The sequence below is a fragment of the Strigops habroptila genome, chromosome 8, assembly GCF_004027225.2.
Source record: "Strigops habroptila isolate Jane chromosome 8, bStrHab1.2.pri, whole genome shotgun sequence".
Lineage (NCBI taxonomy): Eukaryota > Metazoa > Chordata > Aves > Psittaciformes > Psittacidae > Strigops > Strigops habroptila.
In genome coordinates this window covers 7,799,660-8,044,157 of record NC_044284.2, presented here as the reverse complement: position 1 = coordinate 8,044,157, position 244,498 = coordinate 7,799,660, and the positions used below count along the sequence as shown (strand labels likewise).

At 44.9% G+C, this 244,498-nt stretch overlaps 4 protein-coding genes across 5 annotated transcripts; 1 reads left to right on the top strand and 3 right to left on the bottom strand.

The window, feature by feature from the left end:
• Nucleotides 1–4,564: 4,564 nt before the first annotated feature.
• Nucleotides 4,565–16,775, bottom strand: PARL (presenilin associated rhomboid like). The gene is made up of 10 exons (XM_030494483.1): nucleotides 16,706–16,775; nucleotides 16,411–16,612; nucleotides 16,093–16,233; nucleotides 13,940–13,988; nucleotides 11,863–11,958; nucleotides 10,341–10,490; nucleotides 9,819–9,889; nucleotides 8,589–8,690; nucleotides 6,640–6,737; nucleotides 4,565–4,882 (listed from the first exon to the last, which is right to left on the bottom strand). Exons 1-10 carry the CDS (start codon nucleotides 16,750–16,752, stop codon nucleotides 4,765–4,767), a joined length of 1,074 nt encoding a protein of 357 aa, XP_030350343.1. The 5' UTR covers nucleotides 16,753–16,775; the 3' UTR covers nucleotides 4,565–4,764.
• A 4,834-nt stretch (nucleotides 16,776–21,609) lies between these two features.
• On the top strand, nucleotides 21,610–37,151 carry LOC115611491 (claudin-15-like). 2 transcript variants are annotated; one of them, XM_030494484.1, is made up of 6 exons: nucleotides 21,610–21,709; nucleotides 22,131–22,406; nucleotides 30,757–30,921; nucleotides 31,059–31,140; nucleotides 33,901–34,011; nucleotides 35,382–37,151. In XM_030494484.1, the coding sequence occupies exons 2-6, from the start codon at nucleotides 22,187–22,189 to the stop codon at nucleotides 35,479–35,481; spliced, it is 678 nt and encodes a 225-aa protein (XP_030350344.1). In that variant the 5' UTR covers nucleotides 21,610–21,709; nucleotides 22,131–22,186; the 3' UTR covers nucleotides 35,482–37,151. The 2 variants fall into 2 exon arrangements, with proteins under 2 accessions (XP_030350344.1, XP_030350347.1); XM_030494487.1 differs by lacking the exons at nucleotides 21,610–21,709; nucleotides 22,131–22,406 and adding an exon at nucleotides 26,453–26,751 and having other exon boundaries at nucleotides 35,382–35,559.
• A 144-nt stretch (nucleotides 37,152–37,295) lies between these two features.
• On the bottom strand, nucleotides 37,296–38,802 carry DUSP28 (dual specificity phosphatase 28). The gene is made up of 2 exons (XM_030494488.1): nucleotides 38,368–38,802; nucleotides 37,296–37,520 (listed from the first exon to the last, which is right to left on the bottom strand). The coding sequence occupies exons 1-2, from the start codon at nucleotides 38,713–38,715 to the stop codon at nucleotides 37,386–37,388; spliced, it is 483 nt and encodes a 160-aa protein (XP_030350348.1). The 5' UTR covers nucleotides 38,716–38,802; the 3' UTR covers nucleotides 37,296–37,385.
• Nucleotides 38,803–40,491: 1,689 nt separating this feature from the next.
• Nucleotides 40,492–243,570, bottom strand: GPC1 (glypican 1). The gene is made up of 9 exons (XM_030495161.1): nucleotides 242,859–243,570; nucleotides 142,145–142,303; nucleotides 69,291–69,682; nucleotides 54,188–54,353; nucleotides 49,674–49,804; nucleotides 47,305–47,424; nucleotides 46,468–46,601; nucleotides 45,106–45,281; nucleotides 40,492–44,673 (listed from the first exon to the last, which is right to left on the bottom strand). Exons 1-9 carry the CDS (start codon nucleotides 243,013–243,015, stop codon nucleotides 44,456–44,458), a joined length of 1,653 nt encoding a protein of 550 aa, XP_030351021.1. The 5' UTR covers nucleotides 243,016–243,570; the 3' UTR covers nucleotides 40,492–44,455.
• Between the last annotated feature and the right edge of the window lie 928 nt (nucleotides 243,571–244,498).

Genomic DNA, 244,498 nt, shown 5'->3' with positions numbered 1-244,498 from the left:
GGACACCTTCCACTAGAGCAGGTTGCTCCAAGCCCCTCTGTCCAACCTGGCCTTGAACACTGCCAGGGATGGGGCAGCCACAGCTTCTCTGGGCACCGTGTGCCAGCGCCTCAGCACCCTCACAGGGAAGAATTTCTTCCTAATGTCCAATCTAAATCTTCCCTCTGTCAGTTTAAAGCCATTCCCCCTTCTCCTGTCCCTACAGGCCCTTGTAAAAAGTCAATAAATGCAATTCAAGTTAGCCATCACCATCTCTGATTAGAGGAAGTATTTATATGTGAAAGCTGATGCTTATAAAATAAGTGGTCTGGATGAGAAATAGCAGCTTTGCAATGTTAGTTTCCAATAGCTGTCTACAAAAACCCTCACCTCTCTTAACACCCCACCTCTTCCTCTGTTTACATTAACAGTTTAACCACTTCACTTTTAAATACTACCTATTGACCAAAACCCAAGATTCTGTTATATATCTTAATGTATGGTCCACATTATTTACTGTTTTCCAGAGACTGAAAATTACAGCTTTTCTTTTGTACACTTGTGTTCAAACCCAAACAGACCCAGCACAAACCACCAAAGCTGATGGAATTACACTGGGGCTAAGTCTGGCTTTTGAAATTTGGCATCTTGTGTACTAAGTGGCTACAGGCAATGCTCCCACAATTCACCATTCAGTGGGTTAGTGTGGAAGAAGCTGGATCTCAGCGGGTCACTGTAGGCTGTAAAAGTGACGTGCAGATAAATTGAGATGCCACCTATTAAAAAATCATCTATTTAACTTGACAGGTACCTGATTTCAGAATGTAATAATCTAGTTGCAAGTGGCTGTCTGATGAGATAATAAGAAATTAATTAGGCAGTGGAACTTGAAAAGCTCAGATTTACTGCTTTATTTCAGCTGATCAGCCTGTATCTGTAGTGTATTCACACCTCAGGCTTCAGTCCAGGCTTGCATCTGCCTCTGGTGGGAGGAGGGCTGGAAATGCAGGTATTGTCTGAGGCAGAACCTCCCCTTGACTGTTTGACCTCTCTTTGGAATGCGGTTGTCAAAGGATAGAAAGAAGCTCCGGATGTCCTAAGTATCTGATTTGGCACTTGCTGGTGCTGCTGGCAGTTGTGATTCCCCCCTGCTCCCCATGCCTGTTGGTTAGGGCAGGGAGACGGAGAAATTTTAGGTAATGACACTTCTGGTCCCACACAGAAGTCTTGACACAGTAACATATGGGGTATTGGATGCTGCCTTTCGGTTGTTGCCTGAAAAGCCCACAAACATAATGTTGCTTTTAAGAATATTCAGGGAGACATTTCTTAATTTTCTGCTGCTCTTTGGTTTGTAATTTTTTTTTTTTTTTTTTTCCCCCCTGGAACTACTCTGCTCTATGTAGTAATTCTTAAAAATAAATTAGATTTGGGTGAAGTGTAGAATGCTTCAGAAATGGACTTTACAGCCATGGGGGAAACCAGAACATCTGCTTTATCATCGCTGTCACTGGCACAGTACAAATGATGCTCTGATCCTTGTTCCTAGGCCTGACTTAGCAAAATACATTAGAGAATAAATCGGATGTCTCTGCACTCCCTGTGCCTGCCGCTTCCTAGTACTGAGTTCAGCTCTGGCGCTGCATGTCTCGGAGCCCACCTACAGCACCAGGGAGTGCTTTGAGCTGCTGCTCATCAGAGCTGGTAGGATGAAGCTGGCACAAAGGCTAGCTCGGAATGGGAAACCAGGAGACAGCGGGTGAGATTAAAAACTTGTCTGCATTTAGAAGAGATTTATCATGATTAAAAGCTGGGGGAGGGGGTGGGAATACTGCAACAGTAAGACTAAGGAAAGCCATCAAATCAGAAAGCAAAGCAGCTGTTGCTGCCAGGAATGGGGGCTGAAACCTCCAGCAGACGGTTTGTTCTAATAATAAAATGAAATTTCAATAGAACAGATCACTACACGGAAACAAAATACCCCTTAAACGTGGCAAGGCCACAGCAGGCTTTCTTAAAGCCATCGAAAAAGGGTGAAGGATTGTGTCTCTACACAATTAACCATGACTTTACACTTACTGCTATTTCCCTATGCAAACACTGGCTGCTGTCTCTGCCAAGTGTCTGCATAATTACTACATTGTATTCTTATGCACAATAATAAGCTCTTTGAAAAGGGGGGGGAAAGTCTTTCCATGTGGTTAGTTTCGTTCTAGGTGACTGGTTCTTGTTGTTGTTGGGGTTTGTGGTTTTTTTTCTGAGTTTGTTTTTTTCATTCTTCCAATTTCTTTGTCATTCAAAGGTGTGACTAAATACTGAGGTACTGGTGTACACTGATGCCAGATTTTGCAAGAAGGGCATTTGCTTGCCAGAAATGTATCTTATACTCTAGTGAGCTGTCATAACTCCAGGCTAGTCCTTGTCTGACTGGGTATTGACTTTCCTATTGCAGTTTGAAAGTCACTTTGGAGCAGAGAATACAGGTTACCTTTGTACATATGTTAAATACCTCTAGGGTTTCTATAAATAAGGAAGATTCAGGTATTGAACAGCCTTTGGAAGGCTGTTAGGTCTAAAGTTAAGGTGAAGCTTATGCATCAGAAGTCCAGTAGAATTGCAGGCATTGCCCCTGAAAGGCCAGCCTGAAAATGTTGTGGTGCTCATCTGCACCCTTCCTGCAAGCTGAAAGGGTGCAGCAGTTCTTAGTAGCAGGTCTAACAGATCACGAGTGGAGCTCCAGCCCTCTGCAAGCAATACAGGGGCATAACTTTCAAACTCTGAGGTAGGCATTGGCTACTATCGTGAAGAACTTACTTGTAACCTTGGCTTATTCTTCTACACCTGTAAATTGTAACATCCTTCAGGGTTTATGCATGATTTCCTACGTTATTACTCCCTGCTGCTTTCAACCACGATCTCTTTAAAACACCCTCAGCAAATAGAGAAGTGTTGAATAGACTAGGTAGGCTGTTCAGTGGACAAGAGGTAATGCACAGAAGAGAAAGTTGGGGAAGAAAAGGAAGTGGGCAAAGACAACAGATAAGCATTAAATAGGTCTGAGATCAACATGCAAATATTGTGAGCTGTGGCTTTTGAGCTGCTTTGGCATGAAATACTCCCCTATGATAAGCCTGTTCAGTGGCTATCTTCTGATGCTGCTGAGGTGGCTGCCGTTGCTGCTGCTGGCAGCAGCTTCTTGCTGCAGGTTCGGCTGCCCTCTCTCTGCTGCAGGCAGGGCTGCACTATGACTGAAGCCCTAAAAACTGGTGTGCTTGTCCTGAGGATTGGCAAGGTAACAGGTTAGAAACAGCCAGACATGCATGGAGCGGAGCAAAGGTATATTAGAGACTCAAACTCCTTCATTTTTCAACTGTTTAAGTCGACAGGCACTTAAGGAACAAATCCTCAAGGGCCTCATTTTTCCAAGGGAGGAAAAAAATGTGTGACTTGAGCACTGGCCTTTGGCAGTAATTGAGTTTACAGCAGTTTTGTACTCTATCATTTATTATGAGTGGTGCCTTCTAGCATTCTGTATTCCTTGCCCCTACAGGAAATTATTTTCTGCAATGCACTGTTATCGAGTCGCAACTTGGCTTCTTACAAAAGCAACATGTTCTTTGGCAAGTCAGTCTACCTGGAATGACTAATTTGGCCTATAGGGAGGAGCTAAGGGTTTGAACCCACCAGCTCGGATCTGGGCAGACTCCTCAGCCCTTTGCAAGGGGTTTGGTAGTCATTCTTGCAGGACAGGCACAGGGCAGCAGCATACCCAAAATCCAATTGTTGTTGTTATTTGTACAATAGGAACATTGGTCATGGTACTACCCTTTACTAAGGCACCTAATCTATTCTTGCTGTAGCTGCTTATTTAATAGAACTGGCACATTCTTAATCAAATGTTAAGGTTTTAAAGTACTCGGAAAAAGCTTAAAATTAGCAATAGCACAGCATTAAAAAAAAACCACAGAAACCAAACCCAGAAACTAATGCAGTGAAAGAATATAGAAAGCACTAGCAGTATAACTCACAGTAAAACATTCAAAATCACAGTACAAGACATTCTTCCACTGTATGTAATTATGAAAAAGATACCACTGTAGTAAATCCTAACAAGATTTGACAGCATCTTGGAAGCAGATAGAAATGAAAACCTCAAGCTGAATAAGCCACAGCTGATGAATAGAATCATAGAATGAATAAAGCTGTACCGTTAACCAGTATGTAAGCTTTGGCAAACAATCCAGTATTGCTTCATGTATTTCAAGTTTAAAATCAAGAGAGACCATTGGCTTACCTCATTTAATCTTGTCAGCAATAAAGACCACTGAACTTCACCACATTACCCTGATGTTGAGTCCAAGCTGCCTAAAGCATGCCTGCTAGGAAAGCACCTAGTGTTGTTCGATGGGCATCAGGGGGATGCATGATTCATAAACATTTTTAAAGCTGAGGAAGTTAATTTTACTAAGTATCAGTCAATTGTGCCCCAGTTTGAAGCTTTTTGAACAAATAGTTTGGTCACTTCCTTGGAAAGCTTTTAATAATATGTATTTCTCCTTTAAAAAACGTAACACTGACTATTACCTCCGAAAGCAACAGGATAAAAACCTTTATTGTTCCACCTTTGTCAGAGTTCATTTTCTATTGATATGTATTTTTGTAACTGTAATTTACATTAGAAACATCAGCTCCTTAGTAGCTTAATGTGGAGTGGCAGAAAACCAACTCAATCCCATGTCTTCAAGTAATATACCACTTGGGCACAAGGAATCTCTAGGATTGGAATCAGTCAGATCTTCCACCTCCTCCCTTTCTTGTGTTCTTTGTCCTCATTTCATGCCAAGCTTTCACCAGTGGTTCTCTGTTCTTCCATATGAGCTCATGGCCATAAGTCACGTACCACCTGAGAAAGAAAATACTAGTTAAAACTAATAGCAACTTTTCTCTGTACTTGAGAACAGGCTGATCACTAAAATCAGGCAGCTGAAATGCCTGTAGGCATTCTACTCTTAGAAAGTATAGGAGACAAGATAAACCACGGCAGTAAGAACGCCACTCTTGGAAAGTGGCAGTGATAGGTAAGCCACTTGTTCTCCTGACTCCTAATAATTAACTTTTGTGTTCTTGCTTGTCTCAGTCCTGAGAATAACTGGTTTTCATGCCTTTAATTTCATGCTCTCGTGATTTCTACTTAAGAGACTGTTAAAACAGTTTCTGTTGCTTGTGCTAATGTTTACTGACAACACAAGAATAAATTTTTCTCATGTAAATACAACTGCCCTATAATGAACAGCCACATTCCATTCAAAACATTTTCTTCTATAAACATCTTAATGAGGATTTAATCTATCCAAGTGTTCTAGCTTGATTTATATTCATAGAGAACTATATATCTTGACATATGAATAGCAACGTAAGTGATTAAGCAAGGGCGGTTATGGTGGAGAGGAGAGGTGGGAGGGGAAGCAACTGCATGGAAATAGGTTGAAAGTTCTCCCACAAGTCTAACTTCACACCTGAGTCCTGAATATCAATTTTCCATCAGCCAGTGCTGGGTAAACAAGCCATTCCTATAAATCTTGCATCCTTCCGAAGCAGACAATTGTCTGTGAGGCAACGTGTAGAAAATACTTTGGCTGTTTGACATATGTTCTAAATAGAGGCCCTGTTTTAGGATGAAGAAACCAAAATGATCACGGGGTAGAACATATCTTCCTCACCTTGTCAACTCAAGACAATTTTTACTGCAACTGCTATCCTATTTTAATATGTGAATCTGCAAATAAAGAACAAGCTAACATAGATATGTCATGGCACAAAGTAGTTACGGATCAGCAAGACTACATCAGATGCAGCTGTGATGCCAGAGAAGGGGAGAAAAAGAGACTGCAGCACAACTCAATAGCAAAGAAAGGCAAACCAGTTTGCAGACCAAACCAAAATGTGTTCTCCACCTGTTCTTTGCCTGGCCTAGTTAAATCTCAGGTAGGCTTTTAAAATGCCTACATAAATGTTTAAAAATGCTCTTAGCAATAAGTGTATAAATTGACACCACCACAATCAGACGGAAGGGAAAAACTCATTAGGTAATGTAGTTCAAACATGGAACAATGCAGAACTGTTTCCTACAAACTGGTTTCTAGTAGTTCTTCCCAATTTGGAAGGCTCCATACAAAGACAATGCAGCAACACTGAGAAATAGCAGTAGAGGCTGCTCAAAGGAATTTGGCCTGAGCTTATACTAGCTCTGTAGCTCTAAATTGGCAATTAAAGGAAAAAGATTTGGACAAAGAAATTTTTTTAGCTGTTTAATTCTAAAGTTATTTTAATTTGTCCATGCTGTGTTCTGTGAGAATCTTTTCTGCCTTGTGACTCTCTTCAATGTGCAGGGGAGAGCAGGACAGAGGCAACCAGCCCAGGTTACAGTGACAGGACAATGGGACATCTAATCTATCACTCTAAGGCAGTTCAGCTCAATTCTTTCAGTTCTAAGCATTGACTGACTGTTTTCTACACTATTTTATAGCACTGAAGGATAACAGTGAGTCTTCAGTGCTACTTAAGACTCTCTTCCAAAGAAGAGAAATAAGAGGAAGTAAAGAGGAAAAACTTAGGGTGAATATAAATATGAAACAAACAGTAGTTAGTAAACAGACTTACATCCCAAAGAGGGCTCCCCCAAGATGTGCAGCATGGTCAAAAAGTCTCCAGCCTAGAGCAAGTCCTGCAGAGTCAAATGCAATTATGGCTTTCAATGCCTGGAAAGGAACAGAACATGGTATGGACACATCAGTCACAGTATAAAATGGCCATTGATAACAGTTTCCTGTTCTGGCACAGAGCAAAAATTTGGGATCAGAAAACATTCCATGAATTTTATATCGGAGCAATTGCTGTAAAAGAAACACTTCCCCTCACCCTGTCCAAACAAAACCTAAACCAAATTGTTTTAAAACAGACTCAGTCCTTAGCTGCACTATACTGTCAAAATACAGACATGAGCAGCTACAGAATAGTGCAGGGTAGGAATGTGTCCTTTTCAAATACTCAGTCTCTTCCAATCTTCACTTCTAAAGCTACACATACATTCCAAACTCAGGTCAGGAAAAAAAAAAAGTTACTTAGTTACTCGAAAGAGTGCACAGCATAAAAGACACCACAAAATACATAATAGCAACATTCTCATTCACTAATTCTGACATAGCTTAGATTTATATGCATCTGACCTCCCAAACAACCCTCCAGTAGATGGCACATATGGGGTAGCATCCCTGTCATCTTGTCTAAATTGGTCATCACACTCTCCTAAATGACAAATCTCTTGGAAGGTAGAAAATGAGGATGATACTGAACAACTCCATGGCTGGAAAGAGCATAAGCAATGGTGCACCATCCTCGGGAGACACAAACCACCATAACTATAATTATGCAAGATTTTACTAAGTGCCTCATTCCAAAAAGACCAACAGATTTAATGTCAGGATGAAATGCTACTTTAAGTAGGATTTCTTTCCTTAAGTGTATGTCTTAGAATAGCAGCTCTATTGCTACATTGGCTTGTTTGCTTTAAAAACCAATTACAGCAGCCTAAGTATCTAAACCTAGTACATAAGGTTTAGAAACGTGATTATATAGTAGGGCTAAAATCATTCCAACATTTATACTGCAGCAGCCAATGCTGCTCTTGTTTTACTGTTGCAATAAGTACCTCCTTATGGCAATGCTCTCTGTGACTCTGCCATTATTTCTATCCTGGTCATCTTTTTTAGGAGAGATACAATTAAAGGGTAGCAGCAAAAAACCCAGGTCCACTCAAGCTGACATGCAAGAAAACCAGGAAGGCTGCATCTAAGACACTTGTTTAAATCTGTAAGCTTCACTTCCCAAAAACATTAAATTGCATGATCTTGAAACAACAAAGCTTAACTGCTTTAAGTAAAACAGTGAAACAGCTTTAAGCAGTGGACCAAAGATGATTAACTCATTAAAGCAGGTAAAGATACACATGAGAAGCTTTTCTTAAATGGGGCAGTGGATGTGCTTAAAAGAACTTAATGAAACAACAAGTCCTAGTATTATACGTGAAGAAAAGCCTCAACAGTGTACCAAACCATTCTAGGAAAAGAGTATCCAAACGAGCAGGCAGGAATTCCTCCAGGATTGGAATGTTTTTTCCCTTGAGAATTGAAATTCTGTTTTTCCCATCCTGATATATTTTTCTTCAAAGAGAGCATATCAGTATTAGATTAGCCTGTAACAATGGCTGCTATAAAAATATCACTCATCAGAAAGAACAGTATGTGTATGCATGCCGCCTCAGACAGGTGAATGCAAGTCCCTCCTCAATTCTTTCACCTCTTATTGTCAGATTTGAAACAGACCCATTGAGGATGGAATTTAGGGCAATTCTAAAGTCACTACACACTTGTGCAATGATTGTGCTAGGCTGCAACAATTCAGTCTCCAGGACTTCCATGACCTGTATTCTCTTTCAAAACAAATTTAACAGCTTAGAAACACAAATGAAGGACACATGTGCAGAGGAGATAGAAGAGGTATGGGGAAAATGTTTTAGAAGCAGGATTGCTTTAAAGTTCAAAGGCACTTACGCTTCCCGCTGTAAATGTGAACATTGGAAGAAATATGATGGCTAGTTTTGCTTCTGGCATCTTTGTACATACGGCTGCAAGGACAGTCATTATAGCTCCTGACTGCAAATACATTAAAATACAAGACAGTAAGCAGAGATGTTACATAAGAAAAAATTTACTGCATATGAACCCACTTTCCTTTTGGCTTTTATTTTCAAATGCAGCCCAATTTTTAAGATAACAAATTATGTTAATGTGCTTTTTTTCCCAGTAAACCCTAGAAATGTAACACATATTAATCAAACAGACATCTCGGATGAAGGGAATCATTCTGAAGCTTGTACCAAAACAAGGAAAATAACAGATGGAGAGGGACAAAAAGCTTTTGTCAATGAAATGAGCAATTCCCTGGTCTGTACTAAATTGACCGTGGGCTTTTTGTATCCATGAAATATCTCAATGGAAAGGCTGTGAATACAGTAAACTAATGCAATGTGTGACAATTTCAGTAAGTTCAGATCAGTAAGACTAATGGGACGTTAACTTGCTTCAGATATAGTTTGTTCATAAGATAAAGGGACAATACATAGCACTGCCAAAATTCTAACTTTGGGACAATTCAACACGTTTTTCATTCTAATTGAAAAATGAGAATATAACTGCTGGCTTTTATCAACATTATTTAGTCAGATAAGAAGCCTTTAAAACTTGGCAAATGGCAAGGTTCACCTCAAACTTATAGCAAGTTAATACTTGTAAAAAACAGGCAACCACAACACCTCCTCAGCCTGCCTCATTGCTGTGAGATTGTTGGCAGGAGTGCTGCCCTTTCTGCATGGCATGCCTGACAACTTCCACTAGTATCACATGCCAATTTTGACTGCCTGATTACACTGTCTCTATTTTCAATTAGAGAAGACTGATACACAATTAATGAAATAACATTTATGAAATAAGTTAATAAAACTGAACTACCTGCTCAGTGACAAGAGGTCCTGCTGTTAAGTACTCATTTACAAGCATTAAGTGGCATTAGTTCTGGGCTCCTGCTGCAACAGAGTTAACATATTTGAAGAATTGGCATGTTCTTGCACAGGAATCGCTGCCTGGTTACTTGTTTTTGGTAAACCTTTCTAGTTTCTATTATCCCAAATATAATCTTGGCTTTTAAGCAGGTTGAAAAATACAGTAGGCTTTGAAAATGGCTTTGGACACTGTATAAGGTCTCCCATATGCCGAGATACTTACGGCTCCAAGTGATGGTTCAAACCTTCCAGTGGCCATTTTAGCAACATAACTGACAAAAGTGGAGATAACTCCTAGAAAGGAAAAATTGCTATTGGAAACAATGCCAGCAATGCAGACAAGCATCACAAAGTACAAACTGTTATCCAAACATCTCCCTAAAGAAGCTGCTATAGGTGGTGTGGGATTTCTTCTTTGGTGGTGGTGGCTGTTGGTTTTGTTTTTTAAAACATCAATTAACTGTCATCTTTTCCCACTAAACTCTCATAAGTCTGTACTGAGCTATTTTATCTTGGTAGCTAAGGATGAATTAAAACCAACTACTTGTATTTTCATGATATTTTAAAGCTAAGTATCCTAAACCCATCAAAATTCTGTATGACAGCAAGTAAGTAGCGCAGTTAGTATAAAGCAATGTGTGGGATTGAACAATGGCTAACTGTCATACATCTATTACCATGCACACACTTTACTTGCATGAATACATATTTAAAGTGTTGTGAATATATATATATTTAACATTACCTGCAGAAAGATACACTGCAATGAACTGCTCACATCCCAGAAGAGAGACAATGCTGCTGGAAAAACTCCATAAAACATACATATTTGCTGCCATGTGGAATAGAGAAAAGTGACTAAATGTAGAGAGCAGCATGGGAGAACACAGGGCTCCTACAAGAGAAAAAACAATGCAAAAAGAAAGTCAGGGGTTTAATTTGCTTCAACTTACATGTCATACAGACTATCAAGACATACCACAGGCTAATAATGCTTAGAATTCTCAAATACAACCTATGTAATAAACCCAGAAATGTAAAATATTTCACATTCCACATACTACCTTTCGAAAGGGACAACATATACCCCAGAGATATGCAAGCTGTACAAACAGCTACTTTAGAAAGTCTTAATTACTGGGGAATGTTTCATATAAAATGTTTACCTTATGACACATCTCCTATGCTTCGGAAAGAAGAGATTTTGTGTATGTGTATACTGAAAGATTTTTAATGTATTATATGAGCACCTATATAAACTTATTTTGCTACAGAGATGGGCTCAAAGAAAAGCTACTTTTCTTTTGCAAACAAGCTACCAGCTCTCCTCCCTGAAACAGCAGCCTTGAAAGTGCAAAAAGTGCCAATTAGCAGGTTTGAAGGTCAACATTATTTAAAATAGGAGTGTTTGGAGTGACTGATGCTCAGATGTGGATACCAGCTTTTAGCTTTGGAATGTCTGTGGGGAATTGGCTGAGTTTCCACTTTTTCAGCAGAAATTAAGAGGACAGCAGAAATTACTCTCCTAACACACGTTTGTCTCATCCTTTTAATTCTGTTCTCTACCAACTAATTGTTCTGTGTTAAATACTAGTAACTTACTTTCCTTAACCTCTTCAAAACATTTCACACACAGTGAAAGCCAAGTTTGTGGGTTTGTTAGGTTTTTGTTATTATGTGACTCAAAGCACAGCTTTGAAACAAGGACTCTTTACATGACATACAAACTAACACTTGTCTATTGATGGAAGCGCACATGCATGTGACTGATGACTTCTGTCTGCATCCCACAGAATATTAAAGGGAGGGTGGTGATTACATTTGAGTCTGTTTTTTGAATGGCATCGCATAGTACAATTTATTTTGCTCCTTCCCAAAAGAGTGGCATGATTCGCATTCTGTTGTACAGCTTGATATCACTGGGAGAAGTGCTGTATCTGTATCTTATCTGCACTTTTACAAAGGCAGAAGCTGCATCCTACTAAATGCAGTAAAAGGCCAGAGAGCAGGCAACAGTTTTGACATTACGATATTTAGGAAAGCACCAGTGTTTTCTTTGTTGTTAAAAATCAGATCTATTACTTCTAACTTCTTTCCCCTCAAACCATGTCCTGTGTAGACAGAATGACGTGTTTGGGCATGACTGAGGTGGCTTATGGGTGATGGAACTACAAGTAAGCCATGCACCAGCTCAAGCTTCTGCAGTATGATCAGAGGTTCTATTACAGCACAGTGTAGAAAAGTTACCCAAATTACTATTCACTTACTGGAGGATGGATCTGAGGTGAAGTATGTAAACATAAACCGTCGCATGCCAGGCAGCCTCCATAAACAGAATACAAAGACATTTGCAGCTATAATACCTATTAAGAGGGGGGAAAAAAGTATAAAAGCAAATTATGAATGTAACACACTGTAATGCTGACTGTAAACAAGCATTCAAAAGTACACTTACAAGAAACATACTTTTCCTTTACTATTCCATTTAAAGCAGTATCTACTACTTACTTTATAAAGTTTAGAAAAGGCAAAGAAAAATGCTGAAAGCCACATTTATAAAGTGGAAGTCTTTCAGAAATATGACACTTAATTGGAACTGTTTAAACATACAGTGTAATGAACACAACAGTCCAGAAAATCTGTACTGAAGACATTCAGGCTACAGCTTCAAATGCAGAACCCATGAAACAAGGCAGTTTAAGAGGTCCCATTTCTTGCCTCTCTGGTGGCATTTGGACATAAGCAGCTAATCTGATGCACAGCAGGATGCGGATTTAACCGCACATGGAGAAGACTATGGGAACCATAGAAACACACAGTACACATCCTGCCCATTTTGGGGGGAGCTTTGTTTTGAGGGAATTGTAAAGATTCCCTCAAATCTTTAGATTTGTTTAGAGATCAAGCATAAAAAGTTGAGTTGGCATTGCTAAGGGAGATAGTTTTTTTTACTTCACAGATATTTATTGTGATCTTTATTTTAAGAAAGAATGTAAACTATTAGAAACATAATGATACAAATTTATTGTTTCTTGGTTGAAGTGCCTAGATAGAAAAGTACAGAAAAGTACAGAAATGATACCTGGATAGAAACACGGTTTCTATCCAAATGTTTAGGTATTTCAAATGTTTTGTAACTGCTAGAAACATTAAGGGGGAAAAATAATTGCGATTCCTTTACATAATGGTAGATGTCACAATTATATTTGAAGCTTGCAACAAACTGTAGGAACTGTGAAAAACTATGATATACAAATCCTAGAATCAAAATGTCAATAGATCTCTCTTTTCGATACTCTATCCTATTGCGTCACACTCTTACTAGAGGAAGTATCTTCCCTACATGCTAAACCAAGATGTTACAGAACTGCCAACTATTTCTGTACAGCAAACCAAATCTTTAATATTAAAGTAATCAAGGCTAAACATTTGAATGGGTTAGGGTCCACCAACTTGAATTTGTATTGCTTGTTAGATCACCTAGACGTTGAGGAACACTCTAGAGACTACAGAATGTGGTATCTTCACCAACCCTGCCCCAGTAAGTATTTGTATCTGTATCCTGGCTTGCATGTTGAAGAGCAATTCAAAGCATTACACAAAACTTGTGACAGCACTTACTAATTGAGTGGCCTGAGATTATTTTTGCCCAAATCATTCAGCACTTATGCAATCTATTCTTAGGCTGGGAGCCAACTTTTCAAAGAGTTAGTAAGTTGGTTGAATATTTTTTCTACAATGTTTCTGTAGAAAAGTCAATGACATAGAAATAGCATTTAACCTGCTAACATAAATTCAGTAAATACTTAAAGTAGAATATGTAACAGTGGATATGGCTCAGCTACTTTATTTGGCTTTGAATCAAGTTCTCATCAATTTCTCTCCACACGTTACATTTCCCTTGGGGACTTCAAGTGCTGTTAGGCTAACCAATCAAAACTACATCATAACCAAAGGAAAGCTCACAAGGTAATTCTTTGTTGTTTTACATGCATCATGCTGCAAACAAGAAGCAACTATTAAGGAATTGTATTTCCACATATCAGTGGAATATATACGTCTTTCCTTCTAAAAACATTTGCTGTTTTTCACAGTTCCTGAGAAAAATGTTCCTGGGAGAGAATGCTGGCTAATCCTCCACACCCTCTAACACAGATGCATCGGAATTCTTTTAATAGTTTGTGTGAAGGAAGCGTAGCAGAAATAGTGTATGTGCAGGTGTTTACACATGCTTTGTGCCTAACAACCTAAACATGGTGTGAAAGCCACCTATTTTAACATACTGTACCTGTTTGCCACATTTCTCTTCCTGCGAATGTCTAATACCTGTAAGCTAACACAAACCTGTCACAGTCCGCTGACCCTCAGTCAGGCTATTCCACCAGCTGTTAACCTGAAAAGGAACCATTGTACATCAATGCACTGTAAAGTATTTGCCATTTCAAAACCAGCCACTAAGGTTCTACCTTGCTAAGAACGGAAAGCATTTGTTTGAAATCTCTTAAGTAAATCTGTTTCAAACTTTTTTATTTCTGATTGGTTTAGCTTTTCAAGTTGGCATTTCCTTACTCAAGGAGAGTTATCTATGCTCCTTCTCATGAAATACCTTATCATAGCTGAAGAGTTTCTTCAAAAAGAATGAGGTTATATCCTTTTACGCAACTCCATGGGTTTACCTCTGCTTGTACTAAACAAGGATCTAGCCCATAATGCTTACTTCAGCAGATCAGCCAAAGTTAGCATAAACCCTGCCTCGACTAAGCCTCACCCTAATGCTGGCTAACATCACACCACCCACCTTTGAGAGATTCCACTTTTGTGCCAGGGTCACTTTTGCAGAGGTGGCTCACAAGATGTGGAATCCATTCCCCCTTGCGTCCAGCTCACCCAGCCCTCCTCCAAGTTTAAAACCCCTGAAAAAGTTTATTTTGAGCGCAGTCAGCCCACAGACAAGTTTCACCCCCCTTTCCCTTCCTCAGCTTTCAGAATCATTTTTGGACAAATATTGATAGCTCAATGACCCTCCAACCATACTGATGGGGACAATCTCATTAAAATTACCTGTAGGTTGGAGGCAGTGGGAAATAATGCTGTATGAAACAATTCACTCTTTGATATCAAAGTAATAATTTCATTGTATTTTTTGATTCTCCCACATAGGATAGAGATACCCTTATTTCCTATAAAGTTCTCCCATATAAAAACACTAAAACAAACATGATTTTTCTAAAATACTAGAAGTATATGTCCTCAGAAGCTGTTGGGAGACCCTGAACTTTTAGACGTAGAACTTACCAGTTGAAGATGGGGATTGGGAATTCAAGCCTATTAACAACAGGGCAGTTTTTAGTTTTTATTTACTTTTTATTTTGTTTTATTTTTATTATTTATTTTGCTTTATAGTTAATCACCACATCTTCCCCTTCAGGTTTTAAAGGAGAAAAGAAAAAGGTATAAAACCAAAATTTTTAATATTTTAGGTGGCAGTCATAGTCTCACCTGCAGTTGATACATATACACCGAGCAAGAAAGCATGCTGTGCTAGGACTGGCTAGGATATGAGTTCATTTTCTCTATAGCAGCTCAAACATGGTGCTGTTTTAGGTTTTTGACCAGACCAGTACTGGTAACACATTAATGTTCTCCCTTTTGCTGAAGAGTGCACAGCATCAAAACCTTTTCCATTTCTCATTCTGCCCCTGCAGTGAATAGATTGGGGATGTACAATAGGCTGGAAAGGGACACAACCAAGCAGATGACCCAAACTGATATTCCCTACTATATAATGTCATGCTCATCAATAAGAATACATGCATGTTTTGTTTAGTTTTAAATACAATTAAAAACTAAATGACTAGTGTTTTCAGGATGTCAAGTAAATTTATAACATGTCTTGCAGCACATATGATGTTCTTGCTGCCCAAACTCCAAAGTACTTGCATGTAAATGTCAGCTTTCATAAAGGAAAAAAAGCCCTCTAAACCCTCGTATTTGTGAAGCAAAGGCTGAAAATTTAATGCTCTGGCTTCTGAAATGCATTTATAAAGTATCTTATGCTTAAGGTTCAGAATTTAAGCTAGCTCTCTTTGGGAATTCATGTTCACTTTTAAGAATACTTAGACACAGAAAGAATAATACTTTTACATAGTGAAAAAGTAAAAGGTATACCTAGTTTAGATATATGAACTACTACTCCTGACCTCTCCTCCCCACATTTTAGAAGATGGTATTTTTCTCCAGTATACTTGTTGTAGTGGTACTGTGGGTTACAGTATTCTTGAACTGATTCTACCAGTTTTTCCTGTAAGGAAATGTATCTCCTGTAATTTGCCAGGAATCTATTATTTCTCCAAGTAACTTGTCCTGTTTGTCGCCATTTGTATGCGCTGTACAAACGGTGCTGCAGATGTCCCTACACCAGAGGGAAGATGCCAGCATGTTCTGTGCTGGGACCCACGCGTGTGCGGCCAGGCCAGGTACCTGCAGGTACCGCGTACCTGCTTCCTGAAGTCCCCCCGCTTCTGCGGCCGCATTTTATCCAACCAGTCTGCTCGGGCTTCCTCAAAATAGCTCTGGACCCGCGACTTGAGCGACTCATACTGCCAGATGGCGGCGGACCCGAAGGCAGAGCCTGTGAACTGGGCGACAGCGATAAAGTCTGAATGAACGCACCACCCCGTGGCTTCGCTCGAGGCTGTGCCCGCTCCTCGCAATGCCCGCACGTTAACGGGGAACGAAGGCACCGCGGACACACAGGGCACCCTGCCCAGCCCGCTCCCCGGACGCGGCACCCCCGCCCCGCAGGAGCTGCTTACCCCCACCGCGAACAGGAACGGCTTGACGAGGCGGCGCGCCGAGGGGCGGCCGGCGCGGGACGGCGGCGGCGGCGGCGGGCAGAGGCTGCGGCGGCGGGCGGCCGGGCCGGGCCTCGCCTCGGCGGCGGTGACGGCTGGGGGCTCCTCGGGCCGCGGCCTGGCCCGGCGGAAGCCCTGCCGCTGCTCCAGCAGCACCGTCAGCCTGCGGGGGAAAGACACGGACCGTCAGCACCGCCGTGACCGCCCGCCCCCTCCGCTCCCCGGCCCGGCCCGGCCCGGCCCGGCCCGGGGGTACCTCTGCGGCCGCGGGCCCCAGGCGCGGGCCCAGCACCGCCACGCCATGTTGGGTGCCTCCCCGCGCGCCAAGCTCTTCCGGGGCAGCCGGGCGCCATCTTGCGGGCGCTGCGGTGAGCGCCGGAGCCGCTCGGTCACCCCGGGCCGGGGGCGACCCGGGGCCGCTCTGTGCCGCGGGGACGTGCCCGGCAGCGCCGCGGCTGCTGCTGGCACACGGGCCGGGTGTGCCCACGTCCTGCCCTGGCCGCCATAGCGAAAGGGTCGCCGGGCTCTGCCCCGCCATAGCGGGAGTGGCGCTGCGGCCGCCATGATGAGTGTGGCGGCTCCTTCATTTCTTGGGTCCCCTTGGCCAGTAGCGCATGGTGCTTCCATGGTTTTAATGTAGCCTTTGCTCTTATGGAATGTTTTAACTTATCCTTTTCTTTTACGGAAGCTTTATAGAATAGCCGCAGCCTGTCTTATAGCCTGCGACTCAGCCTGCAGGAGGCAGGGGGAGCCCCCCCACCCTTGCCCTGATAAACCGTGTAGCTCCACACCGTGCTTCACCTCCCTGCCTCACCTCGCTCCTCCACCACGGCTCACTTCACCGCTGGGCTGCTCCGGGGGAGCGCTGTGTGTGGCTGGATGGAAGGGAACGTTCTCTATCTGGACTTGTGCAAAGCATTTGGCACTGATCCACACAACATCCCTGTGTCTAGACTGGAGAGACATGGATTTGACAGATGGACAACTTGGTGGGTAAGGGGTTGGCTGGATGGTTGCATGCAGAAGGTTGTGGTCAATGGCTTCACGTCCAAGTGGAGACCAATGAGAAGCGGTGTTCCCCAGCGGTCAGTACTGGGGCTGGCGCTGTTCAACACCTTTGTCAGTGACATGGACAGTGGGATTAGTGCACCCTTGGCAAGTTTGCTGGTGACACTGAGCTGTGTGGTGCAGTCAACACACTGGAGGGAAGGGATGGGATCCAGAGGGGTCTGGACAGGATGGAGAGGTGGGACCGTGTGAACCTCATGAGGTTCAACAAGGCCAAGTGCAAGGTCCTGCACCTGGGTTGGAACAGTCCCAAGCACAAACACAGGCAGAGACTGGATGGAGCAGCCCTGAAGAGAACGACTTGGGGGTGTTGGTTGATGAGAAGTTCCCCATGACCCCACACTGTGCACTTGCAGCCCAGAAACCACCCATGTCCTAGGCTGCACCTCAGACCGTGAGCAGCAGGTCGAGGGAGGGGAATCTCCCCCTCTACTGTGCTCTGGAGAGACCCCCCACTGCAGTCCTGTGTCCAGCTCTGAGGCAACAACACAAGAGGGATATGGAGCTGTTGGAGTGAGTCCAGAGGAGGCCACGGAGATGCTGCGAGGGCTGGAGCAGCTCTGCTCTGGAGCCAGGTGAGAGAGCTGGGCTGGTGCAGCCTGGAGAAGAGAAGGCTCCTTAAGGGGGAGACCTTAGAGCAGCTCCAGTGCCTAAAGGGGCTACAGGAAACCTGGAGAGGGGCTTTGGACAAGGGCCTGTAGGGACAAGACAAGGGGGAATGGATTTAACCTGACAGAGGGGAGATTGAGATTAGATGTTGGGAAGAAATTCTTCCCTGTGAGGGTGCTGAGGCGCTGGCACAGGGTGCCCAGAGAAGCTGTGGCTGCCCCATCCCTGGCAGTGTTCAAGGCCAGGCTGGACACAGGGGCTTGGAGCAACCTGCTCTAGTGGAAGGTGTCCCTGCCCGTGGCAGGATGTTGGAACTGGATGAGCTTTAAGGTCCCTTCAAACCCAAGCCAGTCTGTGGTTCTGTGATTGTAATTGCAAGTAGCTATAAGCCTGATTAGACTATTAATAAGTTTCAGCAACTACAATAGCATAGTTACAAAGCTAAATTATTTGGAAGTGCAGAGGAAATGAATTATCATTGTTCCTCTTTCACAACTAGTGAAAGGGTTTGCCTTCTCAGCTCAAGGGCAGGCTCTGACCTGAGAACACCCCTATAAGCTTGTGGTGGGAAACTGCTGTAAGTGGTTTACTGCTGTGTTTAAATCCGCATTTTATCTCTTTCTGATTGCTCTGGTGGCCATGGGTCGGCCTCAGAATTTGCTTCACCTAAGAAACTATAGGCAGGTTCAAAGCCATATATTGCTGGTTTAAAAATGCTTATATACACATGTACATGAAACCAGTGTTGTAATCAATGCTCTGCCTCTATTTCTCTAAGTACTAAAATAAAGTAAAATAATTTTTAAATTTTGCCATTTAGACACTTTTTTCACTCATTTTTGCTTCCAGAGACCTTATCAGGAGTGTTTTGTTTGTTTGAGTAACTTAAATATTTTTCTTTGTTAACCCTTCCTGTCCTGTGTTCAAACCACATACGTTTTGTGCTGGTTGTAATGTTAAGGTGATCTTTTTGCTCCTCCTGGGCTTGTTTTTATCACATTACAGCTCTTAGTTGTGTGTAGCCTATATGTGCAATTTGCAAGGGATGATGCTCTGGGCCTTATGTATTTATTTGGGTTTGGTTTATGGTCACTCTCCTTTGGGCAGTTGCAAAGTGTATTTGCTGTTGGTTGTGCCACCATCTCAAAGCTATCAACAGTGGCAGTGTATGGCAGCTACTACAACCCAGTCATGAAGGGCAGGGTGTACATGGTACAGGTTGAAAGAGGAGGATGGATGTGGGGCTGGTTGGGGTAACAAGCTGTTTGCTTCTAGAATCTTTTCTTTTGCAGAAGGTTTCTGTTAGTAAACTCTCACCCTGTTAAAGGGATGCATTTCAGTGGATTACCTTTATAATTAAAACTACAGGAATAAGGAATCAGCACCACCATCACATGGGGACTGCAGTCCTGTGCATGACTGGTGTCAGAAGGAATAAGCTCTCATCTGGGCTGTTCCATGGGGTTTGTGTGGTAGCAGCAGGATCAGGAAGGGATGAGTGACAGTGGCTCTTGGGGCAAAGGAGGGCAAAGAGAGGAGAGACAACAGCAGCAAAGCGCTTGTAGCTCAGGACCTGCTTTGGCCAGGAGCCTGGGAGGTCTGCCCTGCCTCAGGGCATGTCTGAAATCACAAACAGGTTTGTTGGTTAATGTGATCCACTGGGCTGGTGTCCTTCTGCGCTGGTTACTGATCGCAGGGCTTAGAGCTGCCAGGGAAATATAAAAAACATAAAAACACCTTTTTTATTTTCCCCACTAGCCCTCATTTTTATCCACTGTGTTTCAGGAGAGGCTTTAGGGTCCTGCCTTGTGTGGTCTATTTATATCTGCTCCTGCCTTGTGTGGTCTATTTATATCTGACCCATCACCAGGCTCCCGATCCTCTCTGAGACACCAGACCTACTCCCTCACCCTAAAGGGTTCAAATACCAGCACTGCATGCTTTGCTTTCTAAGTGGTAAAGGTTTTCTTTGCATGCTTGTCTTAAGAAGATCTGGAAAATGAAACACATTTCAGTTGGTCCATTGTGCACCATGCTGTCCAAGTTTATTCTTCTTGCCACTTTACATATCCCTGTGTACTGACTTCTTTACTATGAGGGTGCTGAGGCGCTGGCACAGGGTGCCCAGAGAAGCTGTGGCTGCCCCATCCCTGGCAGTGTTCAAGGCCAGGTTGGACACAGGGGCTTGGAGCAACCTGCTCTAGTGGAAGGTGTCCCTGCCCGTGGCAGGGGGTTGGAACTGGAGGAGCTTTAAGGTCCCTTCAACCCAAACCAGTCTGTGGTTCTGTGATTCTGTGAAATGTCACCATCTAGATTCGGACCACGTATGCACCTTTCTCTTGAAGAATACTCACCCACAGTGAGGAGGAGCTCATGGGTGTTGTATCATCTCTAACAGGTGCATGAATGCTGGGCAGTTGTTTTAAGGGTTGGGGAAAGACTCTTACAGTGGTATTTGTAGTCCTGCTGTAACATGGTTGAATTTGGGTCGAGGAGGGAGGGGGAAGTTGTCATCCCTGCCCATGGCAGGGGTGTTGGAACTAGATGATCTTAAGGTCCTTTCCAGCCCCAACCATTCTGTGATTCTGTGTTTGTGAAATGTAGTTTCTAGGCTTCCTTATTTTGAAACCTATGATATTTTTAATTATTGTATTTTAATGAGAAGTTTGTGTTTACAACTTTGACATATGTCCTACCCGTAGTGATGGTGCAGAGCATATGGTTTTATTTTCTTTTCCTTACTGCCAGCAATGAATTGTGATTGTACAGGTGATATCTATGTTATAGGTAGAAACATTTATTTGGATTATTTGCTTGCTTAACTTAAATTAGTCATTTATTTCAGATATTCTTTGTTGACAGTTGTGTGTGTTTCGAAGAGGTTACACAATCACGAGAGACAGATACTCCCTTCTCAGTATGAGATTAAACCTGTAAAATACACACATTTTAAAAAGGGGAATAAAGTTAATCCTTCTTTCTTTGCAAATTCTGAGAGTTCCAGCCATTTAAAATGAATGAGTATGGAAGGAGGCTTGAATTCTTCTTTTTTTTTAATGCAGGGAGCTTGCATATTCCTTCACAGTATGGGCCGCATCCTGAAACAAATCCTGCCTTCGGTTGTTGCCTGTCTTACATAGACACAGGCCTCCTTCCATGAAAACAGTGTCTTGGTGAAAAGTGCAATGAAAGTTTCAAGTGAAACAATCATTGTGAAAGTTGTAATAGTTTTCTGTATTCCTTTAGAGTTCTAATGGGGTGTGAGCAGCTCAGGGGCACTGACAAAGCAAATTCTATGCCATTGGTTGCCGGGTTAAACTGAGCACCTTTGGTACTAATATACATGATTTTGTTGTAATCTGCTTGTTTGAGTCATCCGTTTCTGTAGCCAAAAACCAAGTCTGAACTTCTGTGCAACAGTCAGGCAGAGCTTTGGCCTCGGGTCCTTGATTTTTAGAATGAGGGGAAAGGTTCTAAAGGGTGCAGAACTCTCACTTGTTTGATCAAACTCATCTTCACGAAGTGCTGACACCAGTGTCTAGCAGGGAAGGTAGATGAAAGAGGTTAGAAACATACCGTAAACGTGAGTATCCACGTTTATTTTGTTTTAAATTTGTATGATAGGCATTGTAATGGGGAAATTAATTTAGTAAAGCATGTGGTAGCTTTGTTTTTTTAAGAGTTTTAAGTTGGCAAGCAAGTAAAGAATGGATGAAACATTGCAAATTCAAATTAGAGAATTCCGTAGTTGGATCCTCTGGTTTTGCTCTGTCAGTATTTTTCATGGTAAACATGTACAGTAATAAAAGTGTTCCTGAGAAAATACTCAGATGTCATAGAATATTTAAGTATTCCAATTATTTAATGAGATTTAGATTCCATTTCTGCGATTCCATTATGTAATTTATTATTTTGTAGGCAGGCATCTTTTTGATGTTTTCACAAAGGTCTGGCTTGTGTAAAGAGAACTCCAACTACTGTATGTGTATCAATTCTTTCAACAGGTTTCTAATATCAGGAACTTTGGAAGGCTTATTTGAAAACAACCTCTGTCGGAAGAATGGCATCATCTTGCCTACAGATTTGTGCCTTGCTGCTGTCTTTAGCAGGATTCACCATTTCAGTTGTTACTACCATGTCCAACAGATGGAAAATTTCAGACATTGGAACAGTGCTAGTTACTACAGACTGGATCTCTGAAGGTCTTTGGATGGACTGTGCAGTGACTGCTGTTAGATCAGTTCAGTGCAAGAAATTTCTCTACATGTTGAGTTCAGACAGTAAGTGTGCATGGCATATGTGTATAAAATGGGATGTAATTTTATTCCTTCTTTCTGGACGGCATGCTAGTGTGGTTCGATAGCGTATACTGCCGTGGTCACAGAGGGTCTACTATGGACAAGATCTGTCGTGTAGTACCTGCAGACAGGTTAAAGTGCCCCAGTAAATCCATATGCTTCATGCTGCAATTCAGCTCAGTAACTGGTGTGGCTTTGTTACCATCTCTGTTGTGTGGATATAAAGATATACAATGAATCTAAGATGATGATATTATTATCATCTTAGTTTTGGAAGAAATAGCATGCTTTTACTTGGCCTAATTCCTAACTAAAAGCAGATCATAGGTCAGCGAACGCTGCTGCTTGTTTGTGCTTTGGTGTGAGATAGGACTTCTTAGATATTCCAGAACTTGTTTGATACGTGGTGCTAAATCTGTGTATTTGTTCTGGGATTTCTCAGGAGTGGCCAGCTTAAATTAAAACACGTCTGTGCCACTGATTCTTTTGGGTTTTCTGAGCTAGGCTGTGTTAGCAGGATAGTTTACCTGCAAATAGAAGGAGAATTGTCTTTGTAGGGACTGAAAATTATCTGTTTAGATTGTTCTGGATTTTAAAAATCTCTGTAAACACCATGTTTATGGTAAAGGACTAGGAAGGACTGACACTGAAGTTCTTTCCTCAGAAAAAAACCCTTAAAAACTGGTGTTTTGTTAAGCTTTGTGTTCAAAACAGAACTTTGTGTTTATTCTTTTACAACTTTCAGTGTTGTGCAGTCACTTTATGAGTTGTATCATGGAATCATTTCTTCAAGCCTTCCTTGCTTTATAGATCCCTGATTACTGTCATTGCTGTTTGTTTGGACTCTTTCCAGCTGATTTATTCTCCATGTGCAGAGCTCGAAACTTACAAATGCCACCTTTCACAGGTTATGAACATATTTGTTTTTCTGGACGTAAACATGGACTGCACTGAAGTCAGAGCTGCCTATGGCAGATCTCTAAAATGTGAGAGTTTAATTCTCAAGAGTTAACTCTCAAGATTCAGCATATTCTTTAACACGCTTAAAAGCCAAGAATATATTTGGGATAATAGGAACTAGGAAGGTTTACCAAAACCAAGTAACCAGGCAGTGATTCCTGTGCAAGAACTTGCCAGTTCTTCACATATGTTAACTCTGTTGCAGCAGGAGCCTAGATCTAATGCTTCCCAGGGTTTAAAAAACACTACTGTGTCAGAGACAATGTCAGCTTCTCATACTGTTCTGGTACCTGTTCTGCTCCTCTCTAAAACTTCCCCTGTGTAGATACCAGGATGCCTAAGTTTCATCTAGAAACTCGGGTATGATTTCTGGAAATCAGAGTGGTGAGATGGGGCCACCAATCTTCCAGTTCTCATACGGGGTAGCAAGATGGCATGGATTCTTACAGTGGTGTGGCAGCTTTGCGTTGCCTCTTGTAACAGGGAGAAACAGATGTTTCAGCTGTGTTATGGAGACAAGCAGAGGCAATGTTGGACAGCCTCCTGGTTTTTTAAATGCAGTTTCATTACACCCAGTGTGTTCAATGAACTCTGTGTTCGCTAAAATCAGCACAGAGTTCCTCATGCCAACTGATGGGCACATCATGTGGGTGCCTACAGAGTGATTGCTGTCTGTTGCAGGGCTGTTTCTCGTCTTAGAGTGCACAATCAGCGTTCCTGGGTCTTGAAATAAATCTACAGGAGTAATCAAAAAGGTACAGTTCATGTTGATCAAACACTTAAGGTGTTAATATTTTCAGTGGTGTTTTTTTCCCCAACTGTATTGGCTGATCTGATTTTGAAAAATACTGTTTCTGCCTGTAAACTCTCAACCATATCACATGCTAATATGCTCTATTTTGAGAACATCAGAGGGGTTAGGAGCAATTTCTCTCCTTGGTCAGATATTGCTATGATCATATATGGTCATATCTTGGCATATCTATGTAAGCATTTGACTTACATCAGGAATACTTATGTAATGTAATGAATTTTTCAGTAATTCCTATCTACTGTACTTGATTTACATTGAGTATACAAATTGGTTTCCTTGTGGATGAAGCAAAGCAGGGAAATGTGCTCCAGGAATGCACTTGCAGACTTCCAGCCTGAACTGGGTCTTCAGTTCACCCAACTAGGTCAGACCAAGTCTGAAGGAGACCTCCCACGTCATGGATGGTACCGATGTGAAACTATCAGAACCAGCTCCTTTGCGCTGCTGATGCAGAGCCTCCTGCGAAGCAGCATTTGCTGTGGTCTCCATCACGTACCAAGCCATGGTTTGTGAAATTTAGTGGAGAATAGCCGTTTGCTCTTCAACACCATTGAAAAGTGATTTCCCTAAGGGAATGATTAAAATGCTTGATGCCATACAGGAAAAACTCATGCATTCCAGGTCTGCAGTTTAATATTTTCTGTATGTATGTGTGCTTTGTGGCTGCCTGCTGAAATAGTTTTCATAATTAGGAAGATATATATATATTTTTAAAATTCTTGAATTATTTTTTGCCAAATCCTTGGCAGCAGTATAAAATCTGGGGATACTTGAAGCCACATTCCAGCTAATCTCAACTTTGAAAGTGCTGTCAGCAGAAGTGATTGTTGAGGTCACCAGGGTAGCACTTGAGTATGAACAGATTAATTTGAAACTCTTTGAAGGGCTTTTAATGGGCTGCAGATACTCCAGTATACTGGTACAGTGCATTCATTTTACTATACCGTCATTTTCCAAATTGCAGTGACTTTGCAGAAGGAGGGAATTCTGTAAAAGTCACTGGAGAAGATTAATTCTTACCACACACCATCTAGTTTCTTTAAAATTTTGCAACTATAGAGTTGCACAGGATCACACTGGCTGTGCTTCCACAGCTATGATGATCCTCTTGGGTGTCAAGGCAGCATGAACCCACCAACCTACAGCATCAGCTCCAGGTGCCCAGTGCATTTTGGAAGAAACCCCAAGTATCTGTTATGGGCACGCTGTGACTCAGCGGCTAATTCTTGTGGTAGCCTTTATGTAAGTTAAGTTCCATGAATCTCTTACCATGTTGCGTCATAGCAGGATTATTTTATGAAGAAACTGTGACTCCATTTCCTGGAGATAAGAGCAGATTATCACTGCAAGAGATGGTTAACCCTGTTTGGATACACAAACCGTTGAAGGTATTAATGTTAGTGGGTGATGCGAAGCAAGTCTATGGGTTTGTTTAGTCAAGAAGCAAGTAAACCAAATTGAACATGCTTCTACTCTGCCTAGAATAGATATATTTTGTTTTAATATTATGATATTCTGACAAACAGGTGCAAGCAGCTGGTATTTATTACTTTTCCGCTAGCTGTTTTCCTTCATCATTTTATTCCTTTTGAGATGGGTCTGTCACAGTGGCTCTTTTGTTCCCTTCTATTTTATCTCTGTGCAATATACGTTATTATAATTGTATCCCAGTGTAAGTGGGAGTATTTTTAAGATCGAATGTGTTTAACTGTAGATCAATAGACTGTAAAATATTAATGGAAGCCACTCATCCACAGACGTATCCTTCCTGAAAGAAGCTGGCAATAGAGTTGCAATGGATTACTCATGAACATAACATAACTTCAAAAAGAGTTTCTTTTATTAAATTTGATAGCAACAGAATAAAGTTCCTGTTCTCAAGCTTTTTTATGCTCGAATCATCAAGAAAATAATAAAGCTTTTTGATTTAAGATCAATAACAAAATTAAAAACAATTTTAATCTTATGTAAACCCTAGTTGACTTCAGAGGAGAGACAGAAATAAGATATTTGCTAATATTATCCCTCTTATAAGATATTTTGTAGAAATACTGACTGGGCTTTCTAGGCTGAGGCAAGAATAGGCTCATTTTGTCTCTTCTCATTAGAAAAAAGAATGAATCTTGTCATTTTTTTGTTAAATGTTAATATCTTTATCATGAACTGCTCCCACTTCTTATTGTCATGCACTGTAAGCCTTATCTGGGGTTGAGCAAAGAGCAAAGGTAGCCTCATTTTGGAGTGAAACCCAGAGATTAAACAGCAAGGAGGCTTCTGAAGGCTTCACTTGATCGTAATCTAATTATAGGGATATTTAACTGTTACTACTCACAAGGATGACTGCTATGTTGGAAATTGTAGGTTTTCTTTTGTGCTTGGGTGGGTTGGCAACTATTGGAGCTACTTTGCCTCATAATTACTGGAGAGTCTCCAGTGTGTATGGCAGTGTGATCACAACGGTTACGTTGTATGAAAACCTGTGGAAGAGCTGTGCAGAAGACAGCACTGGAGTATCCAACTGCAAACAATTTGACTCTCTGCTTGCATTGCCTGGTATGTGATTTTGTGCGTTCTTTTTCATACTGCTTGAAAATTTGTTGGTAAAAAGGTATTAAGGCTTTTGATATTGTTAATCTGGTAGTATTGGAAAATAACTGGCCAAGAAGGACTTTGTGGGTTGAAGTAATAAAAAAATCTCTTAAGCGGCAGAACGTGTCAGGCACATAGAGAAAGGCTATAAAATAAGGCAAATGAAATCACTTGATCAAACATTTATTTTAACAGGCATTTAAAATACGGTGTAATCTCTGTTCTAGCATCTTGTGGGAAGAACTACCAGGAGACATCTTTTAACACATATGACAGTTCCATGTTTATTTGGAATTATTGTACAGGGTTTCTTTTGCAATACTTGCTAGCTAAGGTGTACCGTAGCTGGAGTTTTTTCATATAAAAGGTAGGAAGTACTGTTATAACTGAGAAGTGGTAGTGGTGTTTTGTGTGTTGAGACTCAAAATCGTAGATAATGCAAGAAATACAATGAGTATATGTTACATGTATGATAAGTTACACAGTGTATATTATAAATTAATATACTAGTCAGGATTTGTTAACTAATGTCTTCTTGGATGTGGTTCTAAATATCGGGACATTTATTTCTGCTGGTTCCTGTATCGGTCTTCAGCAGAATTGTGGATCGTCCTCAAATGCTCAGCTAAAGCACCATTCCCTGAACAGCAAGCATGTTTATAGACAGTAAAGCTGGTTTTTATTAATGTTGAGAAACTCAGTGTGTAGATACTTATTCCAGAATAAAAATGCCTTCCTGCGTAGTTGAATCTATACGGGGAGGTGGCTAAACTAAATAGGTAGGAGGTTACACCTAATCTGAAGAGACTGTAATATAGGATTAGCGGGAAGGGGGTCTTAAATCAGCTTTCCCTCTCAGTCTGAAATACAACTATGTTGCTGACCATCTCTGACACTACCACAGCAATTCTCTGAAACTGTCTGTGTCCAGTATTTAGGGAATAATCTGTTCATCTTTCAGTGCTATCTAACAATTGGTTTTAAAATGCTTGTGTGAATGAAGAGAAACATAACCCTATTTAAACTTCTTAGACTCGGCAATAGCAGGATCATGTCCTTATGTGAGTGTTCATTTGGTTCATGTATAAACCACTTCAAGGGTTGGTTCATAACATTGCTACTGACTCTGGGCAGCATCTTGTCTTTGATGTATTTACATGGGGTGTTGCCTCTGAAAGTGTCATAGAGCTCCTATCTATCTGTGCAGATGTGGGCAATGGGGCCACATCAGGTCAGCATCTTGGAGCTGCTGAGGAAAAAGTGGGTTTTAAAGAATTGGATGGGGGGAGTAGGTGCAGGAAGGAGCATCGCGAGTGTGCTAAAGCAAAAGGCAACCAACAGCAAGGCTCCTGGAGAATTGCAGATAACAACATGAAGTCAGCAGAATGGAAAAAACCCAGGGTCAGGCAGAAAGTAAATGAATTGGCCAGGATCTGAAAGGGAATTGTGAAGATTAAATCTGATCTGTTGAAGTGGGAGGTCAGTTACACTGCTGAGAAGATGGCAGCGTATTTGAGGGGTCTAGGCAGGGGGAGGGGGAATGGAAAAGCAGCTTGCAGAATTGTAAAGAAAAAAGGTTTTAGAAAGGAAACCTGAAAAAGAAACAATTTAGAAGACACTGAATTGTAGAAAAAGTTGGGAGGACAGTTGGGCAAACCAGGAAAGAGAAAGAAAGGGGGGCTGAGCAAACATGGGGACCTCCAAGAGATGTCTGTAGAACTTGCAGGTGTGAGTTAAGGCGGGCTAAAAATTATCATCATGGTCAATTTAGGTATGTTTCAAATTGCTGTTTAGAAACTTAGCTGGAACTGCTGCAGCAGAAGATGCCAGGGATTGGAATTAGGATAAAAAAGCAGAAAAAACAAAAGTGTCTTTGTTAACTCTCATCAGAAGGACCATAAAGATTTTCCATTAAGGTTTCCTTATTGGCAGCTGTGCTACATGGTATACCCTCTGGGTTTTGTTGTGTGCATGGAAGATACCAGACTTGGTTCTTTTGAACAGGTTTAAAGCTTTTGAATTCAGCAAGCCATTAGCCCAAATCACAAATGTTTGAAGTGAGGGCCTTTTTAAAGGCAATATTGCATAAGACTGAAACCATGAATGCTTTAGTTACAAGTAGATGAAACATTTCATATAAAGCAATTAGTTAGCTGCCAAATGCTTTTTAAACTCTCTCTTCTTTTTTTTTTCCTCCCCAAGGTTCCATAGGTATTTCTTCCAATGACACTGTTTTGGAATAATTTCTTACAAATAGTATTGATTGATAAACTGACTTTGTATCTTCTCCAGTAAGCTCATTTTTAAGATAAAGACAACCAAAAATTGAGCTTTCTGGTCTGTGAAGTAAGCTCCTCTGTCAAGGCTGTTGAGGTTTATTGTATTGTGGTACAAAGAGGCTGTGGTATGAAATATAATACAGCTAGTGGCTTGCAAGCAGTTAGCTTGCGGGTGAGCTTGTGTGTCCTGAAAAGAAGATACAGGGAATCCCCTCAAATACTGCATCCCATCTAATACATCCCATCCTGTTTAATACTGAGTCCCAAACACCTGAAATGTGAAGTCGTTGGATTCTTGCTGCCAAGGTGTAAGATCCCAGACTAGAAAGCAGCGTCAGAATTGAGTGCTTGTCCTAACACTATCTTCTGCAGGCAGAAATCTTGAACTGGTAATGGTACTTTTCACTTTTATTACTGTCTGTATCTTTTTCCCCCAAAATTTTAAAATTAGTGCTTAACAAAACATGAATTCCTCGAATGATGATGTTATCCTTTAATTCTGTGTATTTATCTCATGACTGCTTATTACTGTCTTTGATAACTCTCGTGCTTGCAGGACCAACTCTTAAGCCACATAAAGCTATACAGCCCACTGGGTCTGAGTTTCGTTCTCTGAAGGGTTATAGGCTCACTCCAGCACAGAGCTAGAGAGCAGGTTACCATGGAGGACATGGAGGTGATCAGGGAGCACGAGCTTGAATACTAGCATCAGTGATGTGATTGCCCAGATGCAGACCCTTTTGATGCTTGATTAGAACCATAGCATCATTTAGATTTGAAAAGACCTGTAAGGTCACAGAGTCCAATGAAGTTAGCAGGCAAGACCTGCCCAATTGGTGACACTTAGCATGTTTATCTCATAAGAAGAAAGGTGCCAAAGTGCCATTTGACCTGGAACCTGACAAATCCAGGGTGCCATTTTAAAGGAGCCCGAAGTCCCCATCTGACCTTCCTTCTTATGCTGGGTAATAATCTGGCCTGTTTTTGTGCAGTCAATACCTAAATGTGAAGACTGGGAGCTTAAGTGATGCAGAATCATCAGCACACCAACTTCCCAAATGTGCCCGCACCAGCTGTAACCTTTCTGCAGGAGTATGTCTTACAGAGGACATATTGTCTTGTCTTCCGACCATTACCTCGACTCAGAGTTTAAAGTGCACTGCTAACTCGAGCACTTTCTTTCCCATCTCTCACTGGAAGTAGCAAAGCTGGAACATTTTTCCAGTTCCTCTCTAGTGCCAGAGCCCTGCACACCTTGGCTAGGACCCGGAGTTCAGAGGTGTCCTGTGTGCTCAGCAGTACAGCTGTAAGGAAGTCACCAGGACTTGTGAGTAGGAAACTTACTTCTGTTCCTGTAAATGACCATATATACTGCTACACATTTTCACAGGATCTACAAGGAGCTATGAAGGGCTTGCTATAATGATGTTTCAGGTTCTACTAAACCCAAGAAGCTTTACTAAAGGCCCAAGAAGATTTACCGAGCTTATAAAGTCTAAGTGTAGTTTGAAACCTTAAAGGCTACACACTCTAGGGTTTGGATGCTGCTTTGAACCAAATACCAAAGAGGAGATTCCCTCAATAGTGCTTATGTTATTTTTGTCACTCCCCTAATAACTTTCGGTTTTTTTTCAGCACAAGATTCAGTTAATTTCTGTATAGATCCTGATTTGTTTCCTCTCTTTCTTAGCTTACATTCAGGCATGTCGTGCGTTGATGATCACTTCCATCCTTTTGGGATTCATAGCTGCAATACTCTCGCTGCTTGGTTTGAAGTGCACAAACATGGGGGTGAGCAATGAAGATGGAAAAATGAAGCTTGCTGTCACGGGAGGATTTCTCTTTATTTTAGGAGGTAATATCGAGGCTGAAATGAGAATGCTTTCACATTTTGTATTGCTTTCACAGCTGAATTAAATGTTCTTGGTTTAAAGCTGTTAGAGCCATTAAAGGAGTCATTCACCTGTGTACTTTTTACACTTTGTCTGGTAGGTCTCTGTTCCATGGTGGCTGTTTCTTGGTATGCTGCGATGATTACCGCTCAATTTTTTGACCCATTGTACGCTGGAACCAAGTAAGTCTTCCGATCTGGCATATCAAACTGCATGATGTGTTACAGACAGCTGCACTAACCTCAGCTGCTCCAGAGTTTCAGAACCTGGATGGATCCTGTTCTCCAGTCCTACAGGAGGAAAGATTTGTCTTTGGGGAATCTTTTCACCTCAGAGATGGTGGTGAGGAGGGAGGAGAGTGGAGGGTTTAGTGAATGTGTGGAGGATATTAACCCCGCATCCGAGTGGCTTCTGTACTGTTAAGCTCACATCTCAGTGCTGTGAAGAAGAAAAGGTAAAAGTCTTAATTTTCTGCAGCATTTAGACCAAAAGAAACTCAGAATTCTAGCTATGGCTAGAATAGAATGCCTCAGATGTACAAGCAACCAAAAAGATGTAGAGAAACCAGCTTGAACTGCATACTAGTGACCTGCAGGCAGCAGAGAAACATCATGAAGTGTGCTGCTTGTCTTAAAAAAGAACAATTCACCCTGTATTAACAGCTCAATATTTGTTTGCCTCATGAATTAAAATAAGGCAAAATTTGTGGGACTATTAGCTTGTACAGTTGCACACAAAGAAGTTTCGAGGTATAAAAGCCCTGTTTCTTCTCTGACATAAAAGCTGTTAGAAAACATAGAATATAAAAGCTGTCTTCAAAACCAAATGCCTGCTTATGGCAACTTATCTAGGGGCCATATTTAGCAATGAGGAACAAGGGTAGAGGTGACACAGCCTCTCCTTCAAAGAGGGGGGATAAAGGGAGAGGAGAAACAATATATTGTGTGTGGAACATGAGAGAGCAGCTTTGGGGAAAGGGGGACATTTATCATTTGCCAATACCTCTACCGCGTATATAACTTTTTTATCAGTAAACTATAAATCTTTAGTTGCTAGGGTCATATTTGAAGTGTTTTGTAAGCTTCCTACTGAGAACCAGTTCAGGGAAGTCAGAGGTGAAGTGCTTTGTTATGAATCAAAGTACTTTAAGCAATTGCTTTGGATGTTCGTCACTTTTCCTTGTGTTTTCAAACAAGCGCTTACAAAGAAATTGCACTTATGAATACTTTTTGTTGTTTTATATCCCCTTGACGGAATTATATGAAGGGTAATAAATACATTAGAGGACCGAAACAACTGTTGATAAGGAATTTCAGTTAGTGGGATAGTTAGTGAGTTTTATAGTTATCTGCTATAGCGTTGGGGCTTCAACATCGATGCATGTTAATCAGTTACCAGATTGTTTGCATTCAGTAGCTAAAGAAATCTCTTTTTTTTTTAATATCTAAACTTCATGTTTAATGCTATCAATTTACTAAAAGGTTCCTAGTGAATTCACTTCGATAATTGGTAAAGACAGGCATACTCTTGAGGAAGTTTGTGCTCCTTGGACTCTCTGAGACAGGTTTAAAATCAGTTGAGGTCAGTATTGATCTTCACCCTTAAAAGACTGTCAAATCTGTTTTTCCAGATTGCATTTTTTTTGTCCTATGTTCAGCAAATTAGTAAAGTTAACCTCTACTAACTCTTAATGGAATTTCTCATACAGCTGTGAGGGCACCCTAAATTCTCCAGATCCCTCCAATGTACTTTGCTTTGGTATGACATCTACAGCATTCCTGTCTGTAGGTGGCTAGTGAGCAGAGGCGATGGCACGCACTGGGCAATGCTCTCCCATTGTTCCTTAGTATTTCTCCAGCAACTTGCACTCCTATTTTTTTTGAGATAATTAATAATTATCTTCTTGTTCCGTGTTTGGAGAGTGCCTAAAAGAGCGGACACCTTGCGGTTCCAACGTGGGATGAGAACACAGAGAGCAATGAACCTGTGTAAACATTCCTGTTAGCAATTAATTCCAAGTCAGAAACTTGGACACTTTTAAATAATGATTTTCTGTTTGCAAGTGGAAAACGCCACACGTATCTGGCTTCAGATCACCGGCTACGCAATCTATGACATTTATTTTGCCCTTGTATTAGGTGTCTCAGAGCATAGAGGTACAGCCATATTGTGGATATAGTCTTTGTCTGAATATGGAAACTTGTTTTCTTCTTTATGTGAAACTCCTGCCAGACTTGCCCTGGCTCAATTGTGTGTAGTCTTTGGGTCAAATTCATCATCAGTGAATTTCTTGGACTGGACTGGGGGGGGTTCATCAAAGGCACAGTATTGTACAGTAAAATGGAGAACTATTCCTTTTCAGCTTGGAACTATTCATAAACGTATTTCAGCCATATAACCACAGAGAGTGCTGAATATTCTTTAGGATATAAAAGTCTGAAAACTAGCCCTATACAAATAGCTACGTGTAGGTAATCTAGTTTCGTGTCCATAGGAAACTGATGGTTAGTCTTTTCTCATGCCACAGATGGTAAGGTCTGAATCATTGAGTTTCACAAAATTACTTTAGTGGCACAGGCAATACCAGGACAAAATAAGTGTTGTGAACTGCCCAGAAGGTACATTATCAGCATTTATTATCAACAATTTATTAAATATACACAAGTATTCATTGCTACTTATCTTTATGTTGCTTAGTACATTCTGTCACTAATTTGGCAGAGCACTTAAAATACACGTAAGTGTTTCATGGAACACTGACACAAAGCCAGATCTGTTCTCCTCTGTTATCTGTTGAAGTAACCTTTCATTAGCTGCTTGCTATGCAGACTAGAACTTGTTTGCACGATCTGTGCACCGTATGCATCAGTCTATATGTGGATATAAATAATGGCTTTGTGATCCCATTACATGCTGTTTCCATAAAATCTTTCATGTTTCAGGTATGAACTAGGAGATGCTCTGTACTTAGGCTGGGCTGGATCTGTTCTTTGTATGCTTGGTGGGATCTTACTGACCTGTTCATGCAAACGGAAGAAAAACCAGGATTTCAGGTAATCTGGGATTTGGCAGTTGAAATAATAGCTGCCAATTATATACCGTTTTCTACTGTATACTATTCTCTCACCCTCTGGTATAAATCTGTAGCCATATAAAGTACAAACAGGAAACTGTACCTATTAATTCAGTGCTATGACATGTCACAGACTGGTGATGGCAGGGGATGCTGTACCAATACTTGTACCTCCCCGATAATGTACTTGTTAATGCTTTGCCATCAGTGGCCACCTATAACTAGTATTTGGTAAATCTGGGTACTGCTAATGGTTCCAAGATCTACGTGCTGCTGTGCAGTGAAAGAGAGAACTACATATTGCCAAAAGAAAATGATATCAAAGAATATAGTGTATTACAATCAAGTTTCTCTGCAATACTCACTACTATTAAAATATTCAAACACCAATTAATTTGCAGAAAGTGTACAGGCATTTCCTTCCCAAAGGAGATCCAACTGGGCATTAGATGCATATGATTTTTTTTTCTCATTCCTTATGGAAATGTCTTGTTGCACATCAAAACACACAGGTTGAGGTTTCTGGCCTCGATATTTGACCTTGCCTGGATTTTTTTTTTTTTTTTCCTCCAATCTTAAATTATTCACACATACAGAAAGTCCCTTTCTGAAGGAGAGGGAATGAAATTACCAGAAAGAAGCACGGGTCCATTTCTACTGAGAAAAACCCAAATGGCTTGGGAGGATGATAACATAGAAGGAAGAAGCATGCTCCTTGCTACTGTATTTAATCTTAGGAAAGTTATGTCAAAACAGATGATAAGTGAGAGTGTTCCTCTGATACTCCACTGCCTAATCTGAAGCCAATTAAGTTTTACAGTAATATTTCGTAAGCCACATTGGACTTTAGATCTCGCTCACCATACAAAGTACCAAATACCCTGAAGTACCTTGAAAATCAGGTAAAACTGATGAATTGAATAATAGAAGTTCAACATGATGAATGACGGATGAAGGGGTTGGCCAAAGATACTTCTGTTTTCCTTTCTCATCATCTTGATTCCTGTATTAAAAACTGCAGTTTGCACAAAGGCATTAAGGTCTGGGTTCTCTTCTGCTTTAGGGACTTGACTAAAATGTCTTGAGGAAGAGCACATGTCAGTTAGGAATCCAGAGTGTGTTTCTGGGTACAAGAGAGAGATGGCTGTGCTATCTGTCAAATAGCCCACCTCTTTCCCCATAGGTGCAAGACTGATGAGAACAACAGGCCTCTAATTTCTGCCCCTTCGTGAAGTGTGTGCTGTCAGTGGGCTGGATAGACCTAACTGAGTAACTTCCCAGGTGTCTGAAGCTGTGGACGTGTGTGTAATACCTATTATTTTGTATCTCTTTCTTTTTTTCTTAATGCAGTTTCAACAAATACACGTATTCAGCAGGCCAGGCGTCTCCTCAGCAGCACACGTACACCAAAAACTCTGAGACAGTCATAAGCAACAAGGAGTACGTCTAAGCTTACCTTTTACGTCACCTGTAACGTTAGTAGGTTGTGACCTCAAATAAAGACGTGAACTACTTCCAGGGTTCCGGTTCCAAGTTGCAATCTTTCATCTTAATTTGGAGCAGTACAAGGAGGAGGTATGGTTTTCAGTGTAAATAGAAATGGTTTTCAGTTGTAAATAATAGGTTTCTACAGAAGATGCTGTGATGTGAAATCCTGCAGCGTGAAGGTTTTCTGCATGCTGAGGAGCCTGGTAAAGGTTAACCTCAGGGTTCAGTGTATCCTGACAATCAAGAGCAACTGTTTCTATTTTGGCTGACTCAGAAATGCAGAACTGATATGCTGTTGCTAACTGCAAGTTAATACACCTCACAGTTAGAAATGGATTAGGTTTGCATTAATGTTTAGCTTCCTACTTTTGTTCAGCAGCTTTAGCTTTTGACATTAAATAAACTTTATTCCACAGACGACTGACTGAAACTGATTTTTTGATGAGTGGTACCCTGGCTATTAGTAAGCATATAGCCTGTATACCATGGGCTAGAAACCTCATGTCATAGTGAAATTCATATTATGTATGATGGTCAAGATTTATAGCAGCTACAAAAAATTCCATAATAACCACTCACCTCCAAGTCTGCAGATATGCAACAAATTTCTTGTTGGTTGTGATACGGATATCAGATGTGATACAGATATGATGCAGAATGAACCAAACACAGCTGGGTGTGCAGCAAGCATCTGGTGCTAAAATGCTTTGTGATAACTAAGAAGATCATAGCCCCATTTTTTAATTTTTATTTCTATGTTTTCACCTTTTAAAATAATCCTATTTTAACTTTGAGAATTTCTACTGCATCCGAATTTCTGATTAATGTATTTCCCCAGTGCCTTTATTCTCCATCATTAGAATTTCTGCTTTAAACCACTCCACTGCTGGGAGCATGTGTTTGCCTTGTGTAAGCACTCAGGCAGACGACAATGAGCTCACTTTACTTTGTATTGATGCTTTGAGCCATGTGCAGTGGAATTTCACACTGCAGGTTCACAGGTTTCATAACTTGTGAACTTCATAACCCTTTTACATTACAAATATATTAATACAATTCAACACAATACCTTGGGGTTTCTCTCTGCTTTTACTGACTTATCCTAAGCACAACTGTAGTCTGATTTAGAAGTTTTGTGCAGCCTCCTTGATATCCCAATAGAAAATTTCACAGGGCAACCTGCAAGCACAAAATGATTTAACCATGAAATGAACCTTAAGCAGAAATGATTTAGCCATGTTGCTTGCATGCAGATAGAGCTGACTTATAAACTGATACATTAGGGCACGAATTGGGCAATGACAGGTCTTTAAGGCTTAGTAAGTAAAGAAGTTAGGATTACTTTTAGATTGCCAGCGTCATCTTCTTTCCTCCAATATCAACTATTGTTTTTAAAATAATTAATTCCTTTGGAATTTTGGAGAATAATTTCAAAAGCTGAAAAGCCACTCAACTTGCTTGGTGGGAGCTGAACTCCTCACCACCATCTGCATCTTGTCCTCTGGACAGTGTATATTGTGAAGTCACTGGGAAGTTTAGTTAAAAACCAAGAGTAAAATCCCTATTCAGTGACAATTAACTCATTCATTCAATATGTTATGTCATTCAGGTGAAAATGAATGCTGCAGATACCATGCCTTTCTCTGGTTTGTTTACAGGCCTTCCAACCAGTTTCTGTTTCTGCTGTTTCTTCCTGCTTATCTGCCCCTTTCCCATGTACCTTCAACAGTAACGCTCTGAATGAATTCAATGAACCATCACCTCAGTTTGGGGAGATAGGTGTTTTATGTACAGGTGATACATGAAGTGATTTATTTCCTGTTTTTCTAAGTCTGTTGCAAGCCACTTATCTGTCTGTAAAACACTTCACACACTGCGATTTTTAAGTCCTTTGCTCAGCAGGTCAGACTGCTTTGGCATCTGCAAATCTTCTTCGTATCTCTGCAGCTGAGACCAAAATCCTGCATTGGGTTCTGCTACTGGTCTGGCAGTCTTCACAGTCTAGGAAAGAGGAGAGACAGTGTAGAAGCAAGGGCAGGTAGCATGTAAATGGATTTTTTCCTCTTAGGCTTTTGAGAAGATTGGTTTTGATTTGGCTATGGAATAATAAACTGATACTTTGGTGAGCTGACTTCACCCTGTGCTTGCTGAGATCTCCTGGCATGGGGTCCCTGGGAATGTCTGTCACAGTGTGGTGACACTTCTCATGTGTCAGGACGCTCAATATAGTGTGAAACTTGGTCACGAATGGGCACGCCTCTATCTAGCACTGAGCAAAAGTTATCTACATGAGAGACTCCTCTAGTGATGTACCTACCAAATGGGTGAGGACTAAAAGGTAGAGCAGAAGTCATACGTATTGGGCAGGCTTCCTATTGAAGCTGAGATGCTATTGCTTGTTGCTACCTTGTCCCTAGCAATTTATCAGGCCTAACAGATGATGTTTCTTTGCTGTGCTAGCTGTCATGTAAGAGCAAATCCTGCAGAACAACTGCACACACTCACATCCATTTTCCTCATTTTCTTTGTGTCTTTAACTTACGATGACTAAGGAAATGATAGGGAAAAGTTCACAAAACCAACTTTCCGTATTCGCTTAAAATCTATTTGCATTTGTAATTATATTTGTCCCAGAAACCTCACATTGAAAGTTTATTTGTCCAAACTGGGGTGAAAAAACTTAGCATGTAATTTTTATTCAAATGTTGAATATCTGTAACTAACTGCCAATAAACAGGTGAGAACACCAGAATAATTCTATGAGACATTATCATTACTCACAGTAAGCACTGCACTTCTTTCTTACCCAAAAGATGGCTAAGCATAAGCCTGGTTATCAGTACAATACCTTGAACGCATCCTTGAGTGGGAGCTTCCCGTGTCTCATCAGATAAGCAGTGCAGATGGCAGCGGATCGGCTGCGGCCGTTCTTGCAGTAAACCAGGCACTTCCCACCGCTCCTCACAGCCTCTTCTATAGCATCACTGCACTGCTCAAAGTACCGGTACAGGTCTTCAGCCGGGTCATCGAACACAGGGACACGCATGCCCCGGACCTGCGGGAGGCCGGGGAAGGGCTGCTGCCTGGTGACATTAACGCAGAAGGTGACTCCCTCTCGAGTGAGCAGGTCCTCGTTGCAGGCTGCCCGAGCGTTGCTGATGAGCAGCGAGGTGGTGACCTGGCTGAGCTGCAGCATCAGCAGCCGAGCCCGCAGCGTCACCAGCTCCCCAATGGCCACGGCCGCACGGCATTTGAGCCCCAGCGCAGCAGCACACTGGCAGGGATTGGGATGCCAGTTGCTCCCCCCTGCTCCAGCAATGTGTATGGCTGTGTGGCCCTGCGGAAGGCTGGGCTCTGCTATATTTATCCCCCCTGCACAGGCTTGGGAGTAAAGGCTTCAGGCAGGTCCTAGTGCCTGCTGGATCCGGAGAGCTGCATTAAAAAGCTAAAAACATGCTGAGACAATTGGATTTTTACAGTCCCTAGCCCTATAGCAGCTTCTTACAAGAAGCTAAAACCCCTGTCTTCATAAAATCACAGAATGGTTTGGGTTGGAAGGGACCTTAAAGCTCATCTAATTCCAACCCCCTGCCATTGGCAGGGACACCTTCCACTAGCCCATGTTACTTAAAGCCCCATCCAACCTGGCCTCTTCCTCATAGGAAGGCTGCTGCTGGGGTCAGCACTGGTGCAAGATTGGTGCAACGATGCAGTATGGCTCAGATCACCTCCAGCTCAGCTCCGGATCATGTAGTGGCCCCTCACCTACAACAGAAGTGTATTTGAGTGCCCAGAAAATGATTTACCAGGCTGGCTAGATACGGTAGCACTAATCTTGCTGGACTTCAGCTAAACTGCTGGTGCGGTGCCAGGATACGAGGGTGCTGACGCGCACTTGAGCAGCGCAGGGCGGGCGGGGATGGGGCAAGGGCCTGGTCAGGGCAGCGCCGCATCAACCGGTACCAGGCGGGTGCTGCAGGGCTGGTACCAGCCACTTCCTGGTGGATTGAGCACGTGGCCGAGCCTCTCGAGCAGTTTTCTGTCTGGCCATGACGTAAAAAAGGAGCTTGTGACCGATACTTGCTGCTGGCACAAAGATGAACCTGGGCTATCACGGTGCCAGGGCATGCGCTACTAGGGCTGGTGTGAAACGCAGCGCCAGCCAGTCAGGGATCAGCCGGGAGGGACGAGGATGAGCTTCTATTCCAACATGGAGGGCAGGGAAGCCGATGTCCTGCTTACCTGTCATCACTCGTGTCAACAACAGCCTGCCAGAGAGATGCTGCCTCTGGAGCAGAGGGAGATGCTCCCTCACAGGAGCAGCGCCTCCCCTCCTGCTGTGTGGCACCACTGCCCATGGGCTCGGTCCTCTGCCCCACCGCTTCCTTGGCCCAGCACCAGCCTGGAGAAAAGCTCGCCAGCCCGAGGAGGCACTGTGAGGCTATGGGTGTTTACTGGCTACCTGCCTGCAGCTGACTTGAGGACTTGCAGTCCCAAGCACAGCTCAAGATCAAACATCCCCATCACTGCGACGACCCAGCCGTCTGCTTTGCTCACAGGTAAAGACCCTGCCAACACCTGCACTAGTACAAGGCCATGGTAAACAATTAGCACAACACTTTACAATGACACGACTACCAAGGGTGTTTCTGATTCCTCATAATATCATGCCATGACTTTTTGTGCCTCTCTGTGAGGAAGAGAACATTTAGCACAGCACTTCAATGACTCAAGTCAGGTTCACCTTGTCTCTGCACACAGCACATCCATATGAGCCTAGATTCCTTCCTGTGTTCAGGGCTGAACACAGACAAACCCCTATCGCCAACACTGACATCAGCCCATTACAAACCTTGTGGCTGAAAGCACGATTTCATTCCTTGGGACTCCTGACCTGGCCTTCTTAACAGAGAAAAAGAAAGAAAACGCCAAATTCAGCTTACATGTAGAAGAAATAAAACTGCCCTGTAAATACAGATGTAAGTCTCCAGCCTTTTTATTTATACAAGGATTCAAAGAACATATTTCAACTTTAGATAAACAGTGCAAGAGAGTTACAAGTACCTTGGTAACAGAAAGAAATAGATAACTGTGCAGCTATGCCAATAAGTGAAATAATTCTTACTCCTGCAGATAGAAATGCATCTGTTTAAAGCAAAGGTGGACTTTAGATATTTTGCTATACCTTAGCCCCTGCCAAGCCCACCGGAAAACAACAGGCAGCTTGTCATCTGTAAATGATAAGTAGCTGTGCTCTCAAAGCCTTTTGAGACCCTCGCCCTTAGTTAAAACATACACGTTATGGCACAAAAGAGCAGGCTGAAAGACAGAGACACTTGGGAATTCACTATATCTGGTTCTCCCCTTCCCAGGGACAGGGTCCTTGTTAATATTCTTCCTAGACCCCCACCCCCTCCTCATCCCTGTGAAGTACGAGGCCTTTCCAAACCAGGACACCACAAATCACCACCTCGAGAACATCAAAGCAAACATTCCTCCCCAGCCACCCCCATTCCTCAGAGCTCCCCAGTCACGTAACCAACCCATGGCACCCACCAGCCCCTGCCGTGGCTGCAGCCCTCAGCCAGCACAGCCAGGGGGCTGAAGAGCTTTGTCACAATGTTTTCCAGCAGGCAGTGGCCCAGGAAATGTCATTTATAAGCACTGAAAGGCTCCAGTCCGAGCGCAGGCTCGGGGCTTGACTTCAGCTTGTTGAGCCGTGCTAGCGGTTGCCTAGCTGTCAGGTAACTATGGTTTGCTTTAGGTTTGCTTTAGTTCAGAGCAATACCGAGTCGGTATCTGGGGGCACTCAGCCATTTCGGTGGCACGGCCAAGCACAGCCCCAGCGTCACTGGATCGCAGCGGGTCAGGGAAACCACTTCAGGGCAACAAAGAGAACAGAAAACCTGGATAACCAAGAACTGACACAGGGCAGCGACACAGGCAGAGCGTGTGGAAAGGTACAGAATAAACCCAAGCAGAGCCAGGGCCGAGGAGAGGGGAAGCATCAACACCAACACCATGTGTCTCCTGGCAAAAAGTGGGAAGAGCCCCGGCACTGCCTGTGCAGACCTGAGGCTGCTGATGCTGCTCCAACCCCAGCTCGGCTCCAGGGGAATGAAGCAGTTGCCCTCGGGGCCTGGAGGGACACTGAAGCTTGAGCCCAGGCATCAGGGTTTCTCCTGCATAACAATTTTTATGGCATCCTTGAGGCTTTGCCTTATTAATGAAGTAATTTGGACTATCAAATTTTATCACTGTAACAGGACTGATAATTTGGGCTATTAAATTGTTAAAATATTAACTGGACGATCGGTCAGTTCTTGGCTTCACATTTAAGGTGTGCTCCCTTGAGGCCAGTAGTAAGCTTTTGAGGGTAAGAGGCTGACAGCGAATGCTAACTGCACACAGCTGGGAATGACAAAGACTTTCCTTTCAATCTCCCATTCTGCAAAGAATACTGACCTCGGCATCCATGTGTTAAACCTTTGGATGTAAAGGTTCTGCAGGACTGGTTGTGGAGATTTCTGTAACTGAAGGCTAAATTTATATTGGCGATTCTGGTTAAAACAAAGGACAATAAAAAGACGGGAACTCTTTAGAGCATTAAAATTAATGTAGAACGTGCCATATTTCTAGAAGTAAATAAATCTGTATAAATCCATGACTTGTATCTATCCACTCCTGGGTTCTGATGGCTCTTAGTGGTGTTGTCTGTCCTTTAGCCAACATCCAGCATCCTGGCTTTCATTTCTGAAACCCTACCAAATTAGATCAGGCTCAGCCTTAAACAGAGTTGAGCACAAGGCAGAAAGGACACCAAGTCAGCAGCACTGGTCACTGTGACCTGGGGAAGCCAGTCAAAACTGGCCTAAAATCTCTGCCTGGTTTGAGGTACCATCAACCCCAGGTGGGACCATCACCACAGGGATGACATTTCCCACCTGCACTGGTTTTTGGTGTCAACCTTGATCATGTTCTCGTCTTGCCTTAAATTGCACATTCTAGAAACTGCTAATGTTAAAAATGGGTTTTTTGTTGTCGTCCCCCCGCCCCCCTCCTTAGAAAACAGCCAAACCCCAACCCCATAACATTTGCTCAGCCCAAAACCACATCTCCTCTGGTAGGACAGAGGAGAAATGCTCAAACATTTGCTGTGCAGACCAGTAAAGCAGGAGATGGATAGGCCTCTGCCCTCCCTTTCACCCGCGGTACAAACACATTTGAAACTCAAACCCAATCCCTTACGAATGAAGCCCAACCCCATGGTGAGCTCTTGGCCAAACCAGTCACAGTGACTGTGTTGTATCTATAACATCAGCTAAACCTACACCTCCAGCCAGCGCTTGCTGTACTCGTCAGGTACAGAAGCCTTCTGGAAGCCCCAAAGCACACAGCCCTACAAGCACCGACACTCCTACAGCTACACGGGGATATTTATATCATTCACCAGCCACCCCCAGCCTCAAAACCCATCACGGAGCCCACCCTACCAACCATTTCAGGGTTAGGAACCTGTGTGTTCCAGAGGCTGGTGTGTGATGGGATGGGGTGGCAGAGGGTGAGCCTGGCCCTTCCCTGAGCCAAAACGGAGCTGCCAGCGGGTGTCTGACCCGCTGTCATGCCCCATCCCTGCAGAGGCTAGGGAAGGTGCATCGCAGGACAGGGAGAACGGGAATTCACTTAAAAACCTACAATGCAACAGGAACAAACACCAAAAGAAAAAGAACAACCCAAACAAAACGTGTCCCATCCTCGCATCCCCCCCCCCAATATGTGCTACCTCAGCCTGCACAGGGGCACTGCCCAGGGCTAGTAGCTACCAGCCCCAATCTGCCCTTTAAGGATTGGGGCTGGCAGCAACGAGGCCTGGGCCTGGGGGGGGGGGGGGGGTGTCACTCAGCTCTCACAACCAGTTGCAAAGCTCCGGTTAGTAAGAAGTCCCTGGTTTTTCTTATTACCAACAAATAAAAGGGATTCCCATCCACAGCTGAGGCCAGAGGAGGAGGAAGAGGCAGCACAACTGTCTGTCAAGTGGAGAATCCCACTGTGCATATTTTCATCTCTCTGTTACCTACGACGGTACCGCACTGCAGGTAGAAATTGGACCATTATTACTTGGGTAAAAAATGGCTTTCCAACTAGCATGCAAAGAAAAAAATACACCAAACCCCAACCCCTAACACTCATTCCCAGTCACTTAGATGTAGGAGACCTACATTTCATATTGTCGTCAGCTACGAGCTCTAGTCAAGAAACCCACTTGTGACCTTTCCAAAGTAAAAAGGGAGTTCTGCATTTTTGGGTCCACTGCCAAACTGTTTCAGCTCAACCCACCAAACCTGCTCACACTCCTGTGTATGCTGCTGGAAGCGAAGGGCCATCTCTGTCTGCCTAGGAAGTACAGAGGGAAAACCCCAAAGAGCCCCTGAATGCAGCCCTTGAGCAGCGCTGACGAGCTCAGTCTCTCGGCATTCCCAAGTGGCGCTGCTCCCGGCACCGTCGTGGCTTGGGCAGCTCTATGGCAAGCGGCGCTCCGGCAGCGGCTGGGTGAGGAGATCAGGGCAATTGCATGAATTGCATATTCCACTGGAGGCCGAGCAGCACAAGAGCTGCGCTGGAGGCCTCTCAGCAAAGGCTTGTTTCAGCCCCAAGAGCCAGGTTGTGGCAGTAACAAAAGTAAAACAATGAGGTACGGAAAGAAGGGCCCAGCACTGGGGAGAAGACCAACAAAGAAGAAAACAGCTCGAGCACTGCCAGAAATAGCAAAAAACCGAAACCTTTTTCTTCTCCCTCTTACTTTTTTTTCCTTTTTTTTTCCTTTTTTTTTTTTTTTTTTGCCAAGGTGAATTAAATACGTCCTTTGGTTGTTGGTTGGTTGGTTTTGGCGAAGTGAAGCCCTCGGCCGCAGTCTCTTTCCTGGCTGTGCTAGAGAGTTACCGCCACAAGTGCTGCGCGGCAATGAAAGCCACCGAAAGGAGGAGGAGGAAGGCAGAAGGCAAAGATCTGCTGCTGGCCCCATTGATGCCATGTCCAGACTGCTTAGGAATAGCGTGCGTTTCTGGCTGCCTGGTGCTGGGGCTCTTAGAGAGTCTTTTGCCACAGACATCGTCGGGACAACTGTCACCACTCCCAGAGCCGCTCATGTCGTCGCCTGTGCAGAGACAAACATGGGTGAGCATGAGGAAGGCACAGTGTGAGCCCTGACTGCTCTCCTTGTGGTGGGCAATGTCCCTTCCCTCCCCTTGCTGCAACCCCAGGGAGCGCTGGCCACCAGCCCTGCCCTTGCCACCTCCTTCCTCCTGCATCCCCACCATGAGATTCAAGCCTATACCTGATCTCCAGTTGACTTTAACCAGAAACCTCCAGAGCAGATGGGACCAGTGGCCCCGTCAAGCAGGGCTGGGCTGGGACTGGAGAGACCACCCCAGGTTTCAGCAGTGCAGCCTCCAGCCACCCCAAGTCGTCTGCACTCAAACAGAGCCTCTGCAGTCCCGAGCCATAAGCCAGGTTGCCACAACCCCCTCGAGACTGATTTCTCAGCCCCTCTGCCTGCCACGGACCTCTCTGGTTCTTTTAAACTCACTTGCATCTTGGAAATCCACATCATTCCCAATGTTAGCGTTGCCCAGCCGGTTTGTCATGATCTTTAGCTGCATGATTTGCTGGCGAATGGTCATATCTGGCTTCGTGATGTCCACTTCTACCTCCGGGTTGTTAATCTGATTAGCTAAACCGTCCCCCATCACTTCGGGCAGGTAACTGCGAAAGAAGGAAACAAGTTGAGATGCTTCTTCCCAGATAAGCTCACCTCTCCCCATTACAGACACCACTGATAACCTCAGAGTGACCCCCACAGAAGCTGCATCAGTGGCATTGGCTTGTGAATGGCCTCCATATGCTGGTGTTTGCTGCCTGCTCTATGGATGGCCGAGCCATGCTGACATGGCCAGACCCCATCAGAGCCTGGGGCTTGCTCTGAGGCCACCTCAGCTTGCAGAAGGTGGCTGGTGGCCTTGCAGCATCACTGTCCTGGCATGGGGAGGGGTTTCCTATGGGAGAGACTGTGTGCAGGGCTGAGGGGTTGCTCTCAGGCTGGTACCTGTGGAGCCATGGTGACACTGTCTTATGAAAAAGCTCTGTCTATATGGAAGGATGAAGAGCACCTTCAGCCCCAGTTAAAGCCTGTTGGGACTGACACATTGGGATGACTGAACGTCCCCAAACCGGTATGATCAGACAGGCCATCAGGGAAGCTTCCATTAACTAGGAATCAATCAGCAAACAGAGCTGTGCTGCTCCCTTCCACAGCGCCTCAGCCCATCTGCTCCTGTGGATCTGAAGCACCGCCGGCAAGGAAAGGGCATGAAATATGGAAGAGCCAAAGGTGCTGGCTTCAGGCTGGCAGAGACCAACCCAGCAGATCCATGGAGAGGAGCAGAGAAACATGCGTGTCCACCCCATCTCCCCTCACTGCCATCCTTTAACCACCAGGTGGGAGGTGTTTCTGCAGCTGTTTGATGTCACCCCAGGTGCCTCCTCTCATGAGGAAAGAGCATTTCAGAGCAGGTATGGATGGAAAGGCAACTCCAGCAACAGCTCAAACAATACAGCTCAACCTCACAACAGGAGCTTGTGAGGCAAATCTAGGCCTTCTGCCTTCCGAGTGCACGTGGAATTGCAAAACTGCTTCACTGGTACAAAACTACACAAGTTATTTCACAGCCAATGCATTTCAGTGCTTAACTCTCCTACACACAGCAAAATGACAACAGGCTTGACATTCCCAAGTACCAGTTTTTCAGGAAATGCAGCATCTCTGGACAGGGACAGACCTTTCAGCTCAGTTTGAACAAGTGGGGCTGGCTGAGATGAAGTGCAAGTGCCTTTTATCAAACCCTCCCTCCCTCGGAATGTTACTATCCTGGCACCTTGACCCTCTCCATACCTGCCCTTGGTCATCCCGTTCCAACACTTGTCATCTGCCACCAAGCTGGCCATTACTTTTTTGCTGCACAGGCTGCCAGGCAGGGTGATCCAGTAAGTCTTGAGAGCTGTCAGATTCCCTTTAGCATCTAAAACCTGTAAACAAAGAGGATGCTCAAGGCCAGGAGAGCTCTGGGGTGCCCCAGAATAGGATTCTGCCTATTTATTGTTTTTTGTTGTTGTATTATCACAAAGTCTGTTTCTATGCGGACAGGGATGTGTCACCAACCTTCCCCTAAAGACCAACCATTAACCCAAGCACCCAAGGCTAAAGATTACACGCAAAGGACTGTTCTGGTACCACAAGATTAACCAGAAGATCATTTTGTGGGCCCATGAAGGCAATGCTGAGAAGCAGTCTTGGTGGGAGCCAGCAGGGCTCTGCCAGGGTGGGACAGGCAAGTGTCTGAGTGAGGAGCGTGTGGAATGTGGGACCACGGCAGATCCCACAGTTCATTGTCCACAGAACCCAAAATCTCATAGAGGAGGACCTCCGGCCCCAGTATCCAGGCTGAATAACACCAATGGCAAGGTGTCTTTTCAGTTTGGCACCAAACCCCTGAGAAACTGGTTATCATCAACCGAAACCTCAACCCTGTGCCGAGTGGCAAGGTCAGACCTACTTAAGCCACGCCAGCACTCACTGATCTGATCTTCTTCAGACTCACCAGCAAAGGTGACAGAGCAGCCTGAGGGGTGGTCTGACCCGACCCGCAGGACCCAGTGCTGCTCCAGCCAGGCTCCCCGTGCTCCCAGTGCTCCCAGTGCACCAGCACGCCTGCTTCCGAGGCAAACTCACCAGCATCTCCAGTGCTTGTGCAGAGGACTTTGCTTCCAACGCCACCTTCCCCCACCTTCTCTTGTCCTCACTGCTGGAGCCTTTCGTGCTGATTTTGGGATTTCCACAGCCTTGGAAAACCTGAAAAACAAACCAGACTCTCTGCTCCATGTTTTGATACTATTTCTTTAAGTAATTAGCATGCCACAGTTATGTTTTTTTGTTCTTCTTAAGTCTGCTTTCCTAACAGCAAGATGTCTGAGATTCTGGCTTAGTTTCTGGTCAGGTTACTCTTGTGCCACGGTGTGTTTTCAGCACACTGTGACTGGTTTTGGTTACTGCTATCAAGCAAAACATTCAGTACTAACACAAAATTAGCACAGGTGTTTGGATGAGTCAGAAATGTTGATGCTAATTTATTACTTGCCATTTTATATATTCCTATTATGATGGAAAAATAAGACTCTGGGAAGAACAAGATGGGAGCTGCTCACACTCATTACACCAGTGGTGTGGGCTTCAGGACTGCAGAGCACGAGAAATTCTCTGATTTGGATAAGAGATTGTGGTGGCAGTTGGCACCCACACTCAGCAAATGAGTGCCCTCTCCAACAGGGGAGCGCAAGACAGTAGAAGTGTCCAACATTATCAGGTTGGATGTTTCAAGGGCAAACGAGGAAGCCAAACTGATCTACCCCCTAACTTTGGGCACCTCCTATTATTCTAACTACCTGCCCAGGCATGTTTTGTAGCCAAAGGAGAGCAGAAGCACTTTGAAGGCACAAATCATCAGACTTTGCCTCCAGGAAGAGACAAAGGGTGCCTATTTCTCCCAGTCTCTGCATGACCAGTCCAGGCAACACATCTGCTGCAGGCAGCCAGTGTTCAGGCAACTGAGCCTCACTGGGGCTGGTGGACAGAGTCCTCAGACAGCCAGACTGAATCAAGTGTCAAAGGGCAGGAGGGCCTTTGCACTGTCAGTTTGATTTGGGATACACCAGTCTTTACAAAGCAAGCCACTTGATTTGAAAAGATGGCTCCAAGATTCTTGTGGTTACCAGGGTGCTGTCAGAACCTATGGATAAATTTGACCTTGCATGGTGTTCCCTCAAAGCAGAGTAATCAAGACCTCAGACAGGAGCAGCTGCTGAATGCTTCTGCTAGTGGATTGACAGCCATCAGCAAGTCCTAATCTAGACCTTCAGCTGGTCTCACTGGTGTGTCTGAGGGACATTCAGCCCAGAAAGCCCCCTCCTAGGGTGTTCTCTGCTGACCAGATGGATCCAACACCTATGGCAGTTCAGTACCAAGCCGATCTGGTCACCAGATCACACTGAGAAGCTTATCAAACATGTTTGGTTGCTCCAGTTGAACGCCGATTAAGACTATTTACTCCTTTTCATTTTTCCAGATTTACTCTATTACCCTCAGAAACACCTTTCTTTGCAGATGATGACATCTCTTCCCACATGATGGGCTTGCTTTTATGTGGACAACCTCAGCCTCACCTAACAAGGGAAGAAAGAACATGGCCTTTCATGTCAGAAGAGAGACCTTAACGAGTACTTGGATGCATGCTGATGATGGTGCTTTGACACGTGCCAGTGAATTCCTGCTTGGCTAAGCAATACTTCTGGCCCTTCCCTTCTCCAACACCCAGTTAGGACCTGCCCCACTCCTTTCATCTGCACCTCTGCCCTAGCTGTGGGATAGCTGCAGGACTTGGGGAATGTCTGGGCAAAAAGCAGAAGCCCTGGAGGGCTGGTTTTGCTCCCAAAGCTTCTCTTACCTGCAGCTCAGAGATGATTGTGGTTAAGTGGATAAATGTACTAAAAATAGAAGACCAATAGCAGAGAGCTTCATGATATGCTTCTTGGAAGACAGTTGAGCATCAGGAGAGCCTATTTTATACTCTCCAGATGGATTGCCAGATTGCAGCTCTGTCCCACAGATACAACCTGATAGCCCAGTGTTCCCACTGCAGAACATCACCTCAAGGCAGGTTAAGGCAGCTGCCTTCTGTCTCTAAGGACTGTGCACTGTCTGTAAATGCTTCAGCTCAGCCAAAATACTCCTGGACTCTTCAGACACAGAGGCACCTGACAGCAAATGGCACCGTGCCTCCCACAGACACTGCATATGCAGTCCCACCTTGTGTGTCTGTATCTAAAGGTGGCTGGGCTAGTTGTAGCAGGGAGGAATATTTGGAAGTACTTGAGAAGGTTTGTGCCTGTGTAAGATGGGTGGTTTCCTATCATTTAAAGAGTGGGCATTTGACCTCTTTCATCCTTCATCTTCTTTAGTTCAGCTGAATAGTGAGCACAAAAAAAATGTGGTCCTTGCAGCTACACGTAGTGCATCCTCACCCAGACCCAGGCACATGCTCTTACCTTGGCTGTGATCGAATCTTTGTTTTCTTGCAAGTTAGAAATAGCTTCAGAGATCCTCATGTGAATGGTCCCTATTACAGTGTCTACGTTGTACGGTCCATCGATCCGATCAGCCACTACAACCAGGGAATCTAGTGAAACAGGACAGACATCTCTGATTAGATTCTGCACAAACCATGTTCAAGATCATGCTCATGCTGCTGGGGTAAGCTGTTGGCCCCTGGGCAGGCTTGTTGGGAGACATTTCTCCATTTTCACTACTGCCCAAGTATCTTTTCCCAGCACATAAGTAAAGCCACCCTCAGGGGCAGAGGAACAGAGGTCCCCTCCTGCAAATGGTAAATGGAAACTGTATTCACTCAAAGTGACCAACATTTCTTGGGGTGCTACAGAAAGGAAAACTGGTACAGAAACATTAAGTAATGCATAGCAATACATGGCCCTAACCCTCCTAACTCATTACATGTCTTCAGCAAAGCACTGCAGCCAGCAGAAAGTGGGAGAATTGGGGTCAATAAAGTGCCAAAGGTATTGGATGAGGGCAATGACTTCTGTGGCAGTGAAGGCATGCGAAAAGGAGCAATTCTCACCATCACCTCTGGAAGGACAACACGTGACCAGCCAGGGAAATACCAGGCTATAAAGATGGAGAAGCAGGCCAAAACGCCCACAGCTAAAGTGGTAAACAGGACAGGCAGTGACTGAGGGGTACCTCTTGCTCCCAGCTCCTCTTGTCTTGGAAAGCTCTCATTTGCTGGCCTGGAAGCTCTTGCCTAGATGGCTGCTTTGGGACCATGCTTGGCTTACAAAGAATTACCAACCTCTGCCTACCTTCAGAGATGATTCTCAGCACTCCAGCTGGGTCTGAGGCAAGGACAGCCTATAGACTCATGGGCCTCGGGGCACTGGGGAATGCAGAGGAAAACTGGCATCCTCAGTGTCCCGTGAGATTTAAACAGGATCTCAAACCCCAAACTGGGTTTGGACATCTAAAATGCCATCTTAACCAGGTCTGACTTTGCCAGCCAAAAACTGCAATTCTGAAAGTCACTGCTATGCTGCTGCTGCCTCGGTTTCCTACCACTTGTGCTTTAGTAGCCCTGAGGCCAGGCCATGCATATGCTTCAATGGCTTTTAGGGACTTGGCATTCAGTTATGTGTGACCTCAGATGGCTCCAGTGTGGTCTGCATTCTCCCAGGGCACATCAGAAACCTTCTGTCAGGACAAGGGATGCATCAGAGCGCTGGGGTAACCCATGCTCATCTGAAACAGAAAATGCTTCATGTTCCTGTGGCCTTGCCACATGGAAGAAAACAAGTGTGATGGCTTTATGTTGGTTCTTCTCTACACGAAAAGGGTCAAATCCCAGGGTCTAGGTTGGAGATTTGTTCCATTTGTAAATGGAGTTATTCATTAGGAGTGATTAATTCTGTCCTAAATCCCAATCCCTCACCCATCAGCCTGGCAGGAGCCTGTCACAGCAGATGGTGCGATGTTGCAGAAAAGTTTATTCGGCGTGAGTTGGTACTGCTGACATTATCCATGAGCAATGAAACCACCGGGTGAATTACCCCTGGCAGTTCAACGGAGTATCAGTAAAACGTGTCCTTCAACCCACACCATCCCACAGTGGGTGTGTGTCACATGTGATACCGCTTTAAAGGACTGATGCTTATCTTTGAGTCACACAGAGATTTCCTTCAAGCAGGAGTCCAGCCCGCTGCAGCACAACCATGGACCACCCCATTTCAAACCTGTTAGGAAAGTGTTCAGTCCCTTGTCTGGGCGAGCCAGCAGGACTCAGCAGAAAGACCCCAAATGGCTTACGTGAGCTGTAGATGAGGTTTGTGTAGCAACACTAGGCCCACAGTGGATGTAGTGTGTTAATAATGAAGGTCTGATCCTGAGCCCACTGTTGTCAATTTAACAGCACGCTCAACCCTCGCAAGTCTGTTCTCTGCTGTTACATGATTGATGGTCAGACCCTGACAGCTCTCAGAGAATGATTAAACCAGGTAAAGACTAGATAAGGGGCAAACCCACAGCAGATACTGGATCAGGCCCACAGGGCTCACAGTCCGAAAGCAGGTCTGGGCTGTGGGGAGCAAGGGCAATAGTCAAACAACTGGGAGGGCTCAAACCTCAGCCAGTCTGGAGCATAGATCACAAAGCACTCTTTGCTCAGATCTATAATATAGGATTTAACAACATGCTAAGTCACAGCTTGCAAACATTATGTATTTACTTTCCACACTTAAAAAACAAGAGAAGAAAAAAGCTGCTTAGCTTGAGTAAGAACAGAAACAAGGGACACAGTTTCCAAGTTAATGTGCTCTCTTTTCCTGCAACACAGTCCTATGGCAGTGCTGATTTCTAAAGCTACACATGCCATACAAGGGGGGTAACACTGAAATAGCATCTCCTGCAGCATTAAAAAGCTTTCAATTTAACTTTGCTGCCACTCAGGAGTTGCAGTGTCATCTCTGAGACTGTATTTTCCAGACAATTTGAGCTTGCAGAGACACTAATTATGAGATACAGACATTTAAATCAAAGGCTGCACCCCCAAATTAGTGATACATTATGTCTGAACCACCACTTACTATAAAAATCTCTCTTAATTTGACCTGCCCTAATTTGTCAAATTGAAAGAGTAGCACTGTGTAACTCCAGCTATAGAGAAGGGCCTGGAGAAGGGTGAAGAATGGACAATGCAGTGAACTGCTACCTTTGACTCTACATTTTGCTCCAGTCCTTGATCAAATGGTGACCTCTGACACTCAAATGTACAACTGCAGTTTGAAAGAAGATCTAGTATCCTCCTAGCTGTCACCCCTTGACAGTGTCCCTTGGGGAAGAGGAAGCCAGAATAAGTGCAAAATGCACCCGGAACTGCCTCCCTGTCAATCAGGCAGAGCTGTATGCTGACCTTCTGGGAGAAGGGCAGTCATCCTGCCAGGGGAGCAGTGACAGGGAACAGTTGGCTTGCTCTGGTCAGAAAGGCCAAAGCGCCATCAAAATCCTGGTGTAAGCCCTTGGGGAAGGGAATATTTCTCCCTCTCTTTTGCAGCAGCCTCCCAAGTTGCTTGCATGGGTAGTGCTCCCAATTAGCTGCAGTAAGATGCCACTCGGTTCGTTAGCCCCCAACATCATTAGAGCAAGGTGGGCAGCTGCCACCAATGCACCTCCCTGAGCAAGTGCACTGGCCTCTGGGTTCCGTATTTACTTTGCAGTGTCCTTTGAGAGGCAGATGACACTCTTTGAACCTAAGCAGGGTTTTTTATTGTTAACTATGCCACATGCCAAGCCTGAACCAGCCTGTTGGGCTGCAGCTGGCCAGTGAGCTGGCAGTCTTGCTGGCCAGGCAGCCAGTGCCAACGCAAGGGAAAAAGCCAAGTCCAAAGCTTATCTCCTCTGGTGCTTGCTTTCCATGAGCCCAGGCGAACATCAAGGCTCCCTCAGGTCTAAATGTACGATGTGGGAGAGAAAGAGAAGCTTGCTGGGTGATGCTCTGTGGGCACAAGGAAGAGTGAGAGCTTTACTACTGCAAACAACCTCCCTTGACGGACTTCAGATGTGTGCTGTAACACAAACACACTGTTTTCTAAATACAGACCCTCACCAGCCTTAATCAGCTCTATCAGCTCCACAGGCTACTCTCAGCCATAGCTCACATTTAAACCAGGAGCCACAGGTTCTGGAAGATCAGCTGAGTGACACCTCAGGTCTTCTTAAAAGAGATGCCTGGGTCTGACCAAGCAATGCAGGATTTCCTGCAGAAAAGCCTGTCTGAAGTTCTCCAGCCAGTGATGCACAGGAGACCAGACCACACTGTCACAGTGATGATTTTTGCTTTAAACTCAATGAAAATGACACCTCTATACACATACAACCCACTTTAAAATATCCATCATCTTAGCTGAGTGACACAACAAAACCAAAAAGAACTCTTATTTAAAATACAAGTCTAATTTTCCCATTCCTGGTGATGCCTGTAAATTCCTCCTCCCCATGTGTTTGTTTAAGACACCTCTTTCTGTTTAAAAGTACATGATTCTGATCCCTTTGCTCTCCACCCACGGAAGCAGTTTATGGCTTCATATCTCTGGACTACCCCCCAAGGAGGGCAGGAAGTGCTTCTCCTGTGCTCTCACAAGTGCTCTGCTATGAACAAGGAGGCAGCTCTGACAGTGTACAGGTGGAAGGATCTGTCCTGAAGATTCAGCACTTGGGAGGGAAGGAAGAATTACTTGAGTGCAAAGTGTGGGCAATCCCAAATGAGCACAGGCAACTCTTCAAACCCTTGTTATCCCTGCCAACAGTGCTCTTTCTAACAGTATTAAAGCCCAACAAAATGTCATGCAGTAGCTTCTAGGCATTAGATCACAGACAGAGAAACCATAGTGTGAAAGAGCCTCCAAGAGTCCCTTCTTTACCCACCAAACACTGCCTCAGAGAGTTCAAAAGGTGCTGTGAGAGGCAGCCGTGCTGCAGCAGAGGAAGGCCACCTTACCCATCAGGTACTTCCACTCGGTGTTCAGGTCTGCTTGGTTGGCCAGGCAGCCCTTCACGACGTTCAGGCAGTAGTTGTTGCAGGGCTTCACGCTGGACATGCCCCGGCAGTGCGGGCAGTACATCAGCTTCATGATGGCACGAGTGCATTCGTGGCTGAGAGATACCTGGGGGAGACAGACGGCAGTCAGGCACACAGGCTGGTCGGGGGGCATGTGGCAAACTTCCCCAGTCTCTGGGGTTCCTTGATTGTGTTTGGATTGTGTTGGACGGCTGAGTGCCATCCCCCTTCCAGCCACGTCTGGTGGCTACAAGGACAGCCCCAGCTGCCCACCCTGTAACCGTGACCCCAACACACATGTGCCCCTGGAGCCTCTGCAACCAGTGCCACCACCATGCCTTTTCTGCAGGAAGGGTTTGTTGTCACTGCCTGGCACATGCAGGTGTCCCACTACAAACTGCATCTGCGGCTTCCTGGGGGGACGCACAGCGGGGACCTGGACATGGAAAGTTCTCAGCTGGAAAGGAGAATGGTGTTGGGGGAAGACTTGAACAATTCCAGAAATATGGGCAATCAAGAGCACTCGACACTGGGAAGTGACTGCTCTCTGACAGCACTTCAGGAGCTGCAGGCAGCCGGTGAAGTGGGCCAACACATGCCATGCCAGCGGCTTGCAGGCACTGCACGTGCAGCCCATGCTTTGCAGAGCTGACTCTGGAAGTGGCTTTGCCATCTTTAATTAAATCACCCTGGTCCCATAAGCACAGAGCTAGTGCAGGTGCATGGCACAGAGAGCAGGGCAGCAGCCTCTGCAGCACGTCAAAGTCCCCCCAGACCGTCAGCCAGTGCCCCCTCCGAATGCCACAGGCAAGGGGCTGTCGGCGTAAGTTGAGGGATGAGTAAAACCTGGCAGACCCTGCAGAGCTGCTGGCAGAACTCAGCACTCCCCTGTCTCTTATCAATTATATCACAGAATCACAGACTGGTTTGGGCTGGAAGGGACCTTAAAGCTCATCCAGTTCCAACCCCCTGCCACAAGCAGGGACACCCTTCCACTAGAGCAGGTTGCTCCAAGCCCCTGTGTCCAACCTGGCCTTGAACACTGCCAGGGATGGGGCAGCCACAGCTTCTCTGGGCACCCTGTGCCAGCGCCTCAGCACCCTCACAGGGAAGAACTTCTGCCTAATGTCTAATCTAAATCTTCCCTCTGTCAGTTTAAAGCCATTCCCCCTTGTCCTGTCACTACAGACCCTTGTAAAAAGCCCCTCTCCAGATTTCCTGTAGGTAGTGGAAGGCTGTTACAGAGTCTCCCTGAAGCCTTCTCTTCTCCAGGCTGAACCAGCCCAGCTCTCTCAGCGTGTCTCCATAGCAGAGCTGCTCCAGCTCTTGGAGCATCTTTGTGGCCCTCCTCTGGTCTCACCTGAGCAGGTCCACATGCCTCCTGTGTTGCTGAAGTGTTTTATCCTTTTGTTGTCATTTCCCATCTTTGCTCAGGACCATTTGCAATTCCCTTGTCATTCTTTTAAAACCATTTACAAAAATAGACGTAAGTGTCTGTATGCAAGTCTCCCTTCATATGAGCTACTTGGCATTCACAAGGAGCCCAAAGGGGCAAAAGTGTTTTAAGAGGCAAATCTCGGCCTGGAAAAATCCCTGATCCTTGAGCTGCAGCTGCTATGCTGAGAACTGCCCTGACCTCTTTACTACCTGTGAAAAAATACTTTGAACACGGCCTTTTAAGTTTCTTCTAGGGGACTCCAGAAAGATGCAGTTCTGAGGTACCCTTAGGACAGTGTGAACACACTGAGCCCACCATCAGAGACTGAGAAAGAAAATCCCTAAGCTTCCCCCATCCTGAAACCGCCTGCATGGTAGCACTTCCAGTCAGCCTTGGAAAACATGTTGGATGGTGCTGGTGCTTCATTGCACAGGAATGTGCTAAAATAACCTTGTGAGAACGTTCTTCAGGACCAGAACAAAAATACCTAGGTGTCAGAGCCAGAAAACCCAAAAAGAAACCGCCTCACTGCCCCGGCAGCCAGAACAAGCCCCGACATGCCTGCAGATGAACAACATGCCCCACCGCGGCCGCAGGGGCTGAGCCCTGCAGGAAACACCATGCAAAGGCTTGGCTTTGCTCTGCTTCCCTGCTGAGCTTTCTGCCTGTGTTCTGGGACAACTCCCGCAGACAGAAGCCGGCTGCTGTGCGGCTCTGCTGCCAGGAGATGGAGGCTTTGTCCCGCCGCACCGCACGGGTGCCGCACGCTTCAGCCCTGGGAGAAGCTGGCGAAGGCACCGCTGTCTTCTGCCTCTGAGACATGAGAGGGGTGCAACAAAGCGGAGGGACAGGCAGACAAAAGAACAGTTAGGTTTTCATCTCAGCATTTAAATAGCTGTGATTGAATAGCGACTGAAGAGACAACAGGTAAGAGCACACTGAACACTAACACAGGCTGTAGCTGAAGATCTTCTAAAGCCAGAGCATTTCCAGAGAAAACAGGAGATGCAGCTAGGAAAGGAGCTGTGACCTCTCCTTCCCCAGAAAGGCAGAGAGAACTGAGGTTCAGATGATCTTTAAGGTCCCTTCCAACCCAAACCATTCAATGATTCTATGGTCACCTAAGCAGAAAACCCCCTTAGGACAGTGTGGGCCAGCCATCCAGTGGCAGAGACGACAGCGAACAGCAGCTACAAGACAAAGCTATTTGGTACCTTGCCAGAGCCCCTGGGGGACACAGAGAGAGGCAGGTGACAGATCTTGGCAAAGAAAAGCATCTCCAACACGCTCAGCTTTAAAGTATGGTGTAAACCCAGCAACTGTATGGGAGCTACCCAGGGGACCACAGCATTTACCTGTGACAGGCCCATGGGCATTTCACAAGGATCTCTGCTTGCAGAATTTAGCCTGGTGTATGTGTCTCTGCCAAAACAGAAAAGACCTTCACACCATGAGCACAGCACTCCCTTGCCCACTGCAGAGCAATGGTTCAGGACCACCCGAGCCCTGCCTCCACACCAATCTGCAGAAGAGGAATGGCAGCAGAGGGCTCCATCTGGCCTCTGGCATGACAGGGAGCACAGGCAGCTGCCAGGGCTCCCGGTGATGCCGGCAGCTGCCTGCTGGTCCTGCAACCCAGCTCCCTCCGACCACCCCACGGCTGCCAGCCAGCCAAAACAGCCTGTCCCCAGCCATGCTGCACCCACAGCTCCTGCGGGCTGCTGCCACCCACCTTGGAGCAGTGGATGCAGGCACTGGATGACAGTGGCGCCCAAGGCTCAGGCTCAGCTCCTGAGGTCTGGGGAGGGGAAAAAGCTGCTTTTGCACTTCAGCAAGGCTCATTTCTGGATGCTGGAGAGGAGCTGTGTGTGTAACACCAGCCTGTCAGGCTCGCAGGGTGGCTTTGTTTCCCAGCAGGCAGTGGAGTGCCGCACTGCCCCAGGCGTGGGGATGCCGGCAGCATCCCAGCAAGGGGGCACCCTTCATCCCTGCTCCCTTGCCCCAGAGTATCACTCTGAAGTGACACATCCACCACCAGCTGTTGCTCCAGTGAATGTGGCAGGTGCCACATTCTTAATCTCTTAGCGGAAAGGATAAGTATTAAGTTTTGCAGGTGAAAGAGGCCAGGCTCCACTCCCTTTCCCCAAAGAATGACTCAAACCCCTCCTGTTGGCAGCAGCACTCCTTTTTCACAGGCAGGCTGCAGAGGTGAACTGAGAACAGAGGGATGAGAGGGCAGGACGAAGAATTAGGAGTATTTTCTGCATGTTTCCCTTGGCCAGAGCTCAGTTCCCATTTGTTCCACACAGCCCATGGACTTCTGCTCCACACAGGGCAGAGGAGAGCAAGGGCTTGCAGCTCCCTGAGTCCCTCCCAGCCCTGATCCTGCGGGACATGCAGCACATTAAGGAGTCGAGCCCTTCAAATAGCAGCCTTTAAAAGAACCCAGAAAGTTATGACCTACCCCCTCTGCCCAACAGCTAATGTATGCCAGCTAAGACCTGATGGAGAGCACCTCTGGCTTCCCAGCACAGATTTGCAATAACCGATAGATCAATAAGCAATGTCCTCTATTCATCACACGTAGCCTGAAAGCAGGAGCATGCAAAACTCTGCAGATGGACTGAAAGCCAACATAATTTCTTCATCTTTAAATGATCTGGCACAGCATGAAGACAGTACATGATAATAATTGATTTCTCTAAGTAGCATCAACCTGGCCCAGCCTTTGGCTGGTTCTCCTTTAAGGAAACACAGTTCTCCTTTAACTTTAGTGGCACCTATAGTCTTTTCTTAGCTCAGTGACCTAGAAACTGCATTATAAGACGTAAAGAGAACATGCACAATACATTGGAGAAGCCATTTCCAAGGATCTGAAAAAAAAGTATTACTGAGAGATATGGCTTGGAGCCAGGGCACTCCTCATTCAGCTGTCAGAGGTATAAATAAACAGACAAAGCTAAGCCTAGCTTAAAATACACTGTTCTACATCATTAGGGTAAAATCCACACACTCTATTCTGACCCCAGTGACGTCAGTGCGTACAGTCCCTTAAAGTGTAAGCCCATTGATGAAGCGATAAGGAAAAAATACAATCTTCTAAGATATACCCCAAAACAGGGGACAAATCGGTATTGAGCAATGAATCATTTTAATTAAAGCTACTTTCCAGCTGGGGATACAGCAGTTGATTTGAGTAGCAATGAGGTAATGCAGCAGGAACAGGTGGCTGCCTCATAAAAAGCCCTGTTCCACCAGAAGCACTGACATTTCAAGGAGGTTGTCATCAGGTATTATCCCATGACTGGGCCTTGTAGCAAGAGCCGAGCTCTGTGCTTTTCCATGGCCACTTTCCAAAGCCTGGTGTGCCCGTGCTTTGCTGATGGAGCCATCCGACCAGATGTGAATTGCTGGAGGCAAGTGCTTTGCCGGAGCAAAGGATCACAGCAGACTGTCTGGTATCATGCCTTGAACAGGGCTGGGGCTTGCTCTCAGGTTCATACACTTCATGTCACAGCCCCATGGCCGAGCTGGGGCTCACCATCCGCCTGCTCAGCACCAGCGTTAGCCCACCAGCCAGCAGAGCATGGGCACATGTGGAGATAATATGCCAGACAACTGAGAACACATAATTCTCAGCATTTGGAGTAGCATTGGTTTCCCTAATTTTTCCTCCTCCTCCTGAGCAATGTTTAAATCAATTAGAGTAAAACTAATGACTTTCACAAGCAATTTGCTGAGAGGATGGGCTGGGGGATTAGTTGCTAGCTGGATTCCTTGCCACCCCCCAGCCGATTTAGAAAACATTCAGTGTAAAAGGCTTCTAACAAAAATAATAAGCTCCTGCCATGTATTTTATTAACGTGCTGTCCAAGCAGAGAATCACAGAACACAGGAGGCTCAGGGATAACAAGCAGTCACATACTCTGTCTCCCTGCATTGAAACGCATTTGAGGAGAGCTAAGTTATCCTTCATATTACCTAAACCCAAACTTCAGAAGAGTTATAAATTTTCTGAAGCAAAGACACAGGGAGGTGAAACTACCTGTAGAAGCAGAAAGCACTCAGCTCAAACAGGCAAAACACCCCTGCACAGGCACTCCAGGCACTACAGACACCTCAATGCAGACAGTTCTTGGGACAGCCAGGGCTTTAGTCTCTATAGGACACACACAGAGCAGGGCAGCACTCTGGTCAAAATGGGCTAGATTTTTCCAGAACATAAACAAAAGCCTTCTTATCCTTCCTCTGTGCCTCTAAAGAGCAAATCAAACTTGTGATTTGCATGTTGAACCCAAGTCACCCATCTTTGCACAGATACACATTCTCACAGATAACCAAAGCATGTTTTATAGAGACATGGGACATTTCTCCCTCAGCCTCACCATTACGCGCTCTCTCTCCCAGGTTATATGTTGATTTTCCAATCAACACCCACTCCTTTGTAGACCTCTTTTCAGCACAAGGTTTGGTGCAAAGGAGGCAAAAGAGGGTTGCAATTCCTCTTGGCCTGACCCTGGACCCTTCTGACTCTACAGCAGTGTGAGGCTTTTTACCCTTCTGAATTGGGACCTCCTTTGGCAGGTCACACAGAATAATAGAGAAGTGCAAAGGAGAGACATATTTTCTGCCATGACCCTAATGCTTACTGCTTGGGAAATATTCAAGAGCCTCCAAAACACCCTGAGTAATATCAGGGCATAGAAAAGACCATGGAAGTGGTTACTGAGTTTTCACAAGTGCTCTGTCTCTTTTAGCTAAAAGCTGCTACACCCTCCTCACTCCAAAAAAGCATTTCCTTATCCAAGCCAATTATTTCCTGAAAAGGTGGCTGGAGAGACCAAAGAATGAAGTGTGGGATGCGGAAAGCAAGCTCCTGGGGAACAGCAACCAAAGAGGCACTAGTGCTGGCACGAGCTCTGTATTTCACATCCAGGAGTTACAAGGTCTTTTTGATCGAGCAATGATCCTCCCTCTCCCTCCCAGCTTCCTGATCATGGGAGAAAGGTTGAGCTTTGGGAAGTCACAGGCATCTGAAAAATCTCCTTAAGGGTGGCAGTACCAACCTGTTCCCACAGCAGCACGGTGTGCGGTTGGGCAGTGCCACCAGCTCTCAGGTGCTGTGAGAGGTGAGCCCGGCTACTCCTGTGCCCATCAGGAGGTGTCCAGCTCCTTTGGCACCCAAAACCTGCAGCCAAGCTGCAGATGCTGCTTTTGAAGTGCTGGCTTCAAACAAGAGAGGGAAAAAAGAAAAAGCCCCACCCCCAAATCCTTTCTTCTTTTGAAGCCTGGCTTAAAAGCAAATGAGAACCTGCAGCCTTGCTGCAATGTGATGGGACTCCTTGGCCTTCAGGGGTCTTTAAGTACATCTGAAAGGCATTTAACACCAATCAAATAAGCTGAGCTCTTGCTGGTATTTTTCTTATCCCCCCCTTTCCCCCCCTTCTCCGTTTGCACATTCACCCCCAGGCTGCTGTGAGCCATCTGTGCCTTGCTTCTCAGGGGAAGCAGGGTTAGGTAGAGGGGAGAGATTCGGGGATGGAGAAAGAGGCCTGGGTTAAAAATACAGGCTGATGGAAGCACTGTCAACCCCCCTGGCTTGTCACGGGGACGCGGGCAGGTTGGCTGATGGAAGGAGAAGGCTGAGCTAGTCCCCACTGCTGTCGGTGGAGGTGTCATTCTGTGGGCACTGTCCCCGCTAAACATTTTGCCCAAGGCAGGGTGAGGGTGGCCTGCAGAGAGCTCTCTGTGGCGTGGTGTTGGTGTTCACTGAGCTGGACCATGTCCCGTCCTGGCTCTAGCCTCTGAGGAGCAGTGCAGACCCAAGGTGGGCATGGAGACCTTTAGCACCTGGATGTGGTTTTGGCAAGATGTATGAATAGCCTGGGTGAACACAGAATACCTCCAGACATGTCAGATATATGTCAAAATATGCCTGCGATAATTCTTAGATGTGTTTTTCCAGGTAGAATGTCTTACTATCTGGATGGCCATTCCAATCTTCAGAAGCATCAGTTAAACCCAGCAACATCGGGCAACTTAGGCTTCCAAACCAACAAATGCCCTAAAGCCAGCAGATAGCAGGCAATTTCTAGAGGCAGGCACATGTGCTGGGCAGCTAGAGGCAGAAACCACCTATGGCTGGAGACCTCCACAGGTTTGGGGGCTATGCAGGAGGTGCATTCATGGCACCCTTGCTTACCTTCTCATGCATAGTCAGAGAATGGTTTGGGTTGGAAGGGACCTTAAAGCTCATCCAGTTCCAACCCCCTGCCACAGGCAGGGACACCTTCCACTAGAGCAGGTTGCTCCAAGCCCCTGTGTCCAACCTGGCCTTGAACACTGCCAGGGATGGGGCAGCCACAGCTTCTCTGGGCACCCTGTGCCAGCGCCTCAGCACCCTCACAGGGAAGAGCTTCTTCCTAATGTCTAATCTAAATCTACTCTTTCAGTGTAAAACCATCCCCCCCCCTTGTCCTGTTTTGTACAGGGGGAATGGTTTTCAAAGCCTGTTTTAAAGGTAAGTAATAGACATAAGGGAAGTTTTTACTGCCAGCTGTGAAAAACCCATTCTGGGGTACAGAAAACAGGTCAGCTCTTCAATTCACAGATCAGGCCTTGTGCACTGGGAAATGCAGGCGGGTGTCAAGAGCCACTCCAATTACCCCAAATCCCTCAGCTGAAATTGTACAGTTGGGATAAACTTGTCAGCATGAAGAACAGCAGCTACAAAAGAAGCCCAAGTAGGGGAGCAGATCCTGCTGAGCTGCACACAGGACTATCAACGGCCTGGGAACAGACTCGGAAAACCAGCCTTACTCTCTCTTTTACACCAAGACCAGCACTGGGAGGACAGGTTTGTGATTCTTTGGCGAGCTGGCTGGCTCTGTGGTCAGTACTATCTGCAAGGTGATAGTTTCATGCTGGTGAAACATTTCATTTTTACAGTCTCCCCATGGAAGGGCCCTCAAATACTATGACCAAAACCCAGCAGGGTTCTTTGCATCTCCCCGTGTGCAAGCTCGAAACCGGTGCCAAGGCTGCCCTGTGCCCAGTGAAAGGAGCAGGAGGTGCAGGTGGTCCCAGCCCTCCGCCAGCACGGGGAGCAGACCCCACTCTCTCCACCACATGGTCAGCAGCTGCCTTGTGCATGTTTATGCCAGCCCTGATGCAATTAACACCTTGACGTGTGTTAAATGAACCAAGCTCTCCAATCTTTGTGAATAGAACTCTCAAAGAAACAGCTGTGGGGCTGACAGAAATATGGTTCTTTCAAAGTCTAATGAATTGTATAATCACTTCAGTCATTATTTTGCATCTTCCTTCCACAAACGTACAGCCACAAGTCCTTGGAGCACACTAAGTTTTAAGCCTCATCAAGTCCATCAGTCAAGATACATCAAACATGTTTCCAAATCTGAGTCAGGGATCAGAAAGTGAGTGGGGCGCAGGCACAGCGTGCTGGATGGCGGCTATGCTGGGGTCTGGTGGCAAGGGTAGGGCACAGATGACCCCACAGTTTGGTGACTTTCTTGCTGTCACTTTGCTGTGTTCAGCTCAGCACAGAGTGAGGGGGACAGAGGATGGAGCCTGATGCCAAATCTGTGCCTTTCATGCTCCAGCAAGCCAGAGCTGCTGTGAAGCCTGAGGCCAGACAGACTGCTTGGGTCCATCCCCACCAGCCCAGCAGCCAAATGGCTGTTCTGCAGACTCAGGAAAAATCAAACAACATTAAAAACATGAAGGCCAGGGTAATCCAGCTAAACTGGGGGAGCGGAGCAGTCAGCAGTCAGCCCCATCTCCCTGCACAGCCAGCGGCGAGGGCACTTCCAGAGGGCTCCAGAAGGCAGTTCCGCCTGCAAGGGACACCAGACCCGAGGGCAGGACCCACAGCTAACCGGGAGAATCTGCAGCTTCAGGCTCCTGCCTAGTGCCTAACTGCCTTCAGATATTAAAATGAGGAAGACTAATGTGGATAGACAGACTGCCATCATGCTCCTCTCCCTCCAGAGGAAAATTCTGCAAGCCACCACCTGCCTATTCAATGCACTCCCTGCTCTGTTCATCTGACATAGTTATTTCCAGCTGGTACAATTTTCAATCCTTTGAAAACTAGATTCAATTGACTTTTAACTACCATGTAAATATGGGAGACATATATCTGCTTGCCTGCATTATTTCTATTATATTCAGAACACCTACAGGTTTTTATCCCTGAAGGGTTGTGATTTAAACATAATAACAGATAGAAATACTGGAAAGTAATATGTGAAATACATAAGGCTGTGTTTGAGACTGCACGCTACCAATCCAGCTTGATTTGAATCTGTCCAAACAAATCCCAACGTTATTGCAAAATTCTCTCCCTAGCTTTACATGTAGCAGGGCTGGAAAAGAGCAGCAGGCTGCAAGGGGTGAGTGCGGGGCTGCAGGAGCTGCTGTACCAAGAGTTCAAAGCAAGAAGGCAGCTGATGGCAAGCAGGTGTCTTGGGGAGGATAGCAAGCTTGGAGAAAGGGATATTAAGCTTTTAGATTTGCAGAGGGAATCTGGCTGAGTGGGACTTAGGTCTATAAAATGTTTTAAGCCATGCAATCTCACATACAAACTGCCCAGGGACAGCTTGCCAAGAAAACATGAGACCCTTCAGCAGAGGTGGCACCGACCTCGTGAGGAACAGCATGTTCTATCCCTTGGTATCTTACTAAGCAGAGCTGCCTATAGGCGTAGGTCTGAAGGTGGGAGGCTCACTAAATCCCATGCAAGCAAAGAGATGATCTCCCTGAAGGAAAATGCTGCCTCCCTTGGTGGTAACAGGTCCCAGATGAGAGCTTCTCCCACATGGAGAGACAATTTACTGCGGCACCTTATGGCTCCTTGGGGCAAAGCTAGTCTGCACAGTGGCATCCTGCCATTGAGTCATCTGCATAACACAAGAACACACAGTTCTGCCATGCAAAAACTGAACAGGTCCAAAGCAAGAGGTAGGATAATAGCCTGTGAAAAGGAAATAAACATGGTAATAGGATACCGCCACTCACCAGTGCCACGGAACAACATTCTCATAACATCTACTCACAAACACTAACCCTGTTTTTTCAGGATCAACATGAGGTCAATTTAGATAAAGGCTTAATTTTATTACAAAAGTTAAATCCTTTAAATGAAATAAAATGTTATTTAAGGTTGTATATACTGTTGCTGATGCTCTGAATAAAGATAAGCCACTGAAAGATGTGTCACTGAGCACATGGGACAGGAGTTCACTGCACTTGAGCTGTTTTAGCACAGTGGTATCATGAGAAAGTGAAAAAAATTATATCCTTTACCTCATTTTATTCAGTCAGATCAATTTTATGTCTACTTCACCCAAAAAACAACTGGAAGCTGAAAGACAGAAGCCAACTATGTCCTTCCAAGCTATGGAAAGAAGTGGGGTATGAGAAATGTCTGCAATCTTAAAGGACATGAGGACCAGGAATGACCATACTGTCTTCGTTATATTACTGACTTGTTGGAAATGTAATGCATGTTTAGATAAACATTATTCTCCATATGTGGCCAGCACATTCACTTAACTATTAAAAATATCTATAAAAATTCTATTTTGGGGCCTTTTTAATTGGAATTCAGTTCCCATCCAAACGCAGCTTGACCCACCACGTGTTTCAAAATTACTCATATGGTAAACAGGAAACTGCCATTTATCTTACACGAATATAAAAGTTCAAAAAGAAGGCGGCTGAAAGTATTGTGAGACATAAGATTGCTTAAATAAAAATGTACTGACAGACACCCTTCACTGGTAAAGTGAAATACAGGATTTAGTGAAAAAGCTTGTAATTAGTAAAGAAAATCATCATGTTTTGTTTCAAACTCATATGAGAATCAGCCTTAAGAACATCTACCAGGAAAAGGAAATGCAAACAACTATTAAAATTGATTATTTAAGTAAGTGCTTCTTGCTTACGTAGCTGGTGTGGCTTCACGTCAATCCCACTACCATGGGGAAAATAAAAATTCAGGAGTAAGGATCCACAAAGATCAGGCAAAGGGAAGATTGTCCTAATAATTCACTTTCCTATTGATGACCAAGATTAATTGGAAAGCACCTCCTCTCCCTGCCTTTGGAAATGGAACATTATTTCCTCACTTTTTCTGTGCTCTCACTTGAGATTGACAGGTTTTCAGGTCTCTAATGGAATTTAAGGACTCTGGACATTTTTTGACACGGATGGGGCAGGTCTCCTCCCCATCTCCTCCCCAGCCTTCCAGTACCTAAAGGGGGCCTATAAGAAATCTGGAGAGGGACTTTCTACAAGGGCCTGTAGTGAAAGGACACGGAGGAATGGCTTTAACCTGACAAAGGGGAGATTGAGATTAGAAATTAGGAAGAAATTCTTCCCTGTGAGGGTGCTGAGGCACTGGCACAGGGTGCCAGCATGATGTTACCAATACAATCTGTTGGTGCAGCATGGGCACGGCACTCAGCTGCAGGAGGCCAGAAAGGACCCGTGCACAGCCTCACTGCCCTTTCTGGGTGCTCTTGTGCAGACAACATTACCTCTGCTGCCTGTTCCCACAGCATTATGTGCAATACTCCTGCCCTAAGACTTAGATGCCTGAGCAGTATCGTGAGTAATAAATAACAAAACCAGCCAAGGATCCCCACTAGTGATTTTGTGGCTGCCTCTGTTTTGGTACCTGCTACTTCGTGCAGACATTGGAAAAACACACTTATTATGCAACTTAAATGAAAACCTGCAATTTGTGCTGAAAGAACAGCTATAGAAACACAGAACCTGCACATGAAGAGAGAGATGCTGCCCCAACACTCCCACCCATGTGTGGCACATTGCTAACCCCTAAACCTGTCCTAGGGCAGGGTGCCAACCTGCACCTCCATCCCCAGCCCTGCTCCTCCACCCAGGCTGCAAAAGCCACACGTGTGCCTCGGGCCCTCTCCTACAGCCGCTGTGCAGATGGCAGCGCTTCCAGCACTGTCAGCGTGAGGCCAGGTTGGTGGCAGGAACCGCGGCATGAAAAGCTTTAGATCTCAGTGTCAGAGCCTGCAGTCTGTCAGGGTGACTTTGCCTTAAAAGCCAGGACGGCAGTAAAGATGAAAAATGGTTTTGCCATTTTCTCTCTCCCCGGCTGCCCTCAAACTATTTATCCCCAGCAGGATGCAAAGCGCCTGCTTCCAGCACACTGCTCCTGTTCCTATCCCTGTGCACCCACTGGCCAAGGGCTGCCTGAAGCCAGAAGCTGGGGAAGAATCACCCCTTGGGCACAGCTGAGCAGCAGCAGCGATTAAAGGAATCTCACGAAATCCCCTCCTGTAGCTCAGTCAGGGCAGGCTCTTCCCCATTTTAGCACAGCCAGAAAATCTGGCAAACAGCAGCAGTTTTTCTCTGGAATGCCCAGGAATGCAAACTCTGCACAGGGACCTGAAACAATGACAGAACACAGGTGACAAACACCGAATGGGAAGTGTTCGAGAAACTGAAACCAGGAGGGCTTTAACAGAAATCAGTAGCTTTTTTGGGATTTGCAAATTAAAAAAACCCCTAAGTAATACAATTTTTCAGAAGCCCAAATTACCTATAAATTAATAGGTAATTTATTTCTAAGTGCCCATTTAAACAGGCTTTCTCAGACTTCCTGACCAAAACACTCCCTGCTGCTTTGTATGAAATTTCGCCTCAAAAGACTGCTGCTAACAGCTGACAGAGAAGTTGAATCCCAGTCTCTGATCTTAATAAAAGTCTTATACACCTTCTCCTAATGTTGTAAGTATAAAGGAACATAAAAACGACGAAAACCAAAGCACCAGTTGTGGATTGAGTTCAGCACTTCACATCCCATTTAGTACTAGTGTAAATCCACATCTGGTAAAGGAGAGTGGGTAAACCAGGGCTTTTATTTTAGACACAGCTGAGGGCTACCAGGGCATCCATAAAACGGATTTCCCACCTCAGCATTCTCACCCCGTCTTGCCTGAAGTACCAAATCCATTCCTGAAGATGGAAAATGGGCCAGTTCCGGCCCCTGTTACAAAATCAGCTCTCAGGGAGGCTTTGCTAAGGTTTCCCAACTCAGTTCATTGTGCTACAACAGCAACAAGCTGGGCTAACTGCAACCCCAGGGAGGGCTCTTGTGAGAGAGAGAAGCGGCTGGGACCCTCCTGGAAATCCTGGAGGAACGGGTTGTGGGGAGGCAGAGGGAACATGATGATCTGTGACTGGTCATGTACCCCACATCCCGTTTGATAAGCAATGCCAAGAGAAGAAGGAGAGTTCAGAAAGGGGGGACTGGAACCAAAACCCAGTGCGTCAGAAGCTTACATGAAGGTGAGGGAAAAATATGCTGCATGTTGGTATCTCAGGTCCTTCCTTCCCTTTCACTAACACCATGACTGCAGTTGCCCTGCCAGCCTGCTTTACCCTCCAAACTCTGCTACAGGCAGTGTCACACACATGGAGCTGGAACTCTGCCATCCAGAGGATTTACGAAAATATTTTACTTTGATCCCCCTGAAATTATATCATTCTCCTCTTTTATCTGTCATGTCAGGAGAGCGTGATGTTAATGAGATGTACAAAGGCTTCTGGGTAGCTGAACAGTTTTACAGTCCCACATTGATAAAGTAAAGCATTTGTCACTGTTACCACATCAATGTTTATTCCTAAGATCAAAGTCTGAATTTGCTGCATCACACAGTGCTGTCCTGTGCCACATGTTACCATGCATTTCCTTCCGAGGGAATGAATCGTGATTCCATATTTTTACATTCACAGTTTAATCACACCCTGGTTCTCACACCTGCTGATTGCCATCTCCACATGCAGTATGCAAGTAGCTTTTTGCTAGTATGGATTTTCTCCTCACTACCTGTGTGAAAAGCCTCACTATTTTGTTTGAGGACAATCACCACCTTCTAGCTCTGTAGGCTGCAGTAAAGAATACAGACAACTTCCTTCCTCCTGGAACCCTGGATTCAGTCATGTTAATTTACATTTAGATAGCACCTTTCATCCCTGAAGACCCCAATGCACTCTACAAACTCACCCTCTCTGTACACAGAAGCTGTACAAATATACACAGCTACATAAAGAGACGCAGCAATCCCACCACCGACTGCTGAAATGCATCTCTCTGCGTGTATTCCCAGCACGCTCGTGGCAAGTCAGCTCTGCACGCCCTACATCATATCACCATCACGGAGGAAAATTAGGCAGCGTGATTTAAAGCCATGCCATTTCCCTGTCAGGGAAGGGTGAGGAATCTAGGCAGGCAAGGGAACAGCTTTACAGCATGAGTGACTGACATCTCCTTGGCACTTTGCTGCATAGGTTAAAATGAGGTAAAGACTGATTTGTGGCAAGTTATACCTTACTTCTTTCACACTATCAGTGCCTGCAGAAGTCCAGGCTTGCTGCTCCCTTTCACGGATGGTTGACCTTCAATGAGTTTGTTTTATAAAACCAGAAAGTACCTGCTTGCTTTGTAATGAAAACATGAGGGGAAATAAACCTCCGTTTCCCCCACAGCAATAGTTGACTGGCTCCTGCCAATCTGAGGATGGAGAATGAAGAAACCCAACATACCTGAGACACCTTTTTGACCACGTCACTGCCCACGAGAAAGCCCTGGGCGTAGGAGCGTGCTGCAATGAAGGCTCGGGTTGCCTTCACCTTCAGGTCCCTGGGGACTTCACCAAAAGGTTTGTGCTGCTCTGCATGTTTCACCATGCAGTCCAGGTACTCATCTGTAATATGGTACTGAGGATTCATCAGCTTGAAGAGTCGCTCCAGTAAGCGTGTCCAGAACTCATTGAGGGCCTCTTCCAAGTTGATGTTGGAGCCCCGGTAATAGCGGCGTAGCTCGCTGTACAAGTCCTTGAAGACCTTCATGTTTTGAGTGTACAATTCTCCATATAGGCTTGGAAAAGCATCATAAAGGGCCTTTTCTGACTTGTTCAGCAAATCCTGGAAATAACCTGGAGAAAGAAGAAAAAGGAGATGGTGATGCATCAGTTGGACAAGCAGGAATCTAACAGCCTGTGCTGTTTGGCAGCACAACCAAATGCTCTGAGAAAAGAGAAAGGCCCTAACAGAGCTTTCCCTCCAATCAACCTTACCCACACTCTCAGTCTTGAGCCTTAGCTAAGAATATTGAAGGAGGAACCTGCTAGTGCCAGAGAACCATGGTCTGGGCCTCTTGCCTCTTCTTGCAGCCTCACCTAGAACTAAAATTGAGGGTCTTTGCCTAAGGTGCCATGGTGTTACAGGTTTTCTTCACAGAATGCATCAACTGGCATAGCTTATTTGAACCATAACTTGCCAGAGTTGTCAGCCAGTGCCTTATGAGACACTGAACCCTGAATCAAGAACCAGCTGCTGCTGGCACAGAAGTTGACACTTGTTAAACACCACTAAAAAACACTGTAAACTCACAAGGATGCCTGGATGCTGCTCAGGCAATGGAGGTCTGTCCTGTAGTGACTGCTAGAGTCAGACTAGTGTATCAATATTAGCATCCACACCAAAATGAAGTAAGATGAAGATTTAATCTAGAAGATAACCTGAAGTCTCCCATTCATATGTGAAAGGTTGGAATTCCTCCAGCATCACCTGCACTTACCATCATACAAAAGTGATGTCTCTTCTGGAGAAGACTGCAACTTGTTAAATTTGGAAACAGAACTTTCCCCTCCAGTCTTCCCCCAATTTCCTTTGCTATTCCTGGCTGAGGCACTGATAATTTGGGAAAGCCAGCAAGCCTCCAGTACAACATATGCATCTGAAGCACAAAGCACAACAGTCTAAGACAAGGTCCCTGCAGGCAGAGTCCATGCAGCATGTTTAGTTTAAGATGACATGACTTGGACTAACTGTTGTCCTCAGTGACCCAAACCCACTGTGACCCACTGCACAACTTGAAGTTGCCTTTAGAGACATCACCGCAACCTGTATGAGCTGCTTTTCTTTCCTGCCTCACGGCTTATTTTCTGACTTGTTTTCTCCAATGCCCTGGTGAGATGGATGGAGCAGGGCTGCCACCAGGGACGGTGCCAGCCCTTCACAGACGTCCCTCCATCAGCCCTAGTCATCAAGACAGCCTGGCTTGGAGGCACAGCCCATAAAGCCTGTGCCAGAGTCGCAAGCGCTGAGATGAGAACAGGCACGTTTTATTATGTATTTAAAGACAGGGTTGTAACTCAAGTGTTTTTGAACTGTCACTGAACATGACATCGCCATGTTCAAGGTTCTCATCCCACTTCCCTATTTAGATTTGCATCCTGCTTTTGTTAAGGTATGAACAACTAAATGGTTTTCACCCTAGGGTCAGTGATCATAGATGTGACAAAAATGCAACTCTCTTGCTACATACAGCAGGGTAAGGATGGCAGATTCAGCTCCTCCCTTACCAACATCTTTGGGTATATCCATCCTCTTGCCTGCCAGCTAACTTCAGGCTCTCTGAGACTGCACAGCGGGAAGCTCATAACAGGACCAGCCTGATTCCATTTACTGATTTACATAAGCAACTTGAATCATCATTTAAGTCAGCGAGAGGAAAAATGAGTTAAATAATAATTTTCATTTCAATTACATTTGTACTTTTTAGGGCCTTTTTGAAGCAAACCTGATTAAACTATTCTTTAAATCTAAACTACTATTATTTTTCTCTGGTGATGTATGATAAGCTCTGGTTGGAGGGAAACCATTATTCAATTAAAATCAAACAGCATGTATTTAAGTATATAAATTAACTTCACTATGCTAAAAAAGAAAGCTTCTGAAAAATGCATATTGCATGTCCAAAGCTTTATTAAACAAAGTATTTTTTAAGGGAACAGCACTGACTACAATTAAAAGACCTCTAAAATACTAGAACTAGTAAAGCTCAATTTCCATGGATCATGTTTATATTCATGGACTGGAAGGCCCATACAAGCTTTCCTGCATTAGTAATCTCTCGTTGGCTTCTCAGATTCAAATGAAGCTTAACCCAGAATCAGACTGAGCAACTGAAAACACCCTCTGTGCATCTGCGCCACAGGCTGCTAGAACTGAAACTTCTTGTAGTATTCTAACAAACCGATACTGAGCATTGGTAGCCTGGCCTCCTCCAGCCACAATCATGTATTGCTTAATAGTATGAAATTTGATTTAAGTGCGTTTAAAAGATTGTGAGCAAACCAGGTCTTTGCAGACGTTTGGTTTAATCACTTCTGCAGAAAATAAAAACAGGTTATCCAAAATGTTGAATAAAACCTGTGATTTCAAAGTGTACTTTTGGAAGAAAGTTATTCTTCAACCTGACCTGGTTGGCAGTTTGGATCTCCAAACATTTCTGTCCAAACATCTCCAAACTCTGTCTCTCAAATGACACTTTTTCCAGTGTGACTAATTTGAGGTAGCTTCATTTTCTGTTGCCTCAGCCTTCCTACCTGCACAATGATCAGAAATGGCATTCACCTACAACAGACACAACATACAAAGTTTCTCTGCTGCTCCTGAGATACCCAAAAGCCGCTCTGTATCTTAATGCATCACTCCAAGTGCTGCTGGTTACCCATTCACAATTTAATTAAACTGAGCTCAAACTCCCTTTCTTGTATAATCAGTGTTCTTTTCTCTGTGACAAGCGATGCTAACTGAAAAATTGCTCAGCAATCTGGGTACGACACGCAGCTTGGCATTCACGAACAGGAAAACACCAACAAACACAGCCCTATTTGTCAATCCAAGGTAAAATGACTTTCTTTGTACTGCTACAGGAGAAACAAGATGTATATCTTCCTGTCAGAAAATTGGAAGCTGCTCTCGAAAAAGTCCAGGCTAATTAAGAGTTGATGAACTGTTACTTCTCACCTAAATGAGAGAACACCAATTACAGCCAACCCGTCTGTGGCTGGTTGTAAGAAAATTCTTCTAGATTTCACATACGGAGGGGGAAAAAAAAAAATAATCTACATTATCTAGGGAAAATTAATTAGCAATTAAGTCTAAATGTGTTTGTGAAAAACGGCTGACCTGGCAGGGAGTTTAAATGCCCATTTTGCAGCATCAGAAGGCACTAAGAAGTGGGGTTTGTCAAGAGGAATGCACAGAAGCTTGTGCTAACTGTCCCGGTTCTACCCATGATCTCAGCCAGCGCTGTTCATATACTTGGCACAGATATCTGCAATTAACACCACATCTTCTCCTTAACACTCCCTGCCTACTAATATCCAACCTTTTAACATGTTTAGACATAGATTAAGATTTTAGACATTGACATAGATTAAGGATATGCAGGGCCTTGGGATAAAACAACTTGCTGAAGCACATTTCAGGCATCTGTCCTTTTTGATTTTAGGTAGAAGCAGTTATTTATTCTAAGGGAAGCACCCCATTATCTATAGCCATGGTGGATGGGGGACACTTGGGTAACCTGGGTGGTTGGAAACCTTTAATAATAAAACTGTCCCACTATTTCTACAAGGAGTTAAAAATAACCACCCATTGGGTCCATCTGGATTTATTAACCCTGACTTGGTTCACCACCGCTGGGTCTGTCCTGGCTCCTAAAGGACAATTAGAGAGATTAGCTCCAGCAGGGCATGAGCAGATGGAGGCAGCTTCATCCAGGTCACATCCTGGACACATCCCCAGTGCAATGCTGACACCGTGTTCTCCAGGCCAGCAGCAACAAGTTCAACCTATGTCTGAGTTCACGCACCGTATCATATGGCTTCATTAGCTTTGGGAAGGGAGGAATGGAGAGAAACGGCTTATGTGGAGCCGTTGCTGGAGCTATAAAGCTCCTCTGGCTCCAGGAGTCACTGCTGCACTCTCATCCCTGGGAACAGGTACACAAACAGCTGAGGTGGCTCTGCAGAGCTTCCCTCTGGAATGATGCATTTGTTTCCACCCTGAGTCACAAGAAAGCAGTTACGTATTTTCTGAAGCCCTGCTGAAAACGCACAGATGTTCTCAGCTTCTGCCAGCCTCAGAAATAGTACAATGGAGGCACACGAGCCAGAGATACCTTCCTGCAAGTCACCTGCTAAATCCACGGTGGGCTTCCCCTCTTTCAAAAGGGTTTCTCAGAGAGCCACTGAACAGGCGACTCCTTCCCCACCGCGGCTGCTGAAAGCCTCCCAACACTGCAGAGCTCAGCATGGGAGTTCCCAATGCCAGAAATTCAGACAAATCAAACTCCTTTTTCCCTGTGCCAATGAAAGGCACAGCTCCTCAAGTCAAGGCTGTTCCTACATGAAACATCACCTTTCGCCTTGCTGCCACAGTATTCATTTCCAGGCTCTGAAACAAGACACCCAGCTTTGCTCAAATGAAATTTGGCTTTTGGCAGAGGCCAGGTCTGAAAAACTTCAGCCTCAAATACAAAAATGCCTGAAAGTTATGAGCAAAGAAATTAAAGTCTTTACAGCCAAGATAATTTTCCAACCTTGGCCACTGTTTCTTGTGCTGTTGTAGTGACAAAAACTTTCTTCTCAGAGAATTAAGTTTTCAATCAGAATCTATAACCTTTGCACTCAAGAGAGATTGTAAATCCCCACCCATTCCCCCACTTCACAGCTTCCCAGTGCTCACAGCTCATATTTTCACAGTTTCCACATTTTCACAGCTCTGGATTCAAACTGGGAAGCTGTGAATAGCAAGGTAGGCACCGGCAGTTTCTCTCTGAAGATGGAAAGTTTTGGTTTCCCACTTCCTCATCCCCCCCAGCACCAAGTCCTTTACCCAAGCTCTTTGATACCATTTGATCACTCAACATCTGGAACACACTGGGGTTTCTTCAACTAATACAATGATGGAATGAGAATGGATGTAAGAAGGAGTGAAAAGGTCACTGAAGGAAGAACATCCAAATGCTCTTTGGGCATGCAGCAGATCAGCCTTTCTTTGAAACCCACCAAATTTTAGAGGCATACGAGAAAAGAATGTGAGAATTGGAAAAAGGTGACTGAACTACTTTCAATCTATTACTAAAGCCTTAAGCAGAAAACTGCAGTACAAAAAGTCACAACAAGCACAACTGGAAAGAGTAGTACCAGATCAGAGGAAATGAGGGAGGAAAACACATTGCTCACATGATGCCATTAATTCCAAACTCAGATTTTAAGAAGAAATCTGTTCCTAAAGGCAGGTTTAGTACTGGATGAGTGGATTTGGTGAATACCCTGGGCAACCACCTCTACCTACATCTGGAAGTCAGCCCTCAGAGGATGGGAAAGGCAGCAGTGTGCAGGGCTCCAAGAGGAAGGAAGCCCATGACAGGTGATACTTCAAATGCTTTGCTTTCCCTTTGAGCACAGAAGCAGCACTGGGGGCTCTGCCCTGCCTCCACCTTCCAGCTCCAAGCTCTCCCTTACTTTTTCCTTTCTTAATACAAGAGCAGACTGCTCTACCCCAGGACAGCACAGTTCAATTTTGCTTATGCTTCTGAAAAGCCTGGAGTAGTCCCTGCAGGAATGCCTAATAACTTACGCTGCACCCATGCAGTGCAGCAGTGCTCTGCAGCTACAGAAATGTTGCTCTCATGCAAAAGCTACCTAAGTTTTTCAGCTATGGGGCAAGATGACTCTCCTGCTTTGCATGGTGAGCTAGGTCTGTGGTCCAAGGGCTCTGCAGTGCAGCCATAAACTGCTAGGACAGCTGGAGGTGGGGGCAAATATCTGAGGAGGAAGAAGAATCAAATTCCATGTCATAATTTCTCATGTTTGAGCAAGCACATGAGCCTGTGGTGGAATTCACGCAGGGTCAGAGCCATGTGCCCGTCTCTGCAGCTCTGGAGGGAGGCCGAGTGAAAGATGTTCACCATTAACACTGCTACCGTGTTTCAAGAAGACTGCACTAAGAATAGGAGAGAAAAATAAGCTGACTCCGTGGTGTCCTGAACACCAGCAAAAGCAGGGAAAGAAATACAGGATAGGGACATCTACTAGAACAGAGCTCCCTCTCGGTGCTAGCCCTGTTGGTCTGAGGCACTGTATTTTCCTGGGCTGAGCTTCCATTGAATACACTGCTGCACATCCAACACAAATTTGCTTCTCCAGTTGGTTCTAATGCTGTGCTTGCAGTCAATCTACTATTAGAATAATTCAGCAACAGACTTAAGCCATTAAAATCCAAATCTAATGCATTCATGTCTATTTTATTCACTTCGGTAAGTACAGTGATATTTTATTTATAAAATTGTTATTACTCATTATTAATTTAAGTACTATCCATGGCTGTGCTGAAGAGCTGATAGCAATACAACAGCAGTGCTATGCTCTGGTTGTACCTTAGCTGGGTACTGCCAAAGGAAATAAGCAGGGTGAGACCAAATGACAGGTTTCACATGCAAACAGCCCTGCCTGTAGCATTTTCCTAGGGGTTACCTTTCTCCTCACAGTTTCACACTCTTATGTAGCTGTTTCCTCAGTCCCAATCCACCCTGGAGAATGCAGCCCCTGCCCACTGCATTCTGGTTCACTCTCGCCTGCAACATCCCTCCCACAGTACACGTTACCCCTGTTTGGTGGCTGCAACCTAAGAGGCATCATGACAAACCAAAACTTAAGATTGCAAAAGAAGCCCAAACACAGGTAAAATTAGCTTCTACCTAGAAGCCAAAGAATGAACTATATGAACAAATGTGCCAGGATGCAAGAATTAGGATGCTTTTAGGTAACACAATTTCAAAGCTTTTAGGATTCTCTCCAAAGAACCACTTCACTGATTTCTCTTCTGCACACTGTGTCCTGCGAGTGTGCGCTGAGAACACAGGACTGAAGAGATGATGTGGGTCAATGATACAAGTGCCAGCTCTGCAATGCAATAATCATTTTTGTACTCTCCTAAACCTGCACAGTGCCCAGCACTTCTCTTCTACCAAGAGAAGTTAGAGATTTCTGCCCTCACTGCTACTGGAAGGCTGGTCCAGAACAATTCCTCAGATGGGTGGACTCCTTTTCTTAACTTCTGGCCTAAGGTCACTCTTTATCCACTTGGTCTTTGCCAGTGTGGTCCTACAGTTTCAATAGTTGCTCTTCTTTTTTGGTGTTTATTTATATATAATGTCCCATATTTTCGCAGCCTTGCTACACATGTGAAGATACTTCTCTCTCTTCACACCAAACAGACTTTCCAGTTCTCTTGATCCTTCCACTAACTCTTATCTTCACCTCTGCTGGTTGGGATTACCTTTTCTTAAATGTGGGTTGTCAGAACTACAAAGAACATCTCCTTTTCTTCACTGGAAATAACACTGTGAATACTGCAAGGACTGCACTTACCTTTTCTAGGAACGCATCACATCAGCATTCCAGACTTTCTGCCACCAACTGGTACATCCCCAACTCTCCCCTTTGCTATTTCCAACTAATTAGTCCCCAGCCGTATTGCCTCACTGGAATACTGAATTTCACCCTATTTCTATTTACTTTGGTCATCCTCGTTATTCACTATCCTCTTCAACAACGACAACTTTTCCAGCACTGTGGATTAACTTTTTCCAGTTAATCTCATGAACACATTTGTTATCATATGTTCTGCTATTTAATGGGGCTGTTAACCAGGCTGGGGCCTAGGCCTGTCTTTGAGAACCACAATGGGGACCTTCCTCAAGCCCAGGAGCTCTTCTTTCAAAAAGATCTATTGCTACCTCCCTGTTAGTTAGTTCACCTGAAAATCCCTTTACTAATTTCCATCTTCTTCAGCTTAATTAACTACACAAGGCACAGATGCAAATGTCTTTGAAGTCTCCTGAGATGGGATTAGTTGATAGAACAGATACACCATCAGCAACTGTGAAAACAGGCAGCTATATAGGATTTGACCTAAAATAGCTGGCTTTGGGTAAGAGTGAGAGATGGCCTGCCTTAAACTGGTTCTAGATTGGGATATAAAGCAGACAGCTTGGGGTTTTTTTGTTAGGGAGAAAAGGGCTTTTTGAGAAAACAAAATCTTTCTCCTGTAAAAGAAAGTTGCTGTTGTGTGAAAATCCATTTTGGAATACGGTTCTGCTAGTGAGAGACCCCAGGAAGAACAGATCTGTGCAAACCTTAAGACACCCCTGAATTCAAGTTCATATAACCACTTTGTAAAGGCAAGAGACACTTGGGGCTGAGGGGCAAAGAAGACTAAATAGTCTGTATGAGTGGCAGGACATAGAAGCGAAGCCTGTGTGTATGCTGCAGCGTTAACAGGAGTCAGCATCTCGATGCTGGAGCACTTGAGCCTGCTGCGGTATTCCCTTCCGCCTGGTGATAAAATAGCAAGAAGGGAACAGGAGCAAGTGGCACACACCTGCTGGGAAAGTGATTCCAGGTGCCACACATCACCCTTGCAGACCCTGGGATATTAAATGTAATGCAGCTGACATCCAAGCCATTTGCCTGGTAGCTCCTCTATTGTTTAGGCTTAAAATTCCCATGTTAGGAAGCTTGCCGTGTGCTGCGCCCAGGGCAGGAGGAGGGGTGCTCAGGAGAGGGTGACCTGGCAGCCACTCTGGGCTGCACATGTGGAAGCACATGCATGCTGTGTGTGTGGCCGTGCTCCAAAGGTTGTCCCTGGAAGTGTTCAAAAACTGTGCAGATGAGGCCCTCAGTGACATGGTTTAGTGGTGGACTTGGCAGTGCTGGGGAAAGGTTTGACTTTATGATCTTGAAGGTCTTTTCCAACCTAGCTGATTCTATGATTCTATAATCCAACATGGTGCAACAAGCCACTGAAACACGTGTCTTTTCTGGATATCCTGAATATTTACATATGAGACTATACTGAGTCAATAGCAAAGCAATACCATCTGGAGTTACAGGCAAGCGTGCAACCCTAGAGGAAAGGCAATACTGCGTATTCAGGAAAGGCACTGACAGCAGGACAAGGGATGATACCACCCCTCAAATCACATCCAACTGAAAAGGTTTCCTGGCCAAGCCTCAATGCCTAAGAGTCATTGCTGGGTCACCAGCTTCTGTGGGCTTATCAGAACCTTTTTGAGCTGAAGTACACTACTGGGCTCTTGCAATGAGCCTCATGTTTAGTTTTATTTTCTGCGGAAAAGTTCTACCCTCAACTGGTTTTAAACCTCTACAGTACAGCTACATTTCCTTTGCCATTACCCGTTTCCTTAACGGCACAGGCTCCTTTTGGTATCAAGCTGAGAAGACTGTTGTGGCCTGAGTTCCTATGCTCCATGCAGCCTGCCTGGTGGAGAACAAAGAGCTGTGCTACCAGATCCTGCCCCAAGAAAATCTGCTGCAGGCGAAAGCCTTTGCAGATGGGATTTAGTCTGTTTGCATCCAGGGTGGGATAAGCAAATACAAGAGATGTGAATCTTAAGATTATTTTTCCCATGTGTGTTGCTGGGATTTGAGCTGGCAAGGGATTTTAATCATGGCTCCTTCTAAATATATCTGTGCTACAACTACAGACTTGCAGCAAATGCTGAACTGCAAATACTGCCCAGCAGGCTCTTATCAAACAGATTTCGCCACAACCTCTCTGCGAGATAAGGATGGGGAGGCATGTGGGTGGGATTCATCAACCCGGAGTCAAGGCTGATCTGGCAACTCCATCCTCACTTAAGGCAGAAAAGGCACTTCCCTCTTTAGCATGAACTGAGCTCTTCTTTCAGAGCCGTGCATCTCTCTCTATGGACTGTAGCAGGAGCTGAGATAACTAAGCTAGGGTAGGGTGAACTTTTAGAGAGAGGAAATTTTGTGAGATGAATTCCACTCTTCTTTTTTTTCCTCTAAGAAAGCTTGCATTTAGAGGTAAACCAACAAGCATCATAGCTAGCACTGACAGGAACATGGAAGGTGGTAAAAGTAATTGCTAATACTGCCTGTTTCTTTCCAGGTTTATTCAGTAAGACCTGAAGGGCTCGATTACTCTAACAGCAAAATAAACTCAGAAGTATCTTACGATATTGATGGTTGCTGGCAGTTTTAAAAGGTGTGATATACACCCTGGATAAATGCACAGTACATACCTATACAGCAGAGGAATTTTTCACTCCAGAAAGAAAAGCGTCCCTTTCCTCCAGCTGAAATAAACACACAGAAATGCAGTCTCCCAGCTGCAGATAAAAGGGAGACAGCCAAGGTAACCTCCTGACACCCTGGGTGCACACCCATGTATCAGGCTGGTGACAAGCTGCTGAGACATGGCATGAATGAGAGAAGCTCAGGAGATGACCGTGCAGGTTGCACACTTCCAGCAGCACTTCCCTGCTGAACTTCACTCAGGCTGAGCCTGACTTTCCACCCCTTTCAGCAAGTGCCAGACTGCTGTCACGGTGAGAGCACAACACCTCAGCCTCCTTCCCTCACCTCAAATACACACTGCTGAAGATTGAAGATAATTATTATAGCTTTCAATATGCATCGCCTAGCTTCTTCCTTACTTATAAAACATACCATTACCAATTTGTCACTGTCAGGCTCTTTGCAGTAGTATTTTAATTAAGAAAAACATCAGTGAATCATTATCTCTTTAGAATTAAATGCACTTCATTGTCTCTGCAAAAAAGCAGAGAAAAAGCCCCATGGTTTGTGTCTATCTTTGACACTTTCCATGTTCAAAGTGGGACTTAAGCACTCAAGCATCCTTACCGCATAGTCTGCAAGATCAAACCTCATTGTTTAAGTTTTCAGAAGCTGTAGGCTTCACGTTGTGGCAGTGGGACAGAACTGACTTTGGCTTTTTATCTTCTTCATTAGTGCTGCCCTCCACTCAAAATGGCCCCTAGACAAACCATGTTTTGTTGGGTTAATTAGACTATTTGAATCTCTGCATGCCACTGCATTTTTGCAATATAGAGTATCCAAGACACATGGCTCATGGATATCCACATATCTTGAGTATCTGACATGTGGCTTTCCCAAAGGAACAAGGAGGATAGAAATTACCAGCTGTGGGGATGACATTCTAAACAACCAAAGTTCTCTTGTTAATATTGCAGGAGTTTATCTAAGTCTGTATAAAGCTTTTAACTTCTAGTTTTCTCTCTTTCAATGGCATCAGAAAAAAAACTTGTCTCTTTGTAAAAATAATTTGCCTATGATATTCCCACTCATGGAACCAGTATGAAAAGGAGAAATAGGTAAAGATGAGAGAAGACAGCTACTCTTAACGGGCAACCTGAAGTATGCAATATGTATGTCTATCTGACAGCTGGAAGTGGGAAGAATGTATGCATATACAATAATATGCATGTCTTGAATAATGTCACTTGAATACTAGGCAAATTAATGTTGATTTCTATTTTAATATACCTGTAACATGGATATATTATATACGGCTACCCTAAACCAATATTAAGACACTACCATGCACTTTAAGAAATTACAGTAAGTCAGAAGGATGGTGGGTAACACAGCACCCCCTCAGCCCTTCAGTGCATGGGAATTATACTGGGTATAACCACCTTGTATTTCTTTCCCCAGAGGACAGAGAAGTGTGTCCTCTTCCCAAGTTTTAGGTGCCTGCTTCAAAAGAAGCAAACTTTTTCAATTGTTAAGGAAAAGGAATTCATGTTCCCTGACAGATATAACAATAAATCCAGTAGCAAATTTTAGTTCCCCTCCAATCTCTTGTCACCTGTTTTGTTAAACACCACTAACTTTTCACCTTGTTATAGAATCATAGAATGGTTTGGGTTGGAAAAGACCTTAAGACCATCCAGTTCCAACCCCCTGCCACAGGCAGGGACACCTTCCACTAGAGCAGGTTGCTCCAAGCCCCTGTGTCCAACCTGGCCTTGAACACTGCCAGGGATGGGGCAGCCACAGCTTCTTTGGCCAACCCATTCCAGTGCCTCAGCACCCTCACAGGGAAGAATTTCTTCCTTATATCTAACCTAAATCTCCCTGTTTAAGTTTGAACCCATTCCCCTTGTTCTATAACTACAGTCCCTGATGAAACTTAGATAGAGCTTGATTTTCAAAAATCCTGAGCATCATTCAACTACTTTATTTTAAAACATAAAGTCACTTATAAAGCAGTCCTAACAAGAGATTTAATCTTAGCTTACCTATTCCTGCTTCCACCTTTTCTTCTTTTTAAGGTTGCTAAGCATATACTGGCCTTTAGCCATGCTCAGATAAAACCACTGGATTCCCTGTCTGAGCTTGGGAGCCTTGCTTGGCTAGCGCCCAAGGAGATGGGTTGATCACTCAGCGAATGTCAGATCACAGAAAACCAAACAAGTAGAAAGACTTCATTCAGCCCTGTCATCTCTTCTGAATGGATGGATGACAACATGGCACCAGACCAGAAGTGCAATAACTCAGGTGACCTAAGCCTTGATTTGGTGTTGAAAGCTTTATGAACAAGACCAGTTCAAATCTAGAATGAGGCAAAATACTGAGACACCACGATCTCTGGACACCTGAGTTATAGCTGTACTACTGCTGAATTACTACTGTCTGATTTCACTGCATCTCATTGAGATTCACACAACACCTTGTCCAGTATTTAGACCTTTTTCAATTATAATGGAATATATTTTTTAAGAGGGATAAACATTTTTGTTTGTTTGTGGACTATACATGTTACATATTACTGGTTTGATTTGTTACTTGTGTGTGTCTTTAAAGAAAAATTGCACCATGACTGTAACCAGCATAGAAATGCCACAAAATCTATTTGCTTTGGAAAACTGTGTGATGGAAGAGGATGCTGTTCCTTCCTAACTATGCCTTGAAAAGCCCCTGTCCCTCAGCCACTCACCAACACTGCTTTCAGATAAGACACAGCAACTAAGTGAATGTTCCCAGTCCAACAAGTAGGCTAAATCCCTGTGGATAGCCACATAGGCTATACCTGACAGTAGTGCCTAATGCAGCAGCAATCTATATACACATGGCTAGTGTCACTTCTGCACCCTCCTCCTTCACTCTATATGAGCAGGACAGACAGAGGACATGAGCATTTCGCTGGCCCATGTGCATATTCAGTTTGTGCAAGCACTGCAAACCTGAACCACCATGAACACAATACAGTCCTTATTCAGCAGCCAAAGTAAAGCAAAGCAGAAACCAATTTCTGCTTGGGATGTCCCACCCCTCCCAGGCAAGCATACTTCCCTCAGCCAGAGCTGACTTACAGACCACCAGTCACCTCCACAGTATGTGTAGACATTTAAACCTCATGTAGAGGAAATACAATTCTGAAGACTTGGGAAAGAGTGCAAGAAGTTGAGAAATGTCTCTTGTCTGCCATGCTCCCCAATTCCGTTTTAAGCTGTACACATAATACATGTATTTATAACCTATATCACTTAAACATAAATCACCTGATAACTCGCAAGCACTACAAACCCTTAAAAGACAACCTGCTGGGGCACCTTGCACCTCTCAGGACTATCAGCTGCATACATCAATGACTGAAAACATCTGCATCTGCCACAGGCTGTCATCATGCTTACAGAACGGAGATCAAAAATGCATGTTAAAGAAAATATTAGCTGAGAACTGGAATGCTAACCACACTCTGACTGCAGCTATGCTTAGGGGAAAAAAAAGAGAGGAAACTATACGTGCTCCTTATTTAAAAATATACTTAAAATGGCTAAAAAAAGGCTTGGGTTACCCTGAGACGCTGGCACTTTCCTCCTGCTTGAGTTGGGGATTCTGCTGCTTTTGAAACATCACTGGCTCAGACCCAGGTTTGAAGGATGGGAAGAATGGATACTTGTTAAAAGCATGTGCTTGTTCCACTTTACCCAACTTAGAACGTTCCCCCTTTTTTTTCCCCCGCCCTGTCAGATTTTGTCCCAAGTACATTGTACCAGTGAACTGGACATGAATAATACTGACCTTTTTAAAATGTGCTCCCATGGATTTAAACTGAAATCCTCAGTAAACAGCTAATTAATACATTTAGAATGCATTTATGAGGATGTGGATGTGCAGAGATGTTGACAAGCAGCTGTGATTCACCTTCTTCTCTTATCACAGACGCTTGGAGACAATCAGAGAAATCTCAGATCTCGCAGAATATTTAGAACAGACAAAAGGAAAAACTATTTCAAACAGTGAAATTATGGAAACCCCCACCCCTGTTACAAAACTGGATGCTGAAGACTAAAAGAGACTCAAAAAGTGATCAAATAAGAAAGAGGAAAGTCCCCATTTGGTGCACATGGAAAAATAAACAAGTCCAGGGTAGCAGAGGCACTGCAAACATTCATGGGGCAGGGGGCACACAGGATAACTTTGGTGCTTCCTCTGTAAGCAAGGGTGCACCTCACTAACTGCCATTGACCTGGGACGCTGTTAAGACTGAAGTGAGAATCAAAGCAAATTTTATTCTCTTGGAAAAGAGAGTCAAGAAACTGGTTGTTAGACTCGGAAGACAGACCCACCAAACACACCGTCCTGACCAGAGCCAGCTCTGGGTCCTGCTGGGCTCAACCCGCAGCCTGCTACAGCCATGACCCAGGCCTTGGACAAACTTCTCTTTCTGTCATGGTCCTGCTAAACCAGAACCATCCTCTGGATGCACATCCCCTTCTGTGACCTTTTTGTGCCTAAATGCAGATCCCCAGGGATATTCCTTAACCCAGAAGCTCAGTGATTGACTTATGCAACTCATGCATCTCCTGTTAATGAAAAGCTGTGCCATACACCACTATATGATGATGTGCAGACATGCTTTCTGAACATGAGCTCAGACTGGGTGAAGCACACCATTTTATAACAACTCCTGAATAAAGAGCTTGTCCAGGTGACACAGATGCAGCCTTTTCTTTACAAAGACACTGGCGAGTGAGACCTGAAAATCAATTCCGTATGTAAATGAATCCAAGTAAACCTAGAGAGATGTCTTGTTCTCCCAATGCAACGATAATAATAAATGCAGCTTACTGTCAGAGCCAGGCAGAGGCAATAGATAATAAGACAACCTAAGCAGTACCCTGGTGAGAGCTCTCCAGTAAGGAGAGCTTCTCCATGCCTGTTCTGGTGGGGAGTAATTTGACAATTCTACTTTGATTCCTTGGGGATGCTCCTTTGGGGTTCAGACCAATGGCCCACCCAGCTGTGCCAGCTGAAGGCTGCTTTTAACTTGCCAACTTTAAAACAGTAATATAAATTCCTGGTGTGCTCAGGAAAAAATACTGGTGGTCAAGTGATGCCCATTCCCTAGAGAATTCCATCTGAGTCAGGCAGTTCACACCGAAAGGAACCAATTTTGGGCTACATTGTGTGAGTCCAAAAGGATGTTAAGTACTTTTCCGTGCAGTTTAGATAGGACAAAGCAAACCGAAAGACCTTTCCCAATGTTTGAGGGAGCTGAAGAGCTGCTCCCAGCCCTAAAACTCCACAGATGTGGAAGCAGCTGGCCAGAGAAGGACCAACCCCTGACTGGGCACACTCTCACAGTGCCTTTTCTGAAATCCCCATTTACACCATGTAACTGCTGCACATAACCAACAACACTTTTACTTCCCCATTTCAACTACATGCTTGGCAACTTTCTGTTTATGCTGCTCCATTCTCTTAAAAGAGTGGAAAAGCAGCTCAGCTCCTCATTAATGAGGTAAAGGGCAACCTTACTTCATTTAGAGTTCCCCATATCCCTCTGATACACTCCAGAGCTCACAGCAGTGGATTCTTCACACAGAAATTAATAAGGACTGTAAGCAAGGGGTGGCATCTGTGTGCCACTACCAAAGACAAGAGACCCTCCCCCCGATTCACACAATGGGTAACCAAACCTTCAGCCTTCAACACATTTAACACTGCTGTCTTGATCTTTTGATGTCATTGATTTTCTCATGCAACTGATGGAGGAACTGCTCTGCATGGTCTCCATCTGCTCCAGCCCTCCTTCAGCACCTAATGGTAGTTCTAACAGTAATACAGAGATGTCTCTTTTCACTGCCTCACAGGCAATTGCTTAGATTAGACACCTGGAGGCCTCATCTGAGGTGAGATAAAACTCACCCCAGTCTTTAGTCTCTTGTTCAATAGATTAAATTAACATGCTATGCTCCTGGGACCACCTCCCTGCCCTTCATTATGAAGGCTTGAGGAAGGAAAGCCCTAGCACTTGCAAGCTTGCCTCTGCTTAAATTCCTTTAATCAGTATCCTACAGTGATACAAACCACTGCTACTTTGTGGTGCTGACAACAGGGAAAAAGTCATTTAAGGTCTTTGCAGCTGTTCAATTTGTGATACAGGCTTTGATGCTCCTTGGTAAGGGTTTTTTTGTGTTCAGTCTCACATAGCTGAGAGTGTGCAATGTGTCTGCAGTGTCTCTCAAATGAGGCAAAGTGTCACAGGAGCCCATATGTGTACATAGAAATCAGTGCAAGTGGATTGAATAAGTGAAAAAGAAGCAAGGGAGGAAGCAGGGCTTCCTATCTCTTCTGGTCCATCCTCTAGGATGGTAGGAGAGACAGCTTCTACCAGTCTATTGAAATGAGGAAGAGGAGGGGGACTCTCAGCATGCTGTCTGTGTGGGAAAGGCTTAATGAGCCTTCAGCTTACTGACTCCAAGAGAATGCATGCAGGAGACAGCCAATATAAACATACAGAGCTCAGGAAAACCTTCAGTGGGATCCTACACCTTCTTTGACATGAAAGTCAATTGTGCATGAAATACAAAGCCCCAGAAAAAACAGACTTCATTAGTTCTAGTGCTCATGGAACCATGTGCAAAATATGTAAAAAATAATAATAGCAAAACTGGTCATAAAATATTGGCAGAAAGGAGCTGCATGTCCAGAAGCTACAATGAGTTAGAAGAAGAAAGAGAAGCCAAATAGCTGCAACTTACTTATTAGAGATCTACTGAATAAATGGCCCTGGGAACTACTGTACCAATTCATCCACAACGAATGAGAAAGCAAAAGCTGTTTCCTTAAAGAACTGCCTTGGAATGAAATAATCTGTAGCAATATTAAAGCAGACCATTACTTGTGATTGTTCTTACCATTATTTTTTAAGTTCTGTAGTACTACTTTTTCAAGTCTAACAGCTAACCTTGGAGACTGGGCAGGACCTGTTACACTCTTGCTGACATATTTCTAATTCAGCAAATTGCATGGGAAAGCAAGTGCCTGGGAACAAGTCACCTGCATTTGCCTGTAAATACAAGAGGAGAGGTGTGGAGTGAAGCTGCTCTGCACCCGAGTATGGAGCAATTGGTTTCTGATGGGTCCATGACCATTGACACCAACAGCACAAATCCTGGTGATCAGGTGCGAACACTTCTCTGTTAAAGTACAAGCATAACTAATGTGAGACTTCCCTGCTGACCATACAAAGGGAAGGAATATCTACTGGATTTTCAACTTTGTTCAGCCACAGCAACAGTTCATGCTTCAGCATGAGGGTGGAAGAGAGAAATGTGGGTTCAGTTTTAACCAGAGAAAGCCATGCCCTTTCTCCCTGCTCCTCTGCTTCCAGATATACGGGCTGCACGACAGACATTGAGATGAGACCACTTGGAGAATACATGCACTATCAAAAGCAGAGTGTGCACTTTGTAACTAACTTTAGTTGTGTTACTGAAAGCTTTAACTAAGTCTAATTAATGTTTTCAGCCTGTGGCATTTTCTATCACTTGGTTTGACCCTGTAGCACTCCTTTTCCTAATCCTCTTAAAATAGGCTGTTTTAAAGGTTTACTCAAGCTGACACTTGGAGCATGATGCTAAAGAACTGTTATTATGAACAAAGCTATTTGGCGCTCATTAGCAGGATGACAATTAGCTGAAAAACAAGTGTAGCTTGAATCACAGGACTCATGCCTCCGTACTAATTTTATCTGAATCTCCTAAGGATACCAAGCCACAGACACTGCTAAAGGAGCAGGGAGAGGGGCTCCCTTGGCTCCTCGTGGCAGCAAGCAGGGAGAATTCTGCAGAGAGTCCAAGCTCTCCTTTCTTGTCCCATCACCTTTACTCTTTTCCTGTTGCGGCTCTGAATGGATCTGAAGGGTTTCTGCTGTCTGGTATTAAACAGATACCACAGAAAAGGATACTGAATTATCACTACCAGATATATTTTTGTCTCTCTGTGCCACATGAGGCTTGAATGGGTTTCTGAAATATCACTGTAGCAGACTTTGAGATAACAATACTGATTCTGGTCTTCAACCAGCTGTCTTTTCAAATATAATCAATGTATTCTCTCCCCACAGCAAGCATAGTTAGTTTATATTTGAACTTTTCCATCTTTGAGAACATGTTTACCGCTGCCTCCTTGAAGGACATTGGATCTCATTTACTTCAACTTCCTCTGTTCTGCTCTCACTGTGAAGAAAAGCCCTTTATGTCGACGTGACACTATAAAAATCTATAATCATAAAGCTAAAAATAAGCCCCCTGCTAGAATAAGATCAGCTGAATATATTGAATTGCTTTCTAAAGTAGTATCTGGTTCTGCACTGTATTTTCGTATTTGACTTCAATTAAATTAGTTTTCTTGGGCAATTCAGAAGCCTTTAAGTAACCACATGTCACTGAATATAAAAACCACGGTGTATTTACTGCATAAATAAGAGTGCACACTATCTCGCTCCAAAGGTCTTATTCCAACACAAACCTGCTTTTTACCACTCTGGAACTGCCACCAGGGACCCATTAGACCCCCGAGTGTGCCCAGAGTTTGGCAGATAAAAGGAAGGGATGAAGAACACATAGTAGAGCTCTTCATACAGAGTATTTATTGCAATTTTGGGTAATTTGTTATGGTGGAGGGTTTGATTCACCGATAATTTCACACTACATAAAAATCGAAGCTGTGATAATTTAGGTAGGCTATCAAGTACTGCTGGTCTGAACCATAAACAAAGCAAAACCAGTCACTACTTTCACTGAAAAATTGTGTGGTTTAGGGTTTTAACACTGGCCTATCCCAGGGGAAGGAGAAGAAGATTGGAAAGCACTGGTTTCAACAAACACGAAACTGCACAAAAAGTAGCAAAAAATAGATACACCGAATTTTCACACATAAAAGCAAATAAAAATGCTATAATACTGGCTTCTTCAGTTTAATCCAATCATCCTCTGAGATTTCTACTTGTTTTGATATGAAAAATATCAATTCATCACAATACTGAGTTTTCCACTTGCTTCTATTAATAAAAAGAAGCTATTGATTTAAACAATGTGTACACAACCATGACTTTTCAAACCAGAAATCATACTTGTCTGAAAGCTTTCTCTTTTGGTAAACTATTAAATCTTAGAGAATTCAGCAGCACAACAGGAAAAAACCATACCCAAAGGGTAAGATCTCACAGCCCTTGCTCTGTCCAAAGGGCCCCAGAGGGCATGTATGTCCATGTGTGGTGGACCAGGATCACAACCTGCCAAGCAAAGTGGACGCTTAGGTACAGCCCCTGACAAACACTGCATCTACAGTCACATTTTCTGTAAGGGAGGGAAAAATAATGACCTATGGCTATGGCAAAAGCTTTCCAGCCCTTTGGCTCGCAAGCTGCACAGCAGCTCTCGGCAGCTTGCAGTCAGAAGTGTTGCAATTTAATGTTAGGGCTCATGGACCTCTGAATCTTCAGGAGTCCACACAATCCACAGCTGAGGTTAAGAAGGTGTGCAGAGGGCTCTAACTAAACCCATTGCATTCAAAGACCTTAAATATGTTTAGAATTTAAAATATGAAACTTCTTTTTCTATACTGCCAGAGTTTTACTCATTCCTCTTTGCTGTTCCACAGTCTTATAAGGCTAATTTGGGCACCATTAATTCCCAACGAATTTCAGGCTTATCACATAGCAGTTCTACTTACACATTTACAATATTCCCGTAAACTGCAAAAGGCAAGCTGGGGGTTTGATGATGCAAAAAACCCTCCCACCAAAATTACAAGAGTGATAGACTTGGCAATAGACTGACAGACTGAGCATCCTCAAGGCAAAAAGTAGGAAGGTCATAACTCATCCGTGCCTCTCTGGGGCTGCAGAGCCACCACTCTGCACACAAGGAGCTCACCTCGAGTCCCACTCCTGTTCAGACTATACAGCACCCATTATCCTCGCTTGGTGCATACAGAGCTTTTCTTAAATTAACACAGATGCCGTTCCCTATTAGCAACAATTTGTTCCACAAATAGACATTTTCAAAAACAACATCTGTGCCAGCTCTTAATTTGCAGCATGCTGGTTGTCTTACAGGAGTCAATGGCAGAGGTCACACCAGTCAAACTAGTTGTGAGAACAGAACTTTGTGGGAACAGGGCCTTTGTAGTTTGCTTTTGTTCTGTCTTTGCCTGCCGTGGGTTTTGTGATATTTCAGTGACATGACTCTTGTGGGGTGTGAGGGGTTATTTGGGGGATGTTGGAAATCACAGAATCACAGAATGGTTAGGGTTGGAAACAACCTTAAGATCATCTAGTTCTGCCATGGGCAGGGATACCTTCCACTGGACCAGGCTGCCTTTGTATTTCAGCTACTGGTTTTAATGTGAAAGGCAGTTGTGAACATTTTCTAAATCATTTCAGGAAGCCTCAGAGGCAGTTTTTTAAAAGGTAATTTTTGGTAGCATTGACTTTAACTGTTCCATGCTGCTGACAGGGCCCTTGCATGTGAGTGTCCAAGCTGCTGTAATAAGAAGTGGAAAAATAGGGGCTGGGCCATGCTCTGCCATGTCCCCTAACCCAGGCAGGCAGCAAGCTCTGCAGTCACAGGCAATGCTGTGCTTGAGGGCTTTGCAGTTCTGCTTGTGCCTGCAACCCAGCTTACAGCCACCATGGACCAAAGAAGCCCCAAAACACAAAGGGCCTGTGCTGTGTGCTGTGCCCTCGTGTTAGCAAAGAGCATGTCAAACCTGCTGGCTGCAGGCTGTACCCAGGGAAAAAGGGCACGTCCATCAGGGATGCTCTCTTGAGTGGCAGCATTACTGGCAGACGGCACCAGCAGTCCCCAGATTCATTGGGAGCCCCACACTCCGCATTCGTATGCTGCCCCCATCTTCTACTGCCCTGGACCAGCCTTCAAACCCTGGCACTAAACTCACCCCTCATGAGGCAATTACCTGGTAGAGTGAAACTCCCCTGGGGTTTGGAAGTCCCTGCCAACCAGGCAAGGACACATGGGATCACCGCAGCTACGTTCACCAGGGTTCACCCTGCAGAGCCCCACGGCAGCGCCGCACCTCCGCGTGCCTCCACCCACAGGCAAACATGAACTCACCTGCTGTTTAGAGCAGTTATGGGTGGTGTGGCTTTGTATGTCAAACCTGAGCAACAAGGGGAAAAGCTTTTCAGTGGCAAGCACGAAAGATAAGCTCAAAGGGTATTTTGCTGCTTTCCTACAGCCAATAATAGATACCCAAGAAAATGTTATACGTGTAAGATCAGGAGATGTTACAAATCATTCCTTACTCCTTTTCCAATTTTCTCCACACCCATAATCTATAATTTCACGTCTGGTGTAGACCTGATGGATTGCAACACTGTTGATAAACTGCAATAACAAATAAACAGTTATTATTAATGGGACTATAAATCACATGATCAACCCCTGGGCCAGTTAACTGTAGTCATTTACATTCTACCTGAAACACTAAAGCTGCCACTGCAGCTGAATGTGGCATTCCAGGTTGTCCTCAGCCATAAAACCACAGGTGTGTGGAATCCCACTGCTGTTCCATCCACCTCAGTGGCGGCCACCCCTCCAGGCACGGGTTTCTCATGGATTTCTTGTCAGCCTGCTCTAAGGTTTCCCCTTAAGGAGCCTTCTCTTCTCCAGGCGGAACCAGCCCAGCCCTCTCAGCCTGGCTCCAGAGCAGAGCTGCTCCAGCCCTCACAGCATCTCTGTGGCCTCCTCTGGACTCGCTCCAACAGCTCCAAGTCCCTCTTGTGTTGTTGCCCCAGAGCTGGACACAGGACTGCAGGGGGGGTCTCCCCAGAGCGCAGCAGAGGGGGAGAATCCCCTCCCTCAACCTGCTGGTCATGCTCTGGGGATGCAGCCCAGCACACATGTGTGGTTTCTGGGCTACGAGCGCACACTGCTGGGTCCAGGGAAACTCTGCAGCGTGCTGGCTGTGCAAGAGAGGATCCTGATATGAAAATGAATGTGTTCAGGTTTTTATCTCTGGTTAATTTACTGCTATGAAGTTACAGAAAACTGAATGTTAACTGAACTGGTAGGTCTGGGCATTCAGTTTTCTTATCGCCGCAATGGAACGGGCAGTAGGTTTTCACACCACGTTGCAGCAGAGGCCCATCATTCAGCCAACACACAATGTGCAGCTCCTCAGATATCAAGCTCAGCAGCTCGGCATGTAGCCACAGGCTGCTGGATTCCAGTGACTATCAGCCATGGTGGTTAATCATTTCGTCTTCTTCATGTTGTGAAAACCTTCCATGCATTCCTTCAGTGTTATCTTCTGTTGTGTTGGGTTTTAGCTCAGGCAGCTCCTCTGGGATCTCAAAACCCACCAGGGTTATTTTTATGTGTGGTTGCCAAATGGATGAGATAAGACTCTAAAGGCCTGTGAACTATCTTCTTTTTAATGTAAAAAACCCCACCAGAATCCCCTGCTGCCAACTCTGGGGATGTGGTTAAATAAAGCCCTTGTGCCACTGTGCTCCTGGGGATGGTGGGCAAACCGAATGGCTGGTATAAACAGAGGTGCCAGCTCAGGACGGTGCCCAGCTACACACGTTAGTGATGTGAGGACAGAGGTGATGTCCTGAACAAGCACTTTGTTTCAGCTTTGTCCTCTTCCTGCTAAGAGGAAAGCGGTATCTCATTTCCTCAGTGACATTTCCCTGGTTCTTCTGCCCTTCATTCATCAGAAGACTGGTGAAAGCAGCATATGAAGGAGGCCAGGTAATCCCTGCTGATGTACCTGGTGGCAGGAATGCTCTATTTCCTTGAAACACACCACTTGCCTTCATTTCATGGCAGGAGGCTGCATGTTAGGCCATATCCATTGTCATAACAACGCTGCTCAAAGGTCAGCATCCTTTGCAGCACTGCAGGATGTAGCAATTCCCTTTTTCTTTGTGAGCTGGTGCAAAAAGTCAGCGTGCTGGTGCCTGTCCTTCTGTGTGGTGACACACACGCTGGCCTGTCACCACCAAGCAGCAGTGTTTGCATGGGATGAAAATACCAAGTGGATTAATTGGTCAGAGGGTGGTATGCAGTTGGGAAAAGGCCTGCACTGATAATGATGAACAAAAATGCCCACTTCCAAACTTCCTCTCACCAAAAATCAGTCCATAATAAGCACTTGTCAGCAGAGGAGGAAAAGGGTTTCAATACCAGCTTTCAGGAGAGCAGGAAGGGAGCAGAGAAGCAGCAGGAGATGCATCATCTCATTGTTTCTCCCAGGCTCTCTGCCCCGAGGTTAGAAATTCTTCCAAGTCTCCCTTCCAGGATAAAATTTCCACCCTGGAGGCTGCTCCTCCTGCTCTTTAATGTGTTTTCACTGCTGAAAGAAAAGAATGTATCTACTACCAAATTTGCTGTTGACTTCTGGCAGGGCTCAGCTAGCCTCTCTTGGCTTGAAAACCTGCTGAATTAATTTGGGCTGAGTAAATATAGACAATAAACCAGACTTATAACATGGGAGTTGATTTGGTATTATCTTATATAAAAGAAAACTCTCTGCCACTTGAAGATGCCTCCCTTCCCCAGGGGAGGTTTTTCAAACAGTCCAAAGCATGGGAAGCTTCCAGGCCAAACATCAGCTCTTTAATCCCATCAGAAACACATACACACAGGCTTACCCATCACATAATCCAGCCTCCTCCACCCAGAGGCAAAAGGTGAACAGCTTTCATCAGTGCTAGGTTCATTATCTTTTCTCCAGTGGATACTGGAGAGGCACCAGTCCACGCACCATGCTGGAGGACGCCCTGCAGAGCTGAGCTGAGCTGGCTATTGAAATCTCGGCTGACTCCTGCAGCACTGCTTGCCTCTCACAGCCCCTCTCTCCCCAAGGCTCTTCTTCCCCATTCCATGCACCTTACAAACCTTGCTCATTCCTCCTGGGCAGGAGAATATGGGGCAGTGGATATAGATTCTCTTGGAGGTGGAAAAAGCAGAAGCAGGAGGTTGGCATGAGAACGGACAGGCAGAAAGGAGAACGAGGAGATGCACTGAAGGCAACAGAGTTAGGCTGAAATGAAAAGACTGTGAAAATGCAGGATGTACCTACTTGGGCTGAGAACAGCAGTAAAAGCAGAAAAATATGAGACAGGAAAACATAAACCAAAGGAAGAAGTTACCAAAACCACAACGGGTCTTTTCTACTGCATCAGACACAGTTCCTGTGTATTCACCTATCTGGAGCAACCACTCTGCACACATGGTTCTATTATCATAGGAAGAAACAGCAAACTGCAATTAAATATACTTAAAGAAAGGGTTAACCAGCATCACTGTGCCTGAGCAGCACAGTCCTCCAGCAGTAATCTCTTCTAGTTTTGCAAGATTAAAACCTAAGAAAGTACAGCAGCGTCTGGCCCCTAATTTGCAGAAATAACAAATCAAATGACTTAAACCCGGTAATTTTGTAGATTAAATTATCAAAGCCTAGTCTGTTGGTGTCCACATCTGATAGTGCTTTGATCTTGTTTATATCTTAGAAATTGTTTCATGGACTAACTCTGTGGATTTTCTTCAAACTGTGACAGGTTTTATTCCATCAGCAACTCAGTTGCCTTCCAAGCAACAGTCTGCTCTTTAAAGTGCAAATTAAGAACCAGGGAAGAGAAGAAAGGATGGAGCTGTTTGAAGGAGCTGCTGGATGTCAACAGAGGTCAGCTTTTATTTCTTAACTGCATATGTACAAATGACCTAACGCAATCCAAAATTTAAAGCTGTGACCAAGTGAGGAGGACCAGTCAACTACAGTGTTCCAGCATCCTGAGCAGTGGATGATGGATCTGGCCACACCAGCCCCAGCCACTGAGACAGTTTTGTGGAGGAAATGATGAGGCCACAGGAGATTCCCTCCTGGAAAGCCTACACCAGCAACTGGTGTAGCAGTGAGCTACAGTGATTAGGAGGAGAGGCCAGCCTATTCTTTTGCTAAAATACATAATAGCATGTGCAACTGGGGGAACACTAAGCAGAACAGAGCTTTTACAAGTGGCAGTGCGTTCCCTGCTCAGATATCAAATGAGCTGGCCATAACCCAGGAAACAGAGGGAAATGCAGCTTATTCCACTTCCAATTCTGCTGGGAAGAGAGGAGGTCAGAAGGATTGGCTATGAGGTGGTGACTGCTGCAGCTGCCACCCCACAAACTACCTGCTAGCCCTGCAAGAGAGATGCTGAGCCAGGCTCTCCTCAAGGCTCTCTCCATCTGCTCACGGCACGGCTGGCAAGGCTTGCACACTGGCCACGGCTGCCTGGTGCCCACCCTCTGCTATCCCAAAGCAATCACGGGGGTTTGCCCACTCCCTCAAATAAATGTGCTCTAATGGTGATGAGCAGCCAGCATCAGCCTGGCTTTCTGAACTAGCCCCAACACCACAGGAAGATGAAATCTTTATTTTAACAAGGTTATTAGGGTTTCCTAGGCAATCCAATGCATACAAACAATGGAACTAACACAACATTGGATGAAGATGTATCACTTCAATTCCCACATACTGCAAAATATTACTTGCCCTGGGGAACTCTGTGGGGAAGACGAGGACACTTCAAGAAACATAAACCCTAAAGAAGTGAGCTGGAAACTTCAAGTCTGACCAGTGTGAACATGTCAGAAACAGTGCAGCTGCCACACAATCTTCAGCCTTACCGAGTAAAATACCTCTGAGCCAAGGTTTTGCCCAAACTGCATGAAAACTTGCTTATAGACATAAAGAGAGAGAATTTACATGCATACACCTCTATCTTAAGAAACATGATTCTGCACCTGTGGGCCTGCCATATGATTTTTAAAGAGGCTTGACATTAACTTCATTGTGTTACTCTGCTTGAACTCAGCAATAGCTAGAGTCAACTTCAAATTATTAATCAAATAAACATACACAGAAGTCCCAAAGGCACGATGCCAAAAGCCAGCAGGCACTTCAGTAAAGGAGTATGAATTTGCCCAGAGCTGAAATTCAAATGAGATCTACTCTGTCATAAAACCCAAACAGTTCCTCCATCTCAGACTTCGCATGAACTAAGTTAAAAATATCTGACTTTCAGGCCAAAACTGACAAGTTTCCTCTATGCTTGATGCTCCTCATCGTCTACTCAATCTGCAGCCAGTGTTCCCGGGGAGAACCCCACAAACCACCATCACAGCCTGACAAAGGAACCCTTTTGCTGCTCAGGGAGGTTTCCTCCTCTGCCACAGACACAGCAAAACGCAGTTAACGGCATTTAACAAGCTGCTGCTGAGCAAACACTCAAGAATATTTCAGCGCAGTCCTCTAAGATGGAAAACTTCAGTTTCATTACTAACCACACACCAGCTTTGGTCCCACCTAACATTCAAAAAGCACAAAGACATTCAGTTGAGTCACACCCTGAGAATCTTTCTCCTATCTATAAAGATGGCAAAGACACACACTTACAAACAAAACCAAGGAGCTCCTCTTCCCTGGAAGTGTAATCTGCCAGCTCCATAGAGAGCACGGTCTGACCTAGTCTGACTTGTGGGATTCAGCTCTGCTTCACCAGCTCCATCCTGTGCAGCTTCCAGCTCCTACTAAAAAACAGTGACACCCAGAGCACGGTACCTGCTAACACATACTGTACACCAGTGCTTCACATTGCAGTACAACTGAACTGGTCGTTAAAGGGTTTTGATGGGGTCTCCTCAATGTGCTCATTCTATTTACTGCTGCTGCCTTGTACAGGAGCTAACCACAAGCTGCTGATAAAGAATTTACATAGCTTTGGTAGAGTAGATTGCTCATCAATTTAATAGCTCCACTCAATTTTCTTAATAAACCTCAGGAGACTTCTGCATCCCCTAAGTGACCTAATCTAATGGGCACCACACAGAACAACCTCTTTTTTTTCTTCAAAAGCTGATGGCAGTAATAAATTGCATTTCCACAGATGAAATCAATGCATCACAGAAACATTGCAATGCTCCGCAGAGAAGAAAAGCCTCAAAGAACCCCAGCTCATATAAACCAAACCCCACAGGGCTCAGTAGCTGTTGCAAAGAAGCACCTATTTCCTTGCTAAACAGGCTTGCCTCTGTGTATCTCCTTCATGGAGAAACTGACATGGTAGAAGTTGGAGATCCTGCGGCATATTTCATCAAGAGCAAGGATCTCTTGGAACAGGCTTGCAACCAGTCCTTGTCACTGTATTGATAACATGGGTTTGAATGCTCAAGGCTATGCAGGAATGAAACCAGTAGAGCTGCTACACTTTTTGTCTCCAAAGCTGTAATAGTAAGATATTTCAGAGCATTACATTGCACTCATCCTGCAACACGAGTCCCTTAGACCCAGCCTGTCTTATGGACTAATTCAGATTCTAGAAAGTAAGCCATCTCTGAGAAGAAGCTGTTAACAACAAAGTACATGTTCTCACTTGCATGATGCTTCCACAGCTGGGGAGACACTGAGTCCAAAAGTGCCTGTGGGTCATCAAGCCTGACCAAGATGTTGTCATGTCAGAGAGACTAAAATTGCATCAGTTGTTTCATAAGAAGTGCCATAACTTGCACTTTGGTAATGCATATCTTTCAGAAGGGTCTATAAAAAATAGACTTCATTGCTCCTCTCACAAATATGTTCCAACAGTCAATCTTCCTGGGTGCTAGAATATGCGCCTTAGTTTACATCGGACTGATTTTAGCACACAGCTTGCCCGTTAGCAAACTGAAAGTATAACACAAGCAGGAGCCTTAGAGAGCTGAACCTCTCCACCAGGCTCATTGGAACACATTGGGTAGGACCAGCTCTAGTGGAGAAATGTTTGTCCAGGAGCTTAGCAGAAAGCACAGTTTCTCTTTAGGGTACAGTGGAATATTTCAGACACCAAGGTCACAATCGTACCCTGAAGCAATCCTGTTTGAAGCACTTGGGCAGCCAGGATGAACTGATGGAAGGCATGTTTTGCACCAGCACTCAGGTAATTCCTCTCACACATGGAATGAGCCCTTTTAAAATCATACAAATCCTACAAAAACATCAGTGATGCTCCCTGTCTTCCAGATGAACATTTACCACTGGAGCCTTTACGGCAGAGGATTGTCTCTTCATCCCATATTTATACAGCACCTACTAATTGAAACTTCAATTGGTATTCTATCTGTATCATTTTGTATAGGCAACTCTTCATTCCTGTTATTACAGTCTCTCTCAGCAACAAAATGAATGTTTACTCAATTATATTTATTTTCTCTGGAATAATATTTCTTTTTAATTTTTTTTTCCTTTTAACCACGTTCTTGCAGTTTCTTGGCAAATGCTGCCAAAAAATGGTAAGAAAAACCTTTTGGCAAATGGCACCAAGGAATGGCACAAATGCATTTCTTCAACAGTTCTCTGCCCTCCCAAACAAGCTCCCTTTCTCTGTAAGACCTGGTGCCCATGGTCATTACAGAAACATTCGCAGCGCCGCAGCCTGCCCCAGCCGATGACAGCTCTATAATCTAGGCGCAACTGGATATGTTGCCATGCTTAAGTCAGCTGTTTTGTGTTGGAGGTTTCAGCATGGCATGCCTTCAAACTGATGTAATCCTCCATGTTTCGCCTGAAAAGTAGGGCTTTTTGTCAAGTTCCTCTGGAGCCCAATGAAAGAAACTTATATTTTGCAGGCCCTCCTTGGCCGCAGTGATAGTCAGTGGGAGGCTGCCACGTGTCCTTCAGAAACTCATCCCTGGGCCACATGCAGAGCGCTTGCCCGCAGGAAGCAGACTTTCAGCTGAAACCAACCCAAATTACTGCCCAACTATTTCTGAAAAGAGATTCAACAGCAAGAGATTTGCCAACCCAAACTAAGTCCCTCTAATGAATTAACTGATTTGTTTATGACCAAGCATTTACCACCTTGTAGTACCATGAAAAGCTGAAACATATTCCACTTGGGGAAACTGCCAGGGGCTGTTTTGCTGAGAAAAGCCAACATGAATATTCCTGTCTCACTGATGCCACGGGGGCCACCCCTTCCAATCTGTGCCCTTTTCCACAAACCCAAAACTCTCTGCAGCCACTGGCTGCACACTGTCCTCGCCCTGCCAGGCTCTGTGGTTTGCTCTGATGTTACTGGATTTTCAATGCCATTTTGTCAGCAGGCATAGAGAGAAGCTATGCTCTTTGTCAATAAGTACAAGACCCACTACCTTCACTGGCTGTGCCCAACACTGCTGCTGTGTGTGAGCTGCAGAGAGGCAAGTTTGGAAGCTCTGTTTGCCCATTCCAAAGGATAAAGGCTTTATAAAGGAGTGGTGCTGGGCTAGTTTCAGAAGGCACCTGAGCACCACGAGCCTGTGAGACAGAAGGTGTCAGAACACTACATGACTATATGGGTATTGCAAAGTGGTGATTTTTCAGTTGCTATTTAGGAGTAAAATGGGCTTCTACATAACATCAGTACACTTCAGTATTGGTGGCTTGGAGACAAGCCCACGACTACCCTGAATAGAAAACAGAAAATGAAGGGCCATTCCTTTTTGAAACCTCATAAATGACAGCAAATCAAAATTAGAACATCCTTGTCTCTTCTCAGTGCAGGCAGGTCTGAACAAAATAGTAGGATTCTCTGCAAGTCATTGCTACTGTATCCAAACCAGCAGATCAACCATTTTCATCTGTTACCTGTGCGTGTTTCTGTCATAGCAAATGTAAATTTAGAGCTGGATGAGAGTAACTTCTGAGGCAACAGCGCTGGAAGTTATTTATTCTTTTACCCTACTTTTAAAAGGTACCTTTATTCAATTTTAACACTCAGCTACAATTTTTCCACATAATACTGGATAACTCATGCAAATTACCACCTTATGATATGGCATTACCAGCAATCAGCTCATCAATCACAAAGGCTTGGCTTTTTCTTGCTACGTCAATACTACAGAATGACTGTTTCAGAAGGAAAGCAGTGGATTAACCTGAACAAAAAGCTTTTTTAGGGCTGACTTTAAGACCCAGCAAACACAGGCAGACAGCAAATTTCCTGTATATCTTTTTCGCTTCAGGCAGATTATTGAATATACACTCCATAATATAACCCTATAACGGAGCCACTCCAAAATCTTGGCTATTAACACTACAAACTCACACCGCATTTCACAATCCTGCGAGGTATGCAAAGTTAAAAACAGAGGAACTGAAAGTGACCTTTGAAAAAAGCGAAATATTCATTTCAGCTATTGTTTCATATATCTGCAATAATTTATCCGGGACTTGACATAGCTTCCTTGAGATCTTCAGCCTACCTGTTTGTGACTGTGCACATGCCTAATGCGTGCTCAGCTACAGCAGTGCCTGCAGCACGTACCACCGTCGCCAGTGCTCCTCCTTGGACCTGTTGCTGTACAACAGAAATGGATGTTTTTGACAGGCCTACTTTAACTATCTATGCAAAGCCAAAACTGGTGAGCCAGGAACAAAAGCACCAGGAATAGAAGCTGCTTGCTGAATGGAAAAAAAGAGAATGATGGAGGACCTACCCAGATATCCTTTACATAGGGGTGGGTGTACTTACAAGCATAGGTTATACATGTTATGCGTGGTTTCAGTGTGGTTTCTTCCTTTTTAAACTTCATATACATCATGTTCTTTAGTTTACTTGCCTATATATACATGCATGTAGATACTAGAAGAATAGTAATCAAAGTACTTGGGCTTTAAGAGCCATAATTTGGGGCTGCTTGCATACATAATACATATGTTACATACAAAGCCATAACTGAAGCACTGAGGTAACGTTCAGAAATGCCTCCAGGTGATGATGCATAATCACTGGGCTTGCTAAGCGTAAAGCTACTGAGGAAAACAAATTAGAGTAAAACCAAAACAAAACCAACCCCCTGTTATACTTCAATCTAGTATTAGACACCTGCTGTGGGGGATTTATAAAACACCCTTAAAGCAAGTGATTCATAAGCCATAGGCAAGTGACAGACAGATAAGAAATAGAACAAAATAAGCCGGTGCGAAGGCTGGCGGTGTGCTGGTAAGCCTCACACAAAGTTCCAGTCCTGCTACCCTGACGCACCCTCCACGTTCCTTAAAAATGGCATGACTCAAAAAACCAAACCACAAAAACATGTTTCATAAGAAATAATGTGTGATGGCAAGTTGCCTACAGCAACAGTTTGTATTTTTCCTTCTGTCAGAAGGAAACCTGGAATTTCTCCCTTGCCAGATGAACACAGTCCACCCTGAAAAGCCAAAGGCATGCAGGGCTGCATAGTAGGGAATAACACTTCTTGGTCTCTTTCATTAAACATAGTTACCTTTCACAGTACTTAATATAATTCAGCTTGTGCATCAGACTTCTCTTCAGAATGCATCCCTTGTACCCAGTTGCGAAAACAACTCATCTAAAAGTGAGTGTAACAGATGACCAGTGAGGTCTAAACCTCAGGAACACTTCTGTGCATGTGACTCTTTCCACGTCAACTCAGATCTTTACATGTTTTTGGAGATGTTCTGGGATTTGAGCCTTTACTTAGGCCAACATTTTCCATTCTCAACCATTCAAAACAGTTTTTTTATAATTAAACCCAAGTGATGCCACAGTGGGAACCACTTGGATGATGAGCTGCTATACAAGGCAGTCTGTCAAGACATATCAGTTTGTTATATATCAACTTACTAAAATACACTCCGTAATCATGGCAGAAGCCATTTAAGTTAACAGTGGATTATGGATACTTCCCTCAGCATGATGCGTACCCTTGAGATAAGGTTATTTTTTTTCAGCAAAATCTGATTTGTTGCACTGAAAAAGAGAGAAAAGCCAAAGACATTCAACCTGCCCTTAGAAAGGAATAAAACCCATATGTAAAGCCAAATGCTGCTGCGCACGTGTACCCTGCTGAATACACTCCAATTGTATTTGCACTGCACACATTGTCTTACACAAAAGCAGCAGAAGGAAATGTTAATCAAATCACAATGAAGGTCCTTTATGCACGTCAAGAATGGAAAGAAATGCAGCAGATATAGAAGAAAGTACATAAATGGAATGAAACAAGCCACAGTTAGCTACTTAGCATTATTTTGTGAAAAGGCAGACTATATTTGCAGCTAAGGGTCTAACTGAAAGTCCTCTAAAAGAAGGGTTTCTACTGACTTCAGCAGGATTTTGGATGACATCCAGCAGATCCTGAATGCTGTCCATTATCACATGATGGATGTGAATATAGACCATCATTAATACTCAGAAAATGTCACCTTTTACAAACCTTATAAACAGACAAATGTAGGAGAGAGTAAAAAAGGAGAAGATATGCAAGAGGAACTGCTGAAGAAAAAATCAAGGTCGAAAAAGGGCAAACAAACAAATCATAAATGCTCTTAAGACTGATCATGTAATTTGGTGATGAGGAACACATCTCAGAGGCAGATGAAAGCCTGAGCTGTGGCTTCAGGTTCCCACACTCTCAGACGCTAAAACTCAAGCACCGGCTTCCTGCTTTGCACGGAAACCTATTCAAAGTTCAGAGAAATAGGCAGAAAAATTGATCTCTTTTGAGATCTGTTTCTGCTTCCAGACGAAGTGTGGCAGGACAAGCTGACACAGCAGCCATATGAGTGTTACGCTATTTCTAACTCTCAAAACTTGCTTGTGTTTAGTTCCATTAGGAACTGAGGATAGATTCTTATTTTGCTTAAATTGTTTTTCCTTCTTCTTACTTGAAGTTTTCTCTTGACGTTGTAAACTGTGTTTTAGGCAAGCAGGTAATTAATGCTCATTAAAGTAACTAATTAGTATAGCACCAAAAAGATGAGATTTTTATCTAATGCCTTAAGGGCTAGGGTCTTCAGAGGGAAAAGACTTGATTTGAACCAGAGAACTGACAGAAAACTGGGCCTCTAATAGAGTCTCAAATGCAGTCTAAGCTGCAATTGATGTACCAGAACTGTAACATCTTCTGTGGTCACCAGCAGATGTTATTGAACAACTTCAAAGCTAAACACTAAGTACAGAAGAAAATAAATATTCTTCTGTGCTACGAAAGGGATTAGCACATCACAGCAAAGTCTGCAAAATGAAATCTAACTTCTAATTGTAGCTCTCAGTATTCTAATTACTTATTTGCCCACCACACACATGCAGGGAGCCCTTTGCTGGGAAGCGCAGGACAGGTCTGTGCTCCCCGAGTTGTTGCACATTAAGTTGTACAATCTGATGACATGTGCACTGATTACAGCTCACAGCAAGATGCTGCTTACAGAGCCAGTTCAGTTCTCATCACAGGCAAGCAGAAAGGGCAGACTCGCAAGCTCTTGCTACTTAGAGATTTAAAAAGAATGCAGAGTTTTGCCCTTTGTTTATAAGATGAGACTTATTCTGTCAGACAGTTTTCAACATCAGTTGTGAATAAATGCTTTTATAGAACTGCAGACTGCATTTATCATCTGATAAATAAATCAACAGATGACTGTGAAGTTACTATAATGAAGAACTTGTTTGACGGGATTGTGTTTGTTATTGTAAGTGATTTACATCCTATAAATCACTTCTTTGGGGATTTACTTTAATTTTGGCTGGCAGTGCTACTTATTCTGTTCCTGCTATTTTGGAGATCAAAATTTGGAACATCTCATGTATGTAGAATGTACAATTCTACAGCAGAGAGACAGGGTGAGAAAAGCTGTCCTGTTAGTCAAGTGCCTTTGGCTAAAGAAGGTTTTGAGCTTCAGGTACCATCTGTGTCCATATCCACAGACACTCACTACATTTGACCCTGTTCACACAGATCCAGCCTCGGAGCCAGGTCCTCCAGCTGAATGCAGCTCATCAGATCTCAGTGGATCTTGGATGATTCCTTTTAGGTGAGAGTCTTCATGTCTTACCCCAGGAATGATTTCTGTAACTGTATGAAGATGGTGAAATGCTGGAAGAAGAATCACAGTGACCTGAAAACAATCTATTACCACATCAATGGAGGAGAAGAAACCCACTAAAAATGAGGCTGTCTGGAATAGAGCAAGGATGGGTTTCATGTGTCCTGAACCTCCTGTCTGCAGTGCCAGAGACGGGAAATTCAGGCTAGGCTGGGCCTTAAGTCATAGGAAAACATTGCAAGCAAAGACCATGGTCACGTTTGATTTGCAATCAAGCTAAATCAAAGGAGAAAGGCCACAAAGCTTGTCTTCAGCTGAAATAATCTTCAGTCTACAGAATGTTATAGGTAGATACAAATGCATAAAAACTATTTATTGTGTGAAGGGTTGCAAGACAGTTCTAATATCTGAAATCTCCCCCTAGTAACTCCCACAAAAACCTGCTGCTCAGCAGCTCAGTGTGCTCCAGCATCCTATCAGGAACGCAAAAAGGCATGTGGTTGACTTTGAAGTCTGGATGATCACTGCAAGCTTTGTCTTACCCTCATCCCTTTCCCTGTGTCCTAGATTTCAGTACAGGCTTCATGTACCCAGATACAAAGGCAGAATTTTGAGTGGTATCTCATCTGCCTCTGAAAGCTTCTCAGGGATGGAGGTCCTGTTCCCAGAAGGTGCAGAGAATGATCCAAAACAGAGTGTTAGCCAGCTTGGATACATAAAGCATGATATAAGTGTGTATCAATGTTATACGATAGAAAGGATACGATCGTACTTTGAAATGAAAGCCTTTAAAAGTGAAGATTAAAGGAGTAAAAACCAGGATCAAATTTTAAGGAAGTTTCACCTTGAAATTAGGCCCTTGGGAGACACAAGGATGAAACAGGATCAAGTTGAAGGGGAACTGCACTATCGTGGCTGACTGTGATCAAACCACTTCAGATGAGCATGGGAAGCTTGCAGATGCCTGCTGGACCCTGCAAGCCATGCTGGGCCCTACTGGGAAGTTAAAACAACAGAAAGCTTTTGAGATAAGGTCCCTGCCTACTCCCCAGAAAGACTGAATGATATTGACTTCTCCACATCAGAAATCACACTATGGAACAGATGAGCAGCATCCAGGAAACTTCCCTAGAACTTCATACTTCCCTTACTTTTTTCTTTTATTTTCCTAAGCAGGTGGAATCACAGAATAAATCACAGAATTGTTTGGGTTGGAAGGAACCTTAAAGTTCATCCAGTTCCAATCCCCTGCCACGGGCAGGGACACCTTCCACTAGAGCAGGTTGCTCCAAGCCCCTGTGTCCAACCTGGCCTTGAACACTGCCAGGGATGGGGCAGCCACAGCTTTTCTGCACCAGGGCCTCAGCACCCTCACAGGGAAGAATTTCTTCCTAATGTCTCATCTAAATCTCCCCTCTGTCAGTTTAAAGCCATTCCCCCTTGTCCAGTCACTACAAACCCTTGCAAAAAGCCCCTCTCCAGATTTCTTGTAGGCCCCCTTTAGGTATTGGAAGACTGTTACAAGGTCTCTCCAAATTGAACAAGCTCAACTCTCTCAGCCTGTAAAATATACAGAATAACCCAGGAGAATATATAATATATAAAAATACATAATAACCCATAATATAGAATAACCCAGGAGAGCCAGCAGAAATCCTGTGCCTCCAAAAATACCCTCCCAGCAGACAGGCATGCCTTCCAGAGGGCCACAAGCCATGCGTCCAGCTGTTGAGCAACCAGCCTTGCCATCCAGCGAGGCCTCTAGGCTGTTGGTGACAGTGGCGGGAGCCGTGGCTGCTCCGGGAAGCCCAGCCCAAGTGTCTCACATGTCTGCAGCCAAACAGCTGCGCTATGGCGGCTCCTGCATAATCATTCCCATCCCTCTCCTGGTCCCAGAGGGGGTCAGGGACTGCTCCCTTACCTCCATCTGGAGGAGCAGCTGGACGTGACACACCGAAGGAAAGAATTCCAGTGGGGCAAAAATAAAAATCTCTCAACAAGGCAATTTTTATGCTAGGAAATGTTACCAACCCAAATTCCATAGGGTCTCACTAACTAGTAATTTAATTATTCAAATCCCTTTCCAAAGGCACAGTTTTCCCCCCTGAAGAACAGGCTGGTGACCGGCAGCCCTGCAGGGAAAGGAATGTCTGTGTGGTTTTCACATTCCTCCCCATTCCCTTTCCCTCCCAATTGAAAAAGCTTTCCTTTGCTCCATAAGCATTATTTTGCCCCTCAGACCACCTTTGGTACAAGCCAAACAATTCTCTGTTTTAACCAAACGCATCCTGTGTGTGGCATCCCAGGAGTGGGGGGATCCTGCATGGCTGTGCCAGGGCTGTGAGCCCAAGCAACACATCCCAACCTACTTTTCCTGGTCTCAGTGGAAGGCCTGACCCATCCATGCTGTGCCACCTATGGCAAACTGCAGTGACTTGGCCAGTGCGGTAATACCCGAAAACATCCTCCATGATGGAAAGGGACAGTCAGTCACCAAAAATAACCACGTCTTTAGCCACAAGGTCGACTATATCCATTCTTGTTTCAGGAGGCTGCACTGCCCTCTTCTTTAAACCCCAGAGTTAACTCACTGAAGTTGAGGCTCCTTTGGGGAGGTTATCAGGCCTTTAAACACACAGCTTACTCTCTAAGAAAATGAACAAACCCATCAGCCCTATATTTCTCCTGGAAACGTGCATTGTTTTCTTTAGCAAAAAGATAATGTTTTTATTTTCAGGAAAAAGCTCCAGGGAACAGCGCTTATAACCAAACCCAATGTTATTTCTCAAACAGCCAAGAATATTTGCCTTCATCGGGGCTGGTCTTGAAACTGGGATTTTCCCCAAAATGATCCAGTATAATTAGAGAGGAATCGACTGAAGTGCCAAAAAAAGCCCATTAAGGAATGGAAGGGGAAAAGGAATACTTAGATAAATTACACAGACTCCAGCAAGTGTGCAACCTCTCATGCATTCCCCATGGGAGCTGCCTGGAGCCCTGTGCTCTGCTCACTCTGCTAACTGCCCTGGGAGCCACACGAGAGCCCTGCAGAGACCCTGGGATTACTGAGACACCTCAGGGGAACATCTGGTTCCCAGTGCAGCACAGGCTTTAACCTCTGCAGAGATGAGCCAGCTCAAACTGACAGGACATACTCTGCAAGCAACAGCTTTCCTCTCTCTCTCTCTCCAAACTCACAGGATACTTGGGCAAGAAAACTGGTTTTAAGCTGGAAGTTAATGTAGAAATTTAATGTTTAAAAACCTCAAACAATTCAAAAATACAATTTTAAAGCAGGGGCTTAGCATGTTGAACCGTTGTACAGCTCTGCGCAGAGAGAACAGCAAAGCAAAAGTTCCTGGCAGCTCTTCCCTTGATGGGCTGGTCACAGGCTGCATGGCTGGCAAGCATTTCCCTGATCACTCAAACACATCTACGCCCTTATCCCCACAGAACCAGCCTTCAATGGCAACAAGCTTAGTGAAGCTCTTTGATTTGTGCCAAAACTCTCTCCATATTTTACCTATGCACACACTACCAATGAGCAGATTCAATGCTGTCTGTAATCAGAGTTTGGGACCACACTTTCCATTTTTAGTGCTCTGCCTTCTGTCTTCATACACCGTACCTGTTTGTAGACTGACCTTCTTCTTCTCCCAGTCTATCAATACATGCCTCAACAATCAAGTGCAGAGGAATTGCATACATCTGGTGATGCCACTTCAACCATGGAAGCTCCAACACGGAGCAGTGTGAATACAGAACCCACCTGGTGACTATGCTTAGGCGTACCGTAGGAATCCCCTTGTCCCTTTCCAACCGGAAAGCTGCCTCTGCAATGTAACTCAGCTTCCATCAAAGTGAGACTCACCAGAACACAGTGCAAGCTCTCGCAAATTGTTTTCTGGACATGCTGCTTTTATTTCTACAAACATCCCTGCTCCGTCTGGCTTAGCTTCAGGCACATTATTAATGCAGTGGCAACCTGAAGAGCCTCCACTGCCTGCACGAAGAGCAATGTGACTTCAGTGACAAGGTTTCTGAAAGAAGGTGGTGCCAGTAGGAGTAACAAGGAGTTCACCACTGGCTATGGTGAATATTTAATTCACCACTGGCTGAAAAATAGCTTTGAGAATGAGAAGATGCCAAAAAGTGAGCGGAAATGGAGACTTCCCAGAGCATATGAGGCTTGGCAGAAGTAGTCATGAATACTGCTGATGGTTTGCAAACTTAAATCCTGAAAGTGTAAATGAAAGTAGGGCTACGAATAGAAAAGGCTACAGGGACAAACGCCTTGATAAACTTGGGGTCCTGGAACTACCGTTAAGGGCAAAGTATGTCCCACATCAAATGCTTATATTCCAGTTGTTCATAACATGCCCATAAAAATTTAAGAGCAGAGAGAAAGATAGCGAGGACCTCAGCTAGTATACATAAGCATGCACAAACCCATTTTGGGCTCATCAAACTGCCTGGGCAGCTGCCTTGATTGGCATTGCTGACATCAATGGCCACAATAGGAGTGCTCCCAACTTCCCACTGACCCTCTGAGGGGCCAGCTACTGAGGAATGTACATAGACTCTGACCCTCTCTCCCTCCTGAGAAAACAGCATCTCTACGAAAGGAGACCTCAGAGGACTTCTTCCATGCCCAGCTTCCCACCATTCTGTGCTGTCCCAACGGCATGAGTAACGTAGCTGCCTGCTCTGAGCAGCATGACAAAGGCAGAAGGCACATGCACAGCTTTTTTTGCCAAGGGCAGCACAGATTAATTCCCCCCTCTGAACATGTATGCAGCAGCAAAGGCTCTTTGAGACTATGAGAGAGACAAAGAGAGAATATGTCTGAGGTACTTCTGGTTGACCAAGCCTTCCTGCCTTGCTTTATTTTTTGCTTCAGCATTCAATCTTCTCTGGTTTTGGTGAGTTGGAGCAAAATCAGTGCAGCTGATGCCTCTTCCCCACATGCATGGAGCAGACACTTTTGCAGCTCTATGAACTACTTAGATCGCAGGGCCAATCTCCAGCTTAGCTTTGCTGATGCCCACTACCTTTGCCAAACTATGCCAGCTCAAGATTTGGTAGAAAACATCTCAGACTGTTGAAACTCATGGTGCAAATGTTCAATAACATCCTATGAAATCAAAAGCAAATACACCAAAACAAATAAATCTAATAAAAACATTATAAATTGATAGGTTTTCCTTCTATGTGCATTAAAAGTGAAGCAATAATTTCTCTAGATGACTCTTGCAGTGCATTTTTAAAGAGGTTGCAATCAAGGACAATTGATTAAAAAGCCTGAATGCTGAATGTGCCCGAACACTTCCACTATCTAGCAAGATGTGGTTTGGAACGAGAACTAATCTCCTTTACGACGCCAGCCTCATGATAAGATCACAACTTTCCTTTTTGTCGAAGTTCAAGCCTCTATGGGGTCACACTATTAAAAATCCAGTCAAATGCCAGTATCAAAACAGGCACATCTGAACCAAATTACAGCCTCTCATAACTGAAATAGATAAGCACAAAAATAAAGCATTTAGAAAACAATTTTAAAGTTTTATGTATTTTTTCTACTCCCACTTTTATTGTTAAATACTCAGGTTTGAGTTTTTTTGATTTATTATTTTTTCTCCTGGATTCCAGATTGTGACACTGCAAATAAGCCTTTAATAACAGGGAATATGTATTTTCAGAAGCAGTAGATAAGGGAAGAGCTCAAAGTCCAAGTGACTGGACAGAATATAAGTTTAGAAATACAAAACTTAAGCCTGGTGGTTGTAATTCAACAGTTTGAAGGTTGTGATGGAAGTGGTGTATTGACAGCTGCCTCAGTCAGACATCGCCGAAGAGAAATCAGATAAAGCAGAATTATATCATCTTCCTGGGTTGAAAGGAGGCGAGGGAAAATAAGAGTGACAAGCACTTAGAAAGCTTAGGAGAGGAGAAGAGATAAAGAAGAGTAGGCCAGAAAGAAAACTGGAGGGTAACGAAAGCAAAAGTGCTGACAGCACTAATATAGAAGCAGATGACAGGGAAGACAAGGAAGACAGTTTGTGGTGAAAGGTAGGATTTATGTATCACATTTCTGGCACCACTCCTGAACATTTCTGAGGGCACAACCTCCCAAAAGAACTAAATTTAATGTAGAGTATCTTCAAAAAGGCTTGTGCCCCTCTAGCTGCCTCAGCTGCTGACTCCAAAGTTTTCTCTTCCCCAGCTCAGCTCTCCTGTTAGCTTGCTTGACCCTAGCTGGGCTCTCATCATGAATTAACAGGCTTGCCTAGTTACAGCACAAGATGATGAACACGCTGAACACCTTCAACCAGAGCAGAAGCTCTCTTCTACTTGGATAAACTAGTCTACTTCCATATGGGAATCAGTGCTAAATGCCAACCTTTCTTTTCCCACAGCTCCTTTGACACTGAAATGCATGGCAAACCTCTTCATCGCTTTCACAGTGGTTTGTGCAATGGATGTTAACAGCCTGCTAAAACATGAGCGGTTGCTGAAGTCCTAGGGGATTCATGGCAAATGTGGTCCCCTTCTAACCTCCAATTCCCAGCCCATCCCCAACGTGAAGACTACATAAAGAGAAACCCCTTACAACAGCAGAGTCAAACATCAGAGAAGCATTATTATGGTCTTCTGGGCTCTTAGGATAGAACAGCACTTCTTTGTTAAGGCAAATGTCAAAGGCAGACACTGAGCATTTCCCTCAGACCTGAGCTTTTCAATGTACAACAGGCTCCAGTGAACAGCCTTGCCCACTTCATGTTGCTGAAACATGAGCTCTAGGGAGCTTCAAATGCTAGAGAAGCAGCTGCCAGCCAAGCTTCAAGCACTAAACAAATGTTAGTTAAAAAAAGAAATAAATAACCATTTTGTTATCTGCAGGTATCATTGAATCATCACTCCCGAAAACCTCCCCAGAAGCTCTGAGGATCCAATGTGCAAAACAACCCACAGGGAAGAGCTTCTCAAGCTGGACCTGGGGCACTGTCAGTCATTCAGCAGTTCTGGTTTCAGCCGTCCCGACTGTTTTTCTGTAAATATTGAATCAGTTGCTAAGGGATTTCACTGGACAATATGATATCACTCTGTTATTGCACCAGTGACTATATATCATCCCTTGAAAACAGAACAGCGTTGTTTAAACTCAAACTTAATTTCTTGTCAATACAGCTGTGGTGGGAAAGTCTCAAGAATCCATTTGGCAAGCCAGCTCCCTTCAGCTGCTGAGCCTGTTGATGGAGCTTTCTCCAACATGAAATGCAATACTTCCCCATTACAATGGGAAATCCTAGAACACTTTGGACAGAGCTTAGGATAAAGCATATCTTCAACAGCAAATGCAATCTCTCCACTCTAAGCAAATATACAGAAGTTGAGAGCAAAAGGCATGTTATAAGAATACATCACCTCCCAAGAACAGAAGCATGTTAATGAGAAAAGCTAAACAATTGATTTTATTCCCTTAGAAAACCTGACTTTAGATAGTAATTTGCGATATGGGATAGATATGCATGCTACAGACAAGAAAACACTAGACAATTATTTAATTCATGATCCTTCTTAGGTACTGTCCTTTAATTTGAAGGTACCTAAGGATTTTCATGGCTCTTTTCATTTTATGAGGTTTCTCACAAACTGTTTGCAAAGAATAACTGTTGTTGAACATTAAAAGCTCCAAGGAGTGCCAGTCTTTCTAGCCTCAGGAGGGAGTTTCAGTTCCCCAAGTTGGATGAGAGGGTCTAAGAAAGTTTTGGAGCTTCTCAACAGCTCAGTGAAAGGTGGTGGAACAGCAGCACTAGGTAACTGCTCTCCTTTCAGGGCAAGCTACATTGGCACAGGCACCTTTCCAAAGGAAAGGGGATAAGAGAGAAGAGCTCGTGCTTGTATTTAGACTCTCTATTCCAGGCTTCTGCATGATACCCACAGCCTGAGCTGCAAGAGGGTGGGAAACACTACTCTCGTGCTGCTGTGGAGCAGCATCCACCCCATGTAAACGCACCACTGCTGACCTGTTTCCTTGTTGTCACAGCATAGCATGGGCAGTCCTACCGTGTGCCTGCACACAGTACTGTTGGATACTCCTCTCAACCATTTAACTGCCTAATCCTCAGCAGTTTTTGTCAAGCAGTATCTCTTGGTGCACAGAGAATCGCACAGAGGGGATTAGGAAGAAGTTCTTCCCTGTGAGGGTGCTGAGGTGCTGGCACAGGGTGCCCAGAGAAGCTGTGGCTGCCCCATCCCTGGCAGTGTTCAAGGCCAGGTTGGACACAGGGGCTTGGAGCAACCTGCTCTAGTGGAAGGTGTCCCTGCCCATGGCAGGGGGTTGGAACTAGAAGAGTTTTAAGTTCCCTTCTAACCCAAACCAGTCTGGGATTCTATGATTCTAAGTAGGCACATGTAAAATTCTCTCCTGCATTGCCCTGTTGCAAGTAAACCCCCCCTTTCTCAGCTGTGCAAAGGACTCACAGAGAGAAAACGGCTGAAGTATCATGATTTCAAAACACAGCCACTCTGGGATATCACTTAGTGATATCCATGGTGGGCTGAGGCACATCTGCACACGTTTCTCAGGGGTTTTACAGAGCTAAAGCATGTGAAAGTTTCCAAAAGTGCTTCTTGTTATAAGTGGAGCTTCCCTTAGCTCTCCCAGCAGAGCTGGATTCCTCTGGCAAACACCCCGGCTCCCACCCAGGGGCTGGGCTGCCACGGCCACTGCCCCCTTCCTCCTCCTCAGCAGGCCCTGACTGCCCTGCAGGAAAGGCAGCCCACATTCCTACAGGTAGGACTGGCTTTTATAGAGTCAGCTTGGAAAAGAGTATATATGGCAAGTCACAGATATACATAATCAGTGATAAATAACTTCCCAACACAACCAGCACATTTGTTCTTAATTAGCCTCCATTCACATTAAGTGTGTTTATGTTACTGCTGTTATTAAAAGCCTTGCAGAGGACAATCACTATACAGTTGTGAGAACAGAATGCTAACAGGCAATGGGTTATACATGGATGCGCTTTGGAAATCTCCATGCAGCGTGAAAATGACCTTCAAATTGGAGGAAAACAATATCTGCATTTCCAATGGTCGTTCTCCCTAGCAAAACGGATTTGACTGTACTTTCAGGCAGGTCTCTTCCCAGTGCCCCTCCCTGTCAATCATTTAATGTGACAGAGGTGCTTAGGATCACTGATCTGCTCAAGTAGCTATGAATTTTTCTGACATCATCCTCACGCAGCCTGAACCAAAAGCTGACCCTGTGTATAAGGGTCTGGGCTCATGCTGTGTGCCAGATGTGCAGCTGCTTGACTTCTGCAGAATGCAACATGTGCCCTTATTGTGATTAAACCCTTTTGGTTTGTTTTGGTGCTGAAGCAAGGCAGGGATTTTTGCTGGGTGGGGATGAAAAAAAATACCATCTGAAAATTCTTGCTACTGAGTCATGACCTGATGGAAAAAAATAATTCAGCTATTGCACATGCCTGGGAAGAAAATAATTTCAGACAGTGGAGACAAATAGGGATTATCTAAACCAAACACAGAGAAATAGCTGACTCCTTCCAGTATTTCTTGTGTTTAAGTAAGCAATACCATGATGGGTCACTCCTGCAGAATGTTCTATACTTGATCCAGCTTCTGTTGGTCTGGATTTCAGCACCACAGCAACAAAATATGTTTATAATAGTTAACAGCTATTTTTTGCCCTCCAGAAAGCTTTACCATTACTTACTTTAATCATTATCTACCAGAACTGGAATTATTTCTACCGAGATGAATGCTGGCCAGTGTTCCAAATCCCCTGCTAGCACGGGCCAAACCTTACTGGAGAACATATCCCAAGAGCCACCCATGATCACACAGCCAGCCCCATCTCTTCTCGTGGTGCAGCACTACCACAGAGGCTATAGCAGCTGTGTAAGAACACCTACTCTTTGTTGCACGTTAGAAAGGGGACAGGGAAAAAATGAGCTACAATGTCTGTCTTCTGCAGATCAGCAGCTGTATAAAACACCATCTATTTTAGATTCCAGATAAGCATACCGTATTAAAAAATGATTAATAACTTCTTGAGAAAACAAGTAAATTAAATACATATCATCCTTCTTGGCACGTCAAGGGTACTACAGCACAATATAGTTGGGCAATGAGGAGTAACCTACATAAACTGACTTAAAAAAAAAATAATCAATAAAAACAATCACAGAAGAATATAACCAGCATATATCTAATCCACTGAGATGTTCACAGGGGAATTCCAGTTTCGGCAATAAACCAAATTCATTTCAAGTTAAACTAATATGGACATCTTGAATTTATTAGTGAAAAAGAAAGCAATGTGAACTTTAAGTTTGCAAAGGCAAAAAGACATTTAATAAAATTTCTCTTTTTTTGCCACGGGACTAAGGGAAAAATCCAATAACCTATTACCCATGCAATTCTGGTAAGTTATGGATTCTTATTTACAACACATTTTAGCTTGATTTTATCTTAATATTCTGTAATGATTTGCTGTCATAATTGAAATCCGTCCTATTGTTAATCATTATCAGAACGAAGAAGAATTATTTAGTTTATAACTAAGAGAACACAACTAACTATTGCTATAAAAGACAGTCCGTGGTATAAAAGACAGCCTGTGGCTGATGCGACCATTCCCTTCTATTAAATAACAACTATGGATTATTTTAATTGGCAAATTGTTTTGCAATAGGAAAGGGTGGTAAACATTTTCTACATGAACTTGTATTGCTGGAAAAAGGCTTTTGAGAAAAGCATTTTGCCAGAAGTCTTGTTTTCCAAGGTAGTACTGAACCTGACATATTTCAGTCTGGACAGCCTGTAGAAGTGTCCCATAGCTCAGCTCTTTTGAGTCCACCATCCCGTCTGTGGGGTTTTGGTCAAAGCACATCCTAGGGATGCTCCTTGCTCCCGTGACACAGCGGTGGTGTCTCACAGCCCCAGCGTGGCCAGCAAGACTGGAAACAAGCCACAGCTCCTGGTACCACTTCCAAACACCGCCACTCTGGGTTTTAGCCAATAAAATGTTTAATTTGCAATTAAATTTGTAATGTCCAATTTGCAGCTAAAAAGACAAATATGTTTACGGAAAACTCTGATGCAGTTTTCTCCCTTGTGTTCACCGTAACATTCCATAAATTTATGCCTGCCATCAAATGACCACCAAAAAGCAGTGCTTATTAGGCTTCAACCCGTTTCCTTCCCAAGTGGGCAGCTAATGGCAAACACTTCTGACAAACAAGCCCTGTGCTGTACCTGCTGGCCACCCACTGAATGCCAAGGGGCTGCAGGCTGCTTCCACCAGGCTTGTGCCAGGAAAGGCTCCTCAGACCTAGTTGTCTGATGTGCCACAGGAGGATTAGAAACCAAAATCAGCATCTCATTTCCAGCTATTAATCACTTTTTTCAACTCCAAAAATACACATAATATTGGGATTCCTTCTTCAAAAGACAATGTGATGAATGGCATGAACAGGGAACATGATCAGAACATCAAACAAAGACTAAAACCCCATCTGACAGTAAAAGGCTGCTATGAAACACTAATACTCAGTGATAGCAAATGGTCCCCAGGCCATGGAGTTCAGTTTTGAAACAAAGCTGATACAGCCGAAGGGAGCACTGCCTACATTTAAACCTTCTTCTTTCCCAGTTCTTTTTGATAACCAGATCTAAATTTGACAGTATATTTACAGCACACTCCTCCAGGAGGAGTTTTATCCACTGACAGAGCACTTGGACACCTGAGAAAATACAGGCTATGTGCCTGGCACCCAGCGAGCTTTCTCAAACACACCATCACACAAGGACCAACTGCATGCTTTGAAATACTACGGTAAGAAACTATTTGGACTTCTAAAGGCCTCCAGTTGTATCGTAACACCACGTCTGTTTGCTTTGAGACGCAGCACGTCCCCGGGATGGGGGCAGGATGGTACACACAGGCATCCAGTGATCGCTGCAGAGCCCACTGCTGCACCCCACGATGGCTCACTGCACCCACAGTGCCTGCCTGGTTCAGGTCTGGTCCCCATTTGTCTCAGAAACCCTGTGCTGCCATAAGAGATATCTGCCATCTGAGACCCAGCCTTTCCAGGCCCACGCTCCCAAGTCATTTGCTCAGTCCTACTTTGATTGTACATTTATCCTTTCTGTGCAAATAACAAGAAACCTTAAAAAGAAACCATGAAAAAAGCACCTTTTCCTTGGCTGCAAGAAGAGCCCCATGTGGATAGATCCACCAGACGTGTAAACAGCAGGTTGTGCACCTAGTGTTTGTTTTTCATCTCAAACAAGGAGAGTTGGGCTTAGTGATGAAGGAGGCTGAGCACAGACTTTTATCCAGCCTCTTCTGATCTCCTGATTCCTCTTGCACATCCTGAACTGCCTGGAGGCAACTTAGAAAACGCAACAAAAGGCCTAAGACACACCATCCTCAAAGAGATGTTTGTTCCTCTTGCAGTTGGTCTTGTCCTTTCTTCCCCCACTCCTCCCTTCCTCCGCCCTCTCCTCCCTCTCCCATGGCTCTGCAATTTATTTTGTTTCTTCAAAAACATACTCCCTGCTGCGTACGTGCCTATGCAGGGCTCTAGTGAGCCTACCAGGTTATTGGACAGATACTCTCTTATTGCATCTCTTGTGTCCACCCTGTCTTCCTGTACTGTTGTGGTACATCATTCCAGGGAAGGCAGCACAGCATTACCTCCATGTTGTAAAATAGCTGGTATATGTCTGGGTACTGTAAGAAATAATGATTTCTAAGCAGTACACAGCTGCAAGACAACCTACACTCCATAGACACAGTCACAAACACTTCTCATATGCTCACTGAAAAGGTCCTAGTGCTTCAAGATAAACACTTGGAAAGAACCACAGGGCTACCTGTGCTCGCCAGCCCCAACCCACCCAACTTCTCACATTAAGCAGGGCTGAACTTCACCACAGAATTGGTATTTATAGCCAAATTTCTCTCAAGTTCTGCGGTCATTCAGCCCTGGAGGCCTTGGTTAAGGGCTTGTCTTTACTTCTGACGCCCCAAGAACAGTAAACCCTTGTTTAATACTTAAATGCCTTAAAAATGAACAGGCACCTCCCTTCTTCCTGCTTAAGCACCAAAGGCTTTCCACAGGGCACAGGCAGCCTTTCCCTCCTGTCACATAGGAGGGCTGGCTCGGGGACTTTGCCTTTTGGAGGAGCTTTCAAGGAGTCTCACGCACAGAGAACAATGCAGCCTGTCAGCATCACATTTCTGCACTCCAGAACTGAAAACCTCTGACAGAATAGCTTTCAAAGCTAGTGTTAAAATGCAACACTACCTCAGGGTAGGAGAGACCTCAGAAAACCATCTTCTCCAGTCCTCCTCGAGGTTGGTAGTGAGAAATTTCCTTACTTGCCTCTTCTATGTGGCTGCTTATTGAAACTAATAAGTACTATGGACTTTCTGTAGGAGGAGAGCATGACCTGAATAAAACATATGTCCCAAAGCAGTCTTTCCACAGACCCTCTGAAGAATACTTCTTGCACTCCTCACAGCCCTGACAGGCCCCTGCCTCAGCGCAAAGTAAGGAGGAGAATCTATAACCAGAAGCAAAAAGGACAAGAAGAAGGAAAAACTCAAGGATCCTGAAGAGAACCTTTGCAATTACATGGAGCTATTTCTATGAAGAATGAGCATAAGTGCCAAGGATAACACAAAGGGGAGAGTAATTATATTTGCTCACTATTTAGAAAAAATGCAGATGAATGCAGTGCTATGACAGGGTGATGGCCAAATATTTCTCCTTCCAGCAGCAAAGGTAAAACAGTAACAACTGAAATAGCACATTAAAAACCCCCCAAACCTTCAGCTACACAGTGAGTGCTAAAACTGCTGTAGCCTTTACAGTTACTTTTAGTAACCCATAAAACACTGGACAAATTTCAGAAGAAGAAAACTGTGAGTGTTGTACAAATTCTTATGAAGGGAAACAAGCAGCTACAGCTCTGCCAGCCTGATGCCTGTGGGGTTTGATTGTAAGGAAGATGATAACTTGTGTGCAGCCTGCCAAACCAACTGTATACAGGCAAGTGTCTACAAATAGCTCTTCTGTCAGAAGAAAAGTTGTGACAATAGCCAGTGACTGGAAGGTAAAGAGGATTAAGGCACCCTTATTAATTGTAAGGCTAAAAATGATCTAAGTTGCTCTACAGGCTACAGCTGAAGGCCCTACCACAAGAAGGATAAGCCCAGCCCAGCCATGCCAGAGGGAGCAGGATTTTCTGGTTGAAAGCACAACTTGCTTCTTACTCTGGTCATAGGTCATGGCCAAGCAATGAGGCCTGGACCACATCTTAAAAACCCACATGCCCTGCTGCAGAGAAGAGTTAAGAACACAGAAACATTTGCGGGCTGGAAGGATGCTGGAGGGAGGATCCTTTGGCCTCCTTATATCTTCTTTAGTTTCCTAAGCTGCTTCTGAAATGCCATTTCTTTGCCCTGATAGTCTTATCCATTTGCATTCTCTTCCTTATTCTTCTCAGTTTAAAATTTCCACTCTCTTTTGTTTTCCACTTGGACCTATTTAGAAATCAGCCGTGATATTCACACTTACAAGACTATGTCCTGGTGAGCTACATCTACCCTATACCCTGTATTCCTTCCTACACCTAGACTTGATTCTAGAAAGCCACTTCTTATCCTCCTGCAGACCACAGTCAGCCAGGTTCTCACTATTCCCAGATGCGGATGACATTGCTAATATGGATGTATTACATACAAGCAGAAATCAATGCTGTGTGCTATACATCTGGATCAATATCATGGAAATAAAAATGGATTCTGGACATACGAATAAAAAATATATATGACAAAAAAGAAACCACAAAATCTTTAAAGAAATCCATAAAATGAAAGGCAGAAAAAAGCAGCAATTCCACTACATAAACACCTATATTTATTTGTAGTACAACTATTTTTAGATACTGCATTTTAGTCACTAACCTGCATTTATTCTAACGTGGGTTTTGGTGGTTTTTCTTTTAACTATCTGTGGAAGCTTTCTGGTCAGATATAGCAACAAGCGCTCACCACAGCAATTCTAATTAACAAGCTCTAATAAATTTGCACATGTTGCAATATACAGCTCTAAAAATACACATGAGCATCCCTGAGAATGCAGCCAGACTGCTCTGCAGTGAGGCTCCCAGGAGCCATAGGCTGCTCTTTGAACATCAAACCCAACCTCGACACTGGCACCATTGCCTGCGGCCCCTGGGGTTGGATTAGAGGCTTCCGCTGTACCAAACTCTGCACAGATGACAAATCTCACTCCTCTTTTTTGGTTATTCTCAGTGATTTTGGCTAGAGCCAGCCTGGAAGTCTGAGGCCAAACCCAGCATTTGGCAGCCGTGCCAAAGATGGGATAAAATAAATCTCGCTCTTGTCAAAGCTGGAGAGGGGCTTTTGACAAGGGCCTGTAGGGACAGGACAAGGGGGAATGGCTTTAACCTGACAGAGGGGAGATTGAGATGAGATATTAGGAAGAAGTTCTTCCTTGTGAGGGTGCTGAGGTGCTGGCACAGGGTGCCCAGAGAAGCTGTGGCTGCCCCATCCCTGGCAGTGTTCGAGGCCAGGTTGGACACAGGGGCTTGGAGCAACCTGCTCTAGTGGAAGGTGTCCCTGCCTGTGGCAGGGGGTTGGACCTGGATGAGCTTTAAGGTCCCTTCCAACCCAAACCATTCTGTGGTTCTATGATCCTGTGTGGTGTGCATACAGCTGGGCAGCGCAATGCCCACTGGGACTTCTCTTTTTCAAAGAAAAGAATAAATTATTTCAGGTGGATATTATTTCTTATATGTACATCTTTCCCATCACAGCTATTTTAAAGATGGTATTAGTCAATTATCTTTTCTCCCACAGTAAATTGTTTCTTGTTTCAACGGAATCACGCAGTAAAGGGTGTAATACACTTACAACATACCAGAAATACCCAGCCATATCCCCATATTTAAGCATTTAGAAGAACTGAACTATAAATAAGAGAGTATCAGCATGTGCTGAACAGAAACAGGATAGATGTTCGTAGCTTTTGTGAACCTTTCCACAGTTTGGAGAATTTCAGAGAATTATACCCTGCATAGACAACAACAAGTTCACAAAAGCTGCTTCTGTGCTGTATGTTGTGCAGGCATATGGGAATGTTATACTGATGCTATTAGCCAAGACTCTTCTGACATGATGTAAAGCATGTAATAATTATACAGCAAATATGACAAGATGGAATTGAACCTGATCTCAATTAGCAACCAGAAGTATCCTTCCAACTGAGATTAATATTGATTAAACCATAACAAGACTAGTACTTGCCAATAAGAGCTCTATAAAATCAAAGAAAGGTGAGGCCAACCTCTTAAGTTGGGAGCACTTTGTCAAGAGCTGCAAAGACAAGTGATTCTCCTATGGCCTAATTGTCCTTTTCAAAAATGGAAGTTTGGCTCTGTATAATTCAGGAAATTGCAGTTATTTCAGGGACAGTCAGACTGGCCACGAGCCCAGAGCAGAGATCAACAGCCTTCAGGAGACAGCTCTGTTTTCCTCTCCACTTTCCCTGTCCCTGGTACAGTATTAATCACACCAAACCTCACTCCTCTCCCCCTTTCCCTCTCTCAGATGCTGAGATGGAGTTCCCACTACTCTACTTCAAAATATAGGCTTGGGCTTTTTCATTTCCCCCCTTGCACCAAATTAAGGTGGATATTTCGGAGCTCAACAAATATATTGGATTTACTGGCTCTTTCCCCTGGGTGAGGCATAATAGTTCCACCAGTCCAATCCTACATTTCCTTTACATGGGAATGTTTAGATTCACTGCTAGTCATTTTTAGGTCATATTAAGCCAAATCGTAACAGCTAAGCACCCTTCAGGGCTTACTGGAGATTATAAAATGCTGCTTGAAAAACAGACACGCAAGGGTATGAGAGGCAACAATACAAAGCTTACAACAAATCTTGTTTTCAAGATTCTTCATCCTATTATAAGCAATGTTTTAAAATGTTCTGGCCAACTTCAGAGAGCTGTTACACAGCTCATGAAACACCCAGTGCCAGTACTCTTCAAATGTAAAAACATACACACACAGAACATTAATTGGCAAGTACCTGTTAAAGCAAGCTTCTCTTAGTAAGTTTTATTAATACTTTTCTGCTAAAGAGCTACTTGCAAAGAACAAAGACCAATGTGACAATTATTACTTGAGGGTAGGAGGCAAATGAAGCCTGGGAAGTTCTATACCCTAACAAATCTTGGCGTGGGAAGCAATTTATGCCCATGTTCCTGCACTGCCCAAAACAGAAAGAATCCAGGAGAAATAGGCAACTTTTCCAGGCTAGTGCTGGAGAGATCAACTCTAAACATAATAAACACTACTGCAAAGATACAACAGGCCAGTGAGCTACAGGCACAGCCAATGAGTGTTACCTTGTCGAGGAACTTTTCCAGCCATTTGAAATTTCACCTGTGCATACAACTGCAATCATTCACATTCAATAACACGCAAAAAACAGCCTAACATGGTGAGGATAATAAAATGTAATCCACAAGGTTATTAGGTGCAGGCAATGATGGGAGAGAATTGGGAAGCCAAGAACAACCCAGATGCTTTTTTCATTGGGTGCAGCCACTGGGACTTCTGTAGGTTACTTGAGACAATGGCATAATAGCAGCACAGTGACATTCAAGTGCAACAGAGTTGTAAGACAGCAGTAGCTGCCTGAGGATGCACTCATGCTTGCTAAACCTCTAATCCCAGCTTTGATTCCTTTTTCCCTGAATAATCAGTTCAAACACAGCTAGAATTAATCACTGTTTGTAAATTTAAAGGTTGCTTTTCTTCTCTCTGCTTAGGATCCGCCCTAGGTCACACAGGGCTAGCATGGGTGAAGACACGGCCCAGACTCCCCCCCGAGTCTGGCCCATTCCCCCACTGCACAGTAATACCTACAGCAATAATAACAACAATGGTATTGGTGATAAAAACTGCAACACCTACTTACACAGCAGTGGCTCTGACTCAGGGGCCACTCCTGCCTGTTTCCTGGATCCATCTCTGAACAGACCCTTACACCCCCATCTACAACATCTGCCCATCCTGGCTCTGGTCTAGCCCAGCTCTGTAGCCTGTTCTCACTCACCACCTCACTCTTCTGGTACGCTGTTCTCTCACCCACTCTATTCTTCCTTTGCTGTCAGATGCCTTGAGGAGAAGCCCTGGCCAGACAGCCAGGACAGTACCTTCTCCTGAATGCTGGCCAAGCTGATACTCATTCACATTACAATTCTTGTACCCTGCTCTAGAGTTCAAATGAGCATTTTGGCCTGCACAACTGCAACTGATTTCCAATTCAGGTGACCTTCACACTGCAATGACAAATAGGCTTCAGTCATTAGGTTCACTGGCACTAATGATCCCTTTGTAACTGTTCCAGATGTTACACTGCAAACACCTTTGTTTGGATTATCTCGAAGCATCCCATTTCTTATTATTATAGAAAGTCAAGAAACATAACATGAGCAGGGCTCCTAAAAACGAGATTTATGCTCAGCTGCGCTGTGCAAGCAGAGTTACAGTGCAGAGAAAATTACAGGCAATAAATAAACGTGTACATAGATAGAGGATGTCTTTTAATATGTATCTGCAAAGCATTCTTTGGAATGCTTAATGAGAAACCTATTTCTGGTTCTCTAAAACCATTTGCTTAAGTCTTGGTGAGCTCTGTACTTCACAAGGGTTAGTAGGCCAGCAAACTCAGTATTTTTCATTTCAATTTCAAAAGGATTCCAGCAGAGGCAAATATTTTCAAACACTGCATTTGCAAAATACTGCTGCAATTAAACCTGTAAGACAAACTAATGGCATCACCCACCATAGAAGGTCTCAGTGTCATTTAGTATGCCACTGGAAGTACAGAGGGAGGGTGGGCATCCCTCCAAAGTACAGGCTACACTGATAAATCCTCTTTCACCCACTCCATGAGCTTCTTTATCCGATTTTCAGGGATCATCTAACACTTCTGGAGCTGACTTTCCAAAAAGGGACAGAGCCAGGAGTCCACAATGAAGCTTTTCATCCTTGCCTTCCACGGTCTTACAAAGCAGAGTCATGTGGATAGATTGGGATAATTTGATAGAACTACCTGCTAAAATTATACCTGATACTCAAAAATGCTCTAAAAACCACTATCCAGCAAGGTTCACTCCCCACTGCTACTCCCTCTTACCAAGAAAATGCCCAGGATTAATGAGCATCTCTTCCTCTCACTGCTGTCTGCTCAAGCACTTGCACACCTCCTGGCTCCAGAGCAGGCTGACAGTACCCTGGCAGGGCATCCTAGCACCCGAGATGCACAAAGACCAGAATAACTCATGTGCCTTCATTGCTTATGCACATGCAAACGGCAAGGAAAGCACTGCTACCTCTTCAGTTGTGTATCTGTCACACAAGAACAGCATGTTTCACACTTAGCAAAAGTCTAAACGTACTCACTTCAGTCAATACACAGGTCAGAAGTACACGCTGCAGCCATTAAGGAAGGCAGAGATGTGAAGAAAGCCCATAGATGACAGACAATAAACCCAGGAAAGAGTAACTAAGATGAGGATGCAACACTAATTTCACGACAAAGTGGGCTTTGAGAGCTAAACCAGGCAACTAATAAAACCTGACATATTTAAGTTGAAGATATCATCATGAGAAACCTAAAGACTCCCCATGCATCAAGAAAATTAGCTTGAAAAAGCAACAACCGGTTGCACCAGGAATTTATAATCTCTCAGCTGCTGAGATTGTGAACAGTGGCACTTTGTAATCTTATAGGGAAAGCAGCTCTAATGCCATCTGGTCGTGTATTTCCAGCCAAGATCACTTAGTGGAGCCTGTAATGAAAAAATTTGCACATCCTCCTAAAAATCCAAATTATGCCAGCTGTGCCACGGTGCCACTTGTGCTCTCAAGGAGAAGGACAGCTGCCATCCCCTTTACTCTGAAGACAGGAAGCAAACTGACTTGCTTAAGAGACCTAATTTTTCTTGAATCTCCCTAAATGATCTTACCTGTTGCTAGGAAAAGGAAGGGTGAAGTCCCTGTTGAAATTTTTTGTTTGATTTTTGCTGATATATATACAGCACTTGGTTTCTATACCCACCTTGCTGAGCTACTGTGAAGAAGGTGATGTTTGGACCTTAACTCTAACCTGAATTGAAGCCAGTACAAAGAGAGTATTGGCTGTACAAAAATCAGCAGACCTGCCTTGGCATAAAACCAGTTTGAGAGAGGGTGCAGTTAAGCTTGTCATCTTCACCTCTCCTAACAAATGAGACATTTCATATTTTAGATATTACCTCAGCAACTTACTGCCAGTTTTAAATTGCTCTGTCATCTCAGATTAGCACTCATCATTCATGCTAATGTAAACTAAATGGTACCTCTCCTGAAATATATGAGAAAATAAAGGGGATTACAATGAGGGTTGCAGGGCATACAATTTCTAATCCATGAGCAACTAATTGTTATAGGTACTTCTTGGTACTTCCATGCACTGAGCCATCAATTTGAACCCATATATTTGCTATTATATTATTTTAAGGTCAAATCTTGTTTGTATTAAGCATACAGCTACTCCCACTGGCTCCAAGGGGCTATTTGCAAAAGCAAAGATAGATATACCTCAAATGAGCAGCAGAAGAGATACCACCACCAAACTGCCTATAGCAAACCTATACACTTCCAGGACGCAAGGGCTGAGAGCGCACCTTCAAAACCACGTCCCGTCTAGACGCTCCCCGCTCACAACGAAAAGCAGCAGTGGGGAGAATTATAGCCCAATAGTTGGCATGACAGGAAGGAAATAGCATTGGGAAATGCTTATTTTAATGACAGAAAAATATTTGCCAGGCTTGGGCTTAGCAGCAGTAATGTTATTACTTTCCAAGCTGGAAGACGAAATATTTCAAGGGCTGTTTTTTGACACCTTCACTGTGGCTTGATTTCTGCATCTATTAAGAAGAAGTCTATATAGCCTGTGCTGCACATGCTTTGCAAGCCTTTGCATACAGCTCCATTTTATAAGGCACTAGTGTGATAGAATTAGATATAATTCACATCAGGCTGAGCAGCTACCAAAAGTGAACATACATGGAAGTACTAATGTCCCTTTGGTTTTGTTTCCAGGATTAACGCTAAACTCAATGTCTTCATTTCTTTATTTCTCAGGGTACACAGAAGCAAGACAGAAAAGTCTGCTGTGTAAAGAGGCCTGAGTGCATATAGTTTCCTTCTTAATGCTTCAGTTTGTCAGCCTTTTAACCCCAAATCTCTTTAAAATGTTAATATAGAAAGCTGTATTTCTAGCAATCTGCAGTTTCATCTTCCCAGCATGCTTACATTGAGTGAAATCCATTTACAAATACCATCACTGCAAGCACTTCAAAGCCTAAGAAATGTCTTTTAATTGTAATTACTCTGCCTGTCTTGGGCCACCCTGAGCCTCCCTTCAAATGCCCATTCGTTTTGGTGGGACTGGAGTGTAGTGAGCAATGACACCAGCAAGTACATTAGCTCTGGTACACTGCTCTGAAATTAGACAGAGAAGAACCAATACTTCTGTGCTGTAAGGTTCCCGTAATCATGGGAAGTGCAGTAAGTGAATGGCTTTGAAGGATGAACATTTGAAAATGTGGGACCATCTAGCTCTGGAAATTACCTCTTAGAGTTATGATGATGTACTTTAGCTTCTCCCTCATTACGTGCAGGCAAGTTTTTAGTCTAATTTCTGGGTTCAGGGCATTCTGAAAAGAAAGAGTCACTCACTTCACTTGGGAATAAAGAGAAAGGAGAGAAAAGAAAAATGAGGCAAAGACGTGTCTACAAAAACACTTCTTAACATGGATTTCTCCTGGCTATTGCTTATTTCTCAACTGCTCCTCTTTAATAGAGCCAATCTCTGTTTTTAACACATAACATTATCTTTTCCTCTATCCTACTTCTTCCATGCATAATAAAGTGCATTTAAAGTACTTATATGGCTGTTGTTACTGGAGGATGCGCACCTCTTTAGTCTATCTATCTTCATAATACCTGTGGGAGCTGGGAAAGTCCTATTATGGTCTCAGGCTCAGAACATCAGAGATATTTAGGGGCCTGCCACTGAGATAAATGGGATTAGCTACCCTATGGCTTTTCTGGCTCAGAGCCTCTGCTATGTCCCTAAAATCACAAAGGACATCTTAAATGAGGCAGGGAACCACTCTTAAGGCTCTCGCTACCTAGGCTGTGGGGTTAATTTCTGGATCAGGTTTTCTTTTCTGATTTAGTCTTATGTTGTTAAAGGATGAAGAGATTAGATAAGGTAAAAATCATGTCCTTACTTTCTTCTGCCTACTCATACTATAAAAGCTTTCTACACATACCTTAAAATCTTTCTACTGTTGGCATACACTGGCTACAAGCACTTTGATGTACTCTGCTTTACTCCAGCTCAGTTTTCTCCCCAAAAGCTCTGCGTAATAGTCCACAAATAACTACCAAACCTCTTATTTAGCTCAACACTCCTGACCGCCTTCCCCACAGAGCAGCAAACAGACTTTGATTGCCCTCTGCACCTGGCTTTGTTCTGCAGAACCACTGGTTCTTCTGCAGTGGATTCTGCAAAGCAGAGCATGCTCAGGTGAGGGCTGGGCAGATGTGCAGTGTCTGCACGCACACCCCCTTACCAGCATGACCAGTTATAAAGGAAAGTTCCATCTTTCCTGGAGGGCTCCACCAGTTCCCTGCCCAATTCTGAGCAACAGATGTACAAAACACACAGGCCACCTACCCACAGGGCACAACAGCATAGCTCCTGTCCTCCACGCTCGGGAATTTGTCTAAACATACTTATGAACATGGGTATCTATTTCGAATGTCAAGCTTCACAAAAGCAAATAGGTCTAACATAAGGTAACAGCACACAATTTCTATAAAGAAACAAAACCCCACTGTCTCAAAACTGGGCTTTACACAGGCACCTTTAGGTGGTCAAACAAGCAGCTACTCTGAACCACTTGGGTGGGTTACCACAAGCACCTTGGCCTCCTGATGCAATGGCAATATAGACTTTAGTGGCCAAATAGTCATCAGGACACATGGATGGAGTATTTTTTCTTACTGCAACCACAGGAAGGCATGATTTTTCCCTCCATGGTCACTAAGGAGCCTAAAGTAACCCCAAAATACTGTTCCATCAAATTGCCACAGGCACACTCCTTCGAATAAGAAGACATCGTATTTTCCACTTCCTCAAAGCAATTACTTCTTAAGATATGCATTAGTTCAATCTTTCCAGGATTTAAATTAAGCCAAGTACTAAATCATCCAAAGCTAACTACCTGAACATTTTCTACATTTTTCAACATCTTAAAAACAGTCAGTCTTTGATGTTCATTACTTTAAAGCCACAGAATTTTGTCTGGAAATTGACCACTCAAATTACCTAAAGTGGAAGTTGAGAAGAAAAAAACCTAATCTATTTCCAGACTCAAATTAATATTTTATTATTTAGCCCATATGTGAAAAGCGTCTTAAGCCTCTTCGGTGGATTTTGATATTCACTTGAGGTACTCTAGGATGTTAAAAACATGGGGTTTGTATTAGGCTTGCAAACACAACCATCACATTTGCACGTGTGCTGGGAGTAGGAGGGATAAAGATGAGAACTCCTTCTATAAAGGATTATATTGAGGTTTTGGACTTACACTGTTCACTTTGCCTAAGACAGTAACTTGCTTGCATGATCACGCTGGTATTCCCTCAGAGCATGAACACAGGTCTCATTCAGATCAGCAATTCTTGTAAATAAGAAATTACAAATTGTTCCTTAGATATTAGTTTTGCTAATTTGACAGTGTTGAAAAATAATTTTATCCCTAATAGGAGTTCAAAGTGTGACTGCTTCCTTGCCCAAATTGCCTGCTTGCAGCAATCTGAAATAGAAGTATTTTATCAGCTTAGCCTGACACAGTGAATTTCTATTATCGGAAGAAAAAGAACTTCCAATATCAGATTTCAGGTTCCAAATTGTTCCAGTTCATCATGAATCTCTGGAAGTATGGAGAAAATGCATTCTATTTCCAAGTTTAACACTGCTATCAAATACCCTAAATCTGCAACTCTACAGATAAATGTCTGGGTTTACATACAAAGAGGACAAAACTCTAGTGAAATAATTAGCAAGATTTACTGTAGCGCTAAGACTGCAGGAGAGACCTGAGAAGATTTAAATGTGCTGTTGGCGGCTGCTTGCTTCCCGAGTTGCTTGGGAAGCTTCTGGTGGAGAACACAACAGACATCAAACAGTCCAATTACTGTGATGAAAGTGCTCTGTCAACACGCTGTGACCCATCGCTCGGGTCTGGCAGGGAAGCATTTTATCCACATTGTGGTTTGTGGTCTGCACAGGTATCGCTCGCTATCTCAAATGCTGTCCTTGGAAAATATACTGCACAATAGAGACCTGCAAGTTTTACAACAGCACAGAACCCAATCTTTTTAGTCCCTTCTAATGAAAATTAATCACCATAATTTTTTTTGGTTTGCCTTTTTTTTTTTTTTAATGAAAATCTCTCCTAGTTCCTTTAAATGTGCTTTTCAGGTTTGCAAGAAACATTCCTTTCCCCTCTTTGCCTATATGGCCAATCTATCCCCTTGATGTCCAAACATGACTGCTGCTGCTGATCAGGCTATTTCCTCCTGACTGCTGTCTGCCAACATCTCCTTTCTGTGTGCTCAGGAATATGCCTGAATGGAGGGTGTGTGTTACTCATTACAGCCTATTTATATATTCTCCCGGTGATAAGCTACCCCTATCTTCAAAGCAGTCACCTTCCTCAAAGAATCCATCTGTTCTGCAAATGTGAAGCGTGCAAAGCAGCAAAAGTCTCCGCCCTGACATCCATGAGGGACAACCTGTTAAAACTCAGCCTTTCCAGCTCCTTCACATCTAAGTCTCAAGGTGGTTTTTCACCTTAACCACACAACGCGCACTTCAGTGGCCATGGAAGTGCCCCATTAGCAATTTCAACAGTCTCTGTATCAGATCTTTGCCATTAGTCATGTTTATTTAAACAGAAGGGAGGCTTTAGACTCCATAAGAAGGGCCATGGAACTAGGAGCATGTCTTTTCATTTAGGCATGAAAAGCAGAGATGCCAAAGAAAGAGCTGTTGCGAGGACAGGCCAGTTTGTTTCCACAGCCTGGTTTAGATGGTGCTAATCTTGGCAAGCTGCAGGGAGATGTTAAAGATCCCCCCAACAGGGATGCCTGGCTGTGCCCTCCAGTGCAGGATGAGGCATGCACTTTCTCTTCATCTCTGTGCCCCGCCAGCTTCCATGCTGAAACAAGAGCAGTGGCTACCAGGACCACCACTCTCCAGCACTGCAGTCACTTAATGGCCTTACATGTATCCCTTCCCACAAGGCTCACCCCTGGTCTAATGAAGATATTTATTGCCACAGCTGTATTTCTGCAGTTGCTGTTCACTCAGCAGTTGGGTCTGATGAGATGATTTCTTGGTCTGACTCATATTCCACCCTCAGTTTACCCAGACACACTCCTGAGGCAGCTGTTATCTGGGCAGCAAGTGCAGTTCTACATCAAGCAAGTACTCCACCTTTCATGCTGGCTACCTCCTGCCTTCCCTTTGAAGATGCACGAGGTGCCTATTGACCCTCCACCATGAACACCTGCAGCAAAAGAGCCCCAAACTGCTGTTGCAGACACTTGCAGCTCCTCCAGGAGCATTATTATTCACAGTATAAATGACCAAAGAGTTCCTAGCTCACAGAACGAGTCAAGGAAATGGCCCTAAATAGCTTAGAGAAAACAGCAGCATGCAGCTATGGCAAGGAGAGGTCTGTGTGCGCTCAGGCTTGCTCTGAGCTTGGGAACTACAGACTCAAATAACAGATAACTGGATCTCGTAACTCATTTCCGTTAGCTCTGCTGACCAATGGTTTCTTCCCGTTTTACACGCAGCAGACAAGGGCTTGTTTTATTTTCTTTGGCTCCGAGAGATAAAATTTTATATTCGATACTGTGTATTTAATTTTCTGGGGTTTGTTCAAAATGATCTAGTCTGTCACAGCTTTATTCCCCAGTGCAAACCTGAGAATCGTTGGGCCATGTCCTAACTCAGTTACATCAACTTATTCAGTGTCAAAACTTGGCTCAGTTCTACAGAAAAGGCTCTTCAGTGAGTCAGCTTCCCAGTAAACCCCCAGGGATGTCAATCCACAGAGTGGATCCTACTCCTGTATGATACATGTATGGTGTTTTCCTTGGCTAGGAATAAAACAGAACTGCTTCAGACACCCTGTGCTTCAGTTGTATAAAATGTCTCGATTAGCATTTCTTGTTTTGTTTTCAGAAAGAAAAGGAAATTACAATAGACTCCAAATCTCTTTCTCAAAGCTGGCCCACATAATTAAAGGTAATTGTTAGCTTCTTAATAGCTTGGCATTTTCCACTGCACCTTCTACAGGAGAGAAAAATCCAGACTGAAGAACTATTCAATTGTGAATGTTCATTCAGCATTCTCAGTAGGCATTTTCCTCTTGTATTTAAGCCAAAACAGTAAGTAATGTAAGCAGGAAGCATAGAGAGCAATTGCTTACTGGCGACCAAAGGTAAGAAAGGTCAAACGTTTATTTCCTATGTTGCTTCTATGCGTGCAGTGCCCAGAATCTATTAATTATATTTCATGGTACTCTGAACTTGTAAAAGGACATAAAATGTATTTATAGCTCACTTAAATTCTTGGTAATGAAACAGTCATCCTACGCAGGACCTCTGCTAATCTACTGAAGACTTTCTGTACATTAACTTTTAAAATGCAAAAAAGCCCTTGTTTGTTTGCCAACAGAAATGCTTATCACAGTTTAAAGGCAACAACAAAGAAAAGCTATTTCTTTTCCCCTTAGGTGATAGTTTGAGGTTGTATCAGTTCACCTGTGATGTCTGAAGTACAAAAATACAATTTCACTGGAAACACACATTTATTATAACTGTTATTATAGTGCTGGAAGCTCTCAAGCACACTGTGCCAAACACTAAAGAAACATATAATAAAAAGATCACCCCTCTCTAAAGCTTTTCCCGTTTAAATGTGTCATTTTCTCTCTTTTAGACAACAAGAAGAAAGGGGTAATCAAATAAAGAGCTCTTTAAAGATTTCACTTAACTAATTGTAGTTGATGCAAATTTCTGATGAGCAGACACAGAAGCTCATGGACTACTCTGCTCCTGTAATTATCCACCTCACAGCAAACGTACCTTACACAAGTCTTCCATGCTGGAAATCTGCTTTAAGATGAATTTGGAGGAGAAGATCAGACGAACATGTTAACTAAGTTTCAAAGGCTGAAATTAAGGGAAGGAGTCGGTGCTTTACAACAGGACCAGCGAGCTGCCTTCACTTTTCTTCTTGCTCATTAGCTATCGCTTCAAACCCAAACATTCTGTGATTCTATGATTCTAAATCTGTCTTATAATTACAAAAGTCAAACATCCCCATACTTAGTGAAAAGAAAAAAACCCCAAGTTGCTGGTGAAACCTTAATTCAGCTCCTTGATGCATGTGCATTATGATACAATCTTTAATTAGCCTATGAGGAAATTAATAATTATGCACTGAGTGCAGGATTTGGCTGCTGTACAGTAAATAATGCACCACACTACTCAACAAATGATGATGATTCAGCAGACATCATCTATCATATGCTCAGCAAGAGGCAAGGGGCCTGTGAGTAAAAAAAACATAGTCTAGGATCACATCATTAAAGAGTGAATATCAATAGATTATTTGTGCCAGAGGGGGAGGCACAAATTAAGACTACATAAGAAATCTCTAGTCTTTTGCCTCACTGCTTTTTCATGACGAACTATAAAAACATCAAAGTATTTAGTGTTTAGCAGACATTCAGCTTCAAACAGAAGCTGAACCATGTACCAGTTCAGGGACCTGATGGTGACAGGTTGGACACTACCAGGAAGACAAACTATTTGGCCAGGTTGGACAGGGCTTGGAGCAACCTGCTCCAGTGGAAGGTGTCCCTGCCCGTGGCACAGGATTGGAACTGGATGAGCTTCAAGATGCCTTCCAACCCAAACCATTCTGTGATTCTATGATTCTATTCTAAGAACAATTATATTCCTTTCAAAGAGCATTTCAACCTGGACAAAATTCAGGTCTGAAATAGCAATGATATTTCTGAGCTGTAGCAAATGCATACCCGACATTTAAAATACTGTCTGTTTTCATCACGGGTACAGCCAGCTGCACAGCCTGCCTGTTCACTTGAAACTGTGAAGGAGGAGGATTAGTTGGTGCTCCTGGGCTCTTAATGCCAGCCAAAGCAATCAACATTAAAGGAGGAGCAACATCACCTCTCCACCACTATTAACTGGGAGCCAAAACTGGAGAACAAAGATACAGACAAGTCCTTGATTTACCGTGAACTAAGACAAACAAGATGCTCTACTTCTGCCCTCGGATGTCACAAATAAAGCACAAAGCAAACAAATTATTTGCTATAGGTTATTCTTGGGTATTTTCAGCTACACCCTTGCTTTTTGTGATGACTGGGCATGGATGGGCATACCACGAGAGCGCCGAATCCTGCTCTCAGGAAAGTAAATTCCAGCCATTTCCTCCAGGACAAGTTTACTACAGGCTGCCACACAATACTTTTTTTAGCATTCATTAGTCCTTGAGGACCAATTTATTCATTTTTAGCATCATTAAAACAGAGGTTGCATTTTACAAGTGAATCACTGCACTGCTGGGGCTATAGGAAGCTGCTCAATTATCTCCAGTGTGTTAAAAGCTGAATCCAGACTTGATACTCATCTTAAATTGTAACGAACATTATTTCCCAGCTCGCAGCTGTCTTGGGGTTTTTGGGGAGGGAGGTTGGGGGCTTTGGGTTGGTTTATTTATTGTTATCACTGCCATACAGCTTCTGAACCTGCAGAGCAGAGGCAGGCACCGCTGGGGTGCTCAGCAGTGCATTACTTGCAAAACACTGCTGGGAATGGAATACGAAAGATCGAAGCCCCCGGTATTCACAGTGAAGCTGGCTCGTTGTGTATCCAACTTCTCCTTCATTTGGAACTTCATTTCTTTTTAAGAACAGCTGGAGACCACAATTTAGCATTCACATTTACCTAGGTATTTGTGGCATTCCCAAGTCAAATTAACAGGCTTGTTACCTCTTGACATGTAAATAATACTGTAATATTCGTTCCCAGTAACACCTATACAGAATACAGCAATTCCTGAAATTGGGGCTTGCCGTCTGTCAACTGAAATACACAAAACCTGTCTATATATGCATATATATATTTCATCATATATTTGACTCTCTCCCTTAATCAGCATCCCCAAGCCACTGAGTTTCAATAAATTCATGCTCTTGACCGTACTGCTTTGAGAAAACATCACAGCCCTCATTCTATGTGTAAGAATGAAAATCCAAGCAATTTTCATAGTTCTCTTTATGGTAATGTCTCCTATTTTGTTTAAGTTTGTTTCAGATAGAGACAAAAGTTCAGATGGAGAAAAAAACATGCAAAAAATAAAGCTAGGTAACCGATAAAAGGGTGCTTTGGAGGGTGTCATGGCCAAATCTGCAGGTTTAATGAGAACGACTTAACACTACCCAGTTTCTTCAGAAGTAGCTATGAACTGCTGGGTAAAGTGAGGGTTTTCTTTTCCTCTAAAGTGGCTAATTTCAGAAACTACAAGAAACAGAATCAAAACACCCTGACATAGCCTGGAAGGGAAGTGAGGCACTGGAAAAAGCTCCGCACATATTACACCATGTTAACTGTGCTTTTAAATGCAAGAAGCTGTGGTGGTCTGAAGGGAGGAAATTAAATGAGAACAGGAAAGCAGGAGTAGGGGAAAGAAGTGAAGCATCCTTAAGCAGCCAAAACCCTTGCCTCCTTTTATACAAGTTGTTTACAGACCTCCCTCATGATTTTGATCATTACTTTCACTTTGGAAGGGGCCTTACACAAAACCCTACTTCTATTCAGAAGACTATTTAGAGCCAGCGCCTACTCCCTCTTTGGCTGGGGGTGCTGAGAATGAACGTATGGAAAGGTATTGGTTGATAAACCCCTTTGACATGGAATGACATGATGTCTTTTGCTCTCTTACTGGAAGAGGATCACTGCATTTTATGAACTAGAGGGGCTTCTGATACTCCACCTTACTCAAAGCCGAGGGACTTGAGCTGTTCGAACCTCCAGCACAAACTTATCACACAATCTTTCACTCATCTCTTCCCTTCACAGTCCATTCACCCAAACCTGTTTTTTATTTGTTTGCTTTGCTTTTTGTTTGTTTGTTTTGCCTTTTGTTTTTAAACAAAGTCCTTGGACCACAGGTTGAGTCCACACAGGCAGGATGCCCCACAGTAACAAAAAACCTCTTGGCCCCATGGATGTGCTACTTCAGTGCCAATAACTAATGAAGCAGAATCAACAGTTTGCTGCAAGCATTTCTGGTGAGAAAGAACAAAGAACTTCTGTCATCTCCAATGAAAGCAGATACCTTGAAGTACTCAAAATAACACAACCTCCTGTGTCAGGACATGCCACATATTTCAGTAGCGCATTGCGTATGCCGATCTGTAAGTGCGGACAGCACCTTGCCACTGAAGCCCTTGATGCTCCCAAATTACTACAGCACCTGGCTAGGAACAGAGATGTGATTCTTGGCAAGCTGGGGGAGAATTACCAACTCAAGAGCTGATTCAGAGCACCTATGTTTCTTTACAGTAAGAGTAGCCCAGGAAATGCTCATACATTATGAGAAACACTGAGCATCAGAGAGTGGAAGATCTTCATGTGGAAACCAGTACACCAGCTGGAAGATGGCTGAGTGTAAACTGGTTCAAGACACAGGCTCTTCTGCAGAGCCTTGCAAAAAAACCTCAGCTGCTCATCTCCTGTTCCACTGCTCTGACCTCCACCCAGCCATCTGGGTGTCATGCTTCTTCAGTCACTGAAGGCAACATCCAGTGCTTGTAATAAAATTTGACTGATTACTCTGTGAAATCAGAGGTTTTCAAAGAGATCTGTGCATTGATTCCTGAATGTTAAAATAAACTCTGCCAACACTTTCTTCTGAACGGACTATCTGGACATCACTAATTTCTTGCAAAATATGCCTGTGTCATCCAGTATCTTGGAAGAGCAGGTGCTTTCTTTCATGCCCCCAAGCAGATGCACATTTCACTGTTCTCTGAGCACTCAGAGGCAGCTGTTTTGAGTGTGGGACAGAACATAGTGACAGCTGCTGAAACCGAGATGTTGATCTACCTTTTCTACCTAATCTGACTTCTGCAGGGATGAAGCAGCTCGTCTCCTGCGGTGTGCAAGCCCTTGCAAGAGGCACCCCAGTGCAGTCAGTGCTCTCACCCCAGCCACTACCTTATTTTCTTCTCTCTTCTTTCTGTAAAAGAGAATATCATGCCATCTGTTAAGTGAAGTGCTGCATGTACATTGCAATATACCCTGCAGCACGCAACAGAGCCTTGCAGATTAAATGTGAAGGGAAGTGGCTGTGAGGGGAGAGAAAACTCCAGGTGCTGGAGCTGTTACAGGTGAGCCTAAGCGTTTGCTTCCCCGAGGCAGCTACCTGTCGGGATTAATCTTGCTGAGCCCAGGAATGTGCCTCGGTAGACGCCGCACCCCATTCCAGGAAACCATAAATACCAAATGAGATGCTCAGCACCACACATGAAAGCATCTTCTTTCTGCAGGGGGAGTGACAGCCCAACTAGCATCAATCCTGCTTTGTGCAGGGGTTTTCTTAAGGTGGTTCTGGGGGGGGGAAGGAAGGAGGTAAGCATGGGTGCTTGCTGCCTTTCTCCTAAGGAGGCCTCCAAGGGAACCCCTTTATTTGGTTCTCTGTCCTGCATCCACCTGGGAGCCTTCTTTTTGATTTCCAGGTTAAAGGATGTTCTCTCTCTGTCTTGTCCCAAAAGCAACTCTAAGGGAGGGAAGGCCAGGGGAGCCACAGAAATCATCTTTGATAGCCCCTCTTACAAGTACTTTTGATAACCCATCCCAGAGGCGAAGCTAGGGGACAAGTGGGCTGCTTCTGAATGATGCTGCCCAAAGAGCAATGTGAGAGGGGGCACAAAACAATTAATGGCACTTTGAGTAGCCCAATTTTGCCAAACAGGGTACCCTGGCCTGTCAGGGAAGTACAGTGCAAGTGAGGAACACTTCTTTAGCAAAAGTGATTGACTCCCAAGTTTCATTTCCTCTTGTTTCTTTGTTATCCCACTAGGAAAAAGATTGTTAAGCTTCCTGCTTACCTCAAACACCTTCCTCCCTTTAGTTCCCTCTTCTTCCTCAGTTTCCCTGACCCTATTAGCTTTTTGTGCAGAGGCACTGCTTCATATTAGACGCTCAGTTATGAGACCAGCAGAAGGTCAGTGTAAGACTTATGTTTAGAAAGGGAAACATCAGGTGAGCAATGGAAGTCATCCTGATGCCCCCACTATGCCTGAGGATGCCCCAGAGGTCAGCGTTCTCCCACAGAGCTGAGCCCATGGCCAAGGCCACCAACGGAGGCCATACACCACAACTCCAGGGGCAGAGCCCCAGTGTGCGGACCTACCACATGAAAAGAGTGTTCCCAGCTAATTAGAGGCTTCTGGACCAAAAGCACTACATTTAAAGTCCAAACTTGAATGCTAGGCCCTAGGGAGCAGCCAGTGCCAACGCCAAGGGCAGTGGGAGGCAGCAAGCTTACCAAGCACACTGGGACTGCCAGAGGGACACCACTGACTCCAGGAGTGCTCCTTTCTAGAACCTTTGAAACGAAGGAATTGACTTCAAAACACAGCAGCAATTCCGTATTCTGAGCTATAACCAGGCCCTAGAAGATTTCTTTCCTGTTTCTACATAAACATTAACTTTTAGACAGTACCTCACCAAACCCAAACCACACAGTGCCTTCACGGACCACTCACATCTGAGTAGTGGCAGCAGGACACTGGAAGTGTGGAGCAGTTGTGCTGGGGCAACATGTTTGGTACACAGGCACTGCAGTCCCCATGGCTCAGATGCTCAATGCTTCCGTCTTGTGCCAATCATTTTCTGTGCATAGTCGTCCTACATCTCTCAGAACACACCTTTTGGGCCGAATTTGGGACACCAAATTCAGATACCTTAAAATGTCAGGCTGACAGGGCTTGGTTCATGCTATCATCAACTGAGAAAATACCTTTAAAATTCAGATTCACCTCTGGATTTCATAGTCGAGTTTTAAAGTCAGTGGGGTAGGGGACAGCTCTTCCCATTGGGCTTACTCCACAACCCAGCTGCCTTAAGCATCCACACTATATGTAAATAAATATATGCATATATGCATCTCTCCCCAAACAGTCCTTCTAGGGGCTGAAACCCTATTTACTGTCAGCTGAATCAGTGAGTTCCTCTGTCAAAGGCACATTTGGTTGGATTTTAAACAAGAGGCATTTATAAATCTCTAAACTTTTAACCATCAGTGTGTAACAGCTTCTAGGATGTTCCCCACCTTGTAACATTTGCAGCTATGATTCATCTCCATAAGAAATATGTAACTATCTAACTCTTAAATACTGCTAATTATCTGCATGGACTGTGTTTCAGCATATGCCATTTCCATCTACCAACATTGGACATTATGAAAGCTTTTACATGACATCAGCTTTCCAGTGAGCAGCCACCTATGATATATAATTTTTAATCTGCATTTGATTGCCACAGCTTAAAAATCCCAGAATTTATGAGAGCTACAAATCGCCTTTTTAGACTGTGCAGGGTGAAATAAAAGCCAACATTTTGGGTTTGGCTTGTTGATATTTCCTGAAAACATGAAACAATTCTGAAAGGACAGATTTGCTGGCTCACAGCTAAAGGTCATGGTCACATGGGGAGCACTCGCTAAGTGTACCAAAATGACTGGGAAGGAAAGATTGGCACAGCATTGCAGTATTATTAACAAGTGATTTAAGCAGAGGAAAAGGGGGAAAAGAGAGAGACAGACAAGGATTAAACTCTGAGCAAGTGAGCTTTCATCGAGACTAGAAAGTCAGCCTTGTTCATTGCTGCTTGCAGCCCCTCACTGTCACTTGAAGCACCACTTGCTCTTGCTCCCTGTCCCTACCCCCTTTGGCTCTGAATGTGACTGCTCTGACCAGGCAGCACAAACCACTCCTCTGGACTTTTCTGCATGGTCCAGAGGTTTTTCTAGGCTCACCTCTGTAACAGATTATGGAGATACAAGTTTCATTTGGAAGGACGGGAGTTTGAAAGTCACAGAATCACAGACTGGTTTGGGTTGAAGGGACCTTAAAGCTCATCCAGTTCCAACCCCCTGCCACAGGCAGGGACACCTTCCACTAGAGCAGGTTGCTCCAAGCCCCTGTGTCCAGCCTGGCCTTGAACACTGCCAGGGATGGGGCAGCCACAGCTTCTCTGGACACCCTGTGCCAGCGCCTCAGCACCCTCACAGGGAAGAACTTCTGCCTAATGTCTAATCTCAATCTCCCCTCTGTCAGGTTAAAGCCATTCCCCCTTGTCCTGTCCCCACAGGCCCTTGTCAAAAGCCTCTCTTCCAGATTTCTTGTAGCCCCTTTAGGCACTGGAAGCAGTTATAAGGTCTCCCCTTAAGGAGCCTTCTCTTTTCCAGGCTGGACAAGCCCAGCTCTCTCAGCCTGTCTCCAGCCCTCTTTGTCATACAAGTCCCATGACTGTGCAACACTGATATACAATTGCGTGGTATGAAAAAAAAGCTCATTTTCCCAAAGAAGCTTCCCCAAACCTACTCAGTGTTTAAAACTTGCTCTCAACACAATTCAAGAACCAAAGCACTTTACTGGCTAACTCCTGATCTGCCGCCAACACGAGGCAATAGGCAGTTCTCATCGCTTTCTTGAAACCATCTACTTGAAGTCCCTTGTCAAAGTATTTCATTTTATAACAACAAATACAAAAAGTTTCCCACCCACTGAAAACAAGCACATTCCGCAACTAAAATCTCTGAGGCATGTATGTTGGTAGCATCTTTAAAACACTATTTAGTGCTAGTCTCAACAGAGACTGTCCCAGCTCCCTCCAAGACTCCCAATCTTCTTTTCATTTATACTGTATTCCATTTTAAAGTATGGAGTATGTACCATTTTCCAGGCAAATAAACTGACCAAAATGAACCTAGCAGCACCCAGAAGGTCCCAGCCACAGGCTGTGCACCCCTCCCTAACTGACCAAGAGCCCTAGGACATCAGAATTAACAAAGAATTTGTGAGTATATTCCTCGTAATGAAAGTCCATTACTCTGACCTCAACGTCCTCCATAATACTGACTTATCAAAAGCATATGCTCCCATCACTCATGGTCTGTCTTTTTTGCAGAGCAAAATACCACCTTTTCAGCTAAAGGTTTACAGCAAGCCAATGACCACATGTGTAGCTTGAATCTGATACCCCAACTCCTGTTAACTACAGTAAACTAAAGCAAAACAACAAATGCACTAGTAAGCAGCTAAGCAATACTTTAGTGTGTTAAACTTTAAATTTAGCTCTAGCAGATCCTACAGGAAGGGCATCCCAGAAGGCATGTGCTCTCTGCTATGCACTCAAACTATAGGATCCCATTCCACATGTATCTCTTCTGAATATATGGCTATACCTATCACATTTCATCTGTATTTCATCTACATATTTTCTCTAAAAATACTTTGTATGAGAGAAAGGACACTCTGCTCTTGGCCACAAAGTGTTTGCCCCAAATACGACCACTGAGACTGAAATAACAGATAATTCCTTGCAATGGGACCAAGCTGTAGCTCAGAGTAGAGGCACTCTGACAATTTAGGGCTCTACAGACCACAACCTGCAAGAATGGATTGTTCTCCAAAGCAAAATGTTGAATACTAGCATGAAGAGTATTACTTCAGAGGCAGATTGCTGTGGTCTTCCTATTTTCTAGCTGCAGCTTTAGGGCAATTTACAAGTAGAGACTATTGCCTGTGATCAGCAGTGAGATTACAGAAGCAAGATTTGCTGTGATGAATCTACACAAGACAGCTCCAGGCCTAAAGTTCAATGTGCCACACCTGTTAGCAGAGAATATATGCATAATCTGATCTCCAGGCTGAAAGTACTACAAGAAAGGGTTGGACATTCCCATGCAGTGGAGCCTCCCCCCACTCCTCAGGCCAAAAATGAAATCTCTGATACGAAGACAAGCCACACATCGATACCTCTGCAACCCCAAACCTTGCACTCTAAGCTGCTGCTAAGGAAATCCAGCAAAGCCAGGCATCCGGTGCCAGAAAGACTAGAACTCTTCAATCCTACGTTAAAATATTCTTATTGAACAGTTCTCAACAGCACTACTTGCAAAAAGTCTTGTCCACTTTGAGATTCATCACATTAATTGGAAGACAGGGCAGTTTCTATGGCATTGTTTCAGGAGCTGAGGTGATTCCACTGCCCCATCATCAGAAGTCCCTTCCCTCAATTTTAAACCATCTGTGCAGTAGCTGAAGGAAAAAAATAGTAATGCTGCCCATGAAGTCATGCTTGAAACTCACACACGATATGATTTTTCTTTTTTAAATTATGTCTTGCATGAATTATAAACTCTGTATTGATTGTAAAGGTAGTTAAGCAAACTAAAAAGATATAATGGGAGTGAGAGACAACTTCCTGGCCTTGTGGGCTCAAGTGAGGTTATTTCCACTACAAAACACCAATGATCTGTGCATTATGGTCTGTTAAAGGAAGACTTGGCTTATTGAACCCTTACTTTGTTTGATGCTTAAAACAAACTCGGGTATGCACCACAGGAATAAAGCTCTATTTTTGTAAAATGCTGGGGAACAAAAACAAAGCAAAGCCCCTACAGCTCTAACTGGCATCTCAGCACAAGCATCCCCCTTTCATATGCTTGGTTTTGCTTACTACTGTTCTCATTGCTACTGTTATTATAAATGCACCAAAACATCACTCAGTGATGTAATGTCTTACTGGTTCTTACAAGCTTCTCAAACATTAAACCAGTTCATCACTAGGCAGCTCCTGCTCATCCATATAATCCTCAAAGCTGCCATCAAATTTTGCACTCTTACACTGACAGCTGTAAAACTACGTTCTTTTGAGCATCTGTGGCAAAAATAAAGAGCAGATATACCAGCCAATGCTGCAAGAGGCAGTGGAGGGAGAGGGTGCCAAGGCTGGTGGAGGTTCTGCATTAACCCCTGCAAAGGACTGGATTTCAGAGGTCAGTGAGCGTGCTCAGCGGCAGCTACACCAGGTCCCATTCAGACATCAGCGTGAGCAACCAGCATTGTAAGGCTCTTTTGAAAATCCTGGTTATCACTTTTTAAGGCAGGTGAAAATCAATTAATTTTGAGCTTTTAAAGGAATGCCTTTGCTGTGGTCAACCTTGGCCACACAGTTACAATGCATTTTGCAGAGATGCACTGCCTTTTCTTTTTCTTTAGTATAAAAGCACTTAATCTTGGTTGTCAGGCCCCTGAAGGTCAGGCTTATTTCTCTAGATCTATTATCTACCGCTTGAAATTTCCAGTTCTACCTTTATGGCTATTATAGCTTCTTTCTTGAACTCCTTTTCACAATAACTCCATATGATGACTGTTGATAAAGTTAGGAGGACTGTGATTCTAAATGTCTGCCCTTCTTCAAAATCTGATAATGGATACAGTTTCTGAATCATAGGTCATCTCAATTTTGCCAATAAACCATTTATTTCCAGTGGCCTTCAGACCTTGAGGCTTACTGTTCACTGCAGATTGGATTCTTCAGGGAACAATAAAGTAAGAGAGCCATCCTTAGCACATTAGGAGGGATACTGTACTTTAGAGAATATGTCCCCAACATCTTACACATAGCAGTTTCTAAGACCTTTGCTGCTGTACAACATTTCCTATGTATGTACGAAGCTGAAAGTTATAAGCCTCTAATGTGAACTAACCTTTTCATTTTCAATCTATATGGAAAGGACAAGAAAAATCCATGCCTCCTTAAACCCTCCCCATCTACTGTCAGCTATCCAGTCACCTCTACCATATTGTTCAACTTACAGCTCAAGGCATAGTGCCAAATTTTACATCACTACCTCAAATGTTATGCTGCTGTGGTAAGACCCGATTACAACATGCTTGTAAAAGCTATGTCAGTGCCAAGATACACAATTTGTTGGTACGAGAGCCTGCCAGCCTCCTTCAGTGGCTTCACTTGGTCTTGCAAAACACTGCCAGAGGTTCAATTCCTATTGAAGGTCAACACATGACACAAACTTTTGAGCAAGATGCAGAGGAAGGAGTGTCAAACGCAAATCCCTGGCTCAAACAGTGCTTGGAAAGTTAAGCAGTGTCTGGATTGTTAGCAGGGAGGAACTGAGTAGGTTTTACTTACTGTCAAAGCTTCTGTGCTGCGCTGTCAGAGTCATCTGCACAGAGCGACCAGCCTCTTTCATCATGGCTTCAAATTCACTTCGGCTTTTGTTTGCAAAGTTCTCTTCCATCTCACTGGTGCAGCAGGTATAGCCTTGTGGGCAGATTCGCAGGTGCTCCCCTAAAAGGAAAGAAAAAGTAGTTGAATGACTAGGTCTGGAAAAGGAAGGATTTCATCCCAGACAACCTCAGCATAAAAGTATTCCAGCTCCCCAGTAATCTGGATCTACATCAGGCTTCGCATGTTTACCCCTAATTTGAGTTATCTTGCATTAGTATAGTGGTTGGTATGAAGGCAGGTACAAAATTTCTCACTCCTGACTGTGAGGGAAGGACGAGTGAAGGAGACAAAATTCATACATGGGGCAAGAAAGGAAATACAAGTGCCTCCTGCTCAAAGTCTGCCCTAGAATTGGGCTCTGCCCAGAATCCCAGAAGACATGGAAGCCTGATTAAATGACATACTAGTTGTCTTCATTAGACTTAACAGGTATATCAGAACAACTGTTTGAAACTACTTTGCAAGAAGTTACCCCAACTCCAACGCGCCCCCCATCAAACTACCCCCCCAAAACCTATCCTGAGAAGGCATTTCCATAAACAGAGAGATGAGGCTAGTGAGAAGTTTTCAAGAGATGTGCTGGAAGCCAGTGGAATTTGGAAAACTAACTCCACTCCACACGTTTTGAAATCTTCAATTGAAAATTTATCTCCCAGAAAGAGACAAGACCACCCAAAAAAGGGTTGCTGTGACAAGCACTGTTTGAATATACCCTTTGTTATAGGGAAGGACAGGAAAGGCAAGAGGACTGGGCAGTCCAATTGAAAAATTCTTCAGTATGGGAGCTCCCCCTCCCATAAAGCAATCTCTTTACTGTGGAGAACCAAGTGTTTGCATACGCAGAGTCCGCAATAGTTTAAAAATAACTGCCTAAGTTCATATGAATCCTTACAAAGGAAGATAGATCCACCTGCAAACACAACCTGTGTTTCTCCTTACCCAGCAGTAAGAATTCATTTGAATTAAATAAAATAAAATCAGGGTGATTTTTAAGAATAGCCCCCCCTTGTTCCAAGCACGCACTGAGATAAACCAATTTCGAAGAAGTCACCATGCTTAACATACTTCAGTTTGGTTGGGATTGCCAATGATTTAAGACAGGACTGCTATCTTAACATCACAGCTGAACTGAAACATACATCTGAAACTGTGTTTTGTGTGTCTCAACAGCTTCAAATCCTGAACCTGCACAGTCCTCCAGAGTTTCCCATTTAAGTCCTTAGCTATTTCCAGTGTAGACCCTTTAGCAAATGGGTGCCTTATGGTCTTTGAAACCTGGCATGTGTCCTACCCTTGTGAACACCATGTCATTAGAAGCCTAAGAGCAATTTTGACAGGAATGCTCTGTAGTTGATGTATTTTAGGCATAAGCCATTCAGGATGAGCTTGCATTTTGCTGGCCCTTGGGTCCCTGCTCACAGACTGCTCTGGAGCAGCCTCTGCAGGCTGCTGGCGTGAGCTTACCCTTGGAAAACAGGTTACCATGTGCATCTGCACTGATGGAAAAGCCTCCTGCCTACGTGATGGGAATTGCTGCTCACCAGCTTTTATAGGAGAGTAACTGCCATCATCAGGCCTGTGCCCTGCTCCCAACAGAGAGCAAATCAAGCAGGATGGTGCGTCCTGTGGGCTTTGTTTCCCACAGGACCCCTCTCCCAGTCCCCACAAGTACACCAAAGCAACAGGAAAAGCAGCAACTTGCTTCAGTATAGAAACTAAGAGTCAAACATAAACACCATGTAGAGCTCAATGCTTGCCATACCAAATGCAATTTAAGTTACAGTGCTTGCCTCAGCCTTTCCTTCCTTCATAAACTGCATTGTTGCAACAGCTCATTTCTGTAAAGCTGCATCGTGAGGACTGCTGACGTGTGACAGACAGGCAGAGAAAGGGAGCTGCAATCTTCTGACAGGACACAGCTTTGTTTTGTGTCACAGCAAATTACAAACTTTCTTCTTGCCCAGCCTCTTGTGTCTGATTTCTGCTGCCACAGGGCTTCTGACGAGGAACAAAGTCGTGTCGACAGTTGTTTTACTGCGGTATGCATCCTTCCACACCGCCCTTGCTGCCCTCAAGACAAAGAGAGGCTTTTTCAACACCTGGCCTCTCTGGTAGGCCTGTAAACAAGGAAATGGATCCCAGAGGATCCCAATGGTTCCCTAAGACTGCCTTTACCACTGCTGGCTAACAAGTTGTGGAGATGAGGCCCTGGTGCTGCGAGCTTTGTACTCGATAGCACCCAAAAGCGCTCCTGCCACTTCTCCCTTCAGCATAACCCTTGCAGGTTCAGTCTAAGCCCTGCTTTACAAATCCCTTGCTGTGGTAAACCAAGGTAAAGCACTGGGAACTGGCTGCTCATGGAGCTCCCATCTCCCGCCTGCACGCAGGGCCTGGCTGCGCAATGGTCTCCTCAGGCCTTCAAACCAGGATGAGCAAACATGGCTGCCGCAGCAAGGAGATATCACATGTCCCTTGAGCTGCTGGCCAGAGGGGATCCCGGTTAGAAACAGAACAAAGGGGGAACGTGTGGCCACTGCCTCTGGGGAAGGGCAGGGCCTGCCCGCAGGAGGAAGGCGGACGGGAGGAAGGGCCCTGAGCTGCGCCCGAGCTCACAGGCGAGCAATGAGGAGCAGCAGAAGTGTGAGGCGCGATAATTACAACGTGACATGACCAGACAAAACCTCCCCACTCCCAGCCCGGGCAAAGCAGGGAGTGTGTTCCAGCAGGATGGCATCAGTCCAACACCTTGCTGTGCTAGCAGAGCTGCAAGTAACCTCCAGCCAGCTGGCACCGCCGAGCAGAGCAGGGAAAGAGAGAGGGAAACAGACAGAAAGCAAGGGAAAAGTCACATCCGTAGCTAAAACTGCCTAAATTTATACACCTTGCAAATTGAATATAGAATTTTTCTAATGCTTGAACTCAGAGCCATTTTAATCCCTTTTGAAGCAACATTTATCTTAGCTTTCTGCAGGCATTTGTATGGTGCTCAGCACTACAGCACTTTATCTCAGTGGGAAGCAAAGTATTTATCATTTGTCTTTGTAATTTAAACTCAGCACACACAAAACAGTCTTACAGCACTATGAAAACGCTTTGCTTGCTCTGCTTTTTAACCTGACCCACCCTGGAAACATTCACCATTACGATTTAACCTTTACTATTGACTCCAAAATAAACACACTCTAGCCTATATTTTTGCTCTCCTTACATTTCAAAGTTCATTTACTTGCTAACTTGCTGTTATGTCATTGCTGAAGCTGCACTATAAATATCCCTAGGTTCACTTCGCAGATTATCTACAGATATGTGTGGAGAGCTAGAGGTGTTTTACGAGGAGTAAATCTGCAAGATGCAGTGTGCGTTCTCCTCTTCACTGCTGCGTCAGACAAGCTTCCCTTATATACAGCTGACGTAGCTAACAGCTCCCTCCAGAGCATACACTCCCAGCACTGGGAAGAGCTTTATAGAAAGCAAGTGAGCACAGCAGAGGTCAAATGGGCAGCAAGCAGAGGACTTGAAGATAACGGATACAGTCCCAGTGATTCAGGCCAACTCTGGGTCAGACCCGAAGAGAATTACACAATCACATATGAGTCTGTCACTGAAACGCAGCCATCTCTGCCCAGACCTTGACCTGCAATCCCTCAGCTGAGCAGGTCTCACAGCAGAGCACGGAGGTGCCCAGGGTGCATTGGATAGCTCAGCTAGTACCAGCTCCGCACTGCCTTAAGCACTCTGGATTTGAGATACATTTGTAAGAGAAGATACACTTTGGGATGCTCTGCTTCCCTTCAGAAAACAATTTGCTTGCCCAAGCCTTCAACACCCAAAATGTGCGGCTCAATCTGGGTCTCCCTGGCAGGCCCAGCACTCCTGCAAAGGCTGCCAAAGTCAGGGTGGGATGTAACCCACTGACTTCATGGTCTCTTGGAACAGAGAGAGGGCAGAGAATACGTCAAAACAGCATCAAACAAATATCTCATTTATGATTAACTGCCCTGAAGTGGAAAAGAATAAACAGGAGGCTGATGACAAGAAAATATCAGAATGCAGTACCGAGAGAAGAGTCCTTGGCTTCTTTAACCATGTAACTAGTGCTATTTCTATCCCTCTCACAGGATGTTGGGAGATTGAATTCATTACAATATTTGCAGAAGGTTTGGGGTTATTTGGATGTGTCAGAATATCTAAATGCGAATTATTACAAAATCGTTCCTCCCAGAGGTTAATTTATTTCAGGCTGTGATAAACCTGTCATGATTCTTCTCCCCTCTACTCACTCCCTCTCCAAACTGCTCTGAAACCTTCTCTCATGCTCCTAGACCAAAACCGACCCCCAGCAGCCTCAATACAGCCCCCCATGTCAGAACACGTACAGCCCAAAACCCCTCCTTGGGGGTTTCTAGGTGGACATGTCACAGGCAATCAGGCTTGCTAAAGTCCCATCTGCTGAGACTCCCTTGCCGGGCACACCAGGACACAGCCCCTAGCCACCTAAACCCCATCTAGGCTAATGAGCATCACAGCCAGGACAAACCAATGTAATTTAGATCATGGCTTTTCTTTTTTCCCTCTCCTTTTTTTTCCTCTCCTTTTTTTCCCCCTCCTTTTTTCTTTTCTTTAACCATGTCACAGTGTCTGCAGCTGATGCAAAATGAGCCTGGAGGTGGCTCAGATGTTAAAAATACCTTGCAAGAAGATAGCGCAATGAAAGTAAAACCCCTTCCTTAGGCCTCCAGGCTTTTCCTGCTTCAGGTGTTCCTGCCCCCATCTCTCTTGAAATACATACCTTTAAGAGAACATGATTTAGCACATGCTGATAAGTAACTGACAGCACAGCCTCTAGCACTAGTACCTTGAAATCTGGTCTTGTCACAGATAATTCCTAGAAGAAACGGGGGTACCCCAAAACCATGTGGACTAGGAGACAGCCCTGGCTGACCGCCCTAGGAAGAGCTCTTCTTATCCTTTTCATTTTCAAGGCACTGAGAAACATCAGCTGGCAAGCTGCTTCCGAACAGCTATGCCCCACAATATTTGTGTAAGGTGTCCAGGTGTAGGGCTGGTCTCTCACAGTAGCTGCTAACATCAAACTGAACCAGCTACCAGACTGCTCTATGAAGGACACTGCAGAAGAGGAATTTTCCCCTATTGCAAAGGCAGGTGTTAGCTGAGCTCCTGCTTTCATTTGCAGTCAGCTGTCAGCAAAATACGTTATCTTCTATTTTCTGATTATGTACTAAGAGTACTGTCATTTTTGGCTTCGGTTTTTACCTAACGTCAGGGAAGTCACAGCAGGCTTGAATATTAAGTATTGTATGGCAAATCTTCACCCTTTGATCAAAATGCATTAAAGTCATGTTCTCCCCCAGGTTGAGGAAATGTATGCTGGGGCAGGGCTATGGGCTGGCCAAGAAGTCAGGGCAGAATATGGCCATGAGGAAGGGCCATCCTCATGTGAAATCATGATTTTTCTTCACTTTCACACCAAGGAGCACTCTCAGGATAAGAATGAGGTTGGAAAAGACCTTTAAGATCATCAAGTCCAACTGTTCCCCAGCACTGCCAAGGCCACCACTAACCCATGCCACTGAGGGCCTCAGCTACACAGTTTTTGAACAATTCCAGGGACGGCAACTCCACCACTGCCCTGGGCAGCCTGTTACAATGCCTGAGCACCCTTTCAGGGAAAACATTGTGCCTCATATGCAGTATAAACCTCCCCTGCTGCAGCTTGAGGCAGTTTCCTCAATCACTTGTCACCTGGGAGAAGAATCTTCACATTGTTGTTGCCCCTCAGCCTCAGTGAGGTGAGAGGGATTGGGCTCCAGAACAACCAACTCCCATTCCTTTGCCGCTGCTGAGGGAGTAGCTGGTTATCTCAAGCAACTGATAACAAGGGCATGAAGTCTTTTCAAGCTGCACGCCACAGGTCTGAATTCATCCTGTGTCAGCAGCTTTTAGAATGCCTTACTATCTGATAGTTGATCAAATAGCTTGTGCTATCTGAGATGAACTAATGTTTTCGTTCCAGATAAAGAAAATAAGCGCTACGTTCCACATCAGTGATAAAAACAGCAAGCTGAAAAAATAGCTAGAGAATATACTTACTCGGTTAAAGCAATGCACGTGTTTAAGACGAAACAATAGCAAAACATTAAATGCTTGTTCCCAGAGCTCATCATTCAGACCAGGATTATACAAACAGAAGTGAAGAACCAAGAGCAGATAATCCGTAAGATTTGCTCTTTCCACTCCTTACCTTTCTATTCCTACCAGGATTTAATAAACTATCAAAACACTGTTAACCAAATGAGACAACTTAATCTGGCTACTGCATGGAGCTGGCTTCCTACCAGGTTAGTAGTGTTCTCTAACTGCATTAAAGCGAAACCCTGACACAGAAATACCTGTATTGATTCACTAAGAAGTACCTCTGCCATCCTCAGAAACCCACTGATGGATGGGAGTGCTTTGGGACTGCCCTGTTTCCCACCAACACAGGCTGTTCAAGCCGGGAGCCTGACTCCCAGGGAGCTGGGCAGTACAGTGAGGGACAGGCTCAATGGGAATTTCATCTGTATTTGCTCTGTTTGTGTGTTGAAATACTTGAGGCTCTGAGGTTGTCAGAGCCTCAAGTATTGTTATGCCTGCACACTGGAAGTGTGGTATCAATTTGTTTAATCTGAGACCCTGATATGCCAGAGGAATTTATAAAACAGGCAAACATGGGCAAAAAAAGTTAATTAACAGAGGAGAAAGAGACACCTCCATGTCCTGGAAAAATACTAAGTACAGAGTAGGTAAGAGTGCCTTCAGCAATGACAGTCTGAACATCCTAATGTCATCTGTGTATGTAACAGTGGCAAGCTGCCCAAAGGAAGGGAACAGAGAAAATGTCACAAGCACTGACAACAGACTTGATTCTTATTGAAAAGATCTGCATGAGAGCACTTCCCCCATGCATTGCTCCTTTGGGGTTTGGGAGTGTCTTTTTGAACGGAACAGAACACCCCTTCCCATCTCTCTGCTCCCCCAGTTTCTCATGAGGGCCTGGCTCTGTCTCTGACTCCAAGCTGCACGCACGCAGCAGGAACCAGCGCAGGATGCAACGATCCAAGCCTGTGTTTAAGGATAACGCAGGGAACGCTTTATAATTAGCAGTAGAAACGATCTGTTTCAGCATTTCAAGAGAGGAATGAAAGAATGAGAGCCAAATCCACATGTACCACAAGCAATGAAGGACCTCTATCTAGCAGAATTGACTGAACACACCAAAACCCAATGCTCCTTAGATCCTCCTCTGGGCACTGGACCCACCACTGGGAGCAACCAAGCAGTCCTCTGCTCCAGGAAAGGAGACGATCCATTACACAAGGCTTCAAAAGGGACCCAGGACATGGTCTACAATTAGCACGCTCCAAATAAATCAATCTTGAAAGAAGCCTTCAGTTCAGACTAGACCAGTTGCAAGGATCATGGAGAAACACACAGGGAGTTCACTGTTCACTGTCTCTCCCCTCCCCTTCTCTGAAAAACAGAAAACTCTTAAAAAGCATCCTAGACAAGGGAAGAATTATCTTGTCTCTTCACATAACACTTGTGGGGACATATTGAAGTTGCATGTCATAATCCATCACTATCAACCTCTTTCAGAGTTGTCTTGAGCACATCAGCTTCTCACCAGATGTTTTGGTTCTTTTTTTTTCTTCTTCTTCTTGGAACAAAGAGTCTTTTTATCCTCAGTTTGCTGCAATCTAAAATAAGATCAAACTGGAAACCTATCACTCTTATCAGATGCAGCTTCACTGGAGGCTTCATAACAACATAAATATGTTATTACATAAGAAGCAAAGCAATTCATTAAGCAGAATCTTTTCTTTTCCAGTTTCTGCTCAGAAAAATAGCTACAGCCAGCTCTTCCCCATGTCCTGGCAGCTTGCTGCCAGAAGGATCAGACTGGAAAAGGAATCTCAGTAGTAAACTGAGGATTAAAGATGCAGTTCCCACTAAGACGTGTAAGAGGTGAAGGCTTTTGGTTTATTCTCCATTTAAAGAAAAAAAAGCTTTGGGGCAATAATTCTTACAATCCATGATAGGAATTTGAAGAAGACTTTGGTCAAAACCAAAAGTCTTTTCAGACTCCCTACTAAAGCCCTGCAAGGAAAATGGTGATACTACACTTTGGGCTATTTTGGGATAAAGAAACTAAGGAGCTTCAGCAAGCATCTAAGACTGTTGCTCAAGAATGGGGGGTGCTCGTGGCCACTGCCAATCATTTCAGTGCAAAGAACAGACCTGGAGAAGTTAGCATTTAGAGAACATTTCCTCCTAACCCCAGCAAAGCTGCTCAAGCAGTAGATGGTGCTGTGAAAACCATGAACATCACCTTTCTGGGTTTCAGACATGTTTAACACAGAGCTGCAATACATGCCCTACATCTTATCTTTGCCACCTTTGCAGGCTGCTGTGATGAGCAGGATGTATCACACCAGAGGAGGAGGTTGGGCACCATGCAGAAGCGGGCCGCCATGGCTGCCCACCTTGATGAGCCACACTCTTGGTTGCTAGCTTGCCCAAGAGAGCACCACACACCACCTCCTTCTGAGCACAGCTACAGGTATTGATGGTACCACAAGGGACTGCGGGGGCAGCTCATTCCCTTCCTGCAGGAAGATGTGTATGTCCAAGGAGGATCTGGCCTTCTAGCAACAAAAGTCTCACAAGGGGAAGTAAACAAACTAAAAGAAGCCTCAACCACTCTGCTGGTAAAAATGAAAATGCCTCCTGAGTATGCGAAAATCCTTGTCTTTAAATAGTTATCGAACAAACTAAGTTCTTGGATCTGAATCTGATTTTCTGAGAGCTTGCAAACCAAAATGCCTGTGACTAAAAATTTAAGAAATTAGCTTTAATGATACTCATTAATCTGACATAATCATAATCTGTCATAAGTGACACACATAAATGTGTGTACACTTTTAAAAATTAAAAAGATGCCTGTAACGAATTGTCTGAAACCCACAAATTCAGGATCATCCTTTTTTAGATATTTTTTAAAACTTTAAGAGACTTTACCTATGCAGAGCTGTTGGCTTGCACCACAAATCTGGAGTGCTTATACCTCCTCTAAAATTCTTTGCTATATGTGTTGGCAGCGATGTGGGAAGGTGCAGGACCGAAGGGGCAAGTTGTGGTTGCTGTGGGCTTTTTCACTTTGCAACCTGGAGCTTTTGTCAACCCCAGAAATGCTTGGCTCTTCCTCAGCTACTGCTTTGCTTTGTCTCATGAATGCTTTGGCCAGCAGCAAAAGGGCTGAACCACTGTGGAGTGAGCCCTTTCCTACAATTTGAGCCACCATGAAAGGAAATTGCAAGAATGGGGTCATCTTGTGGGAACATGAAATTGCAGACTTCCAGTTCAACAAAACTGATGCAGCTGATACAGAACTTGGACAAAGAAGTAGCAGCATCAAGGCTGGAGTCTGCAGAAGCCTCTGGCCATTGTGTGCAGGAGACCTGCAGCAGAAGGAATTCAATATGCTGCCTTTCAGTCCTGGTTGCAGAAGCACGTAGGTGAAACCTGTGCCATTGCTCTTCTTTTTATGCCTCCATCCGATCTTCCAAAAGCAGATTACAGGAAGCTGCCTGTAAACCCAAAGATGCAACGGATATCCATAAGGAGCTCCTCTCTTCTACCCTTGAAATTAATTCAGCAGTATGACGAGATGAGGGCACCAGTCTAGTCCTGCCACAACTGCTTCATGAACAGATTTGTTTTCACAAGAACCAAACCGCTCACCCCCACACAGAGGGGTGACCCAGAGGACCAGGTTTAAACTGGGATGAACATTTAAAACTCCAACGCCCTGCTAGATCTCAGCGTGGCTCATAGTGCATATGCCAAAATTTTTACCAGCAAAATGTATTTTAGGCAAGTTCTGTTTGAAAACTTTATGGAAGTGGAGCTGTTCTCCCCTGAGCGTCAGGAACAGATGACTAAGAAATGTTGCCAGTATCTGTCTTTCAGCGAGATTAGTGTTGGGTTTGTGTGGTATCCTATTTATAACTTTGACAAACAGCTCACCCAATCATTTCATACTTAATCATAGCTGTCTGCCCAGCTCCCTTCAGAGAGAAGCTTTTTGAAAAGTACACGCCAACATAATATGAACAAAAGGAAGCAAACCACAGTCAAGAATAAAAGACCTTGCTCCCCAAACCAGCAACCAGCAAAAACTCTTGAGCTACACAGAAACCAGGTCTTGGTAAATCGTAAGGCATAATTAGAGTGTCATTATTTATGGGGCTGCGTAGCTACAGTTAGTCAGTGTCTCCACTGTAAACCCCTATTTTCATAGAGGTCTGCAGCTCAGCCGCAAGGAATTAGTGTGTGATGAAATTTGGCAATAGAAATTTTCGAGCAAGGATTATTTTTTTTAAACCATTTAAAGATCCCCCCTCCCCCCTTTCAGTTCCCTCTTACTTCTGAGGCTGTAGCAGCAGGCATAAAAGAAACAAAAAACACTTCTGTGTGCTCTTTGATGTTTGGTTTCTGTGTATGTCTCTGTGCGGTTAATGGGACCAAAAATATCAATTTCGCAGGGATTTTCAAATATAGAAGTCCTAAAAATTGAAGCTGTGATTCCCACAATTACAACTCCACTTTCCTTTGGACATATTCATAAGTATTACTATCTACGGCATTAATTGTCATGTGTTAAGGGGCCTTTATGTTCAGACTAAACTCATCTAGTGCCAAAGATGGGTTTACATTTCATGGGATGAAGCCATTAAATTTCTTTAAATTTCTTTACATCTTTCTTTCTTTGAAGTAACATTTTCCAGGGATTAAAAGGGATTACTTTCTAATGGACTCATCCCTCAACCTTACTGCTTCCTCCCACCTACCTGGCTATTGCCTTAGGGCTCACATTTCAGCACCTACACAGGCACTGTTGGGACCACTAAGAGGAAGCATGAGGAAGGAAAAGGGACAAGAGAAACATCTTGATGGGACAAATATTAAATAGAGCCTTTCACAACATTTTCAACTACTCAAGAGAAGCAGACTGCTATTTGCATTCGTAAGAACAGCAGCAGAATTCATTTGCTCTTTTCCAACTAGGTCTGGCTGAAGCATCCTAGAGATTCAGCATCCTTGGATATGGATGAGATTGGACCACTAGAAAGAAACAGCAGTCTCTGGGCACTGTGCCTGGTTATCACTGCTAGCCACGAGCAGCACACATCAGAAGGTAACTGCTTCAAGCGCCGTCCCAGCTCAGAGTGGTGAAACAGTTACCCAGCTTGAAAAAAACCAGTGCAAAACTGTGAGCTTGAAGACTCACAAGCCTCAGTCTGGAACTGGATCGCTGTGAATGCTCTGAGTGTTCATACTGATACCTTTCGTGCACAGGTTTTTAAAGGACAGACTAGTTCATCCAGGTAATCTGATTTTCTAGTGAAACAGATGCCACCATGTAATAGTTCAGAGGACTAGAACAGCAACACCATCATTTCTGATTGGAAGGAAAGCATATACACCACCACCCTGACCACTATGATTTGTGAACACCATAAAAGAAACAGTCTCCTTTTAGACCGAAAGTACTTCTCTCTGCTACAGATTGTAGCAACCACAGTTATTTATGTTGCAGTGAGGATCTGAACTCCTACCATGTCTTAAAAACAGCACAAAACAGAATTCCTAGATACACTTCTTGAACCTGCTTTTCAAGGTGGCAGTTAGAAATTAAGAGACAAATGAACCCAGCAGGAGTACTCATGTAACTCCAATCATTTACAGGAATGTTACAAGATCTTGGTTTCAGAGGGCTGGATCACACTTCCCACTGCAACCATTATTAACCTGACATAACATGTTCATAAAGTAAGAGATAATAATGATGCTGTAACTGGTCTCTGTAGAATATGGTTATGATTAGGGAATATCTGAGAGAAACTGTCATTCATTAAGCACTCAGCTCAATGCACAAAGATGCTGAAGGTAAAGCTCTGTAATATCAAGAACTTAAACCTGAAAAAGGTAATTTCTTGCTATTTTGGTTATTGGGTCTTTTTCACTGCAGTGTTGTTAAGAAGTGGCTTTAAAGGCAAACAGCACAGGTTTTTTCTTCACCACTTTACCCCTGACTGTAAGCGTTCAGTCCTCAGCAGCCACCTTAAAAGCCACCATAGGCCAATCAGTGGAAGACACAGCTTTTAAAACCTGAATTCAGTTCTCCCAGTACTGTGAATCCAAGCATCTGGGGAAATCTGTAGTGCTTCAAAGTGCATCTCATACATCAGGTCCCAGGAACTTAACTAGGTCTAAACCCAGGATTCCAGTCAAAGTGGCAAGCTCTCCTTTTGATCCCTCCCTTCTCTGAGCTCACCAAGATGCTTCTGCTCTTGAACAATCACTGTGCATCACGGCACAACAATACTGTCACCAAATTTTTCTTTCTTGTCTTAGCAAGAAAGAAGGGACCATCCCCAGGGCCCAGAAAGCAGCTTTATCAAGTCTGCAAGTCAACTCCACTTCCAGACTCAGTTAAGCCAGTGGGAAATGTTCTTGGCACTCTTAAAGATGCGATATACTACCTCCACACACTTACCAGTCTGGCTGCTATTAGCATAAGGCATGAATGTAATTCAAAAGCCCCGTCTCTTTTTGCAGGTTCTTAGGAAAAAATTAATACCAGTTTGACCAGTAAGTAAATGACACTGTGACTACCACCACATTCAGGATGGTTTTCAGCAATGCCTTGCAGCATTCTTTTCCCTGGCGCTGCCCAACTCTTGGCTTGTTTCTGAACATAAAACAAAGTACCCACAGAGAAACAAAGGCTCCCGAAGCAGAAGACTGTGCTACGCAGAGCAATCATCCTTGTGTACAGGTTGCTTGCCTCCCAACAGCTATGAGGCCTTTACTGACCAATTTGGTAGGAAACTGGAGAGGATTTTCACCTCTGAGCACCCATGGAAGTAAACTCTGAGGAATTCTCATGGTTTTGGTGTTTATAAGCAAGTCATGTTCCAACCTTTAGGCTTCCCCAGGGTACTGCTGGGGGCCTGCTCCTCTCCTGCCATATGTGCTCACACAGCTTGAATGCCAGTCACGGTGAGCCTCAGTGAACCTGCTCTGGAGAAAATCCAAGTGGAAATCTCACAGGAGCAGGTGTTGTCACTGGGGATGCTTAGAAACAGGCTGGGCAAACAGCTCTAAATATACTCTACTAAGCAACTCTTATTTGCTGTATTTGCTGAGACCACATGGTCTCAGAGGACTTTTTCACCCTCCATTTCCCAAGATGTTATGACCTGTCCATCTCCTGGGCTGGGATGTCAGGCAATAGATCTTAGGCGAGGTTCCTGCACCTCATCTGGGAATCAGGGCAACACACCCATCAGCATGTGAGAGTGACAGTCAACTATACTTACCCAGCATTAGAAATAAGAGGTGCAACAAGATCCCGATCTTTAATTGCATCCTCATTCCCCGTGACAGCTGAAAACCCCTAATTAATACACTTCACACTGTCTATTTTTGACCTAGTTCAAATTCCAACCATCAGCAGAGTATGTTTGTCCCATTCCTGCTGAAAGCCCCTCTGGGATTTGTGATGCCTATCACTCGGCCTCGCTTGAGCAGGAAGACAGCAGTGGATACCTCTCTCGTGCTATGAAATACTCCTCTCCCCTCCCTTCTGAGTACAGCTGGCTCCCTCAGCACTCCAGATCAACCTCCTTCCCTTGGCGAACAGAACCTAACCCCTTAATAAAAAACACTCCCTGTCTTTCACCTGTCTTTCAGCCCTTGGCTCTGAAATTTGACTGTGAGACTTCTCTGTTACATTTACAAAAGGTACGTGACTGGTCTCCTGTAATCAACAGATCCTACATGTCCTCACACATATACGGCTCATCAGCTGTGTGGACCATACTGCATCACTGCAGGAAGGAGAAGACCATTTGGTGGACCAGCAGCTTGTCTGTCACCTCTTCTAGTTCCTTCACAGGCTCGTCTCACTGATGCAATTACCCACTCCTCTCTTTCTTCCTCTTCACCCCGATGCTGTGGTTCCCCACATCCATGCTGAGGAAGCAAGCAGTGCTGGAGGGGCATCACAGCAGCTATGCTTTAAACTCCACGGCTTCTGTGAGCTAAAACCTCTGATTTCCTCAAAAGTCTCCGCTTCCCTCACAGCATGTTGCAATCACCTGGCTTACTCTGGACACAGGGCAAACATCCCTACTTTTATCCCAGCAGGATCTCCTGCTGGCAACCGGCTCCTGCCTCTGCTTATGAAGTTCTGCATCTGCTTTAAGAAGGTATTAGGGTATACAAATAACAAAACCTGCACTTCCATCAGCAGAGACACTGAACTACTGACATCTGAGGCAGCACTGAAATGGGGAATGAATGGGAATGGATCAGATCTCCTTTCAGAGGATCTGCTATTAGAAATCCAGCTCCTTTTCAACATGATGCAAAGCACTCGCTGTAACTTCAGGCTGTTGCCCACCTGAGGCCTGAAGCTGCTCCCACTGAAGTCCACAACAAAACTTGTGCTGACTTCAAAGGCAGAGGGACTGGACTCCCAGCACTTTCAACTCTTGTAACCCACCTGTGTGTTTAACAAAGGCTCGCCAAATTGGGAAGAGCTTTCATACCCATCAACCCTCCTCTGAGCAGCAGAGAGAGGTTTGTCTCTCTGTCCAAACACAGGCAAAACCTTTTGCTCAATTACTTTAATTCCAAGTACTATAGAGTGATTGGCCTGATGTCAGGAGCTTGAACAAAGTGCCATTTTTCAAAAGTGAAGCATGCTGCAAATAAGATGCTTTATAGACACTACCAGCCTGAAACAACAGTTCCTCCAAGGTGGACTTCATATACTCCGTGCCAAATGGTCAACTAGTTCCTAGCTATGACCCTTGGACTCTGTAAATAAGGATACTGTCAAAGATAAGCTTCCTTCACAAGTCCTGCAAGCATTCAGATTTCATGCTCTTGCCTGCCAGAAGATGTGGACTTCCAGATGGATTTTAGGGTTTGGGTTTTGTTTTTTTCCAGCCTGAAACATGGTATTTCCATAGAGGGATCCAATGGTCACAAGAACAAGTCAGCATATACTGCCTGAGGCAGCTCAAAGCTACCAACAAAAACAGTAAAACAGCTTCCAGACAGGAAAATGATCACAAAGCCTTATCACACCGTAACACAGGCAATTTTCAATGTGTCCCTTATTCATATTATCTACTTTAATTCCTAGCAAATTCCACTTCCACTGCTCATTTGTATTCAGAGAAGCCAAATAGAGCAGCCTGCAATGCAACAGAAGTACTGTACTTTTCAGGACTGCTGTCATTTTGGAATATCTTACTCCTCCCTTCTTCCTTGGATGCTCAACCAAAAAATACCCCATAAAAACCCAAGAAACCCACAACACTATTCCAATTGTGATGGCTCTCTCTTGTCTTTGTAAGATTTTCTACTATGCTCACATATTCATCTGATCAGATGGAGAGTGGGAAAGAATCGTAGATGTTTTCTCCAAACCCCAATGTATTAGGAAGTACCAGGCCAGGATGCTCCTGAGCACGGCAAAAGTAGAAAGTCCAAGTCCAAAGTGCCTATTTGGTCTCTGTGAGCCAGCACTGAAAGCAAACCTGGCTCCCCTTTCCATAGGCTTTCTTAGTTCCCGCGTCTGCTCACAGCAATGGGTCCAAACTCCCTCTCCCCGCTCAGCCGTGTGGGGCTGAGATCAGCTGTCAAAGGGGAGGCTTTGCCAGGCAAAGGAATTGATGCACAGTGATCCTATGGTATGGGTTATGCAGGAGAGCACTCCAGAAGATCACAGTCCCTTGTAGCTTCACAACCTACCAGCTAAATTCCCAAGACCTGCGGCTGCTGGGAAAACTCTGTGTTAGTGACCCATGCCATTTGTCCAGCCTTTCCTCTTCTCAGCAGTCTGTTCTTTCATATCTCTTCCTCCAACTTCACCCATTCAGACTTTGTCCCCATCATCTGTCCTTTTCCCTCATCTCATAAAAAAGCAGCTTGGCAAAAGCACACTAGGACTTTTAACTACCTGGATGCAAGTCTGAGGTTGCTTGCTTAGCAGGAAGAAATAAACCCCATCAGCCGCAGTGCCATGGATTCACTGTCTCTGCCAGGCAGAAGGGGCATCCCTGTGGTGTTTCTTTCTAAAAGAAAACAAACTTCTCATAGGAAAGCTCTCAGTATCTCAGAAAAAGAAACATTTAGTGGAGTGGCCTTACTAAAAGCGTGTGCTGCACTAAGGCTTACTATGAAGTGGTTTATAACAAAAAATGGTGTTTATCTTCACAAAACTGCCAAAGCAAAGGCACTGTTCCTCTCACTTTGAGCTAGAGACCTAAGGCTCAGCAGTGCTACGTGCCCTCAGCCCCAGGCAGGCTCGGGGAAGCCCCTGAAGTGAACTGCTGCCTGCTGGCACCACAGACCACCAGCTTCTCAGGCAAGATGAATTATGCTGGTAAAGGCTCTTGGCACTGTGTCCATCTTGGACATGCCCAGCAAAATGCCTGGCAAACACGCTCGAGGACCAGCATGAGAAGGAAAACACCCCACCATGTGCCCTGAAACAGCTTATTCATAGCCATCTGCCACTCTGTTGGGCTGGGTGTCAGCATGCCCACCCAGCCACACGCAATGCACACGTGCACATCACCATGGCCTCATGCAGTGACTCCCCCTCCACTGGAGAAGCAGCTGGACAACCCACTAGAAACAAGCCCAGCAATCCAGATACGAATGTCAAATGTGCCTGTGTGGAGGGAGCACCGGGCAGGGGAATGTGGAGCAGGCACAACCCACAGTGCTCCTGCACAACAAGTAACAAGTCTTTCCATAACCAAAGTGAAAATATCACTTCCTCGAGGAACAGGTTATTAATTAGGAGCCTATACAGTTTTAGCAATGCCTGCTGTGTTTATTTTGATCCTCGCTGCTACACACATAGGAGCAGCAAGAGCATGTTTCCTTGGAAGTATCAGACACTACCAACCCTGTTTAAGAAAACAGATTTTGCTGATGGGTCATCGGAAACATAAGAAATAACCTGACTGCACTCTGGGTCATACCTGTTTCAGGACTTAGCCATTGAAAATACACCTTTTGTAGACTGCTAGGGTTGGGAGATAGCACCTTTTTTAATCGCCTTTGCTCCAGCCCTTCAGATGCTGCTCAACAGCTCTATTCAGACCTAGAAAGCACAATTCTGGGCTGTCGTTCCTGCTTGCACTCACTATTTGTTTCCTGCACCATAAAGGGTCTCCGTCAGCTACCCTGCACTTTATCTTAACTGATGAAAATAAGATTGTGGGAGGCCCTCACAACAGCTTATAATCCTTGTCTTTCCCAGCAGCACAGCCACTGTTTTGTTTTTGGTTCAGCTCCCAGACCACGAACCTCCATGCCAATAAATTAAGCAGTATCTGGTGTTTGTATCTTCCACTGGTCACTGGTATTTCTTCCCTCAGGGCCTGCCTAACACTTAGCCTTTTCAACTCACGTGCTTCTCCCTTGTGTTTTTCAGTCACTGCAAATGTGGTTCTGTGTCAGCTGTAGCAGGATTGATAGCAGAGAGCTGGACCCAGACAAATCTTTGTTCACATTCACACCCTAAAGCCAAACAACCACAGAGCCCTGTGTGGGGAAGCACACGGCAGGGAGACCCACCTCGTCTCCTCTTTGCTTTGCCCAAAGTTTTTTGCTTGTCCCACGGGAGGGATGTGCCCCACTGTGAAGCAGTGGCTACTGCCTCCTCGTTTCCAGAGCATGCTTGGAACCCTGAAGCTGGAGCTGTGCAAACTTGTACTGTTCAGATGCAGGACACTACACAGATAGTTCTACAAAGCAGCAGCCCTGAAACACGGTAGTCCTTAAACAGGTCTCTTGAGGTCAGGGCAGGCAAGTCATAAGGGAAGCCACAGTCTGGGTACCTTCCTGTCCACTCTAGCCATTATTGCCCAGAGTGTTGAATTATTAAGATAATCCGATTAATATTTTCAAGAATGTTTTATTATTTTGAGTACCTAACTCCAGGCATCTAAAGGAGACCTAGTTTTCAAAAACCACCGAAACTTACCTTCCAAAACTCAGAGCCGCTCTGGTTGCAGCCAACTGAACAAGTTAAGGCAATGGAAGCAACTATGAAAATCCAGTACTCTCACTACCTTAGGTCCCTCAGATGAGGTAAAAATGTACCTCCATTGAGCGTGAAGGGGGCTGCAATACACTTCAAACTGTGCTTCCAAGCCAGGACACACCATGGCAGTCTGTGTCCCACAGAGGGGCACATGCAGAGGGGACAGAGTGGGCATGGGGAGCTGCACACCTCCACCTTGCAGGGGTGCCACAGCCCCCGGGGTGAGCAAGGCTTTGGTTTTGTACTGATTCAGAACGGCAGATGTTGCTCTGAGACAGGAGCAAACTCACCACACGAAGCCTTTTTGAAAACACCAGGCAGCTAAGTGGTGTCTTTAAGGACAGCAGTTGGTTTATAAGGATGCTGCTGTGCCCAAATCACAAGGCAATGAGCTGAGCAGCTACAGTTGCTCAGAGGGAGGGAATGCCAAGCTGCGGGATCGAAGGAAGCCATCACCCACCACATGGAACCACATCCATGCAGCCAAAACCGTGCCCTCCTCCCACTCCCCATCCCACCCTGCATGGATGCTGCAAGCCCTGGTGGCTCTTCTACATCATTTGGACGAGCCGGAAACTTCCCTCAAACAACTGCTAGTCTCTACACTGCATCTCCCTGTCCTCTTATCTGCTTGGCTCCTGACAGCATGTGTGAGACGAGCGAGCACCCGGCGCCCTGCGAGTCGCGGCACATTGCCTCCCTGGAACCAGGCAGTGTTTGATCTCCCCCTGACAAGGAGCGGCTGACACTCGTGTCTCTGTCTGCCATGCTGTCCCTGGGGTGTGAGGGGGGAAAAGGAAGGAGAGATGGGGGCCTGGTCCAGCAGAGCCAGCAGGCAATGTCTGGAGAGCCGTGACAGCAATGCTAGCCTGGGCAGGGAAAGCCCAGCCACAGAAGGAACAGCACTGCTGTCTCCCCAAGTGCCTGGCACCAAACCAAGTGCACCTCTCATGCCAGACCAAGTGCAGTGAGCAAGAGAACAGAGTCATAACCAAAGAGGATTGGGGAGAAGACCTTTCCAGTAAAGCATCCCTGACTTGGACATTTTCTATCTGACTCTCTTAATTCAGCTGAAATGGGGTTTCTGATTTAAGGAGCATTTCTTGCACATACTGCTCTAGGATTTTTCATGAGGTCTTAGTTGAGTGTGAATGGTATGGGAGGGAAAGATGTGAAGTCCAGATACATTGGGTATTAATTTTATGCTATTGTTTAGTGCTTTAATTTACAAAAGACAATCACAAGTTACAGTAGCTATTACAACATGTTGCAAAGATAATGCACATGCAGTACGATGGCTCCCAGCTAGAACAGGCTTGGTTTAAGCCATCATAAAACCAGTATTCTTGACATTACTGCAGCAGGCTGTTTCCTGAGCCCAGGTTGTTTTTAATATATCATCTACCATCAGCAGTAAAATGGTATTCAAGGTTGCTTCTAAATTACCTTCTGAGAAAATGTACAATGGGATGCAGAAGGGATGCTATTTGGTGTTTAGGTTTATCTTGAGGAACAGCTGAGAGCATACATCCACTGGACAGGGGTTCTTGTGTCTGACGTGCTGCACTGCATATCTAAATGTTTTTATCAGTGCTTTGGCTTTATATAAAGCAGGGAATTTACTCTACATGTAGAGAGAGCATTTAAGTCAGTAAGTGGACTTTTAATATAGTGGACTTGCAGCTTCAGCAATCCAAGAGCAAGAGTGAAGAAGTGTTTGTCTAAACCACCCAATGCATTTCAGACTACAGAATATGCTTCCTTTCCTATCTCCCCTGCAGAAGCCACAGCACCCAAAATGCAATCTTTTGACTCACTTCATTTCTGAGGTCTAATTCTGCCCCCAAGCCTCCTTGGCATGTGCCAACCGTATCTGGAATTTCTTTTCCACCTTACATCCAAGGTCTGGACAGGGCTAGAACTACTTTGCTTGCAAGATTAGACACAACCCTGTGTGTTCAGGCCAGAACAGATTCTGTAGATCAAACACGCCACTTGTTTCCAAAGACACTGCCTTCCCCACTGTCTTCCTCCAGTGCCTCTTTTCACAGGGGTAGTGATGAGATTAAGCTCTTCTCAGAGGACGTGCCTGGCAGTTCCCTTCCAGCAGCCATGCCTGTGAGTATCTGCTAGGAACCTTCTCAAAACGCCTTTTAAATTCACTGCAATGGCAACTAAAGAAGTTCAAGAGCCAACACTTCACCCTCCTCCCCCCTGCCTTCAGCCTCTCCTCATCCCTGCTGCTGACCAAGGACAAGAGCAACCTCACAGCCCCCATTAGGCTGAAAAGGCACGCCATGGATGGAGCCTGTGTGTCTCCATGCACCCCCAAACCACTCAAGCGGCAAGGAGCAAGACCGCCTGCTGCTGAATTCCCAGGCCCCAAATGCTCCCTGGCACTGTGAAAGCTGTCATTTGCATTCCCCAATTCCCAAGTGTTGGTGAACAGAGTTCAGCCGTGCTGAATATATCTCATCATTGCCTTCCTTACCAGCTGCTTTACCTGTAACATGCTGCCATTTGCAGCCTTATGCTTATTGTGTTCCAGTGATACCTGTTTCCTATGTGCAGCAGCTGAGGAGCAATGAGGGGACAGGCCTCCTTCCCATTAATTCCAGTTGTTGCAGCCTTATTACTGCAGTGGTCTTAGGGGAGAAAACATGTATATACACACGTATACACACAGCTGACAGTTACACGCTTTTCCTAGCTGGTCACCTTGCAAATTCAGCCTGGATCTCGAGAATCCAGGAAGGCAGTTTTTGAGAGGCGGAAGAGGCTTCTTCTCCCTGGTACTTTCCATATAAACTAATTATTAAACACAAGATTCAGTGGGCTGAATGGTTGCACCTTATTCCTGACTGGAACTGGGTGCGCCTTTTGTTGAAGATGCAAGGAAAAGCACTGCAGTGGGCTCAACACGTGCCATGCATTAACAGCTTATTTTGGCCGTAACTTCAGTAAGCCAGACTCTTAATGCAGCCTACCCGCACATCCATTGTGCACAGTCGTTCCTTAGAGCAGAACTGTTCTTCAGGATCGACTGTTTCAATGAACCACAACGTACAAATTGGTTTTGTTTAAAATAAATCACAGAAGAGCTCCCTGCAAAACAGCAGTGCACCTACACCATTACTGAAAGGCTGTTACTCATTTGCTGTTTCAACTCCACCAGGGTCCCAGTACTGGTGTCACTAAATAATCCCCATGAATGTGCAAAAAAGCCTAGTTCTTCCGAGTTTTCCAGAGGGAAAAATCCTTGTCAAACACCATTAAAACCCAATGCCAGAGAATATACAGCAGGCAGTCTAGTAGCACAGGCTTGGACACAGAAGGCTAAATGTTTCTAACCTAAATTCAGCAGAAGGAGGACCACATCCTGCTGCTTTTTGCAAGTAGCAATCCTGAGAGCCCAGCTTGAAGTCAGTGACTATTAGACATTAGGCAGAAGTTCTTCCCTGTGAGGGTGCTGAGGCGCTGGCACAGGGTGCCCAGAGAAGCTGTGGCTGCCCCATCCCTGGCAGTGTTCAAGGCCAGGTTGGACACAGGGGCTTGGAGCAACCTGCTGTAGGGGAAGGTGTCCCTGGCCGTGGCAGGGGGTTGGAACTGGATGAGCTTTAAGGTCCCTTTCAACCCAAACCAGTCTGTGATTCTATCACTGACGATCACATACTCCACAAACACTGACGGCAAAGTTGAATCCTTGTTACACTGCTTTTTCTTAGGAATTTATCATTCCTCTTTCAGTACAGCCAATGCCATTCTGAGGGACTACAAGCTACCAACATCTTAGCATCTCATCTCAGTTCGGACAAGACACACATCCCTACTATACGGCAGGTCTTCTGTTCTCTATTTACCCCTCCAAAAGAGGACAACAGCTAACAGATAACTGTGACTACTAAATACTTCGCTGAAACCACTGTGTGCTTCACCATCTGGAAAACGGCATCTGAGAAGTGGATTTTTTACTTTTCAAAATTGTTAACATAAATTGAAAAATAACACCCTGTGTGGGGAAACATCAAGGTCTGCAGTCCAAAGGAAAGATTACTGTGTCTTCCTACCTTTGGCAACTTCTGTACCCTATTTATCCTGCATGAAGCACACAAAGTTCTTCAAACAGGACTTGTCTCTCTGTCAAGCACTCTTTCCTTTGCACCTGCCACGTTGAAGCAGCAGATTGGCAGCTGGAACACCGCTTACAACAGGGCAAAACCCACAACTTACTCCTAAGAAAAGCCTGAGCTCTGCCATCCTGTGGGTTCTTTCTATTCATTACTGGTGAGCAGACTCCCTGGCCCTGGTTTCCATCATCCCTTTCCTGTCCTACGCCTGTCTGCTCCACTCCTGTGAGCTGACAGATTATTGATGGCTGTAAGAGCACAATTCTTGTACATATCAATAACCTGCCTGTTCCAGAGAATAAGCAGGCTGACCTTGTGGACACCATGTGCGTGTCTCGGCTGAGAACTGAAGCCAGCAGAGAGTCATTGGGTAGAGGAGGTCTGGCCCCATAAGCAGTGTGTGTTTGCTATTGCTTTAAAAATTCATTCCTGTACTTGCTTCAAGGAACACCTGGATTGATTGATAAGATCCTATTTGGGTTTTTTTTTATATAACAGTGACAGTCAAGGAGAGTCAGGTGAGTTGGGTTGGACACGAGGCCCAAATCCAACCTTCAATTACTGTAACAAAAGCAACAGCCTATTATTAATGGATGTAGTTCTGATACTATAAATTGGCTGGTGTAAGCCAGAGCAATTCAACTGGCCCTCATTTGCTAATAGCTAGCATCCATTAATTATCCTTATTGCAGAGGAGTATGTGTAGGGGATGCTCAAACACAAAGAGACTGCAGTGCCTCCTTTCCTGCTGTCAGACTTCCATGCAAGGGGTAATCCCAAGCAAGCCTCCTCCCCACTACTGCCAAGGAAGAGCTTTTGATCTCCTTCCATGTGGGCATGTATCTGAGAGACAAGGGACAGATGAGAGGTGCTTTGGAAGGGTCTAGACTACTGCCTTGGTCCTTGTAAGACTTGCTCCAAGGGTGTCTATGGGCAGATCCTGGGAGGGAAGGCAGATGGGGAAGTGCTCACTCCTCATTAGCAATTATTTCACTACTGCCAGCAGCCATCAACTTAATTCAGGTGCTGGCTGCGTGTCAGTATGGATGTACAGCGATGCTTTACTGGCTCTGGAAAAGGCCTTCCCACATACCAAAGAATTTACAGCCTAACTGGACACTACAGGAAAAGAGCAGGCGAAGGAAGCTCCATGCAGACGGGGTACTGACTTGTGTTCAAGCTTATGCAGCAAGTCTCCAACAGAGCCAGAATCTGTATCCACAGTTTCTGCATCTCCTATTTGCCCTTTAACCACCAGGCTGTTCTTCTTGTGCTATGTCTGACAGGCATGTAGAAAGAAGGGCCATCTGCACTGGCCAGGAAAATGCAGTTTATCCAGCTCCGGAATCTCAAAACTCCAACTATATACAGCAGTTTTTATGATAAAAAAAGGTTCTGTCAATATCAGCATTTCCATATTATCACCGTCTGTACACAGATTGCCATGGCAGGGAGAATTTAAAAGATAAAAACCACAATTTAAAGATAAAAATCAGTTTAAAGTCGACAGTCTCGAGCACTTTCAGTCCGTGGCATCTCTCATCAGTTTTCATTCATCTAATGTTTTCTTTTAAATACACTCAGCAAACTCAGATGCTTGGAAGGGAAGTGCTGTACCAAAGAACCACTTCTGCATGTCCCCCACAGCACCACAACCCAGGAGAAAACAATGGTACTAATAGCACAGGAGGAGGGTTGTCTCCTGCATTCAATGTTTGCTATACTGCATTACAAACCATAATCTGTGTGAAACCTCTCGCACCCATCACCCTCACCCAGCCACAGCAGCTTTAGCAGATGCAATTCCAAAGCGTCGGAGTATCGGCTGCATGGTGCTGGCACAGTGTGTTTGTCCTGGAGGAGTACAGCACGAGGGCAAGCGCGAGGTGTTCTCACACACAGGATATTCTGGCTTCAGTAAAGAGGAGATAAACATGGTATCGTGAAAAATGAGACAGTGCCTCAGGACCCTGCCTGCATACCCATTTTATGGATTCAACCACAAGCAGCTCTTTCAGTATTTCATTAGCCAGCTTCCAAAAGACAAAAGGCCAGGAATAGAGCCAAGAGAGTAAGATGATCATAGTAGTTATGGCAATAGCCACCTTCATAAAACCATCTTGCACTACTTCATGATAAGATAAAGAACCAGAAATCTGAAAGCAGTGACTGACTGATATTGTTCTTTGTCCAAGGAAAACACTGGCTCCTGCTATTTGGAAAGACGAGACAAGCAGACTCGCTGGAAGTCTAGCTCAAGACAGAAACCATCCTGTAAATTCAGTATGGCTCTCCTGGCACGAGCCACAGGATTCCTCCGTCTCACTTCCACAGCTAAAGAAAGAGCAAACAAGATGGAAGCAAAGAGCAGCCAGAACCAATATGCCCACGGAAACAGTCTCTGCTGTTGAAAACACTGCTGGGCCAAACATGGGATGGGGGATGGGGAAATGAAGTCTCTTGCTGTCAGGACATTGATCTGAGCCTGGACAGGACAGTGGACATCACCACTTAAAGCTGTTCTAGGGTCTGTGCAGACGTCACTGGTGATTTTAGACAAGCTGAGGCCCAAATAAGCATCTCTGTTCATACATGCAATCCTGACAACAGATCTAGCACCTCCCAGCCTCTTAGGGAGCTGTGCTTGCTCAAGAATTGCAAGGTCAGAAGAATAAACAAAAAGCCTTTGCTGACAGGATCAGTCCCACAGTTCCAGACTATCTCCTGCTCCCAGGATTGCTTCTACAGACCAGAGAACAGGGGAGATCTGTGCTGTATTTGGGCTGGACAGGAGATCTTTTCTTGCTTTGCAAGAGGCCTTGTGTTTGCTGGCAGCACTGCCAGTTTTTGTTCTAAGATATTTTGGGACTTGTTCGTACCTGAGATGAACTGTTCCTTACATGCTTTCCTGTGTGTTTTCGGCTGACCTAGAACATTTGAGAGGTGTTTCATTTGAGAAAATACCTGCCTGTATTTTGAGATTTTGTCTCTCCCTCCGATAGAGTCCCTCTCCATTTCAGGGAATACAGTGAATGCCTCCTTGCCCTCCCACTGTGCACCTTTGGCCTTTTGATGAGAAGCCAAGAGACAAACGGCTGCATTTGAATTTAAACTATCCAAAAGAGCCAGTGTTCCTGACTCACAGTGGTAGAATGAATGGCAAATACCATATCCATATTCCTAATGATCAGAAATGAAGTGGTACAGGTAAGGAGAAACTGTAAAACAACAACATGAGGAGTGGAATAAAAAGGGGAAAATTGCTCATCATTTGCACTCCATCTGCCTTGAAAGGCAACGGTGTTTTATTTCCTTTGGTACACCAGGGTTTGCATAAAACATAAGCAAGGTTGTACAAACCCTTGGGGTTTAATTTGATTCTAGTTTATCTTTTGATCAGCACATCAAACAATTGTGCAGCGTTTTCTCCTCCCGCCTCCCCTCCCTGTTTCTAAAAGCTGCCTGAAATATGTGTGTGCTGTCTGCCATCAGGGCAGCACACAGCCTTCAAGGTAATGCCATTATATTTAAAGTGAGGTCTTTGCCAAAACACCCCAACACAGGGACAGACCAAAAGCTTGCTAAGGGGTTTAAACCGCAGATTAAACATGCCTTTCAGTTTTTTGAGTCTTTCTTGTGTGCAGAGGTTATTACTGGATGGAGAAAGGGGAGGAGAAGGCAAAATTATTACTCGTCACAGCAATTTCAAGAGGCCAACCTTCTGCCATCTGTGACCACTAGAGACCCATCACAGCTAGAGAGTGCTCCAGGTGTGAACATCTATGACCCGTCCCCATTGCCCACAGACCAAATCACTGCTGGAGTCTCAGTCTGCCCACACCTTGGCTTGCAGTCAACACTATTTCAGAGGCTACTTCAAAGTAGCCAACTCTTTGACCTCTCAGAACAAGCAGATAGACCAGCCATGCCATTTGTGATAGGAGGCAAGTCCAGAAGGAAGCCATCCCGTGCCACCAAGAACAAAAGCCCCTCGGGGTAAGCGGCCGACTAAACGGTGCAGTCACAGTCTATACAAAACAGCCTGCCTGGCCCATTACATACACAGCTTGCAAGAAAATAATGATGTAATAAGAAAAGAGGATTATATTTTCTTACCCAGCCTATAAGCTGCTCAGAACAAAAAACAAGCTTTCCAAAAGATTCATAGGGGAAAGAATAGGGAGAATCCCCTCCCTCGACCTGCTGCTCACGCTCTGGGGGTGCAGCACAGCACACGGGTGGTTTCTGGGCTCAAGTGCACACTGCTGGGTCATGGGGAGCTTCCCATCAACCAACACCCCCAAGTCCTTCCCCTCAGGACTGCTCCATCCACTCTCTGCCCAGCCTTTGTTTGTGCTTGGGATTGCCCTGACCCATGTGCAGGACCTTGCACTTGGCCTTGGCTCTCCTGGGTTTACCAAGCTCCCACGGCAGCTCATACAGACCTCCCTGCGGGTGTCACACAGGACATCGGAGCAATACAGCAAGCAGAAGGCCCTGCAACACGTAAAGCAGTTTGCTATGCTTTGCATTATGTTCAGGCCTGACACTGTATTAAACTGATTTAGCTCTCCTGTGCTGGACACTGGCTTATTTTAGACACACTTTGTTTCCTGTTTTCATTCTCTTCTCACGATCTGGTATAAAACTCTGGATTTGCTTTCAGCACCTTCTGTAGCTTGATTTAAAGGCTAACAAAGAGCTCAGTGCATATTTTATAGTTGAGGACAATGGGGAAAAAAATCCTACATCTTTTATGACCAGAAGGGGGCCACTGGATCATTTAATGTGACCACCTGTAAAGTACTATTTCCCTCTGCTGAGCTCAGTAACTGCCTTCGACTTAATTAGAGCTGCAAGCATTGACAGTTCTGGTGTTCCATATAACGACCAAGCACAATATAAAACAACTTTAGAATAATAAGGAAAGTTCTGAGAGCCTCCTGGGTGTTCCTCACGTATCATAACGAACTTGAAAATCTCTTAACAGTCCCTGCAATGTTATTTTATGCCCCAGTCACAGTTTTCCTGAATAAAAGCAGACATTCTTCATTGACCCAAATAAGCTGCAGTAATCATAAAAAAACTGATCTTCCTTTTGGGGTTTGCTGCTCCTGATATTTAAGGGATTTTCTCAGGCAAGTCATTTTTAAAACCTCTCTATGCTTGGTTACATAAACAATTCACATCCTCCTGAGCTCTTAAACAAAAGCTCAGAGAAACCACAAGGATGGCAAATTAAACCGAAGAGTTATGAAGACAGAAGCAGGAATCTCACCACTGCACTTAAATTCTGATGACAAACTCTGTGCAGAGGCCAAACCTAGCTGCCTTCTGTCAGTTTCCTTGTCCCTGGTCAGGGACACACACATGCCCTGGGACCTGCTGCTGGGGTGACCACAGCCACTGTTCCAGCCAGTGGAACATTTGCCTCTCATGAACATTGCAAATAAGCTAAGACACAAAAGCAAAGTTTGATCCGCAAACTCTTGCCACTACCACTCAATTTTGGAAAAAGCCCTCATACCATCTTCTCAGGTAAGTCATCACCAACAATTTCTTTTAATTTAGGAACATAAGCCATGCACTGTCTACTGTTATTCTAGCATCAAAAAAGCTGAATCAGATCATAGAATCAGCTAGGCTGGAAAAAACCTTTAAGATTATCAAGTCCAACCTTTACCCCAGCACTGCCGAGGTCACTACTAAACCATGTCACCAAGGGCCTTGTCTACACAGGTTTTGAACACTTCCAGGGACAGTGACTCCAGCACTGCCCTGGGCAGCCTGTTCCAATGCCTGAGCACCCTCCGGGGAAGAAATTGTTCCTGATATCCACTCTAAACCTCCCCTGGTGCAGCTTGAGGCTGTTTCCTCTTGTTCTATCCCTTGTTACTTGGGAGAAGTGACCAGCCCCCTCCTGGCTCCATCCTCCTTTCAGGTAGCTGTAGAGAGTGATAAGGTCCCCCTGACCCCCCAGATGCCTCAATCCTCCTCGTAGCAATGACAAGTGGGCACTGCAGTCCTGAAAGTTCACTTTGAAAGCTGCTCTGGGGTTCCTGTCAGGGGCATGGTTTGAAGCCCGCCACTGGAACAGGAATTGTTCCATTTCATCTGGCTTCAGAGGGCCACAAATGAAACTGAACAAACCCAGAAGTAAATAAGAGCAGATGAGGAACAAGAGCAGAAGGAGATGACAGAGGAACAAGGAACTCAAAGGAAATGGAAAGGTGGCCATGGGAGAAGGATGGGACTGAAATATGCCCAAAATACTGCATAGTATACTGCGTGGAGATTATTGCTTGGCTTTTAAGAGGCACTGAAAGGAGTCAGCTAACCAGCACCATGAGGCACATAACTCACGCCCTTAACTGCTTTGGAGATCCCAGCTCACAATGGCAGAAAGACTCTGCATTTGTTACCTTTGCAGTAACAAGATTTTTCCAGTATGTACTGGAGTAAACGCACTCCCCATCCCCTCATTCTGGCAAGGAAACTTCTGCTACATCAAGAAACCTATTTGGAGGCTCCCTACCTCAAGAACTGCATGCAAGTTAACAAAGAGCAGTGACATGTGTGCAAGTTAGAAAGTGCAAATGTTTCCTTTGCAAGTGATTATGATGCAAGTTGGCTCCAGAAATGTAACAGAGCCCTCCCTGTCCCCCACTTTACAACAGCAAACAGAGAAGTTAGAGAAAAAGAAACCCCACAGGAGTCTTCACTCACACTCCTGGCTTGTACAAGTATGGCAGGAGACAGAAGGACCCCATAACCTCAGACCTACCTCTAATGCCTCGTCCCATGCACTTTCTGCACGCAACCTGCAGCAACCACCCATTTATTTGTGCATTAGAAGAAGTGCAGTGCAGGGAACCCCCCTCTTATGACCTGCTGGATCTGTGCACCAGAGGGCTGAGGCTGAGCTATACTCCATTTATTTAGGCGAGCTTTATGCCTGGAATAATACTAGGCTACCTTGATGAATAAAGAACAAAGAGATTATGCTTCACCTTACTGCAGATTCCATTTGACTTGCTGAGATGGCCACCCTGCATGGACAACGCTCTCCATAGTGTGCATCATCACGGTGACCAACTCCCTCCAAATGTCATGCATTTTAAAAGCCTAGTTGGGGTACCAAAGATTTAAGCCAGCCATGTACATATTGCTCAGCAAAGCCCCTTTTCTTGTTCAGAGCCACCAGGATACACAGAATTATTTTCCTCCTAAAAACTGTGTTACCACAGGAAGCTTCTACCATAAACTCTTTTAGCAGGACTAAAACATCAGAACAGCCTGTGCTTGAGCCCATTCCATAAAGCAGGAGTCACCTCTGACCTCACAACCATTTGGAAGAGTTAAACTCTGTTATAAATCCTCATTTATATGCCAAGTGAGTGCAGCCATGGAACAAGGGATCAGATCTAGCACTCACAAGTAAAAGCCCATGAAAGAGGGGGAAATGTGTCATTAACATTTGTTCCACAAACAGGCAGACTGGGGAAGGAAAAAAGCAGCAGCATTTCTCATGTCTACAACACAGCTTGAGAAACTGGGGAGTGATATCAAGGCTCACCCATCATCCTGGAAATTAAAACCTCTGTTTAGATGGCTGGTGCTAATTCCCATCTACCTTGCTGAGGTAAATTAAAGATCAAATATAGATTTGAAATCTTGTTTAAGCTTCTTACTGCTTTAATAACAAGCACTGAATTACTTGAGGGCTTTCTTAACAGTGATTGTGTTTTGAACGTATTTCAACCAAAGATACTATTTCCATTCACCCACCCATAGGTGCAGGATTTCTCAGGAGGGCAAGCATTGCCCCAGGCTAGGAAACAAGAGATTCATGTAGAGCTTGACAACCAGTTACTGCTGACTGGAACTAAGCTCAGTGTTGCTGTCTGGGACCCAGGCGACTGCCTGCAACCAGAGCGGAACGGGAAAGGGAAAGAAGTGAGAAGGAGAAGCTCTGTCCTCAGCTCTGCAATATCCCTGAGTTAAGTATCTGCCATGTGGGGGAACGTAAGCAGCTTCTCCCACATCTGCTATCCCACACTGAGCTCTCCACAAAGGGAACAAAACCCAGAGCTGACAGCAGTGCCCAGGCTCGGCACACCCCAGCCACCAACCTCACCCACACGTGGGGACAGATGCAGAGAAACCAGTAATTCATTATGGTCCCCAATGACAGGAGCAGCAGGCCAGGTTTGAAACATACAATCAATGAGGTTGGAAAAGACCTTCAAGATTACCAAGTCCAACCTTTACCCCAGCACTGCCAACGCTACCACTAAACCATGTCACAAAGGGCCTTGTCTAGACAGTTTCTGAACACTTCCAGGGATGGTGATTACACAACTTCTCTGGGCAGCCTGTTCCAATGCCTGACCACCCTCTGGGGAAGAAATCATTCCTAATATCCACTCTAAATCTCCCCTGGTGCAGCTTGAGGCCGTTTCCTCTTGTCCTATCCCTTGTTACTTGGGAGAAGAGACCAGCCACTTCCTGGCTCCATCCTCCTTTCAGGTAGTTGCAGAGAGAAAGATGATCTCCACAGCATGCATCATCACTGTTATTACAAGAAAATTGTTTTGCTTGCTGCAGGCAAAGGAGATTGTGACTTGCACGCAGCCTGTGTGACAAATGCCACTTGTACCAAACTGCAAAGATTGCCTGGGGCAAAGTCAGATATTGATCTGACCAGATATTCAAGATAGAAGGTATTGTACAAGAGTACCAGGGATGTGTCTATGTGATCCACCAGGTCATGACAACATTACATGCTGATTGCTTTCCAAAGGTGCTTCAAAAGCAGAGAGAGCATTTTAAGAACTAGATTTATTTTCCTCTTGACAGGGAAATATTTATGTTTCCCTGCCATACAGAAAGTGCTTTGAGATTCTAGTGGTGACTGAACTGGATGGGACACTGACATAGCTCTAGTCCCCTCAAAGGGTTAAGGGACACCTAATACTTTGTTCATCTTATGTCACTGGCAGGGGAAATGGAGGGCATTATCTGACTCACAGTAATATATCAATGGGAGTTTTATCTGCTGAACCCTGAGTCCAGGATCATTCCCATTCTTACTTCTGGCTTGACTAACACCTAGGAGAAGATCCTGCAGCATAAGAATAATTGGGTGTAAAAAAAACCCCAATTCCAGAAAGTTATGGGTGATATGAATGGTTTTGGAAGATAAGCATTGGACATGAGCATGGGTCCAATCCTGCCTGAGAAGCACCAGCCCATCTCCGAGGCCAAACCCATAACCTCAGCAGCCTAAAGCAGGAGCCTCTCCTGCCAGAGTAACACAGACCTAAGCCCCAGCTCTACAAAGGCTCATGAACCTGCACACATTGCTCAGCACCACACCAAAGCAAGAGCTGGTGCTGGGGTTACTGGCACCAGCCCTTCTTGCCACACACAGGCTGCTTTGGAAGTATCCACTCTATCCCTTCTACCAAAATAAGTGGGCATGACTTGACACCTACCAGTGATCTCTAAGAAGATATGAATGTGTGTTTGTTTGCTTTTCAACTTTATTTGGTCAGTCAGCTCTGCCTTTTAATTACATCTGTCCTTTATTACACTGACAAATGGCTGAGTGCTCAGTCATATTTATTGTTCCATAATCAAATAAACCCTGCTAGATACCAACTAAACATAAACAGAGTTTATTAGAGTCAAGAGGAATTGTCCATTGTATTAATTAGTTTCATTTCTCAGTTAAAGCTGGGTTTAATAGTGGGTAAAATTAAGTAAATTTTCTCAGTTATATGAAGTGCACATGGTGAGCTGAATTGTGTACTGTACAATTGCACATAGCTTTGGGATTCAGAGAATAGCTCTGTACCACAAAACTCTCAGCAGCGAGGAGCCCAGGGCTAATATTAGTGAAATTACTTATATAACTTGCTCTTTTATTAACGTGAAAACAGACTATGATTAAAAGCTGGAAGCTGGAGAAAGGAACTATCTGGGCCAGTTTACCAGACTAATGCTGTTAATTAAATTCCCAAAATACTCTAGGACTTAGGGGCTAAAAGAGGAGAGATTTTAGAACATTTAGATGCACCGTTTCTCTACAGCAGTTGGCTAGGTTGCGCCACCCAACCTGCACTTGGTATGCACTGTGCATAGGGCACGTCCAGTTCAGTTCAAATGATAGCTGGCTTTACTGCTATATTCTCAGAAAATTAAGGAATGAAAAGAACAAGTACAACCACCAAAAGGCTGAATGAGGACTGGTGCAGCTAAACAGAAAGTAGAGGGCACATACACCAGTGGTGCACGGGACTAAGCCCTGGCCTTAGCTTCACAAGCACCTCTTCAGAGCCTCTCCACCAACACCCATCCACACGCAGGCACGACCGGGCACCTCAGCTGCACTTGGAGCACGCGTGAGGGTGGGCATCCGCCTTCATACATTAGTCATTTCCCATCTGCATACTGATTAACTAAACGATTCTCTTCTGGAAGATGCATGTGCTTAATAGACCAGTTTTCTGTCCATTTATATCCGTGGCAGCTGGAGTTTTCCAGCTAACAGCTCACCATAGCAAAAATGAGAGGACGTGTTCCTGGGAAACAAAACTCTCTTCCTCCTTAGTCTGCAATTAATTTCCTTTAGCTTATACTGAAAGGTCTGCTTGTTTTTGGTTGGGTTTTTTCCCTCAGGCTTTCCCTGTGGAATGGAGAGAGAATTTAACAGGGTTTTTGGAACAGATGTTTGGGGAATCTGGTATTTAGTCTATGACAACTGCTTTCTAAAACTGTTCCTAACTTTTGCATAAGCCACTTCATAAACCCAAATAAATAAAACTCTGTTCCATAGTTGCCATTTTTGACTCTGCTGAGTTCATATTAAGCCAACAATTGAGCTTTCCAAAGCAGCACCACATAATTAGATCAACACTGTATCAACCGTGATGTTTGTGATCTTGCTAGAAGGGCACTGAACATAGTCTGTTGGAAGAGAAAGGTGGCACCAGATCAATAGCCATTCTTTTTGCAAAGAAAGAAAATCTCACACTGAAAACAAGCTACCACCTACCACCAGAACATCTGCTCACTCTGGATCTCACCAAGCATCTGATCTGCAGAACTCCACATAACTTAAGGGGAAATCTGTACATCTAAGGAAGCACTTGGGTTCCTTCACACCTGGTTCTAGTGCTGTTCATCTGAACAGGGAGATTTACTTCAACACTATGAATTAAACATTAAACATTAATGCCATTCATATCTCTGACCATGTTTCAGGGGACTCGACCCAAGGGCCACAGGAAGGGCCATTCCCATGGTAGCTTTGCCAGGATAAAAAGTCCTCTCTGTGTATCTCAGGAGATTATGGAAGTCAGGCACTGAAATGGGGCTCCAGAGACAGTACATGTTATTGTACACATAGAAAGGGCAAACCAAAGATTTCCAGTGGTTAACACAAAGTTAATTCCCCAAATGCCGTCCTCTCTAGATTTCTCAGAGCTTCAGAAACCAACAACGAAGATTCTTGAGTGCAAAAGTCTAAGATCAGAGTCATACCAAGGGGTATACAGATTTCAGGAAGCTGTTGGGTAGTCTGCCATTCTGAAATTGAGAAAATACTTAATTTGGGTTGAATTAGCCATGTTTCGGTCCTTCCATTTGAGGACCTCTATATACATACTCAGTATGTCAAAGCTACTGCAAGCTCTTCCACAAGTGCTAAGGACACAAGTGACATAAGAACAGGATTTTCAACTGCTGACTTCGCTCATTCCCCAAACTCAAACCCCGGCCTCACTCTATTTGTGCCAGAAGCAATGGTGACACTCTTAATCCCCCCTCCAGGAAAACAATACTGAAGATATCTGAAAACCAGCATTTGAAAAATTAAGATCTTCAGGATTTCATATGGGGCTGAAATCTGCTTTAACTATCTTATGACAATATCAGTGCTCCGAGAAGGGAATTCTGATAGGATTATTTTGGATCATAAAAATATTCATGAGCCCTTTAGGAGAGTATTCCTCAGGCTTGGCATTAGGCCAGCTGCAGTCAGCATCACTTCCACCCTCGGTGCCCCAAACCATGACACCTTCAGCCTGGAAGATGGTCTGATACAACCAGGAACAGGGCAGAAAACCAGGTAACAGTGCTAACGCTGTGTCTGTGGTGGAGCTACCTGGCAGGAAGAAGGGGAAAGTATTGCTCAGTAAAACCAGGTTCCGAGTCCAGTTTTGGACTTGGTGGGAAACTTCACTGAAACATGACTGATTTAACACCATTAGCCACCATGTGAGCAGTGCCCTGTGCCTGCCAGCTCCAGTGCCAGAAAGGGTGGACAGACAGAAGCTTGGTTATTTCCTCTTGTGCTTTTCAGTTAGCACCTCTAAATGCAAGGACTCTTCTTACCTTAGCAAGAACCAAGCTCAGACTATAACATCACAACCTATGACCATCGAGAGCATACTCTTTCTCTCTTGAACAAGAACTTTGTGGTATTTGAGAGATTTTTTTTTTTTTCCCGCAGCATGGGAAAGAAATTAAAAGAAACTAAATCAACTAAAAGAAACTTAAATCACACCTGGCAGAATAAGACAATACACTAAAAGATTTTCTGATCTTGCTTAATGCTTTAACCAAGTCTCCTACAACCCACTCTGCCTTTTAGTATCATATAGGCAGGGTTAATAAATAGCTAAAAATCACTGATGAGCATCCTGTATAAAAGAAAGCCAAAACAAACAGGTTAATTAAAACAAAACTTAACAGGTTCTAGGTAACAGGGACACCCCCCTGAAGCCACAGGGTCAGAGCATAAGGCAGAAGTGATGGTTTTCTAACCTCTTACAAGCTCCATCCAAACCTAAGAGCTATTCGCAAACTGACAACTGCTTCATGTGATGCGTCTTGCAGTAGGAAAGGACAGTGTGTCTGCACAAAAAGGGAGATAAAAGCAATAACACAAACAGTGGCTGGCTGTGTTTTCACTGCTGGAAAAATAGAGAGAACAAATAGCTTCACTTAGTCTCATGCAACTGTCAAAGATGGAAGGAGCTCTAATCTTGTGAGGAATGGAGCCAGAGGCGTGCTGGGGTAGTCTAAATGCTACAGAGACAAGGCTTGGAGGGAAACTCCACAAATCCTGTTTTCATATGAAACACGGTGATGAAAATCCACACAGCTAAGGACTATGGCTAAGAGCCTGACCCTCACCCTGTCTGCTGCTCTTCAGCTACCAAGTTGCTGAAGTGGAACCGCCACGAGCCTACCCCTTGTCTGTTTGCCGGCATGTCCCTGCCTCTTAAAACCTTTCATTTCTAGAAAGAGACCCTTATGGCTTATCTGTAAAGAAAACTGGAAACTTGGTGACCTGGGGAACAGGGAGGGAGAGCACATTTGGCAGCCCTGTGGGGAGGAAGTCAGGCAGGAATAGAGCCAGGTTGATCCAATGTTTCCAGCCACCACCTAAAACCCCATCACAAGTCCTCATACAGGCTGCAGGCAGGACAGGCAGGTCTGCCCACACTGCCACCGAGACCCACGGCACAGACTTTGGCCCTCCGGCACTGAGGGACTTGTCTCTCGCTCCCCACGGCAGCACCCTGCTCCTGCGAATGCACTGGTGGGCAGGACAGGACTGCACCAGACACGTAGTTTCTCACCTAAAGCACCACAGTGATTTGCTCACTGCAGTGGAGTTGCTCCTTCACACCCTTCATCCACATTTCTGCCAGCCCTGTGCTCCCTGATTCATTTTTTCTTCAAGGAATTTGTCATGTATTTGCCCAAGACTTCTCATGTGCCATCTCCACCTGAGTCACTGCTCCCCTCCACGGCACAGCAAAAATGAGCATACAAGACATCTTCTCCTTGGGCTTTAAATCAGTACAGCAAAATCTTATGCAAATATGAGGAAAGTGCACAGTGAGGATAACAAAGGAGTACACAGAATCACAGAATGGTTTGCGTTGGAAGGGACCTTAAAGCTCATCCAGTTCCAACCCCCTGCCACAGGCAGGGACACCTTCCACTAGAGCAGGTTGCTCCAAGCCCCTGTGTCCAACCTGGCCTTGAACACTGCCAGGGATGGGGCAGCCACAGCTTCTCTGGGCACCCTGTGCCAGCGCCTCAGCACCCTCACAGGGAAGAATTTCTGCCTAATGTCTGATCTCAATCTCTCCTCTGTCAGGTTAAAGCCATTCCCCCCTTGTCCTCTCCCTACAGGCCCTTGTCAAAAGCCCCTCTCCAGATTTCTTCTTGGCCCCTTTAGGCACTGGAGCTGCTCTAAAGTCTCCCTGGAGCCTTCTCTTCTCCAGGCTGCACAAGCCCAACTCAGCCTGTCTCCGGAGCAGAGGTGCTCCAGCCCTTGGAGCATCTTTGTGGCCCCACATATACGACGTCTCCTGCTCACTAGAAAAAAGCATTTTTTGCCTTGTAAACGAGATGCACCACAAAGGTGTGCTGAGGAGAAACAAAGCACAAAGGAGTAACGTGGTTTCTCGTGACCACTGACAGCTGAGCACTTTGTGTGCTCCCACAGGAGACAATGTCTCCTGCTGCTTGGGTGAAAAGCCTTACCAGCCTTCTGCTCCTGACATCAGTCATGTCCAGCTCACTCCTCTGCAGGCTGGGATATGGCGGGTGCAGGTCACAGTTACAAGCACGGGCAGAAAGGACCGTAAGAAGTAGAGAGACTCCTCAGAGCTTGGCAAGGAGCCCACTGCTTTCTCCAGGAAACACACCAAAAGGCTTCCAGCTGGGTTTGTTTTATAGCAAAGGGCTCCGATACAAAGCTGTGTGGGAGAAGGAAGGAATAAATGCCCCCGGGGCTGTTGCAAAGAGCACACTTCAGAGCAGCTGCTCCCCCTGTTATCTAATCTCAGTTTTAATTGAGGTTTCTCCTTGCATTGCCCCCGGTACCCCGGTCCCCCCGCGCATGCCCGTCCTGTAGCAGCAGCCACAACCTGCCTGCACACGCCAGGCTCTGCAGCGGCCACCACGCTGCTCCCAGGGCAGGACACACACTTTGTGTGAGCTCCCCTTCAACGCCAGCTCTTCATCTGTTAAATACCTCCAAATCCCTCGGGCATTCTAAATATTAAACGAAAAGGGTTATTACAACAGACCCAGCAACAGAAACCAGGGCGAGGCTGACGGTCACGGATAGCCTGAACCAGAGTTAATTCATACAAGCTCACTCAGATCTATTTCTTTTCCCTGTTTTGATAAAGGGCAATTTATAGCTGGCAAGACTGTCACAGCGTCCCATGACCCTCAGTCTCATTATAAAATATAATGTGGAACTGCAAATGCAAGATCCAACTGAAGAAAAACCCTGGCTTCTGCCTCTTTGACTTTTTCCCATTCCAGCTTTCTTTTCCCAGGGCGTAACTGTGGCTCCCAGCGCATGACAAGCCCAGAACATTAATGTGTGTTTATTTAGAGGCTTCTAATGTGTTTATGTTGTGTGTTTCTAGAGCTACAGACCAAAACAGGCAAGGTAACAGCTAACCAACTGCAGAGCTCATTCCCAGAGGGGAAGACAAGAAGGGTTAGCTGCTGAATGCATCTTAGTCAGGAGAGAAGCTGGAGCTGTATTAATTGTTCATCAATCATTTAGCAGCACTCTCAAATGTCTAATTAAGCAGACAACTGGAATTAAGCAAAGGGCATCTCTGAAATGCCAGCCCTCTTAATGAAGGCACTTCTTACATTCAAGCGAGTATTTGATTAAGGTGTGCTTGCGTGGAGAGATGTACAGAAAACTCCCCAACCAAGTGGTTAGTACACCTCCTCTGTAAGCCTATGAAAAACCAGTCCTGGTTTTTTTTGCAGGCAATGCAACTTCACCTTCCCACCCAAGTGAGCACCCGAGCTAAGCAGCAAAGTGCAAAACAAACCAGCCTCATTGAGCACACAGGGCTGGGGTGCAAATGCCAAGATGCCCTCAGTGGCCACGCTGGGCTCAAGGAGGGAAAAGCTCATGAGGATGATGTTCATGCCCACAGCCACGGGACCTTGAGCGTGCCAATGACAGCACAGTAGGCCAGAGGTTTGAGGCAGGCACTCCTGCAGCAGGGGAGCTCCTGAGGGTTCCCTTTCCTTCCATAGACAAAGCCAAAGCAGGCAGTGACCTCTGCAAATAGGGCAGCAGCTTCAGAGCCCCACCATCGGCTGTCAGGATGCATCAGCCCAGCACAAGCCTGGACAGGATGGACATCCCTCAGCAGCTGAAAAGCCACTGCAGGCACATCAGCAAAAAATCACCCCGGAGGGCTGGAGCGAAGCTGTTATCCCGATGGAAGAAGGATGACACTGAAATGCTTGTGATCGCTGGATACGGATGGCTGCTCAGCTCCCCGGGATTCATTGCAAAGTCAAGCAAGGGAATATGAGGATGCTGCCACCATCAGCTACCCATACATTAGGGACACCACAGACCCTGAGCGAAACCATGCAATAAAAGCAGAGCAGCAGCAGGAGATTTAGCGTGTATCAGAGAGATTCACAACTGATCCTGTTTTTCTTTAGTGCTTGCAGGGATCAAGAAGTTTCCACAACTGGTTGCACACACTGTATTACACAGCATATGCTGTGGGCCTGTGCCCCAGCTGTTCAACAGGATCATTTCCATGGCTGTGTCCAAATACTTCAAAAAAAACCCCAACCCTACAATTACAGAGAGAAGAAAAAGAATTCCAAGGTTTCCCCGGAAATCTTCTACCAAGGGATGAGGCTGCTGCTGTTCACTACAGTTACCCACAAAGCAGCCTGACCAAGGAAAAAGAACCCCAAAGTTGTCCTTCAAAAAGAGGATGGAAGAGCAACAGAGCTCCATCAGCCTTGTCTGGCATATTCACCTGCACAAGGAACCTCTGAGCCTCTCTGTGTCAGGGTTAGAAAGCCCCTAAAAATAACCCAGTGAAAACTGATAGAGCTATCCTAAACATCTCTCTCGTGGGTTTAGTCCTGAAGTGTGATACTTTGATACTGACTTTGGCCTTAAGCCGAGCTTACTAACACATACCAGCGCAGAGAGATCAGCTTGCTTTCATCTTTATCGGCTTCTTTCCGCCCTGGCAGATACTCTGTCTCCCGGTCTGCTTCTCCAGTTGCTCTAACATCACAAATTACCATCAAAACTCTGTGTACTCACTTTCCAAACATGTAAGCTGATAAAATAACAACTGCTGCGTTGGCTTTGCTTTGCAGCAAGGGTGCTGTGACATTAGGATTTAGATTTCTAAACAGAATCTGTCTCAAAAAGAAACAAACCCAAAACCTGCAAGGAAGAATAAAAATTCAATCCCAACAACCTCCCTTGCCACCAGGTGCTCTTGCAATGGGCATCTAAGGGAAGAACAAATGCTGCAAGCTTACAATAGGAGAAGCTACTTTAATACAAGAGTTTTCTCACATATATAACCAAGGTAGAAAGGCCTGAAGTGTGACACGTTTCTTGTTTTCCTTAAATATTTTCTGAAAATCCCAGTAATTATTTAAGCTGTTGCTTCTACAAATAAATACTCTCACAAGTTATAAAAAAAAACCCCAAACAAATAGGAAAAAACCAGCAATGACAGCGGCTCCAGCACTTGCTTGGAGCTCAGCTTCAGCAAGCTAATATTGGCATGCTGCAATATTGATAAGTGGTTTTAATATATATTTAAAATGCCACATTTCAAACTCTTTCTATAAAGGAGCCTTAGATGGTACAAAACTGTACCCGAAAAAGAAGAAATCAAGCAAGCTCTTCCACAAAGGAAATTACTATCAAAATTGATGCTCCCTGCCATGTTAAAATTCCAATAAGCATTTGTTTCAGCAAATCCTCGGCAGCCTCTGACATTTCTATTATTGGGGCTGACTGGGTTCATCCTGCCCTTATGAGAATAAATAGTGGAATGTAACAGGGGAAGGGAGCTGCTGCAATAACGCACACATCAGTCATCCATTTAAAGTCCCTCTTCGGCAAGTGAGAAACTTGGCTTTTCCCAAATGTGATTCCAAAGAGAAGAGGAAGAACAGATTCAGCAGCTAGATCTCCTCTGGTACCTAGTGTGGTTATGGGGATGGTGCTTCATTGTCCATGAGCCAAGCAGTGCAGTGTGGCTTGGGAAGATACCCAAGAGCAAGAGCCAGCCTGCTCCTGCCAGGGACCCCTGCCCATCACCCAGCCCACCTCAGGGTGATCCAGCAGGCAGGGAGGCCTCACAGCATAAACTTGGCCAGGAATGGCCCAACCAAACCTGGAGTGGATCATGCCCACCCCAAACACAATCTAGAGCTCACCTCTGCCTGGTAATGCTCAGGATTGCTTTGGATTACAGGGGAGGCTGGGAGAAAGTGGGCAAGAAAGCAATGGGGCTGAAGGGAAGGGAAAAAACAAAAGCGCAAGATAAAGCAAGCTAGTATGGGTGTCCCAAGAGCAGGAAGGCCCCTAAGTGAAGTTCATGGTAAGCAAACTGCTCTAGTAGAGCAAGTGAGGGATATGCACTTACCCAGGGGCTTTCTTCGTCGTTACAAGGCGGCAAATTACTGTGCACTGAGCCCAGGGCCACCACGAAGGCTAATTCCCCACAGCCAAACTAGCCACCTGCAGCTCTCCCTCCCTCCTGCCCTCAACCCAGCCCCAGCTCACACTCCAGTCAGCCTCCTGCTGCTGTCAACAGCTAGAGCACAATATGCTGCCTGTCACTGCTAAATGAGAAACATCAGTGCCAAAACCTGAGTGCCCTTCCCTGGCTGAGAAGCAAATACTTTATCTAAATGTTATTTCTATAACTCCTTCTCTGCAGATCTACAGCCAATCTTAATTCTTCTGGGAAACCAAGAGAAACTGTCTTGCAGCCTTTCATCATACTTGCTATTTCAGAAACAGATATTCTTTTAACCTTCCCTCTGCTTATTTGTTGTTTGGGTTGGAAGGCACCATAAAGCTCACTCAGTTTCAACCCCTGCCACGGGCAGGAACACCTCACCCTAGACCGGGTTGCTCCAAGCCCCTGTGTCCAACCTGGCCTTGAACACTGACAGGGATGGGGCAGCCACAGCTTCTCTGGGCACCCCATCCAGGATCTCTAACTCTGTACATCTATTGAGCAACACTCTTGCACTCACATGTGGATTTAGAAAGCCAAGACAGAAAAAGCCCAAACCCAGCAGTATTGTAAGTTCTTGGATATTTGGAAATTATTTTCTGAAGAAGCTTCAAACACAGACTCTTCAAGGAAGTGGTTCTGCATTACTGCAATGTTGCAGTAATATATACCCTCATACTTCACGCACAGGCTGTTTACTCATTCTCACCCCCTTAATACGGGCAGTCCCAGAAACCTGTTTTGTAAGAGCACACTAGAGAGTGCAGAGATCAGTCTCTCTTCCATAAATAACCTACGGAGTAAGGAGACCTCTTAGGGAGGCCGGTAATCAGAAGGGCTCATAACAAAACAACTCTCTTCTGCTTATACCTGCCGGAGTAACAAAATTTCTTACTCAAACATACCTTCAGGGCTGGGGAACACAACAGCTTTGCTTTGCACTGCCTACATGCGGAGGGCAGCAGTTTCCCCCCTCCTTGCTGCTGCTCCACAGAGTAGCCAGGATGAAACCCTTGCTTCTGATGGACTGCAATGTCCAACATGGCTGAGGAGCGGGGAAAGCACAGCAGGTGCCGCAAGGAGAGCAAGTGGATCAGCAGAAAAGGGCTTCTTATGGTCCAACACATTAACATACTAGTAAGAAGACAAAGCATATTCAAGTCCCTTTACATGCCAGGAAGGAGGATGCAGCCAGCCTCATGGCAATCGCTGCTATAGGAGAGAAGCCTTGGGGGGATCTCATCAGTGTGTACAAATACCCGAGGGGAGGGTGCAAAGAAGATGGAGCCACGCTCTTTTCAGTGTCCAAAGGGACAGGACAAGAGGCAGTGGGCACAAACTAAAACACAGGAGGTGCTGCCTGAACATCAGGAAACACTTTTTCACTGTGAGGGTGACCAAGTACTGGAGCAGGCTGCCCACAGAGGTTGTGGAGTCTCCATCCTCGGAGATACTCAAAAGCCCTCTGGAGGTGGTGCTGGATCTAAGGGATCCTCCTTGAGCAGTGAGGTTGGACTGATGACCTCCAGAGATTCCTTCCAACTCCAACAATTCTGTGATTCTGGGAAATTATCGATATACATCACAGGCTTAAGAACAGCCTGGCAAAGGCAATGCTTTCCAGAGGAGCACTGATGGGCCATTTACACAGCAAGGAAACCAGCTCTCAAGGCAAAGCTACAACAGGAAAGGCACAGAAATCACTTTGCAGGCCAAAGTTAGCTTTGGTCTCCGTAAAGCCTCTCTTCTCTCTCAGGGAGAGCACCTTAACCTGCTGTCTCTCTGCTTTGCTGCTTTGCTTCCACTTTTGTAAGCCAGGTAGAGACCTTTTACTCTGCTGCTGGAGTGCTTTTTGACAAGGTTTATTTTTAACTTCTTCTGGCAGCAGCAGTGTACTTGGGATCATCTGGCAGGCACCACACTCTGCTCCTCAAAGAGCAGCAGATCTGCCTGTAGTGGGATGCAGAAAGCTTCTCTTGCTACCCCTGCTTTGGGAGTAGGGATGGTTTGGTTATCCCACCGTGCTGCAGCAGTAAGGAATTTCTCTTTGAAAGCTTACTTAGTACACCTTTAACCTTCAGTGTTGAGGACACGTGTTCAGGCATCTGCTCTGCAGCATTTTATCCAAAATTGGTATTTTTCTTCTATCACAAAATCTTAGCAAAAGTGAAAAATGTGTTCCTATAACACTCTGGCTTCACTTCTGCATATCCTTTGAGATCCAAAACCTCCAGGCTCCCCATATCTGTTTGAAGATGGTTGCAGAACTCAACAAGTCTGCACCCTTCTATTTCCACATTCATTTTTCTTCCCAACTGATACCACAAAGCAATCTCTAATTCATAATCACATCCGTGTCAGGTTCCCAATCTTAAGAGAAGCATTTGGCACTTTAATCTTCAAGCAGATTACACATTTCCTGTTAGGACTTGAAATCTAACTCTGTGCATGTGTGTGGGTGCCTGCATCTTTCTTAAGATTTGCTTAAAAAAAAATAATGAAAGGGAAGGATGAACAAAAAGTTGAGACTTCCCTATCAGGGGTCTGGAATTAGTTTCACTGATGATGAAAAAATGGAGTGGAAGTGGCTGCTTTTCCTCTGCCCTGCTTGTGTGGCATCACAGACACTTTCTGTGCTAAGCACCCAAAAACACTGCCCCTGTGCCCCCAACTCCTCACTTGGAAGCACCAAGCCCCGACTGCTCAGGAGACCCTGCAGCACTGTAACTACACAGAACCATTTGTGATAGGCATGCTTGGAAAATAAGGCTGGCTACCCAAGGTGGCAAAGCTAACCAGGGAGGAATTTACAGAAGGAAAGTCAAAACAACACGTTTTCAACTGCGAAATACTCCACCACTGAGAGACTGATAAAACAAATTTAGCTTCAGCAGCCTCTCTCCTGAACGAGCTGCATTCACAAGCCTGCTACAGAGCCACTAACATCCAGCCAAAGGAGGAACATCAAACACTACCTCCCCTACCAGGGGCTGGGTGTAGGAAGGACCTCCATATGAGAACTTGACTTGGTTACCAAAGGCTGGCATGAGCCCTGCTAGAGAAAAGTGCAGGAGATGAATGATATTAGGAAAACAATAAAGGGTTTGAGTAGTGAAATTCAACATGTTAGTCGCTGGCTTTAAAAATATCTTCCCCTTAAATCTATGCTGGCAGCATATTAGCAGCGAAGTTACTGATACTGCAGACACAAATCATAGGCAGCATCAAATCAAAACTCTGCACTGCTCTGCTTTAACCTTGATCCAAAGGGACTGCTTCTGATGCTTGGAAGCCTGCAAGTCTCCAGGTTCATCCATTCCCTGATTTCCCATCTGAACCTACCAGTAACACCACCAGCTGGGTACCTCTGTGATGTGGAAGGCTGTTCGCTAGAAGCTGGAGTGGGTCAACAAATCAGAGCACATACTGGATGCAGATGAATACACTGCGAAACTTTGGTGACCAGCAGCCTGGTTCAGATTCAAACCAGAGTCTGTAGGTCTTGAATGCAAGCAGCACTTTTACATTCAGGTGATGGAACAGCTTCTTTTATGCCAGACCAGAATTGGGAAGATTTTAACTACCATACAAGAAAGAGACTACCATACATTGGTATTTTGAGCATGTACATATTTATACACCCATAGAAAAGAGCAGAATAAACAACTCCCTCCCTTTTGATATATTTTGCCAGGAACTAAGTGCAGTTCCTGGAGTTTCAGCTGCGTTGTGGGCTTGCTGCTCCTCAGCATGACAGCAGAAGCGTGCTGATGGCTGAAGAATATTCCCTCTCCCAGGGATGGAGCAGAGAGCTGTTAAGGCAGCAAAGCTTTGACTAAAGCTGTGCCTGCCAGCGAGTCTGATGAGAAAAACATGGTGCTACCCAAAAGCTAGCAGTTAGGGGATGTAGCACTCCCTCACACACTCATTTTCAGAACTATTATAATCAAAGAGAGCCCATAGCACTTTCTTTGGCTCTACATAAGTGGGGGGCAGAGGCCAGCACAGTGTTTTGCAGTTAATCACACAGCACAATACGAAATAGCTGTCAGTGAACTGCCTCCCCCATACTATTTATTAAAGGAGGAAATGCAGCAAGAGTGGTAGCATGTATCTTCACTAGCTCATCCCTGCTCAGTGTGGCAGCTTGTGCCCATAATGGCACCTAATCACAGCAGCCTCTTGTTAGGTTTCCAGCCACAATGTCACAACCCACCCAACCAGTGCAGAAATGGCAATGGATAAAATGCAGGCGACAGTCCAGTGCGAAACCCCATGAGCTGCTGTCTTACAGCACATCCCAGATGGAAATGGGGCGGCCTCATGGGAGAGGCTTAGAAGGAACAGCAGGTCTTATAAGGAAGTAAAATATGATGAAAGCAACTAGAAGAAGTAAATATAGACAGAGTTCAGGGCAATGTGGTGCTGAGATGTGTTAGAAAACACAATAGTGTCCCCGAAGTACTGCTAATAGCTAGTTAGAACTGGGCTAGAGAAGAGCTAAAAAGATAGTAGTCTTGCTCAAAAATTAATATGGCCTGCAGGTCTTGTGATGTTTTTCCTGTCTCTGAAGCCTATGAAATGCATAATCACCTTGCCCGTTTGCTTCCTGACCCCTCTATAAACCAGTCATTGTGAAGGCCAATTAGCGCAAGGTGAGGTAGGTTTTCCACTGCTTTCTCCTTGCTTGCAGATGACACTGGTTCTCCACGCCATTCCACAAAGGCAGGAAAGCGTTTGCAAGAGCAGAGCAGGGCTCACAGAGGTGCACATCAACAGTTTGGAGGCGCTTTTCCTGCATACACACACACTCCCTATAGTTGGCATAAACTGCCTAATCTGATCCAAACCACTGGATAAGTAACCACCTCATCCCCAGCAGAGACTAACAGACTAGCGAGAAAGGCACTTCGGGAGAAAATACAACATGAAGCTCAAGAGGGCAGTTTTAAACCCTGACACACATCAACACACTTACCATCAACACACTGGGAACCCAGGAGGCAAATATCCAATATTCACTGGAGATCTGCTGCCCCACACGATTACAGAGCTAGTCAGGCAGAGGTGAGACGTGCTGGGTGCAGTCATTACACCTCTTGGTCTGGCAGAGATTTATTCAGGCCCATCAGAAAGAAATGAGACAGGATTGTGTGACCTGACTTGCAATATGCTTCAAAAAAGAAAGTCATGGCTAGGACAAGAAATGAGTTTGGCAGAGTCCAGGACAAACCCCCCACACAATACTGGCCCTTAGCTTCTTGTTCATATTAGAATTATAGAATAGTTAGGGTTGGAAAGGACCTTAGGATCATCTAGTTCCAACCCCCAGCCCCCTATTATCCAAAAAAACCCCTAAAATAATAGCAGTGACCTTTAAGGACTAGAAATCAAGCTGAACTGGGGCAATTCTCAAAATGAAGAATCTTAACTAATAAGGAATATTATTGCCTCTGATCCCTGGCTCCACACCCACATAAATGAAAACAAACCTTCATTCCAGAGAATTTTTACACAATGGTGTTATTTGTTGGTTTGGTTTGTTTTCAAACACTTATTTCCTGAGAGAAGATTAGGTCAAATTGAAGAGTGGGAGAGTGGGCAATGAGTCTGGAGATGTTTGAGGGTGGCTGTATACAAATCCATTCCCAAACTATTGGTCTAGAAGCATTATAATTATGTAGCCCAAGCACTCTTTACTTAGGAAAACATAATAATAAATTCTTATAAGGCATAAGTGGCTGGAACCTTATATGCTGCCATGTTACAAATACTAAGAAAGTAATTTTCCAAAGACCTAGAGCCTGCTTTTAGGCCAGCTTCTCTCACCTAAGCTGGGATTAGTCCAAGTGTGAATTCTTTCTTTACTTTTGGTTTTTCTTGGGTTTGAGCAACAGACTGACCTTCGGAGAGAAGCCTGCAATAGTGCATGCACATATAGAACTGCTGAACATCCACCAGCTTCAAGAGAGCTAACTTTTCATAGAATCATAGAATGGTTTGGGTTGGAAAGGACCTTAAGATCATCCAGTTCCAAACCCCTGCCATGGGCACGGACACCTCACACTAGACCATGTTACCCAAGGCTCTGTCCAACCTGGCCTTGAACACTGCCAGGGATGGAGCATTTACCACTTCTTTGGGCAAACCATTCCATTGAACTTGATATATTTTGGACTTGATATTTCCAACTTAATGCGAGAGGTTCTAATCCATGCTTGAACCTTCCAAGTCTATATCTGCATGCTAAATCACTGAGCTATGAGCAAGTGCAGAGTCCATTTAGACTGCGCATTAGTCGGTAGTATCTGGTGCTCAGTGTTCAACACTGTCCCTAAACTTCTCTCTTCCTAAAGCAGGTCCTCCATCCTGCAATGGAAAAACATCCCTATCCTACATTAATGCAGCAATTTAAGTACTGAGATTTAAGTATGACAACTCAGCACACTCCAGGCCCTCAAGCCCCTGTCCCACATGTATTGACGTATGTAAATGAAGATAAACCCAATACCTGCAGACTCAGTTCAAGTTGCTTAGTCCAACTGAGCTCAGGAAAATGGTAGCTCTCTCATGGGTGTTTCTGTGTCTACATTATAGCTGCAGACTGTAGGCAAGCATGCTTCAGAGACAATCTCCCCATCATTCCCACCCACCGTGCTTTGGCTCACAAGGCTGTGGCAGTCAACACAGCACAGGAAAGGGATTCCTTTCGGCTGAAACTAAACTAAGAGACGTGCACAGGAGCACATATCCATTGCTGGCAGGCATTCTGTCAGAATAGCCTGTGGCAAGAGCCCTCAAAAGGCATATGACACGGACATTTGGTTTGCGTGCTGTTCTGCTCCAACATACCACATCATCTGCTGAGGCAGCCCCAAGGGTCTTGCCCACAGGCACTATGGTCACCCAGCACACACCAGCAGGAAACCACATCTGCAGGACCTTGTTCTATACACTATTGTACAGCACCACACAGAGGGCACACAGTACACGTGGAAGGAAGGTCTCTGCCCATCTCTCTGCTTTTCTTTCAATAGTCTTATCTCTTAGACTTTCGTGCTTGCATTTTTTAGTTCTTTCCTACTTCTGCCTTTTACCCACCTCTTTATTAATTCTATTCTCATTTTCTCTTCTTTATCTCATTCCTTTTCCTGTTCATCCCTGCACTCCCCTAGTGCACAAACTCCCTTTCAGTTCTTGGTCTTTGCCTTTATTCCCCATTGCCTTTTATTCCATTTTCATTAAGACTCCTACACTATTTGTTTATGAGAAAGGCCTTAAAGTGACTAACTATTGTTAGGAAAGACCAGTTACAGGTCAGGTCCATAGTGCTAGGCAGCATACTAAGATGAAGCATTCAGCCCATTCTTCTACAAGGACTTTACAACTTGAGCTTAGCACTTCCCCACCTCTGCACAATTACTCCTGCTTGGAGTGTGCTCTCCAAAGCAGCCACACAATGACACTCGTGTTTGAGCAGGTGACTGAGGTTTCCTACCACAGCTGGGTGGGGAATGAGGTGTTTTTAAGTGAAGCAGGTTTTGTGGATGAAGGCAAGGCAGAAACCTATGGATATTGAGGTCAGCCCTCTCTTTCGACCTCTAATGCTAAGCACATTAAATAGGCATAATAGTCCAGTATTTCCATAGGCACCCAAAGGCTTGCGGAGGGAGCAGCACATTTCTCCTGCCTCCTGAGAAAACAGGTGTTTGCTCTCCACATTTCTTTTAATTCCTTCCCCTTTGCTGCAGTTCATAAGAGACTAAGAATTTATTAGCAGAGCTGTATGAGAGTTCCACTGTTCCTGCTTCACCACAGAGAGGAGGGACCGTGCAAACAAGGTGGAGAAAATAAAAATAAATCAAGCAAACACTAAAAACTAACATTGGGGGAAAGCTTAGCAAGCACAGTGACTAGAAGATTTATAAAGGTGTGTGAGAGCGTGCTGACCAAAGACTATTGCAGCAGAATCACCAGAGACATTCTAGGAACAATTGATGCCTCCTTGAAGGAAACCAGGTATTAAAAAGAACCTTATTCCCCTCCATTTCTTATGATTTTCCAATAACCATATAACACTCCTGTAGTAAAATAGTAACGTGAACTTATGCTGACCTTTGATATTTGAACTCAGACTGAAGGAGAATAGGAAATGGGAGTCCGCAAGAGGCCAGAAGTGAGTTGGGCTCTTCATAACTGCGTGCTGTGGCGAGGCAGCCCCATACACCGTGCACTTCTACTGCAGTCAATACCCCACTCCTCGTCGGAGCACAGGAGTGGCTACAAAACACACTGTCACTGTCACCTTCCTCACTACAGACAGCCACGATGCCTACAGGCAACGTTATTCTCTTCTTTCCCCAAAGGCCAGGTTGCACGTTTGTGTTAGGGAGCCATAATTCAGGTTGCAGGATTCTCAGTTTCAACATAGTGCTAGTGCTGCCTCTGGTTGGGTAGCACATAGGTGCCAACATTGCCCCTGGTTAATTCATTAAAAGGGCACTTGTGATGGCAGCCAAAAATAAAAGCATTAAGTTCAAAGTTGAAGCACATGAGAGAAGTTTGATCCTGCATTCCACCCCCATTACAAAATAAAATAAAAATTAAAAATAAAACTAAACTACAATAAAATAATTAGTGACGTACAATATGTCTACTAACCTTCAGCTTCCAACCACCAAACTAATTCTTCCTCCTGCAGGTACTTCATCTGAGCATGCAAGAGAAACTCTTCACAGGATTCTTTGGAGGACAACTTGTCTCATTTAAACTGAAGGTAAGTGGATCCCAAGAGAAGTCAGTCAAAATCAGTTTCACATCTGATCACACTCATATGTCCCAACAAATGCATATGAAGTTATAAGGATGCTGCCAACTTCCTAGGTGCTTGCTTAACACAAAAAGGCAGCCAGGGGAGATGCCCCAAGAAAATTTAACTGTACAAGGAAATTTAAAACAATCTTCTGAATACAGACAAAGAATGTGAAATGTGCCAAAAAATGACCAGAAGTTTCTTTTTTAACCATGTGAAACACTGCAGAAAGAAGTGAGACAAGTTCTACAAGGGCTTTTGGCAAGGGCATAGAGTGACAGGACAAGGGGGAATGGCTTTAAACTGACAGAAGGGAGATTTAGATTAGACATCAGGCAGAAGTTCTTCCCTGTGAGGGTGCTGAGGCGCTGGCACAGGGTGCCCAGAGAAGCTGTGGCTGCCCCATCCCTGGCAGTGTTCAAGGCCAGGTTGGACACAGGGGCTTGGAGCAACCTGCTCTAGTAGAAGGTGTCCCTGGCCATGGCAAAGGGTTGGAACTGGATGAGCTTTAAGGTCCCTTCCAAATCAAACCTGTTTTGGGTTCTATGATATGATCCCATGACAATGCAAGCCCTGTTAAATTTACAGACTTCACATTTTATTCAGTTGTTAAATCCCTGCCCTTATTTGCCAGAGGCCTAGCCCAAGCCTGCAGCAGTGCTCCAGAAGGGAGCTGCGGACAGATGCACACTAGTGAAGATCAGCACTAGGCCCTACCTCCAGCTTTATTCCACACAGAAGAACAGCTTCCCCTTTGACAACTTACCCCCCCACACACAAAAAAAGGTGGGTTTTTTAGTAAATCAATTCTTTGGCATTCCTACCAGTGGCAGTGCTGGCAGAGGGGAAGGGGAACACGCAGTGGTTGGTGGTCCCCCTCCTGTTTGCTGTCAGAGAAAAGCCAGGGCAGACTACAGCTCGGCAGCCAACTGAAACTCATTTCAAACAAAAATTGGATTACTTCTGGGCAAAGCTTCCCTAGGGAGCAAAGTTTTGCAAGATGGACTGCTCTGGACATTCAGTTCCATTACCTCAAACTCAATTCCTATCCCCAGAGCCTGAGGGAAGTCAGCACTACGGTACAGTGTCTAGAGGCATCTGCAAAGTTTCCAGAGCACTTGTGTTACAGGTCAATCTTCCCCAGCTGCTGAGCAACATCAGAGGCCTTCAATGACAGTGCCAGAGACAGGGATGCTCCAACCCCACACATTTATCACACACTTTACTAAAACTGTGTGAGCATTCCATCAGATATAAGTGAGATGAGAAAATATGCAAGTTAAAAAGAAACTGAGATCATCTTCAAAACTGCTGTTCATATAAGCCTAGAGAGTGGGTTTTCTGTTGCTTAATTAAGTTCAAAGAACACTGTTCAGTGAAATCTGCTCATCTCAATAGTCAGTGCTGCAACTTCAGGTAGGTAAATGCTATACTTTGAATCAGGCTGCCAGTCACAAACCCTCATCAAAGCCATTTGTTTAAACCTGTCATGCTGAAGAAGCCACGACACTCTGTGTTTCTCTAGACTAATACTGCTGTGTCTTTCTGTCCAACTTCCTAAGGCATGTCTGTCTTTTATTTTATTAAATGCTGAAATTATTTTGGTGCTTGCTGAAGGTGACACACACTTAGGGTGGACAAATAAAGCTCATGCTCCTCATTCGTGATCTGAGTAGTTCTTTGCAGATAATTTGGTTTTCCAGTCAATCTAATTATAGTCTGAAGTTACTGCAGCAAAGACTTTCAAGTACAAAGCAAAGAAAATCGAGTAGGAGCAAAAGCCATTCATTAATCCCGGCTGGCATTGGTAGGAGTGGCTTGTACCCTCGGGCTGTTCTCCCCACCTTAGCATTCAATCTTTATCTTACCTATAATGTGAATCAGATGGTAAATATTTTACTTTCTCTAAACTCCAGTAACCCTTACAGTGATCAGAGACAGTCTGTTTTGTTGTATGAATTTCTTTCTTCCAATGTAAGACATTCCTGAGCAAGATCCCCAAACAGTATTAACTGACATTGTGGCAGTGATTTATTGAGAGGATGGGAATAAGAAAAGAAAGTCTGTTCATGAGAAGAATTTCTGCCTCCATTATACCTTTAATAAAAACAATAATCTATTCATCCTTCTTGACTTATCATCATTTCTCTCTTATTTGAAGAAACTACATCTGCCACATCAATTGCTGCTAGAATTTAACTTAAAACTTCTCGTCATTAAGATCACAAGGTAATTTTAGCCCAGCAGACACAGAACCTCACCACTTCGGGACATGATTTGTTACAAGGAGGAGGGAAAAAGCCCAACCCAACCCCCAAACCCTGCAGGTACAAATTCTGCCTTTCCCTTTTGATTTTGCAGGGCAGACAGTTTGTCTTCTGAGATGCAGCCTGCCCTCTGGGAAGGAAGATGTGAGCCTGCCTGTGCCAGTGAGGTCCCTGTGCGGAGCAGCCCACTTGGGAAGGATGCCCGCCTGCCACACGCTTACCCTTGTGCCTCTGAACAAACCCGCAGCACTTTGAGTGTTTCCCATTCAATACCGCAGCCAAAGGCTCCCCCAGAAAACGCTTTGCTGTTTCTGGTGCAGTTATAATATGCAGCCATCTGCAATTTTGCACACACAAAACAGCTTATAAATCACAGCAGAGCTGGTGGACCATTAATAGGTCTCCTAAAGTGCTAATATGGCAGGGTTTGTCCAAGGGCAAGTGTGGGGAGACTTGCAAGCACTCACACCCCATGCTGGGCAGTGCTCCTGGAGGCTGGCTGCAGGCAGCCAGGGATTTGGCTCCTTTCATCAGACTGCATTCATCCATCTAACAAAGGAGCACAAACCCTGTTTTCTCCTCTGGGGGAAGGAACCTTATTCTGACAAAGCCATACAATGAAGGCACATGACAGCTAGCTTTGGGGGGGAAGCATAGGGGAGCCCTCCTGCCCCCCACAACCACCGCAGCAGCAGTGATCAGGAGCGTGCTGTATTCCAGATACAGGTTCTGGCAACCTTTTATGAATGGTCAAAACCAAAACTAAGCTTGTGGGGTTACAGCACAATGTTCTGAGCAAAGCCATGACAGCAAGGCTTTTAATTCACTATTCTCTCGAAGTGTTGGAGCTGAGCACCCGTTATGAGCACACTGCTCTGATGAAGCTCTGAGCTGCATGTGCCAGTGGGGCCATCACTACTCTTGCCATCTGCACACATTCCCAAATCCCAAATAGCCAAGATGATCAAACAAGCCAGGGGTTCCCAGTTTGCCAACAGACCCGTCGTGGGTTAACATCCATTACGATTCATGGCCTTTCAACAGCCTGCCTCGTACTCAAAGTTAACCATGACCAGAGGGCTGTGGCAGCCTGGCGCACCGGTCCCAGGGTGGCACTGGGCAAAGGCCCTGGCACAGCCAGTGCTGAGACAGGTTTCTGCTCAGTGCAATGACCCAGGATGGTGCCACCTCTGTCCTGCTGCCCACCTGCTCCCACCACGCTGCCCTTCCCGCAGGACCCCACGGAGAGCGAGCTCTGGGACAGGATGGTTGCTGGGAGGAGACTTTGCCCTCAACTGCTGGCTCCAGGGGTGGTGGCAGGAGGTACCTGCAGTCCCCATAGCAGGAGGGAGGCACTGGCCCAGGCTGCAAGGGAAGATGGCAAGTGGCCAGCACTCAGATACTTAGTGGAGTCCTCACTACGGAAAAGACATTGAACTGTTGGAAAGGGTCCAGAGGAGAGACACAAAAATGATCAGAGGGATGGAGCACCTCTGCTATGAAGAAAGGCTGAAAGAGTTGGGGTTGTTTAGCCTGGAGAGGAGAAGAGAAGGCTCCTGGAAGACCTCAGACCAGCCTTTCAGTATTTAAAAGGGGCCTATAAGAAAGATGGGGAGAGACTTTTTAGCAGGGCCTGTTGTGACAGGACAAGGGGTGATGGTTTTAAACTAAAAGAGGGGAGATTCTGGCTGGATGTGAGGAAGAAATTCTTTACAATGAGGGTGGTAAAACACTGGCACAGGTTGCCCAGAGAGGTGGTGGATGCACCACCCCTGGAGACATTTGAGGTCAGGCTGGATGTGGTTGTGGGCAACCTGATATAGTTCAAGATGTCCCTGCTCATTGCAGGGGGTTGGACTAGATGAGCTTTGAAGGTTCCTTCCAACCCGAACTGTTCTGTGATTTATTCTGACCTGCAGCGTGCTCCCTCTCTTCATTTACAAAGGCTGTCCTCCTTCCTACAGTATGACCTACTTTGCAGGGGAGCACATGCACCTCAGCAGCCAGTAGTGGTTTAAAATCCACTGCTCCCACAGTAGTATCCTAGGGATGTCAGGTGTCAGTGAACCTGAAGCAAAGCACTTGGAAAAGGCGATCACTACATTTCTTCAGCACTGATAATCCTTGCTCCTTTTCTCCCAGCTTCCCGGCTCTTATGCGGCTCCCCCAAAACTGCACTACCAACTGCCCAAAGCTTTCACTCCCCTCTTAGCTTCTCTATCAGTACCAAAGGTGACCTCAGCCACGTGCGTGCTGCACACACATAGCCAAACCCTGCTCGGAGCTGGAGGAGCTCTTCAGCTGAAGACAGCAGTGTTTGCTGCTCTTGACCGAAGCACTTATTTCAAAGGTGGTGTAATTGAGTGTAAAACACGAGAGGAGACAGAGAAACCTGACATGGCATTTGTTACCTAGTGAGCAGAGGCCTGTGGTAGTGTTGCTCAAGGTAGTTTGTTTATAACACATTTATTTATAACCCTGTGCTTGCAGGGAAAAACCTTTCCATCGTGTTGTACTCCAGCACGAGCCAGGCAGAGCTCACTTCTGGGAGCCACGGGAGAGTAGGAGACTGACATCTGCTATCCAAAAGGGAAGGGTTTCCCCCATCCCCCAAACAAATTCAGGTATGAGAGTGGATGGATGCTGATACTGCCCTGGGCACTGAAGCTGCAATATGCTCTGAGTGGGCAGACCCTGCTTCAGCAATGTTCATGGTCAGATCACACAGTAATAGAAGTCTGAATGAATGCAGGGAAAATGTTACATCTAGGCCCATAATCCGAAAGTCCAACTTGATTTCTGCATGGGCTTTTATATGAAATTCTTGCTTATTTCATATGCCAGATGAAGATTTTTCTTCACAGCTCTGCCAGAGAGTTCTGAAAGATAGCTTTCATTACATCTACTTAGTTTCTGAACCCAGGTTTTTTCAGAAGCCTCTCTCCTACCACCCATTACTCCCATCTAGTGATCTCTCATTAGTTCTTCAGCAGTGCGTAACATTGCTCTTCCTTTCTTAAAATTATCCTCACTTGATTGCAGTGATCAAAACCAGAGGAATATATTAAAAATTGCTCTATTCAGTAAATATAGACAACCAGCAAGATATGCCATAGGGGAGTGTTTTCAGCTGATTCTTCATCAAAAGGACACCAAACCATCCTGTTTCAGACTAGGTCTTGCAAAGAAATCAAGCAGGACTCCTGGAGATGAGTACGAACAGCACAGAGCATCTGCCTGCCACCCTGCTGATGGGTTTCCTCCAAGGCAAGATGACAGCCACATGCCTACATAGTTCAAAGGCCACAATGACACGTTGCTGCTTCAAGGGACAGCATCCTCATCACGCTGCCTTGCCACCTCTCAGGCACTAAGACCTGAACCTATCAAGAACCAACATGCTGTGCTTCATAACCACCTCTGATACGGGAGGCAGGGGACACCTGAACCAAGTCGGAATCCATCAGGTTGAACCCTGTCCTCCTGCTTAGCTCTGTTCATTCCTCTGTTGTTCTTCTGGAAGGAGAATGAGTCTAGTGGAGACCAACAAATGTGTCTTTACATAGACAGGTATTTCTGAAAGGCTGATCCCTCAAAAAAACTCAAAAACCAAAGCTCCCCCTCAAGACAACTAAAGCACCCCAAGCACAAGATTTAAAGACATTGCTAAAAGAAACCCAAACGACCAAAACATTGTGTAGTTTATACATAAATTTTGTATATGCCTTCCAGAGTTTAATGCTTTGGGTTGTGTCTCTTACCTGTTTATCATGAAGAGGTTATGCTTTCTACCGTGTGAGGTTGCGGGGCTTTTTTTAACTAGACTCAAACTTCTCACAAAGTCCCACTCTTGGCAACCAAAGGTTCCCTATCATCAGGCTTGTGATAAATCATGGAATGGTTTGGGTTGGAAGGGACCTTAAAGCTCATCCAGTTCCAACCCCCTGCCACAGGCAGGGACACCTTCCACTGGAGCAGGTTGCTCCAAGCCCCTGTGTCCAACCTGGCCTCGGTGAAACCTCATGAGTTATCAGTGCTGGGATCTATGTACAGCATCAGCGCACGAACATTCCCATTTAGATCCCAGCCACAGCATGGCTATGACAACACTATTGGTCGCACAGTTAAGTACATGGATAAATCTGGACTGCTCTTTGTGCCCTGTGAAGACTTCTAGGCTCCAGGTGTATGGATATTGCTGCTTTATGTAAACCCCAACAACTTTTCCCAACTCCTCTTTACTTTGACAAGGAGGGCCTCCTTGACAACATGAATTTTGCCTACTAACAGTACCGCCACATTAGGAAATAACAACTCACAACCTCTCCAAAACAAAATATGTTTCAATTGAATCTGAGGTGATATCTTTTGATACCACCTAAAGCAGAAATCTGAACTGAAAGGGAGGGAAAAATAATAAAAACCCCCATTTGACTAGCTGAAGTACATGCTCTTTATCACATCCTTTGGTAAAATAAAAAGACAACTTCCCTCAGCAGATCCATAGACAACATTGCTGAACTGAACTTCTTCCCATTCTCCCAGAAAGTGTTTCCAAATGCATTCCCAGGCTGTGCAGAGAGGATCTCTGGTCTTAAATGTGAAGCCACTAAGGCGCCTACACCCATAAGCTCTCCCAGAGCCCAGGAGAGACCAAAAGGCAGAACTCTGTGGTTGGACAGTCCCACAGGCAAAACATTTAGCTGATGTACTGATGCATTTAAGAAGATGTCTTACAGACAAAATGGTACAAGTCAGGTTCTAGGGAGCAGATTTCCACCTAATAGCAGCAAGTAATTTGAGATTTTCAAAACATAATCTGTGCAAAGACAGAAAGTAGGAGCTAAGTCCTAACTATTTAATGATAAAACCTTCCCCTACAGAGTCTTGTCTGTGCTTCACTTCTGTAAAGTGAGTGAAAAGCATTTCTCCACCCCAGAGTTCAGTTTTCAGTTAAATTGTGTGTCACTAAACGATGGGCTTCGAGAAGTACTCCAGCAGATATATACCTAGTGGCCATCCACAAAGAGCTGCTGTAAATCCAGACCCTGTTACGTGTCTAAGCATCAGCTGTCATCTTCAAGGCCTTTACATCACGACCCTGATCCAGTTCACAAATAAGAAGGAAAACCACTGCGACTGATTGAAACTCAGCATCTTCCTGAAGCACTCTCTGAGTAAGCACCAAACACACGCTGGAACCAAGCTGCCACTAGAGAAACCTTGCAGCCTGTTTGCATAGCCACATAGTCCAGAGAAAACACTCATGGCTTTGCATCATAACGAGGACATAAACTGGCTCCCCATCACCGCACTGCATTTGGCCATCATAGCTATTGTTGTCTTTCCCTCCTTATACATGCCAGTTTCTTGTCAAATCCCCTTCTCCTTCCTGCAGTGACACCAAGCAAGTACTTGAGTAAGAGCCTCGCCTAAAGGGTTTTCTCCCCAGCACCCTGCACACCCGTGCTGCTCGCCCCTGGCACCTCTCCATCCCCAGAGCCCTCCTCAAGGCTGCCCACCCTGCCTGCAGCCGGCAGGACCCAGCCCATTCACAGGGACTGACTGAAGCTGAAGTGGGGGAAACCACCACATATTTCCTCAGTAACTAACAGATGCACAAATGACTCCAGAAGTACTTTGAGAGAAGTAGCAGTGATGTAAACCTGTATCAAGGATTACACTCAGCTGGTGCAAGAACAACTGCAGAGAGCCAACAGCTCAGTGATCTTTAACAAGTTGCAAGCTACCATAACACAATAGAAAACAGAGGTGGAGTGACCTACACCCACTCGAGATCCCTCCCTCAACACAGACATCTGATTACAAGTGTGTTTAAACACAAAGTCAAGACCTGCACACTTCCGTGTAATCTTCTATTTCAAGCTGAGTATCAATGAGGCAGCAAATTTTATCAGGAAGAGATTATTTTCCCCTGGTATCATCTATCCTGACACTGTAATGTAAGCAGTTAAAATGTTACTTCAAACTCTGCAATCTCTGCTACAAATGGTTGAAGGAAAACATTGTTCACTGGGCTGGGCAGAGTATATACATATTTCTATTTGTAAAAGCTCTTAACAACTGAACTTTGAAAGCTGTTGGACTGTTGTAAATAAGACTACATAAGAGTACAGCTGAATCGAGAGACATGCACAGCACCACAACATAGTTTCTCTTCCCAGGTATATGGAGAGATGTCAAGCACCCACTGCCCATTCTCTACCTTAAGAGGAGTTGTGGGCATTCAGCGTGCCTCAGGATTAATCCTTAGATACAGCAACTCTCCAAATGCACAGCAAAGATTGACACTGTTGAAGGCAATTAGTCAAATTCTACTGGCTTAGATGGCCATATCTGTATCTCACTAAAAATAAAAAAATAAATAGCTTAACTAGCAAAATATATCCAAATCAGTTTCATCCCCAAGGACCGGACAAGAAATTAAATGAGACATATGCTAGTCATAGAACAGTTTGGGTTGGAAGGGACCTTAAAGCTCATCCAGTTCCAACCCCCTGCCACGGGCAGGGACACCTTCCACTAGAGCAGGTTGCTCCAAGCCCCTGTGTCCAATCTGGCCTTGAACACTGCCAGGGATGGGGCAGCCACAGCTTCTCTGGGCACCCTGTGCCAGCGCCTCAGCACCCTCACAGGGAAGAATTTCTTCCTTATATCTAACCTGAATGTCCCCTCTGTTTAAAGCCATTCCCCCTTGTCCTGTCCCTATCTGCTCATTGGAAGGTACTCGGAAACCACAGTAACAGCAATATCAAAACTTGAACAGAACAAGAGAGAACTGAACTGGGTACCTCCAGGGAGCATTACAGCATAGCCTATGCCCAACGTAAAAATAAATAAAGAATACTTCAACTGACTACATGCAGCAGAAAGTGAACATAAGATCAATTCTCCTTTCAAACAATGAAACTAGGAAATCCCTCAATTCTGCACCCTGTGCCTTAGGCAATGACATATTTCTATAACACACTGATTTCTCGCACAAATTGCCCTGATAAATGCCAGGGTTTGACCTCTTGATCCCTTGACTACTTCAGGATTTCTGAAAGCCATAACCAGTGGTTACAGTCAGGGAAGCGGCTGTCACTTGGGGTCTCTGCACTAAAACGTCAGCTCCCAGCGTTTCACTCTAAGAATCTTCCATTCACAGAAAGGATGTATTATACTGACAGCTACTGCTTTAGCACCCACGGGTACCAGCAAGAAGCACAGAAGCAGCTGGGTCAAAAGGAGATGGACAAACAGCAGTTGCTGCTCAGTCCTGATATAATTTGCAGAGGAAAACCAAGCAGACTTGCCAATTCTGTTTTATGGGAACCTTGAACCAAACCTCACTTCCTGGCACCTCACTTGCTGGGACATGCAACTCTTTGATGTTCACAAAGACATAAGATGGAAGGTAATGACTCTGTTCTCAGTGCCATGAAATCTTCACTAGATGGGACGTCCGCCCGGGTTGGCTACAGAAGTCCAAATGGAGGAACCTCAGAGGCAGGGAGATGGAGGGATGACATTACTAACTGGGGACACTGCTGGTCTACCACAAGAGATCTAAAATCCTTCAGCAAACACATCACAGAAGTGAAAGCCAAGGAGAAGTACATAAAGAAAGGCCACTGCATTGCTCACAGGGGTTTAACTGTTAATGACTGATTAAACTTCCAGCAAAACGACAGAAAAGGCCATCACTTTTAAAGTATCTTGGTCCACGTCACTGTGCAGAAATCACAGTTAAATGCATAAGCTAGATGACAGATCAAAGTCCCAGCCTGATGAACAGCACTGAGGTTAAGAATGATCCAACAGAACTGATGCTCTTATAAAGGGAACAGGATGGAGGGGAAGGAAGAGAACAAAAATACCAAGAAACAGCAATCGTCTCTTCTTTGTAAAAGACTTGCAAAGCATTTTAAAGAATTCTGATTGCTTAAAAGGGGAAAAAATAGAGCATATAAAAATTGTAACATTTGCACTAAGTGAAATATAACTACATGCAGGGATATACCAAAGGGAGAGGTATCATTAGCAGACTGATGGAAAACTACAAATTTCACGGTCACAGGTCTTCCTTAAAGTCTAGAACTGGAGCTATAAATTTAGCTAAGTACGATTAAGGACACTACTTACTCTGATTTAGCTTAAGAGAAAGCACTTGTGGAAGAGGAGGAGGAGGGAGACTCACAATTGCTGCCCATGGATCTGGGATGCGTGAGGAAACTGTGGAGTGTGGGAGGAAGATCCTACTGTGACATAAACCTCATCATCTTTACTGCAACTAAATACCAGAGACTTAGTGGAGTTGTACATTTCCACTTAGAGAGTTGTTTCACTGCTCTCTTGTGAGGTTTATTACTGAGAGGAGCAAGATGGTGGGGATGTCTGGTGAAAAATGTTCTCCTATTAGTAAATGGGTATTTCTATCCTCTACAAGTAACTTCAGAGTTCCTCAGTTGTGTGCTTGCACCCACACCACTCTCACAAAGGCATCTGGTACATGAAACAAAATATACTGCAGTACAGGATGTGTCTGAATTCAGTGATACGGATGGTTCTACTGAAATCAAGATCTTTTGCTAGTGATTGCCATATGTTTTGTGAATTCTGAATTTGCTGATTTGGCATGGTCTGCTAACACTTGAGCATCTGTTGGTCTGCAGAAAAATTGCTCAAAGTAGTAGCTGTAGTAATACTGAGGGCATTGACTGAAGCGGAGGAGAACCTCCCACTTTATGCCCAAGGATATAAAAAGCAGTGTATTCATTAGGCTCTTTACAAAAGTCAGGGGCATCGTGACAATGGATCCAAGCACCAGTCCTGGTGACTGCAGGGCTCTCTGCAGCACACCCCCTCCAAGACATCCATTACCATGCTGTGGGGAAACAGTAAGGCAGCAGCTATTCTTTTCTTGAGATAAAAATGCCTAACACATCCCAAACTCTTCCATGCAAAACAGTGGACTCCACAGCAGTGACTGACTACAGATTAGCTCTTATACATTATATGGGGGAAAGGGTTGTTCCACTCTCAAGTATCAGGTTGTTCTTATTAATTTGCACTACAGAAATATATAGAAAGCCTGAGCAATCTATACGAGGGCTTTGCTGTACCAGGCATTTTACATCTACATCATAAGAGTCAATCTCTGAAGGCAGAGGCTGGTTTTAGGGCATTCCCCAAGAACAGGGAGATAAAATGAGCAAACACTGTGTCTGTTTTGCAGTAGGAGGCACAGGCATTCCCCTGAACAAGCAGCATCGTGACAGGCAAGACCATGCAGCCCTTTAAAGCAGGGCACTAGCATAGCTACACAGCCTCTAGCACTTGAGTGAGCATCTCTGCGCAGCTCTGAGCAGGGGAAGAAAAAAATGCCACATTTCTAGGTGCTAGCTACATAACGTGCACTTCGGTCACAACACCCCTCTGCGATGCTCCAGGCTTGGGAAAAAGTGGCTGGAAAGGCGCTCATGGAAAAGGACCTGAAGCTGCTGCTTGACGGATCAACATGAGCAGCTTGTGCTCAGGCAGCCAAGAAGCCAACAGCATCCTGGCCTGTATCAGCAATAGTGTGGCAGCAGGGCCAGGGCAGTGATCATCCCCCTGTGCTGGGCACTGGTGAGGCTGCACCTCGAATCCTGTGTTCAGTGCTGGGCCCCTCACTGCAAGAGAGACATTGAGGTGCTGCAGCGGGGCCAGAGAAGGGCAACGGAGCTGGTGCAGGGCCTGGAGCACAAGTGTGATGAGGAACGGCTGAGGGACCTGGGGGGTTTAGCCTGGAGAAGAGAAGGCTCCTTAAGGGGGGACCTTACTGCTCTCTACAACTGCCTGGCAGGAGGATGGAGCCAGGAGGGGGCTGGTCTCTGCTTTCAAGTAACAAGGGATAGGACAAGAGGAAACGGCCTCAAGCTGCACCAGGGGAGGTTTGGACTGGATATTAGGAACAATTTCTTCCCCAAAAGGGTAGTCAGGCATTGGAACAGGGAAGTGCGGAATCACCGTCTCTGGAAGTGTTCAAAAACCGTTGAGACAAAGCCCTCAGTGACACGGTTTAGTGGTGGCCTTGGCAGTGCTGGGGAATGGTTGGACTTGATCTTGAAGGTCTTTTTCAGCCTAGTTGATTCCGTGATTCTATAACCTAGTCTATTCTATGATTCTACAGCACAGCGCTGCACTGAGCAGCATCTATGTGGCCCTGAGGATGTGTTCAAGGATTTCTTTTAAATCCTACCTTTGGAAATGTTAGGTGTCCTACAAGGGAGGAAAAAGAATACAGGGAGGAGATCTGGAGAGAGGCAGGACCGTCCCTTGCAGTAGCTTCCTGCAGCCCAATTAGATTAAGTAGCATTTAAGTCCACACTGCCAGTCACCTTGAGGAGCCCTGTGTGAAGCACACACTATCAAGTAAAGGAGAACAGGAATGACAGCTAGAAAGAAAAATGGAGAGTGATAAGAGAAGCTAACAGCAGCTCCAGCAATTGCCTGAGGACACAGTGGGAAATTTAATGTATTAAAATAACACTTTCAGATAATGGCCTAGCTAATTGATGCTAAATTACAGCTGAACACCTATAGAAGTCCTTATGACTCCTGCACTAATACCAATTCAGTTCATCAGGATTAATATTATTCTAATACATGCCAAAGGAATTAATGAGTATTGGTACTTTAAAGCCTTTAAAGTGATGTTTTGAAATAGTTTAGCTTTCCTATCCCGCTTCCCCTTCCTCTCAGCTCTCATGAAAGCTCGTTCGCAAAACTTCTTAAAAATAGAGGTGTTTTCACAAATCTCATCCACTTGAATGATGTTGTCCTCATTAAGCTACTTGCTACACCTGAAGACTGGAGGATCACTTCAGCTCTTGCCCACCAGTAGAAGAGGCGGGCCTGGTGTGAAAACAGTACCCTGTTTAAAGAAAACATGCCCAAAAAGGAGATAAAACTATGATCACACTTCGCCACCACCTAGAAACATGAACAAAGCCTGAGAGATTACCTACTGGCCAAGCTATGATTACAATAGTAAAACCCCAAAGCTTCACTCTTCTGTTCTCATACAACTAAGGTTGGATGCTCCAGGGCATCCAGGAAACTCTACCAATCCTCCCCTTCCTGTGATGACAGGCCCCACATGCCGTGTAAGCTCATGTAGCTTGGAGTCAGCAAAAGCAACTGCACAGCAGTTTTGATAGCCTGGCCAAAGGAACTGCTTCCCACCACTCCTGACCACAGCGCCTTCCAGAGCAGCCAATATTTCAGCTCTGAAAGCCACATGCTGTGTTGCAGGTGTTAACTCACAGGCTCTCTGCTGTTATCAGTCTCAAGTGTTGTTTTTCAAGCAGCGACACGCAAGGAGTTCTATCTAAACTCTCATTAAAATTTAACAGGATTTGGCACCCTTAGCTTTCTGCTTCAGAAGTGAAGTCTCCAGCTCAGATAGTCAATGTTTTGATTTTCATAGATCACTTTGCTTCCCTCACAGCACCACATGCTAGCAGTGTAATTCAGTAGCTGAAAATCAGCCTTTTATACCTTCTGCCATTCATCACCTTTCGCATTCTTTCTTCTGTTAACTGCTAAAGATGGTTTCTTATTCCATCTTGTGTGTGTTTGTTTGTGTGTCAGGGATATGCTGCCCTCAGAGTCCTCCTTCTTCTCCAGTGAGCTTCCCAATATCAAAGCAATACTGGAGGAAGCTCAGGAGGAAGAGGACAAATCATTAATGAATGAATCGAAAGCCTTGACCTACAAGATAATACTTAGGGGCAATTTGGCATTTCCCAAGATTACCCTGTTTAGGAGAGCTGTGCAGGCAGGAACATTCAGGATTAGACAGTATCAAACTCATTACAGCCAACACCAAGAGTCCTGTTGGCCTTGACTTGGGGTTAGATACTGAAAGAATCACCTTCTCAGGGGTTCAGGGTTTGAGTAAGCAACAGCTAAAGGGAGCATTAGGATGTAATATATATACATATTTGCTGGATATTTAAAAAAACCCAAAAAAACATAAAAAAATCCCACACCAACCACAAAGCATCCTCTCTGGGCCCAACCAAACTCCCTTCCCTTGGGAGGATGTACCCTGTTTAGGAGCCCCCTAGGCCAGCCATGCTGATATGGCAAGGGCAGAAGCAATCGGCATCAAAGTGGAAAATGGGAAAGGACTGGGACGTGCCCGCTAATGGCAAGACTGACATTTAAAGGCTGTTCCATAGTCTGAGACAAGGCAGAGATGTTAATCTTCTCTATAACTAAGCCAGAGAAGATGTAAAACAACAGTAATACTGCAGTCCCAATAAGACTTTTAATTCTCATAGAATGTAGTTCATAGAATCATAGAATCATAGAATCGTAAGGGTTGGAAAGGACCTTAAGATCATCTAGTTCCAACCCCCCTGCCATGGGCAGGGACACCTTGCCCTAAACCACGTGGCTCAAGGCTCTATCCAACCTGGCCTTGAACACCGCCAGGGATGGAGCATCCACAACCTCCCTGGGCAACCCATTCCAGTGCTTCACCATCCTCACTGTAAAGAACTTCTTCCTTATATCTAATCTAAACTTCCTCTGTTTAAGTTCATCAGCCAGGCTCTTGCTTTATAACCAAGCAGGACCAGTCCCAATTTCAGCTCTGCCACCAGCTGAATAAGTCATCTGGGAAAGTGCCCCCCCACCCATCTGTAACTCCTTCCACTGATGTGTTATGCTCCAACATAACTTTAATAGAAACACCACCATTTGCCCAGTAAACAGCATGCCTACTACTGCAGTGTAGGAGAGTAGAGGAAAGTATTAAAAGTGGGTGACAAATTACGTCACCAAATAGACATGGCATAAACACAGAAATGATGGCATGAGGCATTGTAAAACTGGGGGAGTTTTACTACAGTGGGGAAACTTCAACTCAGCAGTGGCTGTCCTGCTTGTGAGTAATGTGCTATTGTCAAAACCATGGCAATAAAAAACCCAAACCCAGCACTTCCTAACACCCGCAGTCATCACATTTCTCCCCTGCCTTTCCTGCATATACACAGATACATTTTACCATTATAGAAAAGTGGTTAAAAACTCATGAGAAACTAATAAATGGAAGTGGGCCTGAAAGATACATCAAACGAGACTGACAGTATAATGAAGCGCACAAAGCATTCATGCTGCAGCGTTGAAAGGCAGGGAGACACCCAAGCGTTGTGTTAAGGTTTAACGTGCTGCTGTAGATGTGGAGCTTGGACTGTGCAGAGCTGAATCACCCCAAAAGCAAGACAGTGACCTCCAGTGTGCGGCACTACCTACCCATGCTAAAGGCTGGTGCAGCCTTCCAAGCAGGGCAAGAAACCCTCCCTTCCATGGCAGCATGCAGATGCCAGGGAGGAGGATGTGGCCACCAATCCCACTGAGCAACTCCAAGAGTTCAAGAGAAAAATTTAGCTGTATTTAAAGAAAATCATCCAATTCAGAAGCCTTGAGCTTTGGTTCTTTCTTTCTATAATGCTGTTCCAGCCAGATTTATACCCAAAATATTATGATAAAATACATTCAATTAGGAATAAAAAACCTCACCAAAGCTTTCAAAATTGTTCTCTCTCAGACCATTTTGTTTCCTTCCTCCTGTGGAGATAATTGCTTAGCCATTATAAAGCACTTCGGTGACATATATGCACAACAATTGAGTCCCTTCCATTTTAACCAGTGTAAGAGAGTAGCGAATATTAGCTAAGCAATACATTAGAACCTGGATCCTAAAAGCCAGCTATGAGCAGACTGAAACATTGCACCCTAAAAAGCAGCCATTCTGCTGGCTACAGATACCATTGCCCCACAGATTGCAACGGATGCATCTTAATGCCAGGAAAAGCTGGGGCAGTGTCAAACACGAAGATTATGAGAACACAGCAGCATGCCATGCTCATTCACACGTATTTGTGGTGTTTGACAGTCCTCCTGTTTCTCAACAGGCCCAAAAGCCAAGCTCTGGCACTAAATGCAAGAAGTTATACTTCTTGCAAGATTGAGTGTTTCACAGGCATAACCCATGTCCTCCTATCTATTCTGTGAGCTAAATGCAGATCAAAGGAAAGAAAAACAAGAACTCTTTCTAGCAAAACCCCAAGCTGATTAAGGACTTTAAGGAGACAAAGTATTAGAAAGAATCGCAGACTGGTTTGGGTTGGAAGGGACCTTAAAGCTCATCTAGTTCCAACCCCCTGCTATAGGCAGGGACACCTAAGACCTAGGACGCAGCCTGGCACACGGCTGGTTTCTGGGCTCAAGCGCACACTGCTGGGTCGTGGTGAGCTTCTCATCACCCAACACCCCCAAGTCCTTCTCCATAGGGCTGCTGTCCACCCATTCTCCACCCAGCCTGTGTTTGCACTTGGAAGGGACTCCATCCTTCCAGTATAAAGACAAAAACACAGCAAGCCCTGCTAGACCTGCTTGCCCCGAGCATTTTTTGTCTGGTTGCACTGAAGTGGCAGGAATGTGGGGTGTTGTTGGGCTGCAGTTCCCAAAGCCCTGCATAGGGAACTCCATTGTTCAGAAGTCTGAAGCATTTGGATATTTAAAAAACTCAAACTCCCAGTGGAATTGATTTGTGATTAAAGGAAGGATTAAATGCTGAATCTGGGGCAATCAATAGCCCTGCTAAATGCTTAGTGCAAGATTTCCTGCTCCAGCCAAACCCCCTTTTCTTTCCTTTGAGAGCGCAGTCCTTATCAGTGGAAAGATGATCCTTTGAAGATAATTGATGTCTTTGTTTCCACACACACACCATTCCTCAGCACTGCTGCACTACAGCATAGTGTCTGCAACAGCACTGCCAGCCAGGGGACAAACACTGCAGGATGCTTATTTCCCAGTAGTATCCCTATGCCTTATCACTTCCTCCATGCCCCGAAAAACAACTCCACCCCCAAATAGCATCCCTAAAACTCTCACATACCCTTAAAAGCACCTAAGGCATAAATTTACTCCTAGAAACAGAGGAACTCCACTTCCCTGGGCTCAGCTTTCTTCTCTTCACCCATAGACTGGGCTGAATCTACGCAGTGTGTTTACAGGCAGTGATGTGGGATGTGGCTAGCCCCACTATTATTTTTAACTTATCAGAATCCACAATAACAGCAGTTAGTCCCCATTAAGTAAAAGATTTGCATGCTTACACTTCACAGCAATAGATTTTATTTCTTCTCCTGCAATGAAGTATTTTTATTAGCCAGATGGATCATGAAATTATTACAAAACCTGGCATGTAAACTCTCTAAAAGCACCTAAAGTAATTAATACTGATTTATAAACACTCAGGATTAGAGAACAAATACTTAATTCCTCCCCTAATCCCTCAACCAGCACTGCTTTGTTTTCAACATACAGGAATATAGATTAACTGGATTGAAGTTAATAGCATTTGAAGGACAGAGCGGATCAGTCATGCACAGCACCATGATATGCAATACTCTGCCACCACCCATCTACTGTAACCTGTGGAATTAGGGCAAATTCAAGAGACTGACACTTTCCCGTTCCACTTCCAGCTTTCCTCATAAAGTCACGGACACCGAGATTAAAGATCTCAAACCTTTAAAGAAGATCAAACCAGACACCTTATAAACTTATAGAACAGGGCACTACACCGGGGTTAAGCACCGAAACTGCTATCACCTACATATTACTAGTTGAGTTTTATGAGAAATGATTTCTATTCCCTGAGAGAAATACTTTATGACTCAGGGCAAGTCACATCTTGGCATTTCTGTGTCCCCTCATCCCTGCCCAGCAGGAAAGGCCTGGACTGCCCCTCTCACTGCAGCACCGCTCACTTTGAACCAGGCCACCGAGCGCTGCTGTAATACAAGCAATTCATAATAATACAAGCCAACACCTGGTACTATTAACCTCTGTTTCAAGGTATATGCCAGCATGAAGTGCGCTGCTTGGGGTGTTTAAAGGAAATCGCTGCAATTTTCTGAAAAGCTCCTAGGTACAACTTACTGAGCCCAAAATATTTTATCTTCTCTCTCCTAGTTGGTGGTTGCCCTTCTGTTCCTGCCAGTTACATGGCAGCTTTGAAATCAAACTCTTTTCTGTGTGAAGGGAGGTCTTATTTGCTTCAGTGCTGTTGGGTTGGGGTTTTTTGATTAAAGATGCCATTGAGGACAAAAAGAGTCTGTTTAAAACCTGATTCCAGGCAAAGCACAAGAACTGCCACCCTATTACATTATCACACAAGCATGGAGTGATTACCACAAGCAGGAATAGGGCTAAAGCTGGCCAGGCAAACCCTGCAGAAGGCAGGCTGGTAAGCTGAAGGCAGGAGTTCATTAACATGTTACATCCAGCTCCAAGGAATCAGGAGGAAAGGAGAGGAAAAGTTATACAAAACCAATGAAGACGCTGCACACTTACCTGTCGGTCCCTCCAGTTCTTCTAAGCATAAGATGGAGCAGAGAGTCTCAGAAGAGAAAAAACCTAACTGAAATACTGCTGTCTTCTGCACAGAGCAAACCTGTTTTCCTGGAGCAGCTGCACACCAGCATCATCAAGAGTCAGCACCTCGTTCAGCACAATCATCAATTCAAGGGTTTCAGCTGCTTTATAGCATGACCTCTGCCCACCGACCTAACCCCAAGCTCTCCTCCTTCTTCCTTAAGGAGTCCACTTTGCCCTCAGGTGAGCTAATATATACATTAGGACCACTTTTCACAGCATCTTTTCCAAAATAATCAGATCTTTTACTTATGTAGCACTTCAACTGTCAAACACCATCTCAGTCTTTTATGAATTTAACAAGGTAACATACGCATTTGCTTTCCAGGTCACTTCATCCAACACTGAGGTGTGGACAGCCCAGGGATGAAATCCTGCTGCAGCTTAATAGTTCACTACAAGTTTTAGAGCAGCAAGAAAATATCATCCTGTGCACCAGGAACTGCATTTTCATACTTGTAACTAGGAGTTAGGCATGCATAAAGGAAAAGACAAAACCCCAACAACCCACCACCCACTTGTTTTGTGCCTGACACACAGGGGTTTTTTCACTCATTGCTGCCCAACTTATGTATTGGAAGAGAAAGAATAGTTGTTTCCTTTATCTTCCCCACCAGACTTTGAGCTTGATCTCTAATAGTATTTCGTATGTGTCACTATCGCAGCTGCATAGTGTCAAATAATTACAAGCAGTGAAATTACCCTTAAACAGGGCTTATCACTAGAGGCACCCTTTGAAAGGCCATTGACTCTCCTTCATCCACACCAAGCAGCTTTAGCAATGCAGAAAAATGTTGTAAATGCGAGGGCAGAATTATGTGTTTTGCTGACTGTTTTCTCCTCCACTGATCTACTGACAAATCAGCTTCTGGACATATGCACGAAGCTCCTGTTTGCTCAGTGGAAGCTGGGTCATTGTTTTCAATGCAAAACATGTCTCTCATTCTCCCAGCTCACCTCTCCCTACTCTCTGTGCTGTCCCTTCAGATTATTTTAACATTATTTATAAAAATCATCCCTCATCTCCTGCCTCTGCTGCCTGAACAACCCTCTTATCTGTCAGCCACATCAATCCTCCAACTGCTTCCAAACTGTCTTCAAAAACCTCTCTCTTGTCACTTCTTAGCTCCCTTGGTTTCTTTTCTTCTCTGTGATTTTGATGTGGTCATTCAACTTAATAGAAATTTCCCCCAGAAAACTGGGTATATGCTACCAGTTACCTTTTTCATATGTAGTTTTAGACATCTGATCCTATAAATAGAGTTGCAAATAAAATAAACCTCTTATTTATGAGCTGCAAGCACTAATTCCCAACATTTGTTCCAAGAATTCAAAGTAGAACACCTCTCTACTGCTTTGTGTAGTTGCCATTTTGCACTAGTGGATGTAACATGCAACCAGTGAGGAGAGACTGCTCTTGGTTGTAAAGAAAGTTTATTTGGGCAGATGTTTTAGAGCAAGACAATCAAGTCTCTAAGTCTGTTTAGTGGCTCAAGGGACTGAGTCAGAGGACTCAGCAAAAGAAGTGCCCCATTTCAGTTCCAGTTTCAGCAATTTGGGACTGGATGCCAGAGCTGTACTTTACCACAGTGAATAAGTTTCTTTCTGGGACATGGAATAAGGGTCTTTAGAGGTCAGACTGGAGGTGAGTAACAGAAACCTTTTTATATGCTGCTACATGAAGCCTCTGGATAAATACCTCAAGGAACCTTCTCCAAACCAAGAGAGTTAGATTGCTCTATGTGGGCAAAGATGCAGCAATTTCAGCACTTCAAAAGCCAATATGCCTGGGAGACCAGATTTATACTTGCATTTAAATTACTGTGCAAGCCACAGTAATTTAACTGTGTGCAGGAATCTAATGTGCAGGAACCTAACGAAGAAAGGTTTCCATGTTACTCCTCATTCTCACGGGTAAGAAAGTAAGTCAAAGTGAAAGCATTACAGATTAAGTACAGGATGAAGACACAGAGCCATTACTGGCATAAAAATTTACGCTGACAAATCATATGGCTCTTTTAGGAGGCTAATCCCCTTATATGACTGATGGAGACAGATCAGAACCTAGAGAGCAAGAACATCCAAGCACAGGTTGGCCTATGTAAAATATCTGAAGTTGCCTTGGGAATACCTATAATGTATTATATGATGATTTGCAGGAACTGCATTAAGCCCCATGAGCTTTTCAAAGTCCCACTCTGCTTCCCAGCACTGTCCTCCTGCTGTTTCACCTTCCCCAATAAGGCAGAAATCCCACATGCAGATGCACATTTTGACCACCCACATCCAGCATTATTGAAAAAGGAAATGAGCTAATACTTTCTCAGTATTTCAAGTATTCCCCATACAGGGTGTATCATCATTTGGTTACATGCTAAAACTTTCCAGAGCACAACTTGTGTAGGTAGAAAGGGCAGATGTATCACTTACTAGTCCTCTTCAACTCCCAAACCCTCAGGAGAACTCTGGAAACACAAGCTCATCATTCAGCCATTTGTTCTCAGATTCAGCCTGGATATTTGACATTAAGGCCTTAGAAACTTGGCATTTACCATATAAACAATAAATAGCCCATAAAGCTTACTGAATGGGAGGGGAAATTCCCATGCGAATTCAGGGCCTCCCACCTTCAGTTGATGGTAATGAAGATAATGATAACTCCTGAAAGTACCAAAGAAACACAACTCATGAAAGTTTAAGAAATAAAGACTTTCGGATTCTGCTTAATCATCATGGAAGTTTACCGTATAGGTCTACGGCATAGAGGGCAATAAGGAACTGGAGCCCAGAATTGCCAGGCATAGATCCTTGCATACAAGTAATTCACTGTCACAAACCATGGCTAGCCCCAGCTGACAGATAAAAGGGAGATGGGATGAGGGACAAGGTAGCAATGAACACTGTATATCTGTATAAGGACATGCTCTGAAGGCTCACAATCATCAGTACTAATTAGTTAGAATTAAAGTGAACAGAAACATCTCCCACCATGTAGCATCACGGTCTTAGTGCACTCCCTTCAGCCAGGTGCCTGGTTTTTAGGTGCAAGAAGGGATGCCCATGTAGTCATGTCCATGACACCACTATGTATCTCTATCAGCATCCTGGTGCAGTCACCAGGATGACTAGTGGTCTTCACACTGAACATATCATACCCTTATGCTGCAATTTACTTTTCTCTAAATAATGCTATTTCTCTCTAATAATATAAAGAAAATAAAGACTGTTGCACAGACAGCAATACAGTTATTTATTTGCAAGGGGAATGGAAAGGTTAAGGTGAGCACTATATCTACATATAAACAGTTATTATTTATAGACAACAATGGTGGTCTATAAATACAGTGGAAATGCAGAAGATACTGCCTATTCCCTAGAGAGATTTTATTGTAACTGAAGTAGAAACAACACTGAGCAGTCATAAACAGTACATACAGTGCTGGAGAACATTCTGGGCTGCCCTTATTTCTACATGGTTATATACAGTGGCTATATCTAGACCTACAACCTCTTATACTTTGTATCTATGTATGTGTACAGTGCTCTAAAGTTCAGTGCCTCGTGGAAGAAGTGCATTTTAAAAGGCAGGCTTTATGCAACTTGGTACTGCCAACCCAAATTTAACCAGGTGTTGTTTTTCAGGTGAAAGAGGCACTAGCAAAGTTTTAACACCCAATTTAAGAACTCTCTCAAATTCCCTACTTAAAACCAAGGAAGGTATGCAAAAAAGTCCAAGAGCATTAGGAGGCTGCAGGAGTTAACGCCTTAAAAATCTGTAAAATCAGGCCAGATTCTAACAGCCACATACCAACCAGGGCCAGAAGCATCTGTGCAGGAAAACGTGCACTTCAGCTTCTTCAGCCCTGAAGCAGAGTAAAACAGCCAATTCAATAGCTAATGATGTATTTTCTTAGGTGCCTTTGGAAGTAACATGCCAAGATCCCACTCCATGTGGCTGAAACTAGGGGGATACAATGTGAAACCACCTATGTTTGTGGAGCTGTTCCTCCAAGTTTTACAGGTAGGCCTTCAAGTGCAACAGTTAGCGGCTGTACCAAGTACATGCGACAGCAGAATTTCCACAGCACAATCATCTCTTCAGGTTTTGTCTTCAAGTCTGAGCAGCTTCAGATGATTTCTTGCATTATAAAAATGCAAAAGAAGCAATCTCACAGAGTTTTGTTGGGTAGTCCTGCTGACAGATAAGGGTTTTACCAAGTTATTTCTTGAGACTTTTCTGTGATTTAGGATGTGTTCGAGAAAAACCACCTTTGTTAGTGCTAATGCAGTTCCATTAGCAACGAAAGGCACTAAAAGCGACAAACCTCATGAGTAATAACCCCAAAATTGTCCAAAGGCTGCACATGACACAATTACAAGAAGTACAGTTTGGATCTGAGCTCCTTGCTTACAATGACTTAGCTACCTACTCTGAAAACAAAGGCAATTCTGCAGATGCAAAAAGGTAAAGATAATGTCTTCCTTCAAGCATCATTGCTGAGGTACTAGACTATTGCCACTTGTTTCCGCTACAGCTGCTACTTGCCTCAACCAGGCAAAATATAGAAAGACTGGAAGGCTGAACAGAAGCAGAGGGAGTGAGCAAAGAACACAACCTGGCTCCTGTGTGTGCCAGGACCAACCTTGGCTACAGTACATGTGGAGGGACTGAAAACAGCAAGAAAAAGAAAATCCAAGGCTGCCATTCTCTACTCAGATCTTCAACTCTGGGCTGACTTCTGCAGTCAGAAGACTTCAGTAAGAATTATGAGAAGTTTGTACATCTGGTTTTAAAGAGACTGAAAATAAACGTACAGTGGGCTTCATGACGTCCCTATGCACTATTGAATTTGAGATGAGAGCGACCCCACCAAAGCAAATGGGATTTCCAAGGGAAGAGAGCATTAGGTCATGTTGATGTGAGACAGTGTGAAGAGTGTCAAACAAGTCTCCCAAGGCCTGACCACACAATTCATCTCTAACGAGTAGCTTTTCTTTCTAGACTCAATACCTGCACCATGCTATTGACTTGCCCTTAACTGAACACATTTGAAGTCTGATTATCCCCACCTATCACATGTTCATCTTTTCCCAAGTATAATGAGCAAATCAGCACCAAAAAAACCCAAGCAGAAAACCAACTAACAAAACATTGCTGTGCAAACTGAAACAAGCACTGGGTTGAAGGCTGTGCAAGACCAGCTCTTTACTCTCCTCTTTTCTGTCATTCACGGTCACACTATTAGTTAAAACCCACATACACCTCCCCTCCAAACACTGATTTCCCCACGTGCATGGACTTCAGTCAGGAAGCAGCCAGGAAAGACCACCACATCAAACAAATTCCCTGGCAGCAAGGTTCTGGTGCTGCCTCATGCAGAGAGCTTTCAGCTATCCAAAGTTTAAATTAACTTTCAGAGAGGGCACAAAAGCCAGACCTCAGGTAATTACACACTCATCTCTCCCCTGGGCTCAATATTTATTTATTTTAGGACGTCTAACAGCTCTCTTGGGCTTGCTCTGCAACTCAGGAAAAATGATTACTTAGTCCCTGAACCTGCAGACTCTGTTCTGTGTAAATTTTACACCCGGAGCTATGCAGGGTGATTAAAAAAGGCAGAGTTTATCAAACTTCCTGAAAGCTTGATTTGCTTCATGGCTTATCTGTCTTCATAAAACCCACGGAAGGCTGAAACAACGGGTAAAATTTCATGACCAGCACTCAAGTAAGAAAGAGAATATGTATGCAACCACTTAACTTCATTGATTGTGATTTTTATCCTGTTTTCTTTGCATAATTGGTAAGGATTATTTGTTTTGCTTTTTCAAACAAACCACCTTACAAGGTTATTCATAATAATTCACAGCCCATGATACTTTGAATCTTATTGCAACTCTCAAAGGGGACACAACCCAGAGTCTGAAAGGGGGACAATCTTCCTGGCCTTAAAATCTGTGAGCTATTCTACAGATGCTTCAATTTACACACACACATCATTCCCCTGCAACACCCAGCAGCTTGTCTCCTCTGGGCTTTAGAGCTTCCCTCATTATCAGAATGACTACCCCACATATTTTATATGGCCATCACCAAGTCCATGTGTAAAAGCAGATGTTTTCCCACCAAGGTGCTGCTTTGGAGGTCCATTTAAAAAACAGTGCAATGGACATATGAACGGATGCAGTTTTGTGTTTGGGTTTGGGGTATTTCATAAAGTGCTAGTTCAACAGCTGGAACTAGCTCAATGATTAAGCCACACCAAAGGGGATATCCCATTAAGATACATGACAAATTGAGCATTTGTGTTGATACAAGATCTGCTTTTCTCACGCTCCAGGAAAATGTGGTATATTATGTCTTTGTCTGTAATTTGAGGGTAACTGAAATGAGGATTATGTGAGGCTCACACAGGCCTTTGTCCCCCTCCTTTCTCTACAGGCTGCATCTGCAGATTTTACCACCATTCCCAACACCCCTCTTGCTGTAGATGGAGAGCAGCAAGGCTTGTACAAAGCCACCTTTCCAGAAGAAGCAGAGACATAACTTGTCTTTAGTTCAGGTCAGCAGGAGGCTGGCAGGCAAGCTTCAGACTGCAGCTTTCAAGTGTGCCATGCACAGTACAGTATCAATGGGAAATACAACCCTTTATCTGCAGCCTTCCCTTCAGACCCACTGGCATGAGACCTCTTCCACCCTGAATACCAATGACGCAAAGTGACCAGAGACACTACATGGCATGTTTTGAATTCACCTCTTTGCTTAGATGACAGTTTAGCACACCTCAACCCCTACACTGGTTTGTGACTTGCTAAAGGCCATCTGCACAACATGTCTCTCAAAGGTGTTTCATCAGAGCAACAAATCCATACTGTTTCGCTGAACCACAGCAATTAGAGGTGTCTGACACACAAACACACTATAACCACCTGCTCCAGAGGCCATGGTGGCCCAGACTCTTGCACTGTCTTCCCTACATCCACCCTAGAAAAGGCTTTACTGACAAATTGCTCAGGCTCTGCCAGTGTCCTGCCCCCGGCCAGCAACACAACATAGATTCTGACGATACCGACACCAAAACATAATTGTATCTATTCATGCTCTGATAAGGACTAAAACCATGAATTTCATGCTGAAGTATAAATCCTGTTAAGTGAGAATCAGCTCTTACATGAGTTAGCACCACTGTAACTGCACCATGTGGGTTACTTAACACTCTGGCATGTTAGTTTGCAGCACAGGTTTTACTCATCGAGGCTCCTCATAGCATCCCTGAACATCTTGGCCTGTCTGGCCCAGTCAGCCACTTCTGGGTCTCCATTTTGGGAAAAGCTGGATTCAGTCAGCAAACCTTTCCTCTGTGGTGTACGGTGACACAGGCAGCAAGAACCGTGCTGCTGTCCTGTAGATTAGACATTAGGAAAGAAGTTCTTCCCTGTGAGGGTGCTGAGGCGCTGGCACAGGGTGCCCAGAGAAGCTGTGGCTGCCCCATCCCTGGCAGTGTTCAAGGCCAGGTTGGACACAGGGGCTTGGAGCAACCTGCTCTAGTGGAAGGTGTCCCTGCCCATGGCAGGGGGTTGGAACCAGATGAGCTTTAAGGTCCCTTCCAACCCAAACCAGTCTGGGATTCTATGATAAAAGGAAGCCTAAAGCTGCACTGGTCCAAGAGGAGAGAGGAATCACATTTTTGTCATGCCTATATAACAGATAATAGTCTCATTTTATTCTTAGCCTAGCTGAATCAATCACTTATCTCTGACCATCCTGTGTCACTTGTTTTTATCTGTAGAAACTCATAAAGCTTGAGAATACAGTAAAGAGTGAAACAGTATTAATGAAAATCAAGGAAATCAGGAAACACAATTCTGAACCTTGAGCAAATCCTTCCACTTCATAGCAAATTGATTCCCCCCAACCACAAAATGGGATAGCAAATGCTTTGCTGTTACTTTATTTGACTGGCCACTCTGAAGTCTCTTAGGATGTGCTTCACAAATGGAAAAGCTGATGAGGAGATTCACATATGCATATATAAAACATTCATATCCACTAATGTGCTGAGCTTCCAACATGGCAAAGCAGCAACGGCAATGACAGAGTAAAAAATATTGTTTAACTCATGTTTTAGCTTTGAAAGAACAACAATGTGAGCTCCTTCCTTCCACTGGTGCAATTACATCCCACAGCATGCCTGGGGAAGTGAGGCAGAATCTTATTTTACCAGCTGTGAGCAGTACATCTTTATTGCTGGTCACTAGCAGCACCCCCTTCTCTGGTTTAGGAGCTGGAGGAGTAAGAGGAAATAAATGCCTTATTGAGGCAGAAGATAGGTATTTTTATCACCTGGTAAGCCTGCAAAACCAGCCTGCCACAGTGGCTGTGCCTGTCAGGAGAGCAAATGAGAAGGGTGTTTCTCACTCAGGTCCGTATGGATGCATGTCCATGGCTGAAAGGCAAGTGTGCTCCCATGGGTGGCTCGCACAACTCTGCTCTTGGAGCCCAGCACATTCCTATGGGAATGTCTTAGGCAGGCCAGAAAGTCGGAGCTGCTATTAGAAATCAAGAAGTTTAGACTTCAAGATGAAAAAAAGCAATACTTCAGGATTGCTTTATAATGCAGACATAAAATAGATGATAACTATTTAAACTACTTCATGAAAGTACCGAAACCAAGCATCTCCTAGAGGCAGAGCCCTGACAAATCACCCAGCCACCTACACGCATTTACGGTTGTGGCTGTCCAGGGATCACTTAGAACAAAATTAGCAATGGAAGTCATTAGACAAGGAATAATTCCAAGAAACTGCAGTCTCAAGAGCAGAAAGTGAACGAAGAAATCATCATTGCAGGAAATGGGGCAAAATGACAGCGCACCAGACAGACTATTTCCTCAATGAAAGAACTGGATTGTAAAGAAGCCAGGCAGTCAGCATGTGGCAAAGGTGCCCTGAGGAGACCATCGTTATTTCTCCCTTTAGGCTACAGAAGGCCAGTTAATGCTTTCCATTTAAGCCGTAAGGCACATGATGAGGTCCCTTAAAACCCATGAACACACATTCTCCTTAGCCTGAGGATTGCTTCTGCCAGGTATAATTGCACTGCCTCGGCTGTGGGGAGCCAGCACCCGCCCCCCAGCACTCGCCATCCGAAATAGCTGAGCTTTTCTGCAACAAATTTATCTCTTAGAAGGAACGAAATTCAAGGAGACTGGAAATTGAAGGAGAGTACGTGAACTATGCTGCTATTTCCTCCGCCCTACATCACAAAATGGGATGTGACATTTTAGATGGGCAGACCTCTTCAACTAGTTACTCTGTGACAGGAGGAAAGAATTTGTGCAGGAAATCACATGCTATGTTTCTCCATCCTGATGTAGGACAGAAAAGGTGCTTGAAACTCCCTTAATACATGACATGCTCTTCATTTCACAGTCCTAATGAGAAAGTCTGAAGAAGCTAAAGTTAAACCCTCATCCAAAGCCACGAATACCCAAAGCCACAGATCTCTCAAGTCAAGGAGAGCATTCTAGGGCAAATGATCACAATATTCTCACCCTTGTCCTTCACTCTTCCTCACACATCTGCATTTCATGTCTGCCACATTAGGGACTGCCAAGCCATGCAGATATTTGTTTTGATAGGGTATCCCTTCTCTTTGGCTCTCCTTCTCCTTTCACTGATGTTTGGCTCCATACATGGACCACAAAGGTGGCCCCAAGCCCAATTTCAGCTCAGTTTTCAGCCTGCTGTCCTACGGCAGGGCAGGCGAGGCCACAGAGCCAAGCAGCACAGGAAGGAAAGGACCAGCAGCAGCAGCAGTGTGGCTCTCCCACACAAGAGCAATTCCTGGTGATGGCCCCATCCCATCCCGGAGAGGAGCAGCTGTGCAGCTTCCAAGTGCTGCAAACCACAAAGGCTTGATCAAACCTTACTGGCAGACACGTGTACCGAACTGGGAGAGTTTGCTCTGGCGAGAGCTCACTCCTAATAACAACCAGGTCTGCTGCCAGAAGCCTCTGGTCTGTGCTTCTCAGCCTTGTGATAGCAACAAACTTCCACTGCATGACACAGCCGGAATCGGGTCAGGCGCATGCTGCCAGAGCAGGCATGGGAGCAGCCCTGCCTGCACACACATGTATACAAACCTGCTCTCCTCTCCCAAGGCACAGACCCTGCAGAGTGCAGCTCTGGATTTGCTAGGTAGGTCACACATGACACTTCCTTATATTTAACCAATACACACAGCCCTGGCTCAGTTTTAAGGAACAGGAAGCTTTTCAAGGGACAGAATGAGGCAAGATCAGTCAGTGGGCTGCCAGTTAGGTCCAAGTGAATGTACAGAGGTTGGACTGGGATCACAAAAGTGCCTGTTCCCAGCTCGATGGTTTCCACCAAAGTCAAGAGCTCTAATGGAAACAGCTCTGTCAACACAGGTGGTTCTGAAAGTCCTACTCTTAAAATCCTCAGTGTGCCAGCAGCTGCTCCTTGGCCAACCAAGAAACCTAGAGGCTTCAGCCCTGCTGCCTTTCCCCACTTGTTCCAAGCACTGAAGCTCCCGCCTGACCTGAGCCTTGCTTGCTGACAGAGGTGCGTATGTACGAGGATGCAACAGAAACACGAAGACTGAGGTTGTGCTCTGCTCTGAAGCTGTAAACCCATCCCTGCGTGCCTCTGTTGCAGAGAGATTTCTGGCTCCAGAACCACTAGCGCACATCCTTTCCTCATGACTAAATTCAATAAAACTCAGAACCCTGACCTGTGTGTGTGTGACAAGACAGATTTTCACCTTGTCAAGCCTGATAAAAGGTCTTTACAGTCTGTCTTTGCATACCATGAGCAGCCCTCTTGGGGCCTTACCAAATGCTGCAGAACTACTGCTGAAAGGAGAGGAAACTCAGGCAGATGGCTGGTTTGGGAAGCCCTGTAACCTGCGATCTGGGCATGCAGGAAGCAGCCCCAATTTGTCTAGACTTCTGGTTTCTCTGTAGGAGGCTGGTGTTTACATAAACAAAGTGAAAGCAGAGGCTACAGTGCTGACATTAGCCTTGAGAGATGCAACGAGGTTAGAACCTAAGATCAGGTTGCATCTTGGAAGCACATTTTAAAAGGTACTGTTAACTCCTAGACTGGACAAGGTAGAGAGCTTTCCTTTATGAATTATAGATAGCTCTCTGATGTAGCAAATGCCAGATATCCTGATACTCAGCTAAACGCAAGGAAGGAGGGAGAAAAACCATGCAGACAGACCTCATTCTCCAATCTGGTTTATAAACAACGCTGTTTGGAGGCTAAGGGACAGACTTTCAAAAGTACTCCCCTAAAGATCTAAACAAGTGGTTGGATCTTCAAAGAGCACAAATTTAGGCACGTAAATGGACGGATTAAAACAAAACAAAGCAAAACCCAGCCTGTGACAGCAGCAGCTGGCTGGGTCCACAAGCAGCTGAGACAGAAACGTAGGCACTGGGGAGAGCTCTGGCAACAGTGCTTGGCGCTGAGTCACTCAGCCCCATCGCTCCCATTTCTGTGGGCTCATCCATGGATGCTGCTGGGAGCCACTGGGAGAGTCCTGTTCCTCCTGTGAGGTGCTGGGTGACAAATGCCTTGCAAAGGCTAGCCATGGGAACCAAGAGGGAAGGTGGCAGCATGGGCAAGCCATCGGGAAATGTTACATGCCAGCAGGGAGGATGCAGACTTGGAGATGGAGAAGTGGCCTTACAATGTATCCCCTCTTTCAGTAGAGAGGGCAAAGGATCCCAATGGGATTTGGTAACTTAAATATTTATCTTACTGCAAACAAACACTCCAGCTTTTGCAGATGTCTGTAAACGATTGTCAGGCAGCTGTGGAAAAGGAATATGAGGAAACTGCCCATAAGAAAATGGTTAATTCAGACCAAAAAGGTAGCAGCAAAAGCGCTTGGCAGATTTCCTGAGGGTAAAGTTACAAACCTCACTTACTGAAAATCTGGATACTGGGAAACTCAACCTGATAGAGTTGAAAGACACTATTTTGGCCTGTTAGAGCCCTGAACCAGCCAAGTTCAGCTCAACTGCTGCTGTTCACAGCTACAGCAGCACCTCTGTGCAGCAAACTCCTAGAGAAACACAGCTTTCCCTGCACATCAGGGACCTCTCAGCAATGCCAGGGAATTGTACACCACCAGATTAAAAAACAAATACACAGAACACCACTAAAACATTTACTTAAAAATTATTACATATTGGGAAAAAATCCGTTTTCATTTAAATCATGACAGTGTTGATAAAGGTGAAGATAAGGGATCTTAAAATCATTTGGTGAGAGGATTCCTTGTCTCCCACCTTGCACTGCCATGCCAGAGCTGGCTGTAGAAGTGAGAAGAATTATTGTTAAGGAGATATCCAAGTTTTCTACTGGCAGTTTTCAAAGCAGGTTTCCTTTTACGGGTGCTATGCTTGGCTCTCTTGTCCAAGATATTTCTACCAGTTCTCATTCCTAGTTAGACAGCTTCAGGACCTGGCAGACACGGCTACTTCTGATGGACAGAAGTCTGGGAATGAAAACAGCCATATGCTCTACTAAGGTTCACCAAGAATCCTTTAATTCTCCTACTCTCACCTGACTCCCACAGCACCAAGGATCCACTGCAGATGGCCTGGCCTGACCTGAAAGAGATAACTTGTGCCTGCAAGTTTCCTGGGTGGATTACAATGGAAACCCAAGGTCAGAGCAGAAGTAGGTGAGTGCACTGGGACAGCCCCGGGGTGCCCAGGGATGCTGTCTGATGTGTGTGTGATGAGAGGCTGCTGCACTCTGGGAAGAGACCTACCTCTGTGATGGCAGGTATTGTTTGCAGAAACACAGTAGCAGCACCATTAGTGGTGTCCCTCAGGGCTCAATACTGGGGCCAGTCTTGTTTAATATCTTCATTGATGATCTGGATGAAGGGATCGAGGCCACCCTCAGTAAATTTGTAGATGACACCAAAGCGGGTGGGAGTGTGATCTGCTGAAGAATAGTGAGGCTCTGCAGAGGGATCTGGACAGGCTGGATCAATGAGATGAGGCCAATGGTATGAGGTTCAACAAGGCAAAGTGTCAGGTCCTGCACTAGGGCCACACCAACCCCCCACAAAGCTCCAGGCTTGGGGAAGAGTGGCCGGAAAAGCTTTATTCACACAGTATTCAGGATAAGCACAACTGCCTGGATAGTTAGTTTCTTGGTATATTAAACTCTCCAGGACATCCCACTGCTCTGCCTTTTTCCAGATAAATTTTACAGAAACAGTTGTTTGAGCCGCTGCAATCAGGGTTCTTTACCAAGCAGCATCCTTTCTTGTTTCCACAAAACTCCTGCTCTATACAGTCCTGAAAATAAGAGATAGGCACTGAATATCTGTCACTTGAGAGCTTAGCTTAGATTGTTTTTAATAGTTTGTGGTACTCATAACTGGTTTTAAACTGACAGGGGAAAAATAAAAAGAATAAGATCTGTGTTTGTGAGCTCACATCAAAGAGGAGCTTTAAAGAGTGAGTAAAAAGGCTGTCAAAAAAGGAAGGCTTTACCCATCAGCCTAACAAAACAAACTTAAAACCCCCGCCAAGAAATAGTGTCCCAAAACAAATTAACCAGATAGAGAAAATGTTAGTTGAAAAGTAAATATTTAACAGGGCCCATACCTGCTAAGAGAAAGACAAAAAAGCCTGCAAAGAAACGATCACAAAAGAGATGTTTTTGCTGTAGAAAGAAAGGACGGCCATCGGATTTGGAAGTACTCACAGTTCCTTTCTGCACTACTGACTACGTTAGAGTCGTCAGCCTGAGATCGGCTCTCCTTTACACAAGGTCTCCAGATTATTCACTCCCTGACATGAATTTTTCTTACAAGCGTTCTTTCAACTTCCCTTTGTACCCCCAGCTTTTTAACTGCCATCACGAGCCTTCAAGATTTAACCCTCAGAGACAAAGCAGCAGCCTCCTGATGCAAAGATTAATGCCGCTCCACAAAGAAGCGCAGACACATAAATTATCCACAGGTCTTTCATTCTGCCAGAGCCTTTTGCCCAAAGCAGTTTGCAGGGCAGGTACACCCACCCCACCGCCGCCTCCAGGGCGAATGGCAGCAGCCAGCACTTCTCCCTTCTTGTCTGCTTCCCCCTGGGTCTGCCATGCACAGGACAATAGCAGTTTCTAGAGCTTTTTCTCCTCTATGCTGAGCTGTCCCAGAGCAGATGGTGTTCAGTGCTTATAACTGGAGCAGTACTTAGCAATCCCAGAGATGCTTTCTGATGCGTACATCCCCTAAATTGCCTTTGCCATTTAGTCAGTTCAGCCTCACAGATAAGCAGCTCCTCAGCCCCTAGGCTTGAAGGGAGCCCATCATCCAGTTCAGGCTATTCAGTGTGGAAGTCAAAAGAGGGTTTGGCAGTACCCAGTCCTGTTGCCAACCAGCACCTCCCAGGTCCTCAGGTCACTCCAAGCAGCTCAATTTGCTTTATAAAGCTGCATCGCTATAACTATCTGACATTGTCCCTTTCTCCCGGGCATCCCCCAGGGAAAAGATGGTCTGACCACTTCCCCAGACCTTGAACTCTTTGGAATATAAGTCCTCCTTAGCATTTGGGTTTTTATTAATAAAAACCCTTTTAGGGATTCATCTGGCCAGATGACCAGAGTAAAGAGCAGCCAGGCAAGCTCAAGTGCTTTGCCAGTTTAAAACAGACAAGTGCTGTTTTACAGAGTGGAAGGTGAACTTAGAGTTTGCTGCCACAGGAGTTTGTGGTAGCAGACCATATCCAGTAGGTTTGAAAAGAGATTAGACAGATTCACAGACCGTGCAGGGATGTCCCCATGATATCACCTCTTCAGAAACTCTGGGTGTTTGGGGGTACAAAGTGAGAGACTGAAGAAAGGTGCCACAGTCACACTCTGTCTTAAATATCATCTTCTACTAGCCCTATCAGACACAAGTTCCAGGGCTAGACAGACCATGGGGTGACCTAGGCAGCCTGGAGAAGAGAAGGATCCTTAAGGGGAGACCTTAAAGCAGCTCCCAGTGCCTAAAGGGGCCAACAAGAAATCTGGAGAGGGGCTTTTGACAAAGGCCTGTAGGGACAGGACAAGGGGGAATGGCTTTAACCTGACGGGGGAGATTTAGATTAGACATTAGGAAGAAATTCTTCCCTGTGAGGGTGCTGAGGCGCTGGCACAGGGTGCCCAGAGAAGCTGTGGCTGCCCCATCCCTGGCAGTGTTCAAGGTCAGGTTGGACACAGGGGCTTGGAGCAACCTGCTCTAGTGGAAGGTGTCCCTGCCCGTGGCAGGGGGTTGGAACTGGATGAGCTTTAAGGTCCCTTCCAACCCAAACCATCCTATGGTTCTATGATTTCTTATGTTTCTACAAGGCAACTGCAGGGCACCAAGGCCCCTGACGCACCACATACGCATACATGAAAGCCTCAGAAGCCCCAGAGCCCTGCTTCTGCACCATCACCAGGCAAAATATTTAGTCCAAAGCACTGGGTGCAGACAGCACAGAGAAAACCTAAGTTAGAGCCATCTTCACCTTGCTCGAGTTCTTTGTGCACGTGGTAAAAACTAAAGCCTTGTCTCAGCTTGGTGGGTACCGCCCAGCAGTGACTCTAGGGAACCTGGGTGTATGGAGGATGGTCACGAGAGCATATTCATACACAGTGAGAGAAGGAAAACAGATCACCCAATACATGTCAATTTTCATGACAACTTGATGTGTTGCATGTGTGATTACTGCAGAAATCAACGTGGGTAATTACAGCCATCTGCACCCATTAATACCGTTTGTCCGCATGTTCATAGTAACTGCACGTTAGTTAGGCATGCCACTGCACAGACACATTAAATAGCTAATTAATTAAAAGAACAGACCATCTCTGCTTAGGAGGAGCCCATCACCCACATTTCCTCCATCTGCCAGACTATCTGCCCCCTCCCCAAGGTCACCAGGGAAGATTGAACTGGCCTGCAGTCTCACGAAAGCTCTGCTGGGGTGATGAGCTTTCCATTTAAGTGACTTCCTCTGTGTAGCAAGGCTTCAGACGGTGGCACATCCTCAGAACAACACAGTGGTTTTGGTGCTTTTTGGATTTGGGCTTGTTCAGCCTGGAGAATAGAATGCTTGGGGGAGACCTTATAACTGATTTCCAATACCTAAAGGGGCCAACAAGAAATCTGGAGAGGGACTTAGGGCACGCAGGGACAGGACAAGGGGGAATGGCTTTAAACTGACAGAGGGGGGATTTAGATTAGACATCAGGAAGAAGTTCTTCCCTGTGAGGGTGCTGAGGCGCTGGCACAGGGTGCCCAGAGAAGCTGTGGCTGCCCCATCCCTGGCAGCGTTCAAGGCCAGGTTGGACACAGGGGCTTGGAGCAACCTGCTCTAGTGGAAGGTGTCCCTGCGCGTGGCAGGGGGTTAGAAGCGGATGAGCTTTAAGGTCTCTTCCAACATTCTATGATCACCTCAGATGACCTTTGGATTAGGCACCAATCTTTCCACCACTCCCAGCGCTCATTCGCCAAGCACAGGAGAGGCCAATCGCATGCTCCTTAGCAGGGCAGGATACTGGCAGCCCAAGTGCACATCCCATACAACACCTCTTGTAACCATAGTGACATGGTTAATGGTGGACTTGGCAGTCCTAAGGTAAAGGTTGGACTTGATGGTCTTAAAGGTCTTTTCCAACCTCATTGATTCTATGACTCTTGCCATGCTGGTTCTTCTGGCTCCTACAGCAACCTCCTAATGCAACAGTCTCCTAACACACAGAGGACGGCTGTGCCCTGTGACTCACTGACATATGGTTCTGTCTTCAGTCAGAAGTTATGGATTTAAATTTAGGGATGGAGAAGGAGGTTAGGTTTCAAAATTCCAAGATAAATCCTCCCGGAGGAGGCAACGAGACTGGAATTTCATCCCTCCAGGACACCCTTAAAGCAGATGGAGTCAGAGCCATTGAGCAAACCACACTGCTTATGCATCCCTGAAATGCTGTTCCCAGCTTTTCAGCTGTTCAAAGTCTGCTGTAGCTACAGCCTTTGGTTCCAGCACCAACAGAGCAGTCATGACTCTTGCTGGACATCCAAACTTTGGGTATTAAAAACTGCTCCAGCTACCAGCTTTAAAAACTCATTATATTACAGCAAAGGCTAGCAATACTGTGCCCCAGGTTGAATCAGAACTTTCATGAGCTCCCCATCCCTTTCAAAACAAGTATTAGTGTGAAGGAGTAATAAGGTACAGGCCTAACAGCTCTGGCCATTTTTCATTTGTTATGAAAAAAGGAACAAATACGCTTCAAATCATTGTGAAATATGTGTGAAACAAACCAAACCCCTCCCTCCTGCACACATGAAATGCAGTGCTGAAGAAGCCACTAGAACCCAATAACGTGCAAAATGCTGTCATCATTTTGTAACTTGAGTAAGTAAATGCTTACTCTAGTTATGGAGTACCTCAAGACAGCTCTACAGTAGATTTTACCTTGTTGTCCTAAGGCTAGAGACAATTCTCTATCTTGATGTGCTTTAAATAAATAAATAAAACTACTATTGCTCCAGGTGCTGACAGGCTGCAGTGGACAGTGCTTTGTCAAATAGGACCTGTGACAATACTGGACTTGGATCACCACAGTTGTTGACCGAGCAAGTCTGATCACTTTATATTTGCTAAGAAGTCTTCTGACATCTCCTGCCTAATCCCCAAATTTCTACAGCTCCAAAGATGTCCTAAACTCTGCACAGCAGGAAAATGCAGAATATCACGGCGCAGCTCCTGCCTGCAGCTTCTCTGGGCTGGTGTGAAGGATTCAGGGCTGCAGCAACTGACCACAACACATGGGCACTTGGATCCTTTCTAGATGATTCTGCTGCGGGACCACAGCAGCATCACTGTATACACGCGTGTTTTACACACAGACACACTTGCCTTATCTCTCCTATAAGCACAGACTGTTTACCATTGTACAGAGCACAAAATTATACTGACAGGACTTCTGAGCTAAGAGAAAGATGTCTTCAAAGAAACAGCATTCAGATGTGGTCTGAGCAATGTCATCTTCCCCCACTCCTCTGTCTCTCTGCCCCATGCCCACAGAAGGCACAGACCCCAGGTAAGACTTTTGGGAGAGCCTGCAGCCTCTGGTGCTCCCAGCCTGCCCGTCCCAGCCAGCAGGAACTGCTCTATGGGCAGAGTCCTCCCCTGGGCATTATTCCCTCCTTGTGCCGCTTGACCACCTTGGCCTTGCTGAATCCAAAGTCGTCATCTAAAACCCTGCCACCCCTCTGAGAAGCAGCTGAGTTAAGTGCAGGGTAAGCAGTATTTTTATTTGGTTAATTAGAATTGCTCATCAAATGAAAACAAAGGAGTGATTTACTGCAGAACTGGTACAGGTACTTATTGCATAAGTACATTCCTGCATATTTGGCTGCTTTAGGAATATTTTTTAATTAAGAGTTTCTCCTTGGCTAAAGCAAACCATAGAAAATAAGGGAAGAGAAGTTTCGCACAAGGACACTGTTGAAGCCCTCAACTGCCAGCTAGTTTTTTTCCTTCAGGGAGGCTTTTAAATTAAAAGCAGATTGCCTTCATTAGCATTACCAGAAGCCATATAACTGCCAAAGCTGACAGAAACGCAACTCTGACCTGCAAATTTGGCAAAGGCCATTTTCTCATTCTACAACTGTGGGTAATGGTATTCAGATTAAGAGGGCTTTTGTGGGAGACACTGTGCAAAGAACAACTTCCCCAGCAGTGGAAAAGTATCTCCAGAGCAGCAACTTAGTATTCCAGAGCACCCAGGAGCTCTCTTCCTTGTTCATTTTGCAAGAAAGTGCATCGCATTAAATTTGTGCTGAGAATGGTTAGACAGTAAGAATGTTACGAACTGTCTTCTTACTGAGCAGAATACAGTAGCAAGCCCATAATAAACATTTCAAGACTCATCTTTCACATACAGCCAAACTCAACCTTTCCATGACATGCTGCCAAACCCTCAGAAGTTATTCAGCATGGTTTCCCACTGAAATCCCTGTTCTCTTCACTACATTCTAGCTCTCTACAACTACCTGAAAGGAGGATGGAGCCAGGAGGTGGCTGGTCTCTGCTCCCAAGGAACACACGACTGGACAAGAGGAAACGGCCTCAAGCTGCACCAGGGGAGGTTTAGACTGGAGATTAGGAAGAATTTCTTCCCTAAAAGGGTGCTCAGGCATTGGAACAGGCTGCCCAGGGCAGTGGTGGAGTCACCGTCCCTGGAAGTGTTCACAAACTGTGTAGACAAGGCCCTCAGTGACACGGTTTAGTAGTGGCCTTGGCAGTGCTGGGGAACGGTTGGACTTGATGATCTTAAAGGTCTTTTCCAACCTAGCTGATTCTATGAAAAAGCTGATAATATTCTGATAGGAAATTTATACTTTTACTAAGGGCAACTGTGTTTGCAGGCTTTCACGGTCTGCTCCAGAGTCTGAGCCTTGGTAGTATTTTTACTCTTCCAAATTCCTGTGTGAATAGCTGCAGAACTGAGGGAGGCAGGCTTGAAGCCAGCCTGCCAGGGTGCAAGAGCAGGCAGCAACGGGTGAACAATCTGCTGTTCCTTTTTAGAGTAACTCCATGTGTCCTGCTCCCCTCCCTGATACATTAATGTTCTCTAACTTCTGGTGTCTGGTTTTCCTCAGCCTCAGCAAGAAAGCTTAATGTACATAACCAAGGTGTTTAAAAACATAGTGGTGTGTTTTAGTTTGTGTTCTATGTGACACAGTGCATGTTGGCTTCAGGGGCTGAACCGAGTTGCTGATATGAAGCAAAGCAATGGGGATGAATGACCCTGACTGTGGTGGGATGGCCAACACCTGCCACGTAGGGTTCACCGAGTCTTGCATGATGAAAAGATGACAAGAAACGAGAGAAATGGGTAATCTCCACACACAACCCACGTGCTCAGCAGCATGGCACTAGAGACCACAGCACCCCTGAGTGAATGAAGTATTTATTCCCCTGGCTGTAGCTGAAAGAGGAATGTCTGAACACACTGTTAAACTCTGCAGGAAGTAATTTAACACACCAAGTATTACCACAGTCACAAATGTAAAGTGTGTCTGTAATAATGAGAATTGTACCACACGTGATTTTATTAGACACTATCTTATAATCAAGACAAAAATAGCTGTCTACGTAGTAGTCACTTATCTGCCTAAAAATAAATCAACAAATGTAATGCAATGCCAGGCATGGCACCAACCGAAATAATAACCTATATTCCAGCCTGCAAAAGCAATAGCAGGATGCCTACTGGTAACCTTCAATCTAACCTAGAGTTTAATGTTCAGTGACTCTGCAATTTTGGTTTGTATCTTCAAAAGAACCAGAGAATCCACTTCTGTCTCTGTAGTCCAAGTCTTTTCCACCGCACAGTGAACAGAGTTCATTATCCACTGCACTAAACACCAAGTAATGAGTTAACAATAATTAAACTGAGATACAGATTAAAGGAATTTATTATTCCCTGATCTGCCAAGCAAATTGTTTAGATACCTGCAATCAATGAGTAATGATGAAACAAAATAAAAACCCAACAAACCAAAAGAGCCAACAACAGGCTCATAAAAACCTGCTCAGTAAGGCCATGCATTTTTGTTAGGTTGAACAGCACAGCATTTTAATCAACTAAACCTCCCTGTCTTTATACATCTTGAGAACAGAGGCAGAATATGGCCCTAAATTATGCCATTACTGTTTATTATTCATGTATCATGGGACTAATGAAGATTTACAGTCCCGTTGTGCTAAGTACTGTATAGTGAAATATAGAGAAATAGCGAGACTTAGTACTCCAAGACTTCATAATTTGTAGGCAAATTACAAACCACGATATTTAAAGACATTAATGCACAGATGGGGATTGGGGATAAAACAGATTAAGCAACTTGCCCAAGGTCATGCCAGACACACATGTCAGAGCAGAAAAACTCTGAGTATCTTCAAGGCTGGAGATGGAAATCCCACCACCTCTCTGGGATCCTGTTCCATCACTCATGTTGAAGAAGTCTTTCCATGTATGAAATGAGAATTTCCCCAGTTCCAGCTTGTGTCTGCCATCTCCTACAGCTGCACCCAAGCGCACACAAGTCTACCTCTGTTTTCTCTATTCCCACCCATTAAGTAGTTGCAGACAGCAGCAGGATCTCCTCTACCCTTCTTTCTTCTGGACTTTACTTCTCAAGGCTGAACAAACCCACATTTCACAGTTTCCCCTTGTACATCACATACTCTAGGTTGTTGCAGGGGTCTCAGAACATACAGGCACTCTGGGCTCTGAGAGCTGCTCACATAGGGAACACCGGAAAGGGGCATTTCAGATGTTTTTAGCTGACACAAAGAATAGCTTGATCAGTCTGAGTGACAGAGCATGCTCAAAATACATCAGTGATAGCAAGATAACACAAGACACCGTGTTGCTGGATACACATACATCAGCAGATATACTTAGGAATTTAAGTCCTAAACTCTTCCACGGAGTGTACCGGTAACAGTGAAAAATATTTCTTTTACAACTGTGACAGGAGATTGCTTCAGTGCAACACAAACAGTAGCAGCAGTGTTACTTACAAGATAAAACTGGAGCTCTCAGACAGCTGGATAGTGGATAGCGGGAGAAACGATACTGCATTTAAACAAAGTGGCTTTCTTTCCTGGCTTACAACTGAAACGTGCCCTGTGTCAGAAGGTATTTGCCCTCTGTCTATTTTAAGGAGAGCCAAGTCAGAGCTAAGGCTTTGCTTATTTCTATTTGCTGGCACCTGTGAAGACGTACCAGTGAAAATCTCATTTTAATTAGTTCTGCAGAAGTGCTATCAACATTTGGCTTAGGTTTCCCCTGAATGTACTGTCCTACTGAGCAGCAAATTCAGTCCACTCAGCGACAGGCAGCTATCCTGACACAAAAGGCATTAGCGTGGCATGGAGACATTTGGAGCTGTAAGTGATCCCACAACTGCACAGTGTGGTACATGTGGATATGGCAAAACAAATTGCCCTCCATTATAAACCACTATGTGTCAAAAACAAGCATGGCCCTCTATGTAAGTGCTCACCTCCATCTTGAGAGGCAGCTGCATATCAGAGCTCAGATAGGGAAATCTCACCCCGCAGGGACACTGGCACCAGCAACTGCCATGGGAGCAGCCCCGCTGCAGCTGGGACTGAACCAGCAGCACCAGGAGGAAGCAGGCCCAGAACAGGTCACATCCTCTCCTCCAGCCAGAGCTGAGAACGGTCCAGTCCACATCTCCCAGAGCATGGGCTCGAAAGCTGCTTGTCAAAATTCCCTTTCCACGTTTGGACACACACACATATACACAAATACACAAAACCAATGAGCTGCTTCCAGTTTCTTGGCAATAAACCATCACCTCTGTTACGGTGTTATAAGCACCACATCTATACGTATTCTAAATACGTTCATGGATGGTGACTCCACCACTTCCCTGGGCAGCCTGATCCAGTGCTTGACAATACTTTTGGTGAAGGAATTTTTCCTAATATCTAGTCTAAACCTCCCCTGGCACAGCTTGAGGCTGATTCCTCTCATCTTATCCGTTGTTACTTGGGAAAAGAGTCTGACACCCATGTTGCTACAACCTCCTGTCAGATGTAGATGCACATCTACGTCAGGTAGATGTAGAGAGCAATGTTCAACCCGGCAAGGAGTGGCTGCAAAACTTCATAGAGAGAAAAGCTAACAGCAGGCCGCGAGCACACCACATGCCTGAAGCTGGACATCAGTTACCTAAACAAGTCCTTTTCTGACATGATTTGGCTCTGCAACCAGTCAGGTAAAACACTTGCCAGTAAACCTAAACAGTAATTTACAGGATGTACAGCACTCTGCTTTGCTCTGCCACACCTAATGCCAACCCTCCACAACTAACATCATTCTGACAACCTTAATGTATCTATTAAGTGGCCTCACATATTATCACCCCATATAAACTCCATCACAGAATAACTTAACCCACACTTTCCACATCTAAACTTTTTCTGCCCCAATGTCAATGTGTAGCAGAGATAATGAAGTTATTGTTTACTATTAACTGATCAAATAAAACCAAGTACAGCTTTCCAAGACACAGTGAGTGAAACAGACACTGTTCTAAATCAACTTAATGCAAAGCCTAGAAGGAGTACAGGCATGCAAACTCACCTGGAGGTACAGCACCTCCATGGCAGCACAAGGGGCTTTCCCTACTCTTGCACTCTATGGAGGGACTCCACTTCCTAACACATTACAGAGATTCATGCAAACATTTATATAACATATCACTTTTTGCTTATCTGGGCTTGAATTCAGGTAGGGAACATGCTAGTGGCAGGCACACTACAAAAGGAAAACTGGAACACACCTCTGACCTCTCCAGGCTTCCTAATCTCTCCTCCGCACCAACCGCCCCTAAGCACAAGCAGTTGGGCCATTCCTACATCCTACCCCCATCAGACAGGACGGGGCACAGGCCCTGGGGAGCCTGTGGCTGAGTCAGTGGGATTTCTACCCGCAGGTTCCCACTGTTGTGCAGCCCTTCCTCAAATTCACAGCAGATGAGTCTCCAGCTACGGTTTGGTCTTAAGAGAGCCTCTCGAATACAAATACCAGCCTCCTTCTCCCCCAACATGGAAGCCTCCATGAGACCTCCCACAAATGAAAGGGGAGTGAGAGGCTTGTGGGTTTTTTGCAGGGCTTGCTTGGTATTCTGTCACAAAGCCAAACAGATGTTTGTAAAACTTAAACTATTATACAACTGTTTGAATCTCATGCAGCTGTGCACAGCGAGCAACTGCATCAGGGGAGAAGACCACTGCTCTCTTTTAAGGAGTACAGTTTAATAAACCAAACTTCCCACGAGTTATTCGAGCTCCCTCCTTCCAATTGAGTGTTTATGGTAAAGGAAATGGCTGAAAAGAGCAAAGTAAAGTGACTTTTCCAGCCTCATGGTAAAAATCTGCATCTAGATGGGGACTAGGAGCAGACCCTCCTCCTGCTAGACCTATGTGGTATATTATAGCACGCTATTTCCACCACCCAGCTTATCTGGGAGAGGCAGGAACAAACAAGAGATGCTGATACAACATCCCCCTGCTTTGCCACTCACACAAAGTTCACTTTACACTATGTTCAGCCCTCACTTCGGGATCAATGATGCCACCAAATCACTGCAAACTTCAGTGCAACAACATGAACTAAGAGCAGCAGAGGCTGAAGTAGCCTCTGTTTTAACTGTATTTTTTAAAAAAAATGTAAAATTAATCTAAATTTCTGACAGTGCTTTTATTCTATTTATGAACAAAATTTACAGCAACAAGAATTTCTAAATTATTCGTATTTCAGAAAGATGCCCATCTGCTCCAGCTAAAAGGCAAGAGACTTGGGTAAAGCTCGTGGAAACACTCCAACTAAATTACACAGTATAGTTTTACAATCCTATAAAATACCAATTTTTTACAAGCCAAAACTATTTGTCATAGACTATTTGCATTCTAGTCATATAAAAGATTGACTGTCTGCATAAGTACTATCGCGCTGCTCCCTGAAACCACAGTAAAACTTTCTATGTTGTTGTTTTCCTCTTCTTTTAATACTTCAGAAGAATGCATGGCAATTTCAAAGATTGTTTTACTCCTGCTGCTAGCACAGGAGTTGTAGCAGCTGGGTAATTCCGTGCTTTTGATTCATGCTGCACTGTATAGGAAAAGGCACAAGAAATTAAATTAGTTTTATAATCTCTGTACAGTGATTCATGTGTTTTCTAAAACTCAGAGCGGGAACTGTCACAGCACACTCTGCTCATTCAACCTGTAAGAAAGAAACAAAAAAAGTGGTCTATAGCTGAGGAATTCCAAAACACATTACTGGGCAAAAGTGACTGACCCAGCTCACAGCTCTGTCACATGCAGACAAACATTTTCATAGAATCAAAGAACGGTCTGGGTTAGAAGGAACTTTAAAGCTCATCTGGTTCCAACCCCCTGCCACGGGCAGGGACACCTTCCACTAGAGCAGGTTGCTCCAAGCCCCTGTGTCCAACCTGGCCTTGAACACTGCCAGGGATGGGGCAGCCACAGCTTCTCTGGGCACCCTGTGCCAGCATCTCAGCATCTTTACTTCTTCCTTATATCTAATGTGAATCTCCTCTCTGTCAGTTAAAGCCGTTCCCTCTTGTCCTGTCCCTACAGGCCCTTGTCAAAAGCCCCTCTCCAGGCTTCTTGTGCCCTTTAGGCACTGGGGCTGCTCTAAGGTCTCCCCTTAAGAAGCCTTCTCTTCCCCAGGCTGCCCCAGCCCAGCTCTCTCAGCCTGGCTCCAGAGCAGAGCTGCTCCAGCCCTCGCAGCATCTCTGTGGCCTCCTCTGGACTCGCTCCAACAGCTCCACCTCCCTCTTGTGTTGTTGCCCCCAGAGCTAGATCAGGACTGCAGGGGGGGTCTCACCAGAGCGCAGCAGAGGGGGAGAATCCCCTCTCTTGACCTGCTGCTGATGCCGATGGGGATGCAGCCCAGGACATACAGGCTACATCACAAGTGTCTGCAGCCCAAAGCTTTATGATGCTTTGCAGAACAATCTGGCAGCAGAGGTAACTCGATTCCCTGGGAATCAAATGTTACTTACAGAGAGCTTTCACCTGTCAGAGATGTAACACATTCTGAGCAACAAAGTGCCGGGGAGTACCGACATCACAGGACAGGACAATCTGTCCTTCAGGGGTAACAGGGAAAAAAGGCAAATTTTCAGCTTTCATAGAGTTCTGAATTGTATTTATTGTTGTAACTTTGAGAGGAAATGTCCTAATGCAAGGGCAGGGACAGCAGCTTTGTGCAAACAAACTACAAACCGTGATGGAATGATTTTCAAGCAGCTGCTACAGGGGTTCCTGCATGTTTCAGGGTGTCCTTTCCCTAGGTCTCTCCCCATCACGATGGGGCTCAGCTACCCTCCCAGCCATCAGGAAGAGACCGTTGTCAATCCTCCTTCCACAGACGGGGAAGCAAGAACATGACTTTTTCCAGGGAGATTTAAAGACGAAGACAGTCTTTATGAACTTGCTCCAAGCCACCAAGCTGCCCACTGAACCTCTCCTTCCTTCTCACAGCTGTGCATGATAGTATTTGGAGAAGCATTGGAAAACATGGCCCAGCTCTGACCTAACTTACACCAGCAGAAACAAGGAAGGACTTGCTTAAGGTTTCAGAAAGACTCAATCTATGCAACAGGTTCAGAAGGGGCAGATGCAAGTCAGCATCAGAGCATCCTCCTCAGCTTTACTGCCACGCAACCAGAATCAGCATGTTCAACTCCTTTCTGAATTAAGCCTTGACTGAGAAGATGCCCTTCCACAGGACAATCCCCAAAGGTGTCTCCACAGGTTTGCTACATGCCTGCCACAGCACAGAACAGTCAAGGGGATATGGAAGGGAGGGGGAGGCACGGCTCACTATGCCAGAGCAGCTCGCTGCCTTGACACTATCCCCTCCATAAGGCTACCTGCCTGCTAGCAATACGCAAAAGCACCTCACAGGACACGGAAAGAAACCCAATGTCTAGAACGAAGTTGCCTTCAGCAGGGCCCAGGGCAGCAGAGAGAAATTAAAGCTGTTTCCCCCAAGGAAGCCTGCGAATCTCCACAGAATTGGGATGTCTATTTCCCTTCCCTTTCCCTGAAATTCTCAGCCAGTATTTCCAGCTGAAAGCAGATAGAAAAGTTCTCCCAATGCCAGTGACACTGTCCCACCTTCCCTGCTCCTCAATTCCACAGTCCCACCACATGAGCAATAGGAACACCCAAGCTGCTGCCCAGAGTCCAGAACTGCAGCACTGGCCCCAGCCATGCAGTGCTGAGACTACTGCAGACAGCAGGGTCAGGGCTGTTATTGCTCAGACCAGCAGCTCTCTGAGGCTGGGGCCATCCTTTATCCTGCCTTCCCCTTCCACACAGTGCCTAATGCAATTTGCTGCTGCAATAAAAGCAGATGATACTTAATCCCCTTTCCGTAGCCCTATGGGCAGCGGTGGGTAGGGTACAGAGCCTGTGCTCAGTTGCTATTGATGCTCCATAGCCTCTGGTTTCACTTAGCATTGTTGTGACCTGTGAGGAAAAGAAAACCTCTGGCTCTAAATACATGTTTTTGATAATCAAGTTAGCAGCTCCCTGCCCACCTTTGGTTAAGTCAAAGCACACTTAATATTGAAATTACCCAGAGGAATATATCTATCCGGTCCCCTCAACGCGAGACGATCATACCGAAAGCAATAGAACATTAAACCAACTGCTTCCCAATCCCTGCCAAAAGCCACACGTCGCCTATCAAACCCATCCAGAGATTGACTGACGTGTTCTTAAACAAAGCAGGGCGCTTACAGGGCAAGAGCAGCAGAGAAAGCAGAGGGGAGGTAAGCCCTGCAGTTCCACCCGTGGTGGGGGTGGGTGTCTCCAGCTACATACACACGCAAGTTTGTTTGGCAAAGAAAACATATGATTTTGCTTCACCAACAAAAGAAGCTGTTGAAATCGTTTTGTCAGACAGAGCTGATAAGGATAATTATGTGGTGAGAGCTCAGTCATCCGGATCACAGTGACAGAGAGGCAGATCCTCTGAAAAACGATGGCAACGCCACCGAACTCTAAGGCTGTCTAAGCAGACTCCAGAGCCAGCTCTGGCTCTTCCCGGCGCCGGCCGCTGCCGCGGCCAACCGCTAGAGGGCGCCCATTTTTCTCCCTAAATCCCATTTGGCTCATGCTTTTGCATGCACATACTCTGCAGTCACCCACAGCAAAAGCACCCCAAAGCGCCCGATATCGACATTTCCCTGTATATTTTCAGTTAAACAGAAATGGAGACACACAGTTCAGGCATAGCTTCCTCTAACCTTCGCACTGATCTACTTGCCACATGGCACAGCTACAGGCTGGGCAGAGAAGCGACCCAGAGCAGCCCTGCAGAGGAGGACTTGCGGGTGCTGGTCAATGAGAAACTGAAAATGAGCCGGCTGCAGTACACACTCGCAGCCCAGAAACCAACCGTGTCCTGGGCTGCATCAAAAGGAGTGTGACCAACAGGTCAAAGGAGGGGATCCTACCCCTCTACTCTGCTCTTGTGAAACTGCACTTGATGTGCAGTTCTGGTGTCCTCATAAGTAGGACATGGAGCTGTTGGAGCAAGTCTCTAACACATACCCTTCACAGTGCTCTCATCACAAAACCCAATTATGCAGCCTAAAAGGACCAAAAGATTAAAACGATTGTTCCACCTTATTTCAGCTAAGGAACAAGGGAAGCATATGCAGGAGGTCTGTGACTGGATGGGCAGCAACATGGCCTGGCAAAGTCCCCTGGCTTCTTTCTGTGCCCTCCTCTTCTTTCACTGTGATACACCCATTGCTCATGTCAACAAGCTCATCCTCGCAGTAAGCCAAGTCTAGGAAAGATTAATCTTGGGAATAAACAAACCAAAGCAAAAGCCTAGCCCAAACAGTGAGCAAGAGCCAAGCACATCCACGTCAAAACACAACAAGTCTTCTCCTGTACTGGAGAGACCTATCTCTGCTTGAAACATTGGGGAGCAGTCACCCATGCAACATCAGTAATCCTAAACTACCATCAAGTCAGTAGAGAAAGTTGGATATCCTCCCCAAAGCACAGTATTTGCTTCCATAGGCTCACTCTCTTCCATCACAAACCATGCTGTGAGCCCAAAGAGACCAGCCCTTAGCACAGACACTAAGCATACCTAGATCAGGACACCTGTCTCCCTCAGTCCTGAAGGGACCCATGGCGGGGTGATGGTGTCTGGGCAACAAGAGTGAGAAAGTAGGAACTTGCTGCATCCAGAAGACTTGAGAGGAAACAGAACTAGAAGTTTTCAATCTGCTTTCCCATCTTTTGTAGCAATCACAGAAAAGGGGTTGCAGGCATTCCAGCTGGCGAGCAGGAACAGTCTCCAACAGAAAGGAAAACTTTGCTCAAGTATGTCTTACAGAAGCAAGTGTCGTAACTTTTCCAAACCCAAGGAGCAGGGAGTGTTTCCCCCAGTGTTAGAAACTTTCTTCCAGGCAGATCTCCACCTGAGACTCTGGGTGCACGTCTGTCCGTCAGGATTACTAACACGAGAAGATGCTTCTTTGATGATCGGGAGTTTTGCCATTGACTTCAAAGCAGGGAGATACAACACCTTGTGTATTCCCTAAACGCTTAATAACAGCACCTGACACATTTAAAGTGCTTAGACATGTTAAAGGCATTGTACACCATTAGCAAAAAACCAGGAAACCCTGTCTAGGTGGTTCTTGAGAAATCTGGTAAGCCAAGAGTCTATCCCTGAATCAGATGCTTATCTATTAGCCAGCTAATAACTGTGCGACTGCTCCTCTAACTGATCTGTACAGTCATAAGCAGGGACTACCTTCTGGTGAGCTGTGGAGGCTTTGTATTACTCATAATCCTCTTAAATCATAACAAAGAACACAGATTAGAAGGTGTAAAGCGTGCAATAAGTGTTCTAAAACCAACATAAACACAGCCATCTCAGCCTGAGTCAGAGCCTGCATCATGGGAGCTTACTGAACTCCTTTTGAAGTCATGTTCTGGGGGTGCAAGTGTGGTTTGGCTCCCAGTGCTCGGCTGGTGTGACAGCAACACGCACCAAGCAGTGCCTGGAGCCAACTCAAAGGAGACAGGAGCAAGGTCATCCCAGCATGACAGCACCGCAACAGGGACAAGGCTGTGGGCTAAGAAATGAGTGTTCCCTTTTGCTTCAGGGCAAGCAATAGAAAGAGAAGGAACAGCAAGATTCCCTTGGAGAGGGACAAGTGAAGGGCTTTTGCCTCTGGAGGGCTCAGAAATAAGACAAAAATGTGGTTCTCGGGGTAACTCTGGCAAAGGGCACCATGAGGAAACCACAGCACAGGTCCGACTGGAGCCACAGCTGAAGCATCTTCATCAGCATTTCTTACCTTAGCCAGAAGTTGTTGTGTGTTGATGTGTGTGCATTCCCAGGTGTCAATCAGGGGGAGCCTGACAAGGCTCCAGACAGATTACGACCCCCATGGTCAGCAAACTGAGCTTATGCTGTTGAGCCTTAAGCGATGACTGAGCACCGAGAATGATGTGGACTTACAAAGTCCACATCAGCATTTACTCCTACACATACGGATACTGTTGGGATACTCAAGACTCTTCCTTTTTGGAGACAACAAAACTGGCACTGACATCTGCATTAACATGCACAACTGCTAAAAAGCATACAGGATACACAACACTATTATGGACATTTCTAAGGTTAGTATTAACGCACATCAATGTTTTAACTGTACAGTAAGTACTACAGCAGGAGAAAAGCACATTCCTGAGTATCTCTCAGTCAAGAGGTATGCATGATAATTACCAATGAAAGTCATTAAGTCCGTTAGCTTAAATACCGGGTTTTAAATACCAAGCTAATAGTATCAGCAGCAGCAGGTTTATGGGTGGAACCTTCTTCCCCCAAGCACTCCATCATATTACTTTCCATGCGGTATTCCTCAAAGTTTTATAGCATTTATCTATAGTTTCCCTGTTTACAGTAACAGCCACAGATGCATCGCTTGATACTATAGTTTTAACTACTGTTGCTCAAGACTGTCAGCGTACACACTCGTAGCAACAAATAGTAAGAAACAAAACTCCTGCTTCCCAGAAACCTGTATGTCCTCTGTCACTTCTTGAGCCTCAGTGGTTTGCAGGCACAAGCTGTTTTACTCACTGCCAATCTGGGCTATGTAACACTTGCACCTGCCATCCCCAAGGCCTGCCCCTGTAGTACTATCCCTGTGTACAATGCTGTAGCCATCCCTACGAGTATTTGTAAACATGTAGTCCTCCAAGAACTTTCCACTTGAAACACGACTGCTAATGCATTCACATTTGTCATGATTAGATGCAAATGTATAAAAAGCCACTTTCTTGCTCAGCTGAATTACTATTCTATTAATAGTGATGCTCAAATGATTTCGAAATTCCCCACTCTTTAACCTCAAGACTGCTCAGCTCATTTGGGAAATGTACTCTTTGTTGCAACTTGACAAAGAAAGTCTTAATTTGTCCACATGTATGAGACATGTACATGGTTCAGCCTACGGGGCAGATAATGACTTGGTTTCCCTGGAAAACTACACAATGAAATATCCAACATAAGGCATTCTGTAGCTTCGATGGGAACTACAAACTGTAGTTTTCCTGGGATGTCCCTATAGGTTGGCTCCGGCACGTACGCCTGCACATTTTATGCTTTGTCTGAAGGAGGAAGCTCTCACAAGTGAGGGGAAAGCTCTCAGATATGGGTCATGAGTTGGTGTATCAAAACTTAGGTGAGAATATATAAATCCAAACCAGAACCCCCAATACCTCAGCATATTCCCCTCAAGCTTTCAGGAAAAAAGAGGAAAAAAACCCAACCCACCTAACATAAACCAGACCTTGAATATTCTTTGGTATTTCAGTGGTTTTCTGCAAAGAGGAAGAAATCAACCAAGATTTGTCCAAATCCAGAATGAAGGCAAGCGGACACGCTCTGATGCAGGCTGCTCGGGTTTCCTCTACACTCTACGTGCTCAACACAGGGTCATTTTACTCCTACTTCGTTTCAATAAGTGACAAATGCCATTTATAGGTTTGTTTCCCATCCAAAAGAAGATGAAATCAATTCTTCTCTCATAACCTTGTGGCATTTTCCAGTTCCAACACCAAAACCTACTGCAGACTGATTATCCTGATTTCTGAACCAAACCCTAAAACCGTTTCAATTGTACCCAAAACAGAAAAAACGAGACAATGAAATAAAAGAAAGCATCGCTGAACACTTGGAGAGGCACACACCCCACACGCCTCCCCCCCCACCCCGGCTTTCTTCGTACTGCCACCGCTGCAGAGAGCCCGCTTCAGCCCGAGCAGTGGCTACGGGGGGTTCCCGGCCCTCGGGGTAACCCGCCCGGTCCGACTCTCGCCGCCGCGCCCCGGCACAAACTCCAGCGGCGGGAGCGATCGGCCCCGCCCGGGATCCCCTCGCCCTCGGCAGCCGCGCTCCGCGGGACTCACCGGAGATCTCGGCCTGGGGCACGCCGCTGAGGCTGAAGCCCTTGGCCCCATACAGCTGCCGGACTTCGGCGCAGCTCCTCGCCTTGCCGCCGCTGTCACCGCGAGCCGGGGCGGAGGCGACACACAGCAGCCAAAATCCCCACGGGAAGAAACGCATCCTTCTCCGCTGGCCCCGCCACCTGCCGTGCGAAGGGCAAAGCCAAGGTCCCGCAGCGGGGAGGCCGTCGGGGTCCCCCCTGCGGCGGCGGTACCGGGTCCGGGCGCGGCCCCCTCCTTCCCTCCCTCCCCGGGCAGCCCCGGCGGGACAGCGCGCAGCGGGGCGGGGGAGCCGCGGCTCTCGGGCGCTGCCGCGGGGAAGGCTCCGGCGAGTTCAACCCGGACGCCGCCGCGGCTCGGCGAGAAGAGCAGAGATCCAAGTTTGGCCGGGCCGGGCCGCTTTAGAGCCCCGCGAGCGTGACCGCGGCAGAGGGGCTTTTGTTCTTAGCGCGGCTGCATCCCCGGGCAGTCCCGCCGCGATGCTGCCGGCTGCGGCGCGGCCGGGCCGGGCGGAGCGGAGCGGGGCGAGGCGCGGGGCGGGCCGCGGGGCTGCTCCCTCGGCGCGGCGCGGGGCTGGGCTCGGCGGGTCGGTCCGTGCGTGCGGCGGCACCGCTCCACCTGCGCGCCGAGCCGGGCGGCGGGGGAGCTCCGGAGCGAGGCCGGGCTTCCCCCGCCGGACGTGGCATCACGCCGTCCCGCGCCAATCCCGCGCAGGGCGCAGCCCCCCGCCCCGCCCCGCCCCGCGCCCCCGCCGCCGAGCCGCGCTCCCCCGCGGGGCTGCGCCGGCCCGGCCCCGAGGAGCGCGGCCACCCCGCCTCGGGGGCAGCGGGGATCAGCCGCCGACAGCCAGACCCCGCCCGGGCAGGTTCAGAGCGGCCGTGGAGCACCGAGAGATGGGGCACTCGGGGGTTCGCACGCCGTCCTTGGGGAAAAGGGGCGTTAAAGCCATCTTTGCGTTGTGGTCCAGGTGCTGCACCTGAAGAGCGCGAGTGTCCCCAGATCTAGTGGTGAAACAACCACGTAGAAGACTTAACTTATAAAACACTTAGCCAGACCGGAGAGTAGAAAACATCGTAACTAGGAGCCTGGGAATTCCAGCAAGGTTCGAAGCGGGGGGGGGTGGGGGTGGGGTGTTAAAACTGCCCCTTTTAGAAGTAGACACGGGAAGAGAGACAATTTTCAACTACAGATTTCTCAGGTTTGGAATTTAGGTCCTACAGCAGCCTGCCAGCTCCTGAACGTGGTGCTCTGCAGCTCTGGCAGCTGTCTTCTACACTGCTTCCCACACAACTGAGGCATCTGCGATCACCTCTGTGTCAAGGTGTTCCTCTGTGTCTTTCCCCCCCAAAATGAGCTCCCAGGCTTTTGGCCAGAATCATCGCCTCATAGAATGGTTTGGGTTGGAAAAGACCTTAAAGCTCATCCAGTTCCAGCCGCCTGCCATGGGCAGGGACACCTTCCACTAGAGCAGGTTGCTCCAAGCCCCTTCCGACCCGGCCTTGAACACTGCCAGGGGCGGGGTTGGCCACAGGGATGGGGCGGCCACAGCTCTGGGCAGCAAACATCAAACAAATCTAATGTGTTTCACAACAGACAGAGGACAC

Coding starts and splice junctions, on each gene's coding strand:
- PARL (XM_030494483.1), bottom strand. CDS start 16,752: ATGGCGTGGCGGTGCTGGGCCCGCGCCTGGGGCCCGCGGCCGCAGAG. Junction 16,234..16,410: donor CGTTCCTGTTCGCGGTGGGG/GTAAGCAGCTCC, acceptor GCTGTCGCCCAG/TTCACAGGCTCTGCCTTCGG. Junction 11,959..13,939: donor GGGTCAGCGGACTGTGACAG/GTTTGTGTTAGC, acceptor CCCTCTTAATAG/GTATTATAGCTGCAAATGTC.
- LOC115611491 (XM_030494484.1), top strand. CDS start 22,187: ATGGCATCATCTTGCCTACAGATTTGTGCCTTGCTGCTGTCTTTAGCA. Junction 30,922..31,058: donor ATTTCTCTTTATTTTAGGAG/GTAATATCGAGG, acceptor TTTGTCTGGTAG/GTCTCTGTTCCATGGTGGCT. Junction 34,012..35,381: donor AAGAAAAACCAGGATTTCAG/GTAATCTGGGAT, acceptor TTCTTAATGCAG/TTTCAACAAATACACGTATT.
- DUSP28 (XM_030494488.1), bottom strand. CDS start 38,715: ATGCTGCAGCTCAGCCAGGTCACCACCTCGCTGCTCATCAGCAACGCT. Junction 37,521..38,367: donor CACTCAAGGATGCGTTCAAG/GTATTGTACTGA, acceptor CCTCTTTCCTAG/ACTGTGAAGACTGCCAGACC.
- GPC1 (XM_030495161.1), bottom strand. CDS start 243,015: ATGCGTTTCTTCCCGTGGGGATTTTGGCTGCTGTGTGTCGCCTCCGCC. Junction 49,805..54,187: donor CGAGTGGAAGTACCTGATGG/GTAAGGTGGCCT, acceptor CTGTTTCACTAG/ATTCCCTGGTTGTAGTGGCT. Junction 45,282..46,467: donor AACGGGATGACCAAGGGCAG/GTATGGAGAGGG, acceptor CTTCTTTCGCAG/TTACCTGCCCGAAGTGATGG.